This window comes from Genypterus blacodes, unplaced genomic scaffold, assembly GCF_046128005.1.
Source record: "Genypterus blacodes isolate CSIRO-AG114 ecotype Tasmania unplaced genomic scaffold, CSIRO-AGI_Gbla_v1 ptg000133l_1, whole genome shotgun sequence".
NCBI lineage: Eukaryota > Metazoa > Chordata > Actinopteri > Ophidiiformes > Ophidiidae > Genypterus > Genypterus blacodes.
Genome location: NW_027466935.1, coordinates 7,384,268 through 7,607,430, shown reverse-complemented (window position 1 = coordinate 7,607,430; position 223,163 = coordinate 7,384,268). Strand labels below are relative to the sequence as shown.

The window sequence follows — 223,163 nt, the reverse complement described above, 5'->3', positions numbered from 1 at the left end:
GTAACTATGAATGAGGCAGGACTGGTTCTTCTTGGATGAAGCAGTGATAACTCAGCTACCTCACTGCTCTCACATCTATCATATTTGCTTCAAAGTGTATACTTTCATTACATTGTGGCTCCTCCATCCTTTTTAAGTCCCACATGAATATTGAATTCTCATTCACAGCCATTACTGTAGAAATATAAATCATTACTTTTGTTATTTATGGGGTTTCAGGTCCTGAACTGCAAATGGATCCAATCCTTTATTTGGTGAGGAATAACAAACGAGAATGTGAAACCAGCCAAACATTCAGACAACTGCTGAAACATTCATGCTGCCGAACCATTACAGACTTCGATTGAATTCTAGTATGATGTATTCATGTATTAATTGGAGGAATGTACTATATTTTGATTTCAGATTCTCATGAAACATTCTCACGATGTTCCTTTCTTTTAATTACTCTGAAAGCTCAGATGCATTTACAGTGAAAGCCGCCAGATCCCACACTGCTTCTCTTCTACTGTTCAGATATGTGCAGCCAAACACTCTATATAGGCTGTATACTGGGTTACAAGACAAAACCATCTCACGTGTCCCAGAAGAACACAATCTTACCACACACATCAGGAAGTGACTCAATGGTCAAGTGATGACGGATTACATTAGCAGGTATGTAACTCCACTCAGATGTGGATTTCTGTAAGTGCTTTTTAAAGAGGAGAGAGAGTGAGCGTATGGGAAACAGACTCTGTGCTATGAGGATCGAGAATCAGTGCTGGAACTGAATGTGTTTCGTCTGAACAGTGCGATCGTTCATCAGGGGCATGAGAAAGTTACCCAGATCACAGAGAGAAGGTGCTGCTAATGGTTTCAGCCAAGGTCAAAGGCAACTGGATATACTGTGTTGTGTTGAAAGAGCAGTTCAGTTGCCGTTGAGTTACTACAACACATTATAATTTTTATTTTAGTCTTAGAGATATGATTCAGCCATTTTGATTGGTTGTGAAATATTACAATGCATCAACACACCTTATCTTAGTTGGTTATCTCACTCTTTACTCTTATCATCCAGATCTGCTTTCTCGCCCTACAGTTGACACAATCATTGAACAGTGTGAGCTGAAATGTGCCAGCAGCCATCAACGACCTGATAAAGAGTCTGTCGGTCTGTATCAGCTGATGTTGCTCGGTTACAGTGGGTTTTAGGGGAGAGAGCAGGTCGAGAGATAAGTCTGCAACAAAACTGTTTAGGAAGAAATGATTGATATTCTGCACTGAAACAATGTACCTCTTGCACAGGCATGTAGGCGAGAAACTCCAATTTCAATTGTAATGAAAATACTGCAGCTCAGATGTCGGTGGAAAAAGGTGGAGCCGGGGGTAGAAATGCTGAACAATTCGTCAAACTGTCTCTTTAAGAAGATATGATGACACATACTTCTACATTGCTTGAATATAGCACTTACAGAGCATTATTTTGCCTTAGGATACATACACTTAGAGCAGTTAAATGTTTGCCATGGGAGGATTGGCAGCTCCGAACAAATTTGCATCTCCACCTGCACCTAATCACCCTGCAGCATAAATTACTCTGTACATGTGTGTTAACTGTGTGCTTTCCATTGTGTCAAAACAAGAAGAAGAAGAAAAACAGTCGATATTCCTCATGAAATGTTAAACACCTAGGTTACCATGGGAGCAAACACATCAAATGTTTTAGTTGCCACAACAATAACAATGCAAATAAATTCGTGTATATTATTTTATTGATACATCTCATAAACAAGACAGTGGCACATTTGACCAAATAAAACAGATTAATAAATCTACACTGCACATGCAAACGTGTGGAACACTAGACATGCAAATATGTAAGAGCTATAATCTTACAAATATGTAAGAGATGTGATCCCTTATTTTAATAAAAAATGAATACAATACCGCCAAACTGTATAGGTGAAAAAACGCCATAATAATGATAAACGCGATGCGTCAAGGATGACTGCTTAGGATCTGTCCGCTTAACAATGCGACGTTAAATATGAGAAGTGACGTTTAAAAACCTGGTTTATGAGACTCCACTCCACAAAAATGTCTTTTCTGTATTCCACAACAACTATATGCCACTATGACAGTATATCGTGTAGTACAGCTCCTGCAAAAAGACACAATAGATGATTTAAAAAATGAGAGTGCTTGATTAAACTTACAATGTGAGACTGTCAGATATGAATCAAAAAAAGAACATGGAGGATATATATTTATCCCGGAGGTGTACAAAGTATCCACAAGCCCTTTTCAATCAGTGATGAACCAAGATTTGTTTTGCTCAAAAAATGTTTTATCGCCAAGTGGAGAGACAGCTGTCCTGCTGAAAAGAGACCAGTCTTCCGAGTGGAATATTCCAGTGTCAGCGCGTAAAACGCATCATGGCGCAGCCCACAGGGAGGGTTGATTTTTTTTTTTTTTTACCCGAAGGCCTATAAATAACCTCACTGGAGAATGTGAGCGCAAAAAATATAGCGATTATCGACATTTTATCTTTATTACACACATTCAGTCTCCTTCTCAGTCGCCTCATTTCTTCCTACATTTCCCTGAGGGCGGGAGGGTGAGAGTGAGCCCTGGGTGTTGCTCTGCCTCGTGACCTGCAAATGGAGGAATGCGCGCACTAAGCAAGCAGCCGGTGGGGGAGGCGAACTTGCAAAACAGGCCCGACATGCCGGCGTTTGTCACCGTGTCCAACCAACTCATGCACTACTCACTACTCGCCTATCAATGGTATCCGTGCGTAACTCTAGTGCGCAAATGAAGAGCTGTTTTACGCAACACCTGTTAAAAAATCCCTTTGTTCCTCGCTTCCCCTTTTCTGAACACAAGATGGCGTCGAGTTTTGCTTCGTCCTCTTCCTTGTTCGTGTTAGGATTCTAGTCGGTGCTTGAACACTCGGTGCCTCGTGCGCCTTTTCTACCCGCGGATGGAGCGGCAGAGCGCGCGGGTGAAAAGACCCGAAATCTCCCCTCCCCCTCCCTCGTTTGAACCTTTCACCCAGATACAACAACAACAACATCGCGCGGTGCTACGACTGCGGAGGAATCCTGTTGACCTTATATGGCAGTGTGGGGGTGCTGCGGCGCGCTCGAGCTCTCGTGGCAACAGTCCAGCAGTGTTGGATTACTGCCGTTGCCAAGGCGAGTCAGGCTGGAGGCGCCACGTAAACCCCCCGCTTACATGCACGCGCAGTTTGTTAATTTCTTTATTTAACTTTTATTTAGTTAAATAAAAAGAGATTCGCTGCTGTTAAATAATCCCCTCGTCGATCAAGGTGGAGTTTTCCGGATGTATTTCCGAGAAACAACGACAAGGTCTTCCGGAAAAAACAAGCCTCTCTCCCCGAGTGAGCCTCACCCAGTAATGGCGCAGCAACATTTTACAGCACAGTGCTCTCCATTGTCTGTAAAGAAGCCATTTTGAGACAGAGAACAGCAGAGAACCATTTAACAGTGTAGCTTGCACACCACTGTAAGATCTCTTTGGACACAGGAGAGCAGTGAAAAATACAAGATTTCTCCCAATAAGATTGCATTTCTCCTTTAAGACTGTTGGATTACATGTTTTGAAAACAGACTGTAAGTTTCTAATTACAATATCAGTTAATAAAAATATGAGTTACAGCTATATTTGACAACATTCAATATTATCTTGACAGTGTTTTAATCACATTGTTCATACTATCTGTCCTCTCTGAGAATATAGTATACTTGCACAAAAAGATAAATCTGACAAACAGCTCAAAATCCATTTACCTTTCAGGACATTTCCTTGTTGTTCTATGTGTAGTGCAAAATCATTTATATGTCGAAATGGACGAGGTTGTACTTCACTGCAATCCTGTCTTCAAGAAGAGAGAGAGAGAGAGAGAGAGAGGAGATGGTTTGCATATTGCCCACACAGATGATGCTTGAAGATGCATATTCGCTGTCTGAAGCCTACCACTGATCAAAAAGCTTGTTTAAGAGCTTATGTCTGTCGTTGCTAATGGACTCCGTCTTTTTTAGGAGATGCCTTCCCACCACTCCTTAGTGCCATTATTAAAGGATCCGAAGATGCAGCTGAAAACATTCCTCCTGCCCCTGCATTTAGGCCTTTTAAATGCGTCTCACCAAAGTGCTGAGGTAAATATTTTCACCATCAGAGTTCTCCCTCCATCTGTTTCCTCTAAAGGTTGGCAGGCTGTGTGAGAGCCGTTGTAGAGACACTGAGAAAGCTGCCAGGCTGGATTTTGTTAGAAATATGCCACTGGAAACAAGGTCAAGCTCACAGGCTCACGGTTTAATGTTTGAATACATTTGGCTTGTAAATGGCAAAAGGAGAAACTACCTCACACTGAAGCTGTAGAATAATACTAGTACACATATCTGAGTATAATGACTTTCTGTGTTGTCTGTGCTGTGAGAGAAAAGCCTGTTAAAGTCATCAATCAAAAGGGTCTTATCATTCAACAATCAATTTGCAGACAAGACAATGACACTAATTTGCAAAAGGCCATTAGTTGCCCGTGGCCTGCTTTCTCTCTGTCATCTGAGCAGTGGAACGTAACCTGGACTGTAGGCTGTATTCTTACACCAACATGCCACACTCAACAGTTTAAAGAGAATTTGTCATGATAAACTTGAAAACAATACTTTTAATAACAGTAGCTGCATGCCTCATATTTACATTGCTACATAACCATAAAATTGATAAATGATTGTAAAAGAGTTGGACTTACTCTTTGCTACTCAATTCCTACAAGGCCATAAGTGCAATGCCCACAATATGCCTTTACACAATTTGTTAATTTCACTGTGTTTTCCCCTCAAATCATCTCAAAAACTATTCAGCTGTTTATTTACAACACTTGGTTTCTTTTCACTTAAGAAACATAAATACTATATATGGGTGTGCCATGACCTAGTTAAGACAAAGATGGATTCCAGGCAGAGGAAAAAAGGCTCAAAATGTCACAGGGATTGCATCCAGCACATTCTCTTCCTTCTTCTCAATCCTGTAAGTGTGGAATCATAGTTTTATCATAGTCCGTGAGAGATGAGGAAATCAAGTATAAGATCCCTTTAGGAACAAAGGAACGCCATATAGGCCATTGAGTCCTGTTAGAGGAAAATGGCAGTGTGCTCTCTGTTGAAGGACTCCTGAGCCGCTCCTCTAATAGCACACTGCTCCTCTGCTGCTGCGCTCTGATTGGCCCACAGAGCTGCTGCTGTTAACCAGCCAATTGCCCGAGCACTGCAAAACACCCGGCAATGTCACACAAAAACACACTTTGTTAGGCAAAAACGTACACGCTCTACAAAAGATCAACAAAAATAACACCCCCCTCTGTTTTACGATCATACAATTAAAAATAAGCGCCGCGTTTGTTTAGTATTTGTAAAAAAAAAGAATCGCCCAAACCGATCCGGAGCTACATATTCTATTTTGGGGAACTGAGTGAAAAAGTCAAAACTAACAAACTGTGCTATTATAAATATTACCAGTGTGTTTTATTCAAATCCTTAAATCCCATTATAATCCCATTAAATCGTCAGACATTAGGCAGAACCATTATCGCTATCGCATCGGTGTCGACGTGTATTTTATTTTACAAAATTGATCAAGGATGTGCGCGGTTGCAAACAACCACAAATATGTACATAAAACCGAAAACTAATCTTTTTACGGGCATTTAGCGCCAGTTCGGAGATATTGTCCCTGTGTCTAGCTTGTGTTTGCCATTTAGGTAAATGCAATCGGTAGATTCAACAGAAAATTACTCAGAGGTATTGCGTTACAAAACTATTACCGTGCCTACAGCAAATTCGTGTGTGTAAATATACACCGCTATTCCATTCGTTAAAAACACAGATGATGTGTTTATGCCCAAGAAAATTGAAGCAAGTATTCTTAGGAGGCATAAATCTGTGCCGAAAGTGCGAATAGCTGAGGAGACGGGTTAGCCTAGCGGTGTATTGTGGGAGAGACAGCAGCTACAGAGCAGAGGCACACAATATGTGTTGGCTCTCGCCTAAAAGGAGGCAGTATTCTTCAAGCTAAATCATGTAATGTAAGCGGCGAAAGGAAAGCGATTTCGTCTTTTCGTCAATTAAAGAAAAAAGCACTCGATCGGACGAATCATGTCCAAGCCCGGAGAGAGGAACAGATTGAACGAGGACCATGGCAGAAAGCAGAGTTCAAGTAAGCTGCTTCTTTTTTTTCCTCTTTCTCCAGCAGCCCTCCTAATGCCTGTTTTCGGTATCTGGGATAAACGCTAGATACCCGCTCTGCGCTCGCAGTCGGTGGCCGTTGTGACCGCCAAAGTCCTGCATGTGGACCGTGTGCGTGTTGGAAAGTGTCGGGGGCTGCCGGGGGGAGACCGTGTTTGTCGCTGCCTGCCTGCCTGCCTGCCTTCCTTTCCTTCACCGCAGCTCCGCTCTTGTCGTTTCAGGCTTGGCGAACGGCATGGACAGTCATCCCGTCTGCGGCTCGGCGGAGAAGCGGAGTCACCACTGGAGAAGTTACAAGTTGATCATCGACCCGGCGCTGAAGAAGGGATCACACAAGCTCTACCGCTACGATGGGCAGACTTTCAACATGCCAGTAAGTGCGCCGAACGTCCGCCTTTGATGCGGGGAGACGCTTACAATAGTAACCGAGTAGCCGACCTCCATGATGGGTGACAATGTGCTGGTGTTGCCGTGGCCGGGGTTCGTACCAGCATCGCTCCCCCCCACCCCCCGCCGCGTCGGACGCTTCAGTTTTTAACGAACACCTACCGGTTGAACTTCTTCGCAACAAGTTATCGCTATCCAACTTATCACAGTGGAGGATAAACAATGTGTCTCCCCTTTCACAGAACCCGGGGATGCCGCCGGTGGACATGGTCCGGGACCCGAGGATCGGTCGTCTCTGGACTAAATACAAAGAGACCGACCTGCCTGTACCCAAGTTTAAGGTAAACACACTCGTACAAAGTGTCTTTCTGGAGTTTCCCCGTGGAGCAGAGGGCTGTCAGAAGTTGCCTGACACACCCCCCTTGACTGATGTGAAAATCGGATGAACGCGTGTGTGTGTCGGAGGGTTATAATTCCTCCGTACAAGCTTCACATTCCAGAAGATGGAATAGTTTTATACCGGGACTCCCAAACTTGATTTACACGTTAGACATGAGCGAGACAAACTGTGTCCTCAGCTGTTGTCCGTGCAGCTGTCAGTCACGATCCCGCCTGCTGTGATTTGAATCTCAGACCACTCATGACATCATTTCATTCTTTTTTGTACCCCCCTCCAGATCGACGAGTGGTACATCGGCCCGGTGCCCCCCAAGGAGGTGACGTTCGCCCGGCTCAACGACAACATACGGGAGGGATTTCTTAGCGACATGTGCAAGAAAATCGGAGAAGTCGAACAAGTGGAGATTCTTCACAATCCGAACAACAAGAAGCATCTGGGAATAGCCAAAGTTGTTTTTGAGAGCGTGAAATCCGCCAAACTGGCCGTACAGACGCTGCACGACACATCTGTTATGGGAAACATCATCCACGTGGAGCTGGATCCCAGAGGTAAACACACACACACACACACACACACACACAGCGAGGAAACACCTGCATCACACCGGCACCGGTACAGCAACGAGGAACATATGCAATGTGTAATGTTTCATTCTTTTGAGTTATTAAAGAGGAGGGCGATCACGTGTTAACATTTACGTGCGTTGCCTGGTAACGTGGCATAATTGAATTTCATTGAAAGTTCTCCTTCTCCCTTAAGCCCCAGAGCAGAGGGTACTGTATACTCCCACTGAGCCTCATTTAACACCTGGAAACACACACTAATCAATCTGTCCCCGGCTTCCCTCCTCTCCTTCACCCCATCCACTCCATTTCTGATCATAATAATTCCAATTTCAGTTTGTTTCTAACCTATAAACCTGCTGTTTGTCACAATGATGCCACTATCTCTCCATTTAGTCCCACACAATTAAGTCATATTCCCTATTTAATCCGCAACTGATCTATTCTTTAAGCAGAATAACTAACATGTCCCATATTTACTGCCACCTCTGCTTTTACGTCATTTGGTTTCTCTTTAAAATTTATAATTTGTAATTTAATTTGAACATAAAGCGCTCATCATCTTTTTACAGCTGAAAGGTTTGCAGTGTCATAAATAGTAGCATTACAATTTAGGTTTAGACTGACAACATTTAAAGTATAATGTGATTTTGTAGTAAGTAGGGCCGAATATTCTTCTTGTATTGATTGATTTTTTGATTTGGAAAGTAGGAAAATGTTCATTCCAAGTCCTGAGACTCACTGCTGACTTCCTATTGCTAATTTTCCTAAACCAACTAGTGGCTTTAATTACACGTACAGCAAAAGCCGCTGTGCTCGATGACAATAGTGCACCTGAGGCATCGTTCTCAAAATTAGCATTTGTTGACTGACTTAAGTGTAGGTTTCTGTTCTAGTTAGAAGGAAACATGTAAACAAAGCTCCTGCTCCTCCTTGAATGAGTCCGTTATCGTATGTTGACTCCCCTCTATTTGTTCTTGAACTCGGCTACTCCAACCTTTTAGAAGAATAACTGTCATTCGGCTATTTTCCATTCTATAATATTGAACTCAGAGATCAGACCTCCGAGCTTAACCTGTTTACCATCTCCTCAGGTGAGAATCGCCTCAGGTACTTCCAGCTCCTGATGAACGGCACCTACACTCCGTGGACGCTGCCTCTCGGTGGAGAGGAACCTCGGGAAGTTTCCCCTCGCAGCCTGGCGGAAGCTTTACTGGTAAAACTCCATTAATCACGTGTTTTTACGGCTTTACTTCAAATGGCTAAACTGACATAATGGGATTGTTCCTATCTCTGCCGGTCTGCGTAGTCAGGAATTACTGGCAGTGTTGTCAGATATGATACAGAACTGAAGTTTCACCTCGTTATCTGAGCTGACCTCCTTATCTTTCATGCACTTTACCAGCACGACAGGTGGTAAAGCAGAACTGAAACAATGTTTTTCCCAGCTCCTTTCATGTTCCATCTTAAAGCTGGTGGATCTGACGCACTTTGAGCAGCGGCCTTGTCGCAGGTTTCGCCCTCAGCTCTGTGCATAGAAACTCTTTTCCCCTAGTTTGCCTTCGAAATGGGCCCCTCTTGTTTACATGGTCAAATTTAGCTGCCGGCCCACTTTAATGACTTCTCTAAACGTCATTATGAGTCATCATGATGTGTTGTCCGAGTCGTCCTGATCCTGTGCCTCTCTCTCTTTCCCTCTCTCTCTCTCTCCTCTCAGGCCTGCGAGCCCATCCGCAGGTTGTCGGAGAGCAGCGTGTCGGCTCTGGGAGGAACGCTCCCGCCCAGCAGCGCCACAACCCCTCTGTCCTTGGAGACGGGCTACTCCAGCCTAAGGCAGGACACGCCGCAGTCCCAGGGAACCCCTCACACCCCGCGACAGTCCGGCACACCCTTCTCTCAAGATTCCAACTACTCCAGTCGGCAGTCCACACCTGCGTACCAGTCGGGCCGGGCCGAAAGCTCCGGTAGTTACAAGCGGAGACACGAGAGCAAGTTCCAGGACGCCTACAACCGCAGACCGGAGAGGCCTCACTACCGCAGCAACATGTATCGAAGTTCCACCTCGGAACAGCCGCCCTTCAAACAGCACCAAGCGACCCCGCCTGAACCTCCGCCCACCCCCCCGTCCTACAACTACACAGCGCCTCCCCCTACCACACCCAGCTTCAAGTCGGCCTTTTCGCCGTACCAGGCTCCCTTGCCCCCTGCGTTCCCCCCCTCGGAGCCGGCGTTCCATCACCCCGCCCAAAGGGAGGGTGAGTACCTCCAACCTCCGCAGCCCCCCGCCGCAGCCGCCACAGACTTTTTGCCCGGCAAGGACAGACCGGAAACTCCGCCGAACCCCGAGCCCCCGCCCGAGCCGCTGCCCCATCCGACCACGCCGCCTCCCCAGACGCCAGAGCACTGCCCCTCGCCCAGCTCCCCCACCGTGGATTCAGAGCGAAATAGCCTGGATTCGCGTATCGAGATGCTCCTCAAGGAGAAAAGGACAAAGCTTCCCTTCCTGGCCGAGCGAGACTCGGACACCGAGGTGCGAATGGAGGGGAGTCCCATCTCCTCCTCGTCCTCTCAGCTGTCCCCGATCCCTCCGTACACAGGCGGGTCTCAGGGCGGCCAGCAGAACTCCCGTCCCCCCAGCACGGGCCTGGAGGACATCAGCCCGACGCCACTGCCAGAATCGGACGACGACGATCCAATTTCGGGAACGGCCTCGCTGCTGAAGAGAGCCGGCTCTCCTGTCGCCGAGAAGATGAGCAACAACAAAGACGGACACTTCCGAAGCCTCAGTCCGGCTGAGAAAACAGACACGGTAAGACGCGACGTACGCCGGACTCTCTCCGCTCCGATACGGACGGCAGGATGTTGTTGTGCACTTAAACGAGAGGTCAGAGGTCAAGAGGCGTGAATAACCGCTAACTCCAATTGAGCAGAAGAATCGGCGCTTTAAAGGAGGCGTTGACTCACACCTGTGATAGTTCGGTTGCGCAAGCGGCAGGAAGTGAGCTTAGGTTTCAGCACGGGGCCGTAGTAAGCATGTCACTTTCCCTTCGCTTGTATTCCTTTCATTCTTTCTTGAGTGATATCAAGAAGTTTCCGGTTTCGCGTGAAAACGAGATTTAAAAACTGTTGTGTTGTCGTTTGTGAGAAGGAGCAAAGTGATCCTGAGGCTCAGCAGCATGGATCTGACAACTCAGCCCCACTCAGGCCAAATGAGATTGCTGTTAATCAATAAGATAGATGACAAATACCTTCACACTCATATCAGGTTGATCTGTGTGTTTGAGGACACACTGACCCCCCCTCCCCTCCCCCGGCCTCTGCTGTGTTTGTGTTTCTACACCTCACGCTGTCGCTTGAAAGTAGAAACACGAGCCGTTTCGCTGTTGGGGAATTGAACACTGCTGTTTCCTCTTTCTAGCACTCAAACACACACACACACACACACGGAGAGAAACACAGTGGGGCCCCGTTCAGCAGCAACACTTCCTGGTTTTTGCCTGGCAGTCAGGATTGGCCGCAGCTCCTCCAGTCTCACATTTCAAGTTATCGCAAAGCAAACACGGCAAACGGGTCATTTGGATAACGCCGCCACTCCCCAGCCGAGTCCATTCTGCTCAGCTTCATATCTGCGTCGCTCGTAACGAGGTTCCATTTAAAAAAAAAAAAAAAACCAGCGGCGGAAGGAGAGAATCCACGCGCTTATGTGTTTGATTAAACAAGCCGGGCAGTCAAATTGTTTGTTTTGGTTTTAGGGACGCATGAACGAGTCGCTGTGTTTGCATCCGTGCAGACTAATGACACGGCTCAGATGTTTGTGCTAAACTTTGAACTCGGGGTCGCTTTTAAATGATTGACAACTTACCGGCCGCTGCAGAAAACTGAATTGAACATGGATGAAGTTTGTGTCTGTGTTGACGTGACGTGTGGCCTCTGTCTCAGGGTCAGCAGTCCTCGGGCGAGGACATGGAAATCTCTGAAGACGAGATGCCGGGGACGCCCACCGCCAGCGGAGATTGCGCCATGGGCATCGTGGTGAACTCTGCCGTGTCCCCTATGGCTCAGAGCATCACCATCCCCCCTCCCGGGTTCCCGCCTCTGACGCATCAGCCCGGCTTCCAAATCCCGCACCCGCACCTGCAGGGACACCATCACCTGGCGCCTCACCATATGCTGCCCCACTTGGGTCACTACCCTCCCGGCATGATGCCGCTGATGCAAATGGACCTGATGAACTGCCTGCCGCAGTGGGGCAGCGTCCACATGTCCTTCCAGATGCAGACGCAGATGCTGAGTCGCATGGCTCAGACCAGAGGACCGTATCCTTACCCGCACTTCATGGACAGCGCTGCCTCGAGCCCCTTCGTGGGCGCGTACCAGCCTCTCTCTATGAGCGCCGCGCAGACCAGTGCCGCAGGAGCTCCGGGGCAACAATGGACGAATCCCAGCATGCCAAAGTTCAACCCCGCCGTTCCTCCTCCGGGATACGACGGTAAGAAGGAGGATCCCCACAAAGCCACGGTGGACGGCGTGCTGCTGGTCATCGTCAAGGAGCTGAAGGCCATCATGAAGAGGGACCTCAACAGGAAGATGGTGGAGGTCGTGGCGTTCAGGGCCTTCGACGACTGGTGGGAGAAGAAGGAACGCTCGGCTAAGGTGAGTTCAGATGTAGCAGATGTTCTGTGGCTTTACCTGTACTGGAGATGTCAATGTGCTGATTCGGTGTTATGGATCTGAAGGTCCTCCTCCACCAGGCGTCCTTGACTCCGGTGAAGGGCAGCGAGGGGAAAGAAGAAGAAAGACCCAAACCCAAAGAAACGATGGGTTCAAGTCTGCTGGAGAACTGGAACAAGGGCGAGGGTCTGGGCTACGAGGGCATGGGCCTGGGCATCGGGCTGCGGGGGGCCATCCGCCTGCCCTCCTTCAAGGTAAGACCACACAGATCCAGGCTCCGGCACTGTTCCAGCGTCTCGCACTGCCTGTCGATGCTTCATGGTCGTACGCTGTGTGCAGGTCAAGAGAAAGGACCCCCCCGAGGCCGCGACCGCAGGGGACAACAAGCGAGCGCGGCCGTCCACGCCGGTGGATGACGAGTTGGAAGACGAAGGTAAACCCTCGTGTTCCTCACCGGCAAAACATCAAACATCAATCAGCTCAAAAACTGCAGATCTCAGTTTCCCCGGTTGTCACTTTGTCCCCAGAGCGCGACCGAGACGCAGCCGAACAGCCGCTGGACGACTCCAAGATGGACAGTGACAGCGCGGCGGCGAAGCGGCGACACTCGCGGCCCCTGGAGCTGGACAGCGAGGGAGAGGAGGAGGTGGAGACGTCTGGGAAGGAGGAGTCATTATCTGACCGGGAGGAAGAACGGGAGCAGGCGGAGGATGTAGACAGATTGTCATCACGCAAAGTGAGCAATTACACGGTGTGTGTGTGTGTGTGTGTGTGTGTGTGTGTGTGTGTGTGTGTGTGTGTGTGTGTGTGTGTGTGTGTGTGTGTGTGTGTGTGTGTGTGTGTGTGTGTGTGTGTGTGTGTGAGATCTGTTGACACGTCTTGTTTTGCATTCACACACGGCAACATTTGTGCCTTTTTAATGTGTTTAACGAAATGATGATGTCATAGCAGAGTGGGGATGAGGAGGAAGAGGATGAAGATGACGCCGGCTCGTCCAGTGAGAGTGATTCTTCAGATTCATCCGACGATGGTGAGTTAAACATCTGCATGCAGGAAGGATTCGGTCTTTCTGTTCCTCTGCTTCCTGTCATCCATCGTCTCTGTCTCCTTCCTGTAGAAGCGGAGAGCTCGGCCTCGTCCAAGGCGAGCTCAGACTCCTCTGCAGAGACACAAGACTCCTCCGACTACGAGTCCAGCTCAGAGGAGGAAGTGGAGGAGGCGGAGGAGGACGAGGAGGCCGCGGCCGTAGACGTGGAGGACGAAGGCAAGGAGGCGGCACCTCGGACCTCCTCTTCCTCCTCGTCATCGTCGTCTTCGTCGTCGGATGAGGAGGAGACGGAGGTCAAGGCCTCCAGCCCGACGGCAGGAGCTGCGCCAGAGCAGGAGGAGGCCCAGAAGAACAGGGAGGAGCTGAAGACCAAGTCCAAACGAAAAGGAGCAGGACCAGCAGAAGACGGAGTGGAGGCGGGACTGAAGGAGCTCAGGCCTCCGTCACCTAAAGGAGCCCCAGGTTAGCTGGAGAGGAGAACCCCAAACTCATCAACATGCTGGAGTTTGTCTCATTAAGGGACGTCAGCATGGAATGTGTGTGTGTGTGTCGTTAATATGCAGCTGCTGTTCTTTCTCCTTCTCTTATCTCAGACCTGGACATCAGCACGGACCGCAGCGTTCCTGTGGTGAAGCTTCCGGAGCAAAACCTACGGCCACCCACGCCGACGGGCTCGCTGCCTGACAGCGACCAGGACACGCAGGTGAAGAGTGGAGCAGAGCCCAAGGACGCCTCGGTACGGACCGTCCCGTCGGACGCCCCCGTCTCCAAGTCCCTCCCTACGTCCCACATGCACCTCCCTCTCCCTCCTCACCCAGCTTTGGAAGGCCGCTCCCTCCTTCACCCGCCGCCCGGCCTCCTGCCCGAGCTCGCCCAGCGTCCCCGGCTCCCCACGGACGAGGACATCCCCCGCACGCCGGGCAGGGACCTGATGGAGCGAGCTCGGGGTCTGGGTAAGTCCCAGAGCACGGACACGGTGCCCAACACGCCCGGCAGCGACACCCCACTGACGGGCAGCAGCCTCCTGCTCAGCCCCTTCTCCTACCCGGCTCAGTCTCCCGTCCTCAGCGCCGGCGTCCCTCGCACGCCGGGCAGAGACCTGACCTTCACCCCGGTCTTCCCCGACGCCTCAGCGCTCACTCTTAATAGGAAAACCTCCTTGGAGAGCCTGGATGATAGGCCGGTGTTTAAGGAGCCCCCCATCAGCGCCCTGCCCGCTCAGACGCCGTCAGCCGACACCGAGCACTCCGCCAGCGTCCCAGAGGATCTTCCCGCTGGTCAAGCCGTCGACATCCCGGCGGCGTCCGACTCTGCCCAGCCCAAGAGGAAGCCGGGGCGACCGAAGGGCAAAAAGCCTCCGCACGTCCCCACGACCGCGGAGTCCTCACAGCTCTCGTCTACGCCGACGACTCAGCCTCCCGACGCAGATATCCGGGACACTGTCGAAAGGATATCTGGGAAATCCCCCAACCACCCCAGTCTGGACTTCCGGGAAAAAGAGGCGGAGCCTAAGACGGTCCTCCCCGCTGAAGACGATTTCCTGTCGTACAAGAAGGCGGCGCATGTCGCCGTCAAACCGGCGCGGAGGGCCCGGCGAGGCTGGGAGGAGCTGCTCCTCAACAGCCTGTCGCCCGTCACCACGCCGCCTCGCTCCTACTTCAGCCGGCGCTCCGACTTCGAGGAGATGACCATCCTGTACGACATCTGGAACGACGGCATCAACGAGGAGGACATCCGCCTGCTGCAGGTCACGTACGACAAGATGCTACAGCAGGACAACGGCAACGACTGGCTGAACGACACACTCTGGGTCAACCACCCTCATATCCTTCACTACTCCCTACTCTACTACTGCGCACACGTGACCTTCTATTACAGCAGCCAGCATGTAGCCTGTCTCATTAGGGCTGACATCATAGCTCTACGGGTTTAACCCTTTAATGCCACTATTACAGCTGATACTACTACTACCTGTGTGAATCAGTCAGAGTGGTTGAACTGTTCAATGCCACGGTTCACGACACATTTAGAGTTTACACGATTAAATCTCTACTTATATTTTATAATTGGAGCTAACCGTATAGTATAAATATGTTAACATTTAAGACAAAGAGAACAAGCAAGAATCATGAAAGACTTCATTCATTCTCTGCTCTGCGTGTCTCCAGCACCCCCTGGTGGCGGAAATGAGAAACTCTAGTCTCGTGTACTGTATTGTTGTTGTTTCCGGCCTGTGGTTTCCTCCTTGACTTCCCTGCACCAACCAACATCCCGGCTCAGAAGAGGAAGAGGAGGGACGACGGCATGAGGGACCACGTGACCGGCTGCGCGCGTAGCGAAGGATACTACAAGATCGACAAGAAGGACAAGATCAAGTACCTGCAGAGCACCAGGCTGCAGCTGGAGGAGCCGCTGGGCGACACACAGGTGGGACGCAGATCACATGTGATGATGTTGATGATGTCATTGAAGCAGGACTTGTAGTGACTCTGTCTTCTCCTCCTCAGGGCATGAGTATCCCCGCACAGGTGCACGCCTCCACCAGGTCCGGATCAGAGCGGCGGTCAGAGCAGCGACGCCTGCTGTCCTCGTTCGCCTGCGACAGCGATTTGCTGAAGTTCAACCAGCTGAAGGTGAGCCGAGCTGAAACGGCGAGACGCACGTGTAGCTTACAGATGTGGTCAGATGTTACAATCGTCCCTTGTTTTTCTTCCCTCGTAGTTCCGTAAGAAGAAGATTAGATTCTGCAGGTCTCACATCCACGACTGGGGTCTGTTCGCTCTGGAGCCCATCGCCGCCGACGAGATGGTGATCGAGTACGTGGGGCAGAACATCAGACAGGTGAGAGGCGGCGGATAGATCCAACCCAAGTGGCGTTTCTGTCCCGACGTAGATTCTATTTCTGAACGCCAAAAGCTGTGTGAGTTGTAACGAGCAGCGAATGTTGTTGTCGCCTAGGTGATCGCCGACATGCGGGAGAAGCGCTACGAGGAGGAGGGGATCGGCAGCAGCTACATGTTCCGCGTCGACCACGACACCATCATAGACGCCACCAAGTGCGGCAACTTCGCCCGCTTCATCAACCACAGCTGCAACGTAAGACGAGGCGCAGGAAGTTCAGAGTTCAAAGCGACGAATTCCCAAAAATACGGCGGGAAAGTTCTCTAACTCTTTATCTTGTCGTCTCCTCTTTCAGCCCAACTGCTACGCCAAGGTCATCACTGTGGAGTCGCAGAAGAAGATCGTGATCTACTCCAGGCAGCCCATCAACGTCAACGACGAGATCACGTACGACTACAAGTTCCCCATCGAGGACGAGAAGATCCCGTGTCTGTGCGGCGCCGAGAACTGCCGGGGAACGCTCAACTAGCGAGGGGAACGAGAAGGAGACGGAGAGGAAGAACGGCTCAACTACCTGTATGGCGCTCACACAGACACACACACTTCACTCAAAGAAAATTGTTTACGATTTATGGTGCTCTTGAAATGAAAAAACGTCGACTCTTTTCTTTTTCTTTACCTTTTTTTTTTTTACAATGCATTTACAGAAAGCAAACAAACACTCGCTGGTTCGGCGGTTTTTATTTTTCCCTCCACCCGGTCGAGTTTCAGGTCACGACTCGTCCCTCATGTGTGTACAGTGAACCTGCATCTTCATCTCAACCTGTCTCATAAGCTTCACACGCACACATGTTCAAGCTGCTTACTGATTTACTGTTCACACGCACAAGAGGAGGAAGAGGAAGAGCATGGAGAACCCCTGGGGAGGGGGGGGGCTGGAGCGCTCTCTCTACCTCCCTCCCTCCCTCCTCTGTGGCCTTTTCCCTGGAAAATCCAAAACGATACAATCTTGGAATGACAAAAGATAACAACAAAAACAAAAGAAAGCTAAAAGGTGAATCCTGCCACACACACACACATCTAGGAGGTTTCTCTCACCAGCCAATCACGTGGATTGTGCTGCTTTCTCTTCACTTTATGCAAAAGTGAAAAGAAAAAGATATTACGATTGCAACAAGGATGAAATGGTATTAACGATATTCCAGTGTTTCCCGGTTTTCCTTTTAGGTTTTCTCCTCTAAGGACACTATCTGTAGATGTGTGTGTGTGTGTGTGTGCAACTGAGAATGTCATCCGCTTTGTTTCTGGAGTATTTATATCATCTGTGTCAGGTGTGTGTGTGCGTTCAATGCGAGTGCACTGCCCCCTGTTGGCCGCCGGGCAGAAGTGCGACCAATCATGCAAAAGAACCTTCAGAGGAAGTTTTGGATTTTCAGATCACGAGGAATTTCGACTAAAGTTTCCACATTTGGATGAGCGGAATCTTCACCCGTGTGTTTTGGTTTTTTGTACCGTGCCATATGAATGTGAATCATGTCGGGAGTTAGTTTGTCACTTTGCTGCCTATTTTTATTACAGACGCGGGTGTTGAGATTTCAGCGAATGACTGACTGCCCTCGTGTGTGTGTGTGTGTGTGCGCGCGTTTGCGTCTCCATGTCGTTTTTTTTGCAAGTCACGACTCGACTCGAGACTCGCCTCCCCTCACACACTCGCCCCCTTCCTCCTCTTCTTCTCTCTGTGACAAGCTCGGATGTTATTGTTCCTCTGCCAGTGTTGACCCCTGACCCTAAGTGTTTCCCCCCCCGTCCACAAATCTCACTAAGAAAGACTATTTATGAATGAATGAATGCACTAGAGGCTCGCACGTGTCGCTCTCTCTCTCTCTCTCTCTCTCTTCCCCCGCCTTCTCTTGCCAATCAGTTTCCCCCGAAGACCAAGTCAGTCGTTGCTTTTCATTCAGTCAGGTGGATCATGGAGGCTTGTTTATATTCTATGTGATCGTGTGTACAGAAGATCGAAAGCTTTTGTTTTTTTTTGTTGATTTCTTTGTTTCTTTTACCTTCACAGGGGTAAAAACTTTTTAAGATGCATCTTTCTCTTTTTTTAAAAACGAAAAGACTGAGTATTTAAATATTTTCAGGGATCTGTAAAAGGAATCTGAGGGGTTTAAGTGTTTATTTAAAGATAAAGGTCCACTATGTACAGGAAAAAAAGTCTCCACCTCCCTTTTTGAAAGATTGTTTCTTGTGGAAACGTCTTCATTTTTCTGCCCGTTTGCTTTGTAATTCTAAAAATGTGTAAATACTCTAACTGTGAATATTATATAAATATATATATATTTTTGTTCCTGGGATTTGCTACGTGAAACAGCTCAGAGGATCGATGTAACATAGGAGGGAGCGCTGAGCTGGTAGCACAACATTCAGCTTGTGTCAAGCTTTGTTTTTTAGTTTCTGTTGTAAATTCTATGAAAAAAGCTGTTTTTGCGGTGTGGAGAAAAAAAACTAAAAGGTGCAGAAATGACGTGAGAGGAGGATTTGAATATCAGCCTGAGTCTCACGTCTATTTATTACACGACAAATGTATGAAAATGAAGAAAAAAAAGGAAAATAAAGCAATTTTGCATACATCCATAAAAATGACTGTTTTATGAAGCTTTATAACTGAGACACACACACACACACACACACACACACACACACACACACACACACACACACACACACACACACACACACACACACACACACACACACACACACACACACACACACACACACACACACACACACACACACGTTATGAATGGACAGCAGCTGGTGAAACAATGACAAGTCGTGTGATTCACTTCCCTCTAGTCATACTAGACACACACTCGGTGGAGGATGTTTCGCTCCAGCTCATGTTTGTACACTGAGGCTCTTGCAGGTGAGCTCCACCTCAGATTCACCACAGGGGGTCAAATCTGGGAAAATGCCGATTATGGATCAATCTGGTTAAGTCATGACATCATCCCTATTATAAAGTATTCAAAATTTTAACCTAAAATAGCAACTTTTAAGTACATTGTGCATTGTGGTCAATTGAAGCGGCGATACAGTGACGTCACCTCATTCACCCCATGAGTCACACCCCCTCACACACACACACACACACACAGGAAGAGACTGGTCTCTGTCTGTGTATGCGTGTGTGTGTCGGTGACAGGAGGAGGATGGTGTGAGCACAAGCAGAGAGGACGATGAGACACAGCACGGGACCCAAACCCACACTTTCCCTGCCTCACGCCAACGCCACCTGTTCCAGCGATCTGATTGGTCCTCGTACAGTTTAATCTAATCCCTGAGTAAAGAACGACTATTTTAGGAAAAACTCGATGTAAAACAAGTTTGAAGAAGAGGAAATCTCATCAAATCGGCAATTTTACCACATCAGCCATGATGCACATACTCGTACACAAACACACGTTTTTGTTATCACTCCATTTAATGTTTGCCTACACATCTGAATGAGAACATGTTGAGGATTGTGCCTTTAGGAAATAAGCTAAGGCACGGACGGCTGAGATCAGAGCTTAAATGTACAAGAGACACTTATTAATGACATCTTTGAGTTAAATCATCCTTATAACAGCTACAATCAGGAACCATTTAGTCAAAATCAACACATTACAGTACTCGTCTTCACAGTTTGTTCTTATATTCACCCTCATCCATTCATCATCGGATTTGTTTGTTGCCCGTCAGAACAAAAACCTTCATCGAAATGTTGTTTTTGGCTTATAAATATAAATTAATCTTTGCCATGCACTGTTTGGCGTTGTAGTCTTTCCTGTTTTGACCACCAGGGGGTGCTAAAGTCCAAAGATAAAGCTTTCCAGAAACAGGATTTCAAGCAGACACAGTGACAAAGCTGACCTGAAGGGGGTGCTGGCGCTCCCCGTGAGTAGTTTAGCTTCTTTGGACGCGTAGACGGTGCGACTGAAGGTCGGGTGAACGTGTCGAAAGTTGTTCTGCAGCGGCGTCTCTTCTTCTGCGCCTTCCTCCGTGGCGAACACCTCAGAGGAAAAGCGCTCCAGCTGGGGAGGAAAGAAATGTTGCGCATGTTTAGAGCACATTTGTAGAATTACACACATTAAAGTACGAGTTGATGTTTGCAGCGGGACTTCAGCTTACCTGTGACCATGAGATGTAGATGGGAACTTCATAGAGCGTCCAGAGCACCGTTTGGGAGCACGGAGGCGTGGTCAGGCTGCCGTGGTAACGGTAATACTGACTCATGTTGTGCTCGGGCAGGAGGCCCATCAGAGGGAACGGCTTCACTTTAGCTGTTTGGCCTGTATGGGTAAAGACGAGCAAAGCCAGAGTGAGAACAGAGAGAGAGGTTCAGGTCCGTCTGGGTGAAGAAGTTCTGGAGGTTTCTACTTCACCTTTGTGAGCAACAGAGGAGAGCTTTTGTGAAATGAGTCCAAAATGGAGATGATCTGCATAGACAACCTGCACAACAGATAAAAGGCAGAGTGAGCTCAATCACTCAGGTCTTTGGTGGACATTCATCCTGTCACTCACACCTCTGGCCAGATGTTTCCTTGGGTCACATGTTCATCTAGAGACGCATCGCTGAACAGGTGGACTGCAACACCAAGCACTCACTGTCCAAAGATCTCAACCGACAACCCGCCTACAGACGTCTGCACCTCCAGTCACGTGACTAACAGCCCTGACACGACGTCTGCCTGCCATGTGTCTCACCACCGGCTCTGAAGTGAAGCTACTCATCAGTTTGGTGAATCATCTTAAAGCCAGGCCAGCTGCCTTGAATGATTTGAGGTATTTCAGAGTTTATCCTCTGAGATTCACATTCATACCACAAAAGTAAGACAACAAATGTCAGAACACAGAAAGATTGTGAGGATTTAAACTAACGTCGATGAAGAATCCGAGCACGGCGAGTCCTGTTGGATCCCGCAGAGCTGCTGAGATGTTCGGATGGACGGCCTTCATGTTTACTATGTGCATCTGGGAGAAAAGAAAGAAGAAGCAGCGGTGTTAAAAAAGGACCTGGCCGAGTAGACGAGTCGTTCTTGTCGTCCTTCTGAGCGACCTGTACCTCCATGGGGTATCTGCGTCTGTCCACCGTGTGTTCAGAGCCGTTAGACGCCGGGCCTCCCCAGTGGAAATGCAGCTGGATGGTGTGATAGACGCCCGGGAGGCCTCCACCGCTCACCGCCATACCACCGCCCACCTGCAACACAACTAGGAACGCACACACAAACACATCAGCACAATGCATTCTGGAAAAATCTATGTGCAGAAGCTTTTATTCACCGGAGTGGCCGTCGTTGCTAAGCGTCCAGTGGCCAGACTGGCTGGTATTGAAGCCCTCCAGATGTAACGGACCCAGAGACTCGTTCCGGCTCATGCGGTGGTCCAGGTTGATGGGCGAGTGATGTTTCTCCAGCAGAGGGTGACACGACGGGAACGTGTCTCCCCAAGCGTACGGATCTGAACACACACACACACACACACACACACCACAGAATCACAAGACCGGAGGACCGAATGAGCCAAAGTCCAATAAAACACCATGTAATCTCTTGATTAGTGTTCCGGGTCATTAAGGAGTGATTAATAAAGGGAATACTTGGGTTTCCAGATTGTTAAAAACCACTAAATACAACTCTCTGTCTTTTTAATGCTTTAATTCCACAGGGAGAGTTTCTCATTACCGCTTTGACCACTTATCTTTTGGAACAGACGCCACAGAAATCAATATAATACCAATTTATTAACATTAAAGGGAAAATAAATCCATTCTCAATTACTTATTAGCATTGGAGCAGAGGGTCTGAAGGTATTAATGTCCTTATCACTTAATTAAAGAGCTGTTAAGAGGAAGAGGACATACAGCAGCACAACCTGGCAACCCAGAACTTCATCTCAATTAAAACGTTCCCCCCAGCTTATTAATCATTTATATGTAGGATTCATCAGAAAGTGGAGCCTTTAAAACAGCTTGAGCCCACTGAGAGTTAAGTTTGTATCAATTCTATCAATTGTTGAGAAGTGTTAAAGAGCTTACCACAGTGCGGCTCGTTGTAACAGAAGTCCTGCAGCTGAAGCTCACCTGAACACCAGCAGGACGCGGTGACAGCGGCGAGCAGAGCGGCCGTCAGGATCATGACTGGACGCTCAGACGGGGGCCCTCGCTGTGTGTGTGTGTGTGTGTGTGTGAGAGTGTGTGTGTGAGGTAGAACCAAGAAAATCAGCGCCGGCGTCCCTGCTTAAGTAGGAACCGAGGTGAAAGCTGAGGTTCTCCTTCCCCCTGACCTGACCAGTGGACTGTGTCCTTACCAGTCCGGTGGTCTTTTTCTGATCAACAGGCTCATTGATGCAAGGACAGCATCTACCCCCCCCCCCCCCCCCAGCCCAGATGCCCGGTGACCAGTAACAGTAGCCATTCATCTCATGGGAAAGTCAAAGCGTGAGGATCAGAATATTTGGCTTTAAAAACAAAAGAGGAGATAAAAACATTACAATGTCAAAATAATGGATCTGAGCCTTTAAGATACACTGACATGACGTTATATAAGTCCTGTTACATAGAAAACATTCAAAAAATATATATTCAACTACTTACATGGAGGAGAAATGATAGATAAGGTCTAATGAAGTCTGTGGTTTGGGTGAGTGGTTCTCAAACTGTGGTTAGGGGTCCATAGGTGGTACTTGGCAGGTGCTTCTGGAAGTTTACACAGATAATCAAATGAACGGAAGTCTATAGAAATGAATGTAAACTGGCAAATAATTCATATTTAGTGTCAATCTAGTGGAGTAAAGACTGTGTCCACCAGGGGGCGATACATCACCAGGAACGCATTAGAACCACTTACAGTGTCGCTTGGCGTTGTAAACAAACTTGTAAACAAACTCGAATATTAGCTTCTACTCTCAAACAAGGAGACCTTTTGCTCTGATGTCACGGCGATGTTAGATGTGATTTGTACATGGTAACGTATTGAAATCGGCTAAAATCGCAACTATGGTAACTTAGTAAGGGGCCTAAATGATGTGTTTGTAATGTGATGCGTTCAGGCGCATAAACGTCACCTTCTCCTCCTCCACATTTACGCTATCTGGCCTCTCCTTCCAGGTCTGCAGGCTTCTATTTGGACCCTGGTGGATTTCTGCGTCACATTCGATTCAGCGATGCGTCTTAATAGCGTCAAGTGTTCCACAAATGATTCCTGTGATTGTGTCGCGACTCACAGTGTGAACAAAGCCTCTTTCTTCAGCAACAATGGCCTCCAAGCAGGGTATCGCTCTCTGCCTCATGAGTCACTGTGACTTTCACTATATCCACTTTCTATGAATCATTTCAACGGTTTGATCGCTCTGGATTGGATTTATCAAACAACGGTGGGGATTCCCGTACACACACACACACACACACACACACACAGACAGACAGACAGATCCCTTTGACATTTGGCGGCGGCTGAAGGAATTTCCTCAAAAGGTTGAACGTACAAGTCCAGACTCACGCAGCCGTTTGTCCTTCATGGTGCGATTTATTTGGCATTTGATTAGATGTACATCTACCTCAGAACAATACAAGCCCCTCCCCCCCCCCTGCAAATGAAGCTTTTTCTTAATTTAAAGGCTACAAAACAAAACAAAAAGACAATGAAATGTAGCATTGGTTGTATTATACAGAAAAAAACATTTCAGAAATCAGATGAGAGGAGTTTTGTCACACCACCATAGCGTATCACAGGAAGTACAGTGTAAATGCAGCCGTCTGGGTCGGGGCAGGAGCTCAACGCAGATGGAGGTATTAAATCATACCCACAAGTCTTTGCTAAAAATGTTTTCATCGAACAAGGGGGGGAAAAAAAACAACAAAGAAAAAGAAGAAGAAGAAACACTCTCAGCATGCCAAAGGATCAAAACATGCAGCGGAGCTCCCAAATCAAAACAAACTGGAGAAACAAAAACAAAGAATCCAAACCGGTACCGTCTCCTACACACACACACACACACATGCACACAGCACTGAGTCACGAGTCATGACGCCACGGTTCTGTCGGAGAATCCACTGTGGATTGTCGAAGCAGAAGACAGGGAGAAAAAGGAAAACAAACAGCCTGAAAGTCAGCATGAAAACAGGAGAAGTTTGCTTTGTACAGAGATTCAAACGGGGGAGACGCACAGACATGCACGGCTGTCAGACACACACACGCGCACACACACACACACACGCACACACACAGATCGCTAACGGGCGTCCCTGTGCTTTGTTTCCCCAGACTGGAGCGATAATCTTTAAGCCGTCTGACTGCGGGCCGATTGTCAATCTGATATTTCCTCACAAATTAGAACTTTGAGAAAGAGAATCGGCTCCAATCCGGGAGAGAGAGAGAGAGAGAGAGAGAGAGACGTAAACCGAGATGGCTCAAAATATACAAAACCATGACGACTGAAGATGCTCCGAGAGACAAATCCAGGGGTGAACATGCAAAACATTGAGCTTTAAAGACTTTAAAGACTTGAACGGCTCCTTAACCTGCTGAACGACTTCAAGAGTTCTTTTCTAATCGACTGACAGGATCATCCAGCATCCTTTCATAGGTTCACACACTTTGTTTCCGTCTGCCGTCACAAATTATCAACACAGTACGACGAGAACTCGCGGTTTCTATTTTTTTTTTGTTTTCACTCAGTCGACACGTCACGCTAACAGGGGGGGGACGCTACAGGACCTTCATGTCGCCTTTAACCCTCTTACCTGCAACACACTGATTTTTTATTTTTTTTACTGCAAACGTGAGCTAGAAACCTGGAAGACGGCGCCGTGCGTCAGACTGTGGCGGCGGCGGGGGCGAAGGTGGAGATATATACGTGATGAGACCGCCGGGACGACAGTATGACGCGACCAAAAGACGCACAGGGGACAAAAGCCCGGGCCTGACCGTCCCCGTCTTCCGTTACGCCTGCGACAGAGCGGACAGGCGCAGACCTGAGGGCGTATTTACATCGTTCCAAAAACTCGGGGGGACGTCTCGGGACTTTTTGGTCGGTCGACACTAAAGAGTACAAGTGAGGACTCGCCGGCCTGGTTGTTGTGTTGTTCTTGTCCGTGCATGGGGGGGGGGGGGGGGGGGAGTCCTTTCACGCTGCCTCCCCACGCCAGTGTCCACAAAAAAAAGAACCCATAAGCCGTCTGTTCGCTGACAAAGTCTGCTGGAGGGCGGAGGACAGACGTCTCGAGCAGCCGGGGAGGAGAACGCCCCGCACGTCTGTACAAACTATCAAAAACATTCCTCTACGCAGGTCAGTGGGAAGGTTTGACTCCCTGGGGTGACCGGGGGGGTGAAGTGTCCCTCCTGTCCGCTGATCCTATACCACCGTGCTGAGGGAGGTGCAATCTGGGGTCACGGGGGTCGGGGCGTGCCCGTCCGTCGGGGTGTCGGGTCCCACCAGCAGGGTGCTACTGTCTATGGAGTCCTCCCTCTCCTGGCAGGTCAGCGTGGACGCCGGCGCGGGCCCGGGGGTGTCGGGGACGTCGGCGTGCAGCCCGTCCACCATCGCGCTCATCTGGCTCGGCACCATGGCGACGCCTCTGTGCCCTGAGGGAGCAGAGAGACGTTAATATGTTCACTTTCCTGTGCACATCATAACCTGACAGATTTAAGTTTGCAGGCTGAAGCTGAGTCAGGCTGAGGCTGATCACTCAGACGGCTGCTCAGGCCAAAGTCACCACAAGATGGCAGCAGAGGCTAAGTGAGCTCAGTCAGCCTCAGTCTTCAAAGTGAGGATTGTTTCAGTCAAATGTACACAGAATGTTTTGGGCGCTATATGTTTGCTTTGTCTTCCTTTTACTCGAAGTGTGTGTGTGTGTGTTAACAGATTTTAATGTGCCTGCTGTTTGCCTTTAATTCAAATCAAACGCTCCTTCACACTAAAAATGAAGTAAAAAAGTAGTTTGTGATAAGGCTCTTATTGTGAAACCTCTACAGGAAGTTCTGATGGTAAAAACCGGCGGTCTCCCTCTGTGCTCACCGAGGTCGACGTAGAGGAGGCTGTCTGGGTTGATGGAGGCCTCGTAGGGAGGAGGGGGGTCATCGGGGTGCTGGATGTCCGGGTACTTGTAGGCGGCATACGGGGGAGGCGGCTCCTGGAAGTGGAAGGCTCCTCCCTCTCCGTCGTCGGACAGATGGAGGGGCGTGAGGCCCGTGCCGAACGTGTCCGGGCCGTAGTCGAAGCCCGGGACTCGTCTGCCGAGGTTGAAGTGATGCACTGAGCGGCGAACGGAGAAGAGATGCAGAAGAAGAAGAAGGAGGAGGACGGTGAGAAGGCGTCGTTCACAATATGTGCAGGGACGAACAGACGAGAGCCATGATGTCCACTCCTTCTGTCACCGTGTGTGTGTGTGTGTGTGTGTGTGTGTGTGTGTGTGTGTGTGTGTGTGTGTGTGTGTGTGTGTGTGTGTGTGTGTGTGTGTGTGTGTGTGTGTGTGAGAGAGAAACAAAAATGCTCACAGTTTCCTCCGATCAGCGTTTCGATGCGCTCGCGTCGTCTCTGCCGGAGTCTGTGCACCATGAAGAGCAGCAGAGAGAGGATGAGGAAGGAGGAGATGCAGCTGACGATCAGTCGCATCCCGCTGGCCATGGAGTCAAACAGGCTGTTTCCATCTGAGGGAGGAAACGGGAGCAGTGATGACCCGACCCGCTTTACGTTTAGACACGTATCACAAAGAGCTGTGAGGCCGGAGCGCTGACATGTCTCACGTTTCTCAGTGACGTTTCACTTTAAAAATAACTGGAATCAATCAAATCTACTCCCACACTTTCTCTCTACAAACACACACACTGAACACGTGGCGCTCCAACATGTGGGATCCTGTTCTCTGGGTCTGGGTCCTGATCAGTACCTGGGTCTAGGCAGGTGAACTTGCAGCACTCTTTGGGATCCTTGCGGAAGTGCTGGCAGCCCTGCGGCCGCTCGCACAGCGCCGCCACGCACATCTCCGGCTCGCCGTCGTGACAGGTGCAGCTCAGACACGGGTCGTCTCCTTTGGGGGTGAAGTAGTAGCCCTCGTTCACCACGTTGTCCTTTATGTCCACGCACGTTTGCCCTGTTGGGACGAGAATGTGTCAACACGGAGACAAGACCGCCAGGAGGCTGGGGAAACGGGAGCAGGGACGCTTTGGGGGAGTTGCGGGCACTTACTCCTCTTGCACAGGAAGGGGAACTTCTTGTAGCAGTTCTCGGCGTGCCAGCTGTGCAGGCCGCGCTCGTTCATGCTCTTGATCTGAAAGCGCTGCAGCTGGGCGCAGAAGACGTTGTCCTGGGTGGGAGACGCCTCGCCGAAATTAGTCAGACCCTCGGGCGGCAGAAACACCTGCATCGGCCCTGTTGAGACGCACAAGACGCACGCTCTTTACTCACACACACACACACACACACACGAGAGGGTCCGGTTCCCTCAGAGACCTCGTTGATGTGAACGTACCTTTATAGGCGACCTCCCAGCGGCCCCCCAGCGAGTGGTTCTGATTGGTGATCACGTACTGGTAGCCGACCCAAAACCTGAAAATAACACGAGTTCAATCTGAATCAATGCCGTTGGGACGAAATGTTTGTTTGTTTGAACGTAGATGAAAGAGTTTCAGCCGGCTGCAAAGATGTGAGAGACCACTAGAGGGCCAACAGCTACAGAGAACGTCACTCACTCTGCCTGACACAAACATTAAAGAGGTCAACAATGGTGAGGCCAGAGAGTTAAGAGGTTACGACAGCAGACACTCACTCCCTCACACACTCTCACTCCCTCCCTCCCTCCCTCCCTCCCTCGTGCTCTCGCTCCTTCTCTCCCTCATGCTCTCACTCCCCCCCTCATGCTCTCACTCCTTCCCTCCCTCACGCTCTCACTCCCTCATGCTCTCACTCCTTCTCTCCCTCATGCTCTCACTCCTTCTCTCCCTCATGCTCTCACTCCTCCTCTCCCTCATGCTCTCACTCCCTCCCTCATGCTCTTACTCCTTCCCTCCCTCATGCTCTCACTCCCTCCCTCATGCTCTCACTCCTTCTCTCCCTCATGCTCTCACTCCTTCTCTCCCTCATGCTCTCACTCCCTCCCTCATGCTCTCACTCCCTCCCTCATGCTCTCACTCCTTCTCTCCCTCATGCTCTCACTCCTTCTCTCCCTCATGCTCTCACTCCCTCCCTCATGCTCTCACTCCTTCCCTCATGCTCTCACTCCCTTGCTTCCTCACGCTCTCCCTCACGCTCTCCCTCCCTCCCTCCATCCCTCCCTCCCTCACTCCTGTGCATCTGTGTGTGGACTCACTTGCACTGGTCTTTGCGCTCGCACACTTTGTCGTCAAAGTCCACCTCGATCTTGAGGATGAACTGCAGCTCCTCGTTGGTGCCGAACGTGGCCAGCGAGCCGTTGACCTTCTGGCAGGTGTCCACGGCCTGCCAGTAGTTCTCGTTCCTCAGGTAGACTTTGTAGCAGCTGGCCGTCTTCTCGTAGTGGTGCCACCCGCTGGGGCACTTCTCTGTGGAGGAGGAGGAGAGAAGTTTTTAAATATCTTTGAATATTCAAGAAGGAAGTTGGACAGAAGAGAGGGCGAGCCGGCACTCTTACTGTTGAAGCGCACGGGCTGGGCCACGCCGATGACGTCTTCCACCTGGTCGTAGCCGTTTCCGAAGTGGAAGCGTTCCTCTGTCATAGCTGCGGGAACAAAGAGACACAAGCCTGATTTATTCACACACATTCACAGATTATTCAACATTATGGTTTTAATTTAATTTGGGTTTTCCTGGACATTTGTTTGGCTGCACGCGTCAGTTAATGATAATAATGTGATTAAGAGCCGCTGCTGTCCGTCTGTTTCCACTGGTTAGACGCTCTGCCGACTTACGTAAACACATTAACCCTTCGTTTTAATTCCTCTGGCGGCCGGATGCTTGACTGTCCGTGCCGTGTGTTTCTGCGGCAGCTCGGGCTGATAATGCAACAGATCCAGTTATCTGCGGAAACGACGTCTTAATTGTTTTAAAATAACAACGGTGACGCAGTTCAGAGTTTGTGTGTTTTGGCCAATATGAAATTCCAGACATCACACCTTTAAAGGATGACGCGCTGTACGAACACAGCGTTCCGTCTCTCCTGTGCCTACTCGGCACACTGCTGATCAGCACGTCTGTGGCTTACGAGCACACAGAGTCCCTGACCTGTGGGCTCCGTCGGCTTCATCTTCCATAGAGGATTGAGGAAGTCGGTGTCGATTTGAGGAAGAAGGAAAAGCAGAAGCAGAGGCAATCTCCTGCAAATGTATTTACGACGGGAGATGTTTACATACGAGGAGCCTCTTCTTCCTCAGGGGAGAGACACAGAGGAAGAGTTACGAGGCCTTAACCCGGGGAGAAAAACAAAGATAATAACACTCGACGCTGGTGCCACTTTCTGATATGAAACCCTCGACTGGGTGAAAAACAACGCCGGGCGACCTTTCCCTCCGTTATTACAGAGCGCGTCTGTGTTTCAGGGTGATCGTCGGTGATTTATTCCAGAGGACGAACGCAAGGAGGCAACGGCGACGTCGCTACAACTGACCTTATAAAAAAAATAATTGAGACCTTGGCTCACGTGGCCGCTCACGTAACAGAGCCGCTCGCATGTGTTCCTGTTTACATTCCTGCAGCTCCAGACTTCAATCACTGCTGAAGAACTTAAAGGACAAATTAGGTTGCCGCTGATTTACTTTCTTTTTACTGGATTCTTAATCAAGTCGGTGTTCTCTCTCTCTCTCTCTCTCTCTCTCTCTCTCTCTGTGTGTTCTTACTGCGTCTTCTTTGTGTAATTGTGTTTCTGCGGTCTTTTAAATCTTTCTGAAGCTTTCCCTGCTGCTTGTTGGGCCACGTCTCCCTTTAGAAAGAGGTTATTCATCTCTTTTGTGGAGTTTACACGCATGTGCAGGGCTGTTTGTTAAACACGACCTCAGACGCAGCGCCGTGCACACTGAGTTCACCCGACACAGGAAACCCCTCCTCTGCTGATATGTTACAGTATCCACCGAGCCTCACACACACATACACACTCGCCCACACACACACCGGGCGGTGGAGTGATGAGGCTGATCAGCTTCTGTGCCTTTGGCATTTACGGAACAAATTGCTCAGACTCGCCGCACCGCTGATCAAAGTGCTAAACCGGAGCGATAACATTGATCTCACGCCGTCGACGCGGAGGATTGAAAGGAAACCGCAGCGAATGAAGAGACAAAAGTCCCACGCTCAGTTTTGCAATTACATATACTGTGTCTGCGGTCGGTTGCTGTTATTGGGAAATAACGGGAGAAGAAAAAGGAAACGGCAGAGTTTTGTTTTCACTGCGTCGGCCCACAATCCCTGCTTTAGTTTCCTGTTTGGTAGACGTGATGTACTGGGGGAGCGAGCGAGCGAAGGCCTCACTGGCGGACGGGGATGCGGTGTTTGTTTTCGCCCGGAGGTCACATGCTGTGCTCAATCCCTTCAATAATTCCCATAATGCGGTCAAGAGATCCGGGGATAAGGTCTCTCTGGATTTACCGGGACGGGGGAACAATGGGATTTCAGTCAAAAGAAAAAAAAGGAAAGCTTATCAGGGCAAATATCTGTGCGGCGTCCAAGAGATCAACAAACGCCAAACAAACACAGAGGCGCAGACGCGCGTGTGTGTGTGTGTGTGTGTGTGTGTGTGTGTGGTGGCGCTCAGATTTAGGCCTGACCTTCCTCTGCGTCCATCTGACGCTGTCACTCCGGGGGAGGGGGGGGTTGGCGGTTATCTGGCACCTCAGAATCTAAAACCTTAAAGCCGCCGAGCGAACGCCAAACACCCGTTTTAGTAGCGAGCCTGAACAGGGGGGGGGTCAAAGTATCGCCAATTCTTTCCAGAAGTCGAAGCACGTAATGGGAGTTTGTGCGTGAGGCGTCAGGGGCTCAGAGGGGGGTGTGTGTGTGTGTGTGTGTGTGTGTGTGTGTGTGTGTGTGTGTGTGTGTGTGTGTGTGTGTGTGTGTGTGTGTGTGTGTGTGTGTGTGTGTGTGTGTGTGTGTGCGCACTCACGGGGACAGTCCATCTCGTCGCTCTTGTCCTCGCACGCCGTCCAGCCATCGCACTGCCAGGACACGGGGATACACTGCATCTTCCCACTGCGGCAGGCGAACTGCCCGGGACTGCAGCGCTGCTCTGAAACACAACACCAGAGGATTTGTTTGTGTGGTCGCGCTCGCATGAGGATGAACCTTTTTTTTTTTCTTTCCACAACAAAAGCAATGTTTTTGAGGGTCCGGCAGAATGAATAAGTACAAGATTTCCCTTAGCAGCGGCCTGTGTGAGGGGCTGCGGCCCTGTAATACGCTCTCTTCCTGCCTCACAAACTCGATACGCTCGAGGGTGAAATGGATAAAAATGTGATATTTGATGGACCTTTTGAAAACGACCCCGGTGGGAGAACAAAGCCTCTACAGTCGAGTGCTGGGGAATTACGATTGGACTGAAAAAAAAAACCCATCTCTCTTTCAGATTCATAGATGAAAACATTGTGACTCGTCTACAATCTCAGCGTGAGGCGCGAAGCGAAAGCGGAGGCGAGGCGTTTCACCTTTTTGAAAGACGGGGAACGCCGAAAGAAAAAGTAAAACGCCTGAAACTCAGATGAATATGCGTTGGCGTGATAAGAAATTTGGTGTCCTGACAAAAATGTGTCTTCTGTTACCATGGCAGCTGGGGAGGTCCAACAGCAGACGCACGCTCAACACCCTCTATAGGCTTTTTTGTCTGTTTAGATCCTTCAGAGATGCGGTCTGTGCTAAGTGGGTCAATGTCTCCACGCCGTGTGATTAACACAAGAGGACCCCCCCCCCCCTCCGCATTAGGGACACCCCCCTCTCCTCAATGAGTCCAAGCGGAGGCCGACTGTGGCGAAAAAACAAAGTAAGAATTTCATTACACACTGTAAACTGTGTTTATCTGCTGTGTATATGACAATAAACATCTTGAATCTACTTCCTCCTTCCGAGGCTTTTGAATGTTTAACACAACGAGCCCAACGCTAAAAATAACGCGTCTTTACGAGGTGGAGACGACGTCACAGCTGCTCGTTGGGACCTTTGGGAGGAATCCTCTCGTTTCCAAACTGGGAGGGGGGCGTGGACGTCGTTGTTGTTGTTGTCATTGTCGTTGTTTTATTGTCACAAAAAACAAGCTCAGACAGGCGACTACACTGTAAGACTTTGTACAGTTGCTTACCTGACAATAATCTTGCCAGAGCTAGCCGCGGACCTGCAACACATAGAAACAATAAGGGTCAACTATCCTTTATATGTCACTCTGTCACCTTTCAGGCTTCAATTACACCGGAGCCCGGGCCGAGCGAGTCCGGGGTGATAAATACACCTGATTTAGTTCCTTTATTTACACGCTGGACGGTGTCTTGCCGGCGTGTGTCAGCGCTGAGTTATTTCCCCGGTGGCTCGGTCTGTCTGTGGGTTCATTAAGCCATCTGCTCTCGGGGATTCAGGTGGTTGCCTTTTCCTCCGGCAGCGCCCGGGCCACCCACCCGCCCGCCCGCCTCGACTAACATCGCAACAGGAGATTTTTACCTAGACGACAGACTTTGAGCTATTTCAGACCTCAGACGGAATGTTATTTCATCTGTGCGCCCCTACTCCCGCCGCTCCTGTTGACCCAAACAAATCGGGTTTTCCGACTCAAGAGTCACGGAGACGGATCGTTTTAAGATTTGGGGCTAGAGTAACGGATGTGGTGCGATTCGGAAATGAAACTAAGCCCAGATGTGTGTAGACGTTGATGAAGCTTCACCCCATTTCTCATCCTAGACCCCTATTTAAGTGTCGGCCATCATTTATGACGCTGTCGCCCAGGCAACCTCCACTGATTTAGCCTTCATGATATTAGTCTTCATCAAACTGAACGCTCTGCTGCAGCTGATCTATGGAAGTAAAACACAAGAGCAACCGGGGCGCGCGCGCGTGCGCGCACACACACACACACACACACACACACACACACCTTGCGTAACATCATCTTGTATTGACTTTCTTCCTTCTTTTTGGGTCGAGCAAAAACAAAGCCAATAACACCGGATAGAAAGTGTGGAATAACACAAACACACACTCTGAAGACTGAGCTTCACTTCAAACTCTATCACCTGATGCTTTGACTCAGACGAATCAGACTGCAGGGTCACTAAAGTTCACAACAACAGGACAATTCTGAATAACAGAAACTTTGTCTCATTGGTGAACTAGCAACCTTCTCACACACACTTAAAGCCGCCGAGCAAACGCCACACACGCGCAAACACACACACACACACACACACACACTCTAGAGACTGAACCTCCTTTGCTCTGAATTCGCTCATAGACTCGCAGATCGGAACCGTGTCAGAGCGCCGCAGAACTTTCCGCCGCAGTTGCTCGGTTCTGCGAGCTGAGATCCAGAGGGAAGCTACACACCGCCGTTGTAATGAGGTCAGGGAGGGGAAAGCAGAATTGTTTCAGGTGGACCTTAATGCACGCTGCCTGCACTCTGCCAAAGGAGGCTTCAGAGTGGGCGAGCTCAGCAGACGTCCTTCTCTCCTGGTTAATGTGAAGCGGAATGAGATACTTTATGGATCCAGATCCGTCTTTTGGGAACGGTGAAGTCCGTTGAGCCTAAATGTGCGTCAAAATGACAGACGGGTTATTGACAATTTAATATAGTTTGCATGTCAGAGGATGGTAACTGCACGAAAGCTACGATCGCTGTTTTATTAATATCAAGAGGATCCACTTCCTGCTGCGGACACAACCTCACACACATCCAGCTGAGGGTTTTTCTGATATTGTGAGATTAAAATACTTCTGCTTTTTAAGGGTTTTTCAGCCTTCCCCATGTGTGCGTATGGTGTCTCGCTAGAGTGGCGACAATTTGAAGGTAAATCCAGCTGCTGGACATTTCACTTTCAAACAGAAACCAGGAACAGAAACCATTCAGAGCTTCTTTTACCTTCAGGCTTCATTCTTTCAGGGTTTCTCACATATTTCATGGGTTTTCAGAAACTGCCTGTTCAAAATGCATTCAAAGTTTTTTCCGCCATTCCCTGTTGAAAAACATTAAAATTCCCTTCCTACTTTCAGGTACAGAAACCATTCAAACATTTTTTTCAGGCCTTCACATTTCAATCTTTCAGGCAATTCAGCAAAACCTTACACCTAAACCTTACCCAACAATTATACGGGTTCTTCTAAATCGCAGTATCACAATATAACTAATCCAACTGACGTGCTTAACGAAGGCTAAAGGGTTTGTTGTCCCTTATCTTGGTAGGTAACCAAATCAAAGATGTCCTACGGCAGCCTGAACTGTCTGCCCAGATAATAACAAATTCCGAGACGCACGACGTAGAACTTAGGCTGCCGTTATCACTTCCTTCATCTTCCATCACTGCGTCCAGACGTGTTGCTCCACATTAAACTGCTATAAGGGAAGCTTAAACACCCGGTGCCCATTTATTAATTAGCGGCAGACGTTATCGATGCTCGCTCCGTGTGGGGGGGGGGGGGGGGAGTAATATCAGAGTGTGAGGGAAATATGAATGAAGCTGCGGCGGCATCTGTGTGAACCTGCGCTCGTGGCTGGTTTGCTTTGTTGACGAGTGTGCGGCGTACCGGCTAATGGAATCTGCGGTCATATCAGTAACCTGCTGACCTTCCTCCTGTGGGTCAGCAGATGATACGGGCCGAGGGCTCAGCGTGGACGCAGCGTCTCAGGACAGCTTGGACTCGGCAGCTTCTTCTACAGATACAATCCATTCATTCTATTCCTCACACACACACACACACACAATCTTTGGATTTTATGTGTCTGTGTGTGTCTGAGTGACCACAGGCTGCTTTTGCATCTCTAACACATCTGCAGAATAAACTGACGTAAACATAAACTGACTATGACCCAAGCACCGAGCTTTCTGCACACACACCGAACACATAATCAAATCTGTCTGCTCAGGGATCACACACACCCTGAAGCTTGCTGCTCGTTCCACATCTTTGGACGTATTTTCCCTCCTCTTTCAAAACATTTGAGCCCAGCAAACCTGAGCTGTGTGAGGAAACCAAGTCTGCTTCAGTTATGAGACCTGCTAGTTCAAAGGTATTCCCATATATTATTTTTTGTTTATGTCATCTGAAGGAGATGAGAAGCATGCGTGAGGGTGAACTGGGACGACCCGGGGAATAGTTGTGGAGAAACATAAATGCAAGTCAGCGTTGGGGAGGCTCGTCTTCCTCTCGCGCCTGCAGGAAGCTGCGCGCAAACCACTAATGACAGGCCAGGGCTCAGCTCGCTGCAAGAGATACAGAGCATCAAGCTGAATGGGATACAGATAGAATCACCACGAGAAAACACTATCGGGCAACGTCAGAATCCAGATTATACTCATTTCGCTCTTAAGGAACTAAACATTTAATCCATCGGGGCTAAATCATTTCAGTTTCAGCGTCTGTGAGCTGAAACTTTCCCTTTAAGGTTCTGAGCAGAATGATGGATGAACCAAACGCAAAAAAACAACAACAACAACTCTGACCCAATAAGAGTTCATCTTAAGACCAAGGTGTTGTTACAGCCCGGTGACGTGAAGAATCACTCCATCACATGTGCTTGGCTGGTTGTTTTGACTGGGAAGCAGATTTGTGTCTTACCAAACACACTGTGTGCTTTGACTGAACCCCCCCCGCACAGCAAAGGCCTACAAGCAAGAAGCCGCAAAACATTTCAGCTGTGAGGGCACAAAATTATCGTTCTCCAGCGGAATAACAACAAAGCATTATGTGTTAGAGCGCTGTGTGCTGGATTCCAGCTGTGATTAGCTGCTCTGCTCGCCTCGGCTGTGAAAACCAGTACCAGAGGGGCTCTGCTCTGCTGCACGCTCTGCCAGAGGGACACAGGCAGTGTATGTTGCTGTAGTTTCAGCTAATTGCTGTCAAAGTTCAATACGGGCAGTAAAAGCACATCTCATAAACAACTCCACCGCTGTTTTGCCTGGAAGAGGAATAAACTTTAATATTTCTTGCAATTATTATTGATCAAGAACTTTTAAGATATGCACATGTTCACTTTGACGGCTCATTTTCTTTGATTTAAAGCGATGCGCCGGCCAGGACTGCGGTTATACGGACTTTATGTTGCATGAATGCAGGCATATTGTAAATGAACCAGATCTGGAACAAGAGCTCTCAGCTGTTCTTTATCTCACTGTTAACTAATTTACTGTTCAGCGTTCACTTAGAAATCAATGGACATGAGCCTTAAGAGATAAAACATGTCAGTACATCTTAGCTCCTCATTTTTCAGATGTTTTGTCTGTCGAAATACACTTTTAAAACGTATTTTGTGATTGTTTTGGTTGCGTCTGTACGAATGTTGCCAAATTAACGCGCATTTCACATCAAAATACAAGCAAATCCCAGCAGACTCCCGCCGCACAGCCTGATTTCTTCACCCTGCTGTGGTGTAAAGCTGAGAAAGAGGGATCGTCGGTTTATCACGCAGATATACGGACCGTCACGCTCACATTCATATCATGAGTCTCCAATTCACCTGACTTGCATGACTTTGTACTTTGGGAGGAAACCGAAGCACCCAAAGGAAACCCACACACCCTGCAAACCTCAGCGCCCTGTAATCTGTATATGATCGTGCACATTTCCATTTGTATTATACTACTTGCAAACCTGTGCTGTGTTTTGAATAACATGCAGATGAGTAACAAACTAAGACGTGCGTGTTGAAGAGAAAAAGCGAAGACTATAAGGACGAGGCTTCCCCTTCAATGTGCACCAGCTCCACAATAACACACTCCACTGGCATAAATTGAGTGAAAGACAGTGTGAAGACAGGGAGTGTGTGAAGGCAGGGAGTGTGTGAAGGCAGGGAGTGCCCTTTAGGTGCCCTCGCCTGAAGGCCACAGCAGCACCCAAACAACTGGCAGTAGGATCAAAATAAACAGGCCACCCACCAGGTCCAACCAAATGGTCTACTCCTGTTATTTACTCAAAAGGACAAAGCATAAGACTTATGATAAGATTTTTAATTACATGGATGAACTATACAGCAAGAAATGAATCCAACCTTTGAAATGATGAATTATTACTGCTGCCGCTTATCATTACGCTGTGTAATAAGGTGCAAATGAAGCAGAAAGAGCCTCCGTGTGTGAAGCAGATAACTCCAAAACTGAATGGATGCAGTATTGTCGCCTGAATGCATGTTTTTGGGTTTAACACTAAGCCAAGCTGTCTCCAATCTGCCTAATTATGAGGATCACAAGAACAGAGCTACGGTTGATGCCGTTTTGTGTTCTTGTTGATTCGGGAAGGTGAAGCGAGTAAAGAGGGGACGACTCAAAGCCGTTCGTTAATGTTTGCTTCAAGAAACAATGGAACCTCCGTCAAGTAGCAGATGAAGATAATGAAGATTTAAGGTCGATACATCTTCTTTGTGTTATTTATGCCGACGCACCTTGTACACTTTGAGTGCGCACACTTTATACAGCAGTGTAGTTTGATTCAGGAAATAGTGCTGATTTGTTACTAACACGAGAAACAACTCAGAGGATTATCATGTTCTTGTATTATAAAGTATCCTGCAGAGTGAACAGAGGGCAACAAAAAACGCTTTGTTCCTCCATATGGGGTTTTGTAGTATTAAGTTGTATATCATATTTCATTTTTTGTGCTGCAGCTCTGAGAGATTAATTTCACCCTGGGGTTAAAAACATATTTTTATCTTGGTGTATTCAAATAGATATCATACAAATGTGGCAGAAACACCTTGATGTTATTATGAGGGGGAAACATGACTATTTGTGTTGCATACTGATTTGTTTAGGGATAAATCGATAGAAATCAGGCTTTTTGATTGCAGGTGCATGAATCACCGACATGCATTTTAAACTGCAGCTTAGCAGGAAGCAAATATTGTGTAACACGCAGGGAAAACCCACGGCAACTGCTTATTTATCTACTTTATTACTTTATAGATGTGATTTAAGGAGATAACCCAAATCTTAACGCCGTAAATTCACACTAGCTCCAGTACCATATTAACCAATTCAGATAAAAGTCTCACAATGTCAACAAATCAATTATTACTTGATAGAAAACGACGTGGGTCAACTAATTGTGATTAAATTCACAGCTGCGGCTATTTATTACGAAATGGACTTTCTAGTTTCACCACTTTCGCGTTTTAAGGTTAACATTCCCACCGGACACGTCGCTTGGTTGACGGGGGCAGGCAGTGATGCGGGAGCGGCGTGTAAATCACGGGAGCGCCGTGGTTTACCCAGCAGGCCCGCGCTCTGCTCCCGTCTCCAATCTGTGTCCGTCTCCCACTTTGAAGCCAAGCCCACGGGGGCGCATGTGAACGGGGGGGAAACAACACGGTTTTCTCCGCTTACCTGTCCGTGGCGGGTCCGTAAGCGTGAGGACGAAGAGGAGAGAGAAGAGAACGAAACTGCTGCTGTCAGCCTTCGGCAACATTTATCCTCCATTCATATTTACTCCTTTATCCAGAAATGTTTCAAATACACCAAGGATATGCGCCGCCGCCGCCTTCTTCGGTTCTATAAGAGCCTTACACAACTCCGTGCCATTTTTTTAAGCACGATCAAATTCTGTTAATGATAAATAACGACGCAAGTGACGCATAGTGTAACAACACCGCGAAAATAGATTACGGTTAATCTGGCTCAGGGAAACTAGCTGGGGAACGGATAGCGTCGCCCGTCCTGCAGCGGCGCTCAACCAAGATGGCTGCGTCCTCCCATCACAACAATCCCAAACATTCAGCGCACACACAGGCTGTCAGCTGGAAGAGCCGCCGGGCGGAGTTTGGCTCATTAAACCCAGCGGGACACGCACTTACCGCCGCCCACATGACATTATTATATTATCACAACATAATCATTGTGCTGCTGTGCGGAGTGACGCATTTCAAGTTAGGAATCATCATTTATATTTAGCTCCACTTTTAAGATTTTTTTTTATAAATCAATGTTTCTGTTCTGTTTTGATCAACATTTCCCTTTATCCCAAACTTCCGACTGTTAGCGATATTAGAAAAAAAAAATTCAATAATATCAGGGGTCAATAATAATCGACAAGTCGTTCTAGGGCAGTGGTTCTCAAACTGTAATATGTCTCCAATCAATGGTACTTAAAGAGCCCCCTGGTGGAAGGCCTGAGGAATGGAATTATCAGATTTTCATGAATTCTATAGTTTGGTTCTGTCAACGTCAATTAATATATTAATTATTTTTAATTCCATTTAAAAATCGAAACATTTATGGTCCATTACCATCAGGAGTGATCGAGTGTGGACCAGTGATTCAAAATTTTAACTAATTCTTGGAGTGAGTCCTGCAATAGTTCTGCTACAAATATCAACATAACATTGAACAGCGGAAGCTCTTCTTAAAATATCTTTTTGGCTTATTGCAACACTGCTTTTATTAAAAGCAAAAAAATTATACTCACACTTCCCATCAGCGTGTTACTTGATGATACAGCATCTTACGTGTTATTTAATGCAGAGTGTCCTAACCTTAGCCTTCCTTGTCTTTACTGCCTCCCAAACATAAACATTTGATGGTCAGAAATGCAGACACGCATTGTCACCGGTTTTTTTGAATTATTTTCAACTGGAGCATTGAGAACATTTCTAAGCACACTCGTTGCAGCCCTGACCAGTTCTGCCATAAAAGATGAACCTCAGTTTTTATATTTTTTTGGGTGTAATATCCAATTTCCCAAACACAGGTTTTCAGAGATGGAAAATACAGCCAGCATGAATTGTGTGGGATGTCAGAAGATCAGGGCTGCACTCTCTAGTGGTTGTGAGAAATGGTTTATTGGCATTTTGAAATGTGTGGTCCATGAGTTGGCTAAATCTGATCCGATTGTCCGGACCCTTAATGGACTGTTAATCATTGAAGATTTACACAAAGGGGTTTTCAAGGTCTGAATTGAGATGTAAGTGGCAGCAGAGGTATTACCGGATCACTTGTCCACAAATGAAAAGGTGACATCTCATCCAGAGGGTGTGACAGGGCACTAAAGCTTCACTAACACGAACCTGCACCCTGTTCAACTCACACACCAAGCACCTTTGGCTGCTGCTGAGTCAAACTAATGAGAGCTAGAGAGAAGTTTACAGGCAGGATCAGGATTTAGGAGCAGTTAGGTGATATATGGTATGATAATCTTCTGCAGACCGTGTTCTGTCAACGTGTCCAATTTATTTGTACATCGAAAAAACAGTTGTAAAGTTTTATGACAATAGGCCATTAATGAGAGTGGTGAGACACTGAGCCCAGCTCAGGTTCTCAAATTCAGATGTTGTCCATATTTAGAAGACATATACTGTAGTAAAAAAACAAACGTATGGATCATTTATGTTGACAAATCAATCAATTGTCTCACTGTGGACCGTTCTTTTACTATTTAAAAAACAAAACAAAAAGATGTATGTAAATCCTTCATTTGGTAACAGCCCAATGGGAAGCGATTGCGTGTTATGCAGAGATGAAGAGCATCATGGCAACATGTGGAGAGCTGAGGGATGTGGGATGCTGAGTGAGCAAATCGACTGGAGGAAATGCTGAAACAGCTGTTGGCTTACGACCAAATAAAATATCTGTAACGCCCGTAGGTAAACTCCCTGCACAAAGCTTCTGCACCTGCAGTTTATCAGACACACTTTGCCAGCACAGATATGTAGATTTAACACAATTGACATGTTTGTTGAAACTGCAGTTTATATATACATATGTTTTTAAATCAAATAAAATACAATCTAGGATTTGTGAGAACATAAAAATGAGGGAAGACAAAATAAAATAAAAATGTGTTCCAGATGGATTCCTCTTGGCCTACATCAACCCATCAAGATAAAAAAAATGCAGCAAATAAACCCTTGTAAAGTCTTAAGTTCATTACATTCATCCGTTGAATGTACTGCTCCACCTGGCCAGAGTGTGAAACGTTCTCCATCTGAGAAAGCTGCAAAAGGAAAACTCTCCACATTGCGGGAAATGTGTTATGTGCAATCCAAAGTTCCTGCTCTTAGAAAAAGTCTGAGGCCTTTCGTCTTTTGGGAAGCTGCAGCAGGTTGTCTGTGAGGGAGGTAAAGTCCTGAGAGCTCGGCGTCTTGGCTTTGGTCGGCGTTGGCGTACCCGAAGGCGTTAGCGGGTCACCTGAGGGTGTCTTGCAGCCGCTTGCTCTGTGTGAGGGTGACGGGGTGTAGCTCGCTCGTAGGGCTTTGTCTGTGTATTTGCTAGAAGTCCGGTTGACAAGCCTCTGCAGGGCCGGGGTGAGGGCTGGGCTCAGACCTTTGGGGGTCAGACTGCAACACAAAGGATGATGCGCTCCATTACTTTGAAGACAGTGAAGTGGTGGAATCTTCACAAGTGAAATACCACGGGAAACACATTCAATATTACATGAGCAGATACCATGAAAAATACAAGACGTTTACCTTGCAAGGTTCTCTGTAACTTTCCTCAGGGCTTCCTGTTTCTTTGCACGGTTCTTAGCTGCAGCTTCATTGGCCATCTTTAACCCCAATCTCTCTCTTCTCCCTGGTTCTGGAATCTGTTACAAACAATATACGTCATGTTTCAAACTTTAAACAACTTCCCAAATACTTAAAATGCCCAACAAACTACAAGTGCTACCACTGATAGGTTAATACCTTAAACGAGGGGCCGTGGTTCCTCTCAACATACGGGGAGTCGGACCCGTCCAGACGAAATGGAGTGCTCTCGATCTCACCCCAGGTCATCAGAGGAGACTCAGCAACACCTGAAGGGGAGAAGACAAATCACTGAAGTTGACTCAAAAGTAGACCAAGTTGTTGAAGTGCAGCCAGTCAAGGTCAGAAGATTGAAGAACAGAGACTAGATTAGACGGGACTTGAAAGCACACGTACCAGGAGCTGGAGAGGGAGTTCTTTCAAAACCGTATCCATTCACATTTGGGGAATCGTGTGGGATGAGCTCCTTCCCATCAGGTCCTACTTTACCCTGTTTGAACTTAATTAACACAAATACATCAGACACTCCTAAATTGTAACGTCTGACATTTTGACCATCACAAACTTGCATTCAAACTTCTTTCTTTAGTATTTACCTGTGCGTTGAGGGCGGCGGCCTGTTGAATCTGGCTCTTGTTGAGCGCTTTGCTGAATGGGTCTACAGTAAAGCGAGTGTTCTTGTGAACAACCTCCCTCGGCCTCTTGAAGACAGAATCGTCGTCTTCAACTCCTGTTTGGGCAAAACGGGGAAAAATGCATTAAGTTCACTTGTTGCACGGCGAAATCTTAACAAGTAGGCGATAAGTTTTGGTAAGTTTTGGTAATCCGCCCTTAATGACCACTTGTGCCACACAAACACTGGCTTAGATCCTCGTACCCTCTGGATAATACATCAAGGCATTCTTGGCTTTGTACTCCCACGTTTCCAGTCCAGCTTTCACAGCGTCGAGTGCTGCCCTCTCTGCCGACGGCAAGGCGAGGTTTTCCTCATGCCGCTGAAAGACATCACAGGATCATAATAAAATACAGACAACAAACACACTAGAGGTGCAGTTTCCCCCGAAGAAAACAACAAAGTATTTCCTTTCTGGACTTTTTGCGCTGCTGTGTTTGTCTACAAGCACATCTAACATCTGCACAGCCAGAATGTACGCCTGCTTTCATTTGCTTCGATTTAAAGTAGAGATTTATAGTCATTAAGTGCATAAATACCTGTTTGAATTCAGCCTCCGCCTCATATAACCAAGCGTGCCTCATCTTCTCCTTGTCTTTAGCCAAATCCATTATCTGCTCAAATGATGCATTATCCTCACTGGTATTTTTAGCCAGGAAACGATCCAAGCAGGGCAGCTCTTTCTCCTGCTTGTTGTCATCATTGGTCTCTGTAAATACAAAATCAATAGCAATAAGAAAACTGCTCGTTGAGTTTTTCCTTTTCTTATTATCTCTGGATTACAACAGTTAAACAGGAAGAACAAAAGAATACAGAAAAGGAAGAGAAAGATTCAAGGCGAACACGCCAAATAAAGTGTGCTGTATTGACCGTTTGCTCTCCAATGTATTTTTTTATGGCTCAAGCTTGATGTAGAAGGAGATGAGCATCACAGGTAAAACTTTCAAACACGGTCACCAACAATGTCGATGTTTGTGTTGTCTCCAGATGAGACGCTTACCCCCGTCTTTGTTTCTCTCATGAGTGGAGGAGGGAGATCCTGAACGTTCCACAGGCGTCTCAAAGCTGGAAGGCGTTACATCTAAACAAAGACGAGGTGGGAAAGAAGAGGGTTTTAGAAAGACGGCGTGTAATATTCTTCCCCCTTTCCAACAAGAAAGGAATGCACAGAAAAGGCAGTATTGAATTTCCCTCTTGGTGTCACTCACAGGGCGCAGCAGATCGTGGAGTAGTTTTGGTTAAAGACGACCCGTATCGGATGGATATCTCTCTCATCCTTTCCAGGTCACCGCTCTCCTCTGCATGCAGATAGTCCTTCTGTGCCTGCAGTTTGGTCACATCTGGGAAGAAGTCCCTCTCAATGATCTTCTCTAAATTCTGTTAGAAATACACAAACACAATGTGACATGTTACTATAGCGATAATGTTTACATGAGGGCTATCTGATTACCTTGACATACGATACAGTATACCTAATATAGCTGTCATCATATTGATTGGGAACTTTGGGAACCACTGTATTAACCCATGAAGTAATTCAGTCGATAAAATGTGAAAAATAGCACAAAAGACAAACAAACTTAACTAAATAACGTTGGGAGGTTTTCCATATTTGACAGGATATGATTTTTCTAAACAGACTTATTTGTTGCGGTAATCATACGTCATAGTGTTGTTATTTATAAAGCAAAACAGAATGGTGGTGTTGTTTTCATACTGTGCTCACGTTGTAATCAGGCGACGCCAATAACAACAGTGAGCTACAGGGGGCGCCAAAGAAACGTAATAGTAAAACGCCACTTTTCCATGGACCCAAACAAATAGACCTCAGTGTCGCTAAAAAAAAAGTACTTTAACTTGGTCTCATAGCTAACTAGCATTAGCAAACACGGCAACTGTTGTCTATTGACCGACATGATGGGTCTCCGGTCTCAGCCGACCTCTGTGTTCCCACCACGCCGGGATCTGATATAGTTTACCTCGACGTATTCCTCTTCATCGAGCACCTTCCTCTTCAGCTTCCCCTCCTCCTTCTCCTCGGGCTGGTGTCGGAGAGCCACGGTGGTAAACGCAACCGGGAGCAAAGTGCCGGAGAGCGCCTTCCTCACGCTGGCGCTGCCCTCCATTGTTGAGCCTGTTAGCTTGATTAGCCCGCGTAGCTAAGAACGGTTCGTCTCCCAACAACAGCTATGGAGGGAGTCCGGTGACGTGACGGGCGTTTGAACACGGCGGGCGGTTTAGATAATAAAAATGTACATATTGTTATGGCGGCTAAAACATAACAAGAAGCTCCTCTACTGTAAATACAAACGGGTTGGTTTCTTCGTGAATGCGTACAAGTGACGTACTTCCGTACAAGTGACGCCGTTACGTAAATTCACAGGAAGTCGATTGCGCCACTTCCAGTAACGACATTGGTTTATTAATTTTAAAGATGAAACGTTATCAGTCTGATTTGGCAGACATTATTATTGTCTATAGCTAGTTTAACCACCATTTGAAAAACGAAAGGTAGGATTTTTTTTAATGTAAACATGCCACACCCCTTCAAAATAACTTTATTTATGATCACGGTCACTTGTTTTACAACCCGTGCAAACTCCAATGACCATTTCAATATTCAAGATTAATTCAATTTGCTGCCGTAGAAGACACAAACAGTCAATGTCCATATTACACTCTCAGCCGATCAGCTTCACTGTTAGACGTAAAATCCCAAATATTTATGCAAAACACACACACACGCACACACACACACACACGCACACACGCACGCACGCACGCACAAATGTCAGTTTTCCATGTTGCCCAGTCCAAATGTGAGTCTTTTCTGACGCCTCCACTTTGCTCTTCGGTTTTTAAACCAAACCTATCAGCAAAAAAAAAAGAGACAAAGTTATGTTGTTGTTGTTGTTGTTATTGCTTCATTAAGGATTGACTTCATTCATCTGTATGACAAAGTGTGCACACACACATTTCTTTCATTGAAGGATACATTCACAGCTTTATTACATGTTGACCTAAACAGGTTGTTGCCTGTCACGTGCTTAAGCCCTCAAAAACCCAGATAAACGTCATCTTAAGTATCAGGTCAACCTTTTCTAAATATAACCAGGGTCACAATCACGCTGACTTCCTGGCTTCAATTTACACAACACCCTGTTTCCATCACAGAGGTAATTAAGATAAACTGTGTGGATGAAACATAGTTGCAAATCTGTTTTTCTTGCTTTGGACATGATTTCTGAGATTCTTGCTTTGAGTAGTACATTATATTTGGGGTTTAAAGGTCTAAAGTTTGCTGATTTAGTGTTTAAGACAAGTGAGAAGACATTACCCAGTTACTGGACATGTATTTTATTCAAACAAGCACATGACAAATGACACGTGGTGATAACACTGTTCATCTTCACTGACCCAACACAACCCTCACCTGAAAGCTTATTATTAATCCCCAATCCCCAAGCAAATCATTTGATCTGAGCTCCAAGTGGCCCAGCAGTCTTACCTCGACTCTTTCTTCTCTGAGGTGAGTGCTCTGTGCTAGTTTCTCCCTTGTGTTCACATCTGGATACTGATTCTGTAGGAAGAGCTCCTCCAGAGCATCCAGCTGATCCTCTGTGAAAATGGTGCGGTGTCGCCTAGTTCTCCTCTGCAGCTGAGAGGAGGAGGAAGAGGACGACTGCTCCTCTCGGCGAGCATCTCCCAGCCTGCAGGAGTCTGGGAGCGTTGCTGTGGGCCATCCGTACTGACAGGCTGCAGGAAGATCTGATTTGAGGTTAAACAAGCAGTGGGAGTGAGTGGAAAGCAACTTGGAACATGCACAGGCAGTCACGAGTCCCCACCAACGTCATTGAAAGGTTTGGTCTTACCTTCATGAAGGAAATCCGTGTGGAATACGTCCCCACAGTGAGAGCAGCAGCAGCAGCATAAGCAGGCGTGATGAACCGTGTCCGTCTGTCCTCCAGCAGGACTCGACGTCTTCTCTTTTAGTCCAGCACCACTCGTCCCACATGACCAACCGTCCCTGCTACTGTTGGGATATTTACTCAGTATGTTTTCAATCGTGAATGGAAACTTTTGTCTCTCCATCCTGACCAGTCCATCCATCTCAAAAACAGATTCTCACAGAGGCCAGGCGACAAAGACTAGTTTCCTACACTTCAGCCTCAGCTTCTCTCCTCTCCTCTCAGTCTCTCCTCTCTACAACGGCGTGTCAGGCCCTTATAGTGAAATTGGGAGGCAAAAAAAATAGTAGGACTATAATCCCCCCTATGGACCAGACACATAAAACGGTTGAAACTTAATTCCTAGCTAATCTGGGCAGTTTTGTGAAGAGGTTAGGGAGGACGGCAGATTCAGTTAATCTTGCCTCATTCCTTTCTCCAAAAGAAATCAGATTTCACTGCATAAAATGAGAAGTGGAGAGCTCCTAAGATCCTTATTGTTGCAGGGTTTAGAGAAAAGGGGATTTCTTGGTATTAGAAACCTGGATTTAAAGATGAACGTTTTGGTGTGGCCAGAGTCTTGTGTACGCTCAAGTTGAGGATTAGCTCTCAAATACATTTCATGAAGTCACTTTACTTTTTCGCCCATCAAGAAATGATCAAGTGCAAATTATACCCAACCAGATCACACAAGATGAAAGTTACAATGTGTACTTACATCTCATTTAGCGGCGAGTTATGAAGGATTCTGAGTCGTCACTTGTGCAAATCCGAAGAGGAGTGACGACAATAGACGTACCTCTACTACTTAGTATTTAAGACTTGGCTGTGAAAACAAATAGCAACAGGAAATTCAGAGAAGACGTTTATCCGCGTGGTTTGTATTCACAACAACGCACAATGTGTCTTATCTGTGCGTTGCAGTCTCTCAGTCTGACTTCTCTGACAATGTGCTCTGCTGAGGTAAAGCCATTACAGGTTAAATTCATCCCCAACAAATCCTGTGATTTCATACAAGGCAATACACCTTTTTTTTCCCCCACCAGAGAATTAATGGATTTCCACAATCTGTCTTAAGCTCCTCTTATAAGGGCTTTTGAAAACAGATAACAATAAACACCACCTCATCCTTTTCATTGGATTTAATAGCACCCAGATTGTTGATGTATAGTTTGCTGAGCATTTGAGATCACTATCTGCAGTTATTGTGGTTCTCAATAGAAGGAGTTGTAGCACATCCACACCAGGTTCACGCAGTTCAGAATTCATTACTGGGGATTAGAATGATAAAGGTTCATTTTGTTGTTGTACAAGCAATGTGTGGCACAGGAATTAAAGAAGGAGAACCGTAACCGCCCTGTCGCTTTCACCTGGGAACTTTGTAGATAAATTGAAGATAAATAGATAGAATTCTCTCCTAAAAATGATTTGCACTGGAACCAGAAATGCTTTTATTCAGCAGCATGTGGTTGTACAAGACCATTGATACCCTTCACCAAGTAACCTCAAGCATGATATTACTCTAAACGCCACACTAATGGAAAGAGGAAATGCTGCCACTCATTTATTTTATTCTCTAATCAGCCACTGAGCGCAACTGTGGAATTCATAGCATCAGAATGTCTACAGACAGACAGATGAATGTGGATCTCACTATTTAAGTCTGTTATCACAATTTTCTGTTTCCCTGTTGGTGATTTATATTTAATTATTGGGGAAAAATGAGTCAGATCAAATGAAACACGTGATTTGTGGGAAAATAGGTCATTTAAGTGCTCAATCAGGCATATCAGCTCACTGTTCTAATGTCAGGTCAGCCTGAGATAGGAATGAATACTTAAAGCCGAATTGAATACATATAAAATGGGACAATGGATTAGGAACACTAACTGTTGATCAGATCTATTCACAAGTCTGCTGATTGCTGGGATGGAGCCCGAAATCTCCTGGGGAATCAGGGATCACAGCTGCGTGACCAGGAAATGCAGAGGACTTATGTACATTCCTCTCTGTGTTTTCCTTAGGTACATAGTGAAATGCAGGGACTGATGATGCAGTGAAAAGGCAGAAGTCATTTTAAAGCAAATAGTCATCTTAAAACCAAATGTTGTGCCTCTTTCTTTAACATCCTATTTTCTCTTTTCATGCTCAGCTACACAATCCTGGATGTTTACCATATAAAAGGTCGGAAAGAGACAAAAAATAAGCTTGAACCACTGTGGTGAGGATATTTGATGAAGATATTTGTCAACATAACCTCCTTACAGCTATGTCAGCAGGAGGTTACACCAGTTAACAGTCCTCCAGCTCTCTTTTTATGTTTGGAAGGTTGAATCAGGTGGGTGCTGAACTAGTTCAAAGCCACACTTATGGAAAACAGCCAGCAAGTACATAATCACTGCACTTTGGCCTCATTTCAACATGTTGTACAGCCCACAGGCCTGGGAAATGTCAATAGAAAGGATAAAAGTTCATGCACACAACTAAACCATCGCATATTAATTTTACAAAGAAAGTCCCAAGCTCTGGCAAGCTCAGAATTTATCAATCATCCAGTACGGAGGTGGATGTGGTCAAAGGTCGCAGCTCGAAGTAGGTCCCTGATTTAATCAGTGTCTCTTATACTCCTCTTAAGTCCTATAGGTGGCTAGTCGTGCGCCCCCCTCTGGCAGAAATCCCGCATTGCCGGGCGGAGCGGCGCAGCGCGGCAGCCCGCACTCGCGATAATTGGCGTTGACGCAGCTGCAGGGCGGAAAAGGCGGGAGAGACGTTGCCGCTTCCGCGTCCGCGCAGCACTGGGTCAAAATGGACGATAAGTTAATACTCGCTGTATTTAATTGCCCAGAGCTGTATAATGTCACCGTGCCTAATTACCGCTGTACAGAAAGCCGAGTTAACGCCTGGAGAAACATCAGTATTATAATGGGGCTTTCCTGTAAGTATGTACTTGTTTATTGGTTTATCACAACTTTACAAGCAGTTGTTGTCTGCGTCGAAAATAACGTGCGTGCGCGACCGCATATGGTTTAAAACATGGCGTGTTTGTGCGCTTCTGCTTGTGACGTTCATATTATTTGTTTTTCATTTGTTTTATTTTATCCGCACCGGCGCTGGTGTCGCTGCAGCGGCGCGGTAGCAACAGCCGCCGCCGCAGCCGCCGCCACCGCCGCAGCAGCAGGCGCCGTAGGCCGCGTTGCACCGCCCGGCTGTGGCACTGCGCCGCCCGCGTCCGCGTCCGCGTCCTCGCACGGCAGGATGCGGGGGAGAGGCGACGTTGCTCCGCGGCACAGCGGTCGGGCAGCTCGCTCGCTCGCTCGCTCGCCGCGTCGGTCATGTAAACAGGAAGGAACAGAAGGCTTGCAGTCAAGTGAAGCGGCGGTGTCGTGGCGCCCCCCGGGCTGGATGCGGCGCGGCGACACGGCGGAAAATAACAACAGGGAAAAACTTGTGACCTCGGGAGGCGGAGCGATATTAGGAAACTACAGCTACACACTTAAAAACGTTATTGTAGGGACTTCTGTTTAATATCAATGAGTCTAAAGGCCCCACTCGCTTATTTATTGGGTTTATACTAAATTATTATAACTACTATAACATATGACTTCAGCAAATAATTAATTTGAGTATTCATCTTTAATTTATTAGTGTAGAAAATGTCAAAACTTAAATCATATTTTGTCTCTTTAACAATCAAGTAACTCAAATGAATGTCAATGAAATACTAAAGCAGCAGGTCCAATTCAGATCTTTTCCAATTGATTTTGTTCTGTGTCATTTTATGTGAAATCGGACAAAAATTGCAATTTGATCCTTTCCCCCCCACTGCAGTGTCACACACTTCTATGAGTGTTGTTGTATACAGCAGCAGTGTTTGGGTCATTCACTTCATCTGACATTGATATTTTATCTTTCTAGCTGAGGAGTGCAAAAGAAAATGGAAGAACCTGAGAGACCGTTACTTGAAGGAGGTCAGATTGGAGATTAAAAACAAGCAGCAGCAGGGAGTTGTGGCCCAAAGTCGATGGAAATACAGACAACTTCTGAATTTTCTTGCCCCCTTTACTGGAGCAAGAAATGGATCGTTGGAGAACGGCAGCAACACTGAGGACGACCACGATAATCCTGACAATGACTCTGGTGGTCTGGAGACAGAAACGGCGTCTCTGGAGGCGCTTAAGTCGCCCTTACCCAAAGTCCCTGCAAACCCAGACGATTCCAGGCCGCCGGCGGCATTCGTGACCCAACTCCCTGCCCTGTCCCAAGACTCACAGATGGCCCAGCTGACCCTCCTGACAAAGACCACATCAGCACCACACATCACGCCGGTCACCAAGCCCGGACGCAAACGGCGCCTACTGAAGGAGGCTCTGTCCCTGCCGGCCTCGCCGAGTCCACAGATCCCTGCGAAGTGGCTGCACAAAGACAAAGAAGACGGTTCCGTCTCCAGCAGACCACGGGACGAGGACGAACTCTTCCTCTTGAGCTTTGTCCCGGCTCTGAAGAGACTCGCTCCGCAGAGGAGGTGCGAGACGAAAATAAAGATCCAGCAGATCATGTATGAGGCAGAGTTCAACCTTTCACAGTCTGCGTCTCAGCACAAACAGCCAGAGACAGAAAAACAACACTGAGACAAACTGACTTTTTCTACTTTATTCTGTTTTGTAAAACCTCCTCCACAAAGACCAAAATATATATTTTTCCTTTTTTACAGCACAAGTGGGTCGAGACCGAGGTCCATCTTTTCCAGAAAAAGATGGACTTGAACAGATCTCATTGAACTAATAGACATGTGATTTATCATGACATAATAAATATGTCGCCAAAGAAAATTAGTACTGTCAGTGATTTTGCATATTTCTTTACAGTTTAAGGCTGATGAGAGAATGAAGGCCCATCTGATTTACAGCTCATATGGAAAAGAAACAACCGTTAACATAAACTTACATTCTGCACACAAAAGTTTATTTAAAGTAGAAAAGTAGTTTCATGATATTACTGCAGTCAACCACTCTGTATTGTATCTGTTATATCCTACAGCAGGTTACATTGAATTACAGTGAGACCGTAAATTCAGGTAAAATAAAATATTCGGAAAAAAGAACACTGTTTCATAAATTAATCTTTCAGCTACTTACATGCTCCGTTTCAGCGATTAGTCCGTCTCATCTAAAATGATGAGACGTCTGACAATCGACTGCACAAGTGGATTCTTCCATTTTGTTTGTAAATTTGACAAATGTGATGTGTGAATTAAATCGGTCTAAGATTGTGAAGTGAAATTGGGACCAAACAATGAATTTACTCTTCTATCATTGTTTTGTTGGATATTTGTGGTGGTTTGTAATCATATATTTGGGTGGAGGCTGCAGGTAATGAATCACAGCCTGTCTCAACTGTGAGCCGCATCACAGAACATTTAGGATTCATTTGGTGGGGTAAGAAAATAAGTTTGAACAAGCTTCAAATACTGTGTGGATGTAAATCCATCAGTAGGAGGCCTGCTACCCACTTGCATGTTTATACCAAGCTATTTCAATCCCCTACTCGCTCTCCATATTTGGTTGCATCATCAATACCGTCCAATGTTTGCACTAATATTCACCTCGATATAAATCTAGAATTTAGAAACGATAAAGGAATACTTTAACGGAAAACAGTCTCGGGGTTTGGAACTTCAAACGCAACGTAATAGAAGGATTTACAAATGCAACAAAGATTATGGGCAATGCAACAAAACGAACCAAAAACTCTTAAACTGTGTGTCCCGCTTCAGTCAGTGTGCAATGATGACATCGCCACCCAGGTACAATTATGTGTTAGAACTCAATAGTGAGACCTTCACTTGAAAAATGTGAAGGTTTGTGTCTATCTGAACATTGTGAGTGCAGCCGTGGTGCTGTGGTACTGTGAGTGTGTTGGTACTTTAGCCTGATGCTTCCTGGGTCAACTGGGGGGCGGAGGAGCCCACGTTGCTGACATGAGACTGATTCACAGGGCCCAGACAGAAAGACAAACAACAATCAGCTGGCTCAATAACAAAGTTAGGACTATAAAAGCAACGGGGGAAGAGACGAGAAATTGGCTAAAACCACAAAATCTCTACCAGATCCTTTCACAGATGTTTACCCTTTGCCTTGTTTTCTGGCCTTTTCACGCAATTAGCAGCCAAAACATAATCACCAGAGCCACAAACAGGAAGAGGCGGGACAGAAACTGCTCGTCCATGTGCTGTGGCGTCCCAGGGGCTGCTGTTAGGGGAGACGGTTTGACAGGGGGTTACTTGACATCTCGATGGAGGGGACATACGGCGATGTCAGAGTGTGTAGAGCATAAATACCTGGCGGAGGTCGCCCGTCGTTGATGTTAAACGCTGTGGCAAAAATACCAAAAGGAAAGGCTCCGATCCCGAAGGACATCTGGAAACCTCCATCGCCGAATCCAAACCCTTGGAATCCCTGTAAAACATTGATCTGTAACGTAAGCGAGGCATCGGGCTCAATGTTTAGCTGAGTGTTCACATAAGGGCAGGTAGGGTTTAACTACGAGTGGGATGTGACGCAACAACCCAGGCAATTTGTTGTCATTCTCCAGAGAGGTTACTGCACCTCAGCAGTTAGCGCCTAATAGATCCCACTGGGGGAGGGGGGGAGAGAGGGACTATTTTCTTAATGAATAAAGCACAAGTTTGCACCGCGGCAACTGCATCATTCTGAGTAATCCTTTCATCATGACCGGGGATCACGCAGAGGGAATCTTGAGATTCTGCGCTGCCTCTCCTTGTAAATAAGGAAACTTGTCGAAATCTGGCTCGATATGAAATCATCTTTATTCCACCCGTGCAGCTCTGAGTGTTGTACTTACGCCGCGATTTTCCGGCTCAGGCCTCTGCCCTTGTGGTCGAGGGGGCGTTCTTTCCCTATACAACAAAAAAACAAGAATTGGAACGTGAATTTAAGCATATAAAGTACATTCACTGTTAGATGAATCCGTTTTGGGAGGATTCATTCACAGCCCTATTACAAAATCGAGTCGGGAAATGTTTACAACTTGCAGTGCCGGAATCAGAGCAGCGCCTGAACTCACCTGGGGTCCTGCTGACCCGTGCTCCCCCGGCCGTATAAAGGGATAACTTTGTCTCGACTGATGCCCGCTTTGCATACTGGACACACCTGTCTGTTGGGTCGAGTCTCCAACCACTACATATAAACAAACAGAATCTGATCAGATGTGGCTGTGTGCATCGTTACTAAAGCAGCGGTGGCAGTGCGAGGATATTAAAACGTGCAGAAACACACTCAGCTTACCTGATGCAAGCACGGCCAGCTGATCAACCAACCACAGCAAAGAGAGAGAGGGTGGATTAGTGATGCTGAATGAAATGGTCAATCGAAATTAACACATTTCCAATTCATACGGCTTTTATCTTTGACAAAAACATAACAATTCTTCCGTTTAAAGGGGGAAAGTTGAGGATGAAGTGCTGACATGTATTTCGTGCAGAACGGGTTTATAATCCCCTGTCTGAAACTGACACACAGACCAGGAGTGTTTGTGTAACCAAACACATTCATTCTGTTTAAAGCTATAAGGAACGACAAATCAGCATTAAAATGACTTATATGGTGCACAAGTCCTATATTAAACACAATCTATAGATCCTCTGCAGGCCTGTAAACAGATCGACAGAGATCATTTACCAGAAGAGGTGTCCACACAGGCTGATCACCGCGTCCTTGGCGGTGTCCAGGCAGATGTTACACTCGAAGGTGCTGTCCTGGTTGCCGCTGTCGGCCCCGGCGGAGGTGCTGGATCCGGAATTTGGACTTTCAGTGGCCGGAGGAGAGCCTGAGGCGGGCGGGGGGGCAGCGCTGGCCATTTAAGGTCAAGATCCAGTCAACAATAACGTACCGGTGCGTTTAAGTCCTCTGGCAGCCCAGCGCTTCAACAAAAAACACACATCCGGAGAACCGCAGCACCAGTATCAGTAGAGAAGTTAGAGCACAAACTAACTGAGCTCGGCTCAAACGCGAAAGTAACAACAAACAGCTGCTAGGCTAAGCTAAGCTAACTCCCCCGCTAGGAAATGTGTTAGCAAACGAAAACGGATGAGCAGCAAAGCCCGTGTCACCGTGAAGAGAGAGGGTAAAGGGTAACAAACAGCAAACGCCGGAACCTTAATCCAAAGTGTGAGTAGAAAACAATAGTGGAAGTGAAGTGGAAAATTCAAGCTAACTAACAGGGAGAAGTTGAGCGGATTTCATTTACATCGATTGCATCACAAATCCGCAGCGTCTTCCGGTAACGGGCGTGTCTATGGCGGACGCAAGGAATTCAGCCAATCAGACAGCACTACGTCAGTCTGTTGACCCACCCACAACAAGATCCACTACTAGTGTGTTTATCATTTTTCGAAGGACTTTTCGTAACACATGCCGTGATGATCAACCTATAATTTTATTTACTTTACTTTTTTTTTTACTTATAAAGCCTTAAATGACTTTTAAACGTGCTTTAACTTGTAGAATGAAAGGAAGCGTGTTTTAACTTGTAGAATGAATTGAGACAAAATGATAGCAGGTTTTTTGGAATCGTAATGTCATCAAACTAACAAAGTGATGCCATCAAACTAATACAACAATAAATAGTTCAATTCTTAGAATTTTGAAATATATTTTTTTCCTGACTCAGCTCACTATCATGCAATAACTCAAGTGACTCACTGAGTTAAGATTTTCATTAACTTTCACTTCCCTAAAATACTGCCTTACAAAGCAAAAGTCTGAAACATCGATGACATCCTTGCTTTTTCCTCATATTGTGACATCCATTTTTCAGCTTGTTCAACCAAAAATCCTTGAACTTGTGTTTCTTCAATACAGCTGATCTTTTCTATATCTATTTGTATTTATTGAAACTAAAGTACCACAAATATCATACGGCTTTTATTATGCAAGAGAAAACATACGTATACAGTCATTCGTTTATAACGTGTAATAAATTATCAATCAACATATTCACTTGAGAAATCGATGAGGCATTTAGATTCTCACCTTTGCCATAAACAAAATGTATCAACGATTAGATTTGTATTTGTTAATTACACCCAGCTCCACAATATTGCTGTGTCCTATGAATTTTGTCAGGTAACCTATAATACAAATTGTAATTAACAGATGTCCATCATTTTAGATTTGGATGGATTGGGACCACCTGTGCGAAAATCATCTGCCATTGCATTCTCTATCCATAATGTCAAAGACCGCCTTAGAGTTTGCTTAAAGTCCTTACCAATGAACACGTAGAGAACAGGGTTTATGAAGCTGTTTGCTGCAGCCAGAGTGGCTCCCACCTTCAACCCTGTTCGAATAATGTCCAGGCTGTGGTTCTTCAGGTCTAACTCCAACAGAACAAAGGTGTGGTAGGGGACCCAGCAGATAACAAACGTCAAGATAAGTGCAGCCATAACCTTGTAAGGCTTTGTGGACTTGAAGGTCAAACTTCTCAGCTTCACAGAAAGCACACAGCAGCAGAATACAATCATTAGAACTGGAATCAGAAACCCACAGACGAATCGGAGCAGCACCACTGTCTTGTGGGTAGATGGTGCTTGATAATCAGTGTAGCATTGTGTGACAGGTCCGTGGACTTTGGTTTGTCTGTAGACCAGAGAAGGTATAGTCAGGAATGCAGAGAGCACCCACATGAGAACGATTACTGCCGAGGCATTCCACACTGTCCTGTGGTTCTGTGACCAGATAGGGAACGAAATCATTACGCAGCGGTCAACACTGATCAGAACCAGCAGAAAAACGCTACTGTACATGTTGAGAAACAAGGCTGAAGAGGTGAGTTTACACAAGACCAATCCAAAAGGCCAGTGTGAGGTGACTGTGTAGAGTATTTCCAAGGGCAGGCAGGCACAGAATAAGAAGTCTGAAATAGCCAGACTGGTGTACCAGGTGGTGTTGACCTTTCTTTTCATTTTACAGCCACAAATCCAGATGACTACGCAATTTCCTCCAAGACCGATGATAGATATGATAACATAGATTACCACCAGAGGAGTTGTCAAAGAGGACGTAGTTCCGTTGAAAGTCTCTAGTTCAGCTGTGGAGGAGTTGTCATCAGTTATATTGACAGAAGTGTAATCGTCATAAGGTTCATAATCCTGCACTATATCCATGTTGACTCCTTGTTGTTCACTTCTCCTGAAATAAGAAACACATCTGCTTAATAAACATAAAAAGACATAGAATACGTACTACATGTTATATAAGTTTAGTAAGAAAATGTGCATATATAATGTAAAACTAGTGTTCGTCATAACTTACCGTATGTGTCGCTGTGATAGGAGGTCTCTGTAAAGCCTGTTCACAGCCTGGTAGGTTCTTCACTAGATGCAACTTCTCACTTCTCTTTACTGGACAGTGTTGCCTCTTGTGAAATCGATCAGGTGGTTTTTCGTAGAACAAATGAGAAACTATCCTTCCGTTTAATGACTCATAACCCAGGCTTTACTCAGGCTTGAGAAAGACTTGTGTAGGAGACCACCTCCACAGGCTTGAGAAAATTCTCAGAAAAGATAGAATTCATCACCAAACACCAACCTTTATTTCTCAAGTTTTCAGGAGGGGTGTTTCAGCTCTTACAGCATCTAAAGGTGTGGTAAGCTTAAAAAGGGGATCACCATCCCACACACAAACAAACCACCACGTCCACTTCACGTCTTATCCAGGGATGCACCCAGACTGTCAATACTCAATACTGTCACAATTATGTTGCCTGGTAAACATTTATTCCAAATGTATAATTATACAAATATCACACCCATATGAAACAAATAAAGGACCAACTTGTCAGAGACATGGCATGTGAGCAGAAGGTGAACCTCAGGACAGAGGAAGTGAATCTGTAGCTCTCTGGCATCTTCCTCATTACAATAAAACTCAGATATCCGTTAGCATGGCACTTATTCCAAGCTGCTCAAAGGGTGGAGGTGGTCAATCACCTGTAGATGTGAGTGCATGTGGCTGTGAAGTAACGCGTTATTGCGAAACAGTCCATGCTCAGTGAATCTATCCTGAATGAGTAAGGTTGAAAATGTCCCACTTGGCAACTCGATCGACCGTGGACACTTTTCACCTTTCTTATCTGTAAGTTTATGTATGTGGAACTAGTTGAGTGCCAAAGCAGCTTACGGAACAAAACAGAAGAACATAACAGTGATTACTCTGCATTGTTTACATGACTAGGAAAGTTGAATCAGCGCATGCGCAGATTGTCACGAGCTTGGCCCCGCCCCCTTAAAGGGAAGATAACTGTTCTGCCGCGAGCCGATGCTGTTTCAAACTGCGTCACTCATTTTATCGGTGAACATGGCCACCACAGCGATGAAGTGTTGCCTCAGTCCGATGTTCTTCATCACCAGGAGACTCGCTGCTCCAGAGATCATCACCAAGTGCAGCTACCACGAGAAGGTAAAACTCTAACTCGTCTTCCATCTCCTAGTAACAACAGGGTCATGATAAGTTAACAGAGGTCACTTTACCTACGTAACGGGAGAGACACTGACAAAACAATACTAATATCTATAGCATACAGACATTAAAGTCATCAATTTCATGGTCAAAGTTACACGACAAACCTTCACTTTCACTCTAGTTGTTGTTAAGTGTTAACGTCTGGAAAAACGTTGGTGGTTGTAAAACACCAAAGAATCATCTCTGTTATTTTTGCATTTATTTGTTTCCATTTAATATGTTGTAATGCTAAAATACTAAAGCTAAGAAAAAAAGGATTGGCACCAACCTGTCATCAATTTGCTGTTTGTCACCTTCACCTGTAACTGCAAACAATTCTGTATAATGAATTATTGATTTGATGGTTTCTTTACTAAAGCTTAATGCAATAGTAAACAATAAAGGCTGTTAGAAACGTATGTGAAATCATGTTTAAAGAAGAGTTTTGTCTTGTCTAAGAGGATGCAGTGATGGTTGTCTTATGCAACATGTAGACAGGACAGTTATGCAGGTTTGGAGTTGGACAGCTTCTATCAAAATTGGTTTAAAACATGTCGAAGCTTGTGTTGCTGGAAAGTTTACCCTGTTATTACTCTATTTTGCCTTAAAGTTTGTGAATTGGTGTATCAAACTGTAGATTTGACACCACATGTTATGTACAGGGTTGTTACATCAGTGTCGTATTTTACATCCAGTTATAAGTTTCCTGAAAACGACGACGAGCGAGGGCAGAAGTAGCATTGAAACAGCAGAAATATGTGTTTAACTACGTTATGGGGACAAAAACGCAGCTTGTGACATAAACGCAGCCTTTTCTTGTTATCAGAGTGACTCAGCAGAAAGTAGGGGAGGGGGACAGGATGTAGACACAGCCGAGTTAGACAATGAAATCATTTCCTTATCTCTTTACATCAGCGTCTCTTATGCCACAGCCGAGACCTGCAGTTTTATAAGGATGATTTACAGAAGTTATTACTCTGAATACTGAGGACATTCACTGCTCATATCCACTCAGGTGTAATCTTTCATGATTGTTTTCTACCCTGTGCTGTCTGAAGGTGCTGGAGCACTACGACAACCCAAGAAATGTGGGAATATTGGACAAAAACTCCAGGAACGTTGGGACTGGCTTGGTGGGTGCTCCAGCCTGTGGAGACGTCATGAAGCTTCAGGTATGTATGGCGCTAAAGAGAGAGGGATAGCAGTGTTTGTATGAAGTCACACTCAGCCCTTAGTTTGTACATGACTGAAACAGTATCTGGAGCAGGTGTTTTAATCTGCTATGAAAGGAAAAGGCACATTATGAAGAAACTCTATCAATGTGACAGGTTGAGGTGGACGACCTAGGGAAGATAGTGGATGCCCGGTTCAAGACCTTTGGCTGTGGCTCGGCCATCGCCTCCAGCTCTCTGGCTACAGAGTGGATCAAAGGCAAATCTGTAAGTGAACACACACTGCTCCCCATATTGGTTCCCTCTTCTCCATTTTTGTCATGGTTCTTGAGGCTGTGTGCTTTTCATTTCAGGTGGATGAAGCTTTGAAGATAAAGAACACAGACATTGCCAAAGAGCTCAGTCTTCCACCAGTTAAACTTCACTGCTCAAGTGAGTTTCAATGAATATCTGTAACAGTGTTTGTCTTTCTGTTCCATACCTGTGTTATCATTGTTATTCTTCCTCCCTAGTGCTTGCAGAGGACGCCATCAAGGCCGCCTTGGTTGACTATCAGCGCAAGCAGCAGGACCACCAGCAGGAGCACCAGCAGGAGGCGCTCCAGGCCAGCATGTAAAGAGCACAATATGCTGAGGTCCCTCTTCTGTTTTCTGCTTCCTTGAGAAGATTGTAGGCATCGTGTCTGATCACCACCTCGCTTTCAGACATCGCTACGGACTCCCACTTAATGTGTCGATGACATCATCACCAGTCAGTATTTAGCAGTGTTAACACCAGAGCTCTGCAGTCATCTGGGGTCCGTGAACGATAAGCCGCTTATTCTGTCACAAACGCACAATGAAAGCACCGGGTGATTGGTACAAAGTCATGCCTAATTTCTCACATTGTGTCCTATTTTACTTTTCTGTGCTTGTGTTTTGGATGTCTTGATTAAGTCTTAAACCCATTTAAACGTCCATCTGCATCGGCACACTATACACACTGAGCATTTTAAATGCAATGATCAAAACTATCTGGAGACTCTGGGTCCATTGGTCCACCTATCTATGATATCATAGGAATGTTTCCTTGAAATCCTATAATAAAGCTATTCCAAATGACATGTTGCATCTGTTTATTTTCTTCAACGTGAACAGCCTGAACCGTAACTGACTCATTGTCTATGAGTTTAACTGTGATTGCCCCCTTTGTGTTCAGCCAAAACAAAAGTCTTGAAGCAATTTGAACATGTTTGCCATATCTACCTGTTACTCCATTCATATCCAAGAGTAAAGCAAAACTTTGTGTACTGTGTTGCACATATTGAAAGTAAGTCAGACTGCAGTAGGCCCTTGGTAGCGATTCAGACAGTAAACATGTCATACTCTAAGCAAAACATCACTAAAGTAACAAAAATAAATCATCCCATTGGAGGAAAAACAACAATTTCTCCAGATGCTAAAGATGTTCAACAACTGGCATGTGTGTATAACATGGGACGGCTGTGCTCATAGTTATAGTCAGATGAAAGCCTAGTTTGCCTAAAGCATTACTTGCTGCACTGAATGGAAACATCCAATATTACAAAAGATGTCTGACCGCATGATGTTGGATTGTAGTATAATTTCTTGCATTTTATCTGGAAACCCTGCTTTATACAGCAGTTTGTATATACGCAGATAGCAAAGTGTTCAGAAGAGTTAGAAAGCAGTTTTCTCTCCGGCGATGAGCTGCAGTGTAGCAGAGTCAGTGTGAATGTGCAGAGACGAGGGCCGCAGACCAGAGCCAGACCGAGGCTCCTGTGAGTCGCTCTCCTCTGGATGAGTCTCCTCTGGAGGATTCAGCTCACAGCTGCCAGATGCTGCAGCTGCTTCATTGTCAGAAAGCTGACACAGCTCCTTCTCCTCAGGGACATTTGATAATTCCTTATCCAGGATGCTTCCATCTGCTTTAGAGTCATCCTCTGGACTTTGATCTGTTATTTTTTGACCAGGGTCACTTCCTTCAGTCACATCTGGAGATTTATTTGCCGTCCTCAGACTCTTGGCTGCCCTCATGATGTCTGCTTGGAGCTGCTTACAAGAGTCCACCGGCTCACTTTGCTGCTCAGGAGCGGGTTTCTCTGGCACATCATGAAAGGGTTTAGCACCTCCGGTCTTGTCCCTCTGGTCCACGTACATTTTTGAAGGAAAGGAGGAAGGGTAGTAGGAGTTGACTTTTCTCCTGCGGCTCATGCAGACCGCTCCACAAATAATGATTAAGATAATAAGAAGGAATACAGATCCAACAAGGATGAAGAGCAAGTTCTCCTGCAGGAACTTCACTACCTGCGTCAGGTAGTCAGCGTCTACATGGGCGTGTCCACCAGGTGTGGTTTGATAGTCAGAGAAAAGGCCACCAGTGGCCGGCGTAGAGGTGGAGGGGACTAAGTTAATGGGATCATCCTCATCTGCACTTCCTTCCTGTAACATCTGGAAAGGCCGGGGTGTGGCCAAGGTGCTGCTGATCCAAAATACCACAGACAGACCAATCAGGAGCATCATTAGCCCACAGGATCTGTAAAAACAAGGGGTCAGGTAAGAGGTATGAGGGGACATTTAGTTGCAGTCTGGGCCAAAGCAATAAAATTCCAAACTGCAGGCATATCCAAACCAATAATAGCAATGAAGAAACAATAAATGCTGAGTCTGGTTTGTGTCTGTGTTGGCCATAGCTCCCCACACTTTCATCCTAACTCTGCTCCATCTGTGCACAAGCTGGGCCACATAAAACTCTGCTCTGCTGTTGTAATGTGAGAGGGGGATGGGAAGACATGCAGAACCAGAAATGCATCTCCTGGGGAAAATGTGACGCGATTGTTTACTGTTGAAAAGTATTGGAGAAGATCTTGAAAAGAAGCCGAAACGTGTCACTTAAGACTCTTAAGACAGAAAGATCTCCAAATCTGAACTATTGCAAACTCACCATCAATCATCAGTCGGACTGCCTGAAGCAATCACAGCAATTAGTATTTAGAACTTGAGGGAAAGGCTTAAATGGGAAGAGCAGCATTCCGGGCCGGAGTGTGTGATGTTTAGGAGACTAGCACACTGCTAATGGGAAGCAAATAGACCATAACACACACAACACACAGCTCCTCTTCACCTCCTGCATCACCTTTCGCAGTCATGGTGAGGAGACATTGTTTGTATTTTGAAGGAGATTAGACTTCTAGGACTATTATATATATAGAATGCTAGTAAAGTAGACAGGCCTACATACATATATACATAATCATTGATGTACTGTATGTAATATAATCATTCTAATAGGAGAAACATTATCTGCCTCATGTATCAAATAGCCTTAAATCTATTCGCCATATTTAATGTGAAGCACATATGGTGAAACTTAAATAAAATGATGTATTAAGTTACGGGGGTGTAAACTCACTAAACGTACTCTACTTGCCTGAAGCGATCACATTAATCACCCGCTGACCCCAGACTGAGTGTTAACGGTTACACATACCTGTGCAATCACACATATAAACACACACAGATGCATGAGCAATGAGTCACCGCTCAGCAGAGTTTGTATTTTTCTGCTATTTTACATATTTATTCTTCTCTTTAAACAGTTTTGTTTCTGTCTACTGAGCATCCTGGCTGACAGCATTGACAAACCAACAGAACTGTGACCTACATTTTATCTCTAGCCCACTTAAAAGTTCCTCGCTGACACAGAACCATTGCCTGTAACTTTTAACAGAGTTGTTATGATCCTTGAGCCTGACGGTATCATGATGGTGCCATATCAATCTGATCACCATGTGAATTAGTGTCCAAACTTCTCCATGCACGTCAAATTAAGCCACAAGGAAACCAGCACCAAACGCAGAAACATTTTACTCACCATCCACTATACGGTGAGAGAAACGTCTCCGATGTTGGATGAGCGGAGTCTGCAAAAGTGAACCGACGGAGCAAAGCGACTGAGGCGAATGCTTGATGAGCTACACCGCTTCTACAGTTTCAGATTTCAGGCTGGAGGCTTGTCTGGATTGTGCAGAAAGAAGCTGTTAGCCATGAGGACAAATCCCTCCTTCTGCGCCGCTCTCCTCCCCCTCAGTCTCCCTGAGTGTGTCTGGGCTCTGTGGCCTGCACACAGATTGTTCTTGTTAGGTTGGAGGTTGTAATGTGCTGTGGGGGCAGGGGACTCTCCTACGCTCTCCTGGATGTGCACAGACAATACCCAAGCGGATGGACTAATACTTCATAATCAAAACCGGGAGGAGGTATAAATTTGTTCAACTCTATGTTTAAGAGCAGAGAAACATCATGAAGCACATACTGTAGCTCCCACAATGCACCACATCACTCTGGTCCTGGCTTTTACCTCTCAGCCTCTGACACTGATGGCTTGCAGACGTGATGGGGGACTGACCAGCCAACACAGGAAGAGGTTAATGTTTCCTGTGTGGACAAAACACCCGTAAGAGTCAGGAGAAGGGGGATGGAGAAGGCCTCATGCTGCTAGAAACAATGTGGAGGGTGTTGAGTTGAGAGGCAAGTCATTAAACTCACACGCCGTGTGACCACTGTAGGCAGAGATCAGAATCCCACAAGTGTGACTGTGCGTGTGTGTTTGTGTTTGAGTGTGTGTGTGTGAGTGTTTTCGGCATGAGGACTGTGTTTGTCAGCGGAGACAAGTTCTACCTTTATATGGTCATGGAGTGAACGGGATGATGTCCCACATTCTCCAGTTATGCATTTGTCTTCACTCTGTTGATACTCATGGCTGCGTGGTTCAGTTGCACAAACTATGTTTCCTTTTCACAGGAAGGGAAGTGAATATGAAATTGAGCGAGGTGTGGAAGAGAAGCGGACATCACAAGCCTGCGGAACTGGATGAAGGAACTGACTCAACTTTATTGTGACAGTTTGGTGTAGAGACAAGAGACAAGAAATGCACCATTAAACACACAATTAAAAAAATATAGCTGACAAGGGGATTACTCAAATGTATTGCGAGGACATGTTTGAGGACATATGAGGACAGTGTTAAACTACAAACTTAACTAACTGAAACTGTAGGAGGACTGTATGTGCTTTTGTACCAGTTTAAGACGAAAAGCAAGCAGTGAGCAATACGGAACTGCGTCTACACACAAACACACACACACACACACACACACACACACACACACACACACACACACACACACACACACACACACACACACACACAGTCACATAAAGTTTACCATCAATCAAAATTCTGCATCCATTCAAATGAGCTTCACTGCTTCATACAAGAACAGCGGCCATAACCTGAACACTAAACCCTTGCCACAACTTCCTGTCTCCTGCTGTTAAGTGAAAAACCATCAGGGTTCAGCAGCTCAGGGCCCTGAAACAAATCCCTGATCTCTAAAGCCTCCAATGGAGCTCAAACTGGAAGATTATCCAAAACCTAACACGCATTCGGTGTTCTAATATCACCAAATGGGCCAACAGAGTTAATGTTACATGAAACAGTGTCACCTCTTTGTGGTTTGTGTGCCTCTTCCTTCACAGGAACTGGTCTTACCGCGAGGCCAAACCACCAACATCAAAGGGGAAGCATGACTCTGTACAAATGACAACAGTGTCCAAATCGCAATCCTGAGGCTCTTGTCCAACCTGAGGGCAGATCCAAGCCTGTACGGTGTGTGACAGTAATAGTATTTGTGTATTTATCTACACGTAACGGTCGTTATCTGGAAGGAAGCTTCTGAGTGTGAAGTTATCTCCTTCGTCATCATCGCTGTCTCCCCCACTGGGGATCACCAGGACGCCATTACTGACTGGATTGCGTTGCCTTGCATAGGTGTAATTCCTCTCGGGTAGCAGGGAGGAAATGCACATCATCTCCGTCTCCTGCTGAGCAGTCTTAACACGATACTTCCTCGTTGACAGTTTGGTGCAGAGGACAATGGTAGAGACCATGAAGACGGTGGCCAACCCGGCCAGTGAGGCGATAACAGTGAGGCATTTTGAAATCACACCGCGGTTTAAGGTGCAGGATGGAACCACGGTGCTCGATGGGCTCTGTGAGGTACCACAAGGCGCTGTTGTTCTAGTCGTCGCCGATGCGGCCGTTGTCACTGGCGACGTCTTGGGAATAAACACTGCTGTTGACTGACTGGTAGAGACGGCGGTGGTGGAGATGCTAGAGATGGTGACGATGACCTCAGAGGTTGAGTTTTGTCCTGTGGAGGACACCGGGGTGTCTGTGGTAGAAGTGGGCTGAGACGCAGGAGGAGGAGGAGGAGAAGGAGGGCTAGAGCTCGTGTTGGACCTCTCGGTTACGTTGTCAGACAAAGACGCCGTGCTGGAATCAGGCAGGGGTGATGGCTGGGAGGTAGAATCCAGAGGTGTGATGGTTGATGATGCAGATGTTGAAGAAACAGAGGAGCTAGTGGGTTGCTGTACGGAGTACAAAGCCCCAGTAGAATGATCGGGGACGGTGGACGATAAGTTGGACTTGGACAGAACCTCTGTTTCTGAGGTGGTAGCAGCTGTGGCAGCAGAAGTCACAGCTGATGGTTGGTGTTGTTCTGTGGGCTTTTCTGTTTTGTTCACACTCTGGGAAGGTTTTGTTGTATCTGCTGGGGTTACCGTGGAAATGTGACTCACTGTTGGACGCGAGCTGCTTGTGTTGTTGCTCGTGTTCATGGCAACTACGCCAGCTGTGGTGCCGGTCTTGATGTGCGTTTGGGTCGTGCTGACAGCCTCTTCACTGCTCGCTGTGTGTGACACGTTGGTCGCAGCCACGGTAGCCACGGGGCTGTTTATAGAGTCGACTGTAGGCTGCTGCTCTGTGTCATTGTGACTCCCATGAGCTGCGGTGAGATGGTGGGTTTTCTCCACGGTCATCTCGAGTGGAACAGCTGAGGTGTAGTTGCTGATGTCGGAGATGGAAACACTTTTAGACTCCATTGTGAAAAGAGCAGATAAGCCACAAAACAGGACTGGATACAACTTCATCCTCACCAGGATCATTGTTGAGTAAAATATCTGAAATAATGAAGATTCAATTTACTGATCAATTGATAAAATGATGTTGGAAAACTATAAGAAGACTTTCTATAATAATAGACACAATAGCAAAAGACACACATGGGGGGAAACTCAGTGTGTCATGTGGTGCTGGTCACACTCTTGGTCTCATCTTATGAGGAAAGAGTCATGCTTCTTTCACCACAGCCACTGCTACATTGAAACAAGAGCTAACATTGCAATATAAAGCAGAATTCTTCCTTTTTCAGCTCCATATACCTCATTGTTCTAATCAGATCTGATTTTCAGTCCCTTTGGAAATCTTAGCTCAAGTTAAAGTCACAATATTAGTAAGTTATGAGTTTAAACAGTAGAGATGATGCAATTTCCTTGATCAACGATTGGAACACATAATGTCCCAGAGAAGTCCTTTTTGAAAAGTGACATAACGTTCAATCAAACATTGCAAGAACAAGCCAGAGAAGAAGGTGAAACATGTGTGAATGTCTCTCTTACCTTGTTGTTGGAGAAGCGGAGGGAAGGCTGGAAGATTCAAAAGGTGATCAAAGTGCAGTTCAGCTCATTTCAGGCTCTCTGGTTGAAACTCTGCACTGACACGCTGTCAAGCTGCATGACAGAAGAAACAGGAAGTGGAGAGGCGCTTTATTTCAACCAGAAGATTTTGTTTCAGATAAATGAGATCCAGACACTTTTCACCTCTTAGTTTGGATCAAAAACAAAAGGAAGCAACCCAGCGAGAAGACAACAGATCAAGCAGAAAGTCTGTTTTGTTTGCAGATTAATGTAAACAATCAAAGATGTAATGAAGCCAAACATCATCTCAGCTTTTAAACATTTAGATTGAAGCAGATTGAATTCTTACCTCGCTGGTGGAGGAGTTGTTGAGGTGACTAGGTGAGGTTGATGTCATGCTGTGTGTGTCCTCATCACTACCTTATATTAGGTGCTGCATCAGGAAGTGCCAAGTTCTGTAAAACACTCCTCTGACTTTGTTTTGACGCAAGTTCTTTCCCTGACTGGGTGAAAAGAAAGACTGTCTAACGATGAATTTGAGAGCCACAAGGAAACCAACCCAGCATTCACAAGCACAACATAAAGAGTCATATTCTTATTCTCATTTCCTTTTTTTTGCTATTTGTTTTTATTGAAGCAAACATTTTACATGACATTGTGCAAACAATTGTAGGATATTTTGGAGATCACTTTGTATACAGAAAGAGGGGGAAGAGGAGAGAGAGACAGAGAGAAAGAAGGAAGGTTGTGCCATTAATAATATTGTTGTTGTTAAAAATTATACGTAGACCCTGAGGTAGAGTACGAGTAGATTGAAATTGCAATGATCTCATAGGGTAAACACAGCGTTCACAGGATGATGTCAAATAGCAATGCAGGCTAGTACAAATCGCATCATAGGCTGTTGCAAAGAGACGGAGAGAAGAGACAAAAACAAAAACAAAGAGAGGATATCACACCCTGAAACGAAAACCCATCCTAACCCCACAGTCACACAACCCCGCATCGATAAATAAAAAGGAACTGTTTGGTGTCTGTTAAACAGTCACTGGTCTGGCATAGCCTGTAGATCTGTGAAGTAAGAGAGAAATGGTTGCCATCTCTGATAGAACTTATCAGTGTGGCCCCTCATAGTGTACTTGATTTTCTCGAGTTTAAGAAAATACATTGTATCCTTCAGCCATTGCGAAATAGCGGGAGGGGCAAGGGATTTCCAATGCAGAAGCAGGAAGCGTCTAGCAAGCAAAGAGGTGAACATAACCATTTCCTTTCCTATTCTCACTTACAAAGAATCTGAAAACAAAATCACATTCACTCAGGTTATGAGCTCATCATAAGGCTGCACCTCTAGCACCACCTTCAGGCAAAACAGCAACTGATGAATAAACACATTCGATTTGAGAGTAAACACATCAGTGAACTGAAGTACAAACTTACTATTCACACTTGATATTGCCCCCATGTGTCTCACAGCCAAACACAGTTCAGAGTTCAGGGATCTGAGCCGAGCAATCGTGTTTCGGTCAGAACGCCTGTGGGGGTCAAAGGTGCCGAGTTCAGGCTGCATTCCACCCTGGATGCATGGGTTTGAATCCCACTGTTTTGTGGTACTTTCATTCATTGTTTACATGCTCAGCTGCAGCTCAGAGAGAAAACAAGCCTGGTTGGAAATGTAATAAATGTGACTGCGACAGAACCGATCGGCTTAGAAATAACAGCGGGAAAAGAGACGTTTTCATGTGTAAAATCTTTATTATGTGCACAGAACTGTCAGGGGATTCAGTGAAACACCAGCAGGATGAGTGGTCCTGTCCCACAGCAAGTACGCACTGACGAGGGCCACGTTATATCTCCGCCCCAAACAGTGACAAGAGGCACCACTACGTTTGCACAACATTTACACCAGAGAGATGCAAGCCCCGCCCCCCACCCCACCCCACCCCACCCCAAAATGAACCCACGTTCAATTTTCAAGCCCAGAAGAAGAGGAACGAAATGTTTCAGAAGGTCTTTGTCCACATTCAGCATTCGCGTGGTTCTGGATGAGCAAAAGTTTGGCAAAAAATGAAGTTTGATGACTATTCCTATCTGTTTTGAAGGAAATCCTGCTGGACCAAATGATTCTATCAGGCGGCAACTGGAATGTACAACAGGAGAGGGAACAAAAATGTAAAAGCAGTGCATGAAACCACACACACACACATTTCAAATTTGGCAACAAAATTTAAAAAAAATAAAAAAAAGAAATAGGGAAATACTGATGCTACATACAAGTTTGAACAATAAGTACAAACTGCACAAAAATGTTTCTTTTTAACCACAATCTGAAACAAAAAGTTAAGACTTTTCCTTCAACAAAAAAACGTCCGACCCCCCCCCCCCCCAGTAAAAAGAGTCTCTCCTTTCTTTCTGCGTCGGGGACAAAGTGTGGATCAGGAGGCGTGATGAGGAAAAGCAAAAGTCCATCTCGGAATGTACGCCTGGTCTCATCGCCGTGGCAACGGAGCCAAGCCGAACGGAGACGAATCTGAAGGATAGAGTTTGGCCGTGGCTGAGGGGAAGTCCTGGTTGAAGTCTCGTCCTGGGGAAAGCGCCGGTGTTGTCGCCATCGTCTCACATGGCGACCTTGGCCACCTGCTCCTCCAGTTTGGCGATCCGGCGATCTTGAAGGATGACGCGGTCCCTGAGTGACTTGAACTCTCGGAGTACTTCGTCCAGTTTGTCTTCCATTTTCTGGTCACAAAAATGAAAGGAGACACTTAAACTTACAGCTTGGTCTAAACTAGTGACTAGAACTCCTGCAAGTCTCACTGATCTCATTTGATTGCAATGACTAAGATCTTATTTAAGGGTAATTGAGTGTTTTATCCAAGTTAATATTCTTTACCAGCTCAAAACAAATTGTGTCATTCGTTCCAAATGGAGCATTTTAAAAGGCAAGGACAGCAACCCACAGTGACTGCTTCATATTTTCCCTTAACTGTGCTAAAAAGACACCAAATCATGACCCAAATACCTAAATATGTGCTGATCCATAACTTTTTGTGAATTGTTCCAACCATAATAATCAGTGTGAGTATGAAATATGACGGAGGAGCAAAGAGTTTCCAGACTGGAGCTGAAAGATGTTGAAGGAGACTTACTGCGACACTCACGACTGAAGGTTGTTGTGGGGGCGCTTGTTTCTTCACAGGTGACATGTTCTCTGGCTTTGCTGCTACCTTGGCGGTGGTCTTGCTCTCCAGCATGTTGGTCTTGACCACTTTGAGGTCGCGGCTCTTGGTGGAGACGTAGCCGTCCTTGAGCGAGATGAGGATGGGCTCTCCGTTCTTCCCGGCAAACCACTCCTCCGCCTCCAGGGTGGGGTCGGGCCCCGCCGTGTCTGGATACAGGTCGTCCTGGAACAGATCCGACTGTGCGGGAGGGGAAGAAAAAGAACAGAGTGGTGAAAAGGAAGGGTGAACAGAAAGTGTCAAGGTGCGAAAAGGTGATGAGTGAAGAGCAGATTTACTGGATGGAACTCAACATACCTTACGTGGGACAGTCATGATGATTGGCTCACATTTTCTCTCATGTAGTTTGTAAAATCTAAAGAAAAACAGACAATAATAGGGTCGATCTATGGTGCCAAACCCGTGTGATCAACAATTATCAGATATCTTTAGTAGCAGATCACAAATGAACAATAGACATGAAGAACATCTCTATCGCTGATGGTCAGTACCTCGCAATTTCACATTTGTTGACGTCCAGGCCCCTCTTGGGCATGTATCCCATGCCCCGCTGCGGCTCCTTGGTGGAGAAGGTGCTGAGGTAGTGAACGTACGGCGCCTCGTCGGTGATCTCAAAGTACCGGATGCTGCTGTCGCCCTGGGAGACACGAACGGAACGCTAAGAGTCAGCCGGTGGATCTAACGTGCGTATGCCGATGACGTCATGACGACACGAGACAGGCGCTCACCTTCCCACACAGGTACACTACATTGGTGTCGGGATCATAAAAAGGCAGCAGGACTCCATTGCTGCTGTCCATCTCTTGAACATTTATTGGCTCATCCATGTTGTCCTGGAAACATAGAATGGAACATCTGAGGTGTTTAACTTCACGGGCTGATCCTGATCTCAGAGACGAGCAATCATCACTGTGTTTGGTCCTGTTACTTATTGAATTGGAAAAGTTCAAACCTAATGTTTTTGTATTGTATTGGTTAGTCATGTGACCTGGAGAATGTCTGCATATTCATGTCTTTAAATAAAAACAATGATAATGAAGCAATATTGAGGACAGAGGAAAAACTATTAAGGAGAAAATAAATGAGATGAGGACCACTGTGTGTAATAATGCTGTGTTTAAGTGTGTGTGAGTGTGTTAAAAGCTGAAGGCGTGTGTGTGAGGTGACGTACCATTTTCCACAGAGCGAGCTGGCGTTCACTCATACGGCTGAATCCAGTGGTGAAAATGTTTCCGTCTTTTAAAAAGATGGCTCTCATCGGCCGAGCTCCTTCGTGGGGTTTGTCCTTCTCCTGCAAACACACACACACACACACACACACACACACACACACACACACACACACACACACACACACACACACACACACACACACACACACACACACACACACACACACACACACACACACACACACACACACACACACACACACACACACACACACACACACGTCAGCCAGATCCGGCGTCACAACACCCTACGGCTGTGACAGAACACACGGGGTGTTTTCACTCACCGTCACAACCTTCCTCTTGCGTGGGTCGATGACGCGGACCTTCTTGTCCTTGCAGGCGGTGCAGATGAGGCTGCCGTTGCGGCTCCAGCTGACACTGAAGATGACGTCAGGGTGCATGTCCTCCAGGTTGATCATAGCGCTTCCCGTGCCCACATTCCAGATGATGATCTGGTTGTCGCACCCTAAATGGACACGCAGCACGGCTTTACTGCACACAACTCTGTGCCCAAGGTTATTTTGAGCACTTAACATCACGCAAAGTTCCGTGTATCTGCGTGTCTGACTGAGATACTCAGGTCAGATTTGGAGTTCAGCTGTGCTCCGGGGACAAATGGACATAATTGCAGTGTGAGGACACAGGGTGAACCAGAGGCTGCAGTCAGATGTTACCTGCACTGAGGAGAACGTTGCGAGATGTGGGGTGCCAGGACACGATGCCCACCCTCTTGGAGTGTCCCTCCAGAACCACCACGGGCTCTGAGAGGGGGGACTCCAGGCCGTTCTCTGGGATCTGCCACACCTGATCAAAAAAGAGTCACGCATGAGAAACAGCACAGTGAGAAGCACAGAGAATAAAGTCCAGTAAAGAACAAAGTGATGATGATACTGCTTCCTTTGTTGTGTTTGTGTGACTTGAACAAAGAACCCCCAACCCCCCTAAAAGCTCATGTGACCCGTGTAACGGCGTCCTTACCATGACCGTGCAGTCCTCAGAGCCGCTGGCGATGACTTGGTCGTTATGAGGGCACCAGTCGATGTCCAACACGGGGCCTGTGTGACCGCACACCGTGGGGTAGACCTTGTCTATACGGCCGCTCTACAAGACAATCACACACACATTCTACCTTTAAGGAACTTATACTCTTTCAAGCGATATTTATTTGAGTTCCTGGTTGAATTAGCAGTATTGTAATTAGATCCAGTGCTGCCATGCCCCCAGGTACTTACACAGAAAACATTATAATTAGCTGCTGCACTGATATTGGCCTGTGGTTTAATGTAGTTGCAGATTTACGCCCTGCAGAACGCAGCTGAAGCGGAGCCTGACTGATTTATTGGCCCATATTGGAGAAACACAGATAGACAGCCGCACATTTGACCCTTTTTCCTTTCTCAAGTCAAGATTGTGTAATATACATTTCTATCACATAGTCTTAGTTACTCTTAAGTATTTCATTCCCAGCAACGTTTACAACCGTTTAGGACAAAACATGTGAGCCTGTGTGTGTGTGTGTGTGTGTGTGTGTGTGTGTGTGTGTGTGTGTGTGTGTGTCCTGACAGATCAGCTCAGGCTTTGGCCTCATTAACCAAGCCGGCTAATTAACACAGCTGCAGCGTTCATCCTCTGATTCCCTGGCTGGATTATGATCCCGCATCATTTTATGGGGATAATCCGCTCGGTTAGTCACACACACACGTCTCACACACACACACACACACACACACAATGACACAGAGAACTTTTTTGGCTGAAACCGTCTTCACTTGCTTAGAGATTATAGCAGCATCTTCGGCAACGGGACATAATGAGATGAATGCACACAAATGAACCCGGCGGCCTCTGAATGATGGCGCAGTGCCCTCTGTGTGGCGTCACGTGACGTCTTTGCTTTCAGGCAGATTTAAATATTGATTATCTATGGGTTATCTATTACAGATATTTCCCTGGAGGGGGGTTTGGCTGAGGGTCAGCACGGGGTCGGGCAGAGGAGCAAGCAAGGACAAGAGAAGGCCTCTAGTGACACCAAGCGGCTCAGCTTCGTGCAGTGTTGGTGGGCGTTGCCATGGTTACTGGTAGTGACTGAGATCAATCCAGACTTCGGGGCGCTTTGAGTGTATTTCACAGCTCTATAATAAGTGGAGCAATATGTTAACTCAAAATCACTACTGGGCTGAAGTGTGTAATAGAATCAGGGGCTGTGTGTGTGTGTGTGTGTGTGTGTGTGTGTGTGTGTGTGTGTGTGTGTGTGTGTGTGTGTGTGTGTGTGTGTGTGTGTGTGTGTGTGTGTGTGTGTGTGTGTGTGTGTGGGGGGGGGAGAGTCTAGTTTCTTCTCTAAACGACCTACAAACGTGGGAAAAGTCTGACGTGACCGTGAGGCAGCGACGGAGCCAACTCGCCTTTTGTAGAGGGAGGACGAGGAAGGCGCCGCCCCCGCTGGCCTCGATGATGATGGCAACAAACTTGGGGTTGACGGCACAGAAGGAGCTGTCCCATGTGACCCTGGAGACACGGATGTCATCGTAGCACTGGTCGTTCCTCACCGCCTGGCCAAAGACGTGGCGGAACTTGCTCTGTCGCACAACTCGCCGCAACATATCTGCAGGGAGAAATGTGACAAGGAGAAACAATATTTATAAGCAAAAGCAGAGATTTTAGTAGGAAAATATCCAAATTTTTGCCTTGTACGACTATTCATGCTTTAAGGAAATAGTAAGTTGCCAAAAAAAAACATAAATCAGAAGAGAAATATTTGTCAAGACAAAAAGAGGAACGTGTTCTGCCTGAAAGTAGTTAAAATGTCACGTCGTCGTTCCAAAGTTCCAGCTCGTCCGTTACCACATCCTGCTTTTTCTCCATGTCAAGCAATTCCTTAACCCACTTCATTTAAGTGCCGCAAGACTTTGTTGCACAGTTGACAGAAAATGTGAGAGTATGAAACACTGAGTCATAAATCTGATGAATGATCATGTGATATGAGGCTTTCTTTATTCACACACACCTAAATAACGGCTCGGTGCAGACGGGCCTCTGACACACCGACGGCAAAACTCTCTCAAAGCTTTTTTTGTTGCTTTGTTTATCTCCATCTGCCGCTCCAGATGGACGGATGCTACTCTGATCCTAAATGTTGATCCATATTTGATCACATGGTGACTCAGCGCGCGCACACGCGCACACACACACACACACACACACACACACACAAGCACACACACACACACACAGGGATGCTCACGTCTCCCTGGTCCTTCTGAATTGTCATTTCAGAGAGGAAACTTTACTGTGGCTGCTTTCTATTTTGGGATTTGATCGGAGGGCAATCAGTTTGATCTGTGGGAAGTCTTTTTTTCTTGAGCTACATTTTCCAACAATTTCTGTGTAATCATCTGAAAATACAGTGTGGTAGAGCGCCGATTAAGCTGCCACATACTGATCCTCCACTCTTGGTTTGCGGGTTCATCATCACACCAAATCACACACCCTCTCCTTGCTGCTTCTGCACTTTTTGATCACACCTCCTTTTTAAAACACTGACATTCGGTTAAATATAGATTCTCATTATTTTTAACCTTGCAAAAAATTGCAAATTCTCAAGTACAAGTAGAGGCAAGGAGATCATCACTAGCTGTCCATCTTGTATACATCAGACTATATTCATTTAAATCAAACTCAATAATTTTTCAATAATCCTGACAAAAAAACACAAAAACCTGCTAAACGAATCACCACGGATAGATGGAGGAATGTATTTTGTTTCCATAGGCTACATGGTTTTCTAAAATAGTCAAAGACTCTCGGAAAACAGGGAGCAATAAAGACAAAATAATTCAAACACATAGCAGCAAACACATTTCAAAATCCAATGAATAAACGTATCACACCCCTTTCAGTCTTCTACGACATTTCCACCCATTTCATTTCTTCCAAGAACTCAAACATCTTCACACGGCATTCCTCGGAGGGGCTCTTTTCTGTGAATCAAACGCCCTCCTGGGTAATTAAACGACGTAAAGCAGCGATGGTGTTGCAGCAGCACGATGCCTGGAGAGAGACAGCAGAGCACGGCTGACCGGAACAGCGTGTTCCCTCTGCCCGGTCTGCTGCATCACCCGTTCATGGAGGAGAGAGGAGAGAGAGAATCTGCCCCTCACACACACACACCCACACGCACAGCACCGATCAGACAACCCAGGGGGAGCCGGTTTCCAGCTCCCGCATGCTTTGCTTACCAAACGTGCCGCTGCTGACCTACTTCAGTCCCGGATGCTGTACGCGGGTCAGTCCGCTCGATTTAATCAGATCGCCACCGAACAGCGGGACAGTCTGAGCACCGGGATGATGATCTAACCGGCGGCTGCGAAGGCCTCTCACACACACATATACACACACCCCGGGTTGTATTGTACAATTAGACGGTTTCGTGTAGCATAAATACAGATCTGGTTAATGAGCAGCCTGAGCCCGAGCGTCGCCCCCCTGCTGGGCGCTGTTCAATCGGGACAATGAGACCGGATGGAAGGAAACAATAACACTGAGGATGCGCTCTCTGCACCTCGGCACAACACTCTTCATATTTAGGTTTACTTCAAAAATAAAAAACACACCAAACATACCATTGTTCGCCATCTGCATGAGTCAAATAAAGCAGAAGAAGCCGAAGCAAGAAGACAATGGTGGACACGCTGCGAGCACCAGACTCGGTGTGCCCCCCAAACAGCTACAATCGGAACAAGATGGTGATGGAGGAGGAGGAGGGGGCGTCAGTTGTAATTTGTAAACCAGACTTTCCGTGTTTTCTTGGAGCCCCAAACGAGCTTTAGGGACGCGTTAACTTCTGAAACGTGACAAGAAAGAAAGAGGGTGGATTGTGTAACTTTAAGCTGAATTGGCTCGCGTTACATTTGGGGGGCGACGTAGCTCAGCGTTACGCCCCCAAGATTTAAAACGAAAATAAGCTTCAATACTACTCAATACACTACGTATTGGAGAGGGTTCCAATACGTGTACTATTTTTGATTAGTAAATAAAAAACAATATATGAATGAAAAATATGAGGTTTAATGTTTGAAAGTGGCGGCGGTGTTGTGTTTGCAGTGGTGCCGGGCTGCTCTTGTTTGAACAGCGGCAACAAGGCGGAGGAAACCTGAGACTAGCGGTACTGCGGGTTATCTTCTCGCATTCTACGACATTACACACTCCGTGCCGCTTTGCATTCATAAAGATTAACACACGCGTTGGGGGAAGTGTGTAGTTGTGATAAAGTGTGCTACAAGGCGCCGGGGAACTGCTGTCCCACTATTTTGCATTGAATAACGCTGAGCTAGCCTCCCCAGCCTAGCCTAGCCTAGCTGCTAACGGTTAGCTGGAGCGCCGCCAGCTGACGCAAGTGCAGACATTTCCACCCAAAGCTATCCGGCTTCTCCCCATTCACAAACCCGTCCAGCGGCTACAAGGATGCCGCGCAGCCCCCCTGCCAAGTCCACATGCCAAAAAATAAATACACCCTCCAGAGAGACTCCCAAGGCGGCCTTACCTCCTAAATCTATGCAGGATTCTCCTTTTGCACGGGGGTAAATCAATCACAACACATGAATATGGTCGTTTAGGCGCGCCCGTATCCTGCAGGACGGAGGTCTAGGGGTCCCTTGTCTCCACAAAGCCGCGGTGCTCGTGTGTCTCCTCTGGGGTGTAGGTGTGTGGATGCCAAAAAGCAACGAGATCGATCTGATGATGATGTTCAATGAAACCGGATGACAATCAGTTCGTCCCCCGTCCACTCTTCATCCGAGGTAGACTAACAATCCCCGATTTTCATCCTTATTCAATTCAATCCGTTACGTTGGCGATCGACTATTGCACATGCGCACTGAAATGCATTGCCTTTTGGATTTCACAAGGCAGTGAATGGAGCGGGGGAGGGGGGGTGGGGGGGCTTTCTACATCCCTTTGGCTGAGGCATTGAATTTGCATCATGTGGTATTTTACTTGAGTATCACCATTTTTTGTTTCTTACATTCCACTACAGACATGATGATGCCTTTTACTATATTTATCTGTAGTTTGCCAGAATCAAATGTCTCACATAAAAGAAACAACATAAAATATGACAGACACATAAAATTTACATAGAGTGTGTGTGTGCTACTCTTATCGTGTATCTGATAGTTTCAACATAAACACAGTATGGATCCTTTTGAGTAAAGTCAGAAAATAATTAGTACTAAATTGAGTGAGTGAGTACTTTGGAATATGAGGTTTGATAGATCAAAATACTGACAGTTCAAAGGTCAAAGGTCTTACCTTTCTTTGGAGGTGGTTTAACCTCTGGTGCTCTCTCTATGGTTTTCCTGGGCACATCAAAGGCGTTCTTCATTTGGGATACTTTCACACTTGACCCCTGCTCCACAGTCCACACCGGAGGTTTGACCACATCCGGTTTGAGACGTTCCCGATGTTTGTGCATTTGGTTTGTTTCCTTAATGAGTTTAGACACAGGCTTGTAGCAGGTCACCTCATTGTCATTCTCTGCATCTCCATCCCTACTGTGAGCAGCCACTTCTTTACGCGTTCCATAGTTACCATGGCGATCGTGGCTGACCTGTGCGCCGAATCTGTCAGACAGGAGATCAGAGGAGATCTCTCTTCTCGCTGGAAAAGCCATTTTTTGCGTGTGGATGTCATTGTCTGGTGTGAGCTCAGGTGCAGGCAGCGTCTCTGTGGAGGCAAAAGGATTTGGGGGCTTTTTGCCAACAGGAGGAGGAGAGCTTTTCTTCCTGAGCCTCCTCTCTTGGAATATTCTTCGCTGCATCATGTCCAAGTTTTGTGGCTCGTTACTTGGGGAAAGTTTAGCCATATGCACACAGTAGTCAAAGTCGATTACGTCTCTGTCCTGATCGTCCCCGTCTGATCCCCTGTGACCTTGTGTGAGATGTTCCCAATCAGCTGAAAGCCGACGCATGTTGGGGGTCACTGGGCAGGGACCCCTGTCGTTCCACAGCAAACACATATCCTGGTTAGATGCAGGGCTGCATAACAGGCCTTTGTTAAAATGAAACGTGTGTCTCCGTTTGATCATCTCCTCTGAACGGGAAGGATCTTTGCTTCGTCTTTTGACATCAGACGCCATTAATTGTGCAGTTTTCATCTTCACAAAGGGGTTTTTAGGTTTTTTTGGGACGGGTGGAGGCGGGCCTTTAATTTTGGCCTTCGGCACAGAATCCTCTCCGGAAATGCGGGAGGGGGGCGTGGCCTCTTGCTCGGCCTGTGAACTTTCCGTGACCATACTAGTACTGTGATGTGTTGCCGCTGGCGCATCTCTCTTCGGCAGCAGAAGAGTTAAAGGCGGCGGGGTGACGACGGCGGAGAAGCAAACAAACTCGCGCTCCCTCTTTAAGCTCGCAGCCTGCACCTTCCCATCCCAGTCCTCATTCCCTGGTAGATATGGGATCAAATCGCATTGTTCCAGGCAAAATAAGGGATTGTCTTGGCTCCTGGCTTTGAGATGATGAGGGTTCATTTGACAGAGCAGGGATCGATCCTCTTCTCCTGGTTTAGTCCTCCTGGAAACAGTGTCAGCAAATCTGCTCTGACCGGACACCTCTGCTCCTACTTTCTGTTTATGTCCAATAAACTGGGAATTCAGTTTTTCAGGATTTGTTCTTTTCATGCATGTGACCTCTTTCTCCTCATCAAGTTTCTCCGCCATTCTTAAATCTACGTCTTCATCAAGGTTACTTTCCATGTTTCTGGTGCACTTGTTCATTTTCTTACCCGGCCCGGTGTCGTTTGCTGCAGTCAGGTGCGATCGCGGCACAAGCGGATCAGAAACTTGCCCGTCGGCCTGAGCATTCATACGTTGCTCCCTCTTGGCGTTCCCTCTCCCGGTTGCCTTAGTGTGGGCAGCTCCGACCCCACCGACACCACCGACACCACCGACCCCTTTTAGCCGACACCTGCCGCCTGTCACTTCAGCCAAATGTTGACCTTGTGAGCCATATGCGTCCACGCTGTCAGACGTGACTGAAAGAGTGTCAGGTTTTATTCGGCTTTTTGCTGCCTCCTTATCCTTTACTCGTGTTGTGTTCCGAGAAGCGTGGTCGCCATGTGCTGCGGCGCGGCACCTCTGGAGCCGATCTGCATTTAAGGCAGAGCGATGTGGAGGCGTATTGTTGCAAAAGGCAGCAGCAAGCTCGCTCTCAATTTCCTCTACAAACCTATTTCCTCCTTCAGGTGACACCCAAGTCTCGTCCTTCTCCAGCACCTCAAAGTCCTCCTCATAAGTAGAATCATCCTTCGTTTCCGACTTCATCCCATCCCCCTGCTCCTCCATAGCAACAATCCGAGTCGAGGCCACAGGCTTATTCTCAGAGACTCGCTCCTTGCTGGTGATAGGCTCTGAGGTCCGTCTGGTCCCCTTTGAGCTCCGGGTGGCTTTTGACTTCTCTGTGGTTCCACTGACACCCTCGCTCTCTCTGTCTCCACCCATCGGCTCTCCTCTGGTATTCGCAGGGTGCTCCCCCTGACCTAGAGGCCCCATTGGCTCCCGAGTTTGGGGGTCTGTACGTGCTGAAGAGACTGTCAGCTTGTCTGCGTGCGCAGCGGCAAGTCCACTGATCCCATCAACACTCTGAGTCGTCACAACAGCGGCCTGATCCCTGCTGTCACCTGAAACATCACGCGACTCTCCCTCCTTGTCCGGCGGCTTGTCCAGCCTCTGGCCCATGGTGCTTATTCCCTCTTGCTATTAAGACAAGAGAACACATTTCAAGACACTGCGGCGACTTTATAAGCATTTAACGGCGGCGTATTAAGGTCCACTCGCCTCCTCAGGCCAAGTTTGGCCTCCAACGCCACCCAGCAGACGTCCCTCTCTATCTTTAACTCAAATCTTTCTATTTTTGTATATTCCTCTATACCTCTCACACTCGCTGTCCCTATCTATCGCTGCCTATTCTGTCAGAAAGGAATGTTGTGGGGGGCTAAAATTAAATTTGGTTTGACGGCTGCCAGTGACTCACCAGGCCAAAAAGGAAACGAGACGAGTGAGATAAGAGGTCAGCCACCCGGTGCCAAGGTCAAATATAATGCTCAAAGAAGATCTGATCCCATCTGGTCAACAAACTGTCATTCTGATACTCTAAGTCTTGGATCACATCAAGGCCTCTACTTTGTGTGATTGGTAACTTGAATACGGCCTCAGACATCACGCAGTCAATTTGGTTACAAGGGACGTTTGTGCTGTTTGCTTCCCTTCTAACTGTCTGAATGTTTACAGCTGTTTTGGTTACAGCGTCTAAAGAAAGGAACACTGGATTCAAGTCACAAGGGCTTTGACTTTCGAACTGAATTGTTTGACGAGGACAGAGTTTAAACACAGACGTGATGGATGACCGAGGAGAGATTATTGCAGAGGGGAAAAAAGCTTAACGGGGCTTTAAACTGGCATGTGGTGTATTTATAGGGTTAGAAAACAAACAGGTAAGCGTCGCACATCAGGTGTTACGCCCAAACGAGTGCCAGATGTTTGTGTTCTGTGTTTAACAGACGTGACGACGGATGAAGAAACCTCCATGTGGGACAGTCGTGGGTCGCCCAGGACGTTCTCTGATTTGGCCGGCCTAAAGGTGAGACGTGACTGAACCTCTTGACCTTGCGTCTGCATCCCTGCACTCCAGTATACTTCAGCTATTTCAAGCCGGAGAGGTGTTGAGTGACACTGTGTTTCTCTCAGGCCTCGGCTGTTTGAACCAACGTGTTCGTCCACAGCCGGCCATAAATTACGCAATTCACCCTTTAAGTTTGACCCGAGTTTATCTTTACCTCCTTTATATTTTGATGCCTATATATATTTAAATGTATGATTGTTTCTAGTTAAAGTCAGAGTTAGTGTGGCCTGGTTACTGCCATACAATATCTGACCTTTGTGCGAAACATAAGTATGAATCAAGTTACTTATTGTGTCTTTTGTCAAGCAGCCAATGATGTCATAGAGGCGTGCAGCCACCAGCCTGCCTCGCACACTCACAGCTTTATTGTATCTACAGGGTTATTTTGGGAAGGATGTGTGTAGTCTTATAATGGCAAAAGCCTGCAGGCCTGACAGGCATCCATGACATTGGCTGATGATACCCCCCTCCTTTATTCTCTCTCTCTCTCCCTGGTCTCATGCTCAGTTTATAAGAGACTTGTGACACAGAGTGCACAAACTGTTAGCAAGGGCTCAGCTCCTACAGCGTTTGAGGAGAAATTCAAATCAGTCAGTAAAAGCAGGATGATGGTCAGCAGATTGTAATTTGACAGTAAAATGGTGTCAGTTTTACTTGATAAGGCCGGACAAAGCCTCATAAAATTATCAATTTTGCTGTTTTTCTTCAAGGTTGTGAGGTGAAACTTTTGCAAAGTACATCATTGTAGTTAGTCATTTTTATGGCTGGTATAAAATAGTCAAGGTTACCAAACAGAGTATATAAGCATTTATAAAAGGCATCATAACGTCACAGTGACCTTTAACATTATCGTTTTGGTCTATTCCACCATGGCGATCACCAAAAGTGAGTGGTTGTACAGATATTATGCCTCTAGACAACTTAGCTGTCATCATTTTATAAAGTTATGGGGTACACAGCATCAATACACCGACTTAAAGAGCGTACTCACAGGAGCTGGGGACTGGAACTGATGCTCCGCTGCCCGTCCGTCTGCTTTCTGCTCCTGTTATCACATCTCAGCTGCTCTCAGACTTCATTTGACTAATTCAATAAAAAGAGCTCAGAGCAAGTTTAACCAATACGCCAAGTTGAGGCAGACAGACTGTGGAGTTTCATAGAAGCAAAAAGCTCTTTCATTGATATTAGTATTTAATTCAATGAAACGATACTGATAAGAGGATAGATCAATTTCAACTTTCAACAAACTGCCACTGACTCGTCCATCTTTGAAACACTCACTAATAATAATAACAATTACAACAACAAAGCTCACTAATAAGAAGTGATTGCGCAAGAGGAAATGGTTTATTCCCATGACAAACATTAGACTGGACATCATTATAACAAAATGTAAAAAAAAGTGCATTACACATAAACATTGGCAATGTACAATACACAAAAGTTAAACAAAAAGTAGCCAGAACAAAAATATTACTCCCGCGTGCGTTTGTCACTCATTCACTCAGACCATCTCAAGCTTGCATGCTGATGGGGGGCAGATTTAACCCTTTGTGCTGTAGAATCACCACTCCCTATAAACGCCCCTCTAACCAGCCGGCGGCGTATTATCTTATCAACGTCCGAGTCGTGGACTTCTGGCTCTTAATTAGGATTGTCGGTTCAATTCCTGCTGCCAGGGAATAACGCAGTAAAAAATAAATAAAACTGTGGAGCCTGAACGCGTCGGCGAGGATTGGCTGTGGTACCAACGCGAGAACTGAACCATGAGGAAATGTCAATACACAGTAGCGTTATCAGTGCTTTGTAATATTCACGACTGCAGGCTAATTTACTCCAAATAGCAAATTGTAGAGATAAAAACTATACAGTGTTAAATTTCAGAAGGCATCCTATCTAACGTCTTTAATGTAAATAATAGCTCTCATTCCAGCATCGCCAGGTAAGGTTCTTCAGCCAGCTATTGAACCAATACAGTGTACCACGAGTTTCAACAATATCAAACAAGTACGATAATAATATAGGCTATTCATAAATGGAAGTTCGTCGAATACATGTGTGTGTGCGGGTGTGAGCTGGAGGGATCCGCTGTGTAAAAGCTTCAGTGTGTTTGCATACATCATGTTTATGTGCCGAGATATACAACGCCAGGAGGCCGAGTAATGTCAATCAAATAGAAAAACTAACAAAGAAAATAGACACGCTTAGCAAAGCCGTGACGGAGCTAAGGCCGAGGTTAAGGCACTTAAATATACAAACAAAGAGAAAACATGAGGCCTGGGAGGAGGAAGGGGAGGAGAAGAGGCGGGGCTTAGCAGGTAGGGTGACGTCACTGCACAGTTGATGACGTCACACAGGCATCAGCACAGTCTCACACACACACACATATGACCTGCTTTATCCTGCAGCTTTTACCACCGCAAACTTCATTATCTATCTCATCTGGGTGTTACGCAATCCTGCAGTCAAGAACTTGGCGGATGTCGTTTACAGGCAAAAACCAAATTACCGTCAATCTAATCACTAACCCTGCAGGATCCTGTCAGACGGGAACATCGGCTGCAAAGTTTTTGTTTATGCAGGTTTGGCTGTTTTCAAAAACACAAAAAGCAAAAGGAAAAAGACAAAGATTTGTAAATGACTCTCATGTCTCGTAGTAAACACAGTAATTAGTCTTCCATGTGCTTTTCCTGCATACAAACACGTCAGCATTCACTTCTGCTCCCAGCACATCCAGCGTGCCTTTGACAACAACAACAACAACAACCAATAACCAAACAATTCATCCCAAAAAGCTGTGCGCAATATGCTTTAAAGATGTCTTTGGAAATGTGCATAAATGAAAACAAAAGACATATAAATAAATAAGTCAGGGAATAAGAATAAAGTGAGGCGGAAGTGAAGGAGATGGCAACTTAATCTGATGACATAAGCCTGAGTTTAGTGACGTGTTCCCATCATAATACTGTTAAACGTCTCGACTCGACAAGAAGTGCAAAATGGAGAAAATTGGAACGTGATGAAATTTAAAAATCGGAAACCCAAAGATCAGACTTCAGATACCGACGTCTCTCTATGGCTGCTGGGTAAGAAGAGTTGTGCACCAATGTTTGATTCCCTACACGATCACTGTGCCTTTTGCCAATGTTGTATAAGTTTAGTAAAAAGTAGCTTAAGGTTTGAAAGAGCCAGTTTAGAGACTCAGATCTACAGAATCACAAGTGGACTGAAGCCAATCCCCATGATGAGGGCGATGCAGATATGGTACCGTTGCGTAATCCCGCCCCCCCAAAAAAAAAGTCATGAGTGGATTTAAAGGAGTGCTGATGATTACATGAAGTTTAATCAAGGAGCTCAGGGTGAACCAGTCACTGTGGAGAGCGTCAACAAAAACAGTCTTTGTCCAAAAATGAGACGATGGCGGTCAGAGGTCTGATGTTTTAGTACGAAGAAGCAATAAAACAAGACTGTAAGCTTACGTACTTTCAAAATAAAAGAAGATTATTACGCCTTCACGTGAATTTACCCTCTCGTGATGCAAAAAGCAGCTGCAGCAGGGAGAACAGTGAGGACACGTGAGGAGTGAATGATCAGCAGTAACACGCCTCGGAGATGCAGAGGCTCAACTGCAAATCCACGTGGAGCGTCCTCAGAAAATACTTTTGATTTGAATACTGGATGATTTGGATGGAAAAAACACAGTAGTACACTGACCAAAGTATCTTACTTCTGATATTTTTTCCCTCCATCAACACCAAAGTGCTAGTTATAGATAAATCTTCAGAGTTCAGGGGCTAGGAGAAGAACAAACGCCGCCGTCTCGTGTCACGGGAACTCGCGCCAAAACCGAGTCTGTGGAGGGCAGAGTGGCAGTTTGCACGGCGCTGCACTGTGGGGAGCTGGGATGGTCCTCCAGGGTGCAGCAAACAAACCCGACAGGCCTCAGCCAGGAGGACACCTAAACATCTTCGTCCCCCCGCCACCCCCTGACAAGTCATCCTCATGTTGACCCTTTGCGGCATGCGAGGCCCCGGAGCAGAGCCTCGTTTCTGGTCAAAGCAGAGAGTAGAGACACCACAGCAGCAGCAGTCTTCGTCGTCATCGTGTAGCTGGTGGAGGCCTGAAAAGCCTCCTCCTCTTCCTCCTCCTCCTCCTCCACCCCACCCTGCGCTCCATTAGGGCAGGGAGCCCATAGGCAGCTGTCCCTCCATGGACAAGCCTGACAGCTGCTCCGTCCTCTGTCGCATCAGCTCCAGACTGAACTCCATCCCCATCTGCAGGTGGAGCTCAGACGACTCCATCTGCGGGCCTTCGGCGGAGCCCAGTGCATTGAAAGCCCCCTCGCCGCACCCTCTTCCTCCCCTCGATATCTCCCCCTCGCCCTCCCCCGCTGTGGGCCCCTCCATGTCCTCGCAGCTCATGGGCGACATCGCTTTCTGGCTGGCTGCCGGCACGGGAGGCAGGATTGGCGTGGAGACAAAATGAGTGCCTGGAGGATCTATGGATATGGTGGGGACAGTGCAGTGACGGGTGGGGTTAAGGCGGTGGGTGCGGCCTCCTGCCGGGCGGTCACAGCGCCGCCCCTGTGGCAGACGCAGGCAGTCTTTACACGACTGATAGGAGGGCTTGACTTTCAAAGGGTTTCCTGTACTGCCGCTGTCCTAAAGGGATTGAAATGGAACCAAACACATGGTCAGTGTGAGCAGAGACAAATGAGGCACTCAGGGTATTTAGGTTAAGATAGGATGCTTACAAAAAACATTACCTAACCTCATCTAATATAAACTCATACGCTGAATATGAACTAAATTAAGACTAAACTTAGAATTGATGTTGTGACATGTTAAAAGAAGCTTCATTTTCTGGACTCACATCAAAGCCTGCAGGGCAGCTGCGTTTGGCAGCCAGGCGGTTGCTGTTGTTGGTGTTCAGGTTGGCTAAGCCTAAGCGGCTCTCCTCGCCCTCTCCCGCCTTCTTGCCATCCGAGTTTCCAGGAGTTTGAGCCAACGCTGCCATCTCAGCTTCCTCCTTCTTGGCCTCCTCCTCATCTTCTTCCTCCAAAGTGCTGAACTCCAGCCTCAGCCTCATGTCCTCCATGGGGTCGAGGCGTCCGCAGGTCTGAGCGGCCGTGCCCTCGCTGGGCAGGACCAGGTGGGCCATGGGGAAGGTCTCGTCCTCCAGCAGAGCGTCTCTCTCCACGTCTTCGATCTCAATGAAAACCCTTTCCATACCCAGCAGCGGGGGTCCTCTCACAGGGGTGGAGGGCTCACTGTCCAGCGCCGAGTCCGACAAACGTCTGAAGTAGTAATTGTAGTTGAGAGAGTCGAGGGGCTCCATCTCCAGCCCCACGGCCCTGCAGGGAGACGCCCCACATCCCCCCCAGGCCTCCTCCTCCCGAGAGGAGGCTCGGAGCACCGGAGTCTCCCCCCCGCCGCTGGCTTGCAGATCGTCTGAAGCCTCCTCATCTGTGCCGGGCCTCCACAGCTTGTTGTGCCGCTGTTTACTATCAAGGCAAGGATACAATCATGTTTACTGAGAGCCTGTGACGGTCAGTGATCTCTATCTGAAATGATCTTTGAGATTAATCAATCTTTATGGTAAATGCTCCCACTTGAAGGAATGCAGGGATGCTGTGGTTACCTTGCGTCCAGGATGCCCTCGTACTCCGCCAGCTGCTTCATGAAGGCGGTGTTGGGCTGAGCGATGTTGCGTTTCTGCTTGACAAAGTTGTAGGCTTTCTCCAGAGACCAGCCGTACTCCTTCATGGCGTAGGCGATGACCGTGGAGGCGGAGCGGCTCACTCCCATCTTACAGTGCACCAGACACTTAGAATGGTTCTTCCTGTTGAACAGTAAAGAAACTCATTCGTAATCACAACCACTGGAAATCTTGTGTTAAATTGGACACACGTTGACGCGATGCTGTTGTGCTCAACTGCAGCTCGTCCAATTTTTACGGTCCAAAACCTCCTTTGAGCTCAGAGCGAGCTTGCTTAGACAGTTGCGTGGCAACCAGAGTGATGGCACCGTTTCAGCTCTTCCTCTGGTTTTGTTTCTGCCTTGGTTGGAGAAATGTGTGCTCACGATCCCAGTGTGCAGGACTGGGACTCATAGTGACGGCTGCAGCATGATGATACTGATGTTATAATAATGATAATGACTGAAACAAGCATCAGAACTAGTTTGTTACATAAATACATGAATATTCTGACAATAATCCCTTAAATTAAACTTGAATTAAGACTCACTTGGCTTTGGCGATGAAGTTGTAAGTGTCGTTCCAGTGGGCCAGCAGATCCGTCGCCTCCTCGTCGTACACGCGCACGTTCAGATACGAGAACGTTCCCGGGAAGAAGTTGTCGATCTCCCGGGTGACATTCAGGATGTAACCCACCCTGTGACCGCAACACACACGCGCGCGCACACACACACACACACACACACACACACACACACACACACACACACACACACACACACACACACACACACACACACACACACACACACACACACACACACACACACACACACACACACACACACACACACACACACACACACACACACACACACTCTTCAACTCACAATCCTGATAAAACTAGAACATCCAGAGATAAATATTATTTTTTTTTAAAGATGAAAGCTTTAGCAAATGTATGAAAAAGTTTATATGAATTATTGTTATATGAGAATCTTACCCACAGCCCTGTAGATCTTCCAGGTTGGAGGCGTTCCACTCGGAACCCTGCGAGTGCATCAGAAACATTTGGATTTATTATTGCATTTAATAATAGAAAGAAACTTAATACGTAAAAGTAACAAAAACAAGACGTTCTCACCAAGTACAGGTGGTCGAAGATGAGCGTGGCTTTGTCCATCTGACCCAGGATCACCAGCATCTCGTTGTCTATGAACTCCTTGTACTCCTTCAGGTTGCAGCTCAGGTGCTGCTCCAGCTCGGTGCGGATCTGTGGATCAGGGTGAAACGTGGAGGTATATAAGTGTGTTGTACTTTGTCTTGTTGTTGTCAGAAGTTTGACCTCTTTGTATATTAGAAAATACAAATCATAGGAGAAGCTGATTTGAATAAAGGACCTCCTTCGACGTGACGTTCTCCAGGTCCTGGAACATCATGATGCTGCGTAGCTTGGCTTTGATAACACACTCCGTCCTCTCTCTTTCTGTGGGCCTGTGCAGAACCAATCATTAGTGCTTCTGCCCTGAATGAAAACCAGCGTCCAAAGTGTCATTCCTGCAGGTGGATGCTGTTACTTTACCACAATCAGTGAAGGAGGATCTTACCCGTCCACAAACATGGTGGGCGAGTCCGGCCGGCTGCTCTCCAGGTCGGTCAGCACGTTCCACTCGTTGACGCAGCTCTGCTCCGAGGTGACGCAGCTCTCGTAGAAGGCCATCCAGGTGAGAGCGATGCCACCTTGGAAGTAGTTGAAGCGGCGCGACACCTCGCACGCTTTGTGGAGAACCTGCAGGGAAGACCTGAGCGAAGGATCCAACATCAGCCAGAGGAACAGAGTCAACAAGGAAACAATGCAATTCTGGTTATGACCAGCAGGCGGGATGTGCGGTCCAAACCAGCCTGACAGTCACAACAATAGCGATGGAATAGATATGGGACACAAACGACGATGAGTTCACTTACCACATGGCCTGCACGGATACAGGCTTGAAGACGTGTGACCTCCCTGCTGTGTTCACGCTGAAGCCCCTGGTGAAGACAGAAGGAGAGGACAGACAGGTTCAGACGACTCCACTGACTAGAACGTAAACACAGACTGGCACCAGTCAGGACTCAAGCCTGTGGAATATTCTCCCAGCACACACAGAGGCAGCTTTCTAACAGCTCAGCTGAAACTGGACAAAACGGGTGTGATTCGCTTTTCTACCAGCAGGGGTCAGCGTTCCCTTTAAATCTCATTTTTGACAAGTTGTTTGTTTGTAGCTGATGAAAGACGACAAATCTTACCCGTCTCCATCTAAATGTATGTTTGTGTCGCTCCACAGTGGCAGGACCATCCCGATGGAGCAACTTTTACTGAGGAAGCAAAGGTAAACATACACATGTGAACACATCTGACATGTGATTACTCCGTATTAAGGTAACATAAGGAGGCAGAGGAGTGTTTGAAGCACCTGTCCTTATCCGTGAAGTCCATTCCCAGGACGATATTTTCTTCTGTATCTTGGTGGCCGGTGGTGTAGATGACGACCATGTAGCGAACCCGGTCTGACCAGCCGCTCTCCAACCGCACAGCCTGAGGGACAGGGAGGAGGGGCGGGGTTAGGGTTAGTAGTACTGTTGGTGTTAAGGTGGATATGCTTGTGTGTAAGTATACTGACCAGTTTTATACGATCTTCAGACCGCAGGATCTTGAACATGACCTGCAGGTGCTGTGGTAAGTCACCTGAAAGTGAAGCACACACACGAACAGCAGAATTCACATTTTGACTTGACAAAAACAACAACAGCAGAAGGATCAGGGTGAAGAATTGTGGGACACTTGTTTCCTTAATGTTCAACACCGCATCACAGGAAAACCCATCTCAGTAGACACCTTGTGTGTGTGTGTGAATGTGTGTGTGTGTGCCCACCTGCATGTTTGTGGTGCGTTGGGGTCTTTGGTTCCTGTGCATTGCTGCCCTGCTGTAGGAAGAGTGCAGCTCCTTTGACCATGAAGAAGCTCTCACTGAGGCTGAAAATGACAGAAATTAAACATTAATATGCAATATGAAGTAAAGATCATTCTAATGGTTACAGCAGTGAAGTGAACATGGGAGGGCGTGATGTGTTTGTGGACCCCCGTGACCTCTGACATGCCTCAAACTCGAGGTAGATTCATGTCTTGTCACGTGCAGAGTCCCGGCTGGTTCAGTGGGCAGGATGAGAGGCTCAGATCAGTGACTGAGTGTCAGCAGAATCCTGCTCCGGTGACTTTTACAGCCCCCGACGAACAGACTCAGCTGACCTTTAGAGTGCCCGCGATGCACCGCGTCCTGGTCTCCCTGTCCCACATGTACCGATGCAGGACTGCTGGCTCACTGCGAGCTTTTCTCTGAGGGCCGCAGTGAGCAGGAGGAACACAGTGCAGCTTTGTGTCAGCGCCACACACAGAGCCTGGTATGACCGAGTGGGACCATCACAAAGCCTTTTGTCTGTGCGCCCTGCTGTCCTTACTGAAGAGGAAAACATAACTTTCGCTTTACAAACTTGAGCCGAGTTGGAAATTTAGAGACGTGAAATCAGTCACATATCATCAACAAGCGGCAGAGAGCAAAACCACCACTGGATTCTTCATTTTTACCCCTAAAAACTCGATATAAGGCAATAAATAAGCCCCCTGTGGTGCAATGGAATCTATTGTTATGAATACACCGACTTCTGGCTCTGATCGTGACCTCATATCATGGATTTGATCTTTCCTAAGAAAATCGGAGCCGAATACACAAAACATTAGACTGGCTAGAGACCGAAGTCAGCACCAATAACATTCCTCAAACGATGATGATGATGATCCGTGGAGGAAGATGCAGCAGACGACATGACAGAGCCGAGTCAAGATGTTAATGTTTAGATTTCACAAAGCGCCATCGAGTTCAACACATCTATGTTATATTCTGGGGAATTGTGAAGGAAAAGAAGGGAAAACACTGAAAAAGAAGTTTCAGCGAGTTTCAATCTGCAAAATAAACTAACCTCACCGTCACAACATCCACCTTCCAAACATTCCAGTCTATTAGAAACCGTCTCTTTGAAATCTTTGAACTTACAAGCGGCAGATCTCCCTGTGAGTCAGAGCAGCTTTGTCCACAAACACCATGGCCTCCTGCGACGGCTTCACATGCATCCTGCTGGATTCTTCCTTCTCAGACAAAAACCTGAATCTCCAATCTAAGACTCCCAAACACCTCAAACTACACAGGTAAGAAGCCTGGCGTGGGCATCAGTCACATCAATCTCAGCTCCTTTATCCCTGTGGAGGCTGATGTCTGCAGTGTGTCACACTGGGTCAGGTGCTCCTCTCCTCTTCTTCTATCTCTCCATACACTCCCCCCTCTTGCTGGGAGGATCTGTGATCTCTGCTCTGCCCACCAGCGACGGCTTATCTCCTCTTCCCAGCGCGTGCTTGGGCAATCAGCTCTCAGTCTGCCACAATAACGTCATTCATGCACGAGGTGGGCGGTGTGGAGAGGGAGGGGGGCCGGAGTGATGTGACTCAGAGTCAGAGTCTATGTTAATGGCTGTGCGAGGGCCTGTTTGACATGCAGAATCCTCAATTAATGCTCACACTCTGATGAATCACTGGGGCTCAACAGAAACATGTCGCTGGGAAAGCATGACACGGCACTTTCAACACTGAATGCCCCACACACACACATACACACACACACACACACACACCCGGCGAGCACAAAGGCAACATGTGTGCCCAAATTCTGATGAATTTAACGTCAGTTTGATTGAAGGGAAGCTTTGTGTGTGTCAAGACGTTTGAGAATTTGGACAGGAGAAATTATTAGCGTGTACATAATTCAGCTGTTTTGCCGGCAAACACGAGCGTATGCAGTCAGGGGGGTCAGCGCTGCAGCTCGCCGTTACGTTACTGCTGCCAGCTGTGTTGTGTTTCGCTCCTTGACAGTTGTGAGATGCTAGAAAGGAGCAGCTTCAGGTTTCTGCCTCAGCGATAAGCCTCCCAGCGCCACATTCGCTGACATCACCCAATCCTCAGGACCAAGGGCGAGACCTGCAGCGGCCCGTCAGCTGCCAGAACAGCTTTTACATAGCCAGATGTGTGTGTATGTGTGTGTGACTTTTCCCACGTATTCTGTCTCTGCTGGAAGAACTCAGAGAGGCATCCGAGCCGAAATAATCCAATCAGATCTATGGAGTGTCGCTGTCAACGACCCTTTGAACCCAGTTACAGAATGGAACCATTACACACATTATACAATCCTCCATCAAAGCGCCAAGGGTTCATTTTTTTGGTCTGTAAATTGACCACAATGAGATCTCACCTCTGATTAAGTTTCCGGTCATCGTCGCTCCCAAAATCCTGAAAGACATAAAGAAAAAAAACACAAATGAATTCCAATATCAAACAACACTGGAAATACTTTTGTATTGAGGAGAATTTCTGTCCTTAGTGTTGCATTGTATCACTTTGATGATATAGAAACATAATCCAGCCTGTTTAACTGACCTCATCTGTGAAAAGTATTAAATTAATCACATTTGAATGATTGTAGCAGCACCGACTGATCAATTTATCAGATTAACCTGGCAACTTCCCTCTTTAAATGCCCTGACAACATGAGAAAACACAGACATTTAGATTCTAAATTGTAGTTATGACCACTGAAGTAACAAATTAATAATAGTAATAAACTTTCTGAAGAATATTTGCATCATTTTGGCATGTTTTAACCGTTTCTCTTGCAGTGCGAACATAAAATCAACTGTTAAATTAATCTGAGGGTAACAACATTATAAACACAGCAGACCAGTAAGCGAGAGAAGAAGACAAATATCAATTTGGGCTCTAATCCCTCAGATTTGAAATGCAGCTCCAGTAAACACTTCAGGGTGACGTGTCAGCGCCCCCTGCTGGTACACTCTCACCGTGAAGACCGTGAAAGTGCCACTTACATCATCAGGGCAGATTCAAAGAGCGCAAATTCAGCAAAAACACGTCACACACGTGCAACGTTTCAGAATCACAGGCAGAGAGACGCAGACCTGATTGTTATTATTAAAGGCAAACGTCACTGAAGTGTAGCTCAGCCAAGCTACTTCACAGCAATAATACACTTTCCTAAACATGGAAACTGGAGCACTACACAACCCAGATTTGATTATTTTAACAGGGAAATCCGGCGCTGCTCCACATTCAAATTTGTTAACCAGGAATTGGTTTAGCAAAAGCTGCATTTAAGGGGTTAAAACTACTTAATGTGACATCCAACGGGATGTAAAATAAGGGGCCACACAACGATATCTGGGTTCAAGTTCACCAACACTGGATTGTGGTGGGCTTCGACTGAGAATAAAAGGTGTTCGACCGACGAAGAAATGTTGACATTCCGCTTAATAACGTCTCCTCCCTCGTCCCTACACGTTGGCTGCATTTCCACTGATACAAGAGGGAGGAAAAGCCTGAACGCAACGCCGCAGGATGAACGCTCGAAGCCTGCGGGGTTTTGTTTACTCCAGAACATGAACGCCACACTGCAGCGGGCTTTGTGGCCGGTCCTCCCCGCATCATGCACGCGGAAACGCCGCCCCGGCCTGGAAGGACTGCGGGCGGGCGCACGCATCCTCCATTCGTACACACGCACACGCACACGCACGCACGCACACACACACACACACACACACACACACACACTGAGAGAAAAACGACGACCTTTGCCGCTTACCTCCCCCGCGCTGCTGTTGGTGGTGCTGCCCGAGGATGCTGCACTGGGGGTGGGAGAGCGCTGCAGAGTCACCAGGGCCATGGTCGGTATGGAGGAGAAGAGGGAGAGGAAGAGGGAAGAAGATGCGCCGAGATTGTCTCTTGTCACCGGGGAGAAAATGCCTCGTCAGTGTCTCATCATCCTGCTGACTCCAAAGCCCCCGGTGCTCCTTTCTCTCCCGCTCCGTGCGTCCTCTGCGGTTGCCGGAGCCCTCATGAGCGGGGCGGCGGCGGAGCGGGCGGGGGAGGGGATGACCGTGGAGGTGAGGGAGATCTCCGCCGTTCTCACGGAGCCAGGAGAACCCGGGATATCACGCCAGGCAGGCAGACAAACAAAACACGGCGCAGGTTGCAAAGCGGGGCAGAAATGACATGCAGCTTCGCCGGGCGCCTCTGATTGGCTGGCCTAGTTTGCGTGTGCGCTGTCATTGGGCCAATGTTGTCAAGGTGACTGGACCAGACTGGGTATTCCCAAACACAAATGTGATGAAATTCTGTTCGCGTTATCAATTGAGGAAAGGTTATGATCCCGGATGGCATTATTCATTACGACACAAAGCACTAGAAGGCACTTATAGAGTTAATACCTCCGCCAAGGCCGAGTATTCCACTAATTATGATTCAGTATCTCAATGAAGATATTAAACAGGTTATTGATTACACCACGACCCCCCCTGCCCCCCTCCACACACACGCCCTCACTTCATTCATGAGATACAGCATATTTTGCAGAATGAGCCACACCCATTCAACCAGTTTGTTCCATCAAAATTTTGAGGGATAAAAGTGGCATTTGTCCAGCTTGGTGAACATTCTACATGTAACATCTGATACAAAAAATGTCTGGATGTGTGTCCCTTATATGGATGGACCCACACAGTCTTTCAATTGTAGGACTTGAGGGTCAAAGGGTAAAGGGCCTAAACATACAGCGCACACACACACACACACACACACACACACACACACACACACACACACACACACACACACACACACACACACACACACACACACACACACACACACACACACACACACACACACACACACACACACACACACACACACACACACACACGTTTCATTTATATCTAACAGGTTGGCAGCAGGCCGCTTTAAACTACTATTTGTTGTTGTTAAAACATTTATATACAAGAAGTCAATTTAATGAAAAACAATATATTATTTATTTCTCTATCAGGAAATGGTCCACAAAAGTGTTTTTGTTCTCGTACAGCAGACAGCAGGCCTGTCCTCTGCTCTTCCACTGTTCTTCTTCATCAGGTCCCAGTGGATTCAGTCCATCAGCCCACAATGTGATCAAAATCTTTCAGCTGGTCTCAGTCTTGAGTTGCGTTCTCCTCCTGGACTCTGGTCTGCATATTCTTATTTGACAAACCTGATCTGGGGGCCGCCGGCTCCAAACTGGTCTCCACCATAGGTTTACCTAACGTCTCAAAGGGCAGGAACAAGGACATTCCTGCAGCCAGCATGGAAACGCCACAGTATATCGACAGCGTCAAATACATAGATTTCCGGAGCATCACCTAGAGCCACAATATAAACCGTCAGGACTCTCAAAAAAACAGGTTGACTCCATTGAAAGAATCTTTTCAATTTTGGCAGCCTTTCCTTTCATATTGTGGGGTATAATTATTATTTCTTTGTCTGTGGGATTTTTGAAATGCATTTCTTTAGCCAAGCATTATAATACTAAATGTTTCTGCACGCCAATTTATCTGTAAAATGTGAAGAAACACATGCAGACAAACTGTTTACCACCACTTCCTAATGTAAAAAAACTGAAAATAAGTAATAAGTCAATCTGTCTGCCCTTGTGTGTTTACCTGTGCTACAAAGGGAGTAAGCAGGCAACCCAGTCTGCCCATCCCACTGCTGGTTCCCATTGCCATGGCTCTGGTTTCTGTTGGGAAAACCTAATGAAGGAGACGAGAGATCACTTATTAATTATCTGACCAAACCATCCAATTAATACTTTGAACATAAACCTGATCAAATGATGCCTATAAGCCTACTTCTGGTGTGTAAATGTATGCAACTTGGAATCCTCCCGTGATGAATGCTCTCGCAATAAAGATGAAGATGGTAAGACCGATCCTGCATGTAGAGAAAGAGAGACAGAGTTTAAGATTAAAATGAACTTACTATTAGGTCTTATATTGCTGGTGCCTGTCAGATATGTGAGAGTAAAACACACCAACTTACCTCCCAATACAAGCATATAAAGGCAGAAGGCACAAAGCGTACACAAAGAAGGACACGGCCAGGCTTTTCTTCCTCCCAATGTACTCAACACCGATCAGGGCGATAACCACTCCTAAAATAAAGAAGATAAACAAAACAAACAAGTTATTTCTTTGAAACATTGTAGTCCGGCTGGGTAGATACATGAGGAACATACTGCAGTCTAGCAGCCATGACTGATCTCTTTAACATTGTATTCAACCCTGAAGAAACCCATACAAACAATTCAAATGATGTTTATGATGGATCTGTGGTTTCATTTAAACAGAATATACTAACTTCACCTGGAAACTCAGCAAGGGTTGTCCATAAAAGGTCTTTGTAGTCAACTGGGGTCAAATATTTGCACTCCAGATTACATGTCGGGTCAGATTTAGCCCCTTCGATCACTGAGAGGAAGGAGACACCGTCACTTTATCAGCTTAAAGTAACAACACATCAGAAACACGTCCGTTTGTACTCACTGCCACATTTGTTTCCTTCTTGTAAGAGCTCGGTCGTTAGTAAAATAATCCCGTAATAAGTGAAGGAAATGGCAAACCTTTGGATGAAATATACAGTTTACATCAGAATAAAAACAAGTTGTTGTGTTTTTTTGTCAGGAAAATGTTTAAACTGAAGATTAGTTAGCCAACCATATAAACCAGAGGAGAAGAGTAGTAGTGCGATACTCAGGAGTGAAGAGGTTTCTGATCCTTCCACGGGAATTCTGAAAACAAAGTAACATTAAGAAATGATGTCCTGTCTGTTAAATCGGGCATTAAAGGGGGACTTGAAAGATTTTCACATAAAATTCTTTGTTGTGGGCTACATAATCCCTCCATTTTATTCTGGGTGTGTCCTGTGTCGCCTCCCGGGACACACCCAGGAATCCCGTTTCCATGCCTGAACACGAAAGAAGCAGCGGTTCTACTCTCATCTCAGCTTCAGGCTCTGTTTAGGTAGAGTTCATGACCTTTAGTAAGAGTTGAAGTGTAGACGGAGCAGTAAATTGAGAGTTGGAAATGGGGTCCATATTGTGATGTGTAAAAATTGGTGGAGTCCCCCTCTAAGCTTTGCCAGGTTGTAATCATAAATATTCTCCTTGTTGGTCATCTTCAGTCTAACCTCCTGTTTGGCGATCAGACGCCCCGAAAGCATGGCTTTGCCATTGTCCTTGGCAATCCTTGATAAAGTGGCCATGGCCTTTTCATCTTTCCCTCTCAACACGTCAAAACGAGCACTTTCAGGCAGCCACTGTGGAACAAAGAGCACAACGTTGAAACACACTGAACAAACTTCAAAGTCAACAAGATCTGATCAACCAGGTTCACACCTACAAGGCAGAGGAGGAGGAATATCATCACAGGTATAGTTGACAAGCCGACCTGCCACCGCCAACCCAGCGTAGGCATGACTAGCAGGGCCAGAAGGACCTCAAACACAGCACCTATTGCAAAGAACACCTACACACAAACACACACACATACTGCCAGTCAGGTGAGGATAAATAAACAGGAAGCACAAACTGCAATGGATGCGTTTTAAAACAAGTAGGCACAGCACCGCAATGAACACGAGGCAGAAGCCTCTCGACTTGATGGGAAGGAACTCCGAGTACAGCGTCACCCTGAAAACACACACAATGTTGGTCTCAAATAAGTTTGTTACAATGGGAATTCCTGCTTCTGCGCCCTGAATCCGATAGAACAGACAGCTGACTGAAACTTACGCCTGAGGAACTGCTCCAAGTCCACAGCCTACAAGGCCCCGCAGGAGCAGGATCCAACTGTACACTGGAGCAAAGCTACTGAGCAGGCCGAAGTAAAAAGTCCACGCCATGCTTACTACTAGACCCTGAAACACACACATATACACACACACATAAACATTAAAACAATCAGATAGTGTACAAAAAGCACTTAAACCTCCAGCTATGAGATCTCACCATTCTTCTGCCGTATTTGTCACAAAAAGCCCCCCAGAGAACAGAGCTGAACCCCATCCCGATGAACACTACCTGAGGAAATGTATGACGTCATCATTGGAAAACATCAGTATACCAACAAAGTGTTTATACAAAGCGTATTTCCGTGAAGCTAACAGCTATAGGATCCTTACCGACGTGATGAAGGCCACCTCAAAGCTTGCCAGTCTCCACTCACAGTGCATCTGAGGGCCCAGAATGCTGAGGAGCATCGTTTCCATGGAGTCTGCTATCTGCACCCAGAGAAGCAAAGGAACAAAGTACATTGACACAAGGGCTGTACTCACTGCAAGTACAACTCTGAGCTGCTTGTGTATTTTTCTTTCTCTCTTTTCGTATTGCTTGGTCACCGGAACACTATTCGTCATCTCTGTTTCTACTTCTACTTTGAATATTTGAATACATTATACTGATTATAGTTGTTTACTTTTATAATATCTATAAACCTCTTCCTCGCGGCCTGCAGCGAGACAGAGCCGTGCAAACAGAGAGATAAGAGACGTGCAGCATTTGTAAGTAAACATCTCCACATACGAAGGGATTCTCACCCATGACATTCCGGTAACAATAGAGAGTTTCCACTGAAACTTCCCGATGCCAAAAGCCTCCACTGCATCGTCCACTGTGAAGGTTTCTGTGAAGTCAGAATCAGACATTGGGGTTCACCGTCTCCTGCAAACGACCAGAGGCTCTAATGGACAAATATGACAATTTTCTTAAATGCTTCAACACTGATACATCAACCTTGATTACATAACTAAAACTAATCAGGCATGTGTGACTCAGGAGATAGTCCTGCGCAGCTCTTCCTCCACGTCTTATTTACCTTGTAAATTAAGAGGCACGGCCAGGACAAGCTCAGTCATATAAATAACTTACGTCCTACATTTGCAGATACTGTGGAATAGCCAGCAGTGACAGACAGCAACAGTGCGTTCACAGACCTTCAGATTGGCCGGATCCGTACGTGGATGCAGAAGGACTGCTCATGCGTGAGGCTATGGTGCAGATCTCATTGTCTGTGGATTGATCCTCGTCATTTTGACCCACTAAGCCAGCTTCACTTCAATGTCAGAGCAACAAAAGCAAGACAAAAGCAAGACATTGAGTAATACATTTGATTTCAACTAATCATCACAAAAAAACATGGCACAGGACAAGAATAAGAGCAGTTTGCATTACCTTGTTTCATAGTTTTTCCATTTCCTGTAAGTTATATTTGTTTTTCTCCTTAAGTTGTCCATTTCAGGAGCACAGGCGACAAACGGCTGAACTGCTTAGACCTGCGTGTTGCAGGCAGGTATGTCATGTTTCAGAGTTTCCGGTTCTACAATACAATACCTGGGCGGAGGGAGGGGACAGAGCTCCAAGCAGGAAATACAAGGTGTGTGTTTGTGTGTCCGTTAATTCCCAAGTGAGAGCAGCTGCTGTGTAAACAACTGGGGCGAAACGGATCTGTTCCAACTATTTTTGCTCGATTAATTGATTACAATGCTATGATTTAACGACAAAGATTTGATTTGATTCGATTAGTTGTGTTATATGTGTATTGGGTTGTTGACAAATGTTAACTGTTCTGAAAAACCTGTTCTGAAAAGCAAATACAAAAACACCCTTCCCCCATTCGCCCCTAGAGAAGAATGAATGACTGCTAAGACTTAAACTTGTGAAGTTAAACTTACAGTATTTTCTGTATTGGTAAGTAAACTTATGAATCTGTCATTTAATCCTTCTCAGTCAGACAACATTAACTGCAAAAATGCTGTCAGAGCTGAAAACACAATGACAGTGGAGGAGTACGTGCTGCAGCCTGCAGCGGCCACCAGGTGGTGCTAAAAACTGCTAAAGCGAGCAGCCCCCTCTGCTGGATAAAATGAGAACAACTCCACCGGTAGGCTCTTCTTTCACTTGTGTTTATAATGTGTAACCATGGTAACATCTGCAGCGAAAATAGAAGGTGGAGATGAAGGCCGTGTGCAGGGCTTCCTCATTCGGCTCAGTGAGCTTGCTCGAAATTCATAAAAAGTGTCACATCAGCTGATGTTATTTGTGCAGCTTGCAGCAGGAGGAGTGTGACCTCCTGTGCACCTTTGACACCTTCATGACCACACAGGAAGAAACCCCGCTGCGCTGTAACTCATATACCTCCTCTTCCTCACCGTCCTAGTTTAAATGAACGAGAGATGATTTACAGGAATATTCTGCAGAGAGGAGATGATGACACATTAATGAGTGATAACTTACCAGCAAAGCAGACAGAACTTCCCCTTTCTTTCTAATGGACGATTTGGTGCTTTTTGCAAGTTTAATGACCCTGAATACAACCTTTTCCTTTCTATTCCGGACCGAAATAAACAAAAGAGAAACAATGTCAATGTAAAACAAGTGCTATAACATCTCATTTAAAGTGGGGCTGTCACTCAAGAAATACAAAAAAGGGCAAAACCACATGGCCATGGCGAAGTGTCTTTACAAATTACTTTTTTTACAATCAGCTAAATTTTACAATAGTACAAAATAGCCACAGGGGGCGCCACTCTGCATTTCGATTGAGAGAAAATCTGATCCTTCTTTTATGATTTTGTCCTCCAGTACATGTGGATTATTCCTGGATTATGTCCTCCACCCACTGCAGTTTAGAAATCATTCACAGGTTTATGATCGACCTCCTCAAAACACTAAAGCACTCAAACTGTAGTAGCTCTTTGTTTTCACTGAGATCTTTATCTTTGCTTGACCTGTAATGATCTAGGTCCAGTGTATTTGCACAGTAGCTGCTGAAATAAGGAAGTTTGTTCACCTTCCAGTTCAAAGGGATTTTCTATTGACACATAATGAGGGACGGCCTTTTTGATGATCTAATTTTACCATTAGAAGTATTTCCCGGATGAGCAGGATTCCTCTCATGGCTCCTCCCTGTCAGGTGCCATTGTGTTCCTGGTGTAGCTGCAAGATACATGCAACCTTTATAGAAATTCAGTTTATATCTATTTTTTATTCTGTTTTAGCCATGAAGGTCTGATATCAAGGGATCAATACTGCAGGAGAAACAACTACATGCACAATAGAACACAATTAAATTCAGAGATACTCAAGTACTAAATATTTAGATAGGATATAGAACACATAAGAACACTTAACTCAACAATGACTTGCGTTTCTGTTTATATGCTCTTGCACAAATATTACTGGAATCCAGACACTAGTCACCACTTGCCAGTAAGGCCCACGTGCAGTAAGTTCCCTTTTCTGCTAACAGCCTTCCTGCTGATAGTCATGGTTCAGCAAATGACCAAGAAGAACTTTCTTCTTCTGTGGGCTGACACAGAACAGAAACAGAAACTAACACAGTCGTCTACAAAGTTTTTGAAGTGTTGAAATGATTTCCCCTGAGTTTTGTAAGAATCGTGGGAAGAAATCTGGACTCAGATGAGCTGATCAGTCCAATGAGTGTGTTTAAACAGTTTGGTAGCGTAAGCATAGAAGAAGAAGGACGTCCAGCCTCCATCACCCCCTACACATAATAATAATAATAATTTGGATTAATTGAAATTGAAATAGGAACCATCATGAAAAGAGTAAAAAATGTATTTATTATTTATAATCTGTTCCTATTTTTGCAAAAGACAGTAAACAAATGAATTACAACACAAATAATGCAGCATTTTTAGGGGTTTTAAAACATCACACATTAAGTAAATCTATTCTTAAATGTAACATGGAGCTTCACAGTCTATATTTGGAGCTTCAGCAACCCTGCCGTCCCCACTGTCTCCCTGAGGTGCGGACAGTGTCCCGTACAGGCGGTGACCAGCACCCTGCAGTCCCCTCTGTCCCTCAGAAACCTCCTCAGGGACTCATCAAACTCCTGCGTCCCCTCTCTGTAGCCGTCCAACACCAGCAGAGCGTCTCCGCCCCTGCACAGCGCCGCCCCGAGCTCGTCCTCCGTGGGAAACGTCCCCCAGAGACTGAGCTGCGTCCTCACCTCCCGGTACAAGTCTCCCTTCACCTTGGTGCAGTCCACATAGAACAGAAGCTGAAGTCCACTGGGATCCAGGAGTTTGGAGAAGGTGTGTGTGGGCCCCTCTACCCACGACGAGACCAGGATTTGGGCTGCAGTTGTCTTCCCACTTTCTGGAGGTCCTTCCAGCAGGAGCGCCTCTCCGGCTTCAGGGATTAAAGCCTGGAGACTCACAGGTTTTCCCTTACTGCGAAGACAACAGGACGAATTTAAGCACAAAAACACTATGAAGCTTAAAACGATCTTAAAACCGCCCAGTAGTGACCTATTGACACACATACACACACACACCTGCACACACACACACACGCTTCCTCATGACTCACCTGTTCTGTAGTTTCTGTGGCAGCTCCTCCACACAGAATCGGCCCCATTCACGCCTCGCCTCCGCATTGAAGGAGAAACCCGAGTAGTGGGCTCGCAGGAGTTCACCCAAAGTTTCCCCACGTCCTACAGCTTCCACACACACACAGAAAGCAGGTTAACACATCACTCCCACTAAGCCCCACAGAAACTGAATACTTTAGAACAGAAACCATATTAGTTTTGTTCTAACTGATATAATAAACTTTGATGATGAACTTTGAAAATCATATCATTAATGTGAGGAAGAGGAAGCAAGGTATTTGCTGGGCCCTCTTTATGTTCTTTCCTTCTTGGAATAATGCCTGTAAGGAAGTGGAGCTATGGAGTGTACAGGCTGTAGTTTTTCCTTTTCTCTATTTTCACATGTGTCATTGTCAAAAGGAAGAGATGAGGAGACAAATGTGGAGGGAAAGAAGAAGAGGACTGGACCTGAACACCTTCTGATTCACACGTGTCATAAGTTATCTGTTATGGCACATTGGTGGATACGACAGTCCAAAGTGTAATGACACACAGCGACAAAACAACAACAAAGGTTAAAGGTCTAATTTCACAGAGATGCTTACCTTCATTTATAATGACGGCTTCCTCCTCTTCACCTTTATCTAAGCCTGCTGGAGGGGAGAGGAGAGGAGAGGAGAGGAGAGGAGAGGAGAGGAGAGGAGAGGAGAGGAGAGGAGAGGAGATGTTATGATCTTCATCCAACAGTTTGTGTCCTCTCTGTTGCTTGTTTATAAATGTACAGCTAAGATGATGTTTTCACTCAGACTCACAGGCAGCAGCAGCAGTGGGATTCGCCTGATTGTTCTCCAGAAGGTTCTCTGTACATGCAGCAGTGTAACATCTGGCCCCTACGGAGAACAATCAAAGGATCAATACAACAATATAACGTCTTCATATCATTTGCTGATGTGTGATATCATTCATGTGATCATGTGTTGTCATGTGCGTGTCTGAATCTTGACTTTAGTATGTGACAAATATCAACATCCTGACCTCCTGACATCATTTTCACACATTGATTTGTCGAAAACAAACATGTAATCACCCAACTACTGCAATGATCGCAGTGCTTGTTTGGGGAATTATTCAAAAACCAAAGTGAGAAAGCGCTCCGAGTTACTATTGACCCCAAAGTCCCCTGTGGCCCAAACCAAGCGCGAGCTGGGTGTTTCCACTAATATCAGTCAAATACATGCTGTCTCACGCTCACACATGCAAACACGCCACAGTGTCACATGGCCAGAAAACTCCCACTCTGCATGTCGGCACTATATCAAACTCCAGCGAAGCCTGAGGTTCTCTAGACCCTACTTCCTGTTTTTAGTCCCACAGACGTTTACTGTTGACACAATGACACAATGTTGTTTACAGTCAATACACCAATACTTCCACCTATATGTGACAAAAAGAACCTCATACTGAAATGAACGTGATGTTCTGTTCTTTAATGGGGTTATATGAGTGGAAATGAACCTTTTATGTTCGACAACAATGGAAGTATTACGGTAAAACGAAAGCACACAGTCAGCTGCAGTAGCAGGAACTCTACATCGAACCCCCGACCCTAAACTTGTTTCCTGGGGAAGAACCCAGTACTTGTAGTTGTGGGTCCAGATCTAAGCCAAGGCAAGGAATCTGGAAAAATTATTACAATATTGCAGTATTGCTCAATATTTCCGATGGAAAAAAAACAGGCATATTTATCTTTTCATTGGTGATTTATTACTGCGATATTGGCGGATGTATGCACACTAATATGGCTTCTATGTGGCATTGTGACTGTCTAACATGGTCTCATGCATGTCTGGATGCTCCTGCACAGACATATTCACGCGTACTTCATGCGGATCAGAATAAGAGATTACCTTTTCGACGCCGGTAACTGAGCACTGCAACAATAAGGGCCAGCAGAGCGGCGGACGTGCACAGAGCGATGGTGAGGGCGTCGTTTCTCGCGGGAGGTGTTGAGACGTCTTCTGTAAGGGCGACAGAGTGAAACATTTAGCACTTCTTTGGAAGTAACCACACACACAGTTCCCCTCAGAGTACAAATGAATAAGTTGCTGTGCTGTGCTACGTTTGCCTTTCCCTCTTTACTCTTTTATCTGATTTAAAATGCAAAATACTTAATCTCCATACATATGATGCACATCTGATAAGAGCGCCTACACACTGCTTGTTCAGTTACAAGCTGCAAACCGTGAAAGGAAAAGCACCAGCCTCATGCGCTGCATCATATAACACCTTTGATGCAGCCGGATGATATGACAAACACATCTGTATCAAAAGGACAATCTGAACATAACAGGAAACAAATGTAGGCAGCAGTGACGATTGATGACAAGTCTATCAACCCACGCTGGTAGAAATTGTCTAAGAAAAGAAAAGAATCCTACCCGGAATGTTAAACGTTTCCGAGTAGCCGTCGTTTGTGAAGACACAGGTGTAGTTGTTCCTGTCCCGGGCGCTCACTCGGATCTGGCTGGCGACCTGAAAGAGTTTCTCTGATGTTTGGATGGAAGTTGTGTTAGAATGAAGCTTCTGACTGTTTCCATCGTGCCACTGCACAGAGGACAGAGGGAATCCTTCAGACCGGCACCTGAGCAGCTTCCAGTTCTCCTCTGCAGGTGTCAGGATGTCTGGAGTGATGCTTCTGTAAGGCGCTAAGAGAGAAAACAGGGGGAAATACACAGTGAGTGAAGTTGAATCTGGGAATTGGAATGCATCTAAACAAGGATTTCCTCTGTAAGATTAGTTTGGAACCATTACAGGAACTTAAAAGTACACAGTATTACACTATCTTGCGCAATTCCAAAGAGAATGCTTTCAGTTTCTGAATGAGGGGTTCTGGTGATTCAGAACTTATCGCTTTGATGGATATTGCGCAAGGAAATTTCAGGAAATATGACTATGCTGACTAGAAAGGACATGTAAAAAGTTCTGATTCTGGAGTCAAGGCCTGCAGACACTTACCCTTAACAACTAAGGTTATACTTTTATAATCAGCTGCTCCTCTCTGCACCTGACACTGGTACCGCCCGGAATCGCCGATCCGGAGTTTGGATAACTGGGAAGAGAAGAGAATAAAGGAGTTGTCAGAGTGGGCGGAAGTCCAGAAGAGCTGCCAAGGATTTGGTTCTCACACAATGATGCTCAATTCTGGGTAATTGACAAACTGTCTGGAGGGAATTTCACAGAAACTAACCCCCTACCTGCTTCCTATTGTGCTACGGGAACGTGAGAAAGTAAGTACTCCAGTAAATAACCTGTAACTTGGCCCAGCCGCCGCTCAGCTCTTCGGTGAGGAGCCTGGCTCGACCCCGATACTCTGGGTCCTGCGATGCCAAGTTCTCCACCCCGTTGTCCAGCCGGAACACCTCCCTAGTCAAGGCGTTGGAGACCCAGTGCCAGGTCACCGTCAGGCCGGAATCGGGATTAGTTTGGGGATTCTGTACGGGCTGAAACCTGCAGCCCATCACCACCTCTCCTCCAAACTCTGCATTATATGTGTTTCGCTCTGCCACCACCGTGAAAAATTCTGAGGAGGGACAGCAGGTCAATTAATACTCCATGGTAACCGTGGTAACTCATTGTGCCAGGGAATAGTATTGTACTGTATTGTCTCACCTGACAGACACGGCTGAAACAGAACTTGTAAAACTAAGATAAGTGTCCAGTCCATTTGACCTACGGAGGAAATACAGGGGAATTTGAAACATTTGGAAACCATCTTATGTTCCTGGTAACATGAGTCACTTCATCAAAGCAGAGCAGCCGATTAGATAGAACTGAGCCGTTATACATTTACCATCCTGACTCAGTGAGACATGTAAAGCCTCAGTGAGTGATACATGTACTGTTACTGACGCACAGGTAATGTGGTTGTTATCATGAGCTAATGACTCAGCTTTTTTACTTCCTTATTGTGTTGTTTATCATATTGTAAAAGGTTATCAGACACACACACAACTACACACACACGACTAGATACACAAATTTAAAAAATCACATGCGAACATAACACATGCGAACATAACACATGCGAACATAACACATGCGAACATAACACATGCTTCACTGACTGCACTTATACTACTAACAATAACAACCGCAATAATAATAACAACAATAAATACATAATAATAATAATAATAATAATAATAATAATAATAATAATAACCTCGATAGTCAGATAAACAAGAATAACAGATTAACATTGAGGGCATTTTAAAAATAATATTTGAATAAGCTTGAATAATTCATATAGAAATTGACTTCGTTGTGCTCGGTGAGAGAAGTCGCGTCCTCACCTGCAGGTCTTGAAGTGTTGGGTCATGAAGCGCCTCTCTGCTCTGCTCTCTTTCTCTTCTTCTCCTCTTTAACCGGCAGGAGCGGGAGCCTGGGGGCGGGGCTGAGGGGAAACACGATCGGCACCAACAAACCGGATTCACCTTCCAGCAGCGGGGCACGCCGATACACGCGCGCCTCTGGTAAATCCCAACAACAAACACGCAACACACACAAACACACAAACACACACACACCTCTCTCTCTCTCTCTCTCTCTCTCTCTCTCTCTCTCTCCCTCTGCCAGTCACAATGTATCAAATCGAGCGTTCTTTCTGTTCAGGGAGGAGGAAGTTATGAGTAATTACTGGAAGGAAAGTAGCAGTGACTCTTATCTGCACTCTAAAAAGTAATTCAGGGGACCTTTTACCACCAATTAATTAGATGCATGGTTGCAAGATAAAAATTCTAATTTATTGATTTAGATCAATTTTTTAAGTTGCAAACATTATTTTGATGAGTTGTGTTTACATAATAATGTTGGTAATTACATCAACTTAATATTGTGTGTAATTTAGACTCAAATTTCTGCGTTAATTGATTCAAAACAAAATTCAAGTTGTAGTAACTTAATGAAATTGGCTTGGTAACTTAATTTTTCTCCACCATAATTTCATTTACAAATAAATTCTACTAAAGCAATGTATTTGGGCATATTCTCAATTGTAATATGACCAATAGTGGACCCATGCACAGACGTTAGGCTACACCTGCTAATACAGTTGATGGAATATGTTGTACTACTATATGTAGCTAACGCTAGTCATATTTAGCAGTGTAATTTGGCCATCCAACCCTTTATTTTAGCATAACAGTGAAGAATGATAAAGTTTCATTTGACAAATCTGCTCAGCTAGAGAGGGCTTTTCATTTGTGCTGTGGGGAGGAAAATCATGATTAATTGCTTATTTGTGTAACTGTCAACTACATTGTGTAATCTAAATTCATTTGCTCATTTCATCCAATGTTGCTTTTATGTCTATGTTAGGTGAGATATTTGTATTGTAAATTGGACTTTGGTTACTATTGTGATACAACTTACAGTTTGGAAAAACTAGTTGATGCAACTAAATTTTTTGAGTAATCAACTTTAAAACTTGTGTTAATGCTACCAATTATTAAGTAAGCGGTAATTAAAATACGTTTGATTGTAGCGGAAATGCTAATTCCCCTAACTCAATGTAGTTTGTTGGTTAAACATAATTTCATTAGAAGTTGTAGTAACTCAAAAAGATTGATGCAAACTGTTGCGTTAATTTTTTTTGTTGAGCCAATGCTTTTGTTTTTAGAGTGTGTCCAATGACTGGACTTAGTTTAAACTACCAGCTGCAAAAAAAAACACTTCTATACTCCCTGTACACACACACACAAACACACACACACACACACACACACACACACACACACACAGGTGTTTTATCCTATTTATGATAGAATGAATGGTTACAGATGTTGCTGATGTGAACAAAGCTCCATAGAAAACACAAGGATCTTACTGGATTCTGATGTTTGTTTGTATGGATACACAGGTAAGTGCTTCCGATGATGATGATGATGGAAATAGAGAGAATGCCTGTGTCATTGCACGAGCAGAACAACGAAAATGATGATGATGAGGTCATTTTATGGATAGAAAAGGAACAGAAATTGGGATGAAACCTCTCATGTTGTTGGCTCATATCATGATATCACATCAACCACAGAGCCTGAAACTGATAGGAAAGCCCTCCAGCACTGCTGACTGAAGTATGTTGAGTTGGAAGGACATTTTTTGGAAATGATGTAACTCTCTGATACTCTGGAATTTTCAGACCTAACACATGTGCTTCCAAGGAACTACCAACAATCACAGGGATGACAGCATATACGCTTGGCACACATGCCTCTCACACACGCGCACATACCTCAGTCTATTCAGACAGACTTCTTCAGATAATCTTAACAAGCACACACCCTGATGGAGTTACCAGCCAGTTTGGAATCCCCATGGCTGCAGGGACGGGAGATCCAAGAGACAACACAGCTCCCACCTGTGAATATGCAAATCAGCTGTGGTTTTCCATTAGATCTCCATTAGTTTCTTTGATTCGGAAAAGCTCAACACACATTTACTCAAAGTATGAAATATGTCCCTGAATCAGACTTAAGATTCTTCTTGAATCCTTTCCACATGTCTGTTATTATGTCTTGGTGTGTAAAGGGTTCAGTAAGTTGTGTTGTTGTGTTGCTTGACATTTGACCAGACTAGAGCTCTTGTTGCTGATAAAAGATAGCTTGGCTTGATGTGTGGTATTAAACTTCAGCATTTTGAACCTCAGGACAGCTCAGGATGCCAAGTCACTACATGATAAAGTGTGGCCCAACCTAAACAAAGTACATTTACACACAGGAAGACTGAACTCAGTTAGTAATCTAGGTGTATTTGAGTTCCTTGAGTTGAGATTTCTGTCATAGTTTAAACTGAGACAATATATTTTTCACTCACCAGCTTATTGGATTGGTTTAAATGTATTTGTATTCAAAACATATGGAAAATATTACATTTATGGAGTGACACCTGTTGAACAATAGAACAGTTCAGTCTGAAGAAAATCATTCTGTAACCCAACAATTGTAATCATATTTTATATTACATTAATATAGTCTGATAATTGTCCTGTTTGATGTCTTCTTCAAATGTCTTCTTCAAATGGGGAGGCAGTAGCCCAGTGGGTAGAGCTTCTGCTTGGGAACTGGAGGGTCGCCAGTTCGAGTCCCTGCCAAGGTGCCCCTGAGCAAGGCACCGACCCCTCAATTGCTCCCCCCTCTGCGTAGGGTGGTAATGTAATGTAATGTAATGTAAGTCGCTTTGGATAAAAGCGTCTGCCAAATGCTCGTAATGTAATGTCTCCATTGCATTTTTGGGACTTGAACACTACCCCTACGCACCAACAGAGGGAACAATTTCTCAACTAACTGGAAACAACCTCCCCTGTTTTTCTCAACCAGTGTTTTACCCATTATGTTAGAACAGGGAACTCTAAGTATTAACAATGATTCAAGTGATTTAAAATCAACGCCTGAGTCTACCAATGCTGAAGTGGAATGCCAACAAGTGTCCTTGACTGAATGAAGGTCTGAACCCCGGCAAGTTTTTGGGTTGCCTCACTGGTCAAGACACACACTGTTCTTTCCATTCAAACATAAATACGTAATTCTCTTGAAAAATCTGCGTTATTAAATCAAATTTTGTAGGTTAAATGTTACCCACTGTGGCTGTGTGTGGTTTTGTATTGGAGACTTTTACACGTTCTGTGAATGTACAGGTTTAAAACAACGCTGCTGTAGCTACTTCCTGTGAAAACAACGGATTCTCGCGAATAAAACATTTTATTTTTGAAGGTTTTACCGGAAGTGTGTGTGTTTATTCTGGTTTTACACACTCTTCGGGACAGTGCATAGGTTCTTTAGGTCACAGAAATCAAACTTAGACCCGTAACGTCTTCTTTAGTACTTTTATCCACGTCTCACCTTCCTGCGGCGTTTGTTGGGTACGTACAGCTGTTTTAGTGTTACAGTTAGCAAGCTACTTGTCAAGGTGAACTGTGGCTAAAGGGAAGCATGGGGAAGTTATTCGGTAACGTAAACGCATAAATGTTAGCGAAATCAAGTGTTACTCAATGTGTCCGATAAACGCCATTGTTAATAAAGCGTAACGTCAACACTTATATACTTTTGTATCGCTAATGTAGCATTTAGCTGCTTAAAGTTGTGTCTTAGCTCCAGATGGTACAAATGAATTTAAGATACATTGACAGAAGCACTTGGTTATGGTTATAATGTGTGGAAAAACAACATTCCTGTGTATTTAGTGTGCATTTACTGTTGCCACATGCTGACACGCCTTTAGCACCGCCCATAGGTGAAGTGAGGACACATGCGCCTAAGATGCACTTGGCTTTGACCCTGAATGCATCACGCTCTTGTGTTGTGTGTGCAGGTCAGCGCCACCATGGGCTTCCTGCTGTCTAAATCCATGGACCCAAACCTGAAGCAGCATGAGCTCATGCTGCACAATACACGGATGCAGGTGAGCAAGGGCCGAGTGAAGCTTCTCCTGATTCCTCCTTAGCAGCCACTGACTTAGGCTCAGTTGTTAAATGGATCATAGCTCTGAGCCTCGTGAACTCACCCACATCACAATAATACCAAAGTTCGGTCCGTTGATCTGTGAATTAAGCTGACTAGAACAATAAAGTTGTCGTAGAATAGTGAAGTCTATTTTCTGATGTTATATTAGTAAAGAATTCCTCTCATATGATGACTTTATGGCTTAAGTACGGCTGTCTGGATGTTGTAAAAGCTTTTTGGATATCAGTAAGGTGTGTGATTTAAACACAAGAGCGTCTTTCAAACTCCTCCACAGTCGTCCTTACCAAACGCGGTGACACATTTGTTCATTCTGGGAAAAAGCCATTTAGAGGCCGCAGCTTTTATTGCACACATTAATTTTTAGTTTTTCATTTAAACAATACAGTCTTGTATTTTTATTATTCTTTTTTTTTTGTCAGCACTTTGTTCTGATTAACTCGTGCCTGCAAGCTGCTGAGCAGCAGGTGGCGTGTGTGTCTGTCATAACACCAATAACATTACAAAGCGCTGACGGTTTGTTGTTTGTTTGTTGTGTCGTGCTCTTCCAGCTGTGAGGGTGATGACTAATATCACTTGGTGACGGAAAACAAACACTGATATTTTGTAGCAGAGTGAAATGATTTCAGAGGAGGAAATAACTTCGCCCCACTGTTTCATCATTGTGAGTTTTTATTCGTATTTCACATCACCAGAGTTAAACATGAAGGCGACCGCGGCAATTGATGGGACAGGATGTGTATGTGCGTGTGAGTGCGTGTGTCTGCCTCCCCCCCATGCATTAACACGTCAGACACGATCGCTCGGCCTCATTTTAAAGTCACATCACTCAGAAAACGTTGTTGTCGTTGTCGCCCTCTAGGTCTGACGTCAGGATCTCTAAGTCTGATTCATGGTCTTTCAGGAGTTCTGTGAGCCGTTCATTATGATAATAAGACACTTTGTCCTGTCGCCAGTCGGTCCAGAATGTCCTAAGAAGAGTCCTGTGCTTGTTGTTTTGAATAGTGCTGTGTGACTCTGACTCTTAAAGGTGCTATATTTTTGTATATGTGGGCTCATTACTCACTCGGTGTGAAATGCGTCACTTATCGCCGTTAAGTGTCTCGCTCAACTCAACACACATCAATTTCCTCCTTTTCAAGTGTCTTGGAACGTTCAGCCATTATTAAAGACACGCCTAATTGTCACATCAAGGACAAAGAGATCCAAATCAAACCCACGGTGCTGACAGGTTATAATTATGTCATCTGCTTGAGTGTGTCTGTCTCATCGTCATCCGGTCAGTTTGACTTTGGCCTGTCAACTGATTGTTCACATTCACTTTGGGAGAATAAAGGCTTTTTGAAGGAGAGTGTCAATAGAAGCCGACTGAGCAGGAAGTGTGTGTGTGCGTGTGCGTGCGTGTGTGGGGGGGAAACAAAAGGTTATCAACACAAAAAATATACATGTGTAAGGTGACAATTCATGCTTCAGTGTTGTTCTCCTTTTGTGTGTGTTTGTGTGTGTGTGTGTGTGTGTGTGTGTGTGTGTGTGTGTGTGTGTGTGTGTGTGTGTGTGTAGATGGAGCGTCAAATCCAGATGCAGAACCAGATGAGGGAGAGGCTCATGGCGACGCAGATTGCCTGGTCCAGAGAGTTTATCAAATACTTTGGCTCTTTCTCTGCTGTGGCTGCATTGGGACTCTCTATAGGGTGAGTGTGTGACTTTACACACACACACACACACACACACACACACACACACACACACACACACACACACACACACACACACACACACACACACACACACACACACACACACACACACACACACACACACGAGAGTGCAGAGTGTGTGCAAATGTTTTGTTTGACCGTTTTTTTTAATATTCGACCTTTAGGGCCTTGAGGAACAGGAAACCTCAGATGTTGGCTCCTCTGGTTCCTCTCAGCTTCATCCTGGCGTACCAAATGGACAGCGCCTACGGGACGTTGGCGTATCGTATACGAGGTAAGGCAGCTCTCTGTAGCTTCATCTTCATCCCTGATTTGCCACTTCAGCCTCCAGAGCCGCTTGTATCTGAAGAGCCGATGCCGCTGAGATCTAAACCTAACCGCCGAGCTGGAATCATGATCGGCAGGCATCATTCATTCCGCCTCAAACTAAGACACTGCATGCTCACTTCCTGTGGTCGCCTACAGGGGAAGCTGAGAGCATCATGGTCTCCGAGCACGACCGCCTGGACCTGCCTTGCGGGACGCCCACCTTCGACAGCATAGAGAAGGCTTGCTACAAGAGCAGCCTCAGGTCACTGTTGGAGAGTCGGCGGCCGTGTGAGAGCGGCGACCCGCCCCCGCCCCCGCCCGCACTGTAAGACGAGTGCAGTCGGCGCCGCTCCTACAGGCTCCACTACGCTCTAATCAAGTAATGCCAACAATGCTTGTTATACACTTTTGCGTGTCCATGGTTTGCACTCATTTAATGCCGTGGACCGATAGAGTCACAGTGGTAAAGACTCCATGCTATATCAGGAGAATGATATACAGAAACAATGCTAACAATGTTTATTTTGAATGTTATTGTGAGTGACCTTTGCTCTAAATACCCAATACACAATCGCAGTCCAGAAATAATGATTTCAATTAATTATCAAAGACACATATGTTTATTTTTCTAAGTTATTGGAACAAATAAATGCTAAAAGGAGTTATATGAGTGAGATGTTCCACTTATAGATGTACAATACTACATGCTGCTGCTATTTATGGATTAAGAATAGCTCTAATTTGAATTTGTGTTTGACTTGGGCTCTTAAGTATTAAGTTAGTAATTATGCATGCCAGTCCTGAATTAAAAAAAATGTAATTCCAAAAAAATAATTAATCACAAGCAATGATTTGATTAAAAGTGAGGACATTTGTAACTACACACTTATACTGTTATTTTTGTGACACAATTAGGGCCACAGCACGTCATTGTCAGAGTGTGTGTGTGTGTGTGTGTGACAGAGAGAAGGGGGGGGGGGGGGGGTCGGGGTTGAAATCATAGGTTCATTAGGATAAGAGTGTACTTGTGACTCACACAATGGAGAGCTGTGGACTATATAAGGTTGCGTTTACTGACCACAACAGATATACGTAGATCTGAACCTCTCGCGGATCTCCACGCCACGAGTGTGCCAACATGCTGTGTAAGACCGTCGTGGCCGTGGCCGCGGTGTGTGTCGGGGCCATGTGCTGCAGCAGCGCGCAGGCTGACGCGCTGGGCCGGGCGCTGCTACCGCGGGACTACCGGGTGAAGCTGTGCGGCAGAGAGTTCATCCGAGCCGTCATCTTCACCTGCGGAGGCTCCCGGTGGAGACGAGCGGAGTCAGGTGAGACGCGTTCAGGCTCCTTCATCATTAAAGCGGTTTAATCGTAGTTTCGAGAGGGTTAGTGGATGATAGATTTAGTTTAGATAGATGAGAACAGATTAAGTAAAGCTCAGTGCTGCTTTACTTTCTTCCTCTTCCTTAAAAATTAAATTATACGTGGGTGTTTGGTTTTTTGTTGTGTTTATTACTTTAAGTAGATAATTCGTCCTTCAAAAGGCACATTTGACGAAGACAGACGACGCTCATTTACTTCATTTACATTTTTCTCTTAGCATTTTGAACTCCACACTTTTTTTTTGTTGATAAATTTCCATAGATTTATATGTGTAGTTTATCTATTTATTCTATTCTATTATCTATTTTTAAAACGGCTTTAAATATATTTTCACACTTGTTCACTGTCTCATACGGCCATATTCACACACTGCTGCTGTACTTGTGAATATACTTCTAATTCTACAGCAGCTTTCTTCTGTGTAGTCTTTGTTCTTTTCTTTTACATTTCTATACTATTTTTATTTAAACTACACAATCAGTTTACCCTGAATGCACCTGTGTTCTTGTTCTAATTGTTCCTCAGCACAATATTAGGACCACTGCTGAAAACAATAACAAATGAGCAAGAATCTTAATCAAGTCCAAATGTTAGGAAAATGAAGTCCTAATTTTTGAGAGAGATGATTGAAGGTTTGAGGGTGTTTGAACAAAAAGCAGAAATCAGCCTGTTCGTCAATATGTGTCAGAAATACTTAAACCCCCAGATTAAAAGTATTTAGACATTAAACAGACTGAATATTTTGCTTTTATAGAGATAAGAAGGTTATTAAAGTCATCTGTCATCACATTTGTGCTGGATGAAAGAATTAAACCTCTGTTTGTCTTTCCTGCTTCTTCATCCAGATCCCCTGCAGTGGAGTTCCTTCAGCGATGTATCAGAGCAGGACAACCTATACGTCTGGCAACAAGAAGGGACAGAACGGACAGACAGGAGCTCTCCTGTCCAGATTCCCTCTTACGTTTCCCTGTCCGACCTCCTCGCCCTTTTCGGGATCTTCTCAGACAGGAAGCAGCCACTGAGCGAGCCAGCAGAGAAGCTCTATCAGCCCGCAGCGTCAGAACTGCAGGCTGGTTCTTGGCCCGAGCCGAGCAGGAAGAAGAGGAACTTTTCCCTGGGCATGGCCGGGATGTGCTGCGACCAGGGCTGCACCAAGAATGACATCGGACGCTTGTGCTGAGTGTGGTGTGTGCGGGTGTGTGGATGTGGTGGAGTGTGTAGCTGAGGAGGAGGAGGAGAGATACAACACTTTGACTGGAACAAGGCTTTGACATAAACGCTTTGATTTCAGCCAATCGACCTTCATCAGCTCCTCGAAGACGATGACATCATGCAACGTTCACACCAAGTCACCAAGCCAATCCCAGCAACTTGTTCTTTCCCATTAAATAAACTATATTTGTCCTCTGTGTGTCTCATTTGACAGCGTGTTGTCTCCATCTGTAGCCAGCCTTATTACACTAAGCTGCCTTCGGACTCGCACAGGCCAATATCGCACATTAATGTCACTTATGCTGCTGTGAGCTTATTGCCGACCTCGGCTCACCACGTTACGCCCGCTTGATTATTTGCCGTCGACACCCTGCGGACACAGCAGCATCGCCGTGCGTCTCTGTACCTCAAACAACAACATCTGTAGCAGGAATCATTTGGTTTAATAAAAGTATATGCACACCTAAATTTATAGTATATATGCATCTTTTAATATTTACACCTATGTACACTTGAATGTAATACAGGTGACACACACACGCACACACCGCTGGCTTATTTCGTGCTGCATACACACACACTGCAATAAACTGTGACTGAAATAAATGAGGCACATTGTGGCTGAGCTGTGGATATAAAATGGAACACATTAAGAAAATAATCATATTTGGTCTCTTAAAGCCATTGGCATGTTTCACAATATGCAGGTGTAAAAATAATACTTTGGTATAAAAGATAAATGTTTGAACTGACCAACATAAGTAAAGACAAAGCAACAAGTTTGACAGGAACAAACATACAAATATGAATGCGAATCACAACAGGATTACTGGCACAAATACGGCAGGAGGTAACAGTGTGTGTGTGTGTGTTCTGTGTAAGACTAAGACGGTATTCTTGGTGAAAATGATGAACCTTGTGAACAAAACTCCCATGTGTGTATTGAAATAGTGTAGTTGATAAATGAACGATAATAACGACACAAAAACCTTCCTTATGTTCGCCTTTGTGGCGAATTATTCCACAAATAAAAGTCAAAACAGACATTTCTGAAAATAAAAAGCAGCTGAAGAATATTAAAGTAAATTATGACAAATCCTGCACTTAATCCTAAACTCAAAAATACCTTTTATGCTGCATTTATAAAGATAAATGCTCCATCATTAGACATTCCACCATATGAATACAAAAACAAATATGCACCGTCAGGACGAAGCACAAACAAAATGCTGCTTGTTGCTTGTCCCCTTAATCAGAGTCATATTAGAGGCTTCCTGACTGATTTGTCTCCTGTGAGTCAAGAGGCAAAGGTCGGCGGCTGAGGGGTCGATGCAGTTGCTCATCCATCCTTGCCGTCTCGCAAGGCGTCCACGCTGAGGACTAATGACGCAAACGTGGGTCGCAGGCTCGGGTCACTGCTCCAGCACTCTGCCATCATCTTGCAAATCTGAGGAAAACACAGGCAACAAATGAAAAATGATGTTTACAACTCCAATCTTAATATCACACTGCCAAAAAACATGCAGTGTGTCTGCGCGGTGCATTCACTGACCTCCTTTGGGCAGGTGTCAGGAGCAGGTAACCTGTATCCTTGTTTCAGCAGGTCGATCAGATGATACACGATCATCTGTCCCTGCTTTTCATTTCCCATTTTCTCCATAAACACCTAGAAATAGAAAAAGGAAGGAAAAATAAGGAAGGAATAGCAGAACAAAGCTTGGTACTTCATCAACTAATTTTAATGAGGTTTGAAGTTCAGTACCGCTGGTGGGCTGGAGGACTTGTCGCTGTACGTGAAGAGCTCATAGAGGACGACGCCAAAACTCCACACATCAGAGGCCACAGAGAACTTACTCTCAGTGAGGGACTCTGGAGCGTACCTGCAAAACAACACACACACAAACACACACACACACACACACACTCTCCTCAAGACCGATGCATAGTCTACATAATTCCACCAAAGTTTCATGAAGGCCTTAGACATCTGAGTGCAGTGTGTCTTCCTCACCAGAAGATGGGGCTCACCCCGGGCACTCTGACCGTGTAGTACTCCTTATCCTGCGGCAGCACCTTCGTCAGGCCAAAGTCGCCGATCTTCACCCTCGTCTCGCTCTCCACTAAAATGTTGCGGGTGGCCAGGTCCCTGTGGATGTAGCGGTTCGTGGCGAGGTAATCCATCCCCTGGAGGGAGTCAGAGGTCACACGGGAAAACCAATTTGTAAACTTTCTCATTTTCTCAGCTCGTGTGAGTCATCATCCTCATCGTCATCGTGGATCTGGACCACACAACCATCATTTACCTTACAGATCTGTGACGCATAGTGCAGCATTTTCTTGGCGTCAAAGTGGTCTCGGTGCTTGATGAGGTAATCTCTCAGGCTGCCGTAGGGGAGGTATTCCATGATGAGCCTCAGGTTCCTCCTTCCTGGAGAACGAGAGCGATTAAACAGGGAAAGGACAGGCCGGCCTGCGCTGTCGTCTCTGGAGACAATCTAGTTATTCTCTTATTTTTGTGGCCGCTGATGCCTGAGGGCAACAAATCTGAGGTATTATGAAGTAGAACAATATCTATTCAAGGAAACAGCTGCAGGCTAATGAAGGTGGTGAGGGGAAGGAACCTGCATGCAAATATATACAAGATACATCTATAAACCCACCAGTGTAGCCCTATGTAGTTTTACATCATTTGTCAACCCAAGGCAGCACATTTGAGGAAGACAATTGAAAGGATTTAGGGCTAAACGATGTCAACAGGCAGCAGGAGAAGCTGTCACGCCCCCTGCTGTGCTCATACCGGCGCTGTAGCAGACTCCTTTGTATTTGACGATGTTCTCGTGCTGGAGGGATTTGAGGATCTCGATTTCCCGCTCAAAGTCCCTGAGGTACTCGGTGGTGCTGTGCTGCAGCTTCTTCACAGCCACTACCTCCCCTGTGCTGTCCTGCAAGGGGTCGTACCGGCACATCTCCACGCTGCCAAAGTTCCCCTGGAGAAAGAGGAAGAAGAGGAGGAAAGGATTAGACCTCGACAGCAAAGACAGTTACATCTACAGACAGACAAAGTTGATCAAACTGCCTTCCCAATGCGGGTTTCACCAGTAGGAGGTGCCAATGAGAGGATACCAGCACAATCGGAAGTTTACGTCAGGCCTCAGTTGTGTTCCAAAGTTATTGACAAAATTGAACCATACAGCGCCACCTCAGGGCGATTGATGTCTCATTTTTGGCAAAAGTAGTCAGATTATGATCCAGTTTGGTCCAGACTTTCTACATGAAACATTTTGAGACAATTGAGGCAAAATCATAGGAGGAGTAATGCAAAGCGACTCACTTTGCCGAGCTGCTTGAGGAAGATGAGGTGCCTCTCCTCAAACTGGGCCGGCTCATGGCTCTCTGTCGTCCACGGAAAACCGAGGCCCTGCGTCCTGCTGGGCACCATGTCGCTCTCTACCAGCAGCTCGTAGTCTGTCACGTAACAACAACAACGCATGCTCTGATTAGACGGTTCTTTGTCTGGAGATGAAGAAGGGGAGCTGGATCAGAATCTGGGTCACTCTACCTGGGGTGAACAGACTGTTGAGGTCTCTGATGATGGCTCTGAAAGACGGACGGTGCGAGGGCTCGTAGTCCATGCAGCTGTTAATCAGATTGGCCAGCTCCGTCCACTTGGGGGCGGGCAGCTGGTGTCTGTCCTCATAGAACAGGATCTTCTGCATGGAGAGAAAGAAAAAGTCAGCAACCGGCACAGTTTCAGTGCAGTAAGAATTGGAATCATTGTCCCTCCTCCATTGTGGGAACCTTGGAGCTGTCCAGGGTGCTGAGCGGTTTGTCCCCCCTGCAGATCTCCCACAGGGTGGTCCCAAAGCCCCACTTGTCCGCAGCTATGCTCAGGTTAAGCGGGTTGTTGACGCACTCGGGGGGCACCCACGGGATACGCTCCACCAGGACTAGAGCCACACGGGAAGAAGACGGGATTAGAAACAAAGAGGGTTCAGGGAGGATACGGATACAAGATTAAGAGCGACACCCTCACTGTCTCTGGGCAGCACGGTGATGCTGATCCCGGGGTCGCTCAGTTTGATGAAGGGTAGGCTGCCCGTCTTCCGATCCTCCTCTCTGATCAAGAGCACATTCTTGGCACAAACATTTCCATGAATCAGGTTCTTGTCCTCCTGCATACAGATAAGACAGGGACGGTTAAAGTCTATTCTCTAGTGGACACCCAGTAGCACTTTAGCCACGAAACGGATGTCAGGGAATGGTGAGTCCATATTGGAGACATAAATCAGTGTATCATCAGCATACTGTTTGATCAGGGGTCTCACCATGTAGTGCATCGCCCATGCCAGCTGCTTGGCCACCTCCAGTTTCCAGGTGATGTTGATTGCGCTTTTGTTCTTCTTCAGGTAGGTGTCCAAGGAACCAAACTTCCCGTACTCCTGCACCATCATGTCTAACGGGAGGGGAGAGCGAGGGGACATTGTTGTGTGGCCGAGACTCCATATCAGCGTGTTTGTCTGTGTGTGTCGCCGACTTACTCTCCTCTCCGCAAACGCACACTCCGTAGTTGAGGATCAGGTGCTTGTGTGAGAGCTGGCTCATCATGCTGGCTGCCTCAAAGAAGGACTGAGAGGAGACAGAAGAGAAGGTCAACTTTCAGGAGATTTCATCTCACTTCAGATCGTTTCTTCATACCGAGTGTTGACTGCTGACCTCTGAGAAGTTGCGGTGAGCTTTGTCCAGGATTTTCACCACCACGTTTATCTGATGCATCTCCCCGTAGTCGCCCAGTTCCTGCCTCATGCCACAGAAGATCTTGGTGAATGTTCCCTGACCGAGACTCTTGTTCTGTGAGAAACCAAAAACACAGGATCAGGTTTGAGTTTAGTGCTGAACCTATATAAAGGAGCATTGCAAACAGTAAATGGAGATGATCGTGATGGTTTACATACGATGATCAGATCTTCTTTCCTTATCTTGTGGAAAACCATCTGGCTGATGTTCTGTTTGTGAAGTGAAGGAGACAGAGGAATGTCCGCGCCCTGGTTGTTCCTAGACACAAGCAGGTTGGATTTATCTGAAGCAAAGAGCAAGACAGGATTATGATTCTTGGAGTCACATTTTGACATCCACATTAACACTGCAGGTAGCTTCATGGTTGTTAAAGTTGCTACGGTTTGATGAAAGTGTCTTTTTCTGCGTGTTTCCCTTTTGGTATCAGGAGCAAGGACTCAAGGCTGAAGTGGTTTGTTATTCTGACACCTAAGGACAGGAAATGCAGCAGTTTTCTAGGAAGTGATTTTTGATTTTCTCAACAATTCCTGACAATCAAGCATTAATCACCAACTTCATCAACCCCCCACAGAAAGGCGGTGGATGTCTTGCATGGTTAGTGACCATTTTAAGTGCAGCGTGTCTTAAGTGTGGCATTAGATTTAGTAGCACTTAAACAGTGATTGTTCCACGTTCTGACATCCATCTACCACCTATTAATGTGTATGAGTGTGTCAAGAGTGTTATTGTGAGGACCTTTGGGACTGGGCGGGCAGCACTTGGTCAGCTGGAAAGTGTATCCATCAGTGCGGAGCGCCTCCTTCTGGTAGCAGTGCAGAAGCTCCTTCAGTGAGCCGAAGCTCTTCTTGGTGCTGCTGAGGATGAACTCTCCAGTCTCGGTCTTCACCACCTGACAGTGTTTATATTCCAACATAGCTTCATACTGAAAACACAAGCAGAGATAACACACTGCTGTTAAAATGTATAGATAAAAGCATAAGCAGCACAGGTGTGAATTACAGGTTTGATAATAATTACTTAGGGAACGAGTCATGTGTCCGAATTTGTACATTCCCACCATGACTCCATTCAATTTGATTCAAGTTTGATAAACTTAATTACAACACAATTACTTCACAATTTACTGAATTTACAAACAGGACCCTGTAAACTTGATCTGAATCTAGGAGTATTCTTCACATATGTATCATATTTCTTGGTCACAATATGAAATTGCATTACTTGGAATTCTAAGTTTGAACGTTTAATGATGAAATCAAAGCTTATTGCGCCCTCTAGTGACCAGTGCTGCTCTGTGTGATGTCACCTGCGAGTCAGTACTCACCCCGACTACAAAGCTCATGTAGTATTTGTCATAGTCTCTGGGGCTGCACCGAAGGATGTACAGGCCTTGGTGGTTACCAAAGCGACGCAGTTTAGCATTTGTGAACTCCATCCTGTGATCAAAGACACAGAAGACAGTTCATTTCTCAGCATGTGGTTGCTGGTGTGCATGTGTGACGCATTTGGCAGCAGATCCCTCCTGTAGGTTGTATATAGAGTCTAGTGTATGTGTGTGTGTGTGTGTGTGTGTGTTGGTGTGTGTGATACTTACGACACAGGTCCGTGGCAGTAACTCTGAATGGCCTCCAGAAGCCTCGGCGGCGCCACCTCTTTACACAGGTAGTGATTGGCGTCAGCGACTAGTCTGTAGTAGCCGTCGACTAAAGACACAAAAGACAGAGCCTCTGACAGCGACTGAAACTCCAGCTCCTTGGTGGTCACAGGAGACGGGGAGACAAAAACAAAGCAGAGTGTTAAGAGGACAGTGTGTATGTCCATTAAACGCAGAGAGAAGTGGACTGGAGCCTGAGGGAGGAGTCAGGCGTTAACTCTACCAGGATCTGGTTGTCCTGTCTGGTGAGGGTCACGATGCGCCTCTCCACAGAACCTTCCGTGTTGGCCTGCTTGATGCTGATGTCAATGGCCTCTCGGAAGTCACAGTATGTCTGTGTCTCCTACAGCCGCAGAAACAAGACCAAAGTGTTACATCTACATCAGACCAAGCAGCGTTTACACATGGGGGGGCGGGGGGTGGGGGTGGGGGGGGGGGGGGTGACATCCAAACTACATCACTGGTGTTTGTCTTTCACCTCCGCGGCCTCGTCCACTCCTCTCCCTTTGGACCACTGGATGCCCTTGTTTCCCGTGACTATGATGGTGACCTCAAGCGCAGAGAGGTCGGTGACCTGGAAGCGCTCCGTGTACAGCGGCGGCAGCAGAGAATCCAGGGTCATCAGGTACTTGAGCTTGAGGTTGCGCAAGGTGGCCGTGCACTCGCCAAACTGCTGGATGAACTTCCAGAAGCGGTAGCGAATTCGCTTCCGGGTCACGATGTTGTAGTCCTGGATTTGGCTTCGCATGCACCGCGGCAGGAAGGATTTGTAGCTAAAAGCAGGAAGGGCGGGTCGAAGAGAGAGACAGGAAACAAAATGGTTTGAGCAAGAAATCATCATCATCATCATTATCATCATCAGTCAACAGAGACGGTCAAAGACGGACATGATATCAGAGTTGACGGGGGTGTGTCACCTGGTGTCATTATAGATGTCCACGGGCGACTTGTTGTTCTCTTTTGCGAGCCTCAATATGTCGAGCACAGCCAGACCCAAACACTCCTCCCGGGCCTCGTGGCTCACTGGGACCTGAACCAAGCCATTCAGGAAGTCGCTGCGCCACTGCAGGAAGAAGGAAACGGAAGGAACAAGAGTTTACTGACAAAGAGTTTGTGAATAGGCAGCAGAGGAAATACCTGCTTCAGTTTAACTGTATTCAACATCATAATATGAAAAACAAACACAGTAAAATAACTGCAAATCCAAACACGATTCTATTATTTTCTTTACCACAACTACAAAATCTATTTATGTCTCCAAGCTCCATTGATTGCAAATGAAATTCAGCTTATATACAGGTGTTTGATACATCTGGTTAGTTTATGCGTTGGTTTTAGGTCGACCAGATACAAAGTGTGTGTGTGTGTGTGTGTGTGTGTGTGTGTGTGTGTGTGTGTGTGTGTGTGTGTGTGTGTGTGTGTGTGTGTGTGTTTGTTGATACAAATGTGCTAAAAGAAAATAGAAGAAGAAAGACCATCAATCACACAGACGGTGTGAAAATATGTGAGACTTTTTCAGAAGTCTCCGGTTACCCACTTCCTGTTTTCTAAGTTTGTCTAAAAGAATTATCAGTCTCAAGAGAGAGACAGAGAGACAGACAGACGTCACAGACAGCAAGACATATTTGTCATAATGTCTGAAAAGTCTCAATTCAGCTCAAAACAAAAAGTGTCCTCATTCGAGCTCACAGCTCATTGAAACGCTGACAAAGAATCAGTCCACAGAGAAAGAAAACAGCTGTAATAAGAAAGACTTCCTTCCTTTCTTTGTCTGATGTTTCTGTGAGTGAGATCACAGAATGTGAAAAAAAAATATTGAAAAGCGGCCCAGATTGTGGAGGAAGAATGTTATTAAAGGTCCTGGAGCAATGGGTGGATCCAGATGTGCATCACAAATATTCCAGTTATTGCCCCAAGCTTCAGCAGAGTTGTGTTTGAGTCACACTGCCTGCTCGCAAAACAACAAAACAAGAGATGTGAGTGAAAACAAGCCACCAAATTTAAAGGATGTAGATTTTAAGGGATTGTGGCTCATGTATCACATCAGAAGAAGTTAGATCAGAGAACCTTTACCTCCATTAACAAAGGACCCAACGCTTATATGTGACTAAACACTAAGAGACCAACCTGAAAGAAGTTGTAGGCCATGGTACAGTCATCCATGACCGGGCTCTCCATCCCTTTGGCCACGCCGTAGCGGTGAGCATAGGAGGAATTGCCATTGTTATACCATCCCGGGAAATAGTACCTAAATAGAAAAACGTGAAGGACGGGAAGACGAAACGGTGATTCAGAGACATGATTCAGTGAGAGACAATGAGGGCGCAAAGGAAACGGACGCTTGAGCTCCTACCTGATTCTGAAGAGCAGGATCTCCCGGGACGACTGGTGTAGCTTAAAGATGTGATTGGGCGGGAACCACACGCGGTCGCTCTCCCTCATCAGGCCAAAGAGGCCACAGTACACCGGAGAGACGCCTAAGGACGGACAAAGACGACAGATTTACGGTTTTTCCCAGCGGACACGGTAACTAACAACAGATGAACGCTCTGATGCAATCCAAACGGAATGTGTTTCCTGCAATGATGCCTTAATCTTTAGGATTCCACAGGATTAAGGGGCCTTCCAGGTTCACAGAAATAAAGAGACAAGAGACAACAGACAAGAGGCGACTGTAACTTCACCGATAAATGTCAGAAGTTACTGTATCATACACAAATATCAATGTTTCTTATTTTCAGTCGTTGCCTGCTGCATCAAGTCGTGCTTAACACTCTTAACACACTTTGCTGTTTGTGTTCCAGGTTTATTCGAGGTTCCAGGATGTATTATAAGAGGCGCTGACTGGCAAAATGAGCTATGCGAATACTGTATAAGTCGCATTTCTCCTTCTGGGGTTCGCTGACAAAACACCAGCTGACCTCCACTCAACATTACAGCTACGACTGAACAACAAACCCTCACATTTAAGGAATAAACATGAAACGGGAATCAAAGCTGCTGCACATTGATCTGGGAGCGTTTTATTGTTTGTCATCTGGTGCCGCACGTTAGGCAGGAAGCAGCGTTGGTAAAGGAGTGCCGCTAACAGATGTCTCCATATCAGCTTCGAGCAGGTCATCAGCAGAGACGAGACAGCGTCACAGAACAGGAAGTGCTCACCAGAGTGAAGCAACTGGGGTGGCGTGCAAGAGGGAAACAGGTTAAACCACAACAGGGAAGTCAAAGCCTGTGAGACGCCTCAGACAGTCTTGGTCAACAAAGATTTGCTATAATGGCTGCAGCATCTTAAACACAACACAGCTTCATCCTGGTGAGGATTTGAAAAGACCCCAGTAACCAATAGGGAGGAACACAACAAGCCATGTTACCAAGGCAACACACAGGAACCGAAGCCATCCGACTAATATTTGGTTCATGCATTTTTAGGGGAAATAACTGACAACAACACGACCGTATTAAGAGTGCAGCTTCTGGGTGTCATGTGATGGCGACGGACCAATGACATCGCTCGTCACATCGCTTCATTTTCAAACACTGCAGGTAAACTGGGAAGAGCAGGAGAGACGAGAGGAAGAGGATTGTGGACGTAGTGCTGAAAGTGGAGTAGAAAGGTGAATGGGTGAAAGAGGACGATGGAGAAAAGGAAAAGAGAGAGCGAGAGAGAGAGAGAGGGGAGGACGGGGGTCGTGGCTTCTAATCAGCGTAGGAGGGAAGGGAGAGCTGGAGTGTGGCACGGAGAGATAGAGCTGTAAACAGTCGAAAACATTCTGACGTGTGGAGTGAGAACGACGCTAGACTTAAACGCTGGAAGTATCCGAGGCCCGAGTGCGGCAATACCGGTGCCCCTGTTATTCTCATGTTCATCATAAATGGCCTTAAGGTTCTCAAGAATTTAAGTCTCATTTATTGGGTGGAAAATGGCCGAACTCAAAGAAGTTGGAGTGCAGGAAGTTGCACAATGCTTTTGACTCAAATCTCAAAGTGCTGCGCTGAGTCAGACATCGTGTTTAGGACTTGGCTCGCAAAAAAAAACAGAGTAAAGTTCAATGATCATGTAGCATTTGACCATTTTAACCCTTTATACGCATAACTGCAATCAATCAAGCCTTTCGTCATAAAGTTTAAGCGAGTTTAAGCGAGTTTAAACTCTTTAAAGACTCACTGCATGCTTTGGCTGCGTCGATGCACAGTTCCTCTGCCACAAACTCCCCGGCGGGATACGTGAGCGCACTCTCTGCGCCGCTGACTCCTCCGTCCTTCTCCACGTAGTAAAGGTGGACAGTTAGACAGGCGGCGGCCGCTTCCGGCTTGGTGTCCGAATCAGGCGCGGCGTCCAGGTCAGGGGGGAGGCCATTGTTACAAGCTGACGGACAGGAGGAGGGAGGGTCCATGTCGCTCAGCATGACACAGACTATCTGCTGCTCACCACAAACATCCACCTGCCAATCAATAATAACAATAAAATCAATGAAAATGCCACTTACTGGGGAGAAAAGGTTGTTGTGAGTAATTGCGTCTGTTGTCCGCACGGCGACGATTAACGCCAGCTGTTTGACCACATGAATGACCTATGGGAACAGTTAGTATAAAGTGATAAAGACTGAGAACCCTAAGGAGGAAGTGCAGCAGCATCTACGCCAACAGAGACGATTTTCGTAATTGTTTCACTGTTTGTGCCATTTTTGTGAGGACTGTGTGTTCTCCCCTTCTGTATATTTGCATAGAAAATGTGCCAGGAACCTGAATCAGACCCAGACACAACGGTTGAGAGTCCAACACTTGCGTAAGAGAATGTGGAAACCTTTTCTTCTCCTTCTTGAATTTTCCTTAAAAAAGCAAATTGCTGACAGCGCATTTATGTCCTCCAACCTTCCAGCAGCTTCTTGTGGCCAATGTTCCATCTAACCAGCACTGTGTGTATGAAAACACTATTTTGATCCCCAGCCCAACCCTGATCCACTACTTTTGAAAAGTCCACTCTAGTTAGATGACAACACTTTCCCTGGAAGTATTGTTTTTGTTTATAAGCCCTCAGCAGTTGAGCCACGAAGCTGTCGATGGCAGGTGGCTACAGGCGACTGACACAAGAGGAAGCTCGGCACGTGCTCGAGAACACAGGAAAACACTGTATTTGTGTTTATGCGAGTGTGTGTACACACCCAGACGTTTATCGAGAAGCAGACCAGCAGAGTTAGAGCTGTGTGTGTTATCAGGGCCTTGGTGTGAGATTGAACTGGAGAGGCTGTTTGTTTGTATGTTCGTCTGTTAGCAGGATACCTTAAAAGATCTCCTCACCAAAACCAATCTTGGTGAACATGTGTGCAGAAAAGGCAACAATAAGCGGACTTTCAGGTTCATCTGTAGCACTATGCATTTGTAAGGGACTTGATGAAGGATATTGACTATCCCTGCCCAGAGAACATGCCGTTACTAGATCAAGACATATGCAGAAATGTTTCCCCTTGGGGATTAATGGGTTAATTTTAGCATGGGGGAGCTGGGAAAGTAGCAATGTTCTGAACAACAGGAATGACTGGATTGATGAGATACAGCCCAAAGACGTTGAATCTTCAGAGTAATTTATGTTCCAACCACCGTGGCAGCTCAGCTCAGCACAGCCAGCAGCAGTGGGGAGGCTGAAGATAGCGGGACGCTTCATACTTCACTGTCCTGGCTGAGCGCTGATTAAATTCCAGAGGATAACTGCACGCACACACACACACACACACACACACACACACTCCCTTTATGCTCCAGCTAGCCAACATATTCAGTCCTCCTGCACTTATATCGTTATGTAATTGTGTTGTTATTATAACTTATATAATCATATCCAAGGAGATTCACAAACATGTTTTCACTTTTGTGTCTTTTCAGAGAATTTCCATATGCGTATAAATATCAGCTCCATATGTTAGAACTGAAGTTGAACAGAATCTTGCCCTCTTTCTGGTGGAGCTCTAAGATCCTTTTGAACCCAGTAGCAGCCCCCCCATAATGACATCATAGAGAAGTCATAGCTGTTAATGACATCATGAATCATGTCACAGTTGACATGATAAGAACCAAACCTGTGACATTGGAGTGTGTGTCTGTCTGTTTATGTGGAGTCGCAACGAGCACCATTCCTACAATCGGCAGCATGAGTGGAATTACCGGAAGTACTTTTCAACGCATGTTCCGTCCGGCGCTACCTTGAAAACACGTTGGTGAACATCTCTACAATGAAAAACAAGCCCCATTCATTTCCAGATAAACCATTTGCATCATGCCAAAGAAGAAGTGACCGTCACTGTGGTCAAGCTGGCATGCAAAGCGTTGCAGATCAGCTCGAGCGAACACATCTCCACAAACATCAGGTAACAATGACCTAATGTTAATGCTACGTGATGTTCAACATGAGGCTGGGGTCAGAGGGGATGGCAGAAAGGTGCCAAGTTTCAAACGTATTTTAAAGATTGTTGGATCCAGACCTATTTCTAATGAGGTCTTGCCAGAGCACATTGCACAACGCTTTGGTATCTGCACAATCGCCTATTGAATCCAGCTGAGTGATCGGTACGGAATCTTCTATTCGGAAGAAACCCCTCGCTTCTGTTGGGTTTGTGACAAGATGCCTGTGATTTTTGGACAGAAAGAGGAATCAATCAAAAGAGGTCAACAGTAGGCTGGTAACATTTTTCTGCTGGCATCGATCTCACTGTTGAACTGTTAGTGAACAAACAGTGGAATAAGATAGCTAATGACTAAAGTGCAAACTGCTCAGCCACTTCCCATTTACTGATACATCAGCATGTTTGCACTTCCTCTGACGCAGCCACAGAGAGACTCCTCACTGTGCAATCGAGATCATTTAGAGTTGTGACTGATGCTTCCATTGAGGCTTCCTGTGCTGCCGTGTGATGATGTATCGACTCCAGACAGAATCCTGGACTGTGCTGTTTTCTAATCGATGCAGAATCAATGATATACTGCTGTGAGGTCTATTTTCTTAGATATTTGACACAAACTCTTCTTCATGAATGCCAATTTGAGATTTCAGATGGTGCAGAAACATCCCATAACAATAAGAGAACCATAACAATGACCTTCTGATTGTTAGTTCCTCATATTCAGGCTAAGTCACTGAACGTTCCCTTTGAATACTATTTTACAGACTTGTGCCTAAAGCAAAAGGTCATTTTCACTTGTTCCTAACAAAAATTACAGAACAGAGACAGACCAGTGTCATGAGATTCAGATGATTTACAAAGAGGCTTTGTTTCGCCGTTTCAGTGTGTGGGCGTAGTTCAGGGCTAAAGAGCAATGATACAGTATTTAAAAGCTATTTTAAAAAGTAAATATTTTGCAGTGAAAATGGTTTCCTGACTACATGACTTTCAAACACACATCATCATCTCACTTAAACTTATTGAGACACAGAGACTCTTTGTAAGTTGACCTACATTCCAATTAAAGCCTCTGACATACTTTAACGTTCATGCCTGTGTCATTGCTGATGTTCTTCCAGTAAAGACTTTGCAAAACACATAGCCGTAATTAATCAGCATCGATCACACACAGACACACAGACACAGACACAGACACACACACACAGTCTAAGCATCATTTAACAGCAAACATCAGGATCTTGTGCACTTGATTTTAAAGTTAGGCACCATAAATGAACATTTAATGAAGTATTTTACAGCTTTGCAGGTTCGAGTGGAACCACATCTATATTTGTATTGTTGGCTTGTCCTGACTGGCCAACATTTCAAACAGCAACTTTATGAATACCAGAGAAACTGAACTACTACTTTGTTACTAAACAACAAGTCAGCAGATTTCTTAACTTTATCACACACACACACACACACACACACACGCACGCACGCACGCACGTACACACACACACACACACACACACACACACACACACACACACACACGCTTACCCTCTGTCGTGTGATGTGTTGGTTCACTTCTCTCAGAGATCTACCTCACACACACACGCATACACTCCTGCTGGTCGTCTCGCCGTGTAAACTCCTGTTCTCTGTTAATTGTTCGCATGCCGTCATGTCCAAACTGCTGTGGCTCAACATGAGCGGGTCGAGTCGAGTCGTTACATGACGCGGCCGTGCCTCCCATATCTGCAGAAATGACTTGGTTTCCTCGTGGGGGGAGAAAGCAGGAGCAGGACGCCCCCTACTGGCAGGCTCTGCTGCACACACATTACCAGTGTGTGACATTGTTATCATTCCATGTTTAGTGAAATATGTCATATATTTGGTTAAATCCTGGTCAGTATGGACGCTGTGTTTAGGATATGTCGCAGTAAGATATTCAGAAAGGAGGATGGGATGGTGGAAGAGACAGAGAGGGAGACATTCAGACTCTGCAACAACCTGAGCACCTGGAGAAAACATGCAAACTCTGCACTGAAAGGCATTGACTGTCAATCTGCTAACCTGTGTGTGGGTGTGTGTGAGCGCTCAGGTGCTAACACTCATTATGTGCAACTTCTGTGCTGTACAAACCAAGCTTATGTCGCCACCTAAAGGACAATTACAGTCACTGCATTTAAACTGCAATTTCGAATTGTAGCCTAAATTGAGTTTCAATTATTTAGCCTTTCACAATGCAACAATACCCTAAGACCCACACATTTTGATAATAAATTAGCACTCCTTAAAATAACAGCTTCCTCTGTCATAAGTGTCCTGTTTTAAACTTATTTTAAGTGGACCTTTGATATGTTTGGAATGGATCTTTTCCTTTTCTATAATTGGAGTGGTGTGCGCTCCATTCCTCCAATCACCCCCAAACTTGCCACAAACATTAGTGCAGTGCTCCTGCATTTCATTTACATAAAATTAGCAGTTTTATTCTTTATTTGCACATCACATTATAATTGTGGAGTCAGGATCGGAGCCACCCTGGCACCCCCATAATGACATCATGAATGATGTCACGGTTGATCCCCAAAAATACCTTTTATGTCTGTAAAAGAGGATGAATTTGGGGAAACATTTGATCAGTAAATTTCTATTGAGAGTTTTCAAAGTTTAATGGTGATTATTGTATACAGTATATGTCATGGTGCTGTGTGAGTTTATCTTCATAAAACCACACACGGTTCAACTTCTGAAAATGCAGAACGTGAAAAGTTTGTGTGTGTGTGTGTGTGTGTGTGTGTGTGTGTGTGAACTTCCTCCTGGCAGGCGCACTTGTCGCGCGCGCATCCTCCTCCTCCTCCTCCTCCTCTCCTCAGCATCACGGACTGCGCCTTTAAACGCAGCAGCCCACGCCTCGAAAAGCGGCTTGTTCCGGCTTTGCCCCTTTACATCTCCGTTATCCTTGCTCACAACATTAAAATAGTACCTCCCTCCTCCACCGCCCCCGCCCCCTCCCGCGAAGCACCGCCCGCGCATGAATACCCAGGCGGATAGGAACTATTAACCGCCCCTCACCGAGGAAAACCCCCGCGTGCCGGCTGGTAGCGCGGACGACGCACAACGTTGCGGCAGCGGTCAGTCTGACCTGAGGCGCACTTCAGGCACCATCACCGGCGGAGCGATACCACGGTCGGTCTCCCCTCGGCCCCTTCTCCGTCACACGGAGGGTGTGTGGCTCGGTGTACCTGCGCGTCCAGCTCCGTCACGTACCGCTCGCTGGACGAGAAAAGGGGGGCAGTGAAACCCGAACTGGACCGAGGCGAGCGAGCTGTTCCGGCGCTGAAATGCGGCGCATCCCGGGGGTCTCATCACCAAGGACCCCCCTGGCTCGGTAGCTGCGGTTGTTTTGCAACTGATGAAGCTATTTTTCCTTCTGATGTTCTGACGCGATCCCGTGGATGTGAGAGAATATGTTCATTCTAGTACTCAGCGGTAGTGTGTGAGGTAAGTGACTTATCCAGAGGTGCGCTACTTTCCTTCTGTGTGTGTGTGTGTGTGTGTGTGTGTGTGTGTGTGTGTGTGTGTGTGTGTGTGTGTGCGTGTGTGTGTGTGTGTGCGTGGACAGGTGTACAAATCAGGGTTTGGTGATTTGGTTTCATTTAGAAATCAGAGGATTTAGAATCTGCTGATTTCGTTTGAATGATATCATGAGGTCTGAAAAGTGTTAGATAAATGTATGCAACTGGTGATATGATGTGAAATAATGAACCTGTATAGACCAAAGAGTTCAACCAGTCACTCCACCATGCAAAGCCACACACGCTATTATAGAAGCCTCAGTAATGGAGCCATGTGATTGGTGAATATTGTGAGGCCTTTGAAAACATGGTGATGTAGGAATGTAGTACAAATGCAAATGTGTCATATTTAGTAAGAAAGTGATTCTGGTTGTTTCCCAGTTGTGGTGTTGCATTTCATTTGGCCCCTGGTGTGATATGTTGCACCGCCTTCACAAAGTTTAAGTCTGCAGTGTGTGTGTGTCTGTGTGTGTGTGTCGGTGTGTCGTTTGCTGCTCTGCAAGTGGATGCAACCTGATCTGTCTAACAGTATTCTACAACCAGATTCTCTCAGATTGCGTAAGTCATTATGACAGATGCTCCTGGGTGAGATACACTGTGGGCTGTGTGTTTGCTCTGCACCCACACACACATACACACGCACACACACACGCACAAACGCTGTGATGACAGGCATAATGAATAAGTAATCACAGAGACCCCTCACACTCTCTAAAACAACAGAACTGACATCATAGAACCACGGGTGTATGCAATAAATTATAGAGTAATACTGTAGCTTCCAGTTTCCATAGAAAAGCTGATATACAGTCTTTATATTCTATCACATCACGAGTATTGTGCTGCTAATTATGGTTGCAAGTGCGGCGGTGTTTTACTATTTACTTCCCTGAAAACCCTGTGTAGTTTGCTTTCCTGTCACGTCTCGCTTCAGCACGTTTAGTGAGCGACATCTCTCCCCTGGTTAAACTTCAACTAGAAACAGTTTCTTCATCATTGACATGCCGTGGTGCAAACTTTCACGTTTGAATCTAGGAGGAGGAAAGTTCAGAGGACTTCATGAGCTTTTAATCTGTTTTGATTCACCCAAAGTGTTATCAAGATTGTGTTCTTACCAGGCTCTTTAAATTGGTATTACTTTGATGTTTCACTTAAGTGCCGTGTGTGTCTGTGTCTGTGTGTTACCCTGACAATGAGCTGAAGACTTGGGCTTTGCTGTATAATGGAATACGTGTACTATGAACTTTACCCAGGATAACCGTTTAAAACAGTTAATGTATGCTGTGTGTGTTTATTGATTACATGCAGGATTTCAAGAAATTCTCATAGTGAAGCTGCCAGCCGTGATAAATACTTATTTTCTCCCAAAGTAAGGGAATCTGAGCAGTCTTGCTCCTCAAATGAATAGGAGGAATAATGACTCAAAGTGCAGAATGAGACCAGATTATTCTTTTATCCAGATCTGCCCTCTGAATTACACAATCTGTTCTTCAGTTGTGTTTGTGAAGCCTGATTTCATACATTTGATCAACTATAACAACACACACATTCACGGGCGTAAGTTTACGCACACACACGCACACATACACGCGCACGCACGCACGCACACACAAACACGCACACACACACACTGGAATGTTCTAATTCTGGGGTCACGGTGACAGTGAGAAGGCGCTTGGAGACTCACGTCCTCATATTTCTTCAAATTCCACTGCTCCGGCCTCAGTGTATGCTGTGTGTCTGTGTGTGAGTGTGTGCATGAACGTTAAGTGTGTATAGCCATGCACCCAATTGTTTGTTTTTGCGTGTGTTTATGTTTGCATGATGTGCCTGTGAGCATGAATATATGTGTAGTACAGAGGTTGTGTGGTTTTACTCCGTCAATTCAATAAACCTTCCAGAGCTGATCTGTAAAATTAGATTATAATCTGAACACTTATTCAGGATCAAATGAAGCTTTGTTTAGAATGATAGAACTCTTTGCTTTCCACTTAACACACACACTTTCTTCTTCTTCATCTTCATCGTTTTATGTTCGTCACTAAACAGGAGTACAAAGGTAGAATTTTCTCTGCTTATTTGGAAAATGTTGGGTCTAGATGCGTTGCCACGACGGCAGCAGAAGGGGGGGGGGGAGAGAACTGAAACAAAGGCCGAGCTCCGCCCACTGGCTTTTTAACCGGCGATGCATCCACCCACGTGATATTTGGATATTTGGAGCAATTAAGGGCGAGTTATCAGAAGTGGAAAAGATGAAAGACATAAGAACACAGACAGCAGGAATCACCTTTAGGTTCGTTAGATTCCCTCACAGGCATCCTGAGGCCTTAAGCATGCACACGTACAGCAACGCTCAAATTCTTATTTTGATGGATCGTATTACTACACTTGGATCCTGTAATAACCATTAGTACTGCATGCCTAACCTCAGCACTATGCTCTGACCTAGTGTAATCCTAACCCCGCGTCTAAATGTTGGCACGACATATGTAGCGGGACTTAAATGGGTGTGAAACACTGCAAACAAGCCTCTGATTGGCTGAGGCATTCTGCTCTCACCTTTCAGGCCGGTGGCTCATTGTAAAGGCCCGAGCTCTGTGGGAAACAACAAAGTTAAAGGCTGGGGATAATGCTTAACCAACTGTAAACGCGAGCGAGATTTTGCTTTGCAGCGAGTTGTGCAAATTCTTTATTCCTGTGCTGCTCAAACATGACATCAACTTTATCCCTAATCTTAATTTAATCCAAATTATCATCATAAGCAGTCTAAACCAAAGGCTGAACTCTACCAAAGGGCCTCATCAGAATGAATTAACATTAATCACCATTAACCACGCTACGACAACAATAAAAACACAGGATTACACATACACGCACACACACACACACTCCACACACACACACTAAGTCTCTCTCTCAGACGTGCCAAGGGAAACTCCAGATGCCCACCCCCATCACAGAGGGCCAAGTGAGGACTGACAGTCCCGAGCCAGATGACAGCTTGCCAACCGTTGGCTGTAAAGACAAAATGTTCTCCTCCCTCTCGCTCTCGGTCCAGCGCAGCAGTGGAGTGGGTGGCCGCTACCAGGCTGTTACTGCTAATCAGTGCTTTGGTGCATGACGACCTCTCGCAGCACGCGCCAGAGATGTATTTCTGTTAACATAACGAAGTACAAAGTATTACATGTGATATAACAAGGAGAGGCGAGTACGACAAGATCAGTTGGTCCTGACTTTTTAGGATGGAATTCATGTTTTTCGGTCTTTAAACACACTCATTCAAGGCATGCTTGACCTTGATTTTGATGTGAAAGTTTCAGAGGGCTTTAAGGTTCAGACTCTCTCAGACTATGAAGGGTTAAGTTAAGGATCAGGGTTGCAGTGTGTGGAGGAAGTTCTGCCTGTACTCAAATGCAACACAGCCATTTCTCCTCTGTCAATACACTTTTTAGTTTATTTTGTGGAGTGTGTGTTTGTGTGTGTGTGTGTGTGTGTGTGTGTGTGTGATCCCTGTTTGCATGCATACATCCATTCACATTTATACATTCATACAAGCAGTGGAAATGATTGTGCATGTCATGTACATGGTTCTATGTTCTATGCTCTATGTTTCTATGTTTCTATGTTTCTATGTTTCTATGTTCTATACATTTGGGGGTGAAGTTCAGGCCGTAAGGGGGCCACTTGTTCTCGGTCAAGGACTTTCTGTACAGACGGAATGTTGCAGTTGCTCAAAGCAGGAACAGGTGGCTGTCAAAGCGACGCGTAAAGCTGTGCCCCCCGCTCCTTCATCTGGGAGCGCGGCGGGCATGGAGAGCTGCGTCCCCGCTCCAAGCGCCCCACGACCCGGCGCGTCACTGCTCCGTTAGCCCGTCCATTTAAACGCTGTAATCGTTGCTATATTTTGGTTCCTCTGGGGGCGGGGGCGGGGAGGAGACGGAATATGACGCGCCGAGAGGAAACGGAGACGTCCGTGTGGCACCAAGGGCGCACCGTGGACACCGCGCGTCTCAGGCGGCTCGGTAGGCGCGGAAAGCCGGGGCAGGAAATGAAAGCGCGGACATTTTGACCGAAACGCGTCCACAAGCTGGTACGAGTAACTTCAGTGGGTTTGTTGTTATTGAAGCTTTTTTGCTTTTGGTTTCCAACGCGTCACCAAGAGCGCGTCCGTGTGCGTAACGAGCATTGATTGATGTTGTTTATCTGTATCTGTTGTTACTGTGTTGTTAGGCGTTTTGTCTCTCATATGCCATCATGCAATCCCTCTCACTCTCACACACACACACACACACACACACACACACACACACACACACACACACACACACAGAGGGTGATGGTATGAGGTTGAGAAACCCAACCCACTACACCGGTTTCAACTGTCAAGCAAACCTGTCAGCCACTGATTTTGAGTGCGTGTATGTATCTGTGTGCATGGGTGTGTGTGTGTCGTTTCCATAATCTGCATCTCTCATATTGACGGAGGTGATTGAAGGCTTTTTATGGCGCCTTCATGAGCAGAGAGGCAGCTGTTATTCGGTTGAGCTGTTGAAGCAGATGTAACAGATTCTGAAAGCAACAGGTGCTCAGTGCCTGCATGTGTCCAAACACTTTGGAGTCACACAACACACACACACACACAACACCGAGGGGGAGGAGGATTTTAGTGAAGTGTGTATGACACCAAATAGCCTCTTGAACTTCAACTGCTGTGTGTGTTCTGTGTGAATGGGATTGTGAGGTTAAATAGGAAAGATGATAAGAACCTTTTTATGAAGCGATGCATCACAGTTTGTGCTGACTGAGACTGAGTCAGATGTGGAGTGTGTTTGGGGGAGCTTGACGCAAAGACGGTAGTCAGCAAACTTCTTCTCGTAGCAGGAAGCCAGTGTTCACCTTTACGTGTCTCAACCTGTATGAACCGTCCGTGATTAACAGGAATTGTTATGCATCAGCACAAACTCATTAAACAAGAGCAGATTTGTCTCGGTGACAAATTGCCAAGGCGATAACTAATAAGGCGTAACTAATCTCAGATAAATACATTGGACCTGTGTGATTATTAATAACACTTCACCTTCTGCTCAATTCCAATAGTGAAGATTGGGATTTATTGATTTATGAATCATATAGTTAATGTCTAAGCTGTTGTCTAACTGATGGACTTTATTCCAGAACAGCTCGCAAATGTTCAGTTCACTGTAAAGTATTCATATATGCATATTAATTCAGTTTAATCTAATGATTAGTTTGTTGAAATGTCCAGACAATCCAATTTTTGCAATGATCAAGATAGGTGACCTATAGAACCAAGTCATGTAAATTGTGTGTGTGTGTGTGTGTGAGAGAGATAGAGAGTGAGGAAACAAACAAGTTCTTATTGCCCACATGAGATGATATCAATTTATGACTTTTATGGCAAACGGCCTTAACACTGCTCCAGATAAACAGTGACACAAGGTCACACACAGAGGTCGTTGTTTAACCTACAGTTTTATATATAATTGTGCATCTGGGTTTTATTGTTAATACTCAACTAATCCAGAAAGTTGAATGTTCACCCACCAAACCGTCTCTCTCTCCACCTTGCAGCCACCCTGGGCACTGGCCAGCACCAGCGGCTGTTGGGGCCCGTTGTCATGTCTTCCCCCTGAGCTCCACGGCGCCTCCCTCAGTGGTGTGGTGGCAGGATGCCAGTGCAGGCGGCCCAGTGGACAGAGTTCCTGTCTTGTCCCATCTGCTACAATGAGTTTGACAGCAGCGGGCACCAGCCCATCAGCCTGGGCTGCTCACACACGGTGTGTAAGACCTGCTTACACAAGCTGCACCGCAAAGCCTGCCCCTTTGATCAGACGCCCATCAGCACCGACATCGACCTGCTGCCAGTCAACTGTGCCCTGCTGCAGCTGGTTGGAGCTCAGGTGAGGGGGGAGGTGAATGTATTAAGGTATATTTTGACTGTGGCTTAATTTATCAGTGATGATTTTGATTCATTGTGTGTCAGGTCCCAGATGTGCAGCCGGTGAGCCTGAGCAGTGCAGCGGAGGTTGAGCATTATGAGGTGTGCAGGGTGTGTGTGGAGGAGCTGGCTCTCTACTTAAAACCAATCAGCGGAGCCAAAGGTAGGACTCTCATGCTGGTGTAAAAGCTCCATGTATCTCCATTTTACAGAGTTTTAGATTTCTGAAGTTGTTCTTGATCAGCCAGGCTTTCATGCTTCTCACACTTCTCATGACGCACGGAACCTTCTGGACATTTTAGACGGTGAAGGAACATTTGGCTCTTTCCTGAGGAGAAACATTTACCTGAGTGAAGTCAATCTGTCGCTCCAGCTCTCTGATACAGGCGCCGCAGTAACATTCGCCTTGTTTCATATCTCAATTTTCTACTCTTTTAGTTCGGGTTACATCATTTTATGTCACGTCTCATCTGGATCAGGATGAACTGATACCTGATCAGGGCCTTCAGGCATCATGTCTTCCACCATGACGCCTCTCATATCTGTAGAAACCTTTCAATCTACTCCTTCAGCTTAATCCACTTCTGCACTCTACGTGCTTTGTTTTCTGAATCGCTGCCGCAACAATAAACTGTTAAATACTCTACTGCCTCAGATATCATCTCAATGATATATTGCTGCAATTCTAATTTAATAATCCTCATTTTCAGGTTGCAAACAGCCCTGTCACTTTCAGACAGAGTATGCTCAGAGTGAAAGTGAGGTAACACACACGTTCTGCTTTGTAATCCAGAGCTGTCCTCTGCTGCAGGTGTGGCGGCGGCAAGTCCGGGCGTGCTCAGTCGGCCCATGCAGAGAAAGCTGGTTACCTTGGTGAACTGCCAGCTGGTGGAGGAGGAGGGCCGCGTGCGGGCGGTGCGCGCCGGCCGCTCGCTGGGTGAACGGACGGTCACGGAGCTCATCCTGCAGCACCAGAACCCCCAGCAACTCTCTGCCAACCTCTGGGCAGCAGTGCGGGCGCGCGGGTGCCAGTTCCTGGGACCTGGTGAGACAGCATGGACACACAGTGCATACAGGACAGACATCAGGCTACTAGACTCAAACCTCAAACACACACAGAGCTTGTTCAATGTCCATTATCAGATTACTGGAGAGTCATTAACCTCATGTTGACAGAAATTAATCAACTAGAACTTTGATAATGACTTACTTATCTGATAAATAAACAGATATGACCTTTTCGCCTTACAGAAACATGAAGTGAAAGTAAAAGAGGTCATGTGTGTGTGTGTTTTGAAACTCGCTTACATCTGAACAAAGCCTATTGATCGTCTGAGGTGGTGTCCCGTGATGATTACTCGTAGGGCAGATTCTGAGTGGGAAACTTTCTCACATGATCACAGATCGAGTTCACTTAAGAGTCTGAGGACACCTTACTGAAGTACAACTCTGTTTCCATATACCGTGTGTGTGTGTGGGTGTGTGAGGAATGTGTGCTTACTGAACATATTTCTCCCCATTCTCTCCCTCCATATCTCAAATCTCTCTCTCTCTCCCTTTCCTCTCTCCACCCTTTCTCCCTCTCTCTCTCTCTCTGCCACTTCGTCACTCGTACTCCTGCACACCAGCGATGCAAGAAGACGCCTTGAAGCTGGTTTTGCTGGCCCTGGAGGACGGCTCGGCTCTGTCACGGAAGGTGCTGGTTCTGTTTGTCGTCCAGAAGCTGGAGGCCCGGTTCCCCCAGGCTTCCAAAACCAGCATAGGCCACGTGGTGCAGCTGCTCTACAGGGCCTCCTGCTTTAAGGTAACTTCAATGAGACGTCAGACATCACAGTGAACAAAAGATGACAAGTTTGCTGCCACGTCCAACAAGCCATGATGACCTGATTAACTAAATTAGAATAGATTGACTTCCTAAAATAGTGCTTTCCTGTCATTAGTGGACAGGGGAGTCCCTATTCTTACGGCGCTTATGCATAAATATCCCAACATGCTCACGCATTCCCTTTCTCAAAATGAGTCAAACTTAGATCGAGCGAGCATTCCTCTCCAAATTAACAACATGGCCCCCACTGACGTACAGTAACGAGGTTAAAGCGTGTCTCTCCCTTCTTGTAATAAGGACACGGCCCTCTGCAGACATGTTCGGTGTGTGTCCGTGTGTATTTCCGTGTGTATTTCCGTGCCTGTTATTTAGCTGGCAGGGCAGTAATGCCAGCTATCTGCCCCCCGTGATGTAACGCCGGGCTATATTTGCCCTCGTTGCCGCCTCCCTGCAGGACAGAGACAGACGGGCGAGAGATCTAGACACTGATAGATGAATGGAGACATGGACAGAGACAGATTTTCCTGATTTTGTCCGACAGAAACTTGAGCCTTAGAGAGAGAAGCAATGAAATCTAATTAGTAGCTGATGTCTGATACTGTGTGTTGGTGTCTTGTGATGATTATTCATAGGGCAGTTTCTGAGAGGGGGGGAATCCCCCCCGTCTGATCTCACTTTGAGTGTTAGCCTGAGGATGCCACACACAGACAGACATGTTATCTCACTGTGGTTCACCCGGAAACATCATGTAGATGTCAGATGATCTCTAGACGACAGAGCAGAAGTCCTAAAAAGGAAAATATTAAAACTACTACCACCTCATTCTCTCATTCTCTCATTCTCTCCCACTGCACCGTCGTTCCTTTCCTCTCTCAGGTGACGAAGCGCGATGAAGACTCGTCGCTGATGCAGCTGAAGGAAGAATTCCGCACGTACGAAGCTCTGCGGAGAGAACACGACGCTCAGATCGTCCACATAGCAATGGAGGCGGGCTTACGGATTTCGCCCGAGCAGTGGTCGTCTCTGCTGTACGGAGACCTGGTGCACAAGTCACATATGCAGTCCATCATCGACAAGGTACCGTCAAGATTCTGCACAGAACACGCAAACAAACCACTCTTCATACGTTGACTAAGACTGACTCTCCCTCTATCTTTGTCTTCCTGTCCTTCACTCCAGTTACAGTCTCCAGAGTCCTTTGCAAAGAGTGTCCAGGAGTTGACCATTGTCCTGCAGAGGACAGGGGACCCTGCCAACCTCACCAGCCTGAGGCCACACCTAGAGCTGCTGGCCAACATCGACCACAATCCAGGTATGTCACTGTATTCAGCGCAGCATTGTGTTTCAATGTCAAGAAGGCCGTATGGAGCTGAATATCAATTTTCTGAATAAAAGCTTTGGTCGAGCTCCACAGAGATGAATGAGACTGATATATAGGCAAGCTGGAGGATCTGCATGCCAAAATGGAATCCAGGTAGAAAAACAAAAGATACAATCTGCTGATTCACATAAGGGCTGACAGAATCCAAGCAAAGTCACTAAACAGGAAGTCAAAATATCTGCTGTCCACAATGTCCACTAAAACTCAGTCGTTGATGTGTGTGCAGATGCGCCGGCGCCGTCATGGGAGGAGCTGGAAAGTGTGATGCTGGCGGTGAAGTTGGTGGTTCACGGATTGGTGGAGTTCATACAGAACTACAGCAAGAAGAGCCACGACGCTCCACAGGTAAACTGGCGCCACAAGGAGTGAGAATTCAAGTTCAAACGCTAAATCATCCCCTCGACCTATTCAGTGAATTCAGCTCCTAGAATGAAGTCAAAACAAGTGAAGTTCCTCCTTTTAAGAGTGACATCATTGACAGGTTCTGCCGGAGCCCCGAGCTGTGCAGAGTGAGATGCTGTGCTACACTTTAAGAGTAAAATCAATGGAAATGCAATCTAAACGGCCAGGCAGATTGGTTTCATATTGCTGGAGCGTCTCACAAACCTATAGAGACCTAAGATCGGATCAGACCTCACGACTCCTGATGCCTTCATCTTTCTAAGCCTCAAGATATTGCAGGTTAAAGTCTTGTTTACGTCTTCTCCATAAAATGATGAAAGACGCCTGATCAGATAAACATTTATTCCTTTTATCCATTGCTCAGACATCCAGGTAATATTTTGTTATCTTAGTGACGGTCTGTTGCTCCTTCAGGTTGTATTCAGTGTCAAGGACAATAAAATCGAGACAGGATCGAGACAACGGGTCAAGAATGTGCAATCACTTCACATAAGACTAAGATAAGCGTCATAAATTAAAGAGTCACGTTTGTGTGTGTGTGTGTGTGTGTGTGTGTGATGTTTTCAGCCTCAGGCCAACAGTAAGTATAAGACCAGCATGTGTCGCGACCTCCGTCAGCAGGGTGGCTGCCCCAGAGGAACCAACTGTACGTTTGCACACACACAGGACGAACTAGAGAAGTAAGTGACCACTCAGCTACACACACACACACTGTATGGATGCATGCATACAGTATGTGTCCTCTTATGATTGAAACTCTCTCCAGATTCAGACTGAGGAATAAAAAGAGCAGCAGCGTGAGCCGTCCCTTCCCCTTGCCGCAGGGGGTTATGGGTAAAACCTTTGCAGCAGACAGCAGCATCCACACGCCAGATGTGTCAGCAGGGGTGGGCCAGGGGCTCAAAGGGACAGGGGAGATGGCCGGGACAATCATTACAGAAGGGGCGCCGGGTTTGACTCACCCGCAGCTCATCTCGCGGGGATCTGACCTGATGGAGGAGATGAAGAGAGCAGCGCCCAATGGAGCAAGCGGGGCAAACGGTGCAAACGGGATAACGGGCACCAACAGAGGCAAAGCGGTGTCGATGGAACAGTAAGAAGATTCACTCTTTGAACATAAGTTTGAACATAAATGTCACTGTCCATCGTAGCTGTAAGCTGTTATGTTCAAAGTTGTCGTTCTGCTATGGCTGCTCGCGCTCTGACACACTCCAGCCTTATTTGCAGACTCAGTTTTGACTCAGACTTTACACTTACCCTTCAAGCCAATGACACATTTAGAAAAAATGCGATGTTGTGTTTTTGTTCATTGCATCATTTTCGGATCCGCTCCCGTCTTCATGATTTGTCTCTCCGTCCCTAAGGAAGCCCACCACTCCTCCCAGGACTCCTGTCAGTCACTCACCTTCATCATTGCCCTTGACAACAGTCGGCCGCGGGGATGGCGGCGCTCCTGCTGTGCCCAAACACGGTCCGTTCCTGCTGAGGGCGCCGCATCCCTCTCAGGCTTCAGAGATGTATTATCAGGACCCCCACCCCGCGTATGACACAGCCCATTACCCGCCAACCTGTGAGTCTGCAGGACTGTGTCAGGATTAATAATTAGGATCCTCAATTGGATTCAAACTACAGACTTCTCTTTCTCCCCCCTCAGCAGGTTCCTACTACCCATCCACCCTTCACCCTCCTCACAAGCCCTGCATGGCTCGCTTCCTCCGGTCGTCACACGTCCCCGAGTCATCTCTGCCGCCTTCCATTGGCCCTTCTCCATCTTCTTCATACCCCAGTGACCCTCAAACACCTCATCCACCCTCCTCGTCTTCCTCCGCCTACCCACCACCTCCACCCAGGGAACGGATGGGCCCTCCTGCCTTCCATCACCACCCGGGTCAGCCTCAGTTCGGGCCCCTGGCTCCGTCCCATGCTGTCTACGCTCCCCTGTATGATAGCAGAAGAGTATGGAGACCTCAGGTGAGACTTTTATTTTATTTTATTTTATTTTATTTTATTTTATTTTATTTTATTTTATTTTATTTTATTTTATTTTATTTTATTTTATTTTATTTTATTTTATTTTATTTTCACTTCATTGTCTGTGGTGTTCCTTGCAGCTGTACCACAGAGAAGATGCCCGCAGTAACTCGCTGCCTCCTGAGGTGCTTCACTCTTCAGTCTACCAGCCTCCACTCAGGGAGAGATTCAACTCTCTGGACAGCAACTACTGTTCCGCGGCTGAGCACCGGGCAGGGCTGCACAGGGTAGGTGGACAAACACACAAACACACACAAAGGCTCTCATTACAGCACATACCTCTGCCACCCTCAAGCCTGCACAACGTTTGCCTTGTTGTTCCAATAATATAATAGCCCAAAATAACACTTCGAAGCCACTAGAGAGGCATCAAACGACTTGCAAGCCACTGAACCAGCATCATCTCAGCTACGCACGCAATGTTGCTGCATGTTTCTAGTCCAGTTTAATGATATTTTGATCTTCCTCATCCACATCCAGACCTCCTCGCACACACTCATACAATGTAGCGATTGCTTTCACATTGCAAAGCATTCTGCATTTGTCCTTATCTGGATCAAGTATCTGGATACGTATCTCATTTTATTAAGGTGCAAATGGCCTGTGTGTGTGTGTGTGTGTGTGTGTGTGTGTGTGTGTGTGTGTGTTTTCTATCATTGCTTTTTATGATTGCCAAAGCAATTTATAACTTTTATTTTGAAAGGTTGATTTTTCAATAACTACATGAGCCGTGCTGACGTATATTTTTACATAAAATTAATAATAATAATAATGATATCAGTAGGTCAAGAGTAACTCAGTAACACACACCAATCTGTCACCTCAGGCACTTCAAACATATCAACAAGCCTCTAAGCGATGATCTGATTTCATTTTCACACTAACTTCATCGCTGTTTTTACCCAAGCAGTATTTCCTCTCCTCAGTTTCTCTTTTAACGCCCACATTTTATCTCACCTCCACTTTCGCTGCCAGCCGCAGAGCTGCAGTTTGCATCTTCCTCCTCCACAGTCCTCCTCCTACTTCACACCCAAATATGTCTCTGCTTCCCCTTCCCCCTCCAGTTCCTACACCAGTTTATACAGGATTTGCGAAGCGGCACCTCTCGCTGTGCGCTGAATTTCTATTACGAACGTGAGAGTGGATACTTTTTTATCTGGTTTCTTCAGCTTTGGTTTGCAGCAAGACTTTTATCACTTGTGCTGAAGTGAACTGTAGCAACTCCTATGTACTCTAATGCAGTGGAGTGAATAGCCGCCCTCCCCACCATTGTATTTGGGGCTGCAAAGCAAATAGAAAATTCAATACCATCCACACAAAGGTTGGTTGTTATCGCAGTGTGTGTGTGTGTGTGTATGGGTTTGCATTATATTTAAACAAAGGTGTTCCATATAAGTTGCCCACCGCCTCGGTCAGGTCCTTAAATATACTTGACGTACGTTTATTTGTGCGGCCCGATAAGCTCCAATGCTTCCAGACCCAGTGTGAACTCTCTGAGAAGATAAGGAGAATCTTTACAAAAAACTTTGGAGCCTGAGATTACCAGAACAGAGGCGACACTTGACACTAGAATACTGATCCAGGTTAATTCTGCAGCTTTGTCTGTTTCAAAAGCGACATTTAACTTCAAAGGCAGCCGAGGCTCTTTTAAGTTGAAATCCCCCCCCACCTGGCTTTATCTGTTATCAAACTCACCTTTGCTTTTGCTGTAATTTGAAGTTTTGTCGCTGCCACCACACAGTATAGCTGGAGCATTATGTCACCGAGGGGGGAGGGTGGGGGGCCTATAGGATCTTTCATCATTTATGGCTTCAGTTGTGTTGGTGAACTGGATGCCGAATTTGATGCATGTTCTTGTGTTTCTTTTGCTCTAATTCCTGTACTCTTCCTCACTCTTTTCATCCTCCTCCTTCTCCTTCCTCCTCAGGACTACGGTCGTGTTCCTCTGGGCTACGAGGATCTCTTCAGGAGGAAACAGGAGCAGTGGGCACACCATCACCACCATCACAACACCAACAGACACTCCCAGTCCTCCCCCATCTTCACCATCGACTTTGGAACAGAGGTTGGTTCCTGTATATGTGTATGTGTATGTGTATGTGTGTGTGTGTGTGTGTGTGTGTGTGTGCATGTGAGGGGGGGTCTTTTAACAAATAACAGTAATTTAATATGTAATCACAAGCGGAGCATCTTTACTACTATCTGCTGCATAATAATGAAATGTTTTACGCCACCACAACTCGTTTATTTATTCTCCCGCGGCAACCGAATGACAGTGAGTCTAATTAACGGCTTGTGTAGTTCGCTGTTACTTTTAAATACGTTGATTTCAGTTGCTATCCCAAAAACTGTGGCGCTCCCGTGTCCAATGCTATTTAGGTGGGAGATAGTTGCTTAGCAACTGTGGAGGAAGATATCATTGCAATGCACAGTGGCGGCGTGTGTGCGTGGGTGTGTGAGCGAGAGAAGCAGACTTTAACAAGAAGTGACTCAGGCTTTCAAATGAGTAAAGCTTTGTTTAGGAGCACAGCAGACATGTTTCCTCTAACCAAATCCACTTTAACGTAGACGCTCATTAAAAACAAACAGGAACTTCTTTGTTGCTTTATTTAACATCCACGCGGATGAATAACACAGAACAAGCAAAGAAGAGGACAAAGGCTGCTTCTCCTCGTTGATTGAAGTTAACAACAAAGCAGCAACACCAGAGTATCAATTCTGAGTCAAAGCTTAAGTCAGTTTGTGTATCTGTGTCAGCCTTCATCATCACAATATCATCATCATTTGTTTCCAAACCAGCATCACACATGTACCCCTGTCTCTTTAAATCACAAGGAGGTCGTGGGTCGTTGAAGGAAACCATTGTGAAGCGTTTGTGCTACAGAATAAAAGCTTTTGACCTTTTAGCTGCAGACAGAGTCAACAATGTTTTCAAGGATTTAGCTTCCTATTATCAAGTTAGTGTAGATCCCATTGTTGGAAATTGTAAAAATAGAGGTTTGGGTGGGCGTCGGCAATATGCAAATTAGCCACAGCTCGATCGTTTGTCTGTCCGCAAGGGACCGTCTCAAAATGACACTAACAGTAATGTGGTGTTTGATTTGTCGGTAAATTTCAAAATGTGTGGATGAAGTTTCGGAGTTAACAACAGATTCAAACAATTCATTATGAACAAATGCGGAAAATGATTTAATCTCCTCAAGACAAAATTGTGAAACTGAAGCCCATGTTTCTCTCTCTCTCTCTCCCCCCCCCCCCCCTCTCTCTCTCTCTCTCTCTCTCTCTCTCTCTCTCTCCCCAGCACGTGGACAGCGGTGGAGGCCAGTGTGTGGGGTGCAGGTACAGAGGGGAGGAGAGCTTGGCCCATTACTCCCCGTGGTCCTGCGGCACCATCGGCCCCTTTGAGCCCGAATCTCACACACGCACCTCGCCTCACTCCTGCTCAGAGCACTCGGTGAGTCACGTTGTCCCACAAGCGCTTTCAAAAGATGGTTATCATGCATTTCACCAGATCAGAGACACGGGTTTCGTTGCAGGAGCTGGACAGCGGCGGAGGCGGAGGTGGCGGCATCAGTGGCGGTGGCGTCGGGAAGCGATGGCTGCATTCCTTGGATCCCTACCGCCGCCTGAAAGACGAGGATCCCATCATTCCATTTGGCGAGGGGCCCATCATCTCTAAGTGGGGCGCCATATCCCGAGCGTCCCGCACCGGCTACCACAACACCGACCCCGTCCAAGCCACGGCCTGCCAGGGCGGCGCAAACACCACACCCGTCAACTTCCGAGGTACGTATACGCCATCTAGTCTACATTTGTTCTTTATCCTTTTTGTGATGCAGTTGTTGTAATATTTGTGTCATATATTAGTGTTTTATCACATTTAATGAGCTGTAATCTGTAAACATCGTCTCTTCTTTGTCCTGCTGGTTCAGATTACAACCCTCACCTGGATCACAGTGAATACAGGTGGTGCTCCAGAGGTTCAGACTCCTCCACTCACTCCAGCTTCCTAGAGAGGTACGACGCATTCACACACACACACACACACTTTCCCTCCATCGTTTCAAGAGGAAGACCAAATTTAAACTGCACATGTTTGTGTCTAACAATTAAAAGTTTGTGTCATGGATTTCAGCAGCTAATGAGCCAAAAAGGAAACAAATGTGTCGACTCTCAGTAGTTAATGAACGCTATGGAAGCAGATGAATTAGGAGCTTCATCATGATGTTGCTGTTTTATGGTGTCTCGCTCCCATAATTCATTGTATTTCCAGACTTTTGGAACTCGGGATAAATGGACTCTAGCATAAAAAGATGAAAATCAGGAAGATCTAAAACTCATGAAGAAGAAAGATGACAAACGTGTGTGTTAGTCTGAACGTCTTCTAATGTATCACATAGATTTCATGACTTTTATTCTGAAAACAGGATCCATACAGCTTAGCGCTTAATATATAACATTAATTGCCGCCCATAACACCAAAGATAACACACACACTCTCTACAAGCAGGCGCCTGACACGATCATGCACACTTGTCCTTCTCGTCACGTATGGAGGTGTTTTCCTCCTGAGAGTGCCTCTAAACAGGTTTTCCTCCTCTCACTCCTCCCCCCCCCGATCCGTCTCTGGTTTCATTTCCTCTCCGTGGTCAGACCCAAAATAGAGCTGCTGGCTGGATGAGAAAAATCCACCTGCTAGACGAGAACAAGGGAGTCAGGAAACCCCTGAAATGGAGTCCTTGGTTTTATTTTACATACATTTATCTTTAGATGGATTCCAAGAAATGATAAGTAATAATATCAGTGATGCCATTTCTATTGTTCTTCCTTATGTTATTTGTGTGCGTGTTTGTGTTTTTAGTGACCAGCATTGTGCGTCAGAGCTGCCGGACAGGCGAAGGTCAGTGTGCGGGGCGGAGAAGATGGCGTCCGATCTGCAGGCCCATCAGAGCGGCTACAGCAAGGGGCGCGATCACCACGTCTGCGACCGGGCCGGCAGCGAGTCGGAACCGGACCGAGACATTGAGCTGGAACTGTGTGCGCTGGACATGGAGGATTCAGACCAGCAACAGATCAAGTCTCAGGTGGGAACAGGAATCTGGCACTAGCCGGAATAAGCGGAAGAGCGCCCTGTCACATCTGTAATGTCTCCATGTAAGTGAAATATGTCTGAATCTGTCCCCACATTTGCGTCCCAGGAGTCTCATGGTGCTTCCCGCCTCCTCCCGCCTCCCTGCTCCTCCCCTCTCCTTCCGTCGCCCGTGGAAGAGCAGCACCCCCACACGGACGCCCCCTCCCCGGAAAAGATGGACGCACACCTGCTGAAGAAGATGGCCTTCAGGTGAGTTACCATGGCAACCGCTGTTACGCGGGTATCGCCCACCGCCGGAATCGTTCCCGTGAACCCGCCCACACGGGCATCCGTCTGTTTGTCTCCGTCTCCTCATCCTCAACCACCTCCTTCATCCCTCGCCTTATTTCCATACTTCCTTCCTCCTTTTCCCTCTCTTTCTCCCTCGCCTTATTTCCATACTTCCTTCCTCCTTTTCCCTCTCTTCCTCCCTCTCATCTATCCGCAGACTCCTCTTCCATGCTTCTCTCTATCTCCCCTCATCTTCCACGCCTCTCCTTTTCTTACATCCTCGCTGTCTTGTCTTCATTCATTTAATTCCATCCTTCATCCTTTTCCCTTTAATTATGTCGTTCTCTCGCTCCTGCAGTTCTCCCTCGTGTCATCCCTTTCCCTCCTTTCCCCCTCCTTCCCTCCTTCCTTCCTGTTTATGGCTCGATATGTTCTTTTCTTTGATTTTCTTTCTTCTTTTCTCATTTGTCCTTCCCTCCTACATACAATTCTCTCTTCCCACTCCTATCCTGCCGCCTACGATACATGTCTCTCTCTCTCTCTGTCTCTCTCGCCCTCCCGCGCAGGAAGTCTCTCTCTCCTGGAGTGTTGGTGTCTGGAGGTCTAGCAGTTGGTAAACTGGTGTCGCGGGCCGGCCCTCCTTGCCTGGAGGACACTTCCAGCCTGGGCTGCACTGAGACGCCCGCAGGGACAGAGATGCTGCTGAACGGAAGCTAGTCAGAAACGGATGAAAGTCTCAGATCGTTATTTTTAAAGGGAAAACCCACTTCATTTCCATGGCATTAATAATCCTTAAAATGAGGTTCAGCAGACGTGGCTCACCTTTCTGTGCTTCCTCGCTTAGCAACAGAGAGGAGGAAACCTTTTCTGTCTTCTACGTTGTGATACTGCTCAACACAGAATTTACTGGTATTGTTGTTTGTGCCCATTAACAGTATATACAGTATATATGGTTTACCCATGGGTGCAGAACTGGAGTCGGCTTCGTAGCTTCACCCTAACACATTATCACATTAGGACATAAACAGTAGAACAGCATCAAACAGAGTGAATGTAACCGCAAATTGTCAGACTGACAGTAAAAGAATCCAGGCGAAAGGACAATAAAGCGTAGTTTTTGCGTGATTTGTGCAACTTTTCGGGTTAGTCGTCGATCAAATTAAAGCGTGGTCAGTCATTTTGTTCCTTTAGCTTCTTGGATTAACAGCAAGAACTGAGATTTTCCTCACAAATTATGATATTAGGCCCCTCGATATGATTTTATTAGATTAAAAACGATCATCAGCTACAGCTCCTGCTATAGACCAAAAAAAAGAAAGTAAATGCTCTGTATTCTTTTGAATGATAACATAAAAGACTCTTCTTGATCTTACAACAGATACACACCTGAAAACAAGGCTGTGTGTTCTTCACTGTGCTGTTTTATGACTCGTATGATCTTTAAACCTCTGAGCTTCAGAGTCACGCGACAGTCATGCGATCAGAGAACACAATAACACACTCACACACATTTTCACCAACACTTCAGACAGCGTTTAATGGAGGTCATTCACCATTCAAAGATGTGTGTACTTTTTAAAATGTTCATTGTAAACTGTATTTGTTTCTTCAAATAACTAAATAATGTAACGTAAAGCTCTATGGGACAGAAATTGTGTTTTCAGCTTTAGGTCATTTGATCATTTGGTTGATCTGTTTTGGATTTGCTGTACATGCAAACCACATGAACTCACAAACAAGCTTATATGGAGTTGGAGTATCAGTTCACCTGTAGTTGTTTTAGCACATAGACGGACAGCTACACATAAACACACACACACACTCACACACTCACACTTATACATAATATTGTGGCCTTTTGTCTTCTTGGTAGTGTGAAGAACTGAACCAGACTTTGTTCACTGACTCCTCTTCTGTTCTCGTGTATGTTGTGACCTCACAGCTGAACACTGGGGGGGGGTCATGTGTGTGTCGGTTACGAAACCTCGCAAACAATTATTCTGAGGTCATTAGTGAGGTTTTGCCTCTATGTAACACGGAGCCCTTAAACGTGAGGGACGGAGATTTAGTGTTTCTTATCGCTACGTTTGTGTTTTAACTTTTCAAAGAGTTTGGTTTGTGTCATTCAGCATGGCTAACTTCTGTGAAGTTGTTTGTCGATGTATTTTGTATCAGGGTCTGTGTTAAGCTTGTTCGGCTTTCTTCTATTTTAACATCTCGTCTAATGTTTTGACGCTGTTGTCAGTACACTGTAATCCACCAAAGTCCAGTTTACTGTAATTTTGTACAGTATGAGTGACCTCCATACAGTCCAGTCTCACCTCATTTGCTTCTATAGATCTGAGGCCAGGTTGTCTTCGTGTCTTACAGACTTTAATCAACATAATGAAGACATTTGACTATTTAAACGAGCAGGACTTGAGGTCATTCAGACCCCTCAGAGTTTTGTCGACAGCTATTCTAAATCTTATGAGATTTGTGCAGAATAAAAGGAGGAACGCAGACAAACCATCCGATTCTTTGAAGCGTCCTCGTCACGGCCCTTTGACCTCAGCTGCCTCTCCAAAATGTCATGGTAGCCGAGAGCTTTATATCGTCTCTCTCCGCCTCAGATTATATTTTAAATCCCATTTTAGAGGATCACAGAATGGCAGGACATTTGAGGAATTCCACTGGGTTCAAAGTTGAACTCCTGAAAACCCTGGAATGCTCAGATCACCAGTTTTTGTTTTTTTCCCCATTAAAAATGCTAATGCAAAGCTAATTGAGGAATAATTCAGAATCATCCCAAATGGTATTAAAAAGGCAGAAAGTCTCAAGGTTAAAATTGAAACGAGAAATTTGACAATTAAAGGTAGATGAGCGATTTAGCAGAAGAACAAGAAAAGTGTGATGAAATGTATTAAATTATGAGACACTTCAGCAAACTCTCATCCAAATCAGTTGATTTAACTCGTCTACTTCTGTGGCCTGCATCTGTCTACAGCTTTACCTTTGATGTCCGTACAATCAATCCCTGCAATTTAAAGACACTTTCCTGGAGTTTTTCCATAATTCCTCAACTGAAACTATGAAAATGAGTTGATGCTCGATGGAGTTGAGGAGTGACGTGCTTCTCTGGTGGTTCTGCTTTGTCCTGGACGAGGCTTAAACCCTCTCTTGTCTGAAACGCTCAGGGACAACGCTCAGCTCTCTGCTATTTCTATACCGATGTTACAGTTCAGTCTACGGCGGTATTTACAGGAAGTTAACTTAACTTTTCACCCAAGGCAGACCTGGGTGTTACACTGATTATATTTTTTGCCGGTGTTTACTTTGCAAGTGTTTCCTTTTGCATTCTTTTAAAATCAATATTGGCTTTGCTATTCCTGTTCTCATTGAGAGGGCTGGGCTGGGTTCTGTTGTCAGTGAAACAGTATTGTGAGTATTGAACTCATGTCAAAGTGACACTCCTAGTTCCCGTTGAAGTGTCCGTAGAACACAGCCGTAGTAGTTTCCTGCATTAATTCCGACCCCATCACTGAGTGCTGCCAGCTTCCTTTACTTCTCCCCCCCCCTCCACCATCCCTGCATCCCGTGTCATGCATGCGGTATCGTCCCTCTTGTGATGATGGAGGACTAATGACAATTCTGTAGTTGTGATACAACACACCCAGCGCTGTACGAGTTCTGCACATGCCCACTGTGTGGCCACGCTAAGTGCTGAAGTTTGCCTGCAGCAGTTTACTTGTTTGCTCATGAAAATGAATGATCCGTTAATAGAAGTTATATTATTCGTGGTTTTATTGTTATTACCACTTTTAGTTGTTGTTGTTGTTGTGGTATTTTCCTTCTTGGTATATGAGTCCGCTTCTTCATTTTCAATTTTGAAAATTTGCTGAATCCGTTAAAACTTTTTTATTAGCCAAGAAATGGTCTTAATATTCTATATTATATGGAAAATGGCCTGTTTGTTAATTGTGAAACATTTGACTGAACTGTTTTCCGACTATTCATGTCTGTATTAGACATTTTATTTGCAAATCTATTGTTCGATTGAATTGTAAATGAACTATTAAGAGATGGTACACATCCGTCATTGTATACAGTCTGGCACCATCATTAGATGGACTTATAGTAAAGCTGCTCATTTATACAACCCGTGATGATCAGATATATATGGGACAGTTGTGTAATGTTTCAGAATGAGGAAAATAAACTCCTTAAGAGACAGCATATGTAAAATGTCCCCATAATGAATAATACTGTTATGTATTCCATTTATTTCCTTGGAAATATCACATTGTGAAAGGTTTCCCTTTTACTTACTGTACTGTAACACAGGATGGGTGTGTGTCTAATCTATGATGATGATCTATGTGCTATAAATGATTGATGACTTGTCGTGTTGATTTACAGCCAAACTGTTTGGGCACCGACTGATTCTTCTGTATTTTGCGCACTGACAGCTTTGCCGAGCAGCATTGCATTCTGCTTCTGTGATGCACTGATGGAAGGATTTAAGAAGAAGGAAGATTTCCGCACATGAATTTGCATGCTACAATAAACCATTGACAAAATGTCTCTTTGTGAGTCGACATTTGTGATTCTCCTGTCAGCTAGAATGTAAAAAACACAATCAAGGCAGCATTTATAAAACCCAAACCCAGTTTCACCCAGATTGATTTATAAAGCCAAGTGAAGTATGACTGCTTTTTATTTCCATTATTAATATGGATGGATGCTAAGACTGTTTCAGTGTGTGTAATCACAAATGGCTGCTGTGTCATTCACACATTGGTAGTTTTTCTCTCGACGCAGTCTTCACTCTATTTAACAGCTTGGTCACATCTTATATTTGTATGCGCATGACTAAACTCACTATTCAGTTCACATAGCGCAATGATAGTTGATAGTAGTTTTACTGGATCTAAATATGAGATACATTTTGCTATTCTCTAACAGAAAGTCATGACAAGGACCTCATGTTTTGGAATTAGGTGCCAGAGAGCCCTGCATGACATGGCAGGTGCTATAATAAACATTTAATTTATCACATTTATATAGATATGTATGTTTAAAGCATAACACCGCCTTTACCAAATAGGTGCACATGCTGTAGTTGTATGCTAAACCAGAGATGAAGTCTATTTGTGACCTGCAGCCAGAGAAAAAAAAAAGTTGGGCAGTGTCCAAGAAAGGTGAAGGATCAAGCTCAGGGTTGGGCCGCAAACAAAGTTTGAGTAAGTCTGTTAATTATTACAGGAGATACAGTATGTGACAATTTATATGAATATATGCCTATGTATAATGCAATATATAGCATATAGCATATGTTTTTATACCAAATGTTGTCTGAACTATGAGCATAATTCATAATTTCAAAGTAATGTGTGTCAACTGTGACATAGACCCATGAATGACCATCTCCCACTGCTTAACTTCATAATACAATCAAAATGTAAATGATATGAACAGCACCCTATACAAATACCCCTGGACAATGTATTTGGCAAGTTTGGAGGCTATTATAATACTTTCAGGAAAGCACCGCATCTGAACACACGGGGGCGCCCAACTTATTGGCAAGTGAATCAGAGGTTTCAATGGCCATGACATAGATCCAGGGACTAAAACACAACAGTGGTGTTAAGTGACATTTTCCAAACGGGACAAGTAACGTTTTAGTTAGAAATTAATGAAAACAACTTGTAGCTAAGTATAAGAAGATATAAGAGTTTATTGTACGTAATGTGTGTTTTGAGAAATAAATCACCAACAATCCATGAAATCAGAACTATATCAGAGTCAATAAAGTTTAACAGGTTATTATCCTTAAAATAAAAATGTATTGCACTCATTGTCTGCGCAGGGCCAACACCATCCTGAAAGATGCATCCCACCCTTGTAACTCCCTGTTCTGTCTGTTACCCTCTGGAAGGCGATACAGATCACTGAACACGTGCACCACGAGACTGAAGAACAGCTTCTTTGTAAGGGCCATAAATGAGCTAAACAAAATCAAACATTAGACAAATTAGTACCCCAAAAGTCATTTGCAATATTAGGACAAATTGGGACAAATTGGGACACATTGGGCATCTTCAGCTATGATGTCATATGGGGCAAGGGACATGTGATGTCATTTAGGAGGTGATGTTGTGATGTCATGATGTCATGTGATGTCATATGTCATATGTGATGTTGTGATGTCATGTAGGATGTCGAGACATGTCATATGAGACATCTTGAGCTATTGGAACATCTTGAGCTGTGGGACTACTTATGTTTTAATGTATGAATGGAACTGTGTGTTTATTTATTGTTATTTATTATTTATTATTTATTTATAGTTGTTTATTTATAGTTTATTGCTGTTATTGATCACTGTTCAAAGATTCAGGCACAGCACAAATGCATTTCGTTGTATTATCATACACAATGACAATAAAAGCTATTCTATTCTATTCTATTCTTTGTTTTGAGTCTCATCATCACGATTAGGCGACAACAGCGCCCCCGTCCTGCAGCACTGGCAGGTGCAATGACAGGCGCATGCGCAGAAGGGGTGTCAGTGGGTTGGTCGGGTCTGTGTTTACAGCTCGGCTGGATGCTGCTGGCTGCTGATGTTACTGAGCTGTACAATGTTGTGTCAACCGCCTATGGATTAAAAACCGCCGCGGGAACAAAGGTAAGACGTCTAACACTTAACCCGCCTTCATTTTGGAAGCTTAACACCGCTGCTTCTTTAGATTAAAAGCAAACATTTGCTTTGTAGTGGTTGGAAGTGTCACGTAAACGTGGCTAGCAGCCGTTAGCATGCTGGGTGTCGCTAAGCTGTATACAGTAACATTACTGGCCTGTATCATGGCTTTCTGCGGATAAAGGCCACCCCAGCGGATTAAGTCGGCAGATTGTGATCGCATTTACACAGCGGTTTGTATTATTTGCATTCGGGCGTAGTTGTGGTAACTGGTTACAGCGTGTAGCACGTAGAGCCAAACATCTCTTATCGAGCTTCGCATCGATGATTAGCTAGCTGTGTTAGCTAACGTGAGATGGGCTGGGGAGGAGAGGATATCAGTGAACCTTCCAGGCTCGTCTTTAGCTGCAGATAGTGTTGGATACGTTGCATGAGGGAGTTGAAAATGGATTGCATTGACATGATTAGGATGTGTAAGGAGATTGGGATCACTGTGTACCGCGAGTGTGTTACTCATACTGCACACATGCGCGGTTCATTCATTGATAGATTCTCAGTTATCCTGCTGTCATTTATCTCCTTTTTAATCTGATACACATCTAACAAAGGTGATCCCAGTGTCACAGAAGTCACTCTCTTAGCTGAACAAACACCCTCCTCCGATTGATGCAAAACAGGTTCCAGCTTAGCCTGTGTCGTGTGTGGGTGTGTGGGTGTCAGTGGACAGTCTGAGAGGAGGTCAATCAGGTGAGCAGGGTGGGTGCTGAAGGGGGGTTAAAGTCTCCTTCGTGTGTATCTGCAGCCAAGCGGAGAGACGTTGCATGCTGGTGATTTGGTTTGTCCATCTTACTTTTGCATCAAATGCTCAAATTAATGCAGCGGAAACCACAAAAGCATCGTACGGCCTCAACAAAACTCCATTACAAATCCTTTTTTCTTCTCCCGGTTGTCTGCTTTACAAAGTGTCCATGGGGCAAAATGCGAGAAACACAACTCTTTTTTAGCTCAGCATTTATCAGAATAAAATATGAATGCGTAAGAAATGATTGTTAGGGCAGTAAGAGGATTGTTGATACCAGCAGATTGTGTGTGTGTGTGTGTTAGTTTGAATAGCTGTGTAATAACTCTCTGTGAGCCAAGTCGGCCTCCTGATTACCCACAGCTCCCTGTTCCTGTTTGGTTTCCTGATATTCAGCAGGAAGAACAATAAAGGCTTATAGTAGGTGACAGGTGACGCACGCCATGTACTTCTATATATGCAAATATTAAACAAATCAACAACAATCATACACTAGAGGAACATAGAGCATCTTCTATACATTTAAGTAACTCTACGGTGTGTTTATGAGGCCTAAAGATTTGCACCAATACTGAAAATACACAAATACCTACTTAGTGCTTTGCTATGTTAGTCTGTATATTCTAGACACAAAACACTTAATTTTTTACTTTAATATAAGGAGAATGCTTATATAAAAGTTCTCTCTGGATTCCGTGTCTCTGTAACGGAGGCCTGAATGTTCTGAAATCCAAACAACGCCCCTCTGCACCTGTCATGTGGCGAGCTGATGGAGCGTGGACGGGCTTCAGCTGTGGGGGATTTGTCTTTCCTTACAGTTGCTATAGATAAGATTAAAGGGCACCACATGCGATCTATCGTGGCAAAGACACTCCACGAGAAAATGAGGGGAAAGTGTGTTAAATGTCGTGATTGTAAACGTCTGTGGTAGAGGCAGAGGGCAAGCTCGTGCTCTACTGGGCTACTTGCTGATTCAGCTTGGTTCCTCAACCGCTGGATTTGTTGTTCCAAGACCAATCGGCTGTCTCGGTGTCAAGCCCCAGCTGTGACAGCAGACGTGTTTGGTGTCATCTGGATGTAGTTCCTTATCATTGTGGAGGCGGTCTTTAGGATTGCGGACACCGTTGAGGTTCCATTTCCAACCTGAAGGCCCCGGAGAATGTTGATGCCCTCTAAAATGTGAAATCAAAGCTAGAACTTCAATGTCTGTGATCTGATTTGTGCCTCAGTGTGTAGATATGTGAATGGCATAGAGCCTGTGTGCATTCTCAGTAGGACAATGTCAATAATTGCGAGTCGTCCACAGTCGTCCACACGCTTTGACACAGTCGTCTGGGATTGCCGGTCCGGTGTCGTCATTCAGTGGAGCGGCGCTGCTTCATTTCTCTGCGTAGATGTTTGCAGCCAGAGCTTTCACCGCCTGTGCAATCCTGCCGCATCTCTGCTACTTCCTGAAATCACAGCCAGTGGGTTGAAAGTCAGCCGGTCACGTTGGCAAGAAGTGAAAACACAGAAGGCGCCCGGGTATAAAAAACATCCAGCGTCTCTTGTGTTTTACACAATCTGCACAAAATTGTTTACGCCACCGACACCTCCAGTCTTCGAGGATTAACACCCTTAACAACTGGTCGTTATCGGACTACATGCACATATGCAGGTGTCGTGTTTCCACTATTAGGTCCATTCTTCCTTCGTCAAAGGGGAAGAAGTAAATCCCTGCTAAAGCAAAGCCAGAGCGGTGCCGGTGATCGTGCTGCTTGGTATGCGCCGCCGCTCCAGTCAGTGCTCCATTTTAAAAGTTGCATGCGGCCGATGGAGTTGTTGTTGTTCTTTTCTCCCCCCCCCGGGTCATGTGAGCTTGTTTTGTTGTTGAGTGTGAGATGTCAAGAGGTTTCAGCGGGGAGCCTGACCTTTGATTTGAGAACATTATCAGGCACTCAGAGGGAGACGGAGTAGATTTAAGATGTCAATTACTGCCTGCGTGTGTGTGTGTTTTATTCATCTGTATGATACAGGACTTGCACATTCAGATCACAGTCCTCTTCCCCTTCCTCTCTGGTGTCCTTGTACCTTGTGGCGGTCCAGCTTTGTCTGTGGCCCTCTCTCTCCCCGCCTCTCCGTTATCTCTGCGGCACAGCTGAAAGCCCTGCCGATTGTGAGGCGAGTGGATAGGGACGGTGTCACAAGCCTGAATGCACCCCAGCTGTGTCTGGCTGCGTCTTCCCCCTGCGAGGTGCAGGCACGGCCCAGCTGGCCGTCCAGAACAGCTCGTTCAGCTGGAGAGGGGAAGAGAGGCACACAAAAACACCAGGCGTCGGTCTCCGGCGTGCAGAGTTTACCGGTGGATTTACTCCATATAAGCTTATTACACTTGCAGATGTCGTGCCTCTGGTTTTCAGCCGCAGCGAGCGGCGAGTCACACTTGTCAGGGCACACCCAGCCTGTCTCAGTCACACATCCTGGGCTGTAATCCTGAACCAGGCTGTGTCCACATGATCGTCTCCATTGCTTATTAAAGAGAGGGTGACAAATTCAAAACAAAAAACAAAGTCCTAAGGCCACCAGACTGAGCTTGTACTGGCCCAAAAGGAAATTCTGCCATTAGATTCACACACACACACACACTCACGTTGCAATAAGTGACTGAACTCATTGGCCTCATTGGAAACACGTTCAGCGAGCTTCTGCCATCTGACACTGCATTTGCATAGAGATGGTTTGAATTTGATTTTGCAAAAATTAATTAAAATGCTTTGTGTGATTGCTAGCAGGAATACTTTGACTGTGAAGCATTCGGAATGTTTTCACTGACTGACTGTGTGTGTGTGTGTTTGGTTATTCACTGTGTAAAGAGTGTTTAGGGAAGTGGATCCAGCTCGAGGGTTTTGGTGCCACATTAAGGAAGTAGTGCAGCAATCTGGGAAAGGGGATTCATTTGAAATGTATTTTGTGTATCTGTATCGTCACCTTTGCCAGAGGAGGTTGCATCGATGACGACTCTGTTGTCATGGTAACGCGCACAACAGCATTCCATCAGAGGAATTGGTGTCGTGCTGCATTCGCTCGCTCTCTCCTCTCCTCTCCTCTCCTCTCCGTCTCTTTGTTTCTCCATAAGAAGGAGAAGATTAGAGAAAAGAATGTGAAATTACTTTGGAAGATAGTTTAATAGAAATGGGAGGGAGAGTGTAGAGACAGGGGAGGAGGCGGCTGGCAGGCTGGGCAATCATGAAGAAATGAAGGGTGAGGGTGTGGCCGTCTGTGGAGGAGAGTGAAAGGGTGCTCACAGGGTCGTCCTGTGGTTTCCTGTTCACCAGGCCAGCCAAGACGTCGTGTTGAAGTGAAACAAAACAGATCAGCTTTGTTACGCAGCTAAAGCAGCTTTACGTTCACTTTGTGTCAGTCAGGATCCACGCAGGCGGATATCTTTGTGTGCGTTTCAGGAAATGTACCGCGGCACTGAAAGGTTGATAAGCAACAGTGTATCTTGGCAGGAACAGGGAGGAGGAGGGCTGTTGCCGAGGCAAGAGAGGAAGACGGGGCGACAAGGCAACCATTATGAGCCTGCCCCAGCAGCCAGCTAGTTAGTGACAGAGAACAAGATTGTGTGTGTATCTGTGCGCACACCACACACACACACACACACACACACACACACACACACACATTCAGGTTTGCCTGTGTGTGAATGTGTCTGAGTGATACAACTGCCTTTGTCAGTCTGTTTGTGTGTGCCAACTTGAAACAGTCCTTTCTTTTGTTTGTTTGTGTGTGTGTGTGTGTGTGACAGTGAAAACCTGTGTGTGTATGTGTGTCTTGGGTTATTGGGTTTCCAAGTTGTGATTAATCACCATTCGCACTGATCGTACAAAGTGGGGATGTAGGATTCATGGTTGCCACGGAAACCGATCACTAATCACCTCCTCCAATCAAGTACTTGGATGATCTTTTCATGCTCCTAAGCATGTAAAAGGATGTTGGCGTATCTCCTTCAGACAGGCCTGAGAGATAGCAGCACATGTAGCCACTCAAGGTTCATCAGCACAGACAGAATCCAAGGAAAAGAGCGAGACTGTTACTAAAAATAGAAAGCGATTGTCTTTGAGCCAAAAGCCGAGCAAACTGCAACAACGTCTCTCTCCCCTTCCAGAGCCCCCGGAGATGAGAGAGAGCGGAGAGAGAGCGGAGAGAGAGCGGAGAGAGAGAGAGAGAGAGATTCGCCTCCTTTCAACTGAGCGGCTGTGTTTGTTTACGTTCATCACCTGCACGTTCGCGGCGAAGCTACGAGACCTAGTTTGGACTTGAGCAGACTGTAAGGGTTCTATTGGAGCCCGCCGTGTACACTAAGCACTATCGGAAGCCAGAAAATGAATAGAGAACAATTTATTATATAATTCATAAGGAAAAATAGTCCTTAGCTGCATGAATAAACATTCTGCACCATCTTCCACCGTGGTGAGGTCGCTGGCGGTAAACTAGGATCAGATCCGTGTTTGTTCCTACGTAAAGCATATTTGAGTTGGTCCGCGCTGCCCCGATTTCCTGTTCTGCTATCTCAGTGAAATACAACACCGTGGATGTTTGGACGAACAACACAACAGTAAGCCAAAAGGAACGAGCTCCAGCTGACACGTTATGTAACTCAGTCCCATGTTGTCATATATATGGCGGTGGGACGCTATTAAACCGCTTTGACCCTTCTTTTTTTTTTTCCAATGTGGCCTTTCCCCCCCCAATTTGCTTTTGCCATTGTCAGGCTGCTCTGAAAGGGAAAACTCAGGGGAGGGAGAGCGGCAAGGGGGGGGCGAAGGGAGAGAGAAGGGAGTGAAAGAAAGCAAGGAAAGGCGAGAGGAAGGGATACACGGTGAGAGGGGATGGTGAATTGTGGCTAGTAAAAGGGAGAGAGAGAGAGAGAAAGAGAGGGAGGAGTGGGCGAGTGAAAGGGAAGAGGAGGGACGGGGGCCAGAAATAGCTTCTTATGGTCTCTTGTTGAGCCGCTGCCAGAACCTTCTGTTGCATTCCTCTTCCTGTGTTACACGGCCACGGCACCTTCCTGCTCCGGCACTCAGACCGCGACGTCACGTCCAGACTGGCGACGCTCCCATCGCAAACCCCCATCCATCTGGAAAACAAAACCTCTATTCCGTCTTTAATTCTGACTTAAACGGGAGATCTTTAAACTGAACTTTAGAAAACAAAGTCATTTTACTGCTTGAAAATATTCTTAGTTACTAACAAATATATTGATGGTTCTCCTGCAGCGTGAAGCCTATTTCACTTCCTCTAATCTGACCCGACATCCTGTAGTTTGGCCTGAAACACACAGCTTCTTTGTCCTTTGACTTCTCCAATCTCAATCGCTTCAGGTAAACTCAGAGGAGAGAGACCCGGCCTGGCTTTCTGTGTCTGTTCATCGTCTCTTTCGTGGATCTATTCGCTCCATGGCTCATTAATCAAACCTCGGACGGATCTTTGCGTCGTCCGCTCGCGACTAAAGTCTGTGAATTTCGACTGAGAAAGGAGAGCAGAGATTGATGGAGAGGGAGAGAGAAGAGGGCTGAGTTTCCCCCCCATGGGAACTCAGGTTCTTTGTGGTTTTCGGGGGCTCACCAGAGCTGCAGTTCTGGAGTACAGGGTCGACGCATATGCCCTAAGCTGCTTGGTAAATGATGAGTCTTTCTGTTTAGAGGGGATGTTTGCGGTGCTGAGGTGAATGGTTCTATCAAGCTGGCTCCTCCCCTAATCCTTACATTCTTTTGCACCTAACTTGCCATAGCTTTGCATTAATATTTTGCAAGAATAAATGAATAAAATCACCACAAATCTGCTCAGATAATGAAAATGTTTTGAAATGACCCAGATCCCCTTTTTCCTCCGGTCTTTACTGCATCTCTGCTTCTTCATTTTTGCTGCTCTCCTGTCCGTCACTCTCATCCGACTGAGGCTTCTCACTTGATTATCCCCCTCCCCCCTTTTTTTGCTGTGGTTTTAGTAAAGCGTCCTCCTAAAGCAAATTGCCAATCAACAGATGCTTTTCATTGGTTTCATCACATCATGACTGTTTTCTGCTTCTTCCTTTCTTATTTATTTATCTTTTTCCAGGTGATTTTGCTCATCATCTCCCACCACCTCCTCCTCCTCCTCCTCCTCCTCCTCCTCCTGTCTCCCATTCATGAGCAGCGTGGCAGAGTTTAACTGCGGCATCCATGGATGACAAGGGCTCGGTGGGGAAGATTAGCGTGTCTTCAGACTCAGTGTCCACTCTCAACAGTGAGGACTTTGTCCTGGTGTCCCGGGTGGGGGACGAGACGCCCCCCTCCACTAATAATGGTAGTGATGACGAAAAGACAGGACTGAAGGTAAGGATGGTCGGGCGTGCGCACGGGTGGAAGTGGAGTCAAGAGTCCAGACGCAGAATGAATGACACCCGGGGCATTAACCCTTTCATAGAGGTCTGGTACTAAGTAATAATATCTGCATCTGGTCACGTGATTCTGAATTTAAAAAATAAATAAATATATGCAGTATATATTGTGAAATAAGGTTAAATCTAGCTTCAGGCTTACTGCACTTGTGTTTTCACATTCCCTGGAACCTGTTTTGGAGCATATTTTACTAAGCAGGGCATAGTTAATCATAACAGGCTGGCAGAATTTGTGGTCATTGGAATGCAGGTCAGATTCCATTTTCACTCAGTCGATCACTCCACGGAGTTTGACATCACACTAACCATTTTTATCTCCCCCCCTGTCTCATATCCACACTGCCTTCTCCTCACACTTGGCCTTCAGATCTGTTCCTGCTCATTTGTTGCCTGTAGATAGACGGGAAGCCTCCAGATACTCGTTGGTTACAGCGTCACCGTACATGAGGAGCACGTTGTCTCAGGCTGTGTACTGAAGAAGTGGTTGTTCATGAAGATTTAAACCTCTGAAGGCCATTTTCTCTATGCTTATCCTATAAATTAGTATTTTTGTTTCTACATCAGTGTAGAGTTTGGAGCATTAAAGGCTTCATCCTTGCATTCACAACTCACTCACACACTCACTCTTGTCAGCAAGGTGCATGTACTTCATCTTACGCTTCCATTTAATTTAGTGCCACCGTCTCATTCGACAGTGTGTCTGCAAAAGCTTTGAACTCATTGTCAGGGAGAGAATGAGATTTTGGGACTCAGGGTGTGTCCACAAAGGGGATGCTGATGTTTCTGAGGGAAGAAATGCAGCTACTCGGCACCATCCTGTGTGCGTCCCTAATGGGTTCAGGTTTCCTCTCCTCGACTCTCCTCCTCCTCTCCTCTCTTCTCTTCCCCTTTGACTCGACTCGACTCGACAGAACTATCTGGATCGCGTCGTTCCCGTAAACCAGAGCGTAGCGTCTCTCTTCATTTGTCGTCTCGGTGTTGCAAAGGCCACCACAAGATGGCGCCACATGTTGCATGTTCACACGACGGGAGTCCAATCGCGTTTTCTTGTTTACTCGCCACGCTTGGAGAAAGGAGGATGACATGTCACACGCATGTCACACGCATGTCACACTGAGGTGGTATAGTTATGCAGCTTAACACACACACGCACACACATTGGAGGTAAAGGCACCGCCGCACACACATCCGCCGCTCCAGGATGTTGTGGTGAAATCACTCCATCCATCGACACTTGGTCATCCAGCTCCCATGTTTTGGTTTTTGCCCTCCTAGTCAGCACATCCAGTCAGAGAGGGGTCAGTGTGTCTAAACTTGTTGTTTGTTATGCAGGTGATTTCTGAGGAAGGGGTCAGCTTTAAGGTCAGTCTTCTCGCTCTCCTTTCTTCCGTCCTCTCCCTCTCTCTCTCTCTCTCTCTGGCTTGTTTTCTCTCTTCTTGTGATGTGACTGGTGGTGACTCTGTCTGTGCCTTGTGCTCTTTGTATTTGCACTGGCTGTTGATTGAAGGCACGTGCTGTACCTATTCAACCTGTGAGCTGAAATGACAAAGGCCCACCAAAGGCCCACCAAAGGCCCACCAAAGGCCTACCAAAGTCAAAGAGTTAGGCAGTTTAGTCAACTGTGTACTAAATAGAGTACTACAGAATTGATTGTTGCCTTCCCAGTATTTCCTCATAGCCGTCTATAGAAGGAGAACCCACTTGGAAAACGATAATCTGAAATTTCAAGCCCACCACCTTGTATAAACTACACTCTGCTTGTTCTTATTCCTCCTACTGGTCTACAGCGCCCTCTGCTGTCCCACAATATTCCTTACCTCAGGCTGCTGCCACTGCAGGAATGGAAAGCAGGGCCTTGCCCCTCCTCTTTTTGTGTATTGCTGAATGGTTTGTCCACTCCTAAGCTCGCTCTTTGTTTCCTTTTTGTACGGTGGAGGAGCAAGCGCAGACAGTTTGATTTGACAAATGATTTCTGCCATGACATTATTTCACAGCTAAAACTGGCATGTCAACAAACCTAAACATGCCTGAGCAAAAAGGCCGCCTTTGGTCATAAACACTACACAATCACTTGAAATACATTTGAAGATAACTGACAAGATTGCTCTACATGTTTTAGTAAATTCCAACAAGAAATCATAACGCAGTTGATGCAGAGCTAAGGACTGGTGCTTTGTTTAGAGTCTGGTAGCTTGAATGTTTTCCTTGTAACCGTGCAGTATGTGTACAAATGTGGTGTAAATGTTTGGGTTTTTATGCTTCTCTTTGTCCCCTCTCCTCGGTGTGGTTGGGTGCACGTCTGTCTCGGTGTGTGTGTGGGACAGATTGTGGGTAATGGAAGCGAGCAGCAGCTACAGAGAGAGCTAGAGGATGTTCTCATGGATCCGTCGGTAGCCGGCACTGGACTCGGATCAGCAGTGGCGATGGACAGTCCTGTTGGGGGAGACCTGAGCCTTCCCACTACGGCATCGCCCGTACCACCAGGCTCAGACCCTCTCAGCTCACCACCCCCACCCAAGATGGAGATGGTCCTCCCAGTTCAGACGGCTCAGGAGAGCGAGCTGAACGAGAGGTCGTACAGAGGTAAGCGGGGATGGGACTGGAAGCTCACACATCCAGTCTGTCTTCATACAGCTCTATAGATGTTTAAACATTGAAATAAATTGGGTTCAAAGGTTTGTACATCAAAACCATTGTACTTTATACCCACCTAGCCCCTCCCATGGTGATGTTTAGCTTCTATTCCCTCTTATTTGTGCCTTGTAGATGAACATTGAGACAATAGGAATCAGCAATAATGAGCCTTTCTCTAACTTTGCCTCTAACTTTGGTTTCATCTCCTTCTTTGCAGCAGACGAGTCGTCATCGGACGTCAGCCCCGGTAGTCCCATCCCAGACGAGGACAGCGTTGTGTTCAGCCAGCTCACGTATCTGGGCTGTGCGTCAGTCAACGCTCCCCGCAGCGAGGTGGAGGCCCTCCGCATGATGAGCATCCTCAGAGGGCAGTGCCAAGTCCCCTTAGATGTTACACTTTCTGTGCCAGGCGTGTCTGAAGGCACTGTCAGGTACGGGGATATATATATATATATATATACAGTATATATAACAGGGAGTCTCTCTTGTGTACCAGTAGTGAAGTACTTAACTGCAATCCACCCTCTGAAATGATACAAACAGCAACTTTTCACCTGGATATTTGTCCAACAGGTTGCTGGACCCCAACAACAGCACAGAGATTGCCAACTACCCGATCTACAAGATTCTGTTCTGTGTGCGAGGCCATGACGGCACGCCAGAGAGCGACTGCTTTGCCTTCACAGAGAGCCACTACAATGCCGAGATCTTCAGGATCCACGTGTTCCGCTGCCAAATCCAAGAGGCGGTGAGGATTCAGTGATTTATTGATTACTCACACACATCCGTGCAGAGGTTGCCACAATGTTGCAGTTATTCCTGATGGACAAGAGGGGGCGCAAGAACCTCTGCCAGATGTCCGGCTCTTGCTACAGCGAAGGCGTTGCTCAACCTTTTTTTTTCCCCCTCTCTCTTATTTCCACTTGTTTGCTGTCTTTCATTCACTCACATTAAAGTAAACATTGATAGGTCCTCGTTGCCAGCAGGACCTGAGCTGACCTTGTCCTCAATCATCTGCAGTGTCTCTCTGGGGCCCGTGTTAGCGTGGCTGCTTCTCCATTGAAGCCTAAGGGAATATGTCATGTATATCACGCTGGTCTGCCGTGCACATGTACGCAGCAAACACACATAAAGCACGCGCAGCCTCCCAAGCCACTTTATAGTCACGAGAATGTGTCATTTCTTATATACGCTCAGACATATAAAGGAAGACAAGAGGAGTCCACACATGAAACTGGGTTAACTCGACCCTTCTGTGTTGGGTGACCTAATTTCCCCTCTAAAGAAAGCCGTCTCCTTCAATGTCACCATGTGCCCCCAGACACAAACGGCTTTATTAGTTCCATACTGTCCCACTATCCATTTTCCCAGTCTCCCACCATTACACACACGCTAAGGCCAAACACTCTAACGCACACGCACAAATGTACGTCCCCTTCTCTACAAATCAAATCTTAACCACATCAATTTATTGACACGCAAACATCATGCTTCTGATCACTTCCTAATGACGTAGACACAAACATTTTAAACGGCACTAAGGGAAGCCTTGAGGTAACATTCTCTAGTTCGCTGCTTCATTTGCTTCACGGAATCGACTCAGTTAAGCATACTAAGCATCAATTAAGTTTTTGTACCATGAAAGTCAGGGTAGAAAATTAAGAAACGTCAGACAAAAGTTGATTGTTTTGTGGTTTTGGTATTGTGAGTCATTGTGCGTGAAAGCAAACCGCCATCACTTGGCCATCACTTCCACCCTCTGTGTGCCAGACCTCCTAGTGAGGCCCCGAGGCCGGTTCTTCCCAAACGCTCGGTGCTGACGGTGATGCAGAACCTCGCTAAGTCTCATATCCAGCAACTTATAGATGTGTTGCTCCTCCGTCATTCAAATCACTACAGCTGAATGGACTGAGTCGGTCGAGCCTCTCAAAACTAAACCTGAATTAAATCAGACTTTTACATGGATGAGCACAAATTGAGGATTGCACTAAAAAACTACACAGCTTTGATTGGAACAGAAAAGAACAACAACACCATTGTTCAAACACGCAGTTTCATTTCATAATTTCTTTACCCCCCATCTAACTACCGATCCTCTTTTTCCCTACATCCAGTTCAGCCTTGGTTTTCAGTAAGTGCCCCCCCTGTGATTCCCGAACATCCTCCCACTTGGAGCAAAACAAAGGCATTGTGAATGTGAGAGGTTAAAGGCTGAATTTTACTGTGGCCTTCCAACAAAGACAAAAAAAACCCATTAGGATTTATTGATAACAGCAGTTACCCCACACTGCCACTTACCCCCAAGCTCTGCTGTTTACCAGAGCAAGAGAACCAAAAGCGCTGTGATGTGGGCCCCTATTGGGGGGGAAGCTTTGTTTATGTCACACTGTGTGTGTGTCCACACACCCTCACATGCATCTGCTTAGTAATAATCAAACATTCCAATAAATACTTGAGCTTGAGTATATTTAAAGCTATAAAGCTGAAATTACAACCAAAATCAAATATGAAGCAGTGCAGAAGAATAAAGTAATGTAATGTAAATAAATCATTACCACTCCACGCTTGGCACTCTGAAGCTGCTCAGCTCTGCTTCTCTTTGAGGAAGAACCCCGCGGCTCAAGTAGGGGCAAATGTTTTTGGTTTGTTTTTCTGTTTAATGTTCGTAGGAACCATGCGACCGCATTCAGATTCATGGGCAATAAATGTTGAAGGTCTGCAATCAGTAGCATTCTGTATCTGCAGAGGTTTGGTAGGTCAGACTCGGGCAGTAACTGAATGTTGATTTGTCTTAACAACCCAATCGTGGAGGTGAAAGAGTGCAGGCTGTAAAATGTTGACATGATAATAGAGGCATGTCTTGCTTCATCTTCAGCACGGATGTGTCACACAATGTTTATTTCGAAAACCCCGTATTACATTCAATTGTAAGTTCCATTGTACATTATCATATATAAAACTGTATGGCTTCCATTGTCGCTTACAACAGTATCAGACTCTAAAGCTACTTAAATAAACAATATTGATGCCATCAGACTAACAAGGTGATATCATCAAACTCACTAGGTGATGTCATCCAATAAATAGGTTTACAACAATGATGTCACATTCATCCATTATTATGCTCACCCTCAGTTCATCTCCGGCTGGTTGTGGGGACATGAATGTTTGTCTGTTCTCTCTAGGTGTGTATGTGTTTAGATTAGTCTGTACAGTTAATTGTATGGTCTTGTGGTTTTGTCTTTTAACATTTCCACGTGTGCGTCCCTCTGCAGGTGAGTAGGATACTGTACAGCTTTGCCACAGCGTTTCGTCGGTCAGCTAAGAAGGCGGTGCTGTCGTCCCAGCACCCGGCGCCGCTCACCCCTGACAGTGACCTGTTCACCTTTACTGTCAGCCTGGAGATCAAGGAGGATGACGGGAAGGGCACCTTCAGGTGGGTCTCACACACAAAGAAATGATTACTTGCTGAGATTCTAGCGACGGATTCATCTATTGCCACATCCATGCCGCTTGGAGGGAAGGCTCACTGCAAATCAATACAACCTCATTCTGAGTCATCACCTTGGGCAAGGGGGTTGCCGAATGGTTTGATGAGTAAGAGAATTATTGAAATCATATGCCAAGGCTTTTCCAGTCGCGACAGCTCTACACTGCTGAGCTTTTACGGGGACATTTTGGAGCCTGTGTGACAGCTGTTAGAGCTCTCCACCGCCATCAGCAAACTCCCTGCCCTGGGAGCCAAAACCTAAACCCTAATGCTTGTGTGTGGCTGCATTCTTCAGTCGCTGTCATGAGCCTCAATCGCGTAACTGACCTCTGGAATATGTATGGAATTTTTGAAAATGTAGGAATCCTGAACATCATGTGTTCATAGAGAAGAAAAGAAAAACAACTTGGAAACAACTTTTTTTTTCCATCCCAACCATTGTTGTACACTGATTTATCACAGCTGCACACACACACACACACACATGTTTACACCAGTGCACATGGTCACACCCACACATACACTGCCAAATCTGGTGCTTGGAACCTTTTCCCTGCAGCAGGTTAATTAGCGCGTGTTATTGTTGTGATGTGTCTTTGGATGTCTTTGAGAAGATGTTCATGTTTGACCCTCGGCCGGTCCAGTTTGTTGTGGGTTTTCCATCGTATAGGACATAAACAGTCAGCTCAAAGCACATCCAGACCCTCTGTCTTGTCCTTACTTTCAGCCACCTGGTGTAGATTCCAGACACAGAATTTGTGATGATATTTCATTTTGCATTCTTGTGGAATAATAAACATACTCACTGACTATTTTTATCTATTTGTAGATAACAGAACATAGCAGGTTTAATTGAGAGCGCTGTTCTGCTTTTGATGTAATTGACCCTATCAGCCCATTTTTCTCCCCTCACTTCCTTGTTGTGTTTATTTGGACACAGTCTCAGCTTATTCGCAAATTAAATAAAGCAAAAAAAAAAGAAAAGAAAGAGGCCGGCGATTATTTTTAGCCAGCACATATTTCCTCCTCATTATCTCCTCGCTGATTATTTGTAGTTTGCTGACATCCGCACGCAATGACCAAAAACTCGTAAACCTTGTCATAGTTGCAAACATGACATTTAAGGGACGCAGTGCAGAAAATAGGGGAATATGAACAATTACAACCTTTGCTTTTCTGATTAAAAGTGTTTAAAGGACTGTTTGTCACAGGAGAAATGATATACATGATAACAGCTTGTCTCTGTCTTTAAAGTGTGGTTGATTAAATTCTATCTGGCCCATTCAATTAAGGAAATAGTAACAAACTCTGTGCTCTCGCAGCTGTCCAAAAAAAAAACGCAAAACATTCCAGATGTCCCTCGTATGTTTTGTAATAATACATCTCTGGAATCTCTGAACTAAAAAGGCTATTTTTGTCAGTGAAGGCTTGATTACTGTTCCTGTCTCTGAGCCGGTCCTCTTTCCTGCTTCACTCCAAGTTCGCTCCACTTCTGTTTGAAAATGGCCCTTTTGTATGCTTTTATTATGACAAATGGAGCTCTTTTGAACGCAAGCCACACTCCCGACCAGCTGATGGGCGGATAACCAATGGATTTGGTTTGTTGTTGGACATGAAAGAGCTCCTTTGACAGTGTGTTTAGTGTTTGTAGAAACTACATGGTCTTTCCTTGTAAAGCATAACAAAATGGCACCTGCTTATGGTCCCACATTTGTATTCCAATTCCATTTTAGTTTAATGGTTTATTTTCCGTCGCTAAGCGTTTCTGATTCTTGTCATATTTGTTCACGCATTTTGGTAATGGTTGGTTCTGTTCTCACATGTTCAGTGCGGTGGCGAAAGACAAAGACAAACAGAGCTTCAAGCTGCGTGCAGGAATGGACAAGAAGATTGTCATCTATGTCCAGCAGACATCCAATAAGGAGCTGGCTATTGAGAGGTAAAATACACACACACACACACACACACACACACACACACACACACACACACAAAATCAGAAAAGTCAAATGTCAAAATCAGCGTGATCATTCACACAGTTTGCCTGCGGTTTGACATCTTGGATAACAGTCTTAAAAAGCGTCCCATGACTTAAATGACCTGCAGCCCCGTTCCATGTGACCTGTCTCCTTTTTAAGACAAAACAGCTTCTCCCCCATCCTAACTGAGAAAAGCCTCTAATATTTTTGGCAGCATTGTTGTCAAAATATTACCTCTGAAATATGACATCTAAGACGCGTGAAAAACTACCAAATATGCTCAGCTTGATGAAGGTAACTGGGAAAGGATCTGGATGTAGAGGAGGAGGGAAGTGAGCAGAAATTCCAGTCGGTCTGGAATCACTGTTTAAGAGGTAAAAGCTGAGAAGTGTCTGCTTAAAAAATACAGACAGTCATAACAAACGGATCACTCAGCTGTAATTGATGAGCACACACTGCTGAATACCTTTCCATCCGTCTGTCTGTCTTCCTCTGTGTGTGTGTGTGTGCGTGTTTGTCAGGGTTTAAGTGTTCCGGCACAGCGGTAAGACCTTGATTAATGCAAGTCTGTCTCCGAAACGCTTCATTTTCCACGGTTCAATAAATCTGCGGAAACTTAAACATTCCATCACCTTACTGCAGACATCCATTTTAGCAGTGGTTCCGTTATTGTTTGATGATGGCCATGATGAGGATCCGCTGGTCCGCTGTGTTTAATATTCTCCATGTTCTGGTCTGTGTTAGAAAGGATCAATCCAGGAAGCGATTTGCAGTAGCGTGTGTGTGTGTGTGAGGGTTTAGAGCTTGATTTATCGTTCTGTCTTTGGCTCTCTTTTTTTATGAAACATCATTCATCTGACTGGCTGTGTGTGTGTGTGTGTGTTTTATTTTATTTTCCATGTTTCTTTTCCAGGTGTTTTGGTCTCCTTCTCAGTCCAGGGAAAAATGTGAAGAACAGTGACATGCACCTGCTTGATCTGGTGAGAGAGAGAGAGTGTGAGTGTGAGTGTGAGTGTGTGTGTGTGTGTTCGTGTTCGTGTGTTCGCTAACTTCCTGAAACTTGTTCTCCACCAGGAGTCAATGGGAAAGAGCTCTGATGGGAAGTCTTACATCATCACAGGAAGCTGGAACCCCAACACACCTCAGTTCCAGGCGGTGAATGAGGAGACACCAAAAGGTAACAACCAGAAAACCTCTCCAAACTTTTAGGAAAAACCTGAGTTATAATATCACTTGACTAAATAGATTGCGTTGTTTAATGTGAGAAATGTGTCAGAAAGCTTGGGAATATGCCGTCTGTTTGTAAACATATAAATGAAGTTTTGATTTCGCAACTCCTCAGGTCAGACTGTGAAGGAGTAAGATTATGGCCTGACTAAATAAGCATGCAAACTGTGCTTTAATGTCGATAATGATGAAATTCTACCGGAAAAGTGTTCTCTGATCAGCCTGAGTAACATGGGAACGTTTGAAACACAAGAAGTCTGTTTGAAACCTTAAACTGAGCAACACACAAGTCAGCAGTAGCCCACTAGATTTGCTGAACTGATCTTGACTCCATAGATAAATTCATGTACATGACGACGGCGGTGGATCTGGTGATCACCGAGGTGGAGGAGCCGGTCCGTTTCCTGCTGGAGACGAGGGTCAGGGTGTGTTCTCCAAACGACAGGCTCTTCTGGCCCTTTAGCAAGCGTAGCTACACTGAGACCTTCTACCTGAAACTACGGCAGGTACGTCAAGCCATTTGTAATCAACCCATCAAAGAATGGCCTCTTATCATTCAGTCTGCTTCTGTCTATATTTGATGTATCAATGAATCCGTCTTCAGATGGAGCGTAAGGAACGCAAGAGTCCCGCCTCTGACACACTTTACGAGGTGGTGAGTTTGGAGAGTGAGACGGAGAGAGAGAAGCGGAAGACCACCGCCAGCCCCGGCATCCTGCCCACCGGCTCCGGTACGATGGTTCCCTCACCACCTGAGGATGATGAAGAGGAAGGTGATGAGATTGCTCTATATTCTCTGTCTCCTTCTTAGATTTACAAAGTGTTTGTTCCATTAACTCCACACAGGGGCTACACTATATGATAAGAAACCTGGTTCATGAGGCTGAAAGGAATGTTGTTTCTATATGAGCCATGTAAAAGAGACGTGACCGCATTCTACTGCAGAGAAAAGCAGAGCAGCAGACCTTAAAATTCATACGGCATTGACGTTTTCAACCATTTGCCTTACTTGATCTTGAAACCCAAACAGCGTCACAGCCGAATGCTTTCCTGACAAGATAACAGAAATGATGGTTTAGGTTTAGTCTGCCAAGGTTTCTTTCAAACGTCTGTTTCCAGGTCTGACCTAACGCAAATACACACGCTTCCAAGACGCGGTAATGAAATTAGCTGGGTTAAACATCATGATATTTCCTCAGTTTAATCATCAAGCAACCGTGCCAAACAACTGTGTACTTACAACAAAGTCAGTGTGTTTTCTACAAAGTCTAACCCAATTACTAACACTTAACCCTAAGAAAACAGAAACTCATCATGTGGTTGCCAAATTGTAAACCCGTGGGAGACGGGTGTAACAGAACTGTGCGTCCTGTACCTTACGGAGTACCAGCCGTGTTTGTTATTTGTATTATTATTAAGTATAAGAGAGGAGCGGAAAGGATGAGAGAGCACAAACGAGGTGAGAGACCTGCTGTGTCATTCTTTGTGCGTGTGTGTCTTTGTCTTTTGCTCAGCTGGCCTCTGAGGTACACTTTGGTCTCACTCTCTGCACGTCGTGTCCTCTGATGGCCTCTCATTCGTTGCCGTTAAGAGATACTATATTTAGTTGTAGTAAGGCATTTGTGGATTGTCAGGTTTAAACAAATCCTTCATGAAGAGTCATAATAGACATAAAAGACAACACAATATACAATACATAAGCTACCTACATTAACATGCTTTCACTATTTACTTCCCCTAAAAAGTGCTCGTAGAATATTTAATCCTTTTTTGGTTTACAGCAGACACTTATTGTTGTTATTGTCTCTGAATAAACTGCAAATTCCTCATAATCTCATAAATATAATCCATTGTACGACCTGAGAAGATGATGGCAACATCTGGGAAGATCATCTTATTTAGATTTGGGATTCAGGCCTCTGCTCCGGCCTTCATCAGTTGTGAAATGAAATTGTGCGGCCATGGGTGGTTGACCTTTCACTTACCTTCCTGCTGCAGGTACGCAACTTGAAACCTCAGTGCCTTTCAATCATCTTTCCGTGTGTGCGTCTGTCATCTGTTGTAGATAACGACGAGCCGTTACTCAGCGGGTCAGGTGACGTGTCCAAGGAGTGTGCGGAGAAGATCCTGGAGACCTGGGGAGACTTGCTCTCCAAGTGGTGAGGCTTTTGTTTTCTTCTTCACTTCACTTCATCCAGACCATTCTACTGTATGGACGCATTCCCACAGCTCAAACTCAATTCAATACATAGTTTAGCAGATGTAGTGCATCTGAAGAAGCGCTTGTGACGGACTGAATGGACTTAATTCATCTATAAGACAAGATACACAAACATACCCCGTGCTGAATACACAGACACGTTATCTCTCTGTCTCGATTATTCAAAGACATGAAGTATTTGTTGTATCTCTGAATGATTTCTTCCTTACTTAATGTTATCTTGCTGTTTGTTTAGAGGCCTATGAATGTACCGTGTGTTTCGGTGATAAACTAAGAAATCACAAGACTTCTGCTGTTATAAATCTGGACGTCGTGTCAACAAGAGAGAGAGTCAAGTCACAGAAAGCCTTTTACAGTCATGCCCTCAAGGAAGAGGCCTGGCATTACTTACGTCACGCACACACATACACACACACACACACACACACACACACACACACACACACACACACACACACATACACACACACACACACACACACACACACACACACACACACACACACACAGTATATTTGGTCTCCCTTCTTAGTGAAAATGCCACGTATTGCATAACCTGAGCTAGGAACAAATAAATAAACAGAAAACAGGGGGGGAAGACTTAACAAAGGGAAAAAGTGAGAAAATCATCAGTTATTCAGGGATTTTCTGTTGGATCCATTCAGGCAGAAGTTAGTGTGTCGGTACATCTGTGCCTCCAAGTGTCCCCTCTATCTCTCATTATCTAGAGGGCTGGCAGATGCTTTCATCTGCATGTGGAGCACAGCTCTCTGAGATGAAATGCTTTGCTGAACATCAGATGTTTCTCAAAGATCCCATTCAAATGCTCTTTTTCTGCAGTTTGTGTTTATTGACGTGTTATGGGGGCGAAACAAATATACAGTATATGTCAAAATGTAGGTATCCTCACAGTGCAGAAAGACAGTTTCAGGTGTCAAAAATATTGTCTGTTTCTATCCTTCTGAAAGACTAGACTGTAACTTCAAAGATGCTGTACACACAAATGACTCTATTTATTGCTGTTAGATAAGGCCTAGGCTCTTCACACTGACCCTCGTGGTCCCTGTGACCATCTGTGTCAACGAGGACGTTCCTATTCATAACCCTAACCCGAGGCTAAACACTGTATTGGTTAGATAAAGTAGGCACATCCATCCAAAGGGAGAGAGCAATAAATGGAATGAGGCAGTTCTCAGACTCTCATGTATGAAAGCTGCTTTGAAAAATAACTGTGACAATGCTGACAAATGTAAGAATTGGTAAAATGATAAAAAAGACCCGTGGTTGACCTTCCTGTCTCCTCCCCTCCTCCTCTTCCTCCTCCAGGCATATGAACTTATCAGTGCGTCCCAGGCAGCTGCCAGCTTTGGTGCGGAGCGGCATTCCCGAGGCTCTCCGTGGAGAGGTGTGGCAGCTCCTGGCTGGTTGCCATAACAATGACCACCAGGTAGAGGAGTACCGCACTCTTATTACAAAGGTAAGTGCTGTACGCTGATGCTTTTGGAAATCTCCTCTCAAAGCACAACTTAGGTCGGAGACACAACCTTTTCCGTTTCGTGCCAGACAATACGTACAGACTGCTGATGTTTTGTCTTGGCAGTTTTAAATATGAATCCTGACACAGATGGCCAATTTTGATAGGGTGGTCCTTGTTTAGTCATCACCCCTGCTGCCCTTCAGATCATGCCCACTGGTTTTATTGGGCTGAACACACTGTGAGAGAGAGATAAGACCTCATGTACAGTAGATAGAGATAGAAGGAGCCACATTGAGGCTACAGGCGTCGTTTGAAGCTGGATTTGAAGAATGTTGCTAGTTGTCATAGTTTGGACGCAGATAGTATATGTGTGTGTGTGTGTGTGTGTGTGTGTGTGTGTGTGTGTATGTGTGTATGTATAGCTGCATGGGTGTTTGTGTTCAGAATCGGCCGACAGATTTCTAGATTGGATTTACCGAGAATACAGAATGACTGTGTGCATATGTTTGTGTGTCTTACATGCCAGTGAGCTGCGCCCCGCCAAAAATGTGTGTTTTATTATTTTGACAAACGTTTCCCCAGCCCACAGCCCTGTCCACCATTCGTATTTGACGGCAACATCCCTGGGAAGCAAATCAGGTCCCAGGTGGTGACAAGATGTTGGTCTTGCCTTTTCCTCCCCTCTTCTCTCCCACTTTTCCTATGTTCTCATCTGCTTCACTCTCCCCCCAAACACTTTCCTCCTCCCTTCCTTTCTCCGTTGGTCTTCTCCTTTCTTTGGCTTTCAACTTTTCCTTTATTATCCGTCCTCTGTCATTCAAACTTATACGAGTCGAGCGAATCTCTATCAGAATAGAATGAGTTATGTTGTTTTTATGTTTGCTCGACTGGCATGAAAGGAACCGTACTCCTGTATTGATAGCGACTGGACAGAAAATTGGATAGGAATGTAGTACAGAAGCAGTCCGTGTTTGTACGTGAGCCAACAGACACACAGATTGTCGAGAACACGTGCAGCTACTTCTGCCTCAGATTTTATTTAGTTTATTCAGAGCCGCCCAGAACAGACTGAGCCAAAGGGTTGTTAAATGTGTTTAACAGCCCTTCTGATAGTTAAATGAAAATACCTTCCCATACGTCTCAGAAGTCTATTTACCAACCTAGAATGGCCCCTCATGGAATAATTGTTCATGAATGTTATCAGCGTGTGTTGGCATCGCTTGTAGTACTAATTAAAGCTTATGCTCTTGCTTCTTCATTTGTTACTTCCCCTTTAGCACTTATGTTATGTTTTACATACCATACTCGTGCACCAGCTACTAATTTGCTTTGTGTGCTGTATGTCCTATCGTCGCCCTTGTGTGTGTGCAGCTCTTTTATGTTGTAACTTTTTGATGCATGCACATTATGTCCCAGCTTGTGTTGGGTTTGGTGCCTTTGTCTCCTCTGAACTCAGTTCTCATGTACATATATGAATGCAGTGCATTGATAGAAGTGGAAACAGGGCTTTAGGTCTTAAGCATTCTATGTATTCTTTCCCTATCAAAAGCCCCCAAACTCCTGAATATGTGGTCTTTGTAATCAGGGGTCACTGCTGCCAAGTACTGGAAGTACCAGCTGTCTTATGAATACTGACCAATTAACATCAACCAGTGACTAATAAACTCATTATGCTGCTCTACTCATGGCCCACATTTGGCATCCACTCCATGAGCCCATGAGCCAGCGGATGCCAGGCAAAGATACCAAGATTGGATAAGTAGGGAGAGTGTAATTTGTTTCAGCAGATTCTTGATCAAATGCCGTTTGGTTTTGATTATTAACAAATAGGTGGAGAATAAGTTTCTGCCCAGGGAGGGTGAGCAGTGCGTGCGTCTGTAGTATAGATATAGTATTTTACCTGCAAATGAAGATATTTGATCAGGCAAAGGGAGAAGGAGCGATAGAGAGATCAGATAGCAGACACTTTTGATCTGGATAGATTGCAGTGAAGACGTTTCAGCAGCAATATTGCATTCAATTTCACACACAACATATTTCCTTACGCTCCCCCACTCATTCATTAGAACTCTCAGGTTCATCCCGACCCTGAGGTACCCGATCACTCATTTATAACATTGATAACATTTTTTTATTCTATCCCCAGTGGTGGTCTTCCCTTGTTTTAACCTTGTCAGAATGACCTCAAGCCTCTCTGTTGTTTTCTGTCTGTCTGAAGCTAAATGGAGCTTTTTCCTAAGTGGAGATATAGTATAGTGTGTATGTAGTGTAACCTCACAGGGAGCAGATACGGTGTATGCGTCTACACCAGCCTCCCCTGGAGAGCAGGAACGAGCACCTAGTCTAAACTATCTGTCTGTCTGTCCGTCTGTCTCACTGTCTGACCCACATAACGACCTGTCTGGCAGCCTATCAGTTATATTTCTCTGCGCCTGTCTCCTTCCACCTGCACCTGTTTATGCTCCAGTCAGCCTATGCGTCTTCTTGCCTCTCCTTGTTAGCTTTTTATCACACTGCTTCTCTCTCTCTCTCTCTCTCTCTCTCTCTCTCTCTCTCTCTCTCTCTCTCTCTCTCTCTCTCTCTCTCTCTCTCTCTCTCTCTCTCTCTCTCTCTCTCTCTCTCTCTCTCTCTCTCTCTCTCTCTCTCTCTCTCTCTCTCTCTCTCTCTCTCTCTCTCTCTCTCTCTCTCTCTCTCTCTGAGTCCATTCTGTATTCTTTTATCTGTGGGCCTGATCCATACGTTTATGTATACAGCAGAGCTATTCCGGCTCCTGCTAGCCGGCCCCGGGTCAAACGTGCAAATACCTTTTACAGTTGTTTCAGCCTACACTGACGCCAGATGGACGTTTGCCACGTGAAAATATACAATGAATGCCAGAACGTTCACATATAGTGGAAAATAAATGGAATATTTTTAAGAATGATTTGTATCTGATGACGTACGGGACTTTACTCTGTGATCAGTAACACATTTAAACAGAGTCTGAGTGTAGGAGTTTAATTTAATAATGGAATCTTTTACTCAGGTGCTCTTCTCTCATCAACTGAACTAAACATTAATCACAATATAAACCCGTAATTACATTTCCTAATTGGTAGGGATCTGTAGTATAGTTTAAAATGATTAAAAGTTTGCGTCTAGTCTCAGCTTATTCACTGAAACTGAAACTAAAGAGCACTGCGTAAAAATTAAAAACTAATAATAGAAATGATCAAGAACTCAAAAACCGAAATTGAATATAGTCCTAGAATAATAATATCAACAACTAGAAGGACTCGGTTGCAACAAATGTGGCTGCAAAATATCAACGCCATACTTCTCCTTCGCCTTTGCTCTCAAAATTGTATGTCTCTTTCTCCGCTGCGTCCTCCTCCTCTGATCTAATGGATAAGCCCCGGCATTCCCGTTAACTCCTCCTTCCTCTCCTCATCCCTTTTCTCTCGCCCCTCTTCTTCCCAGCCCTTTTAGTCCGCCGTCACCTATTTTTAGCTCCTCGTGTGGTGAGCAGAGGAGATGAGTGAAAGCACGGGAATGTGCCTGGATGGTGGGGAGAAAGGTGCAGGCTGCATGCATGAATGTGTGTGTGTGTGATTGTGTGCATATTTAAGGCCCCATCAAGCTCACCCTGCACGAGGCAAGACCTGCTGTCTTAGTTACAAGGATGAGGACGCGGATCATGCAATAGAGAATATGACAGCATCTACTAAGCCTTAGAGTGTTGCTAATTTTATATTTATGAAATGATGAAAGCACATGTTAAATCAGTTTGATCTAAGTACAGAATAGCCAACCAATGAATAAAAACCCGAGTTGTCGCTGGTGCTTTAGGGTCCCGCAGTGGAAATGGAGCGGTTGGTATTGCCAGGAGGAAGACAAAAAGCTGTTTGTGGTGAGGAAACGGTACCTGGGTACAGCTGAGTGCGTTGGAACAGCTTTCGTGCTAAGCCGAGGAGCAGTTTTTGCTGACGCACGCAAAATTAGGAGCAGGTGCTGCTCTCTCAGGCCACTTGGACGAGCAAAAGGACGGGCAATTATACTCGAATGCAAACAAAAGCTAAATAACGGACTCGTCTGTGTCTGTACTTCACAAGAGCACAGCAATAAGAATGTTCCGGAGAAATAAAATACAACACTTTGGAGAATATTTGCTCTCCCTTGTGCGCCCACTTGTCTCTCACAGTCGCACAAATACTTTGAATTACAAACAGAAAACAATTATAATTCTTAAAGGTCCCCTGTAGGAAAGCAGTTGTGTAATAATCGTGTATAATTCTGCATTACGTAAGGAACAAAATTGTTTATGTTGTAAAAGGAGCTAGGCAGTGTGTGTTTGGGTAGCTGTACATTTTTGAGTGAGGTATTATGGCGCTGACATTTATGTTGTGTGAATGGTATTATTGTTAATGTTACCACGGGGACTTTCATCACAACCTTCACCGACACGCAAAGTACTCCCGTTTTATGTTATTTACAAGAAAATAATTACAGCTAAGCCCGGTCGTAGAATGGAGCTCTTTGTTTCCAGATATGATTCTGGCTGGCACAGCTCCGTGTAGCGTGAACAGGTTGTGGGCACGCTGAACCTTCTGAGGTGTCGGATTTTTCAGAACAACAGCGCCCAAAGAAGCGGTGATGACGGCGGTGACGACGAGGATTGAGTGTCTTTTGTTTGAGTGGACAGTTGTGGTTAGGAATTTGAAGTTCCCTGCTTTTGCATTGTGGATGAATAGTTGCATCTGATTAGCTTGTATTTGTTGTGTCTTTACATGTGAGCCACCTGAGTGAAATTCCAGCCTCCAGCAAGGATTTGGAGTCTTTATTCTGGCCTCCTTCCTCCTTCTCCTACTTACTGAAAGAGACAAACCCCACCAGTAAACCCCACCAGTAAACCCCAGTTCTCCCTCAGGCCACGGACGTGTCTACATAACCTTCCAGGAATCTATTGATGTGATTAACTCCTGCTAATTAAACGCAGATTGCAAGCGTGACTTAATTGATTTGCACTGTGCCTTCATGCGTGTAAATCTGGGCCCTCAGTCATGCTTCTCTGCTGCTCCTGTTTATTAATAGATAATCACTGTGTGAAACAGGAAGAGGGTTATAAACTAGTAGAACTGATTTGAGGCATGAACTTGTATTCAGCAGTTTTTGGTAGTAGTTAAAGCATTCATGATTAATGCACGAATAGAGGAATTGTACTCCATGCAGCTGTATTTATTTGTTTGTTTCCCGTGAAGTTATGGAGGTATTGTTGATGAGTGGCACTTTCGACACAGTTTGGAGTCACGCTGCGCTGTTATGCTCCTTTTGTTTTGCATGAATTGGGGCAGATTCTAATTCTGACCCTCATAAAAAAAAACCCACGTGCAGCGTTCTATATGTGCAATTGTTTGAGCACGCTACAATGCACAAAGCTACAGGGGAGCCGTGCCTACCGCATCCTCTCGGTTTCTAATCATACTCACATCGATAACAGGAGCGTTTCCTTTAAGGCACGCTCAGGTATGTATCCAGTCATTGTTTTCCTAATATAATACGTGACAACATTCACATTCTTTAGCCTCAAATTTTCCTTCTTTTTGCTAGAGGAGATTTTAAGTTTTTCCCAATGTTAATAACAGCTACTTCCAGGAAATTGTATTTTTAAATCTATCTTCACAAAGAAGCCTGACTCTAATCAGGCCAGCAGAACGGAATATTTATCTGATGATCAATCCGCTCAGATACGCCCAAAAATCTGAAAGCACGGCTGGAGAACATCTGTAAATTTCTTCTTTCTGCAAATTGCTTCTTTGTGTCCTCAACTGCTGGCTTTTTACAGCTGGTGTATCACAGATTACTCACTAAGTGTGAGGTGGTATGTTGGAGTCTTCGGTGTGCTTGTGAGAAAGCAGAGAAAAAAGGCTGAGTGGGAAGAAGGCGGGGCAGGAGGCAGCCTCGTGCCCGGGAAGTCGATCATTGGCTGGAGCCACAGGGAAGGGGCGGGGCCTCTCTGCCAGTGTTTCTGTAGAGAGAGAGAGAGAGAGAGAGGGAGAGAGTGTGAGAGAGAGAGACGGAGGGAGCCGGAGAGAGAGACAGCAAAGGAGGATAAATGACATAAGTGGAGGGGTTCTCCCAGCATCGGTATGCCTGCCTACCTCATTTCCACTCCAGACATTGTTGCTGTTCATCTGGATGGAAATAGTGGCTGAGGTGCGTTTGTTATGCGTTGTGCATGTCTGAAACATCAGTCACCCTGCGCGCTATCTACTATCTCCACGGACCCAGACTGCTGCGACTCCGCCGCCAAGGACCAGACAGAAACTGAGACGAGAAGAACAAGGGGACAGTGAAGAGTGCTGGGATAAGGTGAAAGGAGCAGCGAGAAAAGAAGACAAGCGGCACAGAGGTCAAGTAAGAGGACAGAATAAAAAGGAGAGGTTATTATCCTCGCATTAACGATGCCCTCCATCAATTTTTCTATGCAGCTCATTTCTCATTAAGGGTTTTTTTTCATGGGAAGCTGTTGTGGTGACTCTGGACGATAGACGGACTATAAAAGAGAAGTCTGAATCTGTTCTTCCCCTGGCTGCAGCAGATGTTGGAGCCATCGCTCACTTTATTGGGAGAGAAGGCATTTCAAGCACAGATTGGACTGGAATTCCTTTAAAAACCAAGAGACAGTCGCGTCTCTCTCTTTGTTTTCTCTCCTTATTTGTGCCTTCAGCTGGGAAGTTGAACTGGAATGGGGGAGAAATGGAATATACTTAGTTTTTGGACACTTATTTTTTAGGTGTGCACTGTGTGAGACCACATCGTCTTACAACAAGCCCAGCTCCAGTGGCAGAGGGGTTCCTAGCGTTTTCTGCCCCACCTGCCTTTTGAAATGGCAGATGGCACCGGTCTCGTTATGGAACCTCAGCATGGCGCTTTTCGTCGCAGCTGAGACTAAACGGCTCGCCACACCACCGGCCAGCTAACTGACTGAGTAATCCGTGGGTTCATCCTATCTTTGGAAGAACCCCCACTTTGACAGATTTCCCCCCTGCCCAAGATGATGAATTCCACCCTGGATCAATTGAACCAGAGCGACCTACACTCGTTGAACCTCTCCGCTCCCTTCTGCCTGCTTGAGATGGGCTATTCCCGGATTTTCAACACCTGCCTCCTTGAAGTGTCCGTCATACTTCTCCTCACTGTTCTTATCATTTCCGGGAACCTGGTGGTCATTTTTGTGTTCCACTGCGCCCCTTTGCTCAGCCAGCACACCACCAGTGCTTTCATTCAGACCATGGCCTACGCTGATCTCCTGGTAGGGGTCAGCTGCCTGTTCCCCTCCCTGTCCCTCCTCCATCATCTCCAGGGCCTCGACCCCAAACTCACCTGCCAGGTGTTCGGCTACATGGTATCCGTTTTGAAGTCGGTTTCAATGGCCTCGCTGGCGTGTGTAAGTGTCGACCGCTACATAGCGATAACACGACCTCTTACATATGCGTCCCTAGTGACGCCTTGCCGGGTGCGCTGTTGCATCGCTCTTATATGGTTGTACTCCGCCCTGGTGTTCTTGCCGTCCTTCCTCGGCTGGGGGAAGCCCGGCTACCATGGCGATGTGCTGGAGTGGTGCGCGGTGGAGTGGCGGACTCATCCGGCGTTCACAACCTTTATCGTGGCGTTTATCTACGCCCCGGCCGCTCTCACCATCTGCTTTACCTACGGCAATATCTTCAAAATCTGCCGGCAGCACACCCGGGAAATAAGCGAGCGCCACGCACGTTACAGACCCCAGCAGGTACAGGGGTCAGGACTGACAGGGGGATCAGTTCCGGTGTCCAAAGACAACAGTGGGGTCGAGCACGGCCAGTTACCCCACTTGTCCCAACCGCAAAAAACCCAACACCACCAACCACAGCACCAGTCTTCAACATACTCGGACAAACGATACGCTATGGTGTTGTTTCGCATCACTAGCGTGTTTTATATCCTGTGGTTGCCGTACATCCTCTACTTCCTGCTAGAGAGCGGAGGGGTATACCAGCACCCCGTAGCCTCGTTCCTTACCACATGGCTGGCCATCAGCAACAGCTTCTGTAACTGTCTCATCTACAGCTTGTCCAACTCCGCCTTCAGGAAAGGCCTTAAACGCCTCTGCTCCTTCTGTTTGCAGCGGGGCGGCAGCGGCGGTTTCGGGGTTAGGGACACCAAAAAGGCTTTTCTCGGGTCTGTTGAAAAGGGTGGCGGAGTTTCTGGCTACGGATGCGGACAAGGAGAATTACGAATTAGCACAACGTGTCACGTGTAGGGGAGAGATGGACAAATACTTTTGGCCAGATGTCACTGCTGGGGATTCTCTCCTCTGTTGTGCTGTGTGAGAGATAAAGCAGGCTTAGATCTGCCACTGCTGTTTCTGTCCAGCTCGGCTGTTACAGAGGCAATCCTGTCCGCACACGCCACAGTGACTGAGGAAAGGAAGCAAGCAAACAATGGAAGTATAATAGCTTCCCAAATGATCCTACAAGGTGCTCAAATGATCACGGGAATCCAACCTGTAGGGACATGAGGGATGGCAAGGAAGTTTGGAAGCGAGGATGGAATGTTGTCAGAGGATCTCTGGACAAGTGATAAGCTTTGTTGTGGTTGAATCTTTTGTGCACTGTGCCAAAATAACACAATGTAAGAGCTGATAATGGTTGTGAAGGACAACTTTGCAAACTGTATGTGCAGTTTGTGAAACATTGTGACTGTTCAGGACAATATGCATCAAATGCAAATCGACCAAAAGTTGACTGCTGCTTATTACTAATCAAGTACAATTGCTGAGGTGAAGTGCCAATAACAAACTCTTCAAACATATTTTACATCGCCTTACCCCGCAGTATTTAAACACTAAAGGTGACAACACACGTGTGTATTTGTTGCATCTTTTACTATATTGATGGACTGGACTGTGCAGCCAATCAAAACTGAAAGAGATGATGTTTCATGCTATGTCATAGTTAGTTTGAACTTGCCTAAACTGAGTTCTGTTTGTCTGCAAACTCTATGTTGATGAATTCTAGATAATTTATTGATCCATGTCGTTGCACATAACAGAAAAGTGTTATATCTGTTACAAAGTAGTGGCTTTACACATTGAGCCTGCTCCTTCTATCTCTATATGCCACCGGATCCTTGCTGGCTTCGGTGTATGACTGTTAACCCCATGAAAGCCACACTCTCACGTCTCGTATGTTGTATCAGTATCTTTCCGTCTTTTTCCCGCTTCCGTGCCGTTTTGCAGTTGATTGATGATGTAGCTGCAGTTATTCCGTGTCTTGCCGGTCGGTACATCATCTGAGCCGCAATCCCTGACTCTCGTCCTTGAGATTGGCTGAGATGCAAAGCAGAACGAGCAGTTTTCCCACATTCTTGTAATTAATCATTCTGTTACTTATGCATACTGTAGGTAAACGTTGTATTGTGATTGCATAACTGTGCTTGCAGTTGGGGATGACTCGACACCTCTGCCCCCCCCCACCACCGCACACACACATACACACACACACACACACACACACAAAAAGATCACATGCATACAGAACAGACAAATAGTCCATTCTTTGTACCGGCAGACTAACCTTTGTTAGAATGACGGTTGCAAGCCTGCGTGCGTCTACTTTATGTAAGTCTGCATATCATTAACGCCACAAGTTGCGAAAAGATATTAGTATTTTGAATGACTAATGCGGTTTACTGTCACTGGAACTCAGTCCATTTGTGTGCATCCACTAGCTTCATATATGTAACCTGCCAAGGAAAGTTGAATAGATGTTCTTAGGTTATGATTATGTTGTCGTAATCTTATATTCAGTAATATACGGTGTACGATTTAGTGATACCAGCAGCTGAGTTGAGCCTTCCAACTCAATATTGGTCCACTCCCCACTGTGCTGGTTCAGAGGTGCCTAGCATGCAAGTGACCACGGGCTGAATTCTGACTGTTTCAGTGTTATCACCTTTTTACTGCTTAATGTCTTGTGAGTATGATGTACACAAAAAAAAGGTTTACTGTGTTCGAAAAACTCAGATGTCTTCTTTCACTTTCCATTTTGTAAAGCATTGCCAAATAACGTCGAGTCATTTCAGTGTGTAGAAATACAACGGCCTCTTGAATGTGTGAATATCACTGTCCAGAGTTATTTTTCTAAACACTCAAATTTGTCTGTCGTGTCGTTCAGCAGTTTGTTCATAAATTATTTGTTTCTGCCTTTCTTTATAAATACCTTTTTTCATCTTCTGTTGAAAACATTGCTGCATACTTTGAAAACTAGGGGGATGACGTTTGGCCCCCTGAAAAGACATTCCCACAGTGGCTAATGGTACAATTCCTCAAACGGGGGTAATATTTAGAGCAAAGGGTTTGTTTTCTGACAGTGTACCGATTTGTAATACTCCAAAACATGCTCCCATTGACGTGCCCTTCCCTTTTTTTCTTTCCTGTGGGAAAACAATTAGCTCTCACGTTCTCAAGGGAACCCCAGTCTGGTCGTTACTGAGGAGGAACAGTGCCATGTTGGGTTGGATCAGAGAGAAAGAGACAGGAGACGCGGGCATGTGGAACAATATTCACTCCAGATCAACCTCACACTAAATGTATTGTTAGTACATGCAGAATGCCGTAGGTACATTCATTGCATACAACATACTCGTACTTTTTTCAGGGGTAAGTTTAGTTGTGAACATTGGAATTTGGATGACTAAAATGGGTTGGGAAATACAGAGAAGAAATGGTTTCTGGCTATATTCTGTTTCCAGAGTCAAAACAGTGTATTTTAGGTTGCAATCTGAACACAAAAACAGGTTTAGTCCCCCGGAATACACAACAAATTCGAATACTCCACATTGCCAAATCAACAACAAATGCATTTTAACCCACATTCATAATTATCCGTAAATATGTCACTCAAATTGTGCACTTTAACACAGAACACACACTTAAACCCCGTTTCCCCCCCACATCTATTCACATTAGTTCTCTTACCAGCTATTCTATCTGTGTTTAATTTTCCAGTGTGTTTTCCTAAGGGGTCTATCTAGGCCACACCAGACCCCACTAATAACTCAGTCATGACCCAGATGTTCTGAGGAACAGATTATTATCACATCAGCAGGAAATTGACCACTGTAACAAAACCTTGGTCTGGAAATGCCCCAAAAGATGCAGGAGTATCTCTGCACGTGTGCTCTTATACGCTATGAAGCTCAGTCATAGTGAACAATGGGGCATTTGTGTGGTTGAGATTGTGAAATTGAAGCATCAAAACATGACAATATACTTAATTAGGATGGAAATTCTGCAAAAGCCTTGAAATAATGTAATAATTTTGAGGAACGCCGGATAATTTAACAAGGTCAAATATTTAATTCATCATCAATCACTGAATATGAGCCTTCCTGACCTGCAAAACACTTTAAAATCCTTTTTTGCTTCGTCAGTCAGAAACCCTTCTTGGTATTGTTAAAATGGAGCTAATCTGTACAGTACATGTTGTCTTTCAAAGCTGTGGTGTATCTGTACCGAGCAAATAAATGTCATGTTATCTCAATGTGGTCAAACTTCCTTGTGCTAATTGCTTTGCTTTGAACTGAGGCATGGCTGTTTAAGATAACGTGTGTGTGTGTGTGTGTGTGTGTGTGTGTGTGTGCGTGTGTGTGTGTGTGTGTGTGTGTGTGTGTGTGTGTGTGTGTGTGTGTGTGTGTGTGTGTGTGTGTGTGTGTGTGTGTGTGTGTGTGTGTGTGTGTGTGTGTGTGTGTGTGTGAGAGATAGAGATAGAGATAGAGATAGAATAAGAAAGAAAGAAAAAAAGCAGAGAGTATCAAAACCAGATTTCTTCTTTTATCACCAGTCTTCTTCCCCTCCCACAAAGTGAAGGCCAATAATCACCTTTTAAGTACTTTTCTCCGTGTACACATGCTGTTTTATCTGTGACAAATCCCACAAAGTTTAAAAGGTAAACCAGACCCCTTGGCTCAGGGATTATTGTTAGTGTCGTCCATCAGATTTTCTCAGCGCTGTGCTGGATGGCAGAGGTCAAAGATCCAGTTGGCCATTTGAAGAGTAATAGTCCTAGGCTCTTTTTCACGTTTCTCATTGCACATGGATTCCATTTCCACAGTGTTTTCCAGCATTTACTAAATTTAAAACGCTTTGATGCAATTTGTCTTTTTCAGAGGTAAAAAAATGAAAGAAAAAAAAGCCTGTGCGTGTTAAGATAAATGGACTGCAACATAATAGCACTTCATTTGTCCAAACATTCAGTCTACTCGGTCAGTTTGCAGGCTTCTGTGTATGTAGTGGCCCATTAAGTGCTCTCTGATGACTGGGAGGTAAGAAGAGAGAAGCATAAACAGTCCGTCAGAGACCTTCCAACATGGTGCTGTAGTTATGAGGAACAGTGAATAGCTCTGGAGATTATACAGAATGGGGCTGCCACCAATAATGATCTAATTAAAATGGTTTCTTCACATATATTAGTTAGTTTTAGTTAGTTAGTTTATGGTAAAGCAGCCTGCCAGTGCATGAATGACAAATGTAGTGCAAGAAACCCACAATTAAGATTGAATTATTTGATCACTGTCCTGCTGCCCTGATTAAGATCACGGGTACAGAATTTGTTTTCATTAGGAGTTTCTAGGAATTGTTACCACTTCTGTATTCCTGCACTTACAACTCTCTAAAGACTACCCAGACTACAAAAACGTTTTTTCTCTCGACCATTATAAACTCTTTTACAAGCCCATAGAGTGATTGTGAAAACTCAGAAATGTGGCATTTAAAGTTGAATCGAGTGTGGCATTCGGAAAGCTTGGCCTGGATAGCAAGTTGTGTATTAAGCTTTGTACATATCACTCCTTGATCTCTGTTTCTCAGCAGGATACTTAAATAGAATGCCTTATGTACTATTGTGTTCAGTCAGAGAAAACAAGGACATAAACAATAGTTGGCCAGCCGCTCTGCCTTACAGTCTGGCCCGGTTTCCTCGGGAAGGTCTGGTTTGGTTTGGTCATGGTTCCTCATCACAGCCAGGGGCTTGGGCCGACCTGGCACCTGAGTTCTCCTGCTGCCCCCCCTTCTGTGTTTCCTTGAGGATGTTGAGTCCACATAATGGCAGTCTCACATTGTTTCTATGGTTGATGGTCACCTGGAAGGAGAGCTCGGAATATCCTAGTGTCAGAACGGGAGGCCCCAGTGTCCCTATTCCAGGTGAGGTAGTGTGATCCGATTCATAAGGGTTTTAGGGTTTTGGAGCTCGGACATCAGGAGGAAAGTCGGAGTAGAGCCGCTGCTCCTGTTGAAAGGAGCTGGCTCAGGTTGTTCTGGCATCTACAGTAATTCGTACCTCCTTGTTCTCCCTAAGGGGGTGTTCCAGGCACGTTCAAAGGGGAGGCCCGGAACACACTGCAGAGATTAGATACCCATTTCGGGATCCCCAGGAATAGCTGGAGGACCTGGCCGCTGACAGCGACCCCTGGGCTACTTTGCTTAGAATACTACAATGTGAGGTGGAAAATGATGGTGATTCATAAAGAACTCATGGGTGATTTCTGTTGTTTTTACCTCCTTGTAGGTTTGGGGAATCATCGGAAAACTATACTAAAGTACACATTCAGGCTTGAAACCTGAGGGGTGTTTGGATTTATCAGTTCCTCCTTTCTCCATTTAAATAGGGAGAAGCTAATCTTAGCTCCCCGTCTCTTTCTGTATTCTAACTCACTCTCCTCACTTCCGTTTGTCATCATGCGACGTTGGAAATGTTTTCTCTCCCATCTCACGCTAGCCTCATTCCAAACCTCTCCTAACCCAATAGTCAGTCAGACAAAGAGAAAGCTAATTGGCCGTTATGTCAGGGGTCTTTGTACCAGCTCTCAGCACTTCAGATAAGTATGGCTAAGTGGTACTTGTACAAACATGGATCCTTATCTTTTACTGAGGAAATCTAGCCTCGTGTAATGGAACACAAACTCCACCCCTGTAGTGGAAAACCCTCAAATTCCAAAAGCTTGCCCTGTGAATGAACAGATTACCGAGACGTGCGTTCACCACTCGGTTTTAGCTCTGCGCTCCTGTGACCTGAGTTCAACTTGGCTGAACTTTTGTGCTGTGCATTGTAGTGAAGCCTCACAATCGCTGTCGAAATGAGGGGAGTCGCACAGAAGGGGAATAGGGATGAAAATTGATCCTGACAGAATCGAAATTGCACCGTTATTCAGAGTGGATCCCCACTAAAACATGTTTCTACAAGGACAAGTCAAGTCAAGTCATTGTTGAATAATAGTTACAGGTTTATGTGATACGTGACAATGAACGCTCACCAGATTACAACTGCTCTGTATTCTCATTGCCTTAGCTTCTCGTCAAAAGCACGGCAAGCGGCCATGGCTAAATATGTACACACTACCTGCCGACCGTGTCAGGGTGTGGTGGAATTTGTGGAATAGAGGTTTGTTCGAGGACCGCTGCTGTCGGTCTCCGTTCACAATTAACTCTCTTTGTTTTCCTAATCCTTTCTTCCTGCATTTCTTCCCATACATGCACTCTTTTTGTTTCACTTTTCCTCTGTGGAAGTCGCGGCACAGACCTTGGGAACAGCCGAGGGCGGGGCCAGACCGGTAAACAAAGCCAGCGAGAACGGCTCATTGGTGGTCAAGTGAACATTTAGTTGTTAAGGGACAGCTTCAGTTTGTATTTATTGTATACATGAAGCACCAGGATAGTTCTAGTGCCCTTGAGCAAGGCAGGTAATGGTTTATAGCTCTATGAGGGCTATTCTGACATTCCCAACACAGGGGCCAGAGTGAAAACATGAGAGCTGTGGTGTTTGCTCCTGTTTTTGATTCGTCACCAACTGGTCAGGGTGTCGTAGGGTTTACATTACTTATTCAGAGGTTGTTTGTTCCAATCATCAATAATGAAGCGAGCAGTGATTAATCTGGGCGACTTTGGACTGTAGTCTAGAGTATTTACTGATTCATGTGTCAGTGTGTGTGTGTGTGTGTGTGTGTGTGTGTGTGTGTGTGTGTGTGTGTGTGTGTGTGTGTGTGTGTGTGTGTGTGTGATTTCCACCCTGCTGTGTGCCGTCAGCACAGCGGAGAGAGATCCCAATGAACTGTGTCGCCTCAGAGTTGTTTGTGTGTGAAGTTGGGTATGTGGTCACGTCTGTGTGTGTGTGGGGCGGGGGGGCACCTCTCTGTCTGAAGGTAAGATGATGTGTTCATACATGTGTATCATCCGTCCTTTAAATGGTGGTGCTGAAAGGGATGTTCCGTTTTTAGATATTTTTAGCTCTCCTTCCTTTATGTGCTGCTCATTCTTCAACCCCCACTCATCTCTCTCGCTCTCTCTCTCTCTCTCTCTCTCTCTCGCTCTCGCTCTCGCTCTCTCCCTCTCCCTCTCCCTCCCTCCCTCTCTCTCTGAGAAAAGTTGAAGGCCACATACCATAGAATGAGTCAAATGACTAATATGGGTCTCTGATTCCAAATCACTCAGTGTTCCGCCTCTGAAATTCATTCACTCATCATTAAATTCCCAACCAGATATTGACGGTTCCCAGAGAAACATGTAGAATCTTTTGTGTTCACCTGATTTCCCTTTGTATCAACATCAGGTTGAAATTTCCCCCTTGACCAACATTGCAACATCACAGTACAGAATTAAGTGCCAGAGTTCTATCATACTTGCTCTGGATGTTTGAGGTCCTGAGGATGAATTCTTGTGTTTCTGATCTCCTGACCCTTTTTTCTAACAACCACCATCCAGAATTTGTACAAAACATATCCTGTAATGTCTCAGGTAATCTCTATCTCATCGCCAAAGTCTGACATTCAGTTCAAATGAGACGGTATTGACTTTGGACAGCACAGCAAACGTCTCTGCTTAAACTGACCAGACCACAAAACGCCATGGCAACAACAAAAACGAGCTGCCTCACCGTCAAAAGCCGGTCAAAGAACTGAACAAGGTTAATACAAGCAAGCGCCCGGCAAAGCAAAAGAGTGCAGCACAAACAATAACAAAACAAATACAGAGGTCGTTCTCTCAGTCGGGTGCAGGTGGGATGTTGTCGTGAAAGAGCAGGGAAATGTTATTACATAATACTCTGTGTGTGTGTGTGTCTGTGTGTCTGTGTGTGTGTGAGACTGAGTGAGCGAGAGAGGCTTTACATTACTTACGCACTGTTTGACACATTTTCCTCAGCGTAATCAACAAATGCAATGGAGCTGAAGAGCTGTTCAGTCTTAATACTAATACACAGCACTGTTAAATTATTGGTATTTTCATTAAAGCTGCAAACTGTTATAACATTCCCTCAAAGCCAGGAGCCAAGATCATAAATAATGTGGATCAGTTTGTGTATCTTGTGTGTCATGATCTACATGATATTCTTTGATGTCGGTGTTCATCATTATATTTATACAAACAATACAAGACGGTGAATTCTGATATTTACCTTCTACCTAGCAACGTAAAAAATAGTTTCTCGCGCCTTAAATCTGGCTAAAAATGTATATTTAGAAGGCCGTATTAATAGACACACAGACAGACAGGCTGGTAGAGAGAGAGAGAGAGAGAGAGAGAGAGACAGACAGTGTACTCTGTGCAGTATAGAACAGAACACTCTGTGCCACCGGTCCTTCATCCTGCTGCTGGTCTGTGCTGAGGAACACTGACCACTGCTGGACCTGCAGGGAACTGGTCTCCTCCTCCCGCTGAGACCTGTGCTCAGAAATATCAGAAAAGAACAGATTCCAGAGTTTAAGATTGCATGGTTCCCCCATATTGGAGAGTTCTGAAGAGGCCTATAACACGTCTTGTTCTGAATCCTACTAAATTCAGTAGACAGAGCTGAATCTCACAGCCAGAAGCAACCGTTCAGCTTCCAATATAGTTGCCGTTTTCTTCCGAATATATTATTTAAAATGAGACGTTTCAGAGTTACGATTTGAACTGAGAGTCAAAGATGAATTAAATATTTTACTTAACTTAAATTGTAGTGGACTATATGATTTTTTTTCCCTTTCTAACCGGCACAATCTCTCTCTCCCACTGCCTCCCTCCCTCCCTCCCTCCTTTTTTCCTTTCCCCTCTCTCCCCCCACATTTCCTCCCCGCTGTCAGGAGTCGCCCCAGGACAGCGCCATCACCAGGGACATCAACAGGACATTCCCAGCTCATGACTACTTCAAAGACACTGGGGGAGATGGACAAGACTCCCTTTACAAGATCTGCAAGGTGACTCGCAAACACACACACGGCTGTTCTGTTGTAGCGTCAGTGTGAAGAAGGACACATTTGTCACTGCAGAGGAATCACTTTGAGGGAACCGTCCCTGTAGAGAGTAGAGACACCTACAGAGATCACTGGGTGTTAAGTAAACTGAGAAATGACAGTGTTTGAGGTTTCACTAAACTAATTCCAAACACCATCTGTTATTTTGATGAGTAGTCGCTGGCCCTGCAGCACACGCTTATTTGCATATCATAACTCCATGAAAATAGAGAGGAAATAAAGGCAACTGTGAATTTGTCCTTTAGGAAATGTAAACAGACCAGCATGATGTTGATCAGGGGGTCAGACCTGAGAAAGCGAGCCCAGCCTGCAGCGGCCCTGCAGGGAGCCAGCAGGCCATAGGTTGACTGCGGTCTAAAACAAGATTGTCTCCTTGATGTATGATGTGTCGAAAAAGAATAACCATATTTGTAAAACCTTCGACACGGCATAAACAAGAAAGACAAGTGTGACAGATAAACAGACGGACTTTAATGTTATTCTGCAACATCTGTGTGTGTAACAGAGGGACTATGAGGGAATCAAACCTATTATAAGAACTTATTCTCCCAGTTACACAGATGATACATTCACATTTATTGACCTACTGTTGGTGTTTGCTAGATCCAATTATATTTATGATATGCGTGTGAAGCAGAAGCACGTTCCTCTGTAATCACTGTGTGAGCGGCTGGACTCACAGCACACAGGGCCGACGACAGAGAGCAGCAGTGAGAGCCCGCAGAGCTAAAGGGAAAGATTCATCAATAAACCCAACAGCCGCTTTGTTTCTGGGTGGTTCAGCGAGTTCATAGCAGCCGCTGCCTTGTTGAGGACGCCAAACAACTTTCTGATCACACACACACACACACACACACCCAACAAACACAAACACAGACAACGGAATCAATCGGCGGTGGGGCTCGGCGGGTTGATTCTCTCGCACACGGCCGTGCAAAAACCTGTGTGTTTGCCCTACACACCGGCCTCGACGCAAACCGCAGGCGCTCTCATGAAAATGCAGACACACGAGCGTTATACACACACACACACACACACACACACCTCAGCCTATATTTCCATGATCCCTCATGATTGTTTGGCTGCAGTGATTTCATTTTCATTTCATTTATTATGTATAAATCAGGTGAGGACATTCATCTCCTCTCAGACAAGCACCTCCTCAGGTGCGTCTGAATAATTCAGCAGGCCCCTCCCCTTCCTGTGTGCAGATTGATCCACACTTTGTTTAACTGGACTCATAATTAGTGGATTTGTATCTCAGTAGGCCACTATACATCTCTATCTCTATCTATTTCTCTCTCTCTCTTTCTCTCTCTCTCTCTCTCTCTCTCTCTCTCTCTCTCCCCCTCTCTCTCTCTATCTATTTCTCTCTCTCTTTCTATTTCTCTCTCTCTCTCTCTGTCTCTCTCTATCTATTTCTCCCTCTCTCATTCTATTTCTCTCTCTCTCTCTATTTCTCTCTCTATTTCTCTCTCTCTATCTCTCTCTCTCTATTTCTCTCTCTTCACCTCACAGTCTTCCCTGAATAAATAACTTAGTTGCCACTGACTGCTTCTCTAAAGCGCCAAAAACGGGGAACAAACGGCCACAAATTTTCTTCCCAAACCCTAATACGCTGTAATTCAATCATGCAGCCGATCCAAAAGTTAAATATTTATTCAAACCTGATTTACATGACGGTGGCAGGTTGTTTGAGCTTTTCCTTGAAATGAGGTTTTGATGGTTTGTAAGCTTTTACGACTGAGTCAGTAGATTCAGTATCAGTGTGGAAGTTCAAATGTTGTCTTAAGTTAATGTCGCCTGTCTTGTTTCCAGAATCCTCATCTGCAGAACTCCAGTACAAACATTTTCTTCATTGTGTCCTTTTCCCTCTCTCCTCTCTGTCTCGTCCCTCAGGCGTACTCCGTCTACGATGAGGAGATTGGTTATTGCCAGGGTCAGTCCTTCTTAGCCGCTGTGCTGCTGCTACACGTGAGTTCATCTGCAACACGAACCCTTTCAAACAACGTCAGCGGTTCAGACGGGGTTTTGTTTTATTTCCACTATCTTTGTGACATTTCTCAGTGCAGGACGGACGGACGGATGGCCCTGGCACTCTTTCAGCTGTGCTCTTAAATCTGTGGCCATATAGAAAGTGTAGCTTGGAGAATAGCTACAGCGTTAAAACCTCAGTGTGTCTGTGGGATACTGGTGTTTTAGGCGTATAAATGATCTATAATGTAATCTGTTTCATTTGCCCCAGAGTGGTTTTCTTAAAACACGTCTGCAGTCCAGACATTGACATCTCTGCCACCTAGTGGACAAAAGTGTTCACAGCTTCCTAAAAACCGTTGCAAAAGCAATATTTGTCAAGCAATTAGTCAAGCAACATGTAGTGATAGTGGTTTAGTCTGAGGATGTTTGTCTGTATCTGTTCCTCAGATGCCGGAGGAACAAGCCTTCAGCGTCCTGGTGAAGATCATGTTTGATTATGGCCTCAGGGACCTGTTCAAGCAGAACTTTGAAGATCTACACTGCAAGTTCTTCCAGCTTGAAAGGCTCATGCAGGTGTGTGTGTGTGTGTGTGTGTGTGTGTGTGCGTGCGTGCGTGTGTGTGTGTGTGTGTGTGTGTGTGTTTTCAGATCTTGAGTGCTTTTGTTGCACAAGTAGACAGTTATTTGCGTGGTTGTCACAAATGTTTGTTCTCTCTGCACGCTTGTCAAACCCTCTCTCTCTCTACCTCCACCTCCCACTCCGTGTACGCTTCCATGGTGAATCCATCTGTCACTTTCTCTCTCTCTCTCTGCCTCTTTAACAGGAATATATTCCAGACCTGTACACCCACTTCCTGAATGTGGGTCTGGAGGCTCACATGTACGCCTCTCAGTGGTTTCTCACCCTCTTCACAGCCAAGTTCCCTCTTTACATGGTCTTCCACATCATTGACCTGCTACTGTGTGAGGTCAGTAAGAAGAAGTCTCTCTTGCTCTCTCTCTCTCTCTCTCTCTCTCTCTCTCTCACACACTCGCATTGATTGGCTGAATGTGGCAAATTCATGCACTGAATCTAAGAGCCCAACTCGAGCGTGAGGAATATGATTTTATGGTTAAGGGAGAAGAAATCTAAATTCTGCCTTGTTCCAAATCTGATTGAAACACTTTCTCATCACTGGGATACTCATGTTGCTATGGCGATGGAGGGTGGTACCTTATGCTGTAAGGTTCTTCTTCAGCAGCAGGTACTCTTCAGCCAGTCTCAAGAACAACAGGAAATGTCATCTCTTTCAATGTAGAAGTGTTTGCTGCTCGCCTCGGTCCAGCCTAAATCTAAACATGTTTATTTTTATTTCAGGGCATCAGCGTGATCTTTAATGTAGCCCTGGCACTTCTGAAGGTAAAATGGTAGACACACACACACACACGCACACACACACACTTGTTTTCCCTCTGTAGAATAATTTGCCTTTACCACTTCATGTAAATCCGGGCGTCCACACAAAGACAGAGCTCTTCATCATCTGTCATCATTCTCTCCTCCCTCAGACGTCAAAAGACGATCTGATCCAAACGGACTTCGAGGGTGCGCTGAAATTTTTCCGTGTCCCAGTTCCGAAGAGGTATCGCTCCGAGGAGAACGCAAAGAAACTCATGGAGCTGGCTTGTGGCATGAAGGTGAGGATGACGAAGAGCTCCAGTGCTACCTGCTCACCAGTAGGGGGCAATATTGTTCTGTGAGAATCGGGTTACTAGATGCAATAAAGATACACGCACACACACAGCTCTGTCTCTTTCCCCCGCTCCCTCTCTGAAGTACACACACACACACACACACACACACACACACAGACACACACCTGTATCCTGACCTGTTTTAGGCGTCTGGCCCAGTTTGCAGGGTCTGACTTTGAAGGTAAGTTTTAGTCCAAAGTCGGTCAAAGGAGAGGACTGACTTTTATTTATTTTCATTGCGATGGATTTAAGCTTTACCGTCCTCTGAGAGAGGGGAGGGGGGAGAGAGAGGGAGAGAGAGGGGGGGGAGAGAGAGAGAGAGAGAGAGAGAGTCTGATGAAGCCTTTCAAATGATTTACAAGCGGGTTTCCAGATTATGCAGCAGATCCCAGCTGCTGTTGTGTCACCAATCCATATTCCATGAGTTTGATGAGTGAGGACCCTTCATAGACGCACAGTAACAACATCTGTACCACTGAAGCATTCTGGGTTCGGGCGGCTCAATGCAGCAGATTCTCTCGGCAACATGAGATTATTCTACAAATTTTGGGAAAGTGAACGTCAGCGGCGTCTCATGTCGCATCTGGAAATCCAATCCGGGTCTAGAGAGAGGGATTAGATAAGAGATTACTCGTGCCCTCATTCACGGGTGATGCCTGTTTCCCATTGGACCGCGAACCATTCTAGGTTGCCAGTCGCTGCAACTTTGTGCCCCATTTTAGTTGAGTTTTGTTTTGCTGTGGATGTTTTCTCACATTGCTCGTATCACATCCACTTAGGGTTCTCAAGTAGCCTAGATATGTTTGCCCCGTTTAACCGGCTGACATCAGGTTGATCTTCGCCTGTTAACCCCTCATCTGCCTCCCCCCCCCCCTTCCTCTGAATGTCCGAATTACGACACAAACGAGAAACAGGAGATTAAAAATAAACAGTCTGCATTTAGGTCAGAGAATCAGCGGTGAAGTAAACTAACAGAGCTTCCAGTAGTTTAGCATTTAGACACAAATTCTATTTCACGAATTCGACAGCCAGAACTCACAAAGTATTCAGGAGACGATCTGGGTCACGTATACTTTGTCTCGGTGTCTTCTTGTTAAGCCTACTTTCTCTGCCTCTCTGTTGACCTTTTGACTTCTGAGGATGATTTATGCAAATTGCCTCGGGGAGTTTAAATGGAAACCTTAAACGCCTGCAGAGACTCGTGCGGTCTGTCTTCCACCTTATAGCTTCCTGTGGTCCATCTACCCACTCGTGTTTCAGGGTGAATAGTCAAAGGCGGGTGAAGCTGTTGGTACTGTGAGCTACCTGAATTAAGACTTTAGGCCCGCGTCTGCCACTGTGTCCCTAATTGCATGTCTGAGTCACTTCTGGACGCCCACCTGCCCGTCAAGGCTGAAAAAGAACAGGGGGGGAGGGAGGAGGAGATGGATGAGGCATCTCCTGCCCCCGCCTGACCCCTCGTACTGTTTTCGTCCCTCGTCCGTCACCCGTTTACGTGGCAGAAGGTACCACCAAAATAAACCCTGCGGCACAAATGAGCGCTCTCACACACACACATGCACACACACAGACACACACACACACACACACACACACACACACACACACACACACACACACACACACATATGCCGACAACCACTCTGATCAGGGCAACACGTGGGACGCCGCTGTCCCAGTTCTGCCATCGTTAGGCGCTGAGTGCTGGTAACTTCTGGATGGTTACACACACTGCAGGATAGAGCTGCATGAATGTTGCTGCCGTACCCAAATCCATTAAAATTCTGTAAAAGAAGAGATCCATTGTATCCCACGTTGGTTTAAAAGGTCAGAAAACATACACAATAATCCCCAATGAGAGGATTTAATAGCTTTATAAGAGCGGGGCTCAGATTTGGACGGTAGGCTGCAGTGTAATCTGAGTAAAGATGTGATTGTTTGTTTAGTGTTTACATTTCTACTCTTTCTCTCTTGTTTTTTGTGTGATTACAGATCAGCCAGAAGAAGCTGAAGAAATATGAGAAAGAGTATCACACCATGCGGGAGCAGCAGGAGCAGCAGGAGGCGCCAATCGAGCGATACGAGGTAGAAGCACACGCCAACCAGTGACAAGCTCGTCTCTAAACCGTGACTGACTAACAGCTTTCACCTCTGATCTCCACTTCCTGTCGTCTCCGCAAAGACAAATTATCTGTGTCAAATTTTAATGAGGTTCTGTTAAACTTTACCGCCATCACCTGACTGCAGTTGAGCTTTAAACCGACAGAATCCCCACGTGTTGTTGTTCCTTTGGAGCTGCAAAGTTCTCCTTACAGGTTTCCTCACGACACCCCTCCTCTATCTCTTTGCCCCTCCTTCCTCTTTCACGACTCCTCACTTCTCCACGTCCTTCCTCCCCTGGTCTTCCTTTTTCCTCTCCGTGTTGCATCATCCTCTTCCTGTCTCTCTCTCTCTCTCTCTCCCCGCGCAGCGTGAGAATCGGCGCTTGCAAGAGGCCAACATGCGTCTGGAGCAGGAGAACGACGACCTGGCCCACGAGCTCGTCAGCAGCAAGATCGCCCTCCGCAAAGACCTCGACAACGTAAGCCACAGAGGCAGATTGTGTGACCTTGTGACCTTTTGTAAGAGTTGGGCAACACTGGACAAAGAGTGAAAGCGTATGTGTGTGTATAAGCACTGTGTGTGTCCGACTTAGTCATTTACTTAACAGCTTAACTTACTTGAAAAGAGAGACGAGTGAGAGAAACCAAGACGTCATCAGCTTGAGTCTAACTTTCAATGACCTCATTAGGATTGTGTGTGTGTGTGTGTGTTTGTTTGTGTGTGTGTCAGGCTGAGGAGAAGTCAGACGCCCTCAACAAGGAGCTGCTGCTGACCAAACAGAAGCTGGTGGATTCAGAGGACGAGAAGAGACGACTGGAGGAAGAGTCGGCGCAGGTTGGAGCTCCCGTCCCGACTTTGAAGTGAATTAGTTTGAGAGAAAAACCCAGTAAACGTCTCCGATACGTCCCGACTTTCTATTTTATATGCTTATAAATCACAGGAAAAGGAAGCTGGAACGCATAATTTCACCCAATCAAACACCGCCACAGCTGATTTCACAGTAAACTCTCCCTCTCTGGATGAATGTGTGTTAATCTATGACATCAAACTGCCGCCGTTTCCAGCGCCGGATGAAGAACTGCAGCCTCTCGGGACAGGCAGCGCTCGATCGGCCGTATATCAATTTATTAAGCCGCTCGCAAGATAACCAGGCTGAAATTTATGTTTTGGGGGGTTCGTTCAGTCCGTTTCATTCTCTGACTGCTCCGTCTAAGATGTCAGAAGTCACGTGATCCATTTCCCCCCTGATTAAAGTTAAAGCCGCCGTTAATTCACCTTGAGTTCCATCTTTTGTAGTGTTGATGGATCCCTTTATGGCAGAGGCTGTCTGCATCCCCCGTGCCTTCCCTGCGCCGTCTTCCAATCGCCTCCCGTCTCCGTCCGCGTGCCTCAACCGGCGCTGAGTGATTTACGGCGGCCGCGTTGACGACGTGCAGAGGGCGCGACTTTGCCGCTGGCTTCACGTCGGCCGATACGTCCCTAGATTACACATCTCAGCAGGCACACGGGCCTCTGACACGGCGGCTCGCCCTTGATTTCTGCTTACAGTTCTGTTTTCTGTGTGTGTGTGTGTGTGTTCCCACAGCTCAAGGAGATGTGCAGACGAGAGCTGGATAAGTCGGAGTCAGAAATAAAGAAGAACGGCTCCATTATTGGAGAATATAAGCAGGTATGAACTGTATCTGATCCACCGTATTGATTCCTGGCCCGATGCTCATGGAGTGAATCACTTTCAACGCTAACATGAAGCTAATCTGCAACATTGATGAGCTGATTGACTCCTAAATCAGTCATGCTGGTGCACACTGAGTTGTTATTGGTGTGTGAGTGTTTCTGTACAGTTTGTCCTCTCTGCTTTAGAGAAGTGAAAGTGTCCCACCCAAGTTTCACTCCAGCAGCAGAGAGTTATTTTCTGTCCTTTCACGTTGAAGACAAATCAAGAGGGAAAGTTCCGTGTAAACAGTTCAAAGAATGAACTTTTAAATGATAGATTGACCTCAGTGTGACTTTACTTAATGAGGCACGTTGTCCCCAAGTTGAACCGAAGGTCTGATGCGTATTTGGAGATCCTGCGCCCCCAAATTCAGGTTCTGGTTGTTTACTGTCCCACATGGGAAATTTGCTTTCCAGCTTTGCTCCAATATAAACACACAATCTACAGTGAAACAGCAGCAGAATAACAACAGCAGGCAAGATGAAGACGAAGAGGAAGACAGAAGCCAGCAGCCTGAAGCAGCACAAAGATCCAGAGATTAAAAAAAAAAGCTAAAAAACAACAACAACGTTTGAGCTCATCCTGTTGCTCAACGCTCTACATCACAACACGCAATTAGCACGGAGACGCTACGGCAACACAGAGACACACAGGAAGGGGACGCGTTTAGACACAGACGTCACCTTCCACCAAACCTACAAGTATTGGCAGGGAAAGAATCAGAAATGACAACAGATTAATACGTGTCTGTGTGTGTTTGTGTGTGTGTGCGTGTGTGTGGTAGCTTTACATAGAGACGCAGAGCAGCCTTCATGCTCGGCACAAAGTGTGAAAACGCATTTTTGTCGAGAAATAGCTTTGTTTGGTAGGAGAGGGGGGGAGTGATGGATGTGTGTGTGTGTGGGGGAGGGGTGGGGGGGGGGTCTGGATGACAGAGCAGAGGGAGGACAGCAGGATTGTGGGATTGACAGGTTGTGGAGTCTCCTAAAATAGTCTGCGTTGTTTTCCAGCCCGTAGAGCTCGGAGCGTTCCAGCCCGACGCTTCCTCTCGTCTCAACACTAAATGTCCTTAAGTGGGTTTGGAAGCGCCGGCCAGCTTCCCCCCCCCCCCCCTTCACACACTCAGATGTACACAAACAGCAGCTGCTGAGGGGAATAAAACATGTATACGTTCAATTCTCCTCCAGTTTGAATAAGAACTCACGACGGTGCACAAAGTAATCCTGAACATTTGTCCTGACGTCGGAAAATTCAATTCCACTTTGCTCCGTATTCAGACTGAAGCTTATTCATGCATGTTACAGACAAATTAACACAAATCTCACAGGCAAACGAAGGAACCTGCACAGTGGGATTGCTCGCAGAAGCCACGAAACACCTGAAAGCAGAGATCCTCGGGTAAATATACGGGAATATGAAACTCATTTTGAGGCGAGATGTGGGAACAGAATCTAAAACCTGAGAGCAGAAACGAGCACAGAACTCCTTATTAACAAGACAGAACTGTTCATCACATGAAATACAACTAACAAAACAAAACAAACACCTTCAAAATTAGGAGCTAAAGGGATCCCGGGACAGTTTGCTCAGATATGTGACACCATCTGTCTGAAATTCCAGCAGCAAACATCTTTTCCACCAAATACAGGATGAGAGATCCAGGGGGGAGACGAGGAGATGTAGGAGGAGGGGGAGGATTGATATCAGCCAGGGGCCGGTGATGTGTAGGTAGACGTACAGTCGTGTGGGGAGGAGGAGGAGGAAGAGTGACGTTGGTGCCACAGGGGGGGGCGGGGGACGAGGCAGCAGCAGGAGCGAGACGGATCACAGGGATGATCTGTGCTACCTGCTCAGATGACTCACTGTCACATTGATCTCTGTGTCAGGCGAGACGGAGAGGCTGTGTGTGTGTGTGTGTGTGTGTGTGTGTGTGTGTGTGTGTGTGAGCAAAATGGTGCACGTGCAAAGGTCTACATGCAAGTGGAAACACACTCTCTCTCTCCCCCCCTCTCTCTCTTTCTTTCTCTCTCTCTCTCTCGCTCTCTCTCTCTCTCTCTCTCGCTCTCTCTCTCTCTCTCTCTCTCTCGCTCACTCATAGATCTGCTCCCAGCTGAGCGAACGACTGGAGAAGCAGCAGACGGCCTCCCGTGGAGAACTCGACAAAATACGAGTGAGTTTCACGCACAGACACACACACACACACACACACACACACACACACACACACACACACCTTGAAAGACTGCTGAGAAGACTCTAATATACTGCAGATTAAGAGTCATTAAGAGTACAAGTGGAGCATAATTAAAGGGCTGAACTGTTGGAGACAAGTGTGTGTGTGTGTGTGTGTGTGTGTGTGTGTGTGTGTGTGTGTGTTATATTGGTACTAATTTGAGAATTTAGCCCATAAGTACGTAAAAATTCTGGATGTCTGCCAGGCTGGTGTGTGTGTGAGGACGTCCCTCTGATTATTAAGTTTACACGGCAGAGTGAATAGATTTAATCAAATTTCTGTTCATCAGATTTTAGTTTGTGATTAAAGCCGACTTCAATGTCATCATGCTGTTTATGTGACATCTGGAAGGTTTATGCTTTATTGCCTTAATCAGAGTTTAATCATCAACGTTTGAATGTCTGGCGCCGGGCTAGAGGGTTTCTGTCGCCCTCTGGTGGATTTCAACAGAAGTGCAACCATCAGTCTCAGTGTCTGTCCCACACAAAGCTGCTCTCGCTCTCAATCCTCAACACTGCAGACTTTACACACTCAGGTGCAACTTTGTGAGACTTTCTGATCTCTTACTGACTTACTTACTTGTCTGATTGGAAAGTGAGCGGACTTTAGTTTGAAACCCACCCCTTCCAAAAAAGGTAGTTAGTGTGTCTCTGTTGGTCTTGAAGTAATCAGTCTTCAGTCCAGAGCACAAAGAATTGTGCCCAGGCAGCAATACAGCAGGAACATTCAGCTGAAGCCAGTAAACCTGTACTGAAGCAAGAGGATGACTTTAATTGATAAATAACAGGAAAACAAGTGGATTTGCTCAGACCGGGTCGCCGCCGACAACAAAAACCTGCAGAAGCTTTTATTTTCAGACTTTTTGTAGGATTAAAGAGGCCTGACCTGACCCGGTGTTTTCTCCCTCCGCAGGTCAAAGTGGACGGCTGCGAGAGGTGCAGCGGCCTGTTTAACAAAGAGGGACGCGTGCGGGTCGCCGTGGGAACGACGCCGGCGGGGGGTCCGGAGGAGACGGACGAGGAGAAGGAGGGACTGAAGAACCAGCTGAGGGAGATGGAGCTGGAGCTGGCTCAGACCAAACTGCAGCTGGTGGAGGCCGAGTGTAAAATCCAGGTGCTCAAAGACACACACACACACACACACACACACACACACACACACACACACACACACACACACACACACACGAAGGTATAACTAATCAAACTGCTACCAATCAGTCAGGTCATAGCGGCAGATTTGACTTCAGGTGTCGAGGGTTTTTTGTGGCGTTTATTCCTGATAGTTTCTGGATATCGCAGACACACACACTTCCTCACCTGCTTCCTGTCCCCTCCTCTCTCCCCTCCTCTCTCCCCTCCTCTCCCCCGTCTCCGTTCAGGACCTGGAGCATCACCTGGGTCTGGCGCTCAACGAGGTTCAGGCCGCCAAGAAGACCTGGTTCAACCGGACGCTCAGCTCCATCAAGACGGTGACGGGATCGCAGGGCAAGGAGACCACCTAACACCTAACCTGTAACATTACAACCCCACACACACACTCCACACACACACACGCACACACACACACATCCGTCGCCCAGTTTTTAACCAGGCTGCGTCTGGCTCTCGGTGCATCTTCTCACGCAGAGCCGTGAGGAACCTTTAACCCTTGCTGGGCCATGACTTTAACTCTAACTCGACCCCACAGAGGTCCAGCGCTCCTACAGACTGTCTCACTTGTTTCTCACCGTCTTTAACGCCCCGGTCGTTCTTCCACCAAACCCCGGAGAGAAGCGTTAAAAAAAGATGAAGATGAGGAAGAAGAAGAAGAAGAGAAAAACGCCGTTAATTTTTGTTTTGTTGTCTGTGCACTGCTGATGTAAGAATGAAAGAAGAGCGGAAGGACGGAAAGACGGACACGAGAGAACTGTGGGAGGAAGAGGAGGAGGCTCGGCCTGTCCTTCCTCCCTCCTGTTTAACTACTGGCACAAACACACAGGAGTCCCCCGCTGAACTCTGCTTCAGGTACGAGAGCCAAACAGAGACGCTTCCTCAACATCTTACGTTTGGAAACCTTTCCTTTCCTTTCCTTTCCTTTCCTTTCCTTTCCTTTCCTTTCCTTTCCTTTCCTTTCCTTTCCTTTCCCTTCCTGTGTGTGTGTGTGTGTGTGTGTGTGTGTGTGTGTGTGTGTGTACGCGAGAGGTGGAGCTAGCAGGTGAGAGTCCAAAGGAAACAAAAAGCACTAAGTGTGTTATGAGTGTGTGTGTGTGTGTGTGTGTGTGTGTGTGTGTGTGTGTGTGTGTGTGTGTGTGTGTGAGAGCATGCAAACAGGGAAAGTGTTCCTGGTCGTCAACTTTCCTTCATTGTGTAAATTGTGTATGTGAATGATGTTTGCTGACATGACAAAGCCTTGATGAAGGTGGATGATGATGATGATGATGATGCTCGTGGACATGAATATGTAAAGCTCAGCGCCATGTGGTCGCCCTTCCTCACGTTCGGTTTCAGGCTGTTATATATATATATAAACAAACAAAATGGAGGTTTGCTCGATTTGGATCTTCCAGCACAAATGGAAGAAGAAGAAGAAGAAGAAGAGAAAACTAAAAGCTCCAAAACGAGCAAACTTCCGCTAAGGAACGCTGAAATTCCTTCCTGCACTTGAACACACCTTTTCAAACCCGCTCACTCGGTCCCTCCTTCCCTCCCCCCCTGCCCTGGCTTCCCCACACTCTTGGTGCCAGCTGTGACCTTTGACCCCACGACCGCGACCTGCGGGAGCTTCACGTTTGAAGCGTCCAGACGTCTTTTACTGCTGCGCACACACACACTCAGAGAAAGACGCTGACTTACAGTGCGGACAGGTGCAGAACACACACACACACACACACACACACACACACACACACACACACACTGTGGCAACTTTATTAGGAACCACAGCAGCCAGTAAGTCTGAACAAACGAGACGAGGGGACGAAGTTTTGCTACATTTGTAAATAACGTTGAGGAGTTAGTACAGCATGACTCAGCTTTTATTTTGGCGAGCTTAACTTCCGGGCTCTGCTCCAAAGAGCCACAGAGCCGAGAAACAAACGCAAAGATCTGCACTGCAAAAAGAAAAAGAAGAAAGAGCAAATCTCGATGTCAGCGATTGACGACCTGAAAGTCCTGACGTGTAAAAACAGCCACAGAGCAATAAAGGGAAAGTCTAAAGTCAGAGAGGGAGGACGGAGGAGGACGACCTGGCGGGACGGTGCGAGGACGGTGCGAGGACGCAGAGAGGCCAACGCTTGCTCTGGTTTGACTTTTGCAACTTTTTCCTCTTTTCCTGACGACTCGGGGAGATAAATGAGGCGGCCGGAGCGAAAAACGGCTGAAGAGCAGAAAATCGGTCGAACAAATGACAAATTTGACCCCGAGCTATTTTAACCAGTAGAAGAAGAACGTTTCCTCAGCTCGCGTCCTACCGAACTAATAAAGTGGCCACACACACACACAAATATTCTCTCACTGTATAGTTGATAAACACACACACACACCTCGACTTGTATCTGCGACCAATCACAGAAGCTTTGTAGTGATGTCATCAGAGGTCAAAAGGGGGATTGAGCGCTCCAGAGGGGAGTGTGTGTGTGTGTGGGTGTGTGAGTGTGAGAGAGTGTGTAACAGATGGATGGGACTGAAGATGGTAATACATTTCTTACTGTAAATGGCCTCTGGCTGGACGGTGAGACCTGATTGGCTGAACTTGAGCTGTTTCCGTGAGAGGAAAGGGCCAGGGCACTGGGAGAGGGACATCGGGTCAATACTCTAAAAAAAAAAGGCACTGGGTTGTACATAACAAATAAATGAATATTGACTTTTTTGTTTATGATTTTCTACTTTGTAACTATGACGACTAATGTTGCCTCCTCGTACCTGCCGACCTGCTGCCGCGCTCCCGTTTAATCCACAACGTTTTATGTTTGTATGGGTTTTTTTTTTTATCTTATTTGTGCTCTGAGCTTCTCAGTCAAACTGCTGTTTGGTTGGTTACTTACATGCCAAATGTAGCTTTATCATCCAACAAACGAAAACATTATCAGCGTGTGTAATATGTAATAGTGTAGGATGCATTGTGTATACATCATGAATTTCAATATAAATATATGAACACAGAACGGCTTTGTCTCTTTTCTCGCCGCAGAAAACACAAATAGATCAGGACACAGTCGCCAAACACACACATCTACGCACTTTGATTAGATTGAAAGCGGAGGTGTGTAAGTGTAATGTTTACATGTCTGAATGATCATGTTTGTGTTACACTTGAAGATAATGTTTTTATCGCCTTAATCGCAATGTAATCAAAGCCAGTAGATTCGCTGACTGAGCCTGATTCCTGAGCCTGATTCATGCATAAAGAGCAAAAGGAGATGAGGGCTGAAGCAGAAAGTGGATCTGCGTAACCAAATAAGTGAAAACAACAAAAGGTTATAAAATGTTAAATCCTGAACGGTGACGGCAGATCAGCAACAGTAATGTGAGCGCATGAACCAGATTTAGAAGATTCAAGATAACACCGCCGCTCCCAAATCCCACCTTCCTCCATGCAGGTGTCTAGACTGGCCAGTAGAGGGCACTGATGGCAGCGACAAGGACCAACGTTCATCCTCTCAGCTTCCCACCAAAGGACCCGGATCAATTCACGCCAATTTCTGGGAACGTAAGTAACAACAAGTTTATGTTTCTCCTCTCGATTGAACCGTTGAAAAAATGTAACTTGCTCTTGTAGCGCCTTTTGTTTGTTTTAGTTTTTCCCGTAAGGCAAGTCCATCAAGTTTAGCTACAGCATGGAGTCCAAGCTGCCCATTAACTTTCATGAAAAAGGGTTCTTCACTTTTTGAGAATCGTGTTTGAAACTTGTAAAAATACTGCAGTTAAACTAATGAGCAGCAACGTTTTATGATATTCTAAAGGATTTATGGAGCTTTTGTTATTTGCTGTATTATCATAAAAAGTCGGAGTCAATGCGACTTTGAGAAATCAAAAACCTCGCTTCTGCCAGTTTCACCTTCCTTGGCTTTTTATCCAGTTGCCTCCTGGATCCCGTCGGTCACATTACAGCATCGCTAGTCTCCCTGAGTGCGTTTATTTATTTTGACGTGCTGTCATCACAGTTCAAAGACGCCTTCCATTAAAAGGGAAAAACCCTGCGGAGGCCTCGTCAGAAAGTCTGCCACTTAAAAAACAAAGACGAGGAGATAAAGCGAGATAATGAGAATCCTTCCACTCGGACGCCTGAGAAGATCCCGAACACGAGAATAAAAACGCCTAATTAAGTCCTGAGAAAACATGGCCGCCTGTCAGTCATGAAAGCTCCTGGTTTCTAGTTCCTCCTTACGTCCTCCCTCATCAAACATGGCTTCCTTCTGGCTTCCCTTCCCTCCACCACGCCCACCATCTGCCTTGAAGCCTCAGCGATTAAAAATATACGGTGTGCAGCGATTCTCCCGGAAATTTTATATATCATTTGGAGTGTTTACAACTCTATGCTGGCCCATAAAGTTAGCGCCCTTTAATGTCGACTGCGTGCCGGCATCTTGGCTTCCGCTCCTGCCTGCTGAGGCTACGGAGGCGGGAGGCACGAGGAGCTGGAAAGGCGAGCCTGTGGAGGTGACCAGCGTCAGCATTATGCAAGCAGCTCAGCCACACCCTCCCCCCCCCAAAACCCCATCCCCACATCCCCACATCCCCACATCCCCACCCCCACACCTCTCTGTCCTGCTTTATAAAGCTATAAATACAAGCAGGAGGCAGCAACAGAGCAAAACGCAAAGGTAGGAATGCTGATGGGACACGGCAGCTTCAGTTGCTGCACGGCATTGGTGATTTGTGAGACGGGGATGAGACTGTGTGTGTGTGTGTGTGTGTGTGTGTGTGTGTGTGTGAAGCTATTTAGACCCCCAAAGAGCCCCTCCATGATTCTGAACTCCTGAACTCTCTGCCACTTGATCTCCTGGCTTCACACAGACACACACACACACGTTAAATGTGTATGTCCATACCTCACTTCAAAGTGGAGTACTCAGCAGAAACAAGTTTGACACAGACACAGATCAGCCTTAGCCCTACAGGGTTCTCACACCTTTCCTTTGCACCTCAGGCATTTCCAATATTGCCTGAGTCAATCAGACTAACAACCTCAATTTCATTAAATCTTTGCTGAAAATGCAAACTAAGGGAACAGTAGGCAGTCGATCCTCCCTTGAGCCTGTCTTCAATAAAGTATACAAAATGTTGTGCAAATCAAAACACATCATGATGTAGTGAGCGCCCTTCATCTCCTCCAATGCTCCACTGCTCTTTTTCTTTAATGAGCCTTCTGCTCGTCTCAGGGATGCAGCTGTCTGATTGGACCCGGATTTAGAATCTTCTTATTAGATCTTGACGTTTCTTAGCTAAATTCCAAAAACGACACACTCTTTAGAGGTAAATACTCATATATAGACATTTTGAGGTCAGGGTTTGGCTTTGTTGCTTGTGGGTTGGGACAGGTGTGTCCACCAGAGAGGGCGCTACTGCACCTCTTAAACCAGATCGTCCCTGTCACATGTACCGTCACCTTTCAACCACTAGGAGTGCACATACGCCAGGCTGCTGCTGTAGATAGATAGGGGGGGAGGGAGGTGAGATATTGCTCCAGTACCATGTAACACAGTGTGAAGATTGATTCTGCAAGGAGGTAAAGTCTCTGGAGGGTTACAGTGAGGAAGATGATCCATCACACACACAAATATGGTTCAGCTCAGGGATCTGGGTGAGGTTTACCCAGGGGGGAGAAGTTTGAGAATAGATGGAGCTCCTCAGGCTCAGCAGGAGCAGATTCTTGCTCTTGTTGATTACAGTCTCATATGTGGAACAAGGCAGGTATGCATTTGTATTTTTCAAGCAAATAATAAACAATAAGAACAACTGCAATGACATCATTCCTGAAGCTAGAAGCCAAACTGAAGCATTCCTGCGTGCTGCACACAGGGAGGAGGCAGAGGAGCAGATCAGCACCACGGACAGCAGTCAATAACTCACTTCAGCCTCAGTACTGACAGAAATAATACATTTGATGTATATTTACCATGTTGTGGGCTTTTGACTGTGTATGATCACACAGAACAGCTTTTTTAAACTCTTCGCTCTGCCATAATCTCTCGTTAAATCTTTGATGATTTCTTATCCATTGCTTAGCGTTCTGACAGAGCAGATTTGGCTCTGAAAGCGGCCCAAGTGATTCACAATAAGCACGGCTGCAGAGCAAAGTACAACGCTGATGACTTTGTGTAGCAAACTGCTCGTAAGATACACAAGAAAGCTCTATGCGGTGTTAATATTTCACATAGCGCATCTATGGTTTCATCCCTCAACACACACACTCACAAACAATGTCCCAGCCCGGATCATAACGTTTTCAGTATTCTCTCAGCATCTGCCCGTCCTCGACCCGGTCGGCATGTGACGGTCATACGGAACCAACGGGAACAGAGATAAAAACAAAAAGGCCATGAGGTCATAAAGAAAGAAAGAAAGAAAGAGACAGAGAGAGAGAGAGGGAGAAGGGAAGGAGGGATGAGGAGAGGACAGAGGAAGAGAACAGATGGTCTCAGGGATCATTGTGAGTGAAACACCTGCCAAGTGAAAACAGCGTGGTGGTTTCATCTATCTATCTATCTATCTATCTATCTATCTATCTATCTATCTATCTATCTATCTATCTATCTATCTATCTATCTATCTATCTATCTATCTATCTATCTATCTATCTATCTCCCTCTCCCTCTCCCTCTCCCTCCCCCTCCCTCTCTCTCTCTCTCCACCTCATTGACAACCCCATTCTGTGTGACCTCTCCTTCGTCAGTCCCTGAGCAGGTGAAGATGACGCTCACTCTTCATCTCCAGTTTTGCATTTTGTCCACATTCCCCATAACGACTGCGACAGTTGGACTTGTCACAGGCATCACTAAGGAAACAATGGAGAAATGAAACGTTCTCTGTGTTTGGAAATTCATGAAATGTCAGTCGCTAACAATGCACATTTGCATAATTCTGAATAAATGTTCCCTCGTCTGCATACTGAACGCTGAACCATCACACTTTCATATCTGTGCTGTGAATCTGCTAATATGGAGCCAAATCCGGGCTGGCTCACCGGTTCAGTGTGAACATCTGCTCACCTGCAAACCTGTTAATGGCGTAACATGTAGGTACTTTTAATGTTCCTACGTTTTATTTTCTTATTCTCTGGATTCCGCCCCCACAGTCCAAACACATGCAGGTTAGATGGTTTGTGATGTTGTGAACTGCATACAAAGGATGAGTGGAGGGAGGGAGGGATGGATGGATGCAATGTATATTCTCGTCCTTCTATGTTTACAGCAATGACCCAGTTTCAGCAAATGGCTTATTAATGTTTCATCAGATTCAATCTAAAGCAACTCCACCGTATTGTTACTCAGTTAATGCACTTCACTATATTACACAGTCTCTCTCTCCTTTTCCATCGCTCCTCTCATATGTACCACCCCCCTCTCAACACACACACACACACACACTCCCCAGCTCATGTACAGAAGGGGGAGGAAGAGGGAGGAGGAGGGTGTGTGGCCTTTGATCTCTGCTCCCTGTTTTATGGTTTACGCTCAGACATGCATTCAGGCAATGCACATCGCTCAACCTTGAGTGTCCTTCTCCATGACTCAGAGAGAGAGAGAGAGAGAGAGAGAGAGAGAGAGATATGGGGGAGGTGCAGAGTCATCAATTATTTATGGGGGAAATCTAATAAGAGGCTGGCGTTTAGATGGGCAGCAGGCATATTGACAGAAACACACAGTCCCTGTTTGCTTCGACCAAATCTTTAGCCTTTGCTCCTTTAAAGATTTAACTGAAATGTCAAATAAATGTATTTTTCTGTCCATGTTTGCATCAAATACACAAAAATCCTGTGGAACAAATCGCTACATTATTATTGTTTTGAATCAGCGGGCTCTTAAACAGATGTTGTGATGACATTACATATGATGCACGAGGCGTGTGTGTGTGTGGGGGTGGGTCGGTGGGTGTGTGTGTGTGTGTGTGTGTTTGTGTGTGGGGGTCTGTGGGTGGGTGTGTGCATGTACACCTCAATACAAAGCTCCCTCTCTCCCTCTCTCCCTCTTTCTTTCCTCCCTCTCTCTCTCTCTCTCTCTCTCTCTCTCTCTCCCTCTCTGTCTGTCTTTCCCTACCATCTATCTATCTATCTATCTCCTTGATGGTCATTTAGCTGATACTGAGTGTGTGTGTGTGTGTTCCTAAATTCTTCTCTTATGCATATTTACATACTTATTTAATTTCAGCCTTCCTCTCCCTCATTAGCGGCGCCTCAGCACTCGTCCATGTGTGAATGTGCTGACAGCTCTGATGCTCCACACAAAGCAAAGCAGATGAAGCACCAATAAACTCTCTTGTAATTGGCTCTTCACAGGCCAATTTTCCCTGTTCCATTGTGCGTCTCTGCGGCTCCGTGCCTTCTCTTCTTCATCTCAATTGTATCATGGTTTATGCCTCCAATATGACATAAATGTATTAATGTATGCAATTAGTGTTTAAGCTGTTTGGAGGTTTGAACTCAATCTAATAAACAACGTTAATAAAGGAGGTCACAGGCAGCGGCTATGAAATCGTTTTACGGCCGTTATTACAAAGTCTTTGTCAGCCGCTTCTCTGTCGAGCTCGTGTCCCTAATCTTCCAAAAACAGGAATGACAACTTCATCCTCTTCCTCTGCAATAATGACGCAACAGCTGCTAATATGAAAGAAAGAGACCTGAACGTTAACAAATATGTGACACGTGTAATCTTAGACAAAGAAGTTTACAATGGACTTGAAAGGCTCATTGTAAACCTTCAAAGCGACACGTCCAGCATCTGGAGGAAACGCTGCTGGTTCCTTCCTTGGATTCATGTTCTCCATGTTTCCCATGCCGAGGTGACGCCTCCCGCAGCAGCAGAACATCTGTCTCTCTGAAGACACGCCGCCTAGAAAAGCGTGTCGCTTGAATTTGGTGTCAAATACACGCGTAGGTGTCGGGGAGAGAGAGAAGACGTCGGTTTGTTGGTAGACTGTTGCTTCAATCCAATCATCTATTTATAGTTTAGAGTCCTGGGAGGATGGAGCCATGACGCTGGTATGAACGCTTTGATGAGGCACTTTCTGATCTGATTCTTAAGTTTAATGAGGAAGTCTTGAGGAAAAAGATATTTGTTGCTTTTGAAATGCATCTGAAACATTTATCAAGCTGCTCTAAAGTTTTTCTTTCTCTTCATCTCCTCTCAATGCAGCGCTGCAACAATATGAGAAAAATGATTGAAGTGTCCGAGGAAAAGGTTGTGGATAAAGGAAGCAGCTCCTCCATGTAGCTGAACCACACCGTGACTGTTTCCTGTAAGAGACACGGCTTCACAGTCACACACACACACACACACACACACACTTTTACATTGTCTGCCAAGGGAGGCAAACATCCAGATGTTTTCCAGATAACAGGCAAGCTCAAAAATGCATTAAGCATTTAGCACGCCGGGGTGTGTTTAAGCTTTTCTTGGTTTTCACACACACACCCTTGCCCTTCACTCACTCACGTCATCTGTCTCCAGCTTTACTCAGAATCAAATCTGCTTTCCAGTTCTTTAACCTCCATGTCAGACTTCCTCACCATCTTTCATCCTCTCTTACTTGCTTGTCTCCTGCCTGATCACCGGCCTGTGCTGCGACTCCCACTACCCTGGAAGCAGAATTCCAATCTTTCACTCACCTGTCCACTTTTTAGGACTCAATCTTCAGCCCCTGGACCTTCATGCAACCACGATGAAGCAGCACATAATCTTTGTTTGTGCCGATCATTTCATCGTGTTTTGCTGGAGGAAAACCTATTTTTAACCCTTCGTTCTTTGCCACTTGTGCTCCCATGCCAGCCGGCCCGCTAAAGTGTGTGTGCACATCTGACAGTGGAGACCATCAGAGATGTTAGTGAGGAGGTGAAAAGAATGTAAGGTCAAAGGTCAAAGAACCCTGAAGTAGAGGAGGAGGGGGACATTTGGATGAGCAGCACAGAGCGGTTAAGGTGATGAATTGTGTGCTTTGTAGGACAGTTTAAAGGTCAACAGCCATTGTCCACTTTTCTTTCCCTCCCCAAAGTCATCATAGTGTGAGTGTTTTCTTTTGAAATGTCTGTTTTTACGTCTATTATTGTTATATGGACCGGAACAAAACGAACCCTCCTGTCGTCCTGACACTCAAAGCCTCTACATCACCAGAGAGCAGCAGAGAGGAGCTAGTGAGGAGGCCTCAGGTGTTCACTGTCATTGACGTTCTCGCTGATGATTCTTCTCTTCTTCCTCTTCTTCCTCCTCCTCCTCCCCACCTTCCTCTTTTCTCTCCACTGCACCGTTTGTCAACTCGAGGACACTCTGCACCCACAACACACAATCTCATTTCCACATTCGTGCTCCTTTGTCTTCATCTCTCTCCCTCTCTCTCTCTCTCTCTCTCTCCCTGCCCCCCCCCCCCCCCCCTCTTTTTTTCCAGATTGGTTGAGGTTACGGTTGCACTTCACTTTTGCTGCACATGGTTCAGGGCCAAACAGGAGCAATCGTTCATCTGTTTGGGAGATTCCTCTTCTGCTATGGCAACCGAATCAGAATAACAACCGTTCCCTACATACAAACACACACACACAAACACACGCATTGTTCGTCACTTTAGTGTAAGAAATAATTTGCTCTGTTTCTCCGCTCTTCCTCTTCCTCTTCCTTTTCTTCTTCTTCTTCTGTATGTAGATTTACAACTACGATAAGATGAAACAACAGCACAGATGATTGACCTGCAGTCATTCACTCAACCTCTCCAATGCGGATCTTGGGAATTGTGGAATGTTTTGTGTCGCAAAAACCCCAAACACCCTGCAGCCTCTGATCCTGAATAATTCAGCGCCCTCTTCCTCCCCCTTCTCCTCCTCCACCTCCCCCGCCCTCCCCCTCGTCCACACCGACTCCTTTATATCACTTAGTGTTTATTGAAAAGTCGCTGTGCCGCAGTAAAAGCCGTCTCATAAGACAAATCCCTGCAAGTGCTCTGCCATTGATTATTTCGGCCGTAAAAAGGAAAAAATGAAACAAATTACCAGCAGGATAAAATATTTTATCAGTGGTTTTTTTAATAACCTTTTGCTTTATTTCGTGTTTCACAATTTCTTCAGTTGACCCCATTTGTCTTTGTACTGTAAGGTGGTATTGATTGATTCCTGGTGCACTATAACACACATTCTCAAGGTCACAGTCTCCTGCTCAGTATCGAGCCGCCGACTCCTGACCGACGCTGCGTTGCATCTTTGATTGATTTGTTTGATTGCGTCCCTCGTCTCTTGACTGTCTCCTCTGGTTACCTGCGTGTGCTCGGGGGAGGGGCGGGGGGGGTGGGGGGGGGGAAATCAGGGCACGTGTAGGTGAAGGACGCATCTTGTTTTCACCCTGCAAATGACGACCACAGTGACCGGACGTGTCTTTCTGTGGGAGAAGCTCACATTCCCCATTAGCTCACACTCCTGCTCCACCAATTAGTGTGTGAGTGTATTGATTTGGATCAATTACAGGGGTTTGTCCCTGGTGACCTCGGGCTCCTCGGGGCTAAAGATCAATAAACATGATCATTGATTACGTGTGTATAATGAGCATGGATTTAGTTGTAGCTCTCAGCAGGATTCGTGAAAAACTGTGAGTGTTACATTTCTCCTCATTATTGTGCCTGTTCCTAAGACGACGTCACCGCTTTGCTTTGGTGTGAGTGTGTCGTTAAGTTCAACTCCGACTGTCAACATATCAAACCCAACACAATTTACAATTATGACACGGTGACCCAAACACAACAAAGTGCTACCCCCTTCACTAGTAATCTCATTAATCACAATCTCTCCCACAATTCCAACCTCCCTTAGCAAAGTCATGTACTTTGCGCTACAACACAACCAGGCTGTGTGATGCTACACCGCTTTAGCCGCTAGTGTGTGTGTGGAAAGCAGGATAGCTAGGTAGTATTAGCTCGGTAGAATGTAATGTTTGTTCATTGTTGCTATGGGGAAACACATTTTCTAACAGACACACTTTAATAAAATGAGGCATTTATCTCTTCTCTTTTCTTATTTGAGCTTCTTTCCTCTCAGTCCCAGTTACGCCGTAAACAGGTGCTTGGCTTATCGGGGTCAGCCCTATGTTCCCTCAGCCCAATGGTCCCACAGCCCTATGTTCCCTCATTTCTAAGATTTTTTTCAAAATTAGGCCCTACGTTCCCTCAGCCCTATGTTCTCTCATTTCTAATAAGGCCCTATGTTCCCTCAGCCCTATGTTCCCTCATTTCTATGATTTTTTTCAAAATTAGGCCCTATGTTCCCTCAGCCCTATGTTCCCTCATTTCTAATAAGGGTTAGGGTTAGGGTTAGGGTTATCTAATCTTAGAAATAAGGGAACATAGGGCCTAATTTTGAAAAATCTTAGAAATGAGGGAACATAGGGCCTAATTTTGAAAAAAATCTTAGAAATGAGGGAACATAGGGCCTCATTTTGAAAAAATCTTAGAAATGAGGGAACATAGGGCTGAGGGAACATAGGGCTGTGGGAACATAGGGCTGAGGGAACATAGGGCTGAGGGAACATAGGCATGCTCCCGGCTTATCAGCTGTAAATGCGAGTATTTGTTACCATCAATTTGTGGCTTTTTCTCATTGCTTTAACGTTATCTAGCGTCACTGTATTATCGATTACATCATTTACTATGCTGTTTAAAGCCTGATTTGTTTTACAGTAACTGAACTTGTGTTAACGCATAATTGATTCCACTTAGAGTCCTAAAGCCACACACTCTGTAAACTGTGAGGCACTGAGTGTGTGTGTGTGTGTGTTGTTGTTGTTGTGTTGCTTGAGCTCTTGTTCCCCTGCGTGTCGACACACTTGTATGTACTCTACAAGCAACACACTGCTTAGCGTGACAGAAATTCCACGATATCTGGACCTCATCGCTCAGACGAACTGTCAGCGCAGCACATTGCTGACAAACCGCCACTCGCTGTGCTGCGTGCGTGTGCGTGTGTGTGTGCGTGTGTGTGTGTGTGTGCGTGTGTATCTGTGGACAAATGACTCAGAAATAAGAGCTCTTTGTCTAAATTTACAGTTGTGTTGGGTGTTAATGAAAGTGAGACAGAGACCACACAGGCAGCAGGCAGCAGCTGTGACCCTCAGTGCTCATCTGTCGGTCTGTCTGTCTGTCTGTCTTATTGTGAGATCATCAAGCAGAAGAGTGCAAAATGTGATTGTTTTTATTCTTTTTATGGTGAGGTTGGTTCATACAGCACATCTCGTACAGCGTGTAGGCGTTAACTCATTCCGCTTCAGGATAGAAGAGTAATAAGATAAAGATGATAAATGAAACAAAACAAATATAAGATAACATAAGATAACACAATGTTATTTTATATTACTAGAAAGTGTTATTTAGTGCAATGTAGTTATTTGTTACTCCACTTAAAATGTATTTTCTCACGTCGATTTTACGTATTGTGAACAATTTTCCACTGAGTGCTGACGGCAAAATTCTATTCTATTCTATTCTAAGAACCAGATAGTAATTGTGTTGAAGTCCTCCAGGGAAGGTTTAGCTGGAGAAACGTGATGTGGTGGAATTGCTTTTATGTTTCTATTTCAACAAATTCAGCAGACGTATTTTGTGTTACTCCAACTTTGATGTATCTATTCTCACATTTGTAGTAATCTGGTTCAAGAATAAATAGAATAACACTTTTTCTCCTTCCGGATGTGAATGGAAACCACTGCTGACTCATTCTTTGTGTAATAATTCTGAGCTTTAATATGATTCTCAGAGATGTTATTCCCTCTTTAGATTAGACTTTAGATGTAGGATGTTCCTCTCTGGTGCATAGATGTTCACTTACACAAATAATATTGTGTTTGTGTGTGTAAGTCTAATCTTTGTAGTAATCAGAGAATAATATCTGGGAACTCTCACCTTGCTTGCCCAAACTCATTTCAGACTTCTATTTGCGTTGTATTTGCCCGATGTTCCAGGTCATTCAGGTTCTCAAATGTAAATGTACTTGACTGTGGCACATTTTCCTTTGGCAGCATGTCGAGTTTTGTGACAACCCAGAAGCCATTAAAGAGAAATTGAGCTGGGAATAAAAGTGTAAGAGAGGAGTGGAGAAGGTGGAAGTGTCTCAGCCACGAGAGGGGCGAGTGTGAGATTGAGAGAGGAGCAATAATAAGAGGAGGACAGCGTGAGCGCCTCTCTGTGGAAAAGGAGCCCGGAAAGCCAAGCTGCAGAGGAGAAATAAATTAATATTAAAGTTAGAGGAAGGAAGGAGAGACAGAGGGGAGAAAGAAAGATATCAGTGAAAGCTCGATAGCAAAGGAGAGAGAGAGAGAGAGAGAGAGAGAGAGAGAGAGAGAGAGAGAGAGAGAGAGAGAGAGAGAGAGAGAGAGAGAGAGAGAGAGAGAGAGAGAGAGAGAGAGAGAGAGAGAGAGAGAGAGATGAGTGGGGGTTGAAGAATGAGCAGCACAAGGAGAAGTGAGAAGGTGACAGATTTTTGTGTGTCTGGAAGAAAAAAATCCTCAGCAGGTGGGACTATAGTCAGCCTGCAGATCTGAAGCAAACAGACACACACACAGACACACAGACACACAGACACAGACACACACACACAGACACACACACACACACACACACACACACACACGTTTCCTCTGGCAGCCTGTCTTTATTTTGCCTTATTCTCTCCTCTAACCTTCTGTCTCTCCTGCAAACAATCACACATTTATCAGTCGAACCATCTGAAAAAGATTTGTAAAATAAGAACTTTCTGCTGATACCAGCTGCTTGTTTTTAAAAGTGAAGAAAATGCTGCGTCAGATGGTTTGGTAATGTCCCTTTCCTACACACACACACACACACACACACACACACACACACAGGCACACACACTGAGCTGCAAACGTGACACTGAGCTGTGTCGATCACTGAGCTCAGTGAGAAACCAGCAAAAGACTAAAATTCGACACGAGGATTAGAAGTCCTATTATGTTAAAATGATTCTCTGGAGTGAGAACGTTTTTCTGCACTTGGTGTAATCCTAAACTAATGAGTGTAATTAAGATCAGGCTTATAATAGGTTTGGGTGAGTTTATATAAAGGTTAATTTAAGTTTCACAAACTGCACAAAAATACGAAATTTGTCCGTTGTTTCCAGCTAAATACAAATTTAAGGGAGTGACCCAGTAATTACCCTTAATGTTTACCCTCATTTTAATCCAATTTTCTAATTAAAGGCACGTACTTTATTTTGTAAAGTAAACAAAAGGCATTTCCAATTTTTCTACATCAATTTCTGTCCATATCATTGTTACATAGTCAGTCTAATTCTCTGTGATTATCATGTCATTTGTCAATAAAAAAACAAGCAAACGTTACAAAAACATCAACTTCCAAAATGTCCCTGCAAATATGTGTGTGTTTGTGTGTGATAGAGCGATAAACAGACTGTGTGTGGTTGTGCGATAAGGAGATAGACAGAGAGTGGGTGGGTGTGTGTGTGTTCGAGCACCTACAACACAGCTGGCTGGGCCAAAAATAGACAAGCAGTAGCAAACAGCACCACGCAGGGTTTTATGAAACCTCCCTGCAGTTTCTGTTCGTGTTCTGGCACTTGAGTGATATGGAGTTCATTACAGAGGCAACAGCTACCAGAGAAAAGCAGAAGTTAGTGGGATGTAAATCTAAAGCCACTAATTAACAATGATAGAAGAGAGGCGTCATGTATTAAGTGATCTAAAGAGAGAAGGATCAGTTTGTTTTATTGTCCAAATCTCCTTTAAACGCTCATATATACACACATGTGACTTGAAACCATAATGTGTTTTCCTCTGTAGTAACTGTAAACCTTGTTAACATGGTTGTTGGTCACATTTCTGAACATAGAGTTTTACGAGCTGCTGTAACATCCAATATGTGCGTGTGTGTACATCTAAGGCCGTCCCATCCTTCTACACACACACACACACTCATAGATACGTTTACACACCGTGGTGCTGCCTGACAGACAGCTGCCTCTCTAAAACTGCCCCCTAATTAACACCTTTAAACTCAACATGCCAGTCTGGTAAATAAAGCAAGACGATTAAGGGCCTGGGACACATTAATAGCGGATTATCCCCCGAGGATGTAAATATCCTGTGCTCCTTCTCATCAAAGTAACCCAGACCCCAAAACCTGAACCGCCATTAGGGAACAAGAGTGGCAGGAGCCTATAAGTGTTTGAGAGAGAGAGAGAGAGAGAGAGAGAGAGAGAGAGAGAGAGAGAGAGGCAATCATACATAACTCCTTTGGATCTAAATCTAAGGGATTTAGTTTCACTTCATACCCCCACACTAAAATACACACCCTCTCATCATGCTCTGCAATGTACTGACGCAGTTGGACTAAACAGGCGAGAAGACTTTTCCTTTATTTGTTCTATTCCCATACAAAACGAATTGCTGCTCGTGTGGGTGAGCGTCAGAGGTGAGAGAGCAGAGCAGCAGGATCAGCAAGCCGCGGCTGGTAAGGTGCCAGCCGCTCTCCGGTGACTGGCCCATAATCACTGTACACCCTTCTGTCGGCCCCGGGGTTCAAACCGGCAACCTCGTGCCAGCTGGTGAGATGCCACGGACTTACCAGGAGTCCAAGCAAACGCCACTTTAAAAAAGCTCCAAGTGTCACTGCACATGGTGAAAAATAAAACTGTGAAATGAGTGTGAGGGATTAAACCACGACACGGAAATGATTCGAACATTTAAGAGCTATTATGTTTATTTTTATTCGGTTGTTTATTATTTTTTACTATGCAGCATTTCAGCTCAGCCAACTAACTAAGTGAAGAGTAAATTTCAGATCTTCAACTTAATTATGTTCTTTATGTCAGCGGTTCTCTAGTGATCTTTGGAGTGCCCCCTAGTGGTCTGCGCGATAACTGGAAATTCCTGCAGTAAATCAAAACAATTGGTGATTAATGGATCACACAAAACAAAAGAGTTGGTTGTTTTTCACTGTCATTTATTGGCTTTTCCGCGATTCTTCTTTATTCTACTTATTCTACTTTCTTCTCTCACATTTGCTTTTCACCAAATCCTAGATTGTGACTCATCGTCTCAAACACTCCTAGTGTTCCGTGTGCCGCTGTAACGACACCAGATGGCTTCACGCTGACATTTTACTGCGTGCCGGAGTTATTATTTGGAAGCATTGTGTGAAGACAGTCAGCATAGTGTTTCTCCACATGCAAAACACACACACTGTCACACACAAAACACACACACACACACAGTCAGTAAGCTGGGCTGGTGGATTAGAGTGAGAGAACATCCCAAACTATTTTCCTGGATTGCATATTCATCTTTCCCAAATTCAAGATCCAAGTCTACATAATAAAGCAACCTGGATGAAAGGAATGTCAATCAGTTATTAGTGAATTATTAATGTGGTTAGTTGTGACTACAGATGCAAATATGACACTTTTATCTACTGAGCCTCATCTAATGTGAGGCCTGTTATTACTCGACAGATGGAGGATTTAAATCTCTCCCCCTCTCTCTCTCTCTCACACACACACACACACACACACACACACACTCGCATTAAAACTATATTGTTTTTGCATAAGAGATCATCTTTAATGCTAATACAATAAAAATAGTCTTTCCTAATTATTCCTGCTCCACCCTTGCCTGCTGATTTATTGCAGCAACAAATCCCAATATCCTGTATGGGAAACCTGATGAGATAACACAGAACATTTTTAAAAGAGGAATCCGCAGTTGCAAACGTGGGTTTCATAAACAGCCCACTCTCTCTATCTTTGTCTCTTCCCTGATGGTTTTGTGCCTGCTTCTGCCGCTTTTGAAGTAACACAATCTCACAACACAGGCATGAGGGGTTGGAGTGAATCTCCAGAGACGCCAGGAACGATGTGAAAGCAGGGAGGTGGAGATAGCAGATGAAAGCACAGATGCTGTTTTTTTCAGTTAAGGAGAAAAGAAGAAGGAGCCCGGGGCTGCTGGGAGAGGCCGAGTGCAGGTCCAACAGCCGGGTTTGATGTCCGTCACAGGTCAGTATCTATGATCCAGGAAGACCCCAGTGTGTGTTCAGGTGTATTTGCTTGTTTGTTGATCTTTTTTTTTTTTCCAGAACTACACCAGCAAGGAGCGTTGCACATCTGCCGGGATACCGAATGAGCAGCACTGTGCGCAGCCAAAGGAGGGAACCGAGATGATTCACACCTGCTCAGCTGAGAAGCACAAGATACTGCTTTCACTGCTTTGCATCATGCAGCCAACAGCCAGTTTCAGTCAAAAGGTACGTTTCTGCTTTCACAGCAAGTCTGTGTGGGAGTGTGTGTGTGTCCTTTCAACCTCTCTTTCACTTTAGATAGAGACATTGGTTGGATAATATTAAAAAGTGTATTTTCAGGTTTTGTATCAAATTGCAGAATAAAAGACTTAATTGAATGAACTGCAGAACAAAAATGAATGAAATTTCAAGACTTTAAACAAATTGCAACAAAATCATGGAGGTACAAAAATGATCCAGAAGACGATTGAAGTAAAAGAAAACACAGATGAGCAGACAATGAAGGAATACTGTACAATGGCAGGAAGTGAAGACAGGAAACAGGATTAGAAAATGAAACACGAAACGAACACAAAAGACAACAACAAGCAGAATAATGACACAAAGACAATAGATTTATATTTCATTGTGTTAATTCATTCATAGAGAAATTAATCTTAAATACGTTTCCACAATCTATCATCTTGGTGGAGAAAAACATTCTGAAATAAAAAAAAATCATTAAATATTATTGTAAAGGGGGTCATGAACTCATTTGATTTGGTAATCATTTTTATCTCAAGTGTTAATGCGCTTCACCATATCTTAATGAGTTTCAATCTAAATCGAAAGCCTCTGGTTTTCATTTCCTGGTGCCATGGCTGACACATTTGTGCTCTGTGTTGTGTGTGTGTGTGTGTGTCGTTTGGTGAGAAGGTTTGAAGCTCATGGAGAATTACGGTCAACAAAAGAAAGCATCGACCCTTTTGATGAGCATGTATGTCATGCTGTCACCGCGGCTGACATGGAGTCTGACAGCCAAAGCCTTGAGCTGTACAAGCCATAACTGCTGTGTGTGTGTGTGCGTGTGTGTGTGTGTGTGTGTGTGTGTGTGTGTGTGTGTGTGTGTGTGTTGCCCGTGCGTACATGGTGGTGTGAGGTTTTGGGGTCGCAGTAACAATGTGGTCTCACCTTACAATCACCTGTCACTGACAACAGATGTTCACACAGTGGGATTACTCACCCTGTGGCTCCAGTGGCTTGACTAACAGGCACACAGGAGGCCAGCTGAACCAAGATGTTTACACAAGACGCATTCAGGAGTTCATTTATAATTCTGTTTACATGTCGACTACTCAAGTAGATCCATTCCACCCGACTCACCCTTTCCCCATTACCTCGTCGGCGCCTGAAGATGTTCATAGGCCTTTTCTGAAAATGTCTAAATTTCAGCATTTACAGCCTGTTAAATATTTCAAGATATCTATCTCTTCAAAGATCTTCGTCCTGAGGGGATGTTTAATCCTCTCGCCATCGTCCTTCTTGGGTTCACTTCGTGTGTGAAGAGTTAAGTGCTAGATGAAATTGCACAAAGGCAGATGAGAATGTTTGACTTATAGAA

General features: G+C 45.7%; 19 protein-coding genes and 1 long non-coding RNA gene across 38 annotated transcripts; 8 read left to right on the top strand and 12 right to left on the bottom strand.

Moving 5' to 3' along the window:
* Positions 1-2,299: 2,299 nt before the first annotated feature.
* On the bottom strand, positions 2,300-4,013 carry LOC143011132 (uncharacterized). The gene is made up of 2 exons (XR_012964892.1): positions 3,795-4,013; positions 2,300-3,442 (listed from the first exon to the last, which is right to left on the bottom strand). It is a non-coding gene; the product is annotated as an uncharacterized LOC143011132 (long non-coding RNA).
* Positions 4,014-4,017: 4 nt separating this feature from the next.
* setd1ba (SET domain containing 1B, histone lysine methyltransferase a) lies at positions 4,018-18,722 on the top strand. 5 transcript variants are annotated; one of them, XM_076163857.1, is made up of 18 exons: positions 4,018-4,163; positions 6,473-6,624; positions 6,881-6,979; positions 7,316-7,586; positions 8,696-8,817; positions 9,319-10,410; positions 11,541-12,254; positions 12,338-12,526; positions 12,612-12,705; positions 12,800-13,008; positions 13,221-13,302; positions 13,390-13,782; positions 13,914-15,143; positions 15,581-15,747; positions 15,828-15,953; positions 16,042-16,161; positions 16,279-16,416; positions 16,517-18,722. In XM_076163857.1, exons 2-18 carry the CDS (start codon positions 6,487-6,489, stop codon positions 16,688-16,690), a joined length of 5,358 nt encoding a protein of 1,785 aa, XP_076019972.1. In that variant the 5' UTR covers positions 4,018-4,163; positions 6,473-6,486; the 3' UTR covers positions 16,691-18,722. The 5 variants fall into 5 exon arrangements, with proteins under 5 accessions (XP_076019972.1, XP_076019971.1, XP_076019970.1 ...); XM_076163856.1 differs by lacking the exon at positions 4,018-4,163 and adding an exon at positions 6,000-6,222 and having other exon boundaries at positions 12,353-12,526; positions 13,224-13,302; XM_076163855.1 differs by lacking the exon at positions 4,018-4,163 and adding an exon at positions 6,000-6,222 and having other exon boundaries at positions 12,353-12,526.
* Positions 18,723-19,978: 1,256 nt separating this feature from the next.
* On the bottom strand, positions 19,979-22,343 carry car15 (carbonic anhydrase 15). Its single transcript, XM_076163645.1, has 7 exons — positions 22,244-22,343; positions 21,490-21,666; positions 21,272-21,417; positions 21,088-21,180; positions 20,592-20,658; positions 20,338-20,498; positions 19,979-20,240 (listed from the first exon to the last, which is right to left on the bottom strand). Exons 1-7 carry the CDS (start codon positions 22,341-22,343, stop codon positions 20,016-20,018), a joined length of 969 nt encoding a protein of 322 aa, XP_076019760.1. The 3' UTR covers positions 19,979-20,015.
* A 2,578-nt stretch (positions 22,344-24,921) lies between these two features.
* On the bottom strand, positions 24,922-39,075 carry dgcr2 (DiGeorge syndrome critical region gene 2). Of its 2 annotated transcripts, XM_076163835.1 has the most exons (11): positions 38,676-39,075; positions 32,459-32,491; positions 31,274-31,396; positions 28,814-28,900; positions 28,514-28,724; positions 27,677-27,753; positions 27,394-27,576; positions 27,095-27,298; positions 26,703-26,855; positions 26,224-26,460; positions 24,922-25,790 (listed from the first exon to the last, which is right to left on the bottom strand). In XM_076163835.1, the coding sequence occupies exons 1-11, from the start codon at positions 38,755-38,757 to the stop codon at positions 25,561-25,563; spliced, it is 1,620 nt and encodes a 539-aa protein (XP_076019950.1). In that variant the 5' UTR covers positions 38,758-39,075; the 3' UTR covers positions 24,922-25,560. The 2 variants fall into 2 exon arrangements, with proteins under 2 accessions (XP_076019950.1, XP_076019951.1); XM_076163836.1 differs by lacking the exon at positions 32,459-32,491.
* A 1,032-nt stretch (positions 39,076-40,107) lies between these two features.
* ess2 (ess-2 spliceosome associated protein) lies at positions 40,108-44,828 on the bottom strand. Its single transcript, XM_076164249.1, has 10 exons — positions 44,462-44,828; positions 43,691-43,859; positions 43,483-43,563; positions 43,022-43,191; positions 42,687-42,804; positions 42,406-42,539; positions 42,206-42,308; positions 41,969-42,078; positions 41,753-41,868; positions 40,108-41,620 (listed from the first exon to the last, which is right to left on the bottom strand). The coding sequence occupies exons 1-10, from the start codon at positions 44,606-44,608 to the stop codon at positions 41,341-41,343; spliced, it is 1,428 nt and encodes a 475-aa protein (XP_076020364.1). The 5' UTR covers positions 44,609-44,828; the 3' UTR covers positions 40,108-41,340.
* Positions 44,829-49,200: 4,372 nt separating this feature from the next.
* Positions 49,201-51,498, top strand: LOC143011249 (uncharacterized). The gene is made up of 2 exons (XM_076164065.1): positions 49,201-49,364; positions 50,345-51,498. Exons 1-2 carry the CDS (start codon positions 49,235-49,237, stop codon positions 51,055-51,057), a joined length of 843 nt encoding a protein of 280 aa, XP_076020180.1. The 5' UTR covers positions 49,201-49,234; the 3' UTR covers positions 51,058-51,498.
* On the bottom strand, positions 51,065-54,735 carry rnf185 (ring finger protein 185). Its single transcript, XM_076164066.1, has 6 exons — positions 54,127-54,735; positions 53,734-53,752; positions 53,513-53,625; positions 53,291-53,345; positions 52,767-52,884; positions 51,065-52,677 (listed from the first exon to the last, which is right to left on the bottom strand). Exons 1-6 carry the CDS (start codon positions 54,303-54,305, stop codon positions 52,580-52,582), a joined length of 582 nt encoding a protein of 193 aa, XP_076020181.1. The 5' UTR covers positions 54,306-54,735; the 3' UTR covers positions 51,065-52,579.
* Positions 54,736-55,358: 623 nt separating this feature from the next.
* On the bottom strand, positions 55,359-57,031 carry LOC143011079 (chemerin-like receptor 1). Its single transcript, XM_076163766.1, has 2 exons — positions 56,761-57,031; positions 55,359-56,637 (listed from the first exon to the last, which is right to left on the bottom strand). The coding sequence occupies exon 2, from the start codon at positions 56,610-56,612 to the stop codon at positions 55,596-55,598; it is 1,017 nt and encodes a 338-aa protein (XP_076019881.1). The 5' UTR covers positions 56,613-56,637; positions 56,761-57,031; the 3' UTR covers positions 55,359-55,595.
* Positions 57,032-57,736: 705 nt separating this feature from the next.
* LOC143011080 (iron-sulfur cluster assembly scaffold protein IscU-like) lies at positions 57,737-60,220 on the top strand. Its single transcript, XM_076163767.1, has 5 exons — positions 57,737-57,906; positions 59,007-59,120; positions 59,277-59,387; positions 59,474-59,552; positions 59,633-60,220. Exons 1-5 carry the CDS (start codon positions 57,766-57,768, stop codon positions 59,734-59,736), a joined length of 549 nt encoding a protein of 182 aa, XP_076019882.1. The 5' UTR covers positions 57,737-57,765; the 3' UTR covers positions 59,737-60,220.
* Positions 60,221-60,267: 47 nt separating this feature from the next.
* On the bottom strand, positions 60,268-66,751 carry LOC143011001 (uncharacterized). The gene is made up of 4 exons (XM_076163644.1): positions 66,638-66,751; positions 65,882-66,139; positions 64,824-65,824; positions 60,268-61,655 (listed from the first exon to the last, which is right to left on the bottom strand). Exons 2-4 carry the CDS (start codon positions 66,122-66,124, stop codon positions 60,800-60,802), a joined length of 2,100 nt encoding a protein of 699 aa, XP_076019759.1. The 5' UTR covers positions 66,125-66,139; positions 66,638-66,751; the 3' UTR covers positions 60,268-60,799.
* A 2,007-nt stretch (positions 66,752-68,758) lies between these two features.
* Positions 68,759-77,002, bottom strand: LOC143011347 (coronin-1C-A-like). 4 transcript variants are annotated; one of them, XM_076164192.1, is made up of 11 exons: positions 76,663-77,002; positions 73,526-73,725; positions 72,102-72,224; positions 71,798-71,927; positions 71,408-71,589; positions 71,060-71,179; positions 70,617-70,721; positions 70,380-70,525; positions 70,186-70,243; positions 69,799-70,068; positions 68,759-69,388 (listed from the first exon to the last, which is right to left on the bottom strand). In XM_076164192.1, exons 2-11 carry the CDS (start codon positions 73,721-73,723, stop codon positions 69,269-69,271), a joined length of 1,452 nt encoding a protein of 483 aa, XP_076020307.1. In that variant the 5' UTR covers positions 73,724-73,725; positions 76,663-77,002; the 3' UTR covers positions 68,759-69,268. The 4 variants fall into 4 exon arrangements, with proteins under 4 accessions (XP_076020307.1, XP_076020305.1, XP_076020306.1 ...); XM_076164190.1 differs by lacking the exon at positions 76,663-77,002 and adding an exon at positions 75,743-75,982; XM_076164191.1 differs by lacking the exon at positions 76,663-77,002 and adding an exon at positions 75,743-75,982 and having other exon boundaries at positions 69,811-70,068.
* A 5,133-nt stretch (positions 77,003-82,135) lies between these two features.
* On the bottom strand, positions 82,136-93,494 carry ssh1b (slingshot protein phosphatase 1b). The gene is made up of 15 exons (XM_076163569.1): positions 93,229-93,494; positions 91,828-91,865; positions 89,407-89,507; positions 89,155-89,219; positions 88,948-89,069; positions 88,781-88,849; positions 88,457-88,522; positions 88,099-88,293; positions 87,892-87,985; positions 87,636-87,764; positions 87,495-87,541; positions 87,042-87,188; positions 86,435-86,635; positions 85,667-86,297; positions 82,136-85,455 (listed from the first exon to the last, which is right to left on the bottom strand). The coding sequence occupies exons 1-15, from the start codon at positions 93,307-93,309 to the stop codon at positions 84,970-84,972; spliced, it is 2,472 nt and encodes an 823-aa protein (XP_076019684.1). The 5' UTR covers positions 93,310-93,494; the 3' UTR covers positions 82,136-84,969.
* Positions 93,495-94,438: 944 nt separating this feature from the next.
* LOC143010925 (synaptic vesicle 2-related protein-like) lies at positions 94,439-98,842 on the bottom strand. Of its 3 annotated transcripts, XM_076163518.1 has the most exons (16): positions 98,683-98,842; positions 98,445-98,563; positions 98,049-98,134; positions 97,635-97,733; positions 97,462-97,533; positions 97,246-97,370; positions 97,080-97,143; positions 96,854-96,979; positions 96,642-96,770; positions 96,170-96,243; positions 95,999-96,075; positions 95,819-95,923; positions 95,496-95,607; positions 95,306-95,387; positions 95,117-95,206; positions 94,439-94,816 (listed from the first exon to the last, which is right to left on the bottom strand). In XM_076163518.1, exons 1-16 carry the CDS (start codon positions 98,742-98,744, stop codon positions 94,610-94,612), a joined length of 1,629 nt encoding a protein of 542 aa, XP_076019633.1. In that variant the 5' UTR covers positions 98,745-98,842; the 3' UTR covers positions 94,439-94,609. The 3 variants fall into 3 exon arrangements, with proteins under 3 accessions (XP_076019633.1, XP_076019635.1, XP_076019634.1); XM_076163520.1 differs by lacking the exon at positions 98,683-98,842 and having other exon boundaries at positions 98,049-98,172; positions 98,445-98,534; XM_076163519.1 differs by lacking the exon at positions 98,683-98,842 and having other exon boundaries at positions 98,049-98,191; positions 98,445-98,518.
* A 2,285-nt stretch (positions 98,843-101,127) lies between these two features.
* Positions 101,128-106,460, bottom strand: LOC143010939 (uncharacterized). 2 transcript variants are annotated; one of them, XM_076163549.1, is made up of 10 exons: positions 106,201-106,460; positions 105,518-105,577; positions 105,157-105,428; positions 104,864-104,957; positions 104,287-104,553; positions 103,756-103,866; positions 102,661-102,738; positions 102,454-102,501; positions 101,848-101,977; positions 101,128-101,708 (listed from the first exon to the last, which is right to left on the bottom strand). In XM_076163549.1, the coding sequence occupies exons 2-10, from the start codon at positions 105,570-105,572 to the stop codon at positions 101,234-101,236; spliced, it is 1,530 nt and encodes a 509-aa protein (XP_076019664.1). In that variant the 5' UTR covers positions 105,573-105,577; positions 106,201-106,460; the 3' UTR covers positions 101,128-101,233. The 2 variants fall into 2 exon arrangements, with proteins under 2 accessions (XP_076019664.1, XP_076019665.1); XM_076163550.1 differs by having other exon boundaries at positions 102,454-102,498; positions 106,201-106,458.
* Positions 106,461-109,571: 3,111 nt separating this feature from the next.
* Positions 109,572-113,274, top strand: plgrkt (plasminogen receptor, C-terminal lysine transmembrane protein). The gene is made up of 5 exons (XM_076163552.1): positions 109,572-109,766; positions 110,216-110,305; positions 111,925-112,055; positions 112,247-112,356; positions 112,548-113,274. The coding sequence occupies exons 2-5, from the start codon at positions 110,228-110,230 to the stop codon at positions 112,718-112,720; spliced, it is 492 nt and encodes a 163-aa protein (XP_076019667.1). The 5' UTR covers positions 109,572-109,766; positions 110,216-110,227; the 3' UTR covers positions 112,721-113,274.
* Positions 113,275-113,455: 181 nt separating this feature from the next.
* rln1 (relaxin 1) lies at positions 113,456-115,688 on the top strand. Its single transcript, XM_076163551.1, has 2 exons — positions 113,456-113,719; positions 114,620-115,688. Exons 1-2 carry the CDS (start codon positions 113,530-113,532, stop codon positions 114,952-114,954), a joined length of 525 nt encoding a protein of 174 aa, XP_076019666.1. The 5' UTR covers positions 113,456-113,529; the 3' UTR covers positions 114,955-115,688.
* Positions 115,689-116,134: 446 nt separating this feature from the next.
* On the bottom strand, positions 116,135-129,569 carry jak2a (Janus kinase 2a). Of its 2 annotated transcripts, XM_076163547.1 has the most exons (24): positions 129,375-129,569; positions 125,600-125,876; positions 123,788-123,911; positions 123,562-123,682; positions 122,352-122,497; positions 121,913-122,207; positions 121,658-121,777; positions 121,375-121,532; positions 121,105-121,216; positions 120,516-120,702; positions 119,939-120,063; positions 119,700-119,834; positions 119,525-119,612; positions 119,312-119,439; positions 119,020-119,158; positions 118,785-118,933; positions 118,546-118,696; positions 118,318-118,451; positions 117,784-117,973; positions 117,290-117,414; positions 116,998-117,170; positions 116,749-116,866; positions 116,539-116,652; positions 116,135-116,433 (listed from the first exon to the last, which is right to left on the bottom strand). In XM_076163547.1, the coding sequence occupies exons 2-24, from the start codon at positions 125,838-125,840 to the stop codon at positions 116,326-116,328; spliced, it is 3,381 nt and encodes a 1,126-aa protein (XP_076019662.1). In that variant the 5' UTR covers positions 125,841-125,876; positions 129,375-129,569; the 3' UTR covers positions 116,135-116,325. The 2 variants fall into 2 exon arrangements, with proteins under 2 accessions (XP_076019662.1, XP_076019663.1); XM_076163548.1 differs by lacking the exon at positions 125,600-125,876.
* Positions 129,570-130,934: 1,365 nt separating this feature from the next.
* rc3h2 (ring finger and CCCH-type domains 2) lies at positions 130,935-152,904 on the top strand. Of its 4 annotated transcripts, none has more exons than XM_076164185.1 (20): positions 130,935-131,321; positions 136,988-137,316; positions 137,400-137,517; positions 138,148-138,399; positions 138,983-139,158; positions 140,056-140,256; positions 140,359-140,491; positions 140,787-140,905; positions 141,530-141,642; positions 141,729-142,055; positions 142,327-142,532; positions 142,617-142,933; positions 143,074-143,220; positions 144,921-145,058; positions 146,295-146,447; positions 146,530-146,779; positions 146,926-147,010; positions 147,855-148,077; positions 148,192-148,334; positions 148,922-152,904. In XM_076164185.1, exons 2-20 carry the CDS (start codon positions 137,086-137,088, stop codon positions 149,070-149,072), a joined length of 3,483 nt encoding a protein of 1,160 aa, XP_076020300.1. In that variant the 5' UTR covers positions 130,935-131,321; positions 136,988-137,085; the 3' UTR covers positions 149,073-152,904. The 4 variants fall into 4 exon arrangements, with proteins under 4 accessions (XP_076020300.1, XP_076020302.1, XP_076020301.1 ...); XM_076164187.1 differs by lacking the exon at positions 130,935-131,321 and adding an exon at positions 135,358-135,485 and having other exon boundaries at positions 138,166-138,399; XM_076164186.1 differs by lacking the exon at positions 130,935-131,321 and adding an exon at positions 135,358-135,485 and having other exon boundaries at positions 142,620-142,933.
* Positions 152,905-154,921: 2,017 nt separating this feature from the next.
* Positions 154,922-205,281, top strand: rabgap1 (RAB GTPase activating protein 1). Of its 4 annotated transcripts, XM_076163721.1 has the most exons (27): positions 154,928-155,025; positions 161,936-162,192; positions 163,590-163,619; positions 164,582-164,840; positions 165,109-165,322; positions 165,465-165,639; positions 168,167-168,327; positions 170,210-170,320; positions 171,274-171,340; positions 171,435-171,537; positions 171,924-172,093; positions 172,192-172,360; positions 173,653-173,746; positions 175,135-175,285; positions 192,416-192,529; positions 194,486-194,560; positions 195,011-195,136; positions 195,387-195,530; positions 195,920-195,961; positions 196,111-196,239; positions 198,289-198,381; positions 198,767-198,877; positions 199,129-199,233; positions 199,985-200,068; positions 202,212-202,283; positions 203,259-203,459; positions 203,728-205,281. In XM_076163721.1, exons 2-27 carry the CDS (start codon positions 162,040-162,042, stop codon positions 203,848-203,850), a joined length of 3,276 nt encoding a protein of 1,091 aa, XP_076019836.1. In that variant the 5' UTR covers positions 154,928-155,025; positions 161,936-162,039; the 3' UTR covers positions 203,851-205,281. The 4 variants fall into 4 exon arrangements, with proteins under 4 accessions (XP_076019838.1, XP_076019839.1, XP_076019836.1 ...); XM_076163723.1 differs by lacking the exon at positions 161,936-162,192 and having other exon boundaries at positions 154,922-155,025; XM_076163722.1 differs by lacking the exon at positions 163,590-163,619.
* LOC143010922 (putative G-protein coupled receptor 21) lies at positions 181,092-186,923 on the top strand. The gene has a single exon (XM_076163510.1). The coding sequence runs from the start codon at positions 182,319-182,321 to the stop codon at positions 183,561-183,563; it is 1,245 nt and encodes a 414-aa protein (XP_076019625.1). The 5' UTR covers positions 181,092-182,318; the 3' UTR covers positions 183,564-186,923.
* Positions 205,282-223,163: the final 17,882 nt, after the last annotated feature.

Coding starts and splice junctions, on each gene's coding strand:
- LOC143010925 (XM_076163518.1), bottom strand. CDS start 98,744: ATGGACAACTTAAGGAGAAAAACAAATATAACTTACAGGAAATGGAAA. Junction 97,144..97,245: donor CTTGGAGCAGTTCCTCAGGC/GTAAGTTTCAGT, acceptor GTGTGTTTTCAG/GGTGACGCTGTACTCGGAGT. Junction 95,388..95,495: donor TTATATGCTTGTATTGGGAG/GTAAGTTGGTGT, acceptor CTCTACATGCAG/GATCGGTCTTACCATCTTCA.
- dgcr2 (XM_076163835.1), bottom strand. CDS start 38,757: ATGTTGCCGAAGGCTGACAGCAGCAGTTTCGTTCTCTTCTCTCTCCTC. Junction 28,901..31,273: donor CGACGAGATGGACTGTCCCC/GTGAGTGCGCAC, acceptor TTGTTCCCGCAG/CTATGACAGAGGAACGCTTC. Junction 26,856..27,094: donor GTTCACCTGCCTAGACCCAG/GTACTGATCAGG, acceptor TTCCTCCCTCAG/ATGGAAACAGCCTGTTTGAC.
- ess2 (XM_076164249.1), bottom strand. CDS start 44,608: ATGGAGGGCAGCGCCAGCGTGAGGAAGGCGCTCTCCGGCACTTTGCTC. Junction 43,564..43,690: donor TCCACGATCTGCTGCGCCCT/GTGAGTGACACC, acceptor GTCTTTGTTTAG/ATGTAACGCCTTCCAGCTTT. Junction 42,540..42,686: donor CTTGATGTATTATCCAGAGG/GTACGAGGATCT, acceptor TTGCCCAAACAG/GAGTTGAAGACGACGATTCT.
- LOC143011347 (XM_076164190.1), bottom strand. Junction 72,225..73,525: donor TCGTCCTCCCTCTACAAAAG/GCGAGTTGGCTC, acceptor ATTGTCTTGTAG/AGCGGCCGTATAGACAAGGT. Junction 70,244..70,379: donor AACAAATGTGAAATTGCGAG/GTACTGACCATC, acceptor GTTTTTCTTTAG/ATTTTACAAACTACATGAGA.
- rnf185 (XM_076164066.1), bottom strand. CDS start 54,305: ATGGCCAGCGCTGCCCCCCCGCCCGCCTCAGGCTCTCCTCCGGCCACT. Junction 53,346..53,512: donor ACGGGTCAGCAGGACCCCAG/GTGAGTTCAGGC, acceptor TTTGTTGTATAG/GGAAAGAACGCCCCCTCGAC. Junction 52,678..52,766: donor CGACGGGCGACCTCCGCCAG/GTATTTATGCTC, acceptor CTCCCCTAACAG/CAGCCCCTGGGACGCCACAG.
- LOC143011079 (XM_076163766.1), bottom strand. CDS start 56,612: ATGGATATAGTGCAGGATTATGAACCTTATGACGATTACACTTCTGTC.
- ssh1b (XM_076163569.1), bottom strand. CDS start 93,309: ATGGCCCTGGTGACTCTGCAGCGCTCTCCCACCCCCAGTGCAGCATCC. Junction 88,523..88,780: donor ATACATTTAGATGGAGACGG/GTAAGATTTGTC, acceptor TGTCTTCACCAG/GGGCTTCAGCGTGAACACAG. Junction 88,294..88,456: donor GTATCCGTGCAGGCCATGTG/GTAAGTGAACTC, acceptor TCCTTCGCTCAG/GTCTTCCCTGCAGGTTCTCC.
- LOC143011249 (XM_076164065.1), top strand. CDS start 49,235: ATGGACGATAAGTTAATACTCGCTGTATTTAATTGCCCAGAGCTGTAT. Junction 49,365..50,344: donor TATTATAATGGGGCTTTCCT/GTAAGTATGTAC, acceptor TTATCTTTCTAG/CTGAGGAGTGCAAAAGAAAA.
- LOC143011001 (XM_076163644.1), bottom strand. CDS start 66,124: ATGATCCTGGTGAGGATGAAGTTGTATCCAGTCCTGTTTTGTGGCTTA. Junction 65,825..65,881: donor CTACCGTGGCTGCGACCAAC/GTGTCACACACA, acceptor ACGCACATCAAG/ACCGGCACCACAGCTGGCGT. Junction 61,656..64,823: donor CCAGATAACGACCGTTACGT/GTAGATAAATAC, acceptor TTGTTTTTACAG/ATCCTGTGGGCTAATGATGC.
- jak2a (XM_076163547.1), bottom strand. CDS start 125,840: ATGCTGAGCGACATGGACCCTCCCTCCTCCTGTCCGTCAGCTTGTAAC. Junction 121,217..121,374: donor TACTGCCACGGACCTGTGTC/GTAAGTATCACA, acceptor CTTTGATCACAG/GATGGAGTTCACAAATGCTA. Junction 119,159..119,311: donor CATGGGCGATGCACTACATG/GTGAGACCCCTG, acceptor ATCTGTATGCAG/GAGGACAAGAACCTGATTCA.
- car15 (XM_076163645.1), bottom strand. CDS start 22,343: ATGATCCTGACGGCCGCTCTGCTCGCCGCTGTCACCGCGTCCTGCTGG. Junction 21,418..21,489: donor TAGCAACGACGGCCACTCCG/GTGAATAAAAGC, acceptor GTGCGTTCCTAG/TTGTGTTGCAGGTGGGCGGT. Junction 20,659..21,087: donor TGCTCGGATTCTTCATCGAC/GTTAGTTTAAAT, acceptor TCTGTTGTGCAG/GTTGTCTATGCAGATCATCT.
- rln1 (XM_076163551.1), top strand. CDS start 113,530: ATGCTGTGTAAGACCGTCGTGGCCGTGGCCGCGGTGTGTGTCGGGGCC. Junction 113,720..114,619: donor GTGGAGACGAGCGGAGTCAG/GTGAGACGCGTT, acceptor TTCTTCATCCAG/ATCCCCTGCAGTGGAGTTCC.
- plgrkt (XM_076163552.1), top strand. CDS start 110,228: ATGGGCTTCCTGCTGTCTAAATCCATGGACCCAAACCTGAAGCAGCAT. Junction 112,056..112,246: donor GCATTGGGACTCTCTATAGG/GTGAGTGTGTGA, acceptor TTCGACCTTTAG/GGCCTTGAGGAACAGGAAAC. Junction 112,357..112,547: donor GTTGGCGTATCGTATACGAG/GTAAGGCAGCTC, acceptor GGTCGCCTACAG/GGGAAGCTGAGAGCATCATG.
- rc3h2 (XM_076164185.1), top strand. CDS start 137,086: ATGCCAGTGCAGGCGGCCCAGTGGACAGAGTTCCTGTCTTGTCCCATC. Junction 140,492..140,786: donor CAACATCGACCACAATCCAG/GTATGTCACTGT, acceptor ATGTGTGTGCAG/ATGCGCCGGCGCCGTCATGG. Junction 142,533..142,616: donor AGCCCATTACCCGCCAACCT/GTGAGTCTGCAG, acceptor CTCCCCCCTCAG/CAGGTTCCTACTACCCATCC.
- setd1ba (XM_076163853.1), top strand. CDS start 6,352: ATGTGGACCGTGTGCGTGTTGGAAAGTGTCGGGGGCTGCCGGGGGGAG. Junction 13,783..13,913: donor GTCACCTAAAGGAGCCCCAG/GTTAGCTGGAGA, acceptor CTCTTATCTCAG/ACCTGGACATCAGCACGGAC. Junction 15,144..15,580: donor ACTCTGGGTCAACCACCCTC/ATATCCTTCACT, acceptor ACTTCCCTGCAC/CAACCAACATCCCGGCTCAG.
- LOC143010939 (XM_076163549.1), bottom strand. CDS start 105,572: ATGGACTGGACACTTATCTTAGTTTTACAAGTTCTGTTTCAGCCGTGT. Junction 102,739..103,755: donor CAGTTACCGGCGTCGAAAAG/GTAATCTCTTAT, acceptor TGTTCTCCGTAG/GGGCCAGATGTTACACTGCT. Junction 101,709..101,847: donor CCACAGAAACTACAGAACAG/GTGAGTCATGAG, acceptor TTGTCTTCGCAG/TAAGGGAAAACCTGTGAGTC.
- LOC143011080 (XM_076163767.1), top strand. CDS start 57,766: ATGCTGTTTCAAACTGCGTCACTCATTTTATCGGTGAACATGGCCACC. Junction 59,121..59,276: donor GAGACGTCATGAAGCTTCAG/GTATGTATGGCG, acceptor TCAATGTGACAG/GTTGAGGTGGACGACCTAGG. Junction 59,388..59,473: donor AGTGGATCAAAGGCAAATCT/GTAAGTGAACAC, acceptor TTTTCATTTCAG/GTGGATGAAGCTTTGAAGAT.
- LOC143010922 (XM_076163510.1), top strand. CDS start 182,319: ATGATGAATTCCACCCTGGATCAATTGAACCAGAGCGACCTACACTCG.
- rabgap1 (XM_076163721.1), top strand. CDS start 162,040: ATGGATGACAAGGGCTCGGTGGGGAAGATTAGCGTGTCTTCAGACTCA. Junction 172,094..172,191: donor TCTACCTGAAACTACGGCAG/GTACGTCAAGCC, acceptor ATCCGTCTTCAG/ATGGAGCGTAAGGAACGCAA. Junction 200,069..202,211: donor TTATTGGAGAATATAAGCAG/GTATGAACTGTA, acceptor GCTCACTCATAG/ATCTGCTCCCAGCTGAGCGA.